General features: G+C 41.5%; 6 protein-coding genes and 1 non-coding gene across 15 annotated transcripts; 4 read left to right on the top strand and 3 right to left on the bottom strand.

Moving 5' to 3' along the window:
* The first annotated feature begins 65,076 nt into the window (after window positions 1-65,076).
* On the top strand, window positions 65,077-212,147 carry NLK (nemo like kinase). 4 transcript variants are annotated; one of them, XM_060134561.1, is made up of 13 exons: window positions 65,077-66,533; window positions 151,206-151,335; window positions 159,820-159,875; window positions 186,414-186,520; window positions 188,007-188,092; window positions 192,644-192,853; window positions 195,967-196,068; window positions 201,573-201,659; window positions 207,031-207,229; window positions 208,150-208,243; window positions 210,285-210,411; window positions 211,591-211,765; window positions 211,946-212,147. In XM_060134561.1, the coding sequence occupies exons 1-11, from the start codon at window positions 66,076-66,078 to the stop codon at window positions 210,337-210,339; spliced, it is 1,584 nt and encodes a 527-aa protein (XP_059990544.1). In that variant the 5' UTR covers window positions 65,077-66,075; the 3' UTR covers window positions 210,340-210,411; window positions 211,591-211,765; window positions 211,946-212,147. The 4 variants fall into 4 exon arrangements, with proteins under 4 accessions (XP_059990544.1, XP_059990545.1, XP_059990543.1 ...); XM_060134562.1 differs by lacking the exon at window positions 211,591-211,765; XM_060134560.1 differs by having other exon boundaries at window positions 211,591-212,147.
* Window positions 134,842-134,914, bottom strand: TRNAR-CCU (transfer RNA arginine (anticodon CCU)). Its single transcript has one exon. It is a non-coding gene; the product is annotated as a tRNA-Arg (tRNA).
* A 36,717-nt stretch (window positions 212,148-248,864) lies between the features above and the next one.
* Window positions 248,865-257,238, top strand: TMEM97 (transmembrane protein 97). Its single transcript, XM_060134413.1, has 3 exons — window positions 248,865-249,077; window positions 254,338-254,482; window positions 255,407-257,238. The coding sequence occupies exons 1-3, from the start codon at window positions 248,949-248,951 to the stop codon at window positions 255,664-255,666; spliced, it is 534 nt and encodes a 177-aa protein (XP_059990396.1). The 5' UTR covers window positions 248,865-248,948; the 3' UTR covers window positions 255,667-257,238.
* On the bottom strand, window positions 256,872-268,210 carry IFT20 (intraflagellar transport 20). The gene is given in 8 exon segments (XM_060134414.1): window positions 256,872-257,286; window positions 257,749-257,852; window positions 258,450-258,535; window positions 259,701-259,829; window positions 259,989-260,016; window positions 260,019-260,229; window positions 263,008-264,237; window positions 268,068-268,210. Coding segments are annotated over 6 exon segments (480 nt in total). The 5' UTR covers window positions 260,070-260,229; window positions 263,008-264,237; window positions 268,068-268,210; the 3' UTR covers window positions 256,872-257,204.
* Window positions 263,376-273,144, top strand: TNFAIP1 (TNF alpha induced protein 1). Its single transcript, XM_060134412.1, has 7 exons — window positions 263,376-263,492; window positions 266,509-266,826; window positions 267,449-267,618; window positions 268,050-268,139; window positions 268,222-268,274; window positions 269,088-269,283; window positions 270,429-273,144. Exons 2-7 carry the CDS (start codon window positions 266,622-266,624, stop codon window positions 270,663-270,665), a joined length of 951 nt encoding a protein of 316 aa, XP_059990395.1. The 5' UTR covers window positions 263,376-263,492; window positions 266,509-266,621; the 3' UTR covers window positions 270,666-273,144.
* Window positions 271,932-282,017, bottom strand: POLDIP2 (DNA polymerase delta interacting protein 2). 3 transcript variants are annotated; one of them, XM_060134409.1, is made up of 12 exons: window positions 281,780-282,017; window positions 280,368-280,449; window positions 279,092-279,189; window positions 278,318-278,414; window positions 278,074-278,149; window positions 277,724-277,831; window positions 277,135-277,271; window positions 276,293-276,319; window positions 275,958-276,083; window positions 274,901-274,980; window positions 274,264-274,374; window positions 271,932-272,289 (listed from the first exon to the last, which is right to left on the bottom strand). In XM_060134409.1, the coding sequence occupies exons 1-12, from the start codon at window positions 281,938-281,940 to the stop codon at window positions 272,280-272,282; spliced, it is 1,113 nt and encodes a 370-aa protein (XP_059990392.1). In that variant the 5' UTR covers window positions 281,941-282,017; the 3' UTR covers window positions 271,932-272,279. The 3 variants fall into 3 exon arrangements, with proteins under 3 accessions (XP_059990392.1, XP_059990394.1, XP_059990393.1); XM_060134411.1 differs by lacking the exon at window positions 275,958-276,083; XM_060134410.1 differs by lacking the exon at window positions 271,932-272,289 and having other exon boundaries at window positions 273,321-274,374.
* Window positions 282,018-282,124: 107 nt separating this feature from the next.
* TMEM199 (transmembrane protein 199) lies at window positions 282,125-287,166 on the top strand. 4 transcript variants are annotated; one of them, XM_060134299.1, is made up of 7 exons: window positions 282,125-282,351; window positions 284,105-284,178; window positions 284,503-284,592; window positions 285,106-285,148; window positions 285,361-285,473; window positions 285,775-285,847; window positions 286,225-287,166. In XM_060134299.1, the coding sequence occupies exons 1-7, from the start codon at window positions 282,141-282,143 to the stop codon at window positions 286,275-286,277; spliced, it is 657 nt and encodes a 218-aa protein (XP_059990282.1). In that variant the 5' UTR covers window positions 282,125-282,140; the 3' UTR covers window positions 286,278-287,166. The 4 variants fall into 4 exon arrangements, with proteins under 4 accessions (XP_059990282.1, XP_059990281.1, XP_059990284.1 ...); XM_060134298.1 differs by having other exon boundaries at window positions 285,772-285,847; XM_060134301.1 differs by having other exon boundaries at window positions 285,775-287,166.
* The last annotated feature ends 1,192 nt before the right edge of the window (window positions 287,167-288,358 follow it).

Raw genomic sequence — 288,358 nt, 5'->3', positions numbered from 1 at the left:
CATGTGAGTGAGGAAGCCTTTGAAATGACTCCAGCTCCAGCTATGGTCTGACTGCAGTGGCCCAAGGGATCCTGAGCGAGAACCACCTAGCCAAGTCTAGTTAATCTGCACAACCATGAGAGGTAATAATAAATGATTGTTGTATTAAGCCACTGCTTTGGGGGATGATTCATTTTTGTAGCAATAGGTAACTGAAACAGGCATGGTTAGCAGAACAAGTAAAGACAAAAGTGGGCCTCCGGCAGCTCTGCCACCTCCCTAGCTCAAAAGACACCCCATATTTATAAAAAAAATCACATGTAAATGAGTGCTGGCAGCCTCTGGTCTTCCCTCCCTCAGCAGACATTTGGAAAGGAGGAGAAGGGGTGGGGGGAGAAAGAAAAACAACGTTTATTGAGTGCTTGCCGTATACCAGGTAGGTGTCTCCTTACCCATCATACAACTGAGGAAACTGATGTCCAGAGAAGTTAAGTGACTTGACTAAAGCCACACTGCTAGTAAGTGTGCTGTTTGTGAAATGAGGCTTATATAAGTAGCCTATGGCCTGAGACACACGTGGAGGAAAGAGGTACTCAATAAATATTAGTGGAATAAGTGAATGAATGAATGAATGAATGAATACACTCCACTTGCCTTCTCTTTGCAGCCTTTTTCTTCCTAGTGGCTCCGAGGGCAAGTTGAACATCTCATGGGACAACACCCCTGGTTGGTTTTTCCAGGGAGGGCAAGAGAAGGGAGGGAGTGGCTTTGGACTGAGCCCAGGACCTGGTTGTGGCTGGTCTCCGGGGAACAGGCTGGCCGTCCTGCCAGTTGGGAGTCACCATCCCATCCTCCTTCTTTGGTCAGGGCCTCCGGGCTACCTCCTCTGATCTCAGCCCTCTTGAAGGTACCCGGGATCTCAGCTGTCCCTTCAGGCCTGCCTCAGCCCCATCCTCCCTGTGTGCAGTCTCTGGTGTCAGGTCCTGGGGCAGAATCCATGCCATGGTGGTTGCGAGCACAGAAAAGCAGCCAGGCGGGGCCAGCAGGCTTCTCTTTGTACTCTCGTCCTCTCCAAGCACAACTGCAATCAGAAATAACTTCCTCCTTTGCCCTAGGCATTTGAGGAGGGCTGCAGGCCCCGCAGCTGCACTGTCCTTCTCTCGCTCTTCTTTTTTTCACCACAGAGGACCATATTTTTCCAGGAAAGAGGGAGAAGAAAGCAAGTGTGGGGAGGTACTTCCACAGACTGAGCACCTACCATGCCCCAGGCACTGTATAATGTGCATTCATCATTGTATTTAATCCTCATAATAATGCTATGAGTAGTAAATCAACTGTACTTCCATTTAAAAAAATAATACTATGACGTGCATATTATTATCCTTATTTTACAGATGAGGGTCAGAGAGGTTAAATAATCCCAAAGTCACACAGTTACTGCAATTTAGAGCTGGATTTCAAGCCCTGCCAAGCCTGTATCACGTAAAGCCTGTGCTCTTTTCTTCCTTCCTGGGAATCAGAATCCTCTTGCCACTGAAGCACCTGGGAGCGGGTGCAGGACCAGGAGATAACCTCATCTCAACCACCCAAGTATCATGTATGAAGCTGGGGTGATAAACACTGGCAAAGACCACAAGCAACTTACGTAGTAACATGTCTCTGAGTTGCTTCTGTGGTTATGATTCTGTCTATAAGACGGTTGAACTTCCGATATCCAGTTCTGTCCTGATCTCATTCGTGAGCCAGCTGCCTGGCTGTGAGTTAGTATGTGGAAAGGCTCATGACATGGTATGTTGGCTAGTGATGCTATCTCTGGTTTGATTTCAGCACGGCCTGACCCACATCCTGCAACCCAGAAAGAACCCCTTCCAGGGCCTGTAGCATGCCACTCTGGAGACCATACTAAACAGCCCTGCCAGTTCCCTCACCTCACCTATTGCGTCTCGGAGAACCAGGCAGGGACTGGCCGGGAAGCCTTTCTACATCAAGAAAAATGCTCTTTGAAACGGGCTGGGTGTGGCCTTAATCACTCACAAGCCAGCTGCTCCCCTGTTTCCCCTCATGTGGCACAAGAAGCTTCACCACATTCAGGCTTCACCTGAACCCTCAGATCATTTCCTCCTATTGACTGTGCCTGGCCTGGAGATGACACTACACACAGAGAGGAGGAAAAGCAGCTGCTCATTATCTCCCCCCAGCCCCCTGCCATTAGGATGTGAGTCACCTCCGGAGATGGGACTGGACAGCCAGAGGGTGAATGGGTGACCTCACCACTCAGGTCACTAGGTTTCAGGCATCCCAATGTGCCAGTGACCTTTTCTTTCTCTCTCATGGTTGATGCCAGGCCTCCAGTGGCAGGGACTCTGCCCTCAGCCCCCAGTCCCCAGCCCAGCTGCACAACCACCCTGGCATGTCAAGGGATTCTAGACTCCAAATGGCACAGGTCAGAGTGGACTGCATGTGTTGGTGAGTTTCTCCCATCCGTACACTGACCGGTGATAGCAAAGCCAAGCTGAAGCCAGGTCAGCCCAAGTTGCAGAAGCAGAAAGCTAATTCTATTTATATTACACCTCTCTCCTTCCTTCAGCTCACTCATCCTGAATGCACCAAGGTAACGCCATCCATCCATCCATCCACCCATCCACTCTGTCCCTGTCCACCTGCCTTCTGCCTACAGCAGTGCACAATCACTTCCTGGTCCCTTCTGTCAGCTGACATATTTGTTACCGTATCAGAACTTTTTAAAAGTTGAGCTCCTCATTTTCTTTTTTTTTTTTTTGGCCGCACCGCACAGCTTGCAGGATCTTAGTTCCCCAAATAGGGATTGAACCCGCACCCTAGGCAGTGAAAGTGCAGAGTCCTAAGCACTGGACCGCCAGGGAATTCCTGAGCTCCTGATTTGTAGCTGGTCATATGCTAAGTGATTGACAGGTACCGTTTCATTTATTCATCACGAATACCCTGGGAGGTAGGTACTAATATTAACCCCATTTTATAAATATGAGAACAGGCTCAGAGTGGTTAGGAAACTTGCCTGGATTCCACATCCAATGAAGACTTGAGCCAGGATCTGAATGAGGTCTATCCAACCCTAGAGCCCAGTTTGTTACTGCTCCGCCACATTGTTCCCTTTGACTCAGCCTGGCGATATTGACCTTAACCTCCTTGCAGACTCGTCTCCACACTGCTTCTGCCCTCTCTACTGTTCAAGGCAGAGGTTATCGTCACGGGCATCCACCACGAACACAGGCAAGCACCTCTTAGCTACTCCCACTTCACTACCTTAAGTCACTTTCGCGATTCAGAACAAAGCACCTGAAGATCTTTAGTCTTGTTTTAATATCAAGAGGTCTGGATGCCTAGGGGACCCTCTCTGACATATTCATTGACTGATATTGCAAGAAATACCAAAGTTAAAGGCCTAGAGTAGCCCCACCAATAGCTGGATTCAAAATCCACCATCCTGGTACCAGGATCTGAGCACCCAGCCTGGTCACATAAACTCAGTATGTGAGGAAAGCATAGACAGTGTTTCCCAAAGTATGATCTAGGGAACCCTTCGCCCAAGAGACACTACAAGAGAGTTTCCACCGTCAAATCGGTCCGGGAAACGTTTTATACTCTAATCCCTGCCTAAAGGTTTACTACACTCTTCAGCATATTATAAGTTTGAGCAGTTTTTCAGTAAAGAGATCTGTTTCCCATTATTTAACTCAGTGTTTCTTCAATTTACATAATCCCAGAACACTTTCATCCTTTTTAGGTTCCATGGAATCAATGTCCAGTGGAACGGACTTTGGGAACTGCTGTTCTGGTACCTCCACCCTCGCCTGAATCAGATCAGGTTCAGCTGCAGATCACCAGCCTGTCAGCTATAACCGTCCACCCCACGGGCAGTGCCAGCAAGGCCAGCAGCACATGGTCTGGGCCCGTGGAGCAGAGCTCACACTCCCGCTGCTGGCAGGACCCTCTGGCCGCCTCTCTGACCCCTGGACTCTGGAGCCCGCTGCCAGCCCAGCGCAGAGCTGACTTCCCTTGACTCGATCCCTCGCCCCCAGGCACTTCTGCGTCCCCGCTCCTGGTGCCAGTGCTGTCAGAACAGCCCTGGCCACCTGCACGCCTGCTCCCTGCCGGAGAGGAATGCTGGAGAGAGAGCCCAGGTGACAAGCCCGGCTGCGAGGGACACGCCTCCTAAGGCAGTACTCGAGCAGAGCCCCGTGCTGGGCAATTGGCCTCTGGCGGAGCTCAGGCATCCAACAGCTTGCAAAGCGAAGACACAAGCAGCTCCCAAGCACAAAACGCCTTCACAAACGCTCGGCGCGCAAAAGGACCCACCTGTCTCTCCACCACCCCACCCACCAGGTGACACCCGCGCCAGCGGCAGTAGCCGCCGCCTCCGCGCCAACAGCCAAAGTTATGGGAATGCTGTCAGCCTCTGCCCGTCAGCTCCTAAGAGCAGGGCCGGCATAACTGGTATATTCCATCCAGCTCAAAGCCCAGGACAAGAGATCAAGAAATAGTAACAACTACCATTGAGTCCCAGGGCAGAGTGGGGTGGCGGGTGGTGTGTATGAAATCAATACAGTCATCTACTTCCTCCTGAAATTTACTTCTTCAAGCCAGGCATCCTCTTTTTAAAGGGCCTGGATTAATAATGTCCCTGTCTACGGACCCTGCATGCATCCACGCATCTAAAACAGGGGCCAGCCCAAGGCTTGGTCGAATGGGTCCTCTCATGTGTATGCTTGGCTGACGGGGACACGTATGTATGTATGAAGCGAATCGAGAACACAGGAAGAAGCCAAAATGGAAGGAAGGGTTCTGTTAGACAGCACTGTCTTAAAAAGGTACGTATTTCCCATGATTGATAATTAACCTTGGCATCAATAACTATTTGCCTTTCCCACCTCGATCCCACCCCTACCTAGGTCCCCCCTGCCATGAAATTTACAGCCCCTCTCTTGGAAGGCTACCCTCTACAGTAAGCATAGGACCAAAACAATAACTAGAGGCCCATGCAATTAACGATTTCCCCAGGCTGAAGTTCCAGCCTCTTATTGCCTTGATAATTTACTCTGTAAGGCGGCAGGCATCCTGGCTCAGAGTCACTTTCCACATCTATTTAAAAGTCCCTGAATTCTGCTGAGTCTGATTTTACTCTGTGTACAAGACCAAAAGCAATAAGGTCTTCAACACCTCATTGTTTGGTGCTAAAAATCCCCCGTGATGCTTATCTAAAAGCCTATAGTTATAATATAACTTGGTTTTCCTGCAAAGCTTCCACCCCCTGTTATACTAGGAGACAGAATTAGTGGTTGTATTGTTTTAGCAAGTCTTTGGAGCAGTGGACCAAAAATTATATTGCTGGGTGTCATCCCTTCTCCAGCCAAATCTTCCTATTTCTACGGAGATCTTGGAGCCCTCAGACCCAGTGTCGTGGTTCTCATGGAAAAGTTGTGGAGGTTTCGAGCTTTCAGGGGAAGTACAAGAAATGGGAATGCCAACACAAAAAGGAACCAAAATTATATCACAGTCTGTCCAATTCTGAACCTGTGATCTCGTCGTCAGCTCTGACCTCTCCTCGCCCCCAACTGCATTTCCTCCTTTTTCCTATTCAGTGAATGGTTCCGCTGTCCACCACTGGCTCAAATCACAAACGTGGGGGTCATCTCGGTCTTGTCCATTTCCCTCACCACCACCCTCATGCCATGTGCAACCAGCCCCCTATGTCCTGCCAGGGCCATTCTTTCTACTCCAGCCGCACGAGTTCCACCTTTGTTCAGGCCAGCATCTTTCCTCTGGTTTAACAAGAGGCTCCTAAGTGGTGTCCCTGCCTTACTGCCTTCTGTCTATTCTATCTACAGCCAGAATGAGCTTGCGGAAAAACAAAATAGGATCATGTCACTGCTCTGCTTAAAATCCCTCAGAAACGACCTGTGTTCACCAGGATAGAATTCTAACCCCAACCTTAGTACCCAGTGCCCTTCATGTTGGTGCCCCAGGCCACCTCTGCAGCTTCTTTTCTTGCCACTCCCTCTTTTACCAAATATTAAACTACCTGTGGCGCCCAGAGCACAACATGCCTTCTCATATCTCCAGCCTTTGTGCATATTATTTCCACATTCGGGAACAATTTTCCATCTTCCCCCTGGCTAAGTCTTATTCATTCTCCAAGACTCAGTGTATACATACTTCCCTCTGGAAACTTTCTGGAAAGGCAAAAAGCCCATCTTGCCTCCCTACTCTCGCCAAGTGTTCTTTTTATCTTAGTCTTATCCTTCTGATATGCTGCAGGATGCAGATCCCTGAGCAACACCTGACCCACAGCACCTGAGGGACTACCTACCCAGTATCCTTTCTCCCCTTCCTCTTTCCCATCAGAGCCCAAATTTGTTTTGATATCTACTCTGCTCCAAGTAGCTCCACCCCTCAGGGAGACCTAACCACACCCCCTGACCGGGGGTGGACCTGATTGATCCAAGGGTAATTCCATTTCCCTTCACAATGATTATCTCAAGGATGTCATGTAACCCAGTTCTGGCCAATGAGATGCACTGCTTCCTGAGAGAAACCCTAGAGAGATGGGAGGAGATGGCCTCACTTCTCCTTCCACATCAGAGATTCTTAAACTTTAAAAAAACTTTTTGGGTGCCAGGATCCCTCTAGCAATCAGATGAATTCTATGGACTCCTTTTTAGAATAATATTTTTAAATATGTAAAATAAATCACATGCTGCAAACTATTACATTTAGAACGGATAAACAACAAGGTTCTACTGTATAGCACAGGGAACTATATTCAATATCCTGTGATAAACCATGATGGAAAACAATATAAAAAAAGAATGTATATATGTGTATAACTGAGTCACTTTGCTGGACAGCAGAAATTAACACAACATTGTAAATCAGCTATACTTCAATAAAAAATAAATAAAATAAAAATCACATGCACACAATTATAATGTAACAGTTATTCAAAGATTTATGATATAATTATATGTGATACTTTATTAATACATTCAATATCAAGATCTAGTGTGGGTCTAACAACTGCTATAATTTCAAAGTGCATAAACATAAGCATAAACAACATTTTGCAATTTATTCACAATTATAACGTTGTGTGAAAATACATGTGACTTCTATTGATGGCAGAGCCACAGTACACTACTGTTGCTGTAGTTTATTGCCTACACTCATAATTGAAGGAAACACCAAATTTCAGGTAGAAACTAATGATGTAATTCTTTTTCCCACTCAGGTTCATGGCTCCCTGAGTTTGTCCATAGAACCCAGTTCATAAGCCCTGCTCTGGACTTTATACTCTGGCTGTGATAGCTGGAACCACTGCAGCCATCTTGCTAACAACCTAAAGGTGGACTGATGTGGAGATTGGCATAGCAGAGAGATAAAAAGAACCTCCGTCCTTGATGCTGATGTTGAGCCTCTAAACCAACCAATTCCAAAGCCCATGAACTTCAGCTACGAAAAATAATAAATTGCTTTTTGTTCAAGCCCATTTGACCCAGGATTTCTGTCACTTCAGCTAATTTACAGGAAAGGAAGAACGTTTAACATTGTATCAGAGTCAGTGTCACAGGATAGCACAAATGGGGCATCTACATTGAGCCCCCAATCAAAGCAGAAAGCCCCTCTCCTGACTAAGAGCAATTTAAACTGTTCCCGCTGTGTTCACAGTGCAGGAGAATCATGTAAGCCCTGAGCTCTGGGGTAGAGAAGCTAGAGGAGCACCTGTCCCGCAGCACCATTTTACAAAGCATATTGGATGGAGGTGAAGCCTTGCACATGGACCGATTGATGAGAACTCTTTCCCTAACCTCTGAGCTTTGAGCACGCCTGGAAGAAGTAACAAAGGTTCTGAATTAAAAAGCTGACACTCCATCACCTATAGCATGGGGCAGGAGCGATGTGGGACACACCAAAGAGCCATACTCCTCAAACTATAGTCCTCAGAAAAGAACATCAAGTTGAGGATGCATCAGAAACACCTTGAACTTGCATGTGAAACTTCGGAAACAAATAGCAGGCCCTATCCCCAGACGTTCTGATTCAGTAGGTTGGCAAGGGCCCCGAAAATTTGCATGTCCAAAATGTTTGGGGTTATGCCAAGGCTGCTGATCCAGAGACTACGCCTGGAGGATCTACCGCCACCCAGAATGACCCTTCAGCCATGTGGCTAATAATATCACACAGGAGAGCACAACTGGCCTTGAAAGTTCGTCCGGTATTAGTATGCTGAGCAACTGATCTAGTTCTCTTTACCAAATGTGGTTTCAGCCAGGAGTGTGATTTGCCACTATCCTTGGCAGTGGAGTGCCAGAGACAGCTTGTACTGGCTCACAAGAGCCAATTGTTAAGGTTTCAGGAATTTTGCAAGCTGGTTATTAAATACAGCCATTATTCAAAATTAAATTATGGGGGACTTCCCTGGCAGTCCAATGATTAAGATTCTGCGCTTCCACTGCACTGAGCATGGGTTCAGTCCCTGGTCGGGGAACTAAGATCCCGCATGCTGTGCAGCACAGCCAGAAAAAAAATTAGGGGACTTCCCTGGTGGTCCAAGTGGTTAACAATCTGCCTCCCAATGCAGGGGACGGATGCGGGTTGGATCCCTTGTCAGGGAACTGAGATCCCTCAGGCTGCCGGGCAGCTAAGCCCATGCGCCACAACTACTGAGCCCATGGGCTGCAACGAAAGATTCCACGTGCCGCAACGATGACCCAACACAGCCAAAAATTAAAAATAAATAAATAAATAAAATTATACATACTGATAGTGAAATAAATTACATTAAAAACAAAGGCAATATATACTCAAAACTCATCACTTTCTAATTATTTTACTACATTTTATTATCATCTATGCTCTTGAGTTTATTCACGTCTATTGTGTCTGTTTGGTGGAAATACTATATGTAATGTTTTGCTAGAACCCAACTTCACATTCAGTGACTTAACGTTGGTAGATTGAAATCAGCCATGGTGGGAGGATTTATACCATGGAAATTGTTGATTGTATACACTTAAGGAAATGACGGAGAAAATGTTAATAATGGAGATTCAATTTAAACCCGTGTTGTATCTATAATTGTTACATTGTGATGAGTGCAAAAAATTGAGGAAATACTCTTTCAGCTTTCAAAAACTGCTACCTGATTCAGCAAGGAAGTCTCTACGTCACTGATGAACAGATGAAATTCTGATATACATCTTTGTTGTTTCTCTTTTGTCTTACTCCTTAACATAAATGAAGATATCAACCAACATTCATATTGGAATTATACTCACTTGTCTAGTGACACGAGTGTCTTCTTTGCTGAATCGGATAATAATCAAGCATTTATTCACAGTCTGATTTTGTCAAATCATGGTTGAATTGCAACCATAGTTTGACTATGGATACAAGAGTTCAACAAAGGTCAATAAAAGTATTGTGAGATTCAATTGACTATATGGAATTTACAATGAAGCACTGTGTATTTTATTATTTGTAAATTGTGTGCTACATACCCTTTCTAGCTATAAAATTTATAAAATTTTAGAATAAACATACATAAATTATACTACATTATACGAAATTTATAATAAGCACGCTTTTTTCTGGAGAGTCAGTTTTTAAACATGTACCAGCACCATCTTTGAATCATCTTTGTATCCTGAATGAGGCAGGCCCTAGCTGATTATTAGGATTGTGAGTCCATCACCCAGAGCGTCAAAACTGGGTGAGCAACTCCCTTGCAGAATTCTGTCTTACCAGGCTTATTTCTTTTGAATGTGCTACCTGCAACAATAGTATCTTTCACACTTGTTGAAGTTGTCCTTGAGTGGGGACACTGGCTCCTTCATCCTCCTATGTGTAGCTTGGTGCACTTCCCTAGGCGGGGAGATGCACTGAAAGTAACAAAACTTGCAGAACAAGGGCCTGGCTCTCTTTACCATGATAAGCAGGCAACTCCCTGGAAAGTCTCTCCATAAGAATAGGAATGGGGAAGGGACCTCCCTTCCTCATCAAAAGTCCAGAGCAGTGGGGAGTATGTCACAGACAGAAGGCATTCTGGGCAGTGGTGACTGTGTGGGCAACACGAGGCCCTGAGCTGGGGCCTTCCCAGAGGGTCTTCCCAGAGGGCTGGAGATGGTGTAAGGCTGGCCTTATTCACAAACACCCTTGGGGACTACCAGATATGCCAGAGAGGAGAGGCCCAGTCCTGCAGTTACTTGGGTGGGGTTACCCAGAAGTAACGTTCGGGCTTAATGATTTATGAGATCTCATTGGTACCTCATTTGCCAACCTTCATTGTGCAGATGAAAAAGCCCGTCTCAGGAGGGAGGTGACTCAACCAAAGAGGTCACATGGTGAGTCGGAGTCCAGTGCTATAGATATATCTCTGACTGTTTCATCCAGCCTCTGCTCTAGGCAAGATTTCTCCTTTAAACAAGCAGGGAAAGCATCAGCTCCTTGCATAGAAACACACAGAGCCAGCTGGCATGTCTGTGAATCAGCATTTGTGCTTCTCCCAGACCACTTACAGATTCTGGGGAGGAGAGCATAGAGGGAAAGTGCTCTGGAAGCACTTGCCCACAGTTTTACACAGTGGCCAAGCTTTCTCCCCACGGCACATCATTCACCTGTTTCATCTGTCTCTGTCTAGCACCCAACTACAGTGCAATTTCTTGTAGCAGGGGACATGATACACATGGGCTTCGGGGCCAGAAACAGGTTCAAATATTGATGTTGCCACTGTGACACTGGGCAAGTCCAATAAGTGGAAAAAGAAAAGGGACAAAAATTTATTGAATGCCTTGGTAAGTTAGGATCTTTTTCGTTGTAAGTGACTGAAACCCAACTCAAACAGGATTAAACAAAAAAGGGAATTTATCAGCTCAGCAGACAAACTACCCTGGAACAGATCATGTTGGCTTCAGGTGTGGCTTGACCCAAGGGAATGATATCTTCAGGACACTTTTACACTCTCTCCATCTCTAGACTCCACATCCTCTTATTGGCTCCATTATCAAATGGGCTCTCTACTCAGAGAAAGAAGATGTATGACTGTCCAAACGCCAGTCATACATATGGTCGGGCTCAGGCCTAGCAGTAAGGAAGACAAGTTTCTTCTCAATAATGCCCACGCAAATCCTAGGATGACTTTGATTGGTCCAACCTGAGTCACATGTTATAGCCCTGAACCAATTACTGTGGTTAGGTAAATTCAGAGCACTGATTGGCCATGTCTGAGTCACATGCTTCTTCCCTGGCGTGGGAGATGAAGCCTGGCAGAGCACAAGAACTAGAATGCATTAGGGAGTAGAGTTTCCCAAAAAGAAATAGAAGGACAGTTAATAAAAGAAAGGAAAATGGATTCTAGGTAGCCAAAAAGATATCAAATGCCTGCTGTACCTATATCTCCCTGGCCCTTCATTCATTATTTCCATTAAACTCTCACAACAATGTAATTTAATCTTTCAGAACTACAGTTTCCTCTTTCAAAATGAGAATAATGATACTTAATAAGAAGAATAGCTACCACTTACTTAGTACTTACTGTACCAGGCACTGGGCTAAGTGCTTTATGTATTCCAACTTATTTAATTATTTATGTCATAAGATTGCTGTTGAACATAAATTAAAATGGATGACATAAAAATCCCAGGCATACATAGTGCCTGGTACATAACAGGTGATAAATGTTTAAATGTACTTTATTTGTAGCTGCCACTCATCTACTACAGTATTAAGCATCTAACAGGTGCCTGTTTTAAAAGTTTAATTAATGAATGAAAGTGGAATTATTTCTGCTTTTAATTATTTACACTCTACCTAGTTGTAGAAAGGATTTGATGTAACATACAGGATATACATTCAGCCATGTAGTGCAATTTAAATAGAAAAACAAAACCAAGATAAAGGAAATCTGTAAATTAGAATAGAATAACAAGACAGGTGGAAAAATAAAATGCATTCATGGAGACCATGGAATTACTTTGGGAATTTGGCTCTGAGCTTCCTGGCAAACAAAGAGAAAAAGGAAACCCCATTAATTACAATTCTACAACTCACAAGTGCAGGGGAAGAAAAGTATCATTCCTCAGGGAAGAGAATTTAATGCATTGGTTTTGGAGGTAAAGGAATTATTGTTGGGGGTGGGGCAGGTAACAGGGACAGATACCTACAGATCCTGCATGGGGAAAGAACTGTAGCATCTCCAGTGCAGAAAGTAATTGACAAGGCAGCACTTCATCTTTTGCGGGCCAAATACCTGAGGTACTTTTGATAACAGGATGAGGGGCCAGCTTGGGGCTCTGATAAGAACTCAATCTCTTGAGACACAAAGCCTCCCACAGACTTGGGAGGGACTTCCCTCTGACAGAGTGCACATTCAGAGGGGAAGTAGGAGCCTCATCTCTAGGAAGAGGCTGACCCTGGGGGCCTTAGCTCCCTCCTCAAGAAGAGACCTAGGAGATGATCTCCATGAGGGCTGGGAAGGAGAAACCCGGGGGTTCTCACCTAGCACCTCCCTTAGGGCAGGACACCTCCTCTTAGCTCCAAATCTCCAGCCTACAGCCCCGAAAGAGTTAATTGCAGTGACCCAAATCTGCAGTCCCATTTTCGGCATGCTGAAAATTACTTTTTAATCCTGGCTTTCAAGGCTTGCCCAGGGAGCCATCTGCTATGCCCTCCCCCACCTCGGGCACATGGGATTACTCCCACCTGCCCCGCCTAACTTGCTTTTGTGAGGCCTAATTCTTCTCCTGCCCATCCAGAGAATAATAATTTGGAGGATGACAGCTTCATCTGTGGGGTGGGAAGAGAGCCTAGATTTTAAAACAACAAAAATCAAGGTCTTCCAGCTCAGATTAAATAGAAGACAATCTGAAAGGTCAGAATCCATAAACAATTTGTAGGTATAGGATAATCAGGCCTCTTGGCCTCTGATGCAATGCCATCTGTTGCAGGCCCCCGGGGCTGGGCAATGGGAAGTTTTGGGGTTTTTTCTGGGCTCTAATACTTGAGTGCCAGAGGGTTACAAAAGCAGATTTGTACCCATGACTCTGGGTTTGCTCCACCCAAGGAAACAGTAGAAGTCCCCGAACTCCCACTGGAATAAGACCCACAGGTTATATCCTAACCTTTCAGTCCTCCAGCACCTGGATGGACAAGTTCATATAGATCAGGGATCCCCAATCCCTGGGCCTGAGACCGGTAGCAGTCCTTTGCCTGTTAGGAACCAGGCCGCACAGCAGGAGGTGAGTGGCAGGAGAGCAAGGAAAGATTCATCTACCGCTCCCCGTCACTCGCATTAGCGCCTGAACCATCCCCTACCCTTCCCCCGTCCGTGGAAAAACTGTCTTCCATGAAACCAGTCCCTGGTGCCAAAAGGTTGGGGAACGTTGGTGTAGACCACCTACTGCGTGCCTGGGGCTACACCCTTGAGGACTTCACTAACCGGTGGAGGAGAGAGATGAGTCAATAAAGAGAACCCAATATGAAGTGTGATGTGTGCTATGAAGAGGGGGTCTCAGAGCACTGAGTGAGCACCAACCCAAAACGCTTGTGGGGGGCTAAACTGAGCCTTAAAGAACAGTAGTTCACCAGATGGACAAGGTGAGACAGGACATTCCAGGGAAAGGAAATCACACAGACAGAGGTCTGAGAGAGGATGATGCTTCTGAGGAGAGGACAGAGAAATTGTTCTCACTCACATGGCTGGTGGAAGTATCTGTGGCTTGCGTACCACCTCTATGAAGGACAAACCAGCAATAATTTTGAAGTTACAAATACATATATCCTTTCACCCAGAAATTCTACTTCCGAGAATTTATCTTGCAGACACACTCCCACACATGCAAAGTGATGTACTTACAAGATTATTCAATGCAGCATTGTTTATAATGGCAGAAGGTTTGGATTGACCTAAATACCCACCAACAGGAGACTGGTTAAACGAATTCTAGTACAGCCCTACAAAGAATACCCTACAATGGAAACAAAGAATGAAGCCATTCTTTATGTTCTGGTGTGAAATGATCTCCCAGAATATTGTTAGGTGATAAAAAGCAAGGGATCAACCAAATACGATATGTAGACCTTGCTTGAATTTAGATTTCAACAAAGTATCATCTGTTAAATAGAGAGAGGAGAGAGAGAGAGAGGGAGGGAGAGAGAGAAAGAGACCATCAGGGAAACCTGAATGCGGATTGCATAGTTTATGATATACTTTTTTTCATGGGACAGATATTGTAGGTTTTTTTAAGTCATTTTCTTTTAGCGACATATGCTGAAGTATTTACAGATGAAAGTATATGTCAGAGATTTGCTTTAAAATAATCAGGGGGAGGAGGGTAGGGCTGAGGGTATAGATAAAACAAGACTGGCATATGAGATAATTGTCGAAGTGAGCTGATAGCTATATGGGAGTTACACACTATTTCTTCTACTTTCATATATGTGTGAAATTTTTCTATAACAAAAAGTTTTTAGAAAGCAAGAAACAGAATAGCGTATTCAAAATGCTGCCATTTAAAGTAAAAAGATCAGAACTTTATGCCTGCCCCCAATATAGATAGATAGATAGATAGATGCATGTTCTCCTGGGACCTATTAGGCTATCGGGAATATAGCTGATTTTTAAAAAATAATTATAATATAGTGTGGGAAATGTGAGGGCAAAAGGAAATGAATAAACTTAAGTGAGGAGAGGGGGTAGTTGAGGAAGATTTCTCAAGAGATGACATCTGTGCTGCATCCTGAAAGACGCCCAGGAGCTTGCCAGATGCGAAGCATGAGTGAGGAGTCACGCATTTTGTGTTGAGGGAAAAGCAAGAGCAGAGGCAGGGAAATGGAAAGAATATAGTGTTTAACTAAAAATACTACTTTGTATTAATATGAGCAAAATCAATACTGTACTGTGGTCTTATATATTTAGAACTTTAACAATAGCTCTTCAGTTAAAAAAAAAAGATTTATGCACTCACAAAAAGAAAAGAGCAGAAACAAAAGTCTTGCTTCTTTGTTGGTATATATATAACAAGTCTCTGGAAGAAAACACATGGTAAAATTGGTTGCCTCCAGGAAGGTGGACTCACTAGCGGGAATAAAGGGCAGGAAAGAGACCTTTCATTTTCTTCTTCTTTGTATCTTTTGAACTTTGAGGTAAGTGATTGCATTATCTGTTTTTTAAAGTTAAATTAAAAATATATATATATGTGTGTGTGTGTGTGTGTGTGTGTGTGTGTGTGTGAGTGTGTGTGTGTTTGGAATCAGGGAGCAAGCCTGTCTAACTTGGGTAAGTTATTTAGCCTCTACCTCTATAAATCTGTTTTCCTATAATCAGAATGGGGACAATAACATTAGAATCTGCCTCATGGCAGTGCTGTGGGATTAAGTAAAATAATGTATTAAATGAAATAATGTAATAAATTAGGTTCCGGATAGAGGGAACCCTTATGAACACCAGCTGACATTGATGGCAAGGCTAGGACTCAACCCATGACTATTTGATGCCGTGGTCCTTGTTCTTTCCACTACAGAAGTTAATCACCAAGTCAAGTTGAAGAGAGGCTGCCCATAGAGAAGACTGGGCTCCAGGTTGAAGATAGGGATGGGGTCAGTGGGATCTCTCTGAAGCTTGGACACTATGGCCTCACGGGGCTTTATTACCCATGGTCAGCTCTGCCAGGAAACATACGCAAGTGCTCATCATCTGCTCTCAGCTATTTTCACTGCCCTTGTCTCCCCCATGAAGACAAACAATGAAAGATCAAATGGATGAAAGATGCAGTCTTACCTGTATGACCAGGACCAAGTCTTGCCCTGTGAGGGAAGAGGTTGTTCTCATAGCTGCTCACAGACATCTGGGCCCAACAGCAAAGAACCCTGGGCAGAAAGTCAGGAGCTTTGAGACCCAGCGTTGGGAGTCAAAGGGACACTGTTGACACAGCATATAAACTAATACTCCTTCACCTCACTGGGCCTCTGTCTCCTCATCTGTAAAATGGAATAAAAACACCTGCCCTAGCTACCTATTAGGGTTGATGTGAATAGTTTCTGAAAAGGGACACAAGAAATTAGATCTTCAAAGCTTCCATTGTCTTTTAGTTTCAGCTTTATTGTTAAAAGTCCATTGTTATTTCTGTTCTCTTTCCTTTATACACAACTTGTATTTCTTCTTCTGGAAAGTTACGGGACCTTTTTTTCACCTGCAATTCTGAAATTTCATGGTGAAGTGCCTTGTTTTGGGGTCTTTTTATATCTTCAGGTCTAGATTTCAACAGTTCAATTTCTACAAAGATCAAACTTCCGGGTTCCATCCAAGATGGAGGAAGGCCAGTCTCATGGTTGTGCTGGATGGGAGAGAGAAATATCTGTTCTTTAAACAAACTTTCAACCAATCTTATTGTGTTTCCTTACCAACCTCTTTGCAGTTCCTGATGCCTCTAACTCCTAAACCATCCCAACATCATCTGGTATTAATTCACCTTTTTTTGTGTTAGCATTCCCCTTGCAAGCACTCGGTGTTAACTTTCTCATTTCTTATGAATCATCATTTCCCATCTTTAAAAAAAAAAAAAAACGTGTTGACACTTCTTCTCCACTGTAAAAAAAAAAAAAACTTAGATCTTCTAATTCAGACTCTAGACAATTAGGATCTTCCTCAAGCCACTTTACCCAGGCGTATTCTGTGGCTCCTGAGATATTTCCTACATAAGTTAAAAAGATGATCAAAGGGAAGTTGAAAGGGCTGACCCTGTATTAGCAAGTCAGAGTTGTCACCCTGAAGCTCCCTAAACTGTCCTCCTCTCCTGTGTCAAAGAGATGACGACAGACACACAGGTGGGTGAGAAGGATACTGTGCCCCATAAATACACGTGGGCAGTATCCATCCACTTCAAATGTTTGTCCTTGGTGAGAGCTGCAGCTGTCTTGATGTGGCTAAAGGAAGTCGGGGAAAGTCAGAAAAATGCAAATGAGATTCTTATTTTAGGCAAATCAATGTCAGCAATGCTCATATCTGATCAAGCTTATCTTTAGGATGATCATTAGGGTAATGGATTAATGCAAAAGTTTATTTTTGCCCTGTCTGCTCTCACCCCTTTAAAAGCCTTCAGATCACATCCTGACTCTGCCAGGCACCCCCAGACCCCTCACAAATCAGTTTGGGGACAGTATCCTCAGCACTAGTGCTGGACGGGACCCTGACAATCACAGGGTCCAGCTCACCACAAGGTCACCAGCATCACACTGCACCCACCCCTTATCACATGACATGAGCCACCTGCAGCCATTCTCTGACTACAGAGGTTTCCCTTAGGAAACCCCAGAGAGGGAGGAGGAAGACATGTGGGACTTTCTTTATGAGCAGGTCTTTGAGGGACACGGCAGTGAGGAGGTTAAGAGCAGGAGCTTTGAAGTCAGGCAGTTCTGGTTGAATCCTAGCTCTCACTTACTTGCTGTGTGACCTGACTTCCATAAGCCTCGGTTTCCTCATCTGTAAAATGGGGATAAAATGACATCTACTTCACAGGGTTGTCGTGGGATCCAAATGAGAATCGTGTGTGTGAAGCATCTTATGAAGTGTCTGACGTGGGGTAAAAATGAGAGCTACTGAGAGCACTTACTATACTTAGCACTGTCCTGAGTCCTTTGTGTGTGTTAATTAATACCAGCAACAACCCTAAAATACAGATGTTATTAGCTCCTTCTTTAAAAAAAAAAAAAAGAGGAGGAAACTGAAGACCATGAGAGGTCAAGTGACAGGGCAAAGTGGCAGAACCAGGATATGAACCCACGGCTGTAGAACCCAGCTCTACTCTTAACCTCTCGTCCATTGCCAGCTCACTGTTTGAACTGGCAAAGATGGAGAAGGGGTCTCCCAGCCTGGAGAAGAGCTGGACTTGTAGTGAACCCTTCTAGAATTCTGTATAATAAGGAAAAGAGGGCACTGGTCTAGAAGGAAGAAGCAGGTAAAGGAGAAGGCACAGCGGTTTCCAATGCAGTATGGAGAGAGAGAGGCAGCCATGACTCATCCACAGGCAGCCACCTTCTGCTGTGGAGGGGCCATCACCCAGCCGGAGCCCTGGCACCCCTGCCCTGAGCCTGAAGCCTTGGCCAAGGCTCTCTCTCCCCTGGGGATGGAGCTGGAGAAACATCCCAGGTCTCTGCAGAGGTGAAAGTCACAGCACACTCCCAAAGCCTTTCTCATTTCAAGCATTAGCTCGCTTTGAGCCAGAGCCACAGTGGACTGGAAGGTAGGAGTCAGCCCGGGGGAAATGGTGTTTGGAAATAGTCTCTCTCTGAGTCCAAAAATGTCAGGCTATGAAAAAGCCCAGATTCTTAGAAACACCATCATGATTAAGACTGAAGGCTCAGAATTCAGGGCTATTTCAGTTCCAGCTCTAACACTAACTAGGTCCTTGACCTTGGGAGATCGTCTTAACCTGGGATCTCAGTTTTCTCATCTGTAAAATGGGACAACTAATACTTACCTTATACGGTTTTGAGAATTAAATAAGAGAATATGTACAGAGCCTAGATAGAGCACAGAGCAAGTAGTTAATAAGTAGTAACTAGTTATTATTATACATGGTGGTTTTAAATTTCTAAAAGACAAAAATGCATACATGTAGTTGATTGTGTGTGTGCAGTCAGAGATGTATAGATACACACATATAAACATGCATTGATACATGTTTCCCTAGACAGGTCGCTGAAAAACCAGCACGTGCTTGAGTCAACATGAGGCGTCTTCCCCCTTCTCCTGGGTCGGGTGAGGTGTGCAAGACAGCGGTTGTTATCCCCATTTTAGAGCTCGGGAATCTAAGGGACTTAGCGGGCTCTAAGTAGCTCGCTAATCCAATGCCTTTCCTATCCTTTTCTTAACCTTCCTGGCAATTCGTGCCCGCCCTCCTCCTCTCACACAAATTCTCTGTCAGGCTAAAGGATTATGGATTTCCCCCTCAAACACAACCGATTATAGGAAGGAAACGCCTGAGAAGAGGTGAGAGGGAAAAGAAAGAAGAGGAGAGGGACTTCCCTGGCGGTCCAGTGGTTAAGATTCGGCACTTCCACGGCAGGGGGCATGGGTTCGATACTCCACGCTTCCCTGCCTTGTCTCCCAAGGGTTGCAGGGATGCCCCAGATGTCCCTGCCCCCCCAGCAGGGCCCCTGTGCTCCTGGGACCCCGAAGAACCTATGTCCCACCCTGATGCTCACTCCATGCGTGCCTGCCTGCCTGCCTCGGGGCTGCGGGGGTTCAGTGGTCCAGGTGAAATTCCAGGAGGGAAGCAGCCCTCTAGACAGCTCATCTTGGCTGGCTCCTGAAGTACCTCCCTCTTTGGTACCGCAGGGGCTTTGGCACGCAGTGTCATCTATTCATCAAGGCACCACTGATAGGTTTAGATTCTCTAGCTGAGGGAGTGTGCAGAAGCTGCACTCTGACAGTGAAAGCAAAACTGAAGATGCTGGAGAGGAAGGGTCAGTGTGAGGATTCTAGGAAATTGGGCATGCAAAGGGTCCAGCACAGTGCCTGGCACACAGTAGGACCCTGCAAGGGAGGACCGTCCTCCCTGACCCCAAGGAGCTCTCAGAGGTCCCACCACCACATACCAAAGCTGCATTTCAATTTGTCTCCTACACTCAGGCTTCACTCCATTACACACGGACATTTGGCTTCATTGATATGAAGGGGCTAATTGCTACATGAGACGTAATTACAAGACAGGAAATGGATTTCTAGACACTGTCAGTGGGAGGGGAAGCTGCAGCAGCTGCTGGGAGTGCTCTGTGCGCCTACAGGGCTCAAAGCCGCCCAGAGCAAAGCCGGAGTCTTGCCCTGGGAGTACTTGCTTTACCCAGAGATGTGCTCCTAGAGAGGTCGGCGGTGCTGCCGATTTCTGGAAATCAAATCCACTTTTCCCTCTGAATTTGTTCCATAATTGGTGATATGCTCCCACAGGGTCCCTCGACATAATAAAAATCATACTGAAGAATGTAGTTAGCCTTAAAGGAAACATATAAAGAGGAAAATGACAGGAAATGATCACTCTTAAAACTAGCAAAAAGGAGAGATGCTGTGTGGAAACTCTAGGGTACTAGTTGGGGTTAGATGAACCGTGAGAAAGAGCTATATGTCCAGTAGGTTGCCTGATATATATGCCCTTTTAGAGTTCCTTATGGCTTAGTTTTTTTTTTTTTTCAATCTAAAAGAATATATCTTGGGCTTCCCTGGTGGCGCAGTGGTTAAGAATCCGCCTGCCAATGCGGGAGATGCGGGTTCGATCCCTGGTCCAGGAAGATCCCACATGCCGTGGAGCAACTAAGCCTGTGCGCCACAACTACTGAGCCTCTGCTCTAGAGCCCGCGAGCCACAACTACTGAGCCTGTGTGCCACAGCTACTGAAGCCCACGCGCCTAGAGCCCAGTGCTCTGCAACAAGACAAGCCACCGCAATAAGTCCGCGCACCACAACAAAGAGTAGCCCCCGCTTGGCGCAACTAGAGAAAGCCCGTGCGCAGCAACAAAGACCCAACACAGCCAAAAATAAAAATAAATAAATAAATAAATTTATTTTTAAAAAGAATATATCTTAATTCAAACACATGCCCATATACACACACAGAGAGATAGAAACAGATAATAAGTGTAAGTGGAAAGGTCCATCCTTGGTGTTAATCAAAGTTAAACAAATTAATTGTAGCTAGTATTTATGGAGCACACTCTATGCCAAATACTGAGCTTGGCATATATTACTTGTTCATCTTCACAATAGCCCGTGAATAGCATGCAATCAGTCCTAATATACAGCTAAGAAACAAAGACTTAGAAAGGTCAACCTAGGTGCCCAAGTTCACACTGATAAGTGCCAAAGCTAGGATTTGCGCTCAGCCTATCTGAATCTAGAGCCCAGATTCCCCAAAACAATGAGAAAATCCCGCAAATTAGCAATGATATAGACTCAAGAATCTCAGGAATCTCAAGAATCTCTCTGGGATCTAGGATTCAATTCCTGATCCCCTAGCTTTAGGAAATAATCTTAAATATGGAATAGGTTTAATGCACAAAGATCTTCTTTGCAGAATTACTTAGTTACAATAAGGAAAAACTTGGAAACTGAATGGTCAACCACGGGGGAAAGGTTGCATAAATTCTGGTACATTCATAAAATGGAGTATTATTCAACCACTAAAACTGATATTTATAGAGTTTATAACAACACGGGGAAATGTTTATGTTATGTGGAGTAAAAAGTAGCAAGATTCAAAAAATAAATATGCATTACAATCTCTCCAAGAAAGAAATATGCAAAGAAAGATAACTGGAAGGAAACACACCAAAACGCTAGTTGGGTTTTTTTAAAGCATAATTATGACTGTAAGAAACAACTTTCTGTCTTTTGTGACAGTCCTGCCTTCTCAACAGCCTTTCCCAGGCTCTGCCCACAATTGTAAGGCCCTTATGGTGAGGTCTTGCTTATCTTTCCTCACAGATGTCTGTTTAAAAGAACCACCATCGTCATAAATTATTATTCCTCTAACTGTAAGTTTTCACACAGTGGGCTTCCCTTAAGCAGTAGGTGTCTGTGCCACAGTTGCCTCCTTTGTCCTGGCTGATGACATCAGGTGCAGAGTAAGAGAACTTTTTAAGACCAGAGAGGGGGATGCCCAAGGGGGCAGAACTGCAGGTATGCGAGTCTCCTTCACAGCCAAATAGTCGTTGGTTCATTCATTCACGCAGTCAACAAACTTTCGCTGGATGCCTATTGTGTGTCAGGCACCACACTAGGTTCTGGGAACGTGGGAATAAAAAATATCCAAAGTTTACTTCATGTTGGCTTGAGAAGCAACCCTGCTGATCACATAAGAAAATGGGAGGAAGCTAAGGCCAAAACAAAGAGCTATCTGGCCATTATGCTGCCTGATAAATATGCCCTTTTAGAGTCCCTTACGGCTTAGTAACTGAGACTGTTAGCAAGTCATTGGCTGGAGAAAGAACTAGAAACCAAGTCATCCAGCACTTTGCATTTACTCCTGTCTTAGTAGAAGGAGAAAGAGAGTTGTGGAATATGAATTCTCCTTGCTGGTCTGGGGTGGCAGCCTCTTTGTAATAATTATCATCTCAGTTGGTAGTTTCTTGTGACTGCTAGCGTGGATGACTTGTCTTCCATGGGCCAGGCTTGTGCCTGTGTACTCACAGGCTGGGACAACTTATGCCCTGACATGTTTCCTAAGACAGATACCTATGGCCCACCCAAGGTGGTTGATAGGCTTGGTCTCTCTAGAAGCTCCATGCTGCTCCTGTACTTCCAATCCGATAGGATACCACTCTCCGTCTATGCAAGGGCTTTCATGCTAGAGTAAAGATCAGACAGACCAATTCTGCTCCCTGCTCCACCATGTACTAGCTGTGTGACCTTAGGCAAGTTGCCTTTTCTGGCATTCAGCATACTCAAGATTAGATTTAAGGAAAGTTCAGCCTGCCTGTGGGTTCCAGGGCTTTTGCCCAAGCCTAGTGACCCAGACCTCCAGAGAGGGGCTCAGAACCTGTACTTGCAATGAGCATCCCAAGTGGTTCTTATTAATACTTACCTCATGGTAAGTATTCAATAAATGGTAGCTTTAAAGAGTTGTAATTTACATGATCAGTATCTACAGTCAATTTAACAATGACGTCACCATTGCCTTCAAGAGCAATGAATAAGTATAACATTTTACATCTGGATAATTAAAGGGCTATTCTGAGATTTTTCCTAAAGCAGCAGTCTTCCCCAAAGGTGAATTGAGGTCTCTAAATCTAGATACCTAAAATGATGATCTGTAAATTGTAAACGAGCACTTTTTCAGTTTCTACCTACTAATGTTTCAAAAACTTTAGAGCCTGATCATATATGAGCAACTTTATCATGTCAGGTACTCTGTAGGGCCTAGTATATAATATTTCATCTTCAGAATTATGTTAAATTCACATATGCAACTTCAACTCATGTATAATTTTCTAAATGTAGCAGACTCAGGACCATAACCCTTGCAAGCCTTGGGAAGTGGTAATATATGTTCTTATTACTCAATTTATTCATCTTTTAAAATATTTATACCCAACTGTGATCAACCATGTCTATTTTATAATTATGAATTTTCTGTAATCTTTTTTACAAATACTTCGATATCATTTCTGAAGCATCACTTCTCTTCTAGTACTAGCTGGTCTTCCGACTCTTTAGACCGATACTCTCTCCTTAGTGTTAAACCGCTGATATCGATGAGGTGTGAATTCATCCTCCTGGGTTTTGCTGCTGTATGAATTTTCTGGAGAACCGTGAGTCATGACTTCTAGATGAGAAACTTTGCCCGTTTCTGTTCACTGATGTCTTAGAACAAGCTGTCTGTAACAGTTTTTCTATGTCAAATGAGGGTTGAGTGCTCTCTGAAGTGCTATCCCATGTTCAGTAGACTACTGGGCTTTCCCATATGAATTGTCTTATGTTTTGATCCCTTTTTGAGGTGGTATCTCTTGGTATCTCCATTGGCCTCTTACTCATGCACTTATTTTTCAGGGAGAGACTCATCAAATTGCCTTCCACAACCTTGCTTTGGAAGACCCTGCTTGTCCCTACCACCTGCCCAGGCTCCAGCAGAAACAATCTAGGCAGGACCCTCAAACTGGGCCCCTTGCAAAGGAATAATAGCAATGTCAACTATTCACCAAATAAGTATGCATCATAGTCTCTCCAAGAAAGAAATATCACTATTCATCAACTATTCAACTATTCTGCTAAAAGCTTTACATACATTATGCTATTTAATCTTCAAGAAAATCCCTCAAAGTGGATATTTTTATCATCTTTATTTATTTTTTTCAATCATCTCTATTTTAAGTGCTTGGTTCAGAAAGGTTAGACAATTTGTTCAATATCACACAGCTAGTAAGCAGGAGAGCCTGGTCCTTTGGCCTCTAATGACAATGTTTCCAATCTCTGTACTGCTGCCTCAGTTCCCTCTCACTTTTCATCCTGTTCCTTGTGACCTACTGGGAGCCCCAACCTTGCCAAGGGGAAATCCACCATCTTTAACACTTTCAACCCAAGCCTAAGGCTTTGCCTAGCCCAGCTGGACTTGCACCCCAGAGAAGCTTTATTCTCCAGCCTCCGTGTTCCTCCATAGCCATTCTCTGAGAGATGAGATCATTGTGAAATTACTTTCTGCTGCTTCAGGCACTCTCCTACAACTCCAGTGCCCTCAACACACTCCAGTCTCCCAGTTCTAATTATCACCACGCTGAGTGAGCCCTTGGAGAAGCCCCAAGGCAGAAGATAATTAAATTAAAAGCCCAGGTAGCAAAGGTGCTGTATTATCTCTCTGTATAAAAGAATTACACCCAAAATTTAGCAGTTTAAGACAAACACATTTATTATATCATAATTTTTATGGGTCAGGAATCTGAAGACGGCTTAGCTGGGGGCCTCTGGTTCAAGTTCTCTCATGAGATGGCAGTCAAGCTGTTGGCCAAGGATGTGGTCTTATCTGAAGGCTTGACTAGAACAGAAGGATCCAATTCCAAGATCACTCGTGTGGTTGTGGAACTAAAGACCTTAGTTCCTTGCCTTGACACATGGGTCTCTCCATAGGGCTGCTAACACATGGCATCGTGCATCCCCCCAGCGCAAGTGATTCAAGAGAAAGAGCAAGAGAGAGCACACGTTAGGCGCAAGACACAGTCTTTTTATAACCTAATCTCAGAAGTGCCACCCCAGACATCCCTGGTGGTCCAGTGGGTAAGACTCCACGCTCCCAATGCAGGGGGCCCAGGTTCGACCCCTGGTTGGGGAACTAGATCCCACATGCATGCCGCAACTAAGAGTCTGCATGCTGCAACGAAGATTCCGAGCGCTGCAACTAAGACCCAGCACAGCCAAAATAAATAAACAAACAAATAAATAAAATATTTTTTAAAAAATAAATGGGCATTCTGCATAAAAAAAAAAAAAGAAGAGGGAGTGCCATCCCATCACTTCTGCTGAATTCTGTTTGCTAAAAGTGAGTCACTCAAAGGGAGGGAGTTACACAAGGGCATGAATACCAGGAGATGGCGAGCACTGGGAGCCATGTACTGGAAAGAATCAGTTACCGCCACCAGCCCCCATAAAACCATACACACTAACTTTGTCAAGCTTAATTTCTTCTCTGGACAATAGCTTTTACTATATCTCCTGCTTGATTTTTGGAGTCCCCTACCAACAGGATAGTATAATAGTTGACACCCATCATTTTCTTAGCCCCTTCTAAATGCTGGGTCAGATACTTCACAAAACTGGAAAGATGCAGAAACTGAGGCTTAGAGAGGTAAAGTAACTTGCCTAAGATCACATAGCAAATAACAAGCAGGGGCATGATTTAAAGCCAAAATCATTTGACTCCAGAAGGTTGTCTTGTTCTCTTTATCATGTTGGTCCATGCACACCCCTTGTTTTTGTCTTTGCTGTGTCCCACTTTGCAGTGACTGTGACTCCTGTGATTTGGGAGCGGTGGAGGATGCTTTAGATGGAAGGAAGATATGTTTCATTTGAGCCATTCCTAACCAGATGTAGTCAGGCTTACTTGTCTCCCAGGCTCCTGAACTATGCTTCTACAAGCTAGATGTACTTGAGATCCCCGGGCCAGTGCTGAACGAATTGACTGATTGCTCCCTGTATCTCAGACACCTTGCAAAAAGCTTTACCTACATTGAGTCATTTAATTTCTACATATATTTCTGCTGATGTGCACATGTCATCTTAAGGTGGCTCAGCTGGGAATAATCACTGTAACAAGGGCAATGTGGCTCCAGGAATGACCCTGGTATAAGCTAGAGGGTCTCATTCTGCTCCCTCAGGGAACACACACACGCTTGACCACAAGGCAAGGGAGGATAAACGGGTCAGGGAAAATCCATATCGGACCTCATCCAAGTAGGCTCAGCCACCAGTGAGCTGAAAGCACAATCCCATGACTGGTAAGGAGCTGGCAGAAGTGTGAACAGGCATGGACCAAGCTGAGGAAGTTGAATCCCTAGAGCATCCCGTGGGACAACCACATGACTGAACGCAAAATGTTCAGCTCATGCTCACCTGTGGGTTAGCTAGCACAGGCACCAAGTCTTCCCCATCTGTAGGTTAGATCACAGCAGAAGGAATCCAAGTGGGTTCAGGCTTCCTGGCTTCAGATAACCTGTCTCTTCACAGCAAAAGTCAGGCCAGAAGGACCTAATATCACTTTTCACCATCCCAGAAGAAGAGCAAAAGAGCTGCTAAGAATTAAGTAGGGTGTTAGGACCCCAATCACATAAGCTGGATTTAGGGCGGTGCTTAATTTCCCACTCCCACTTAGAGTCCTCTGCAGGTGCCCCAGGCAGAAGCCCAGTCATCAGAACAGTGCCAGCGTAGTGGGATTGGGGGTGGAAAAAGAAAGAATGGAAAAGAAAAAGGAGGGAAGGAAAAGGAACTGAGAAGGGAAGGAAAGGGAACTGTCTTGCTGAAAATTCAGGTTTACCCCCGAGCACACCATATCCAAGTCTAAAGAATCAAGACTAATTCCAGAACCCACTGGCCAGTGGGCTGAGATTACAGATGGAGGAAACCCTTGACAATAGGATTGGTTTGAAACACTGGAGGAACTGGGACTCCATATAGAAAGCATCAGTGAGTCTAAATCGGAGTGAGGGTGGAGGGGAGTAGTCAGGATCTGGTGACTCCAATGCAGGAAAAGCCCTTGTCCCTGTCCATGTATCTCAAGATATCAAGATAAGAGATCGTAAGCTCAGTAACCAAGTCCCATAGAGAAAAAAGAATAGGGATCTTGGTTTCCAGTCGTGGCTTTGCCGCTACCTGTTTTACAACTCCTGGCAGATCACTTGGCTTCCCTGATCCTTGGTTTACCTGTGATGAGCAAGCCCTTAGACTGCAGGGTTCTTGTCTGATATACTCACTTCTGTTTATATCAAAGACCTAGCAGAGCACTTGGCACACAATAAGAGCTTAATAAAAATTTGCTGAATTAATTAGTTACACTCCTTGGAAAGGCTGTGAGAATCAAGCATGAGAGTTGCATTATAAGTCATAGAGACCTTAATTAAGATAATGCTTAGTTAAGATAATGCTACAGAATCTTAACCACATGGAGGTCTGATCATCAAACAGAAATGGACTAAAGCGTGCCAATGGGCAGGAAACTACCGTCCTCCCTTCTCTCTGTGTCTGAAACAAGGATCTCACCTTCCTTCCTCAAGATGGGAATGGCCCTAAACTACCTGTTGTTTACATGGTGGCTTTCTTATTTCTTTTGTTTCATACTAGGTCTACTACAACTTAACTTTTCTTCACTTCAATTGCTTTGTGGACCCATGATAGAACCCAAGTCGTCCTGTCTGATATACAGAGTGTAGGTAACTTGGGGGTCTTCAAAGCATAGTGGAGGGCTTAAGGGTGGTGAAAACCTCTGGAATTGAGGGCGAGATTAGTGGTGCTGTCCGTTGTGAGGAATCTAAAAGAACATAAGGGCCAGAAAGGCCACCATTGGATGTCTTTTCTCTTATTCTTCATCATAGGATAGGGATTTCTAGGGGACAGATAGGGATTTCTAAGGAAAGAGGTAGAAAAGATAATAGGAGCAAAATCTTATCTATAGTACCTTTGTAAAATCTCTATCAATGAACTCGAGATATAACATCATTCACTCTTGTGGGGCCTCTTGACTTCATGAGGATAATAAATTTCCCAAGTCTCTGCAAACTGAATTAATTTCTCTGTATGACCTAAAAGTCCATGTCCAAAGGGGAAAAAAATCCTTTTACAAGTAACACAGATAAGGAAGAGAACATTGATGGAAGCTGTGAAGAAGTGTGTTTGAATGCTTGATCCATAGACCACCTGCAGCAGATCACCTCAGGTACTCATGAAAATTAAGATGCTAAGTCGTCACCCCAGACTTACTAAATTAGACTCTCTGGGGAGAGGAAGGAGGAAGTGTAGGAAAGCTTTCCAGTGCCTCCTTAGTTGGAAGGTGGGAAAAGAGTCGGGAAAGACCAGTGCATAATGAAGTTCCAGCCAGGTAGAGTGTTATCCAAAGTAGACTAACTGGAGATGCAAGTCACTCTTGGGACCACTAAAGGTCAAGTAAAGATGCTGAAGGTCATCTTTAAATTCCAGTGAAAGAACAGGGCTGAAAGCAAGAGACAAAACTAATGGGTCAGGAACTTGGAAGAGGCTTTCATCAGTCAAGAGCAGGGGCAGGTAGACGGCCTGGATGAACACTCATAACAGAAAGGGGCTTCTTACTCGCTCTGTTGATGTGGTCCATGGGTGGGTCTGCATAGTCTAAAGGTTTTTCTTCAATTGCTACAAACCCAAGAGGAATGCTGCTCTGGGCCACCTTTCCCCTGCTGTCACCTTCCACGATGCTAACTCAGATTTGCTGAGATTGACAGAGCTGGCAGAGGAGTCAGCCCAGCTGTCTGGTATGTGTAGTTAAAAATAATCTTTAGAGTTTTCTAAGCTGCCTTCTGAATATCTGTGGCTCTAATTGATGGGTGATCATGTTGTTATATGAATTTAAAAACTACTGCCTCAAGAATGCATTATTGCTCTGTCTGCTGTCTGCAAAGTTCCCCATATTGTCCTTGTCACCTGCTGGTCCCAGCCCATCCAATCTGTCACCTCCAGGGGCCACAACCCACCTGTGCTTTGAGCCACTAGATACCAAATCTTCACCTGCTTACCAAAAGATACCCTGAAAAGCAGCTTGAAACTAGAGAATAATGAGGGGGCTTCTTCACAGCTTCTTATTTTTGTTATTTCTTTTCTTTTCTTTTTTTTTTTTTTTGGCGGTACGCGGGCCTCTCACTGTTGTGGCCTCTCCCGTTGCAGAGCACAGGCTCCGGACGTGCAGGCTCAGCGGCCATGGCTCACGAGCCCAGCCGCTCCGCGGCATGTGGGATCCTCCCGGACCAGGGCACGAACCCGTGTCCCCTGCATCGGCAGGCGGACTCTCAACCACTGCGCCACCAGGGAAGCCCTTGTTATTTCTTTTTCTCGGGGATTTCTCTGCTTCAGCCACCTCAGGGGGCAGGTACAACAAAATGACAGAAATGAAAACACTGAGCCACATTAAAATACTCTACGAGCAACTGCCGAATCCTAAGCCTTTGGAGGATAAGCTGACAGAAAGCACAGGTGTCCCTCTGCTCGCGGCAGGGAGTGTGGGCTCAGATTGATGGTTTTGGTCTTAAGCCCAGGAGTTTAATGATAAAGATGATGATAATTATTATAATAATAACTAACTTTTATTGAGTGCTTTCTATGTGCCACACACAGTCCCATGCATCATGTGCGTATATCTATGTCTATAACATCTCATTTAATTCTTATTAAAGTCCTATGAGGTGGGTAATATTATTACCCCCATCTTACAGAGGAAGAAATTGAGGGACAGAGGGTTTCAATAACTTGAACAGAAACCCAGCACAAACTAGCTTAATCCATGGAGAGGTGTTGGCTCATATAACTCAGAAGGATGGGGTGGGGAGGCGTTAGAGATAGTTTCAAGCACATCTGGAATCAGGGGCTCAAGTGATGTCTCTGAAGGACTTTGTCAATCTCTCTGTCTCTCAGCTCTGCTTCCCTGTCTGTATTAACCTCATTCTTTGTTGCTACAGTTGGGCTTCCAGATGACCGCAAGCAACTCCAGTTTTACCTTATCCAGCACCTGTGAGGCTATGCTTATCAATAGGCAAGGTACTGACAAACTTAGGAGGACTTGTCCCTTTAATCCTTGCTCTCACGGCAGCCAGACCCACAAATCCAAGCATGTCACTCTCTTCCTTAAAACTCATCCTGCCCTTCCATTTTCACCTGCAGGATAAAGTCAAATCTCTTTAGCAAGTTTCCCCATGATCCGGCCGTGGTGGGTCTCTTACTTCACTTCCCATGACCCTCCCGCAGATGCTCTGTGTTCCCCGCAGGCCATAGCACTGACACCTCCTGGATCTTCTTTCACACCTGCATTCCTTTGTTCCTATTGTTTCCTTCTGCAGCACCCTATCCCTACTTCTGATTCCTCCTGGAAAATGCTTATTCATCCTTAAAGATTCAAATCAAGTCTTTCTTCCTCCATAAAGCCTTTCCTGGAGCCTGAGGTGTAAGTGACCCCTACCTTCATAGCTCCCTCACTACCCCTTGTTTCTACCGTTTTATAGCTGGACTTGTCTAATTGCATTGAAATTGGTCTCCTGTTTCCTCTACCAGAGTAAAGCCCTTTGAAGGTAGGATTCATGTCCTACGCATTTCTGGAACCCTAGTACCTAGTATGCAGTCAGCACACACCACGGTTACGCTCAATGAATGTTTGTTGAATTAATGGATGGATAACACAGATGATTTAACACAGTATGATTGTCAGGGTAACTTCTCTTGTGATATAAGGTTAAATGCTGATCTAAGAGTACAGCCCCTCCCAAAAGAGAAGGAAGGAAGGTTAACACAGTGGTTAAAAGCATGGGTTTTGGAATAAAAATCTGGATTTGAATTCTGTCTCTGCTGCTTACTGTGTCACAATACTTAACTACAGTGAGCCTCAATTTCCAAATTTGGAAATTGAGTAATAATGTCAGCCACATGGGTCATTGTGTAGATTAAGTAAGATAATGTACACTTGAAGGAAAACAGAGAAAACTGTATTATCTTAGCTGGCACTAGAAATTCTATTAAGGAGAGAACTGTGTTTGCTGGCAAACTCCCCTGATAAGGAGCTTAGGGTAGAAGACGGGACCATGAGAGTTAGTGCTAAGACATCAGCACAGAAAAGGGAAAGTACTTTTTTCAAAACTAAACTTTTTATTTTGGAATAATTTTAGATTTAGAGAAAAACTGTAAAGATAGTCCAGAGAATCCCTATATACCCTTCATCCAGTGTCCCCCAACGTTAACATCTTACACGAGACATTTGTCAAAACTGAGAAATTAACACGGTACAGTACTAGTCACTAAACTGTAGACTTTACTCAGATTTCACCAGTTTTCCACTAATGTCCTTTTTCTGTTTCAGGATCCAGTCCAGGATACAATATTTCATTTAGAAATTACTTTTCATAAATAGAGAGAGGAAAATTATGGCAGTTTCAAAGCAAGCCAGGATGGGTTGGGGAAGAGGAAGAGAGAGGGGAATGGGGTGAGAGGTGGAGAAGGAAAGAGGAAAAGGGGAGGCAGAAGAGAAGAGAGAGGGCGGCTCCAACTGCGCTGTGTGGACCTCTCCCTTTGAGTCCCTCTCCGTCCTACACTATAACTGTGTGAAGGCTGATGTAAGAAGTTGTAGCTGTGGAAATGGAAGAAGTGCCCTGAATTTCAGGTCTGGAATGATCTAGTGCAAAAGAGAGGACAGAGGAGCCTGAAGGCATATTTGACCTTGGGAGCACACATCTCCAGACACAGCAATCTGCAGGAGGAGATTTCCATAGGCTGCAGAGGAGGCTGCGTGGGGAGAAACCAATTTTATCTGTATCTTGAGGGGCAAGATACACAGTGATTGACAGGCCTGGTTGGCATCTGCCTGATGTATAGTAGTGCTCAAAATGCTCATTATTAGTAGTATTAGTATAATGCTCAGATCCCTTCTTAAGGAGCTGCTTAGCTATCAACCCAACCCCCCAAAGCAGACTCTATTATGTAGGGACTCCCCTCCTGATTCAGGCTCCTCCCCTTAACATCACCTACTAGAGACTTCACGCAGACCACAATGGATTCACTACCAAGAGAGCCCACTCCATGGGTTGAACCATGTCCAGGTTACTGACAATGACTATCTAGGTAACTTGTGGGTCCCCAGGGCCCAGCAACAGCGGGGAAGATGAGCAAGTGATGTAGCCAGCGTAACAATAACCATGATAAAGACCACAAAACCTGTGGTTCTGAACTCCCACAGTAAAATCTGGAGTTCCCCTGCCTTCTCCCTAAAAACCTTCCTCTTCCTCCCTTTCTCCATCCCCACTCTTGCTCCAGGCCCAGCCCCAGGGGAGTCCTGAAGAGCTCACTGGCTCTCTTCACTGGAGAGATGTGAGGACTTATGCCTAGGGCTCTGTCAGAGAGGCCAACGTCAGAGACTGAGTTCCAAGAGCAGGAACTGAGGCAACCAGCTCTAAATCAAGCATTCTTTTTCTTTCACTGAATTGATCAGTATCTTGAGCACCATGTAAGAATAATAATAATCTTTTGCATTTCTAAAGTGCTTTTACATCCATTATTCCAAGAGGTATGTAGGGTATGCCCATTTTACAGATGAAGAAGCTGTGTCTCACGAGGGTAAGGGATTGCCCGAAGGTCGCCCAACTAACTGTGAAGGATTCAGGACCAGAAGCTGGTCTCCCCATCTTGGACCCTGGTGCCCCTGTTAGCTGCCATCACTGATGGTTCCCCAGCAAGAGTGATTCCCAGTCTCTCAGTGGAGGGCAGGAGAGCTCAGAATCAGAAGATAGGGACTTTCCCAAATGTCAACGTTTTAGCTTTAACAAATTTATGTGAAAACACATTTCTTCAAAATAATTTATTCCTAAACAGTTAAAGTAAAAGAGTGGTTGGGGGAGACAGTTGTCAAAGAATGAATTGAACAGACGGGATAACAGACAGGTTAAGGGGAATAATTAGAGGCTTTTTTTCTTGTTATTCAACAGCTTCTTTTTCAGGCCTGTCAATCACTGTTTATCACACTTGAACCAAAACAATGATTTTTTTTTTTTCCTCTTTGAGGCCAGGAGGACCTGCTGGGGAGACAGTCACTGACACTGAAGCAGGACCAGCATGACATACAGGCTGGAGCTGGGAAGCTTAAAAGTGTTCATGGCAGCATGGAAACCAGGAGGCCTATGCCAATGGGAAGGGCCCATGCCAATCGTTAATAATACACCAGGCAGAAGGGGGAAGCAGACATTTTCCAAGCTCTTACTATGGGCTGGCATTCTTTATTTAAACTTCTCAACAACACTGCCAGATAGACACTCTTATTCCCATTTCACAGATGAAGATGCTGAGGCTCAGAGCACACACACACAAAATCAAATGCACGAGACTAAATGCAAGAAAATGCAATGCCAATGGAACTGCATGTCCATTTTTGCAACTAAGATGAGCGTCAGAATCCCAATAGTAGGTTGTGGTTCAAGCAACTTCCTGTGCTACTGGGACACTGGGGACTAAGGGAGAGCAATCAACCTGGCTGCAGATAAGCGATGAGGCAGAGGAAGAGCAACTATTTAACTCAGGGGCCAGGGGCTGGGGAGGGGGCTCATTCTTGGCAAAAGAGGTACCTAACCTGGGTAGCAGCACAGCCACATCCAAACCCTGCCAAATGAAGCCCTGGGCCTTTGGGTGGAGCTCAGCCAATGACCCACCTTGGAAGCAGTGAGGCTGATAGAGGAAGAGAATAGAGAATGTTAAGGGAGCACAGAGGGGAGTATGTGACCCAGGACGAGCAGAGAAGACTCCCTAGAGGAAGGGATATAACTGAGTTGAGTGGTAAGCCATGTAAGTGGAAGTGGAGGAGAGGAAAAGAGAAGAGAATTCCCAGCAGAGAAGACAATAAGCAAAGACACACGTGCCAGAAACATCATGAGGTGGGGGGAAAACTATAGTTGGGTGTAAGTCGAGTGATAAACTTGAAGAAAGAAGTGACCACTAATAAGGCAGTAGCTGTTCATAGTTAACTTCTATTGAATGCTTACCACGTGCCAGATACTTCTAAGAGCTTTACATATTCATTCATTCATTCCACAAATATTTATTGAACACTACAGCGCTGGCTATATGACGTGCAGGGCTCCGTACAGTGTGAAAACTGTGGGAGGTCCTTGTTCAAAAGGAAGAAGAAGGGCTTTCCTGGTGGCGCAGTGGTTGAGAGTCCGCCTGCCGATGCAGGGGACACGGACTCGTGCCCCGGTCCGGGAAGATCCCACATGCTGCGGAGCGGCTGGGCCCGTGGGCCGTGGCCGCTGAGCCTGCGCGTCCGGATCCTGTGTTCCGCAACGCGAGAGGCCACAGCAGTGAGAGGCCCGCGTACCGCAAAAAAAAAAAAAAAGGAAAAAGAAGCTTTTTACTTTCTTCTGTGATCTCTCTCTCCACCAGTCATGGTATTTTTTTATTTGCTATTTAACGTTGCATTCCTGAAGCACAGAGATACTGGCAGGGCAAATACAGATCACTGCAGGTGCCCAGTGCCCCACCCTATAATAATATAATATTATATTATATTATTATATAATAATAAGGGGCGGAGCGGGCGCGCAGCCGCGTTAGCACGAGACCTTATCGCGAGGTTAGAGATCCTGCTCCGCCCAGTCAGCCTCGCAGTGGTCCTCACGGCGGAGAGGGCAGTGGGAGGGAGGTCGGGACTTCTTCCCTGGGCCCGCTAGGCCCTCCCGCCCCAGAGCTCCAGAGCCCTCTCCACGGCCGACCACTGGCTGGGCCCAGGTCTTGAAGCAGCAGCGAAGTTCTCCTCCCTCCCGACCTCCGTGACCTAATGGCGGCGACCGTCTCCACGGCTCGCAGTTCATGGAGGCCTCAGCAACTGGAGTATATGGACACTGCCATTAAGGTAACAGCTTCAACCAGCTTCAGTCTCTCCACGCAATTTTCAAAAATTGGTCCAGCTTAGGGCTTCCCTGGTGGCGCAGTGGTTGAGAGTCCGCCTGCCGATGCAGGGGACACGGGTTCGTGCCCCGGTCCGGGAAGATCCCACATGCCGCGGAGCAGCTGGGCCCGTGAGCCATGGCCGCTGAGCCTGCGCGTCCGGAGCCTGTGCTCCGCAACGGGAGAGGCCACAACAGTGAGAGGCCCACGTACCGCAAAAAAGAAAAAAAAAAAAAAATTGGTCCAGCTTAGATCAGTTGTGTACCCGTAGGAGGTGGCCAGAGGTCAGGGTTAAGTTGCAAGGACATTGCACATCATTACTTCAGGTCCACCTGTGTGGTTGGTGCTATTCTCAAAGAACGGCAATTGTGAGCTGGGAATTCACCTGATGGGTATTTACTACAACATCGGCCCCCAACCTTTTTGCAACAGGGACCGGTTTTGTGGAACACAGTTTTTCCACTGCCGTGGGTGGTGTGCGGGTGGGACGCGGAGGGTGGGGGGTAGTTCAGGCAGTAATGCGAGCGATGGGGAGCGATGGGGGGCGGCAGATGAAGCTTCACTCACTTGCCCTCCGCTCACCTCCTACCATGCAGCCCCGGTTCCTAACGGGTCGTGGACCAGTACCGGTCCGCGGCCCGGGGGATGGGGACCCCTGTGCTACAACATGTATTCTTACTGATCTTATACAAATGATTCTCTCCAGTTTAAATAAAAAGCCTGAGGGCAGGCTGGGTCCTGGGGACCTGGCTCCCTCAGTGAAGATGGCTGGGCAGGGTCTGGGGACCTGGCCCTGAGGGTGTCGCCAGCTGAGATCTGCCTCTTCACCTGGGCGTGGACACTGGCGGGAGGACCCAGACTGGGTGCTGGACGAACGCTCCCGGGCAGGGTAACAGGCCTGCGCAGGGACTCCCTCCTCTTATCCAGGCCCTGGATCTCCGGAGGGTGAAAGTTGAGCCTTGGGACCTTGCCCTTTCTTGTCAGAACAGAGAATAACATTTGTTTTGGTGGAGGTTTACAGGAACATGGTGACCTGACTGCGACCTGGTGACCTGACTGCGACCTGACCTCAGGAACAAAGGATCTGACACCAAGACGTTTGCAACAACTAACCACGCCCCTCCCTCACCTTTCCTATAAAAGGGCTTCGCTGAAAGCTTTTGGGGAGTTTGGGGGTTTTCAGATTTTTTTCTTTTTTTTTTTTTTGGCTGCACTGTGGCTTGTGGGCTCTTAGTTCCCTGACCAGGGATTGAACCGGTACCCTTGGCAATGAAAGCGCAGAGTCTTAACTACTGGACCGCCGGGGAATTCCTGAGTTCGGGGTTTTTAAGGCATGAGCCACCTGTTTCCTTGCATGGCCCTGCAGTAAACCTTTCTCTGCTCCAGACTCCCACATTCTGGTATTGTTTGGCCTCACTGTGCGTTGGGCACATGGACTTGCATTCGATAACACTGAGACTTGGACCATGGGCATACATATGCCAATCTCTGACCTTCCCTATGTCCATGCCCAAAGCTCCTCTGGGGCGCAGGGTGGCAGTGGTTGCTGGGTGGGAGTGGAGGAGCAGGTAGGCAAGAATCCATCCCCAAGATGTGGGAGCAGCAGAGGCAGGATCACAAGTAAACTGGGGTTCCAGACCCCCAGAGCATGCTCCATTGTCCCATCGGACTTCACTTATAAAACACAAATTCAAAGATAAAGTTGTGAAGAATTTCAAGATGGTGACCACAGAGCATTAAACTCGAGTTACACAGGGCTTCGCTTCTGAGAGTAAGCCCTGTGCAACTGCACTGGTTTTCGCCTATGAAGCCATCCCTGGAGTACTACAATATGTTAGTTCTATTCTTGATTTTAGGATATAGCAGTGGACAGAACAAAACAGATAAAAGTTCCACTGTCTTTTTTTTTTTGGCTGTGTTGGGTCTTCGTTGCTGCGCACGGGCTTTCTCTAGTTGCGGCGAGTGGGGGCTACTCTTCATTGTGGTGCGCAGGCTTCTCATTGCGGTGGCTTCTCTTGTGGAGCACGGGCTCTAGGCGCGCGGGCTTCAGTAGTTGTGGCACGTGAGCTCAGTAGTTGTGGCTCTCAGGCTGCAGAGCACAGGCTCAGTAGTTGTGGCTCACGGGCTTAGTTGCTCTGCAGCATGTGGGATCTTCCCGGACCGGGGCTCGAACCTGTGTCCCCTGCATTGGCAGGCGAATTCTTAACCACTGCGCCACCAGGGAAGTCCCTGTCCCACTGTCTTGCAGCTTACATTCAAGTGGGGGGTAGCCAACCAACAAAATAAATGATGCAAATAGATTGTACGTTCAGTGGTGTGAAGTACAATGGAGGATAATGGTGCAGGAAGAGAGCAAATGGTGCTGGGGAAGTGTAGTTTTGAAAAGGGAAGTCAGGAATAGGCTCATTAAGAAGGTGACTTTTGAGCAAAGATTTGAAGGAAGTAAGAGAATAAGGCAAGAACATAGGAAGGAGAAGATCATTCCAAGCAGACGAAACAGCAAATACAGAGACCTTGAAGCAAGAGTGCTCTCGGCTTGTTCTAACCAGTGTGATTAGAATGGGGCAATGAGGGGAAGCTGGTAGGAGATGAGGTCAGAGAAGAAGCAAGGTGTGCAGATCACATAGGGCCTTGTAAACCGTTCTAAGGACTTTGGCTTTCACTTTGAGTATGATGGGAACCTTTGGAGCGTTTTGAAGAGAGAAATGATATGATCTAACATATTTTAAAAGGATCACTCTGGCTGCTGTGTGAAGAAGGGATGACTGAGTTGACTGAGTTGAGCCTCAAGTTTTGAGTGGTAGCAATACAAGTGAAAGTGGAGGATAAGGACTAGAAAAACAGCATGAACCAGAAACGATTGCAGTAACCCGGGTGAAAGATGATGCTATCTTGGACCAGAGTGGTAGCAATGAAAAATTATCTGATCCTGGATATATTTTGAAAGGAGAATCAACATATTTCCTCACAAATTAGATAAGCAATATGAGAGAAAACTAGGACTCAAAAACTACTCCAAGAATTTTGACCAGAGCAACTGAAAGAATGTTGCCATTAATTGAGATGGGGAAGAACATGGATAAAGCTGGTTTTAAGAAAAAAGTGAGAGTTCAGTTTCAGATAGATTAAGTTGAAGATGCCTATTAGACTTCTAAGTAGAGATATTAAGTAGACAGTTGTATATAAGTCTGGAGTTTGGGTGTATGGACTGGAGATATAAATACAGGAGTAATTAGCATATAAATGATACCTTAAAATAATGAAACTGACTGAGAACTCCAAGGGAGTTGAGTGTTGTAGAGAGATGAGGTTTAAAGACAGCTCTGAAGTACAAAAACATAAAAGTTTAGGAGGAGTAACCAACAAAGGAGACTGAGAAGGGATGGCCAATGAGATCAGATGAAAACTAGGAGAGTGTGGCATCCTCAAAGCCAAATGAAGAAAGTGTTTCAGGAAGAAGATGTTGATCCTCAATATTAAATGCTGCTGATGGATCAATATGAGGAATGAGAACTGACCTTTGAATTTATCAACATAGAATTCATTGGTGACTTCAACAAGAATAGATTCAACAGCATGGTTGGGGGTGAAATCGTGATTAGAGAAGGTTTGGAAGAAAATGGGAAAGAACCAGCTCATTATTTTGAAAATTAATAAATAAAAGGGGAAAATCTAATATTTATCCTTTTTCCTCAGGGTAACCAAATAGTTGATGAGGAGAAGTTTCTTTCTGTAGAAGCGTTCAGCTAGCAAATAAGGAAGGAATGATAGAGTATCATCATTTTGCAGCCCCTGATGAATGAATGGATGTCGACAATGCTCACCATTGGCATTATGAAAAGACATGCTCCTGAATAAAAAGGAACCTGAATCTGATTAAGCCTATAGATCTGACATCAATTTACAAAAACCACAGAGAGAGAGGAACCCATTTAGCAACACCACAGGGAAGCAACCAGGAAAATCCAGGCTGTGGGAAACTCTACAGGATAAATGGCTGATTTCATCAATGAAAAATTGCAAAAATGAAAAAACAAAAGATGAAGGGGGAAACTTATAGATTAAAAGAGAGTTAAAAGTATATCCAAAAAATTACAGTGAATGACCCTTATTTAGATCTTGATTCAAACAATGGGGGGGGTACATCACATTTGAAATAATTGAAAATATTAAAACTGGTTGGATATCTGATTATATTAAAAGTGACCTAACTTTTTTGGATTTGATATAGTATTGAAGTTTTTGGTAAGGAGTTCTTATCTTTTAGAAGCACATGTTGAAATATCTACAGATAAAATGATATGTCTGGGATTTGCTGCAAAATAACCCAGGAGAAAGGGTGGGAAAGAAAATAACTCTTGGCCAAAAATGGATAATTATTGAAAATTAGGTGATAGGCACATGGGAATATGTTAAACAATTTTCCCTTCTGTGTATGTTTAAAATTTTCTATTACAAAAAGTTTTTTTTTAATAAATTTATTTTATTTTTGGCTGCATTGGGTCTTTGTTGTTGCGCGTGGGCTTTCTCTAGTTGCAGCGAGCGGGGGCTACTCTTTGTTGCAGTGCACAGGCTTCTCATTGCAGTGGCTTCTCATTGCAGAGCATGGGCTCTAGGCACGCGGGCTTCAGTAGTTGTGGCACACGTGCTCAGTAGTTGTGGCTCACGGGCTCTAGAGCGCAGGCTCAGTAGTTGTGGCTCATGGGCTTCGTTGCTCCGCGGCATGTGGGATCTTCCCAGACCAGGGCTCGAACCCGTGTCCTCTGCATTGGCAGGCGGATTCTTAACCACTGTGCCACCAGGGAAGGCCTACAAAAAGTTTTTTAAAAAACAGAAAGATAAAGAAAAGAAAGAAATTGGTGACTGTGAGTACAGATAATTCTTTCAGGGAGTTTTGCCGTGAAGGGGACCAGAGAAATAAGGCAATGGCCAGTACTATTTTATTTAATCCTCAGTAACAACTTTTTGAAGTAGGTGACATTATTATCATCCCTACTTTACAGCTACAGAAACTAAGGTATAAGAAAGTTAAGTAACTTGTGCAGGGATACACAGTAAGTGTCAGACCTGGAATGCAAAGCCAAGTAGTCTGGATCCAGAGCTCTCTTAACCACTTTGCTCTCTACATTAAATGTAGGGGAATAACATAGTCAGCTTCACTTTACATTGGATTACTTTGACAGATTAGTGGCGGACAAAATTGCAGGCAAGAAAACAAGTTCAGAAGCTACTACAGTAGCCTAGACAGGAGATTATGATGACCTGAACTAGGGCAGTGGAGTAGAAATGAGAGAAATGGAAGAGTAGCAAAGATATATGGAGGCAACAACAACCAGTAGGTTTTGGTGAGGTGAGGAGAACAAGTGTGGTGTGGGCATAAGTACAGATCACAGATTTGCAGCTTTGTTCAGTGAAATAGCTGAGACAGAGAAGACAAACGGAAAAGTAGGGTGAGGTGAAGAATTAGTACACTTGGGGCATACTAAATGCCCCAGTGCTCTCTATAGGGGGAAGGATATCACAACTGAGATCATCTCCATTTGTTGGCAGAGTTATTCTTACCAATAAACCTCTTGCTTGTAACTACAAGTGATGGGTTTCTGGTTGAGGAGGAAAATGAGCATTATTTTCACCAAATATTCCTGTCAGTCAGAAGAGGCAATGGAGTTAACATGGTGCCTTCAGATCCTGGCCTGAATGCCTGCCTCCTGAGTTTGATTTCCCAGGGTCACCCTCCTTTCCATCCAATAGGCATGGTTCCACTCAGGTCTTAACTTCATCCCTAGGTAAATTTCATGTGGTAAAAGAACACAGGCTTGAAAGTTAGACAAATTTCATATACAGGGGCTGAATTTCAAGGAGAGGGAGGGAATTCCCTGGCGGTTCAGCGGTTAAGACTCCATGCTTCCACTACTGGGGCCCCGGGCTTGATCCCTGGTCAAAGAATTAAGATCCCATGTGGTGTGGCTGGGGAGAGGGGTGGGGGAGAAAGGACACACCACTTCTAGCTATGTGACTTTGGATAAATATACGTAGCCTTTCTGAGTCTTGTTTTACCCAGTTGAAAATGAGAGGAATGGTACGTGTTTCTTGAAATTAAAATGAGTAATTGGAAGTAAAGAACCTAGCAGAGGCAGTTAGGTGCTCAATACATGTCAGTTCCATTACCATTCCCCTCTGTGAGATTCTTGGGATGTGATATCCCCATGCCCTTGGTGGTATTTATGGGTCATTTTCTACATCTGGGAAGAGCAATGGCATCAGGCTTTGATGGCCTTACCTGGTGCAGGCGCATCCCATCCTGATTTAGGAGGACCTCCACCCCCATTTGGAGTGCATAAATTCACTAGGTAAGGCTCTCCTAGGATTGCAAGATTGACTCATACACTGCTTCTGCCTGTAGCTTCACAATGGATTCCCTGTTGGGGGTGTCAGCACCAAGCGTGTGGACAGCTCCTTCCCAGGACTTCCTTACTCTAATTCCAGAACCTGGCCTCTGCCCATGGTTCTGATCAGCATTTCCCTGCCTTTCTTGCTCTTCTGGCCACAGCTTTAAGCACTTGAGTTAGAGTCCATAGATTTGGCATTTAGTGCAGAAAGAACCTGATTCCAAAACAAACCAGATTAGACAACATCTTTAAAAACTTACTCAGATAAATAAACTTTCTAAACCTGTATCACTGCCCTCAACTTTTTAGGAAATGTCGCATAGTTATCTATGGAGGCTGATTCTGATATAAGTTTATGCTTTGAAAACAATGTAACTTTTTAAAGTTTTTTTAATGATCCCCTACTGGGTTGAAATTAATGCCTTTTATAGTTTCATTCTGTCTGGCTTTGTTTTCCATGTCTTAGGAAAATGCTTGTGTAGCTGTCTTAGCTTTTCACAAATTATCAAGGGATTAAGGGTGCATTTGGGGAGTGGGTTGATATTCTAGACTTCTATTGAGAGCATATAGCTTAAATAATTTTTCTTTCTCTTTTCCCCTAGAGAGAGGCATGGACTATAGAAGGAAGAGAAGAGTAACTGTTGCTATAGGGGATAGTTTGTTTTGTTTTAAGAGAACTGAACTGAACCATACATACATTAACAATGAGAGTAGACTCTTAAATGTTGAATATAAAGTCAAAATGTTAAAAGCTGACTGTTATCCCCTGGCCTGCTTAAGTTGGGGTCTTTCATATCTTTACCTGAGTCCTGGGCTGACATCAGCACTCTCGTATTAGGATGCCTGCAGAGAGAGTCCAGATTAAGACCTCCTGAGAGTACTCAGCTGATCCCACTTCTGGAAAGTGTGCCATGTTTACTGTATAACTACCATGTACCCAAGACTTAGTCAGATATTTTACACGTTATCAAGTCCTCACAGCAACCCTGGGAGGTAGGTACTAGTATTCCCTTCACAGATGCGAATGGAAGCTAAAACTTGAGGAGGTGTCATACCTTACCCAAGACCACTTAAGGGATAGCAAGTCTTAACAACCATCTGTCTGTGGCTTCAGGTACTCCAATAAGGCAAGTGGCTCTGATGGTATAATAGGGGCTGATTGTGGGCCACAGGGTCATTGGTTCCAGGATGAAGGTTCAGGGGCATTCTCCACATCTGTGAGCCAGTGCCTCAAAGTTTGTCTTAGAAGCACAAGCTGGGGACTTCCCTAGTGGTCCAGTGGTTAAGAATCCACCTTCCAATGCAGGGGACAAGGGTTCAATCCCTGGTTGGGGAACTAAGATCCCATGTGCCACAGGGCAACTAAGCCCACGCACCACAACTAGAGAGCTCTCACGCCACAACTACTGAGCCCACGCACGCTGGAGCCTGTGTGCCACAACTAGAGAGAAGCCTGTGTGCTGCAACAAAAGATCCTGCATGCCACAACTAAGACCCAATGCAGCCAAAAATAAATAAATAAATATTAAAAAAAAAGAAGCACAAGCTGGTGCTAAGATGGCTGCATCAGAATCATCCAGTGGGCATGTTAAGGATGCAAATACATAGACCCCATTCCCAAAGATTCAGTAATTCAGTAGGTGTGGAACAGAGCCCAGGAATCTAAAGATTTGGAGGGGATTCTCATGCACAGACAGATTTGGGAACCACTGCTCTTTTTTTTTTTTTTTGGCTGTGTTGGGTCTTCATTGCTACTCGAGGGCTTTCTCTAGTTGCGGCGAGTGGGGCTACTCTTTGTTGCGGTGTGCAGGCTTCTCATTGTGATGACTTTGTTGCACAGCACGGGCTCTAGGCACGTGGGCTTCACTAGTTGTGGCACGTGGGCTCAGTAGTTGTCGTGCATGGGCTTAGTTGCTCCATGGCACGTGGGATCTTCCCGGACCAGAGATCGAACCCTTGTCCCCTGCATTGGCAGGCGGATTCTTAATCACTGCGTCACCAGGGAAGTACTGGAACCACTGCTCTTGGCAACCTTTATAAGCCTCAGGCTTCCCTCTCTTCTGCCTTTAGTTATAAATAATCCTCAGGAATTCAGAGACAAGGCACAATTCTGAAGGAGGAACTACAGTCCCCATGGAAATGATCACACAGGACTTAGAGACTGGTTAGGACTAGTGGTTCTCAATCAGAAAGCATGTGTCAGGCCTCCCTGGTGGCACAATGGCTAAGAATCTGCCTGCCAATGCGGGGGACATGGGTTCGAGCCCTGGTCCGGGAAGATCCCACATGCCGTGGAGCAACTAAGCCCATGCGCCACAACTGCTGAGCCTGTGCTCTAGAGCCCACGAGCCACAACTACTGAGCCCGTATGCCACAACTACTGAAGCCTGTGTGCCTAGAGCCCGTGCTCCGCAACAAGAGGAGCCACCACAACGAGAAGCCCGTGTACCACAACAAAGCTAGCCCCCGCTCACTGCAACTAGAGAAAGGCCCGCACACAGCAACAAAGACCCAACACAGCCAAAACTAAAAAAATAAATAAAAATGAATTAATAATTTTAAAAAAAAGGAAACGTGTCAATACCAGGAACACTTTCTCAACTCCAGCACACTCACTTCAGTTGCGAACTACTGCATATTTAATGAGCCTAGAAATAAACTTGTTGGAGGTAAGAGAACTGTTTCCACAGGGATTAATGCTAACCTCCTCAGTACTACTACAGAGCAGCCACTACATTCTCCACCATCTGGTATGTCTTCCAGGAGGATTTCTAATTTATCTCCAGGGAACTTCCCATGTGTTTCCCCCATTACAGTTTGAGGGGATTTGCACGCACTTGGAGGTTCTTTTGGGGTTTTTCTAGATAGGGGACTGGTGCTTCCTCCACTTGCTTTTAAGTGTTCGGGGACATGCTGGCTGCTGGGTGCACAATGAAGGAGGTCTAAGCTCAAATGGGTAAAATAGCACATCCACGTCCTGTGTGAGCAGTGAGGACTAAGGTGAACTGTCTAAAGGAAGATGCTCCTTCTTAGTTCCCGTTAATCCTTGTCATGCAGAAATGCAACGTTACCAGAGCTTCTGATTTTTTTTTTTTAAAAAGCCAGAGATCAGGTATCGGTTCAAATTAAAACTTCAAAATATCATGTGGACCAAATAAAAGATTTCTGTAGGCCCCATCTGGCCAGTTTACAAACCAAACTCAGCAGAAAATAACACCTTTATGATTTTTTGTTGACTTGAGAGCAGACTGCCACACCTGCCCACATCTGTCAAAGGAATCAGTTCCATTTTGAAAGCTGCAATTCTAAAGCACTTAGTCACCCCATGCTGTGTTGATTTGGCCACCTGTCAAGGTGAAGATCTTAGTGTGACCGTTAGTTTTAGGGAGAGAAATTGAGGGAGATGGGCTGGGACAGCGCCAGTCCTTACTGCCACCAAACCTGTTCTGGTAGACTGTGCTAAAGCATCTTACTGACACACTCATAGACAAAATTCCACTGCCAAAAACCACTCATATATTACTGTTGTGCAGTCCAAAACATCATATGGGCAACTCAGTGCTGTTAGAATCCTTGCAGTTATACTGGTTCCTTTTCCTCCTGCATATATTCCAAATTTCCCAGACTTCCCTGGTGGCGCAGTGGTTAAGAATCCGCCTGCCAATACGGGGGACGTGGGTTCAAGCCCTGGTCCGGGAAGATCCCACGTGCCACGGAGCAACTAAGCCCGTGCACCACAACTACTGAGCCTACGCGCCACAACTGCTGAAGCCCATGTGCCTAGAGCCCATGCTCTGCAACAAGAGAAGTCACCGCAATGAGAAGCCCACACACCCCAACGAAGAGTAGCCCCCACTCACCGCAACTAGAGAAGGTGCGTGAGCAGCAATGAAGACTCAATGCAGCCATAAATAAAAATTTTTTTAATAAAAAGGAATATACTGCCTATTTAAAAAACAAACAAATTTCCCAAGGAAAAGAACCATCTCCACTGACAAGCACCACCCTCTGCAAGTGAAACAACTTGAAGCTGGCATTGCACTCTGCTTATCTCACCAACCCAGATTCCAAGTGAGTTGGGGTATTTGACGATTTGTAAAGAAGATTCAACCTGCATCTTTACTCTCTACCACCACAAAAGTGATTGTGGGGCTTCCCTGGTGGCGCAGTGGTTGAGAGTCCGCCTGCCGATGCAGGGGACACGGGTTCGTGCCCCAGTCTGGGAAGATCCCACATGCCGCGGAGCAGCTGGGCCCGTGAGCCATGGCCGCTGAGCCTGCGCGTCCAGAATCTGTGCTCCGCAACAGGGGAGGCCACAACAGTGAGAGGCCCGCATACCGCAAAAAAAAAGTGATTGTGAATTCATTCTCTTTCCTTCACTTTCTGAAACCATTTAGTCTTTCCTCTTGCAAAGAAGTAGTTGCGGTGGGTGAGGGGAGAATCAGTCATCGGGGGACAAATACTCTTTTTTGCCTTTCAGCTCACACTTACACCAGTCCTCATCTTTTCCACTTTCTGGTGGGTGAGAACTCTGCTGGGTAAATGCCTTTCCTGAGAAAGAAAGCCTCAACTAGGTGGGTGGTTCTGAAACAAAAATAGTGGCAAAGACCTGGCTGATGGAGAAGTATCCAAGGAAGTTTCGTGGGATCACCTTGTCTCTTCAAAAGCAGCTGGGCTCCAGATTCACAGATTAAAGGCATAGTTCCTTTGATACAAGGGTCAGTGTGTCTCAAGTTACCAGCCACAGTCAGTGGTTCCCTTGAAGTATATAAAGTTCTCACAAGTGTGGGGGAGGAGGGAAAGATTTTCAGAATTCCCTGTGGTGTTTATCCAAAATACTCATACTTGTCCTCACCACCCACTCCAACCCTCTGGTCTATCACAGTTGGCTGTGGGGTAAGGAGTCAACTATGCACAGTTCAGGAAAGCTCCCTAGGTGATTTTGATTCACTGCCCTTTCCCCTCCCACAGTACCCTCACCTCTAGTCCTACTTGAGAACTGTTGAACTGAGAATTACCCAGCCCCTTGGGTTACTTTGGGAATATTGTGGCTACATGGAGTCTATAAATGAGGTGCCTAGTAACACACACACACACACACACACACACACACACACACACACACACACACACACACACACACACACACACACCTTGGACCTTAAATAAGACAATGGATGGGATTAGACATATGCAGTCACCTGAAGGACAAGGGTGGCTCCTCTGTGTAATTGAAGATATTAATAGCCCTGAAGAATGTGTCAAACTGAATGGGTGGGTAGATCTGGCTTCTTTCATTTAGCATGTTTTCAAAGTTTATTCACATTGTAACATGTATCAGTACTTCATCCCTTTTTATGGCTGAATAACGTTACCTTGCATATACATACCACAATTTGTTTATCCATTTACCCACTGATGGACATTTGGGTTTTTTCCACCTTTTGGCCATTATGAATAGTGCTGCTATGAGCATGCATGTTATGTGTATTTATTTTGAGTACTAGTTTATTGCCTGATTTTATTTTTATTTTTATTTATTTAGTTAGTTTTTTTGCGGTACGCGGGCCTCTCACTGTTGTGGCCTCTCCCGTTGCGGAGCACAGGCTCCGGACGCACAGGCTCAGCGGCCATGGCTCACAGGCCTAGCTGCTCCGCGGCATGTGGGATCTTCCCGGGCCGGGGCACGAACCCGCGTCCCCTACATCGGCAGGCGGACTCTCAACCACTGCGCCACCAGGGAAGCCCGAGGGCTTTTTAACTTAAGATACTTAGAGTACTCAAAAATTTTCTGAGTACTTGTTTTTAATTCATTTGGGTATATACCTAGGAGTGGAATTGCTGGATCATATGGTAATTCTATGTTTAAATTTTTGAGGAACTACCAAACTATTTTCCACAGTAGCTGAACCATTTTACATTCCTACCAGCAACATGAGAGTGTTCCAGTTTCTCTGCATAATCTGTCTTTTTTATTATAGTCATCCTAGTAGGTGTGAAGTGGTACCTCATTGTGGTTTTGATTTGCATTTCCCTAATGATGTTGAGCATCTTTTCATGTACTTTTTGTCCATTTGTGTATCTTAGAGAAATGTCTGTTCAGGTATTTTGCCCATTTTTGAATTGGATTGTCTTTCTATTGTTGAGTTGTAAAAGTTCTTTATATATTATGGATACTAGATGCTTATCAGATATATAATTTGCATATATTTTTACCTGTTCTGTAGGTTGTCTTTTCATTGTCTTAAAAATGTCCTTTGATGCACAGAAGTTTTTAATTTTGATGAAGTCTTAATCTATTTTTTCTTTGGTCGCTAATGCTTGTGGTATTATATCTAAGAATCTGTTGCCAAGTCCAAGATCATAAATATTTACCCTTGTTTTCTTTTAAGAGTTTTGTGACTTTAGCACCTATATTTAGGTCATTTATCCATTCTGAGTTAATTTTTATTTATGGTGTGAGGTAGTAATCCAACCTCATTTTTCTGTGTGTTGTTATCTAATTTTCCCAGCACCATTTGTTGAAGAGACTATACTTCCCTTATTCAGTGGACTTGGCACCCTTGTCAAAAAATCAACTGGCCATAAATATATGGGTTTATTTCTGGTTTCTCAATTCTCTTTGATTGGTCTATATGTTTATCCTTATGCCAACACCACATTGTTTTGATTACTGTAACTTTGTAGTAAGTTTTGAAATTGAAATTGGGAGGTTTTAATTTTCCTACTTTTTTTCATCTTTTTCAATATTATTTTAGCTATTCAGAGACCTTTTCAATTCCATGTGAATTTGAGGATTGGCTTTCCATTTCTACCAAAAAAAAAAGAAAGTCATTAGAGTTATAATAGGGATTGCATTGAATGTGTAGATGACTTTGGATAGTATTGCCATCTTAACAATATTGTCTCTGATCCATGAACATGGAATGTCATTTATTTAGGTCTTCTTTAACTTTTTTCATCAGTATTCTGTAGCTTTAACTGTACAAGTCTTTCATCTCCTTGGCTACAATTATTCTCTGGTATTATATTCTGGAGGAAGATGCTAAAATGACCATTTTAAGTCATAAATAAGATGACTGTTCTTACTGGTGTGTGGAGAATAGACCTTACAGAAGAAAGGGTGGAAGCAGGGAAATGTGTTGGATATTCCTGGTGAGAGATGATGGTGGCATGGCCAGTGAGGTGGTCTTGGGAATGGGAAGGAGAAGTTGGATTCAGGATACATTTTGAAGGTAAAGCCAAAAGATGGGATTTGCTGGGATATTAGAAATAACAAAGTTAAGGATCACTTCAAGGTTTGTTTTTTGTGGTTTTTTTGCGGTACGTGGGCCTCTCACTGCTGTGGCCTCTCCTGTTGTGGAGCACAGGCTCCAGACGCACAGGCTCAGCGGCCATGGCTCACGGGCCCAGCCGCTCCGCGGCATGTGGGATCTTCCCGGACCGGGGCACGAACCCGTGTCCCCTGCATCGGCAGGTGGACTCTCAACCACTGCGCCACCAGGGAAGCCCACTTCAAGGTTTTTGATCTAAATAACTGGTGAAGGGTGGTGCCATTTACAGAGGTGGAGAACACTAAAAAAGGTACAAAGGAAAAACAAAGAATTCTGTTTGGATAAGTTGAGTTTGAGTTGTCTATTAGACATGGGTAGTATTTATCACAATTTGTAATTACATATTTATTTTTTGTGTCTTTATTAACTGCTGTATCAGTTAACAGTAAACAGTAGACAGTAAACTCCGTGAAAGCAAGAACCAAATCTTTCTTATTCAGTGTTATATCCCTAACACCTAACATGTAACTTAGTAGATTATCATTAAGTGTATCTTAATAAATAAATCAAAATGCAAAGTCAGGTCCACCTCATCTTTTCTGTATACTTGGTTTATAACACTACTTTCAGATGCACATTTTTATATTTTATTATTTCTGCATTTCTAGCACTTTCTATTTCTGTAAGAAGTGGGGTTCTTGTATTCATAATTTAATAAATCATGAAATGCCTCTCACCCCATCTCCTTACTCTCTCTTTACCTTTCCATTCATGCAATCTCTGGCACAATGACATACCTTAACAAATGTCAAGAAAAGAAGACCTGGAACTTCCCTGGTGGTCCAGTGGTTAAGACTCTGCACTTCCACCGCAGCGGGGGCAGGTTCGATCCCTGGTCGGGGAATTAAGATTCCCCGTGCCACGTGGCACGACCAAAAAAAAGAAGAGACCTGATACTTCTCAATAACAGTAGTAATTATTGGTGCAAACCATGTGCCAGGTACTGTGTAAAATGGTTTTATATCACCTCGTGTAATGCTCACAACAAATGTATCAGCATAAAGCCTGAAGCATTTTTTTTTTTTTTAGTATTAGAGTCACATGCTTTGGAATGTGAGCTTATCTTTATAGCCAAAAAGAACAGTTGAGATGGGTACATTAATTTATTTAAGTGAATATATATCAGTGTCACTTTTTTTAAAGGTACTGACTTGTGCTAGCATAATAAAGCCCTGGAGAATCTTGCAATTGGGCAAATGAGTATCTTAAGTTAAAAAATCCATCAGGCAATAAACATTTACTGAGCCCTACTATAAAGGTATTGGTAGGGGGAAACATTAGTTGAAGGATATGAGCTTAGCTGGGGAGAGCTAGATCTAGAACAGCGTTGGGTTATCAGCAAGCCCTGGGAATCTGTCCATTGGTAGCCTCTCACCCCCTCTATTAATCTCAAGGGGGTCACAGGAGGTCCTCTACATCTGAGTATGATTTGTAAAGGCTTCTAAATAGCACCCTCCTAAAAAATTCCAGTAGCCAACCCACAGCAATGTGTCTTAGAGTGGAGGCTCCAAAAGTGAATGCTGTTCTGAAGTGAGATACCTTGCTAAGGAAGGCAGGAAGCTATGTCAAAAGGACACAGACCATCTCCTTCCACCCTGAGTGTGAGCAGTGCTTGGTGACTTGCTCTCAAAGAATATGGTATGAAAGAAAAGGGGTGGGAAGTAACTTTACCATGGAGAAATCTAGCAAACATTACCTCAGCCAGATGTCCAAGGTCAGCATCAACAGTGATATGTCATCTTGATAGCATGTGCCCCTGATATGATGTGATGAGAATGACACTTCACCTCTATGGTCTTCCTACCAAAAATCTATAGCCCCAGTCTAGCCCTGAGAAAAATATCGGACAGACACAAATTGAGGGACATTCTGCAAAATACTTACTATTACTCTTCAAAACCTTCAAGATGATCAAGAACAAGAAAAGTCTGAGAAACTGTCACAGACCAGAGAGGCTAAGGAGACATGACACCTAGATATTAGTGGTAATTCTTCTGTGGTTCAAGTGTTTACACTTCTTTAGTGAGAGGTACTTCCTTAGTGTGATGGTAAAAGTAAAAGCTATAGGGTTAGCTGGCCCTGCGTTTGAATACGAGCTCTCCTCACTTATTAACTGTGAGAACTTGATCAACTTAAACTCTTTGAGCCTCAGTTTACTCCTCTACAAGCAGAAATAAAATCAATAGTATCAACTTCATAGAATTGCCATCATGCTGAAATTAGTTAATGTTTGTGACATGCTTGGTATCAGGTCTGGCATATAGTGAACAATAATATGAGTTATTATTGAATTCATCTTTATTTATTTTAGTACATGTTATGATATAGAGATTTAAGCTTTCTTTTTACCCCCGGTCTTTAACCACTTTGTTCCAGCACTTTCTGAATGATCCATCATTTCCTAATTGATAAGAAAATGCCAACTCCAAATGCCACGAAATAATACTTATACATACTTTTATTTGTTAGGGGCTTTCTATTCTGTTTCATTGGTTTGCCTGTTTATTCTTGCACAATAAGCACACTGTTTTACTTTGTAGCTTTGTGTAGGTTTGTAATATGTTTTATAATGACAAGTAGTATAAGTACTTCAATGGTATTATTCTTTATATTTTTATGGTTGTTTTTATTCAAAATTTACTGAGCAACTTCCATATGGAGAACTTTCATAAGTTTAGTGAACGTGGTACTGGAACCAGAGGACATGGTCCCTGCACCGAGGTGTAGGGGTGTGTGTGTGTGTGTGTGTGCACGTGTGTGTGTAGAAAGAGAGAGAGAGACAAAGAGACTGATTCTTCCATTAGCCATTAAAAACGTTTCAGGAGTCTTATTCTCATGCCAGGCACAGTGTTTGGTTCTGGAAATATAGACTGAATAAGGCATGGACTCAGCTCTCAAGGAGCCTTTGGTGTAGGGCCAGAGACAAGTAAAACCGTGATTCTAATACTGAATCATTTTAGAGGGTGCTGTGGGAGCACAGAGGTGTGTCATCTCAAGGAAGCGACAGCTGATATGAGTTTTGAAGGATAAAACTGAGAGAGTAAAGCAGAGGGGAAGTGAGGGGGGATGCAGTGGGAGGGTCCTGCAGGATAGGGAACAGAATGTGGGAATAGGGAATAGAATAACTTCAGGATATTTAAAGGGCAACTTCACTGCCTAAGTTCTAGCTAATGTTCTTTCTTCTCCCGAAGCTTTTCATCACACCTCATTCCACAAAGACCTTATCAGTCCAGATCACCAAGAAAGAATCGGATAATATTTTGTGACATCTATTCATTTTTATTTAATTTTTACTCCTGTGCCTTGAAGGCAGATTCTAAGTATATTTACTTGCCAGGCATTCCTCTAGATACTAGGATACAGCAGTGAACAAAACAAAACCCCTGCCCTCATGGAGTTTATAGTTTTAATAGAAGGAGACATAATAAACAAGTAAATATGTAGTTTGTTAGATGGCGATAAGGAACGCGTTGGAGGGAAGTAGGTTAGGGGAGAGGGATAAGTATGTCTATTGTAGTACTCACTACATTGTGTCATAATCATTTGTGCCTCCCTCTTGCCCATTAGGTTGTGTGTTTCAGAGGGCATAGATTTGGTTTTGTTAATCCCTGTAGTTTATTGGTCCAGTGTCTGGAATAAAGCACATGTTTAATAAAAACAGAGGAGCAGAATAGGTTATGGGGAGAGACTGCCTTATCCAAATCCAATCTTCATCACTTATTAAAAGCATGACCTTGGGTAAGGTACTTAGTTCTCTATGCTTGAGTTTCCTCATCTTGAAAATGGAGATATTGATAGTACCTTCCTCATAAGTTTGTTGGGAGGATTAAATGAGAATATACTGAAGAACTTAAAAGAGTCCCCCTACATAGGTAGCACTTAACTTAATGATAACTGTTACTATTAAAGAACTGACTATGATCTGAATATACTCTAACAGCATGGACTTTAGGGCAATTAAAATAATTTATTGTTTGAAAAATCTGCTCACGCTAGGTTAGGTCTTCAGATAAAACATCTTCTGAATTTACACCAGCATATCTTTGTAGCCCAAATGTGTTCTGAGAAGTTTATCCAGAATATGGAGGCATGGGCAGCAGACGCAGACCCTGGCTGTTTTTTTGTGAACCTCAGACCCCAGTTTGCATCCAGCATTTCACCAGAGCTCAGCTTTTCTGCCTAGTTACTACGTTTGGGAGCATGGCGTTAAAAATACGATTATCCAGATTTATTTGGTGGTAACACGTTCTGACAGTATTTAGCCTACAGGCCATGTACATTTCCATCATCTCTTCTCAGTAAAGCGTTTGCCTGGAGCTATGTCATATGTCTAGAAATACTGCCTTCTCAATTGTCAACAGAGTAAAAGAGAGTCATTTCTTAAATTTGTCTGGGACGTTGTAGTTTGCAAAGCACTCTCCTATCCATTATCATTCAATCCACAAGCAAACACTCCAGAGAGACGGGCAGGGTGATCATTTCCACTTAGCGGCTGTGGAAACGGAGGCTTCTAAGGATAAGTCACAGCCAAGTTGGCCGGGCTTCTTCTCACTCATGATCTGTCTCTGTACCCTACAGCAGGCTTCCCACAAATCCTGGGTTCCCCGAAATACTCAACAAGTTGACGTGGGCCCTTTCTCTTGGTACTTGTTCACCTATATTTTTTCAGCTTGTCCAATATATCCCCCTGTTTAGAGCCACAAAATTGAACAGTTACACTTTTTTCAGGTCAGGTGAGGCTGGCCTCAATCCACTAGAGCATCACAGGCTCTCTGCATCCAGGCCCTTGCAGTTTTGTCACTGCGGTGGACACCCCTGGTTAGAGGATAAAGGCTGGAATTCTGAAGTGACTCCAAGTAGGTCCATAGTTGCCCTAAGTAATAATGGTGATATACAATCTGTTACCATGACACAAATCTAGGCATACTGAGGTACTCCTGGAAAAAATACTCTGCTATCTCTCAGGCAGGCCAGTAACTTATTATTTATTTATTTTTGGCTGCATTGGGTCTTCGTTGCTGTGTGTGGGCTTACTCTAGTTGCAGCGCTACTCTTCGTTGCGGTGTGCAGGCTTCTCATTGCGGTGGCTTCTCTTGTTGCAGAGCACTGGGCTCCAGGTGTGCGGGCTTCGGTAGTTGTGGCACATGGGCTCAGTAGTTGTAACTCGCGGGCTCTAGAGCACAGGCTCAGTAGTTGTGGCGCACGGGCTTAGTTGCTCCACGGCATGTGGGATCTTCCCGGACCAGGGCTCGAACCCGTGTCCCCTGCATTGGCAGGCGGATTCTTAACCACTGCACCACCAGGGAAGTCCCAGTAACTTATGTTTTTAATTGGTGGTGTGCAGTAGATTAAGATAATTTTGCTAACTTCTTTTAACAAATAAGGATAATAAATATCATCATAAAACAACAATATGGGGACATTCACACCAAAAAGGTAGGAGAGAGAGAATCTTAGAATAAGGAATGGTACATTTAGCTCTATGAAGAACTCACAAATCATCCTTATATTTCTTGTTCTACAGAGGTCTCTGTGAAACACTTCAATCAGGCATTTGCTCTGAGACTGGCATTTGGAAACACTTCCCTGGGAGTTATAACACTTTTTGCCCTAGTATCCTTGACTCCTGCTGTGTTCAGAGCAGGGGAATTTCAGGCCTAAGAAGACGTGTGTATGGACTAACAATAAAGTTTCTCTGTACATCTGAATTGGAGCCAAGACTTGTGAATCATCCTCTCTGGATATACTATTAAAAGAAGTGGACATGATATAATTAGGTATCATTTGCAACAGTGTATTGGTTGGGACAACATGTTAATTGCAGAAAGTCTTAGCTTGGGAATAATTATGGAATCTGCAGTCAGCAGAGGGAAGCACCTGATTTGATGTCACGTTATGGTAAACCATGGAATTGTCATCCACCAATGAGATCTTGACCTTCCTATGTGACCAATACCCATTTTAGAAAACCCTATTGTGAGATTTAGGCAGACATCATAAATGTCATTATAAAGTCAAAAGCATGTTACTAAAAGAAGGCAAGGGGGGCTTCCCTGGTGGCGCAGTGGTTGGGAGTCCGCCTGCCGATGCAGGGGATGCGGGTTCGTGCCCCGGTCCGGGAAGATCCCACATGCCGCGGAGCGGCTGGGCCCGTGAGCCATGGCCGCTGAGCCTGCGCGTCCGGAGCCTGTGCTCCGCAACCGGAGAGACCACAACAGTGAGAGGCCCGCGTACCGCAAAAAGAAGGCAAGGGATAGAGAGAGGGTAATAATGTTTTTTGAGTGTCTACTTTGTGCCAGATACATGCAAAAAAACCAAATATCATTCACAATAAAATTGAAAAATTAGTCATCTTTATTTTACAAGTGAGGAAATTGAGGTGGAAGATAGAGAATTTGAATAAGTTTGTACAGCTGTAAAGTGGCAGAGTTCAAGTCTGTCTGACTCCAAAACCATGCTCTTTACATAATACTACCAGAGGAAACAGAACCAAGACCTAGAGTTCCAACATCTTTTATCATGGTGAAATGTAAACAATGAAACTAAAAATACTTGCAGGTTAAAACTAGTGGGGAACTTCCTGAACTTGACAATGAACATCTATAAAAAACCTACTGATAACATCATACTTAATGCTGAAAGACTGAATGTTAGAAGGTTGTTTCCTAAGACTGGGAACAAGGCAGGGAAGTTTGTTCTCACCACTTCTATTAAACAGTTCATTGAAGGTCCTAACTAGTGCAATAAGTCAAGAAAGATAAATAAAAGGCCTAAATATTGGAAAGGAAGAGATAAACTTTTTATTTATAGATTAATAAGATTAGAGAATCCTCAAGGATCTAGAAGAAAAAGCTACTACAACTAATAAATGAATTTAGCAAGGCCACAGAATACAATGTCACTATAAAAAAATGTATTTCTATATAACAGCAATGAACCAGTGGAAAATGAAATTTAAAAACCAATGCCATTTACAATAACATTAAAAATCTTGAAATACTTCCAGATAAATTTAAAATAATACGTTCAAGATCTGGTGTTGTTCAAGAATAATACTATGTTGTTCAACAATAATATGTTCAAGAACCTGGACTTCCCTGGTGGCGCAGTGTTTGGGAATCCGCCTGCCAGTGCAGGGGACGAGGGTTCGAGCCCTCGACCGGGAGGATCCCACATGCCGCGGAGCAACTAGGTCCGTGTGCCACAACTACTGAGCCTGCGCTCTGGAGCCCACAAGCCACAACTGCTAAGCCTGCGTGCTGCAACTATTGAAGCCCACGCACCTAGAGCCCGTGCTCCACAACAAGAGAAGCCACCTCGATGAGAAGCCCACGCACTGCAGTGAAGAGTAGCCCCTGCTCCTTGCAACTAGAGAAAGCCCGCGCACAGCAACAAAAACCCAATGCAGTCAAAAATAAATAAATTTATAAAAAAGACCTGTACACCAAATAGTACAAAACATTGCTTGGGAAAATTAAAGAAAACCTAAATAAACAAAGAGATATACTGCGTTCATGGGTTGGAAGACTCAATGTTGTTAAGATGTCAGTTCTCCTCAAACTGATCTATGAACTCAATGAAGTAACAATCCAAATCCCTGAAGGCTTTTTTTTTTTTTTGGTTAGAATTTGACAAGCTGATTTCAAAATTTATATGGAAGTGCAAATGACCTAGAATAACCAAAACAGTTTTGGAAAAAAAAGAACTGAGGTGGAGGATTTAAATTACTTGATTTCAAGATGTAATTTAAAGCTATATTTATTAAGACAATATGGTATTGGCATAAGGACAGACACAGTTCAGTGAAACAGCATAGAATTTACAGAAGTAGACCTACACATATCTGGTAAAATTATCTTTCAACAAAGGTACTAAGGTAATTCAATGGAGCAAAGATAGTCTTTTCAACAAATGATGCTGGGACGACTGGATATCCAAATGGGGGGAATCCCCCCAAAACCCTTTGACCCTTACCTCACCACCATATACAAAAATAAACTCTGAATCATAGACTTAAATGTAAAAGATAAAAATATAAGAAAAAAATCCTGTGGCCTTATGGTAGGCAAAAATTTTATAGACAGGGCACCAAAGCACAAGCCATAAAAGAAAAAAATGGATGAATTTCACTTTATCAAAATTTAAAACTACTGTTCTTCAAAAACACTGTTAAGAAAAGTTGAAAAAGCAAGCCATAGACTGGGGGAAAATATTCACAATACATATATATAACAAAAGACTTATATACAGAATATATAAAGGATAGCTACCCTCAATGTTTCAAAAGGGTACTTCACCAAAAAAGTTATACAAATGACCAATGAGAACATGAAAATATGGTTACCGTCATTAGTAAGAAGGGAAATACAAATTAAAACCACAAAGTAATACCACCATGCATCCACTAAAATGGCCATAATTAAAAAGATTATGGTCCCAGGTGTTGGTGAGGATGAGCAACTGGAACTCATAATTTATTGGTGAAAAAGTAAAATGTTACTTATAACTTTGAAAATAGTTTGGCTGTGTCTTATCAAAGTAAACATACACTTACATTACTATCCAGCATTCCTATTTCGAGGTCTTTACTCAAGGGAAATGAAAACATATGTCCACACAAAAATCTATATACATACATTTATAGCAGCTTTATTTATAATTGCCCAAAGCTGGGAATAACCCCAAAGTTCATCAGCTGATGGATGGATAAGCAAACTGTGTGATCCACCTATGCAATGGAATACTACTCAATGATAATAATAATAAAAAGATCTACTCATACGTGCAAAAACATGGGTGAATCTCAAAAACATTTTAAGTGAAAGAAAACTTACATGAGAGTAATTACTGTATAATTGCATTTACATGATATTCTAGAACAGGCAAAACTAATCTATAGGGATGGGAAGCAAAAAAAGTGGTTCCTTGGGTCAAGGGTGGGAAGGATTGGCTGAAAAGGGACAAGGATAGAAATGCTCTGTATTTTGATTGGGGTAGTGATTACATGGTGTCACTATGTATGTTTGTCAAAATTTATTAAAGTTAAAATATTTATTGGATATACACTACAGATCCATAATATTGACATAAAAAGTAAAAATAAAAATGTGAATTGATTTTTTGAATTGAAAAATTTTAAGTCCTAATTGTGTCCTTGTGCTAGCTACTGTATAAAAAGGATTGCCCAGATGCTGTCTCAGGTTGTAAACAAGTGCTCTTTATTTGGAAACGATGGCCTGCCTAGGCAGATAAATAGAGGTGAAGTATCTGTCCAAGTAGAAGCCATTGCTCTGAAGTTTGATTTTTATTACCAGAGGACGACTTATAATCTGAAATATACCAGCAGCAACAGATTTTGAAGGCAGAAGACAGGGGTAACATCATAGGGATGCCTGTGGAGAAAAATGACAAGGCCATGGGAATTCCATCCAGTGGGGTAGGAAAGTCATTAGATGCCCTCATCTCTTTAAGCGTGGAAGAATTCCTGAAAAGGCAAGATTGAGAGACTAAGGAAGAGAAGACATTCACACTCTGGCAGCCTGGAGTTCAGAGCAGATCACAGTAGGCATTCCCTTACCTGGGAGAATAAAATTAGAGAGAAACATTGAGTGATGGATGGACCCACTTGTAGGCATCTACCCTAAAGAAATATTTGCATGCATGTGTAAGGAGCATGGATGGGAACACTTGTGAAAGCCTTGTTTGTAAAAGCTAAAAAATGTAAGCAACTTAAATGGAAAATGTTATAATAAAGTAAGGCATACCTGCTCTGTAGCAGACCCTGTCAGTGCTGTACCCATAGAACCTGGGATTTACGATGTCTCTGTATGCCTGCTGACTTTTTACTGCTAGCACCTGCATCTCCTTGTCTGAGGACTTTCTCTGGCCACCAGAGTGCTCTCTGCCCAGGAGCATGGCAAACCAAAAGTACTGGGGAATGAATCCCTCTCTGACGCAGCCCTCAACCAATGGTAGATGGGAGGTGATGCCCCAGCTCTCTTCAGGTAGCGGGTTCCACACTCAGGTCATACACTGACTCCCAGAGTTCCCCGAGGACTTGAGCTCTGGTTACCTACAGTGATGACTTGCTTGATAAAACACCTTTTATTGGCTTCCTTCCCTTCGTTGTCTCACTTCCCCATCCCTCTACTGGTATTTTCTAGTATCACCTCTCACATGAAGTACTTGTGCTTGAATCCTTGTTTCAGGGTCTCCTTTCGAATTCAACATTTTGAAAGAACAAAGCAGAACAATAAATACATTAGATAATTATGAAAAGATCCCCAAAACATATTGTTAAGTGAAAAAGCATGTTATAAAGACTAGATGTGTAGGATAATACCACGTATTTTTTTTAACATCTTTACTGGAGTATAATTGCTTTACAATGGTGTGTTAGTTTCTGTAGCACGTTTTTTGTTTTTTGGTGGTTTTTTTTGCGGTACGCGGGCCTCTCCCTGTTGTGGCCTCTCCCGTTGCGGAGCACAGGCTCCGGACGCACAGGCTCAGCGGCCATGGCTCACGGGCCCAGCCGCTCCGTGGCATGTGAGATCTTCCCGGACCGGGGCACGAACCTGTGTCCCCTGCATCGGCAGGCGGACTCTCAACCACTGCGCCACCAGGGAGGTCCTGTAGCACATATTTTTAAAACACACACAAAAAAAACATATATTTCTATTTCTCTGTGTGTGTGTGTGTATGTGTGTGTGTGTGTGTGTGTGTGTGTAAATGACCATAAAATAGTCTGGTTGGGATGCACACTTATCTGAGAATAATGGTTACCTCCGAGGAGAGTAGGACTGGATGAGAGGGTCAAAGGAGAATTTGGTTAAATAGAAAACGGAAAATTTTTAAACAACAATCTATTTGTGAATTATTTGTGTTTAAAAAAATAAGATAAAAATACTTTATAATGTGATGGACGAGCTCGTTTTACTTCAACTTAAGAACCAACACTGGGCACTGGGGATGCAGAGAAAAACAGGAACACAGTCTCTGCCCTTAGGGAGCTCCCAGAGCATCAGACAAGTAAACATCTGTGATGCTGTGTTATAAGCACCATGAGAGAAATAAGCAGAAGGGGCTATGGGAACCCAGAGATGGGGGCCCAGTTAGCCATCTCTAGAAGAAAACTCCATTCCTCCCTCACCTCCCCTGTGGAGAGTTAGGTACACTTCAACCAAAATGACTAGGGTTCAATCAGCACAGCTGAAAGTGTAACAATTAAGAATTAAGCAAATCAAGTGCTTGCCACCCAGTCAGAATACAGATGGTTTTAATAGAAGACTCATGATATCCCTGGAGGGGTGTTCCAGAGGGGGAATTTATCAGTGTTTCCGGCATCACCAGGAATCTCCAGTCAGACAATTACATTGGTAAAATGACCTTGGCTCTTCAGATGTCCCACCAGCCTCCCCTCCACTCCTCCACCCTGTGCCCTGAGACCATGCCCACTGAGCAACCTTCTGCCAATGATTTAGTTTCCTGTGGAGGCTTGCCTAGTGGGAGAAAATGCACTGACATGAGGAGGCAAATGTTAAATCTAGTTGTCAGTTATATTTTTCACTGAAAGACAGTGAAGTGGCCTGTTTCTTGCTTCTGGGCCTTTATTATGAGGCCCTTAGCCCAGTGGTTCCAAGCTTGCTGCAAACACATTAGAATCTACTGTGAAGATTTAAAAAATACTGATGCCCAGGCCAGACCCCATACCAGATAAATGGGGTGGATGGATGCCAGGCAGTGGTCAGCTGCCACGTGCCTTAGGAGACTGTTGTGTATATCTCTTCCCAGTTCCACCTTTAGTGAAGTCATACTGGTAACTTGAAATCAACCATGGTAGAAGTTTTCATACCATGGAAATGGGTTACAAATCAGAGCTTTTTTTTTTTCTTTCTTTCTAAAGAGCTGAGTGTTAAACATTTACCATCATATCACTGAAGCCAGGCTTTCAGTAATTTTTAAAGATCCCCAGGTGATTCCAATTTGCAGCAAGGCATTGGAACCAGTCTTATTCTTTGCCTACACAGTGCTCAGTGTGGTCTTAGAGAACTTGGTTTCATCTGCTAATCTAGGAATGGCGATTTAAGACCGCAGCTCTCTTTGTAACCTGGGATCACTGTGTTTGAGGGCTTTTAGGGAGGGCAAACTTTATTCTGTCCTGGAGGCTGAGCTCTGCAACTTGATGTACTGGGAGTGGATAGGTGGAAGTTTTGTACGAGGCTCCTTATTGCCCTTTTAGTGAAAAGTATCTTATCACATTTGGAGTCCAAGCTGAAAATGGATCCATAGGACATTTCCTGTATGATATTATGAAAGATGCCTTATTTTATTGTATGTCCAATGCATGTGAGTTATACTTTCAGTTATTGAGTTAAGAAGTCACAATGACAAAGGGCACCTATAAATGTTAGACATATCAATTTTATCACATAGTTTAAAACTTTTTAATAAAACTAAGATAAAATGTTCATCACTGATTCACCTGGGAAGGGGGAAAGTGTTGAACGTTGCCTGGCTCTCCTGGCCAAGGACATGAGTCAGGGCTAAAGTTTGGTCTTGGGGTTTGGAGTTGGGACGAATATCTCACCCAGGGGCTGAAAGATGGAGAGGGGTAAGATGAGACCAAAGTCCTCAGATTCATGCAAAGGGAGCTCTCGTGGGGCTTAAGCTATGTTGTTGAGTTGAGCTCTGGGGATGATAGAAGGCTTCAGAAGGCCTGGACAACTCATGAACCTGGATTTGTCTGGCCTTACCCAGTCCCAGCTTCTTACCATGACCCGTTTCTCTGAAGAGCACTGGGAATGGAGACACCAGGGAAAAAACTGATCAATAACCAATACCTAGAAATGGGAAGGAAGCTACCTGTATTGAGTGGCTGATCTGTGTCAGGCACTGTGCTAGGTCTTTCATATGTTAATACATAACCTTATTTAATCCTCTCAATATCCCTTCTCAGTAGATATTTTCTACTTCAAAGTAGATGAAGAAACTAAAGCTCAAAAGTGTTAAGTGCTCAAAGCCGCATAGTCTCCGCAGACAACTCATGGGGGGGAGCCAGTTCTTGGAAGAAAGGGAAGATCACCTCCCACTTCCTGCACATTCTATTCCTGCTTATGCATTCTGATGTCCTGCGTGCTTTTTTTAGGCTTTAAGTGCTATCCTGCTGAGTCACTTCCAACTTCTTGTTCATCATGCTCAGCTCTCGAAAATGGAGCAGAATGGAAAGGGCCAGATATTGTACTGTCTGGTGATGTGTTTAAGGGGAATTGAGTGTCTGTCAGGCCGGCTCCATGTGGATGGAATGCTGGGGACGTGAACTGAGCAGTGCCCGAAGTGTATTTCTCATCTGACACGTAGGACACTTTGCCTTGGAGTGTAATACTAATAATAACCACTCCACTTACTGCCCCCATGAGGAGCCGGGCAGGCCCTGGGCTTGTGCTTTCCATTATTGTCTATTTAAATCATCGCAACTGTTGGAGAAGTAAGGGATCCTCTCTATTTTATGGACAAGGAAATTCAGACTAAGATAGGTTAAGGAACTTGCCCAAGATCATACAGCTAGTAAGGGGCAGAGCAGGGATTCAAACCCATGATCTATATCTGTGCTGTCTAATATGATAGCCACTAGACACATGAGGCTATTGAGCACTTGAAATGTGACTAGTACGATGGAGGAAACTGAATTTTTAATTTAGTTGAGATATGCTGTTAATGCAAAATACACACCAGATTTCGAAGACTTAGTATCAAAATATATATACATATATACACAATCTTTTTTTACATTGATTATATGTTTAAAATAACAAATTTTGGATATGTTGATTTAGATAAAATATATTAAATTACAAATAGAATTAGTTTCTTTTAACTTTTTAATATGACTACTAGAACATTTAAAATTTTTTATGTTACTCTCTATATTTCTATTGGACAGAGCTGATCTAAATCATGGACATTAAATAGTCACTAGACTAGTGATTTCCCAATATTTTTTATAAATTTTTGGAGCATAAATCCCCAATTTACATATTTTATTTATTTATACATAATATACATGTACACAACTCTGTATATTATGTACATTATAAAACACTGACAAAATGGACACTTTAAAAAGATGAAATAAAAAATAAGCAGAAACAGAAGTTGTACTAATTTCTTTGTGGAGCCCAGTGGCTCACTTTGTGCACCTCTTGGTGTGTGCACACATCATTTTGGAAACTCTCGCACCAGACTTAGAGCTCCTTCCTGAAAGGCAGACTGTTAATTTGTGTCTCCCTTCCCCTATTGTTGCACCTAGCACAATGCCTAGATAGAGTCGGTGCTCAGTAAATATCTGTGGCAGGAATAAATAGCTCTTCATATGCAATAATTTTCTGGTGAATTGGATGTATTTCTTTATTTCACATGCATTGAGCACTTTCTAGGTGCCAGGTGCTATACTAGATACAGAAAAGTAAAGTTGACTCAGCCCCTTTAGGCCAGTGCTTCTCAAACTTTAGTGCATGTAAGAATCACCTGGAGGGCTTATTAAACAGATTCCTGCCCCCCACCCCCAAGATTCTGATTGAAAGAGAATGAACATATATTGCCAGGAACTTTAAAATGTATCACCTTAATTTAATCCCCAACTCTACTTGATGAGGCATATATTATTACCTTCATTTTCAGTCGAGGCAACTGAAACTCAGAAAAGTTAAATTGCCTAAGTCATAAAGCTAGTGAATAGCAGAGCTTGGACTGGTACCCACTTCTGTTCTCAGAAACGCATGCAAATCTTTATTACCTTCACCTTTTAGACTCTGCCCAAGGAACCGGGCATATCACAGAGTGAGACAGACAAGCTTTCTGTCCTGGTCAAACTCAGTGAACAATTAAAAAATAAAGAGTTCTCAGTGCTATGAGGGAGGTAGTACCTTGTTATATATCTATATAACAGAAGCACTTACTCTACCACAGGGTTAGGGAAAGCTTTCCAGAAAAAAAAGTGAAGACCTGAACTATAAGTTAGAGGAGTGGAGTGGGGAGTGTTTGGAGCTGAAGATATGCTTGAAGGCTTGGAGGCAACAAACCATTTGAGGAACTGAAAGAAATTCAGAATGTCTGGAGTATAGAGGGTTGAGGTGAGAGATAAGACTGCTGAGGAAGGCGGGAACCAGATCTAGCTGGGCTATTTAGACTTATTGACTTTTTTCAAGGGTAGGGGTGTGGTCAGACTTGTATTTTTAAAAGATTGCAATGCTCTCAGTGGAGGGTGGATTAGAGGAGAGCAAGCCTGCAGGCAGGGAGATGCGTTAATTAAAGATGCTAGTGGCATGCATTTGAGTAATACTGTGGTGACTGGGGAGAAGGGTGTGTGTGTTTAGAAGTGTTCAAAAGCGTTTAAGACTTGATGATTGACTAGAAGGGGAGGAGTGGGCAGGCAAAAGAGGAATCAATGATGATTTCCAGGATTGAGTGCACAATTTTAGTAAGGGTAAGGTACTGTAAGCTTATTATTTCATATTTTTAAAGAAAAATAAATTAAGATAAGTGAGTTTATGTGAAAGTGAAAGATGTTATTTTAGTAAGATTTCAATGACTAAAACTTATTAGAAAATATGGGAGAAAATTACAGTCTTTGTGGTTAAGTTTATTATTTTTGTTGTCTTAATTAGTATCAATAGCCCTATCGTTCAATGAGCATGTAGTTGTGAAAACGAAATAACGCGTCTTTCTGCCACTATGAGGATTAGCCATGGAGGACCAGCTATAGGCTATGAACTGTCAGTCTACTGAGTTTCTTCAGTGACTGTCTTGTTGAATAACCTTGATTGAGTTTCTGAAGCTCGACATCCCCTTTTGCTCCTATTTCTCCACACCTGATGTTTTTAAAAGGGGTAGTAGATGATTCCAATCAATGGATGATTTGGACTCCGCCTTCTTCATCTAGGTCCCGCCCCCGTCTTTAGACCACACCCCTTACACTTGGCCCCGCCCCTTGATCATCGCTGATATGACAGCGAATTCGCCACAATCCTGACCTATAGGAGACCTGAAGGGTGGGACCGAGATCAGTCTTTTTTTCCATTTGTCAAATCAAGTGTCTATCTGGTCCCAGTCTCATCCCACTTCCTCTTCAAGCCAATGATTGGTTGCTCTGTTCTTGGTGCCCGGCTCACGATTGGTTCTTTCGTTCCACCCCTCTCTTCCAGCTTTTGCAGGCGGGATTAGCACGCAGCTTCCTGCTCCTGCCAAAAAAATAAAAGAAGAAAAAGAAAAGAGGAGAGAGGCGAAAGAAAATGTCACGGAGATCTTTGGTGTTTAATTCGCTTTTGGTCTTGTCGGTCAGGCCCAACTCTGCCTTTTGATTGGTCTTTCGATCTGCCCATCCCGGCTCGGGGGCGGGATTTCCCCAGGAGACCCACACTCTGTCGCCACTGGCCGAACAGTGCGCCTGTCTGAAGCTCCCGGCCCGGGATTGGAGGCGGACGCGGACAGGTGGGCGTGGATTGGCTAGGGTAGCCGGTCAGTGTGAGGCGGGGGCGGGGCCTCGGCGGCTGGTTGCGCGTGTCCGCCGCTGGCTCCGCTCTATCCGGCTTTGCTAGGGGAGGTGAGTCCGGCCGCGGCGGCACCGGCGGCTGAGGAGGCGGCGGCTCGAGGAGAAAGCGGCCGCGGCGGCTGAGGAGAAAGCGGCCGCGGGGACGGAAGCCGGGTGGGGGGGAGGGGGGGAGACGGAGCAGCCTTGAGCCCTGCGGGGGCCGTCGCGCGGGGGGACCCACCCGCTCTCCCCCCCAACCCTCCTCAGCAGAAGCAGCCGGCGGCGGGGGCAGGAGTCAGCCCGCTTCCGACTGCACCCCGCCCGTCTCCCGGGGCTCCCATTCTTTGGCCCCGGGACCTTAATCTCCTCCCGGGGCGGTTCCCTGTGTCTGGGCGTCCGAGTGCTGCCCACCTCTCTTTCATTGCTCCCCGCACCTCCTTACCTTCACTTTGCCCCGGTTCTCTTTCTCCTCTCTGTCCTGCCCTGTCGCCTCCTCTGCTCACTCTGTCCCTCCTGCCTCCTTCCCTGGCTCTTTTCTGTTCGGGAAAGTTTAGTACCCCCCCCCGCCCCCCTAATCAGGTCAACCTGACGAGGAGTAGGGGGAGATGTAGGAAGGCCTGAGAGTTCGAGGGGGGAGCTAGTTTCCCTGAACATTTCCCCCCATCTTTTCACTTTGGGGTGGTTGGAATTTTTTTCAGTTGCATTTTTGAGGAGGTGGTAGGTGTTTAGAAAAGGATGTGGGAATGGAAGGGGTAGATGAGTCAAGCCTCTTACAAGATTCCCAGGGTGGTGTGTTACCTGATCCTTTTCGCGTGTGGAGTTCAGGGGGTCGGGAGGTTTGGCCTTTATTCCCACATTCAAAGTTGGAACCTCCCCCGAATTAAGGATGGAGTTTTAGTACCCACTTGTGGCAGGAAACCTGGGGGGAAGGGGTCCCTTTTTCCTTTTCCTTTTTCTTTTTCTTTTCTCTTTTCTTTTATTTTTTGGGGCAACCCACACCCTTCCACACACACTCACCCCCAAATTAAACACCAAGATCCTCTAACTTGTCTGGATTGACTGATGAAGACATAAAGCCACTTCCGCTCCATGATTTTGGAGGTGGAGTGAGTGGGTTTTTTCTTCATTTTTAAATGGCCAAATGACAGCTTGACCCAGTTTGCTTTCCAATCAAAGGGCATTTTTTTTTGAATGTCTCTTTGTGGCGCAAGAGCCAACGCAAAAATGATGGCGGCTTACAATGGCGGTACATCTGCGGCAGCAGCAGGGCACCACCACCACCATCACCACCACCTTCCACACCTCCCTCCTCCTCACCTTCACCACCACCACCACCCTCAGCACCATCTTCATCCCGGGTCGGCTGCTGCTGTCCACCCCGTACAGCAGCATACCTCCTCTGCAGCTGCGGCAGCCGCAGCAGCGGCCGCAGCTGCAGCCATGTTAAACCCTGGGCAGCAGCAGCCGTATTTCCCATCACCGGCACCGGGTCAGGCTCCTGGACCAGCTGCAGCAGCCCCAGCTCAGGTACAGGCTGCCGCAGCTGCCACAGTTAAGGCGCACCATCATCAGCACTCGCATCATCCACAACAGCAGCTGGATATTGAGCCGGATAGACCTATTGGATATGGAGCCTTTGGTGTCGTCTGGTGAGTATCCAAAGAAAAACACAGCCTCTCCTGGTTTCTTCTCATGGTTGTCGTTGGGCAGGTCCTTTCTCATGGTTTTCTCCATGTCAACCCAAGTGGAACAAGCTTCTCAGCTCAACTGTAGGAAGGCACCCTTCCTTACCTGGTAAAGAGGCCTGATGGCATCGGTTATCTAGGCTTGTGCTTTGGAGTCATGGACAGCGTTGGTGGAGCACCCTCTGTTGAGTAACTCACATAAGTTTGTTGTCTACCAAAGCTATTGTGTAGAACCTAAGCAAGCCACTGAATGGAGATTCAGTAAATAGATGAATGCATGGAATGCTTATTTCTACACAGACCTTGGCCATCTCTCATGTTCGATTTAGTTTGAATCAGTTGCCCAATTGCAGCAAATGTCACAACTGACCCAAACTGGATTCTTTATAATAGTCTTGTCATTGGGGTATACGTTGCATAACTACTTTGCTCTTTCTGTCTTTTCATTCCTTAATTTGTGATCTTGATCCCCAGAAGGAAGATAAGGTTCATAGTTGAACCAGTTAAGTCATTGCATGAGTGGTTTATTTTAAACCATAAAGCTACAGTTGGGAAGTATGTAGCTTTAGTCTTTTGATAAGAATGCATTAAATATAGCATCACACATGAGTACCACAATTGAGGTCAGTAGACTGTAACTGTGCAGTGGCCCACATTCAGTGTAATGTTTTAGTGTCATTTAGTGGCTTGTAAGTTGCTGTTATCCCTTGGTTGGCTGCTGTAGTAGGAAGTATACTTTTTAAACATGAAACTTCTCTACTTTTGCTAGTGCTAGTATACTTTTTAAAGTCCGAGCGCTTCTTAAATGCAACATTTTGTCTATTTGTCCTTCTTAGGAAGATTGATAGTTTATAATAAAATGTATTTCTCATTGTAGGGTCCTATTTCTTTCAAAACTAGAGTGAACTGAGCTTTTCCCCCCAAGGATTAAGTATTCTGGTGTGGATAGATGAATTGATGTTTTCAGTGCTTCAAAAATAGATTCCTTCAACTATACCTCAATTTAAAAAAAGAAAAGATTCTTGTTAATGTATAGAAAAGCCCTCATCACCACAGGAGAACGAACTCTTTGGAACTAGCCTAGTAAATGCCTCCTTTCGTCATTGCTTTTCAGGCTATAATTGACATGTTTCATTTTTGCATTATATCTGGCCATCTTTATTTACATTTCAGATTTTATAAACTAGGCTACTAAGTGATCCGATCCATCTTTTTTTAAACTGGTGAAGTCCAGTGTTTTCCCAGCAAGTTCTCCAAGGTGTGTGGGATTCCTGGTGGGAAAGAATGCAGCCGGTAATGGTGCCTTTTCAGTCTCTGCTCAGGGACCTGCCTGTTCTTGCCTTCCTCTCGTCCCTTCCATATCCTGTCCTCAGGGACTGCACTGTGAACTGCTGTTCCTTGTCCAGCCCTTGAGGATTTCAAAGTGGGGGGGCAGGGGGCAGGAAAAAGATTGTTCCTTGCTTTAAATTTTGTCATTGATTTACTGAGAATTTGTTTGGATTTTCTTAGACCTGGATGCTTTCTTTCATTTTAGTGCTTTGCATGCAGTGCTAAGAACTAGAGATGCTGAAAGGGAAATGGGTTGCAGCATTCTTGACTATGTTCTAAAGATGTTATTCACCTACATTTCTATCAAATGGTGATGTGATTTGTAGAAGTTTTAACTTCAAGTTGGTGCTAAGGGAATTTTTTTTTAAGGGGAGGGAGGTGAGGAACTGTAGTGCTGAAACATATCCCACAGCAAACATTCTGGTAGTGGGTGTTCTGAATTACCAATACATGAAAAGCTGAATGTGTTTGATTTGAATCCATTCTAGGTTCTTTCATTGATCGACCCCTTCTACCACCCATGGAGTTCTTTCCATGTACTTGAAGTACCTCCATATCTGTGCCATCTTCCACTGTACACCAGTTGTTGAGCGTTTGCCCTGTCTGACTGACTACATTTGTAAGCCCTATGAGGGTAGTGCCTGTGTCTGCTAGAGTACTTCTTTTTTTCCCCAGCACCTACCACAGTGTTGTGGCATCTTTGCTGCTTGGTTACTTGATCTCCTGGTCAGGTCCTCCTTTGTTCTTTAATCAAGTTTTTCTACTTAGCTGCATTGAATGTTTTTATCAGCTGTTACAGGTGAAATACAATTTGGTATGAAAAAAAAGAGGAAAGAGTTCCAGGTGTGTGTTTTAGTATGCAAATTCTTTTCTATTTTTATATTTACATATTTATGAATTGCTGTCTGAATTGCTTATTATATTTGGAATTTGACTGCTATATGACGTGAGTAAGATTATTAAAACTAGAGATCTGGACACCAAACCACAGTGAATTGCACTGGTATTCTCAGACCTAAGCAAAAGATATTAGTGAGCTTTTTTACTTTTTAACTAACTGAATGAAAATTTTTCATTTTAATTTAGAAGGCACCTAATGAGTCTGAAACAACTATTTTCTAAAGTGATTAAAATGGAACATAAAAATATTCTCCTAATGATACATCATTTAATTCAAAGCACCATATAACTACTTGGGCATTATAAGATTCACTTAGACTCAAATATGTTTAATACATTTTGCAAGTATTTTTCTTCTGACATAGCATATGAAAAGAAACTATATCTGCTCTCGTTTCTTTTTTTGTACGTGTACCCAGTGGTACTAACTGATGGCTAAATATGTTGCATGTAATTTTGAGAGATATTATTGTTTCTCCATGTAGACAAGGAGAGATATTTGTAGAAGTGATGCAGCATTTTACCATTCAGATTTATCACTGAACAATTTAGTCTACCAGGCTTGATTTATCTTTCTGCTGAATTTAACTATTGGAATAACCTATCAGTGTTGGACAGTTGTGTAAAAATAGTGAATTACATATTACCTTGCTGGTAAAGGTGGTGCTTTGACAGTTCAATTAAGGTTTCATTAACAACTGTCTGCTGTGTTTTATCTCAAAGTAAGGTTTCCAGTTTACCTAGTAATATCATGGGGTAGCCTGAGACACGTTCATTGCCAATGACAGAATATTGTTCATGGGTTATCAAAGCATTGTATATAATTTGACCTTCTTCATCAGATAACAAGGCTTTCAAATGCCCATATGGACATTTTCATAATGCAAAACCAAAACGCAAAACAACTCACAAACAGGACCCTCAGTTGTTTGGTGAGAATAATGTAAATACCTTCTTGTCTGTAGTTCACATTTGCCAGAGGAAAGTAAGTTATACTGTTCTTAAAGATGTATTATAACATAAAGGCTTCAGGGGCTTGTGAAGTGTATGCTTTTGAGAATTGGAGGAAGTTGACCCCATGAGAAAGGTTTGAGGACTGCTAAACCCAGGCAGTTTTGACATTGTCAGCCAAAAATATCAGATTGAATTAATGGTACATATTGCCACCTTAATAAAAGTGAGTGGAAAAAGCTTCTCCTTTATAAAATCAGTGTTTTTTACTTATCTGATTAATTGAAAGATCAAAGATCCTGGGATTCATTCAGTCTGTTGTCTTTGTACTCCAAGTAAAGTTGGAGAACTTTGAATTTTATTATTCTAATTCCTTCAGCAGGTTACCTTTATTTAAGTAGTTTGAAACTTAAGCATCACTGTACTGATACTTAGTTACTTACTAGCTGTGTGATCTTGATATATTGTTTAACCTCTCTGCTCCTCATCTATACAGTGAGGATAATACTAGCACCCGTCTCGTACAATTGGTATGAGGATTAAATGAGGTAATCCTTGTAAACCAGTGAGTACACTGTCTAGCACACAGTAAGCACTCAATAAATGTTAGCTGGGTTTTATTGTGGTTACTTTTGGTAGGAGAATCAAACTTGTGTAAATGTGCATGGAAGTGGCTTCACATAAGATCAGATTTATCAGGTAAAATCAACATGCAGACTATTTTTTGGAGGCATGACTTTAAATACCATAGAGTGTCCCCTTAGTTGTGCTACATGCCAGGGAAGTAAGGAGGGTTGAATTTAGAGTTAGGGTAAAATATTCTGTCCAATTCTCTCAATTAATTAAAAACAAATGCATAGAAAAAACATAATATACATGTTTGTATGGACTTGGTAGGTGTTTAGCCAGATCGTCTGTACTGTTTTAGAAAGTATGGATTTCCATGCCTGGAAGGACATTAATTTTTTTTTTCTCAGAATGTAACAAATGAAGGACATCCTTATTGTCAAAGTTCAGCTTTAGTAGAAATTCATTTTACTTGTGTTTGGATGAAAAGGTGTGAATTGTTAAAGAAGATCACAGTGAGGCAGGGGAAATGTATGATTTAATCAGAAATTATTCAGTGTAAATCCTTATGCATGGCAGAGATTGTCTAGCTTGCTCATCTTGTGAAAATTAGAGGCATCTTGTATTTTCTGATGTTTTCTCTCCTTTACTCCTCAAATAGCAAACTATAATTTGGAAAAATGGGGAATGCTTTTGGGATAATTTTGGGAAAATGCTGGAGTTAGTTGCCTCAGAAAGAGTGGTATACTAAAGTGTATTGTTATTAACTGTGTTTTACAGGTTGAGAATCTGTAGTATTGAGAAGTTTCTCTATCAGCCAAGATTAACAGCCACAGCTGGATTCTTTGGGGGGGTCTGCTTTGTGAAAAGAGCTTTGAAGAAGCAGAGCCTGCACCATAAAAAGGAAACGGTTGCTCTTCTAGACATAACAAAGCATCCGTGTGAAACTAGAAATGTGGAAATCTATATTGTTAGTTTTAACTACAAACGAACTTACTTTTAGAAACTGCAGGTTCATTGTCATAAAGCAGAGGAGGCAAAGAGAGAAAATAAAAGTAACACAGTCTAATGATATTGAACTGGTTTCTTGGCGAGAGAAACTCCATAGCCTGTAACACTGGAAGTCATTTTGTACTTGGGCTCTTGGACAAGATTATGCAGATTTTATTCAAAAACCAAAAATGAAACAAAACCAACACAAAACAAAACACAACAAAAGAAACTCATTGTATTCTTAGGGAGAAATGTCATGTTCTGCTATTGAATATCAGCTTAAAAGAAAAAAGGTGATTTTTTTTCCTTAAAAAACACGTTTCAGAAAGAGTTGCCTTTTCAGACAAGCTAAAACAACAATATCCCTCAAAATTACGTGCATCTTTTTTAGCTGTCAGTTAGTAACCACTGGTGCATGTCCTGAGAAAGAAATAGGGGTAGATGTAGTTCCCTTTCATGTGCTATGCTAGAAGAATATTTGCAAAGTACATTAACTGAATGTTTATTTGAGTCTCAAGTTCTGGGATTTAATCCTCAAAATTTAGGCAACTGTAGCATTGTTGTTCCTTGATATAAAAAGCCATCTTCTAATGGAGTACTGGAATATTTCATTATCTTCACAACTTAGAGCATTAGAGTTTCACTGACTTCTATATGTAGAATTGAGTGTCTATTCTTGGTGGTTCTTATTAGATTTGTTGATGTCCTAGCAGTTTAAGAATCAACTGTTTGTTTACTGTAAGTTTCCTTAATATGCTGATTTGATTTCTTTGATGGGAATTGTCAAAGCCAAAGAAACTTTTACATTTGTCATCCAACCAAACAGAAAGAAGTCATTGGATAGAAGCTCTTCCCATTATAAGATTATATTTGAGTTTTACTTATGATTCCCTGTGCTTCCATAATACGTGAATTATTTGTTGATTGGGTCATCTAATGCAGGTCAACAATGATTTCCTAACTAAAATAGCTTGTCAGTTTGATCCTTTTGTTGCTTGGGGGTAACAAAGAGTGCCTGAGGCAACAGCTGTAATACTGTGAATAAGCACGTGACAAGTCCTCATAGACCTAGTCAGTAGTTGTAAGGTACCTAGCCAAGAGACATTAGAAAAAATTCTGGCACTTTGGCATTATGAAAAGATGACTTCTAAGGAAACTATACTGAGTTCAACTTTAATAGTTAATTGTAATGGTGTGAGTAGAGGGACTCTGTACAGGGAATTCTGCCTTTGATCATGATTGGTGCTCTTTACCTAAACCCAGTTTCACATCTGTGTTTTGAATTAGTTTGGCTAATTGAATCATATGGAAGGTTTTGACACTGTTGGAAGTCACGAGTCAAAGTATTTTTATTGTCAGCCTGCTACAGACCAGCACTGTTGTAGGCACTAATGAGGATATTTCGTTCTATTACTAATTTAGCAAACCTGTTTCAAGTTTCTGCTACTATCTGTACGGTGCTTGGGATATAAAGATGTTTAAGTCACAGTATTGCCCTGAAGGAGCTTACAGTTAAATAAACAGTATGAAAAGTGATACATCCCTGCTCTCAGGGAGTCTTGATGGAGAATTGAAACTAAATTTGAAACCGTCAAAAACATAAGGACAAATTATTTTCACTTGTTCTTATAATACTCATTTACTGTGTGTTGACTGTTTGCCAGGCACTGTGCTGGATGATAAGGATTTAAAGGAGATTATGATCTAGTGGGGGAGAGAGATTTGTAAATGGATAGTTGTAATTCACTGCCATAAATGCAGCAATAGAGATACTCCCCGGGAATACAGAGGGGGAGTTTCTGTGGAAGGTATGGATGCTTCCTAGAAGAGATAATACCTCAACTACTGAGTCTTAAGAATGAGAGAGTCGGGCTTCCCTGGTGGCGCAGTGGTTGAGAGTCTGCCTGCCGATGCAGGGGACACGGGTTCGTGCCCTGGTCCGGGAAGATCCCACATGCCGCGGAGCGGCTGGACCCGTGAGCCTGCGCGTCCGGAGCCTGTGCTCAGCAACGGGAGAGGCCACAATAGTGAGAGGCCCGCGTACTGCAAAAAAAAAAAAAAAAAAAAAAAAAAGAATGAGAGAGTCCGCAACGGGGAAGGGCATTATGAGTGGATGGGCCCTTGTGAGGGGGACTCACGGGGCTGGAGTTGCTGAAGGTGATAGGAGATAAGGGTGGAGACGAAAGCTTGAGCTAGATCCTGAAGAGGTTGGAGTGTCCTGCTGAAGAGATGAGACGCCATTGGTACGTGGGAGAGGGGCAAAAAAAACTTACTCTTTTTATGAGTAAAGCACATATATACATACAGTACATAAACAGATATACAACATATCTATGGTGTTAAAATTTCATGGGAGGGCAGTTAAGGGGGAAAATGTCTGAAAACGCTCCTGGGGGCGGGCAATAATGAAAAAGGTTGAAATATTAGGAATGGCAACCATTGGAAGTTTTTAAGTAAGAGAGTGACTTGTTCAGATTGATTTTTTTTTAACACATGTAAATGGAAGAGTAGAGGTAGCTGAGGTCTGGGCCTTAGGGAATGTTCTCAGTTGTAGGTGGAAGAAATTATTGGCGGTGGAACTAAGGGTAGTCAGATAGGAAAATGTGTTCATAGTGCATAGAGTGACAACCTACGCACAGCAGAAGATGGTTAGGAAGATGGGAGTGATCTTTGGTGCAGATAAAGTCAAAATGAGGGTGGAAAAGGCCATTGAATTTAGCAAGCAGATCATTGATGGCACATGAGAGAATGATTGTATGATTTTCCCCCCTCTGATATATATATATATATATATATATATGTTTCTTTCTAAAGAGTGTCTTCAGTATTAGCAGCACTTTTATTGTTAATAAAATTCTCCCAAATCCCAAGTTGTTATTTATAGTTTAATAAACCAGGGAACTTGATGTTTATTATATTCAAGGCACCATTTCCTTGGGAGGATTCTTTTTCTTAAATGACAGGGTAATAAAGTACTAACTAAACTTGTTAGGAGACAAGGTTATGGTCCCTGCCTTGGTACCAACAACTCTATGACCTTGATAAAGTTATTTGACTTTTCTGAGTCTTGGTTTCCTCATTTATAAAATCCTGTGCTTCCTAAGTTTATATTATAAAATTGCATTAATATTTGTAAAGCATTCTGGCATTACTTTGGGCAAATAGATTCTGCTAGTGACCACAAGACAGCTTTCTTCAGGCCTCCAGATGTTGAATAGCTTGTCAAATTGTTTAAAGGTAGGATGAGGTAAATGTAACCCTTTTCCAGTGTGATGACTTACATAGAGTTTTCAAATTTGGGATCAGATTTTAAGTGTGCAGTTTGTCCAAAAGACTCACTTTCTCCTGTTACTGACTTATTGGTAATGATTATACATGTTGTGGTGCAGTTGTGAAGGGCCTGCCTGTTTGCAAATGAGCAATCAATTTTTTCCTCAATATAAATTTGGTATTATTTTCCTGATAGTACTTTCCCTTTTTAATGTTTTAGACTTATTTGCTTGCCTTCCTAAATATTTGGAGTGATTTTTAAATATTTAAATAATGTCTAATGTTAAGTATTTTGTCTTTTTTTGTGAGTAACCAGGTAAGCTGATTTGCCTACCAGTGCTTACATTAACTAGCAAGTTGATTTAAAATGTTTTGTTTTTACGAATCTTTGAAATTTTGAATTTACATAGGGAATTTACTAGTTTGCAGATGGATCTCCCAGAAAAAGAGCTGTGTCACAGCTTTAAGGCTATAGCAGTTTAGGGCATACATGCCCAGAGATAGAGGGAGCTCGACTTCCTAAAGCTCTTCCACAGCAGGAAGGGAGCACTTTCATAGATGTCCTCAATAGTCCTCAGTAAGCCAGTAGCGCTGTCCCTAGATACACAGTTTACCCTTGAACAACATGGGTTTGAACTGTGCAGGTCTACTTAATATGCAGATTTTTAAAAATAAGTATATTGGAAACTTTCTTAGAGATTTGTGAGAATTTCAAAAAACTCACAAACCACATAGCCTAGAAATATCCAAAATATTAAGTAAAAGGTGTCATGAATGCATAAAATATATGTAGATACTAGTCTATCCTTACATAGGCAAGGTGAATGATGTTTAATATAAAATTAATAGTGTGTTAGTTTTCTTACTCTTTTATAACTTTGCTTTCAAAGAATTACATTAACATACAGTATGCTCCCTGCCCCCACTATTTATTCAGAGTTGGAGAAACTATGTCAGCCTATCATCACAGGTAACTGGCTTTTTAAAAAATGTAACAATGTTTCCAATACTCATATTGGAAACATGAGTTTCCAAATATTCCAATATTTCCAAAATATTGATTAAACTAGCCTACCATAAAGCTAACATATTGCTGCTGCTTTGTTACCAATGCATGACTAGTTATACCTGTAAATAAATATTAATTTCTTTTTCATGTTATCTTTTCATTTTGGACGTCTAGCATTAGTGATATGTATAATATCTACAGTGTTTTGTATCATATAAGACAGTATTGATAGGTACTGACAGATGATTCATCTTGTAAATAGCACTGCAGAAGTATTTTCTCCTCTGTGATTTTCTTAATAACATTTTCTTTTCTCTAGCTTACTTTGTTGTAAGAATACAGTATATAATATATGTAACATACAAAATATGTGTTAATCGACTGTTTATGTTATCAGTAAGGCTTCCTTTCAGTCAACCATAGGCTACTAGAAGTTGAGTTTGGGGGGAGTCAAAAGTTATGCATGGATTTTTGACTTCACTGGGCAGGGGAGGTCAGCACACCTAACCTTCGAGTTGTTCAAGGGTCAACTGTATAATGCAAGCCACATAATGTGATTTAAAATTTTCTACACTAAAAAAGTAAAAAGAAACAGGTGAAATTAATTTTAGTAATTATTTTACTTAACTCAATATATCCAAAATATTATCATTTCAAATGTTATTACTATAAAAGTCATTAATTAGATATTCTACATTCCTTTTTTCATACAAAATGTACAAGATCCAGTGTGTCTCTTAGCGCTTACAACACTTCTCAATTTGGACTAACCAAATTTCAAGTGTTCAGTATCCATGGGGCTACTGACTGTCTTATTGACCAGCCCAGTTCTAGAGTCTCTTTGGCCTTTATTGGGTTGTTCACTCATTTCTGAACCAGTCACTGTCAGTGGGGTTAAGGTTACTTTTGGATCAGTCAGGTCCACCCCTGGACCTGGAGATGGAGTCAGTTATAAGTGGGAGGGCTGAATTCCAGCAATGAATGCTGGGAAGGGAGTCATTAAATGACCAAGAACGCATTCATCTAACTTATGTCAGACTCAGAAGAACTTGACAGGGTGTGTTTATAGAGCAAAGTGGAATAATGTTCTTTGTAGAGAAGTTGTCCTGCCTGCCCTGAATTATTTGGAGTATTTTCCTTTTCTGAAGCCCTGTTTGCCTAAAGTAGCAAAAGGTAAAATTGGTACTTGATCCTTGCCATTTTTGCTTTCCTTCCCAGTTGGATCAGATATCCTCCACTGATTTCTTTTCTTTCCTCTCTCAGTGTTGTGGTTTTGTTATCTAGATAAAGTTCTCAGTCTTGTTTTCAGTTTAAGTAATATAGAGCTCAGTAGTGTGAGGCAGCAGACTTCTTACAGGGGAATGGACAACACAGAAACTTTTTGTTTATCCGTTCCTTGACCTAAAATTCTTGCTCTGAGCTACAGAGAAAAGGTGAAGAGAGACATTTGAACAAATGGATAAAATTAGTCATTTGACCCAGATTGAGCCATTTTTTTTTTCTGTCTGCGTGGATAAAAACCGTCCTCCAATTTACATAAGCAGGTGATTTTTCTTACATGCTAATTTTTTTAATGTACCATGGCAGAGAGCTACAGATTTGCAGATTGTGTAAGTAAATTGAAATAAACCAGGTGACTTTATTTCTCTTTATTATCTTACCAGTACAGAAGCACCCAAAGGGTGCAATTATCAGGCGATTGTCTCATTGCACATCTAAGTTAACAGGCAGCCTGATGCAAAGGTTTTTTTTCTCACTTCTTCTCTTTTTAATTTTTTAAGATAGGAAACTATTGCTTTCTATATTTACTTTGACAGGGCTAGATATGGGGAAGTTTGAGCTTTAGTAAAGGTAACCCAGAAACCATAAAAATTGACAGGTAATGGTACTGTGCAGAAAAAGAGACACATGTATACTTGGTTTGGGTTTGAATTGCCTAAGAATTAGGTGAGAACCTTCAACTATGTTGAATTGGTTGGCTTCCTTTGTATTGCTTTTCCAGGTTCTGCATGTTATAGTATTTGAGGTTATTGTGAAGATAGCTGGTTGTGTACTAAGGCCAGTGTTCAAAATAAATATTGATGCATTCTTTTAAAAAACAAACTAGTTAATTACAACATGGTTTAAAATGTCATTTCAATAAAATAGAAATTTTAGAAAGGTACAACAATTGGTTTTAGGGGCTCTTTTCACAGAAGATTCATGAGGACAAATTAGCGTCAATCAATAAAGCATCTTTTATTAAAACATTCCAATTTTAACTTAGTAATTAATGCTACATATTTAATTCCTCAGATGTTATCATATTGTTTACCTCGTGATATGTGTGGAGATTAAGTTATACTTCCTGTACCTTTGAAATAATGACTTAGAAATGAATCATAATTTTAAGCTTGCAAGTTAAAATGTTGGCCAGTCTTTTTTATCCCAGTACTTAAATATTATTTCTTTTCAGGTTGAAGAAAAGTAGTTTAGACGAACTTTGAGAGCAAAGGAAGTTAAAGAATGACCTGAAAAGGACATTTAAGTACAAAGGGACAGGATGGTTTAATAGTTAAGAGCCTGTACTCTGATGACAGACTGACTGCCTGTATTTAAATCTTGACTCTACCGCTTATTAGTTGCAGGCAATTTATTTAACCTCTGGTTTTCGTATGTAAAATGGGGATAGTAAATAATGGTATATCTATCTCATAGGGTTGATGTGAGGATTCAATGAATCAATATATATGTAAGGTCTTAGAACTGTGCTTGGCAATGCGTGTATGTTAGCTATCATTGTTATTACCAGTTTCAGTACATGTGAAAAAATGCAGTACCTCCTTAAGTTTACTAACCTAGGGCATATAACTAACAGCTTTTGAATGATTGTTGACAGGTATCAAGTAAATGACTATACCAGAGATTTTTTTTCTGATTAACACCCAACTGTTTTTGAAAAATTCATTCAGATTCTAGAATGCCTTCCAAAGGTAAAATTTCCCTTAGCACATAAGAGAAGGGTTTTTCCTTGCTCTTCAACTCCCTCCTTCCACTCTGTTATCAAAGTAATAATATGTTTGTTGTAGGAAACTTGGAAAATACCAAAAAGCTATTTTTAACCTACAACTCAGAGATAGCCACTAATAGTATTTTGGTGTAATTTTTTTTTCAATTTTTTAAATCTGGAATGTGTGCGTTTGTAATGTTAGCGTTGGGATCATGATTATTACATTGTATATTTACAATTTTGTATCCTATTTGTTTCACTAACATCACAAATGTAGGTTTTTGGCCTTTTTTTTTTTTTTTTGAGGGCTCATTTTTTCATTCTCACAAGCCTAGAGCTCTATCTGAAAGGAATTATAGAGTTGGAAGATACTTTAGAATGCATCTAGTGTAACTGCCTCATTTTATAAGTGGGAAAATTGAGACGCAGAGAAAAGAAGCTAAGAGAATTGTTCAAGGTCATGCAGCTGGTAAGAGGCTGAGCCAGGACCTTTGCTACTTTACCAGTGATACCTGTCCAACTTAATGCCTGTTGAAAATGGAGGAGGTGTTCTTCTAAAAGCAAAACAAAACAAATATAAAACAAAACTCTATAAATGAAACCAGGAACAATGCTTCTGAAAAAAAAAATAGAGTATTTAGAATACTCTGTTGTTTGGTTTTTGTGTGCTGGTGACTCTAAGTTCTGGTAAAAGTTTAATGTCATGAACTACAAGGCTTTTGGTGGAAAACAGCTCACTCTTTTCACGTATGTAATCATGTTCTGTAAAATTTGAAAAATTTTAAACCTCAGAAAACTTGAAAGAATTGTACAATAATAATACCCATAAACCATTCTTCTAGATTAACATTTTGTGACTTTTGCTTTATCTACTTTGAGGCTATTTTTACAGATCTTGCTGAGATTGGGTTTCAATTAAATTTAGACTTACAGTGTTAAGAAATTTATGGTCACTGCGTCAACTCACTGTTCCATGTAATAAGTTTTGTACGGTCTCCAACTAGAAAACGAACTGGAAATTTTCAAGCTTGTGACTTTTGGAATGCTATTTATTCCCTTAATACTTAAAACAAAATTCAGTGTGAATCAAATGTGCAACTGAAACATACCAGTCAAAACTAGGCTTCAGGCAGAATAGAAATATTCCATTCTGTAAAGTTTTTCTTTTTTGGAGTATTTATCTCAGATTGGGAGTTAAGGGACATTTTCAAAATAAGAACCTAAGATCTGGTTTCACAATTTTATGACAGAGGACATGACGGAGGATATTACATTGTTGAAGCTAAATTTTAAGTTACTATATTTTTAAGGAAATTACCCTAATTAAGTCACATGAGCCGATGATATTGTGGTTTGTGTCACCCAATTCACTGCTCTGTATTTTTCAGTACCAAATAATTCCTTTGTTAAACTCATTTTCGGCAAATGAGACATTGTTTCCCAAAGGGTAATGATTATTTCCATATGTAGCACAAATTCCTAAGAAATAAATTTTAAAGTTTAAAATATTAGTGATTAGAAATGGTTGAAATCGTCACTGTGTATATCAAGCCACAACTGTGTATGTGAAAAGGGCAGCTGCTGTGTTTGCTCCTTGGGCTACGATATAAGACATTTTGTTAATGAGAAACCCCAAATGGACAGCAAGTCTTTAAAAGTAAAGTCTTTTGGTTTATGTGCAGAAGTGGGTTGTTTTATTGAGTCCACCCAGCTATTACATTACGTAGTTTCATAACATAAACACCAAGAATGAGGTAGCTGGAGTTCAAATCTAAATGGCCTGTGACAGGTAAGAAAGATACATGCAGCAGATGCTGGTTTACTTGATGGCAGTTGATAGTGGTATCTGCAAATAAGTCACTGACTTCTTAAAGTACCTCAGTAGGAAAGACATTAAAATAGGGACATTGTGATGTTTAACTGGTGTAGGTGCTGAAGATCTAGTTACCAATACACATCAGCTTGTCTCTGTAGGTGGGCAGACTTTCTTCTTTTAATACCTCGATTTTTTTTTCCTCTTAAGGTAAATGCTTGTTCTTAGAAGACAAATGAAAATCCATCTGTTTCTGTCTCTTTCCCTGTCAGTACTAATCAAAGCAAATGCTTGTAGTCACTTAAGACACATTCTCTACCTACTGATCCACTAAAAATGTTGAGAGCTTCAAAAGCTGGGACCATGTTTCATTTGCATCTCCAGAGCCTAACATGGTCTTTGGTGGGTACTTACTAAGTGTTTGTAGTTAAGCTGAAAGTTCCTAATGCTGTTTGTATGTCACGGTGACTGTCGGAGAAGAGTACTACCACTGGCTCTTGCCATTACATAGATCCCTACTTCCTCGTGCAATGAGGAATTTTTATGAGAAAACAGAGTGGTACTTAGACTACCCCAAGGTGGTGATTTTGTTTTTTTGTGTTTGGATTTTTTTTCTTAAGAGTAAAGAGCCCTAATCTAAAAATAATATACAATAACCAACTATTCACCAAAATAGTCCTTTATTTTTATAATCTACATTGAAATAAGAATGCTGTTGAATTATTTAGGAAAAATACATTCTCAATGCAGTGCTGTGATCTCATGTTAGAAAAATAGAAACTGTGTCTAAAGTGTCATCTAATATATCAAAACATACCAAAGCAGTCTGTGATGCTAGCACAGAAAAAAAAAAATACTAAGCTCCTTATGCTGTTCTATAAATTTATGAGTAAATGCAGATTAGTGTGTACTAGAGATCCTCTTTAAAATTAGTGAGGAAAAATGCCCTATTTCTGTGGTGTGCTGGTATACGTTTAACAACAGGTTCTCAGAAAAATAAAAAAGCTCTAGTTTGTAGGGCTTGCCAATTTCTGTAAATACTAATACTCCTGTAATGGCCAGTTTCAAGCTAGCAACCTAAAGTCACTAAACGCTGAATTGGAAAAAGAAACACAGTAGCACACCCATTGTAAACTGTTTTCACCATACAGGTAAAGTAGATGTTAACCGTAAAAGCATAAATCATAATAAAATAATTAGGAATGATGATTTCTGAGTATTTATTACCTTTATTTTAAATATAATTTATTTCATTGTAAGTTTATATAATTTAATTTTTGACAGTTTGACCATAAATGTTGGTCAGTTGACCATAAATGTAATAGTTTATTTCTCAAATTCTATTTTTCACTGTCAGCTTTGCAAAATTCCAGAAAATGTGACAGTCTCTCAGGAGCCAGTATGAGCTAGCTCCAGCACATCACTGGTTTATTTTGTATCTTTGTTGGGGTGTTTAGCTAGTGGTGGGGAAGAATGAAGTTAGATCCCTATTCATAAAGTCCAAGTGGATTAAAGATTTAAATGTAAAAAACAAAGCCAAAAAGTAAGAAGAAAATATGGATAACTGGTTTTATCATCTTAGAAGGAGAAGAGTATATTACCTTGACTTCAAAGCAAGACAAGAACATCAGATTTATCTGTGTAGAAATTTAAGATGTGTGTTTGGTAAAATATACCATAAAAAAAGTCTAAAAGAAAAAACAAAAAAACTAGGGGAAATCCCCCCGGATTGAAAACAACCTAAATGTCTATGAATAGTGAAGTGGTTATCTTTGAAAGATGCTCACAATTTATTAAGTGAAAATCAATGTCAAAGATTGTCCCCTTAGGGCTTCCCTGGTGGCGCAGTGGTTGAGAGTCCGCCTGCCGATGCAGGCGACGCGGGTTCGTGCCCCGGTCCGGGAAGATCCCACGTGCCGCGGAGCGGCTAGGCCCGTGAGCCATGGCCGCTGAGCCTGCGCGTCGGAAGCCTGTGCTCTGCAACGGGAGAGGCCACAACAGTGAGAGGCCCGCGTACCGCAAAAAAAAAAAGAAAAAAAGATTGTCCCCTTAAAATATAAAAAAATTTACTCATATGTTCCAGGAAAGTCTGAAAGGATATCTACCAACAATGGTTATTACAGTGAGGTGAGAGTATAGTGGATTTTCACTTTGGATTTTATAATAATAACTTTTACTTTAAAGAAACGCTAAGAATTTCTTTATTATAAACATAAGGAGGTACATGATAGTCTCCCTGTTTTTAGAGGAGGAAGCTACAGCTCAGAAAGCTCTAAATGACTTGCCTCAGGCTTCCTAGCTAACAAATGGTAGAAAAGAGCTTTCACCCAGGCCTGTGCTCTTTTACAAACCAATAAATGTAATATTGATATATATAAAAGATATGTGATTGAAGTTATGAAGAATAATAAAAAAGTATCCATGAACCCACAACCTAGCGTAAGAAATAGAAGATAAAATCAACACTGTTGAAGCTGCCCTTAAAATACATCCGACTCCATCTCTCTGCCTTACTTCCCCTGCCAAGAGAAAACCACTATCCTGAATTTTGTGTTTATTATTGCCTGCTTTTTAAAAAATGGCTTTTTTGAGATATAATTCACATCATGCAATTTGCTCACTTAAACTGTACAATTTAATGTTTTTTTTATATATTCACAGAGTAAATTTTCATTTTAACTTTAGAACATTTTCATCACCACCAAAAGAAACCTCATATCTGTTAGCAAATTGCTCCCCATTCCCCCTTGCCCTGGCAACTGTTAACCTTTCTGTCTCTCTAGATTTGCCTATTCTGGACATTTGAGGTTGTTAAGTTCTTTGTGTATTCTAGATACCAGTCCATTATCAGATATATGATTTGCAAATATATTCTCCCATTCTTTTCACTTTCTTGCTGGTGTCCTTTGAAGCATAAAAGTTTTTAATTGTGATGAAGTCCAATTTATGTTTGTTTTTTGTTGCTTGCTCTTTTGGTGTCATATTTAAGATTTTGCCTAATCCAGGATCATGAAGATTTATACTTATACTTTCTTCTAAGAGTTTTTTAGTTTTAACTCTTATAGTTAGGTCCATTTTGAGTAATTTCTGTATGGTGTGAGGTAGGGGGTCCAACTTCGTTCTTTAGCATGTGGGTATCTGCTTGCCCCATTGCCATTTGTTGAAAAGAGTATTCTTATTTCCTAGTTGAATGACCTTGAATGTTGAGTGCTTCAACAAGCACTCTTGTTGAAAATCAGTTGACCATAAATGTAATAGTTTATTTCTCAAATTCTATTCCATTGATTTATAAATCTCTCCTTATGTCAGTGTCACATTGTTGATTATTATCACATTGTAATAAGTTGTTTTTTTTAAGATTGTCTTGGCTACTCTGGGTCCCTTGCATTTTCATATGAATTTTAGGATCATCTTGCCAATTTCTGCAAAAAAGCCAGATGGGACTTTGATACGGATTGCATTGAATCTGTAAATCAGTTTGGGGAATTTTGTCATCTAAACAATGTTAAGCCTTCTAATCCATGAACATGGGATGTTTTCCCATTTATTTATTTATTCATTTATTTATTTTATAAATTTATTTATTTATTTTTGGCTGTGTTGGGTCTTTGTTGCTGTGCACAGGCTTTCTCTAGCAGTGGAGAGCAGGAGTTACTCATTGTTGCGGTGTGCGAGCTTCTCATTGCGGTGGCTTCTCTTGTGGAGCACAGGCTCCAGGGCATGCAGGCTTCAGTAGTGGTGGCTTGCGGGCTCTAGAGTGCAGGCTCAGTAGTTGTGGCACACAGGCTTAGTTGCTCTGCAGCATGTGAGATCTTCCTGGACCAGGGCTTGAACCTGTATCCCCTGCATTGGCAGGCAGATTCTTAACCACTGTGCCACCAGGGAAGTCCTCCGTTTATTTAGATCTTCTTTAATTTCTTCAATTTTGTTTTCAGAGTATGTTTTATACTTCTTGTTAAGTTTATCCCTAATTTTTTATTGTTTTTAATGACATTATAATTGTAATTGCTTTCTTAATTTCATTTTTAGATTGCTCGTTGTTTGTGTGTACAACTGATTTTTATATATCAATCTTGCCCTGCAACCTGGCTGAACATGTTTTATTAGTTCTAATAGTTTATAAATATATTCCTCATGATTTTCTATATACAATATCCTGCCATCTGCAAAGAGAGAGTTTTACTTTTTCTTTCCCATCTTGCTGCCTTTATTTTCTTGCCTAATTTCTAGGGCAAGAGCAGATTTCCTTGTTTGTTCCTGATCTTAAGGAGAAGTTATTTCAGTCTTTCTCTGCTAAATGTGTTAGCTGTGGGTTTTTCCAGATGCTCCATATAGGATTGAGAAAGTTCTCTTTTATTCCTAGTTCATGTTTTTAATCATGAAAGGGCATTGAACGTTAATTGATTTTTAAATGTTGATCCAACCTTGAATTCCTGAGATAAATTCCTGAGATATACACTTAATCATGGTGTATAATCTGCTTTATTTTATCTTTTTGTATGTTTTATATTTATTTATTTATTTTTGGCTGCGTTGGGTCTTCGTTGCTGTACACAGGCTTTCTCTAGTTGCGGCACACAGGCTTCCCATTGCAGCGGCTTCTCTTTGTTGTGGAGCACGGGCTCTAGGCACGCGGGCTTCAGTAGTTGTGGCTCTGAGGCTGTAGAGCACAGGCTCAGTAATTGTGGCACAGGGGCTTAGTTGCTCCGTGGCATGTGCCATCTTCCTGGACCAGGGTTCGAACCTGTGTCCACTGGCAGGCAGATTCTTAACCACTGTGCCACCAGGGAAGTCCCTGTTTGTTTTAAATAGACTTTATTGTTTAGGTTTTAGTTTTAGGTTCACAGCAAAGTTAAACAGAACCTACAGAGTTCCTATAAACTCACTGATCCTGCTCATGAACAGCCTCCTCCACTATGAACATCCTGAACCAGAGTGACAAATTTTTTACAATCAATGAACCTACACTGACACATCGTTATCACCCAAAGTATGTAGTTTACACTAGGGTTTACTCTTGGTGTACATTCAATGGGTTTTGACAAATGTATCATGACAAGTATTCAGCATTGTAGTATCATACAGAATAGTTTCACTGTCCTAAAAATCCTCTGTGCTCTGTGTATTCATTTATCCCTCCCCCTTAACCACGGACAACCATTGATCTTTTTAGTGCCTCCAGAGTTTTCCCTTTTCATGTCATGTAGTTGGAATCATACGGTATGAAGCCTTTTCAGATTGACTTCTGTCACTTAGTAATACGCATTTAAGGTTCCTCCATGTCTGTTTATGGCTTGATAGCTCATTTCCTTTGAGTGCTGAATAATATTCCATTTTCTGGATGTGCCACAGTTTATTTATCCATTCACCTACTGAAGGACATTTTGGATACTTCCAAGTTTTGGTAAGTATGAATAGAGCTGCTAAGAACATTCATATGCAGGTTTTTGTGTAGACATAAATTCTCAGAGCTTTGGGTAAATACCAAGGAGCATGATTGCTAGATTGTATGGTAAGAGTATGTTTAGTTTTGTAAGAAATTGCCAGTCTTCCTTCCAAAGTGGCTGAACCATTTTGCATTATCACCAGCAATGTGTGAGAGTTCCTCTTGTTCTGCATCCTCACAAGCAGTTGTTGTTGTTCTGGATTTTGGCCATTCTAAGCAGTATGTAGTGGTATCTCCTATTTGCATTTCCCTGATAACATATGATGTGGTGCATCTCTTCATATGCTTATATGCCATCTGTATATCTTCTTTGGGGAGGTGTTTGTTAAGGGCTTTGGCCCATTTTTTAATCAGATTGTTTTCTTATTGTTGAGTTTTAATCTTTGTATATTTTGGATACCTTCTTTATTAGATATGTCTTTTGCAAATATTTCCCCTAATATTTAGCTTGTCTTCTCAGTCTCTTGATGCTTTATTTTTATTTTATTTTACTATTTTTTTAAAATAAATATTTATTTTTGGCTGCATTGGGTGTTCGTGGCTGTGTGCAGGCTTCTCATTGTGGTGGCTTCTCTTGTTGGGGAGCGTGGGCTCTGGCACGTGGGCTTCAGTAGTTGTGGCTCACGGGCTCTAGAACGCAGGCTCCGTAGTTGTGGTGCACGGGCTTAGTTGTTCCGCGGCATGTGGGATCTTCCTGGACCAGGGCTCAAACCCGTGTCCCCTGCATTGGCAGGCGGATTCTTAACCACTGCGCCACCAAGGAAGCCTGACGCTTTATTTTAAAAAGAGTTTTATTGAGGTATAATTTACATGCTATGAAATTCTCCCGTTTAGAGCACAATATATAGTTCATTGAGTTTTAGTAAATTATACAATTGTGCAACCATCACCATAGTCCAGTTTTAGAACAGTTCTATCACCCCATAAAATTCCCTAAACAACCTGTTGTTTGGTTTTGCTTATTTTGGGGCTTTATACATATGGTAAAGTTTAAATGGACTTTAAAGTGCTTTGGGGAATTCCCTGGTGGTCCAGTGGTTAGGACTTCGCACTTCCACTGCTGGGGGCCCGGGTTCAATCCCTGGTCTGGGAACGAAGATCCTGCATGCTGTGTAGCACGGCCAACAAATAAATAAATAAATTGCAGGAAATAAATAAGTAAGTAAATAAAGTACTTTGCACTCTATAAAGAAAGGTAAAAATAGAGAATACAGTAACTTAATAAATTTGGTTCCTGTTTCTAATTTTAAAATATGATAAAGAATTGAGATGAATTTGTTTTGTTTGTCAACATTTTAATGAGTCTCTGAGGGAACACATGATAAGAGTTTATACAGAATCTTTATACTTTAGAGGATAGTTGACCCATTTATTCAGGCTACTCAAACCAAAGGAAACATTCAATTAGGTTTAATATAAAAATGGTTCTTTGTAGTATGCCTTTAAATGTCTTCTCCATCTAACTTTTTATGGTGTCCACGATAGCTTCAAAGATATTTGCATAAATTTCACCATTTTGTTTACCTTACCAAATAAAAATAATTCTTTTATTAGAATGAACTAATTGTTTTTCTCTTAACTTAAACTGTAATTATTCTGTTGTTTTTTGAACCTGAGTTCTGGGGAATTTTGTTGTAGGGAATAACCCCTGAATCTTAATACTGAGCACCTGCTGTTATTTAAAAGCTGCATCCTCAGATAACTAATTCTTAGTAAACATGGTCTATAAGAGATGGTGGTAGGAATAGTTAGTTTTACATAGGCTTTTAAAGGAGCCCGTAATCTTATAGTTAGAAGAAAATTGAAAAAAGACATTTTAAAAGTCATGATTTTGAATGATCCCAGAGATAATTTTTCTGATGCCTTAGTTATGACGCAACAGTGCTAGTGACGAAAGTAGCAGCAGCTAATTTGTATGCTATGTCACTTGAGTTCCTAACTTGAATGAGAATAATAAAAGTTATTACCTGGTTTGTGGGGTCTTTGTATTTCATGTAAGTATCTAATGAGGAACCATTCTTCCTCAAAACTAGAAATGCAGCTTCTTTTCTTAGAAGCTTTATTTTTTAGTTGTGGATGTGAAAGAGACATAAAGATCACTTATCCAGTACACTCAATTAATGCTCTAGTAATTGATGATTCCTTCCTTCAGTGTTGCTATATAGGGGATATCTTGGATTGCTCAATTTATTATAAAATTAATTTTTAAGAAAATAATGCCATGTAAGTTAGTGGGGAAGATTTGAGAGGTGATGCCTATTGAAAGTGCATAAGTAAGAATAGAGTATTGAACCCCCAGAGAGAGAGAGAAAATTATTGATGGGGTAAGTTGCTGGCATTTATTTCTTAGAATGCCTGCAGTTGTGACTCCATAGTCTTCATTTAGTGGCTTAATTCTGAGTTTTATTGCCCTCTTGCCCTTCTGGTCAAAAGTTCTGTATCTAATACTAACTTTATGCCCATTTCCTTTCATTTAGTTCTCTTTCACTGAATGTAAATACCATTATTAAGCTTCCTGTTGTCACTTAGGTCTCGGGGGTGGGGCAGGGGTGACTGAGGATTGTCGAAGTGAATATGTTTAAAAAAATCCTTATTTATTAAAAAATCAAAACCTGGAATTGTATAATGTTTTAGGCAAACATTTTAAATTTTACTAAAATCTACTCTGGTGTCTTTGGATAATGATGAAAAGTTTAATATTAAAGTCGTGTGTTTAATAACTAACATAATAAACTATGGGATAAATACTTTTAGCAAAAATTATTAAATTATGACAGATTGATGACTGTTTTATCTTTAAGACAACAATCAAGTCACCCCTTATCTTTTTTTCTGTTTGTTACATTAGCAGTTTTGTAACACAACTGGAACACTTTACCCCCAAATAAACTTCATGGGTAATATTAATGTCTGATGCTAGCATACTTCAGTTATAAAGCTTAATATAGATAGTCTCCAAGAGGAAAAATAATTTAAAATTGAAGATTTATGTATGTACACAATTTTTACCTCAGGTGACTCATTTTCTCATTTTGTTTCTCAGGGTTTAGGTTTTAAAAACAAATCATTTTATCGTATCTTTCTTATTGAACTTTATTCTTTTTTTTTTTTTTTTTTTTTTTTTTTGCGGTACGTGGGCCTCTCACTGTTGTGGCCTCTCCCGTTACGGAGCACAGGCTCCGGACGTGCAGGCTCAGCGGCCATGGCTCACGGGCCTAGCCACTCTGCGGCATGTGGGATCTTCCCGGACCAGGGCATGAACCCGTGTCCCCTGCATCGGCAGGCGGACTCTCAACCACTGCGCCACCAGGGAAGCCCTTGAACTTTATTCTTTAAAAATAGTCCCTAAAATGCTTTCCTGAAAGAGGAGATAATTTTACAGTCCGAAAGTCCTTTTATGTTTTGTCTGTATTTGTCTATATAAAGAAAATTCCTAATTCTTTTCTGCAAAGATGTGTATAGAGTCAAACTTTTGGAAGATTTATCCCCTCACCCTCATAAAAGTTCACTTAGTAGTATGGAACATCTTATTCCCTACTCTTTCTTCTGGAGCTTTTTTTTTTTTTTTTTTTTCTTCTTCTTCTGGAGCTTTTAATGACAAATAGAGGGTTAGCAGAAAGGAATCATGACAAAATGAGAAACCCTGAGAAGTGCATTTGGAAGCTAATATATAATTAAACTGAATAAAATGACAAAAGAGTGTTTACCTGTTGAAAAACTGCATACCATGAGAAAAGTTAAGACAAAATAATGTTTTATGGAAAGCTCTACCAAAGTAATAGGTCTATTCTTTAGCCTTTTAAATAGTTTAAAAAGCTGTGATTTCAATTAAGTAGTTGAGTGAGTATCCAGATTTAAGATGTCAAAAATAATTTTCTGATTCTAAATATAGGACTCTGCAACATTTTTATTGATAACTTGGACAATAATCTATAAGGCTTATCAGATTTTCAAATCAGTAGGAGCTAGGGGGCTTCCCCGGTGGCGCAGTGTTTAAGAATCCACCTGCCAATGCAGGGGACATAGGTTCAAACCCTGTTTCAGGAAGATCCCACATGCCTCGGTGCAACTAAGCCCGTGTGTCACGACTACTGAGCCTGCGCTCTAGAGCCTGCGAGCCATAACTGCGGAAGCCCATACTCCTAGAGCCTGTGCTCCGCAACAAGAGAAGCCGCCGCAATGAGAAGCCAGTGCACTGCAAGGAAGAGTAGCCCCCGCTCACCGCAACTAGGGAAAGCCCACACACAGCAATGAAGACCCAAAGCAGCCATAAATAAATATATACATACATACATACATATATACATACATAGATTAATTTAAAGGAAAAAAAAAGAGCCCAGAAAGATGGCCGGAATAGTAGATGACAGGTATTCAGAGACAGTGCTATGAGTAGAAATCGACAAGCAGAAATTTAGTAGGACTAAGTGTAAAGGTGTGATTTTAGAGTCATCTTTAAGTTAGCGGATGTATTTATTGAAGACCTGTGTACTAGGCTTTGAGCCCTGAGGGCATAGTGGGAACAAAATTAATATGACCTAGGGCTTCCCTGGTGGTGCAGTGGTTGAGAGTCCGCCTGCCAATGCAGGGGACATGGGTTTGTGCCCTGGTCCGGGAAGATCCCACATGCCGCGGAACGGCTAGGCCCGTGAGCCATGGCCGCTGAGCCTGCGCATCCAGAGCCTGTGCTCCGCAACGGGAGAGGCCACAACAGTGAGAAGCCCGTGTAACGCAAAAAAAAAAAAAAAAAAATTAATATGACCTTAAGAATGGAAGGCAGACATTAAACAAATCTCCTGAGATAATCTACCTAAATTAACTTTCTGCTACTTATTGGCCATGTGATTTCAGGCAAGTTGCTTTAGCTCTTTGTGTCTCCGTTTCCTCTTCTATAAAGCAGAGATTATGATGGTACCTATCTCAGCCTCTTGTAAGAATTGAATGAGATAATATATGTAAAATGCTTAGTAGAGTGCCTTGCCCATAGTAAACACACAATAAATATGAGCTGTGTTTATTGTTATCTGTTAGCCCTTAGCATCTTTGTTTTATGGAGGAAAACAGAGTGGTTATGATACCTAGTCTAATTTGTGAGGCTAAGGAAGCTTCCCTGACACAATCCCTACTTTGAAGAAGCTTGTACTTGAATCTTTGTAAACAGATTACAGTTGAACTATACAGATAGGTCCAGGATACTTACAGCAGGAAGATATAGGTGGGATAACCAGGGCCTCACTTTGTACGATTCCAAGGGGACAGTTCTTATAGCGTTATATTGTGAATGGTAGCCTGTGTAGTTATGCAGTGCATTTTTTGTAGTACGCCTAACTAGGAAAGTGACATCTGAGTTAAATTTTGATGGTGAAAGGTCAAGGGATGATGGGGAAGGATAGCACAGAGAGTATTTCATGTACAAAGTTACGGGGACGTGAAAGACCATGGTACGTTTGGAGACCTGGAATTAGTTCATTATAACTAGAGTGAAAGATGAGATGGATGAGAGAATGATAACTAGGAGATGAGATTAAGAAGGACCTTGTTTGTATTGTAATACCTTCAGATTTTATTTGAATCTAGGAAGCTACTGAATGAACTAAACTGATGATTAAAATGATCAGATTTCTTTTTATAAGGTGCATAGGCAGTGCTGAGGAGAATGGTTTGCAGTAAGAACAGAAACCAGAAGGCAACTGTAGTACTAGGTCAGTGCTACTCCTAGTGTGGACTACAAACTTTATTACAAGCCAGCAGTGATGAAAATACCTTTCTCCTTACTTACTTGAGGCTCATTTCTAGACATTCAGAAACTTTTATGGCAGTTTGACATAGTTCATGGTTTATAACCTTTGCTGGACTTTCAGTGTTCTACAGCCTTATACTTGTCTCAAGTCAGTTTTTTTCTCCACTTCCCACAGCAGCTATTTCAGATCTCTTTCACTCTCCTTAAGTTCCTACTCCACTTCTTCCTCACTTTCCACAGATGACTTCATCTTCTGTTTCACAGAGAACATAAAGCCAAGATGGAGGAACTAGATAACTTCCTGCTACACCCACAGACAAATGTGTGTCAACATTATTCAGCTTTCCTTCATTTCCCTGTCTCTGGATCCTGTTCTCTTCCAGTTTTTCCAGGGGTTTTGTTCCATGTATTATCTTCTCTCAGATTTTAGTTGTTGTCTCTCTATAGTACCTCTTCCCATAGCCTATGAACTTGCCCAAGGCTCACCCCTAAATTGTTTTTATCATCCTCTAGATTACCAGTCTAACCTTTCTTTCCCTTCACAGCAAGCTCCGTGAAAGATTGGTCTTCAGTTGTTGTCTCTACTTCTTCACTTCTCATTTACTCCCAATCCACTGTACGCATCTTTCTTACACTTACCATACAGCTCAAACTGCTCTGACGAACGAATGACCAGTGACCTATTATTAACTAGCAGCTAGGTACCAAATCCAGTGAGCACATTTCAGTCCTCATGATTTATGTTGCATATCAATAGTTTGCTCCTTTTTTCTGTTGAATAGTATTGCATTGTATTTATACATCACAATTTTTTATCCATTCACATTAATAGACATTTGGGTTCCCAGTTTTTGCCTATTACAAATGAAACCACAGTGAACAGTCATATGCAGATCTTTTTTTTTTTTAGAAGATGTTGGGGGTAGGAGTTTATTAATTTATTTATTTTTGCTATGTTGTGTCTTCGTTTCTGTGCGAGGGCTTTCTCTAGTTGTGGCAAGCGGGGGCCACTCTTCATCGCGGTGCGTGGGCCTCTCACTATCACGGCCTCTCTTGTTGCGGAGCACAGGCTCCAGACGCGCAGGCTCAGTAGTTGTGGCTCACGGGCCTAGTTGCTCCACAGCATGTGGGATCCTCCCAGACCAGGGCTCGAACCTGTGTCCCCTGCATTAGCAGGCAGATTCTCAACCACTGCGCCACCAGGGAAGCCCATATGCAGATCTTTGTGTGGATGTACGCTTTCATTTCTCTTCAGTAAATACCTAGGAGAAAATACTGGGTCAAATGATAAGTATATGTTTAACTTTGTAAGAAACGCCAAAGTATTTTCCAAAGTGATTGCAATTTTACGTTCCCACAAGCAATATATGAGAGTTCAGTTGCTCCATGTGCTCGTGAGCATTTGGTATTATCCATCACCGCCCCTCCGCACTCCCAGTTTTAGCCATTTGAGTAGGTATGTAGTGCTGTCTCATTGTGGTTTTGCATTTCCCCTAATAGCTAATGATACAGAGCATTTATCTTTTCATGTGCTTATTTGCTTTCTCTTTATCCTTTTTGGTTAAGTATTTGTTCTAGCCTTTGCCCTTTTTTTTTTTTTTTGATTTTTTTTTTTTTGGCGGTACACGGGCCTCTCGCTGCTGTGGACTCTCCCGTTGCGGAGCACAGGCTCTGGACGCGCAGGCTCAGCGGCCATGGCTCACGGGCCCAGCCACTCCGCGGCACGTGGGACCCTCCCTGACTGGGGCACGAACCCGTGTCCCCTGCATCGGCAGGCGGACCCTCAGCCACTGCGCCACCAGGGAAGCCCGCCTTTGCCCATTTTTAAATTGCTTTGTTTGTTTTCTTAATAATGGGTTTTGAGCAATCTTTATATCTTCTGGATAGACATCTTCTTCAAATAGGCAATTTACAAATATTTTCTCCCGTTTTGTAATTCTTTTAAAAAAAAATTCTCTCAACAGTGTCTTTTGTGCTGCAAACATTCTAATTTTGATGAAATCCAGTTGATCATTTTTTTCTTTTATGGATCATGCTTTTGGTGCTATATTTAGAAACTCTTTGCCTGTGAGGTCATGAAGATTTCTCCTGTTTTCTTCTAAAAGTTGTATAGTTTTATGGTTTATGTTGAGATCCATGTTTGAGTTAATTTTATATAAGGTGTAATGTTTAGGCTGAGCTTCCTTTTTTTAGTGTATGGATGTCTAGTTTTGCCAGAATCATTTGTTGAAAAGCCTGTCTTTTCTCCATTGATTTGATTTTGCACCTTTCCCAAAAATCAGTTGGCCGTATTTGTGTATCCCTTATTTTTTCTGTAACCTGTAGATTATTTAGAAGTGTGTTTTTACTTTTCAAAACTGATACCTGACAAGTTACTACCTTGTAACATTTTGTTCTGATTTGAATGGGTGGTCTACATAATACTATTTTCTTTGAATTTGTCAAGATTTACCTTATGGCCTAGTATATGATCACTTTTTATAAATATTCTATTGTGTTTGAAACTTATGTTTGTTATGCAGTTATTTAGTGTGGTGTTTTGTGTACGTTCACTAGATGAAGTTTGCTAGTTGTGTTATTTAAATATATATACTTTATATAATTATTTATGTAAACAAATATATTTTATATGCATAACCTTTCAATTGATAAACGTATTGTTAAAATCTCTTTGGCAAATTTGTATTATTTCTCCTCTTAGTTCTCTCAATATTTGCTTTTATATATTTTGAAGCTCATATTACATGCAGGTTTAGAATTTGTATGTTTCTGTTATGTTGAGCCTTCTGAATATGTACTCATTTTTATTTCTAAAAACTCTTTTTCCATGGTTTATCTTTTGGTAATGCAGCTGCTACATTTTCTTAAAAATTTTTTTAAATTGTGATTTGCATGTAACAGAATATACAGATCTTAAGTATGCAGTTTGATGAGTTTTGACAATAGTAAGCACCACCCCAATCAACATACAGAACATTTCATCACCAAGAAGTTCACCCTAGTGAATTCCACCATGTACTGTCATTGTCCTGCCCTAGGCAGCCACTTTTTTTGTTTCTATCCTCTTTGATTAATTTTACTTGTTCTTAGATCTTATGTAGATGGAATTATACAATATGTATTCTTTTGTGCCAGTCTTGTTTTATCTACATGTTTTTGCAGTTCATTTATGTTTCTTGCTTGACCCCAAAGTCATAAAAATATTCTTTTTTTTTTTGGGAATTTTATTGTTTTAGTTTTTATGTTTAGGTCGCTTTTCTATCTCAATTTAAATTAGCTAATTATTTATGTATGTATATATGTATGTATGTATGTATCTCAGTTCCCTGACCAGGGATCAAACCTGTGCCCTTGGCAGTGAAAGCACAGAGTCCTAACCACTGGACTGCCAGGGAATTCCCTATCTCAATTTAATTTTTGTATATGGAGTAAGATAAAGGTTTGAAAGTTTTTGTTGTTGTTGTTATTGGGTTTTAATACTGATGACCTGTTCTTACAACACCTGTTGTTGAAAATGCTTTCCTTTTCTTGTTGAATTGCCTTGCTCTGCTGTGGAAAAATCAATTGATTGTGTAAGTATAGTCTAATCTGGACTTTAATTCTGTTTCATTGGTTTTTTTCTCTATTCTTATGTTAATGGTGTACTGTCTTGATTATTGTAGCTTTAGAGCAGGATTTCTCAACCTCAACACTATTGACATGTTGGACCTCATACTTATTTGTTGTGGGAGGCTATCCCATGTATTATAGGATATTTAGCAGCACCCCTTGCCTCTATCCACTTTATGCTAGTAGCATCCTCCCAGTTTTGACAACCAAAAATGTCTCCAGATATTGTTAAATGTCTCCCAGGGGACAAATCACCCATAATTGAAAACCACTCCTTTAAAGTAACTCTTGAAAGCAGATAATGAAAGCCCTTCAAATTTCATGGTCTCATTCTGGATTATTTTGGCTATTCTAAAACGTTACTTTTCCATATCAATATAGAATTAGCTTCTCAATTTCTATTTTTAAAATATGTTGAGATTTTGATTAGGGTGATGTAAAATATATAAATTAAATATAAAAGAATTGACATCTTAACAAAATTGAGTCTTCTTTCTAATCCATGAACATGGTATATCTCTCCACTTATCTTTGTCTTTAGTTACTTTTGTCAGTAGTTTGGAGTTTTCATTATAGAGATCTTATACACATTTTGTTAAATTTACCCCTAACTAATGTTTTTCATTGCTATTGGAAATGATATTTGAATTTTTAATTTCACTGCCTAATGTCATTGACTACTTGTAGACCCTCGTGCCCCACGACAACTTTACACTCAAGGCACCATGGGACTTGAGTGGCATCTCTTTCAGTAGTCGTATTGCTCTATCCTACTGTAAAGACCCCATGAGAAAGAATTGGCAGAAAAGGTACAAACCTTGGGTCTAGAGATCCTCAAGTTTCTAGTCAATCAAACCAGCCTATTTTCAGCCAGTAAAAGTTTGCTAAAATGTTTCTGTTGTTCTCTCCTTACCCATCTTAGTGGCCAGTTTTCTCCTTCCACTGTGTCTTGGAATGAAAGGGGCTTTGGATGTTTTCTCATTCCTTTCTGGAATTTAGTTCATTTCCATTTCTTTGAATTCTCAACTTTCATGTATATAATCAACCAACCAAAAAACTCTGAAATTGTTGCTTTTACCCAACCTCTTTTGTTTGTTAGAAGAAGTATCTCGTTAACTTTTATACCCTAACTGGAAATGGTTAACTCGCTACCAGTTCTCTTTGTTTAGTGTTTTGGTATATCTTTTAGCTTTTCTTTTATTATCTGTTTACTTTCAACACTTCTGTGTCCTATATTTTGTACGTTGCTGGTAAACAATACATACTTAAATTTTTTATCTTTAAGTTTCATACCCTATTTCTGTTCTTTCAGTTGCCCTAGAAATTTTAACATGCATATTTAAAGTCCATAGGTAATATATATTGTCTATTTTCAAATCTGCCTGGTCAATTTTAGTAGTCTCCTATTCCTGTATAATACTTTTCCCCCTATTTTATTGCTTCAAGCATATTAAAATCCTTATTTCATATTATGCATCTGATAATTGTATTATTTGTAGTCTTTGTTGGTCTAATTCTATAGTTTACTGTTAGTTGGCTCTGACTCATAGGTGCTTGTTCCTTCCTGTGATTTTTTTAAACTGCAAGCTCATGGTCTTTGGAACTTGTAATTTTTTGAGGTTAGAAATCAGATTTTTTTTTTTCCAGAGATAATTTGAGTGTCTAGAGGTACCACCTATTTTTAAGCAAATTTTTCACCTTAGTTTTTCAGGCCACACAACTAGTTGAATTCTAGCCCCACAGTGGTGCAGACTGTGGTTAAGAATTATAGTGGAGATATATTTTGGTTTAACTGTCCTACCATGAGCCAAAGCCAGTAAAGATTTTTATTCCCATCATCTCCCTCTGCAGAATGAGTTTTTTCCTGTTTCACCTACTAAGGATACAGCCTTTTGGGGAGTCTTGGCATATTTATAGATGTGTTGTTAATCCAGTCTGTCTCCATGGTAGGACCCGAGGTATCCTCCTCGGGTTGAGTTCTCAAAACCTTTAAAACAAATCTTACCTCTCAGCAAGTAGCCCATTAAAACCTAGACTTTTGTCCCCCAAGGATTGGCCAGTAACTCCAGGGAAAACTTTGGCTATAGTGTTCCTCACTCTTGTGAATTTATGCTTTCTTCTTGTTTCTGCCCTCAGGGATTCCTTTGCTTCTCCCTCAAGGTTAGCCATAGTTTTGTTTTTGTTTTTTTTGCGGTATGCAGGCCTCTCACTGTTGTGGCCTCTCCCGTTGCGGAGCACAGGCTCCGGACTCGCAGGCTCAGCGGCCATGGCTCACAGGCCCAGCCGCTCCGCGGCATGTGGGATCTTCCCGGACCAGGGCTCGAACCCATATCCCCTGCATTGGCAGGCAGATTCTTAGCCACTGCGCCACCAGGTGAAGCCCCTGGGATACTTTTTTTTTAATTTTAAAGGATGTTTCCTAGATGACCTTGTTACTTTGGGGGGTGATAGTGGATGGTATTGTTTCCTGAATTTAGGTCTCTCTTTCTGTGGTGAATTACATAGTCATTTTGTAGCTATTATATACTTGTCCTACAATAAGAAAAAACAGTGGTGTCTATTTGAGAAGCTAATTTTGTGAACACGTATCCCTTCTGCCTAGCATTCTTTCTCATAGTTGAAGATGTACAGATGAGGAAAAGAATTAAGTAGTGGTATGAAAAAGAGATGGGAAGAATACCTGGTAGAGAGCAGAGAGTACAGAAAGGTTGGCAAGAAGACCAATTAGAGCAGAGGTTGAGATGACTTAACAGTAGTGAAAGGCCCAGGTCAGAGAAGAAGGCAAGAGGAGGTGCCAGTACCAGAGGCTGGGGGATGGATAGCAAGCTGGCTCGTGTTGCTCTAAGGAGCATGTCTCACATGTAAACGTTTTTCTGATATCCACTTTTCATTTTAACATCTCCACAATTAGGACGTTTCTTACAATCAGTTGTATCCCACAGCTTAATAAACAGTGTGGGTGTTTTTCCTTTTTGGTGGTACATAAAATAATGGCACATTTACCATTGGTGGCATCTTACAGTTAATGAAATATGGTGTAACTTTACCTTCCTCATAAGAGGGAGTATTGGCTGTATTAGCCTGTGAGTTTATATCATGTGATCTGGCAGACGAATCATTCAGAAATAGACCCAGCATTAAACTGATTCAGACAACTGAGTCTTGATGTTATTCAAGTAGAAGCCTCTCCTCTCTAAGGTGATTTATGTGAAATTAGCAACAACTTTTTTAAAAGGTCTGCCACTGAACAGGCTGTGTTTGCAATTGCCAGAAATTCTGAATCAGATGTAAGTAATCACTAGAAATGAAAGTAACCTTTCCTCATTTGTGTTAGTTATGGGGCTGTTTCCATGCAGCACCTACATATACAGGCAAGAACAACTTGTATGGCAGCTTCTTAGCAATGCTTAAACAACATCTCTACAGTTTGTGCCTCAGATTCATCTCTGTTTTATCTTCTTGACTCTGGAATTTTGACGTAACTGTCATGCTCACAGACTTATCTTGTTTGACAAATTTGGGCATTTGAGTGAAACTGCCTCAACTTAAAAACCATTCTTAGGTTTTCCTCTTTTGCTTTTACTGCTCTAAGGCTCATAGCCAAATGTACAGCCTCCTTGGTTAAGAAATGTAGACTATTTTAGCTTGCGTTTTGCCTACAGACTACCTTCTAGGCCTCCCATCCTCACTTCGTAACTTTCCTACTTTTTTCCCCTTCCCTAGACTCTTATTTCTTCTTCTTTTTTAATCTTTCTTTCTTTCTTAGATATCTCCCATTTGTTTTGGAATGGGGTGGATATAAATATAGACTAAAACAATCAACAAAATATATCTTTTAAAAACTTCTTCTAATGTAGCGATACAGCAAATTAAAACAAGTGAAGTGGAAAGTCCATTTTTGTTTATTTCATGTGTCATAAATGAAGTGAGTTGTTGTTGTTTTTAATAAATTTATTTATTTATTTTTGGCTGCGTTGGGTCTTCGTTGCTGCATGTGGCCTTTCTCTCGTTGCGGAGAACGGGGGCCACTCCTCGTTGCGGTGCACAGGCCTCTCACTGCAGTGGCCTCTCTTGTTGCAGAGCACGGGCTCTAGGTGCGCGGGCTCAGTAGATGTGGCTCGCAGGCTCCAGAGCACAGGCTCAGTAGTTGCGGCACACAAGCTTAGTTGCTCCAGGGCATGTGGGATCTTCCCGGACCAGGGCTCGAACCCTTGTCCCCTGCGTTGGCAGGCGGACTCTTAACCCCTGTGCCACCAGGGAAGCCCCAGAGTGAGTTGTTTTGAGGAAAGGAGAATTTTGTTTTGCTGACATTTGTGGTTGTTACAGTGTTTGGGGGCGAAAAAGGATTGTGAGCCTTTTCAGGTTATTTCTAATTTAGAGACTGGATTTTTAAAGGAAATGATAATGATAAATTAAAATTTGAATACTTTTAAAGTTAGTGTGATTAGCTTAAATAATAAGAGAGCTATATTCTTTTCTAACAGAAAAGGTGCTTTTCTCCGGGTATTTTGCCTGAGAATGGAGAAGGTATTTCATTTTTGTGCATCTATGTGTATGTATTTTAAGTTGAAAGCTAATTATGTGAACAAAGTACAGAGAACCTGTGGTTTATAAAACAATGGAAGGAGAGAACTAGGGATTGAGAGGGTTAGCAATTATTGGTACATGCATTTTATTCAAATATCTGTCCTCTGTCTTACCAGATAAGAACCCAAAGTGATGATTGGACTCACCTCATCATTGGCATATTTTACTCTCTCCCTATTTCTTCTGCCTCTGAACTAACAATGTAGCATGAAAGACTGAGATTTATAGTCAGAGATATACATAAAATTATACTAATCTAATACTGTGTGTCATGTCAGCTCTTTTTCTATTTATTGTTTTCTCTTCTTGGTGCTTTCTTTTGTTAGTACCTATGCCCCCTTTCCTTCCTTTTCCTATTCTTGTCTTTCTTTGCATTGTACTTTTCTTTCTTATACTAGATACAAACCTCCTTTCCCTTCCTTCCCCTGTTTGCCAGCCCTTGGGGACAAAAGTCATTCTGGAGAATTGTCTTGGGATACTTAAATTATAACTGCTTCTAAGCCTATTAGGCATCTGGCACTGTAAATTAATCTAAAACATTAATCTAGAGATTAAAATCAGGCATCTTGATCAATTTGACGCGGAGAATACTGTTACATTAAACCTTGCATTAGTATGGAGGGAAGTAATAAGATAATGTTTGGAAACTTCAGCTTCTTCTTGTCAGTGATGTGTTATTATTCATTCATACCAGAGATGATAAACGAATTCTAGATTTTCATGTTTTATAACATTAACCTTACATTATGTTACTGGCATAGTTCTCTTTCTGTAAGCTTTGAAACAAGATTAATTCTTTTTAACAAATAGAGTCACAGAAAATTCCAGTCTTTCTCAAGCATCTTATAATTTGGATTTATGGAATAGTATTCTTACAAGGATGTGCTACCTTAAAGTATACGTTTGTTATTTAAGCACTGAAAAGAATAAGCAAATAAAGTTGCATTGCATGAAGCTTATTAACGCTTCTATTCAGTCAGCTAAAATTATGAAAGGACTGCTTCAATCCAAGAAGTATTGTACATTTTTTTTCGTCCTAGAAAGCATATGTAATTATTTTTGGTAAAGGTAGCTGAATGGGAGTTTAGATCATTGCATATCCAATAGGAAAAGTTAAAATTTACTTACTAGAAGATTTCCTGAAATAACATGCCCTTTTTTTCAAGCATTGAAAAGCATCTCCTTTGATTATATTATAAAATAAATCATGTTACCATTTTAAAAATTAATAGGCTTTATTTTTTAGACCATTTTAGGTTCACAGCAAAATTAAGTAGGAAGTACAGAGTTCCCAGCTATCCCTTTCAACTTCTCTACCCTCCTCATCCCCCATCCAAACCTCCTCCCCCCATCAAGATCCCACGCAAGTGTGGTACATTTGTTACAATTGATAAACCAATTTTGACACTTTATTATCACTGAAAATCCATAGTTTACATTAGGGTTCACTCTTTGTGTTATACATTCTATGGTTTTTGGCCAATGTATAATGATATATCCAACCTTAAAGTATCATACAGAATAGTTTCATTGCCCTGAAAATCTTCTGTGCCCCACATATTCATCCTTCCCTCTCCCCCAACCTGTGGCAATAACTGATCTTTGTACTCTCTCCATAGTTTTGCCTTTTCCAGAATGTTATATAGTTGGAATCATGTAATGTGTAGCCTTTTCATATTGGCTTCTTTCACCTAGTGATATGCATGTAAGTTTCCTTATATTTTTGTGGCTTGATAGCTCATTTCTTTTGAGTGCTGAATAATATTCCATTGTCTAGATATACCACAGTTTATCCATTCACCTATTTAAGGACATTAAATAGGTTGCCTCTAAGTTTTGGTAATTATGAATAAAGCTGCTCTAAACATTCATATGCAAGATTTTGTGTAGACATAAGTTTTCAGCTCCTTTGGGTAAATACCAAGGAGTACAATTGCTGGATTGTATGATCACGTTACCATTTGAAAAAAGAAATTATATAGAAGAAACCAAAATCCTGCAAAATCTTCCTCTTGGTAGCAAAATTAAACCTGGTTCAGGAAATTGTTGAAGACTTTTTAGGGGTCATTCCAGCTGCAGCATTAGTAAATGTTATCACTGTTGTTATCTCCTTATAGCAGCATTACTGCAGTGTTCTCCTAGTTGGGCTCCTTATGCCAGTTTCACCCACTTTCCATGTTATTTTGTACTCATTTGCAGGCTTACTGGAAAATTTAATGAGATGATATGTGTAATGTGCCTAAGTACAGTGCCAGACTCAGTAGTTATTAAGTATTTGGTTTGTAGTACCCTCTCTATCTCATTCTTTCAGTTGTTTGTTTAAAAAGTTTATTCAAAGCCCTAGCATGGCATTAAAGGACCCTTAAAAACCAACCTCAGCCTCTCACCCTAGATTTATTGTACTGTTACAGATTCTTTTCTTGTTATCTCTTGTTTTGGTTTACTTTTAAAAATACATAAAATTTACCATCTTGGCCATTTTTAAATAGTACAGTAATATTAACTATATGCACATTGTTATGTAACAGATTTCTTGAACTCTTCATCTTTCAAAACTGAACCTCTATACCCATTAAACAACAATCCCTCCCTCACCCAGCACCTGGTAACCGTATTCTACTTTCTGTTTCTATGACTCTGACTACTTTAGATGCCTTATATAAATGGAATTATGCAGTATTTGTCTTTGTGACTGGCTTATTTCACTTAGCGTAGTATCCTCAATATTCATTCATATTGTGGCATATGACAGTGTTTCCTTCTTTTTTTAAGGCTGAATAATATTCCATTTTATGTACAGTTGACTCTTGAACAACATGGGTTTGAACTGCACGGGTCCACTTATACACAGATTTTTTTTTAAACAAATATAGTACTACACAACCTGCAGTTGGTTGAATCCTTGGATGCAGAGGGCTGACTGCAAAGTTATATGCATGAATGTAGCATCAACACCCCTAACCTCTGCACTGTCAAGGGTCAACTTGACAACCATATTTGCTTCATCTATTCTTCTCTTGATGGATGGATGCGTGTACCTCTTGGCTATTGTGAACAGTACTTCAATGAACATGGATGTGCAAATAACCCTTTGAGATCCTGTTTTCCGTTCTTTTGGATATATACCAAGACGTGGGATTGCTGGATCATATGGTGATTCTCTTTTTAATTTTTTGAGGTACCTCTGTACTGTTTTCCATAGCAGCTGCATCATTTTATATAGTCACCAACAATGCACAAGGGTTCCAGTTTCTCCACATCCTCACCAGCATTTGTTTTTTTGATAGTGGTCACCCTGATGGTGTGAGGTGATATCTCAGTATGGTTTAACATTTCCCTGAATGATTAGTGATACAGAGCATCTTTTCATATGCTTTTGACCATTTGTATATCACCATTTGTATATCTTTGGAGAAATGTCTCTTCAAGTCCTTTGCATATTTTTTTATCGAGTTTTTTTTGTCTTGTTTCTGAGTTGTAGGAGTTCTTTATCAGATATATGGTTTGCAAATTTTCTCCCATTTTGTAGGTTGGCTTTTCACTCTGTTGATTGTTTCCTTTGCTGTGCAGTTTTGTTTGTTTTTGTTTTTGTTTTGCGGTACGCGGGCCTCTCACTGCTGTGGCCTCTCCCGCTGCGGAGCACAGGCTCCGGACGCGCAGGCTCAGCGGCCATGGCTCACGGGCCCAGCCGCTCCGTGGCATGTGGGATCTTCCCAGACTGGGGCACGAACCCGTGTCCCCTGCATCGGCAGGCGGACTCTCAACCACTGAGCCACCAGGGAAGCCCTGCTGTGCAGTTTTAAGTTTGATGCAGTCCCATTTGTCTATTTTTATTTTGTCACCTGTGCTTTTGGTGTCATATCCAAGAAATCGTTGCCAAATCCAGTATCATGAAGGTTTTTCCCAATGTTTTCTTTTAGGAGTTTTATAGTTTCCAGTCTTAACATTTAGGTTTTTAATCCGTTTTGAGTTAATTTTTGCATATGATGTAAGAGTCCAGCTTCATTCTTTTACATGTGGATATCTAGTTTACCCAGTATTATGAGCTGCAGGTCTGTGGCTTCTGAATGTCTGTGAATCCCTGAAATTGTGTGAAATATTTTGTGCATGCATGTGTGTGTGTGACTTTTTAAGATTACCCATTAACTTTCATCCGATTCTAAAAGTGATCCCTAATACTCACCCCCCGCCGACCCCACAAGGCTAGGATTGTGACAGTCTAAAAGAGATCATTAGGGACTTCCTTGGTGGCGTAGTGGTTAAGAATCCGCCTGCCAATGCAGGGGACACAGGTTCGAGCCCTGGTCCGGGAAGATCTCACATGCCTTGGAGCAACTAAGCCCATGTGCCACAACTACTGAGCCTGTACTCTAGAGCCCATGAGCCACAACTACTGAGCCCATGTGCCATAACTACCGAAGCCTGCATGACACAACTACTGAAGCCCACGCTCCTAGAGCCTGTGCTCCGCAACAAGAGAAGCCACCACAATGAGAAGCCTGCACACCGCAACGGAAGAGTACGCCCCCGCTCACTGCAACTAGAGAAAGCCCGCAGGCAGCAACGAAGACCCAATGCAGCCAATAAATTTAAAAAAAAAGTTTAAAAAATAAAAAAAATAAAAGAGATCATTAAATTATTGGAACATAGCACACTTACGAATGCAGCATAACTTCATGCTGCTAATGAAGTAGAGAACCACTGTGAGAAGCACAATGGGGACAGTACCAAGTGTAGCATCCCGCGAGCACTTTAGTTCTTCTGTTAGTGTGTAGCATTTCCTGAACCAAATTGGTAGATCAGCATAGTATACATCTTGCTATATATTTTGAAAGTTTGTTGAAAACAGAAAGCCACACATCCAAATGCTAGAACTAGTTGCTTTTTTAAAATCTTATTTTATTTATTTTTATTTTATTTATGTTTTTAACGGTATGCATTTTATTCAAGGGACTTGATTCCTTAATGTAATCAGTTTTGCTTTTAGAGCTGGATTTTTAAAGAATAAGTGGTAATAATTATTATACATTCTTTGGGGGGGGTAATTATAACGCAACATTAAATGAATTTTAAAAATTAGAATGTCTACCCTCCCCCATTGCTCTCCCCCCAAAAGTAATAAATATAAACCACAGAGAACTGGCCGTAGTGTTTTCCATTGTGGGGCAAGATTGAATAAAGCTTACCTTTGAGCTTTATCCTGAAGCCTCTCTTGTTAACCCTTCACATAGACTGATGATGTGTATGCTGCAGAAGAAAAGGCAGTCAGCTTTTGTGTTGATTTGAAGGTTTCTTTTTAGTCGGGTTTTCATTTGATATTGACATCTCCAGGCAAATTCTAAGTCCCTAAGCAAATCACCATTGGGAGCATGTGTTAGGGATGCTTTTATGCCCCTTGTCACTGAAAGCTTGTCAACCACACAAGAGGAAGTGTCCTCCTTCCCCCGAAATTCTTGCTGTTTTTAAAGTAACGCTTTAAACAGAAATAGTGCATCTGCAACATATTATGATTGGCTTTTTCTAAGAGGCCCAGACAAAGAAAATAGTTTTCTATGGAATCTTGTATTTTTTAAACACTATTAGCTGTTCAAAAGAAAAATAAAGGGTGCTAGCATAGCAGATAAAGTTCACTTGGATTACCTGGATTGTAAGAGGATATTTTGGCAAAATGCATCTTTCCAAGTCCCAGATGCCTAATTACAAGTTTCTGCTAATATGTTCATCCAACTTTTATCATTTCCTTTTGTCCGAAACCAGGATGCCTCCTGTCCTTGTGAATAGGAAGCTGGGGAAAAGGGTAAGTGGGGTTAGGGAAGCACAATCCTCTGTGTTTCCTGCAGCTCTTCTTATTTTGGGATCAGTTTGGATTGTGAGATGAAATTGAAGAGCAGAATTTAATGTTGACCTCTAAAGTTGATGGTCCAAAAGGGTTTATTTGTCTTCCCTGAAGCCTGTCGATTTTTGAATTGAGTGCTTTTTGGCTGTAAAAGCTTTAAAATGCAAACATTGAGGAAATAGCATGTTTGTAGTGACTAAGTAACATAACATATGCAGGTGCACATCTCAGGGTTTTCTTATTTATCCTAAACGTTACACCTAAATAGTCATTTAGAAGGAAATTTTTAACCATTAAGATGGGTTATACTGTGTAGTTAAATGCAATGGTTTCTATTGTGGCCCCTCCTAAAAGGATTTTGATTGATCATAAAAACTGTATGCAGAGAACTATTTGAAATAATAGTCACGTGGTTTAGAAATAAGCAGAGGAAAAGAACTTCCTTATGATGTATATTAAATCTGCTTTTTCCCATTTCTGTACTATCCCTTGCACTGTCTGATATGTAGAAAATTGTCTTGTGGTAAGTCTTCCATTTGTTTTCAGAGTTATGTGTACCAATGAAGAGGCTTGATTTCTAGAATCAAGTCTGAAAGCTGATTGAGTGATAGAGCTGGGAACAGAAAGAACTCAACCACCTAACTGCTAATCCAGAAAGGGGCAGTGATGGGGTAAAAGTCTTCCAGGCTTCAGAATTGTCTAGGCTGTGACTTGTCAACAGGACTAAATGTTATGTATCATTGCTTTTTGTATCTTTTGCAGTATTGTGAGTGCTACACAAATAAATTTCAGTGCCCAGTTTGGCAGTAGAATAGGATATATTTAGAGAAGGGAGATAAAACTAGAAACAGAGATTTGAATGTTAGGATAAGAAATTTGGATTTTATTCACTTTTGTTTGTTGAAAGTTTTTGTTTGCCTTAGATGAATATATTAGATGGTTAGGCTGGATGATATCTAAGATTTTTTTTTAGTACTATGAATTTATAACCCATGATGAGGCCATGTCACCTCTGTGGTGTCAGCTCTAAGAGATTTAGTCATCAGTTCTCAGGTTTATAGCTTAATACAGAGGATGAAGTCATCAAGGAGGAAAGGTTAGAATACTCTGAGAATGACCGCATCAAGGGAGTGATTCCCTCTCTGTATTTCTCCCTTTTTTCTTCTTATAATTTAATTTTAAGGAATCTAGGTGGTTTTTTCTTAGAGTTTACTGAGATTTACTGGTTGCATCCATGTCGTTTAGCATGTTATTCTGTTCTGTTTTCTGTTCATTAGTAGTTGGATCTAGAGGCTTAATCATGTCCATGTTTTTTTGTTTTTTGGTGTTTTTTCATGGGTGGGCATGACTACTAGATAGTGATGTGTACTTGACAGGAGACACATAATACTGGGTTGTCTCTCTTTTTTTGATATTAGTAGACATTGATGACTAAAACCTAGGTCCATCGATTTGTTAAGGTTTGCAAAGTAGTGATATTCTAATTCTACCATTTCCTCTTCATTTATTAGCTGAAATATTTCTGTAAAGTGAAGCTTCCTCTTCTCTTTGATTACCTTTTGGTAGGTATAGATTGTATAGGTAGGATTTGTAAAAGTAGGATAAATGCATGATTTGTCCCCTTTATCTGTTTTCAAAATGATATATTGGTTCACTACCATCGTCCAAAAGTGACCAATTATTAACTTATGGATTTAAACATATTTGATATTTTAATTTTGTTGCAGTTATCTTTATTGATGTACAAATTATACTGTCTTGGCACTGGTCTTCTGAGTCCTTTTGACATAATCCTGGTAGTTTAGATATGGCAAAATGTTCCAGGCTCATCCTGTACATTTCCTACCCCAGACCTAGAATCAGCCATTTGTCCAGTGTCCTCTGGGCATAAGAGATACTCATTCTTTTTGGGTTGGTCATTGTTTCCGAGGCTTTTTCAGTAGACAGATCTTTTTAAGATAAAATAACATCAGGAGTTTATACTGATACTTCAAATCGAAATTAATTATTTAAACTCTGATCTTACACTTGTATCTCCTTTCTCACATATTGAGAATCCTGGTCTTCAATGGCATGATAGAAGTAAAACATCACATAAGTATGCATTTGTTTCATTCTGTAGTACATACACAGCACTCAGCATACCAACACCAATGTCATTAATGAAAATGAGTGAAGATTTTTTTTCAGCTTTATTGAGGTATAATTGACAAATAAATTTTTAATTTATTTAAAGTGTACAGTGTGATGATTTGACATGTGAAAGTATTACCACAACTGAGTTAATCAACACATCTATCACCTCTTATATTTATTTATTTATTTTTTGGGGGTGAAAACACTAAAGTTCTTTTTTAGCAAATTTCGGTTTTACAATATAGTATTATCAACTGTAGTCGGCATGTTATATATTAGATCATCAGAATTATTTATCTTATAACAGAAAGTTTGTACCTTTTTAGAAAACAGGTTAAGATTACTTAAGCAGCTTTATATTAAAGTATAATTTAATACTGTATGTATAATTTATAATTTAATACATACAACAAACTGTACATACTTAAATTGCACAATATGTTTGATGTATGTATACACTCATGAAACTGTCACCTCAGTCAAGATTCTGAACATATTCATCACCACAGAAAGATTCCTTTGTCTCTCTGTAATCGTTCCCTTCCATGCCTCCCTACTTCACCCACCCCACCTCCAGGCTTTTGGTCACTATAAATTAGTTTGCATTTAGAAAATAAAATCTATTTGCATAAAATTGAGAATTTTATATAAATGGAATCATATAGAGTGTGCTCTTTTTCATCTGACTTGTTTCACTCAGCATTTTTATTTTGAGATTCATCCATGTTGTTGCACAGATCAATAGGTAATAACTTTTTATTGCTTAGTAGTAATCTGTTGTAGAGATATACCATAGTTTTGGGTTATTTCTAGTTTGGGGCTACTACAAATAAAGCTGCTATGGATATTCATGTCTAAGTCTTCGCATGGACTTACGTTTTCATTTCACCTAGGCATGGAATGGCTAGATGATAAGGTAAGTGTATGTACAACTTTTTTTTTTAATAGTTCAAGAACAATTGAAATTATTTTTTATATATAAATATTTTTTATTTTTGGCTGCATTGGGTCTTCATTGCTGCGCGTGGGCTTTCTCTAGTTGCAGCAAGCGGGGCTACTCTTCGTTGCAGTGCGTGGGCTTCTCATTGTGGTGGCTTCTCGTTGTGGAGCACAGGCTCTAGGCACGTGGGCTCAGTAGTTGTGGCTCACGGGTTCTAGAGCGCAGGCTCGGTAGTTGTGGCGCACGGGCTTAGTTGCTCCACAGCATGTGGGATCTTCCTGTACCAGGGCATGAACCCATGTCCCCTGCATTGGCAGGTGGATTCTGAACCACTGTGCCACCAGGGAAGCCCTTGTACGACTTCTTAAGCAGTTTTTCAGAGTGGTTTACCATTTTACGTCTCCAGCAGTGTGAGTTCCAGTTTCTCTACATCCTTGCTGATACTTAATAGGGTCAGTCTTTTGAATTTTAGGTATTTTAATAGGTATGTAGTGGTATCTTACTGTAGTTTTAATTTGCATTTTGCTAATGTCTAGTGATTTGCCATTTGTATATCTTTTTTGAAGTGTCTGTTCAACTCTTTTCCTATTTTTAAAAAAATTGTTTACTTTTATTGATTTTTTTTTGAGTTTTGAGAGTTTTTTTATTCTCAATAAAAATCCTTTATCAGCTATATGATTTTCAGATAAGTTCTCCAGGTTGGTGACTTGTCTTTTATTCTCTTAACAGTGTCTTTTGAAGAGCAGAAGTTCTTAATTTTGATGACTTCCAATTTATCAGTTTTTAAATATGGAGCATGAATACTTTTTATGACTCCATTTTATTTTTCTGTTTGTCTTTTCACCTATAACTCTTTGCTTTGTTATTTTAGCAGTTACTTTAGGGTTTATACTATACATCTTTAACTCATCACAGAGTACCTTCAGCTGGTGTTATAATACTACTTTATACATAGCGTAAGAACCTTACAGGAACCTTACAGTAGTCTACTTCCATTTCTCCTTCTAGCCTTTGTGCTATTGGTGTCATATATTTTACTTTTACCTATGTTATCGTTGTTTTTAAAAACTTTTTTTTTGTTTTTACTTATACATGTTTTAAACCCCCACACCACGTTATTTTGCTTTAAACATTGATTATTTTTTAAGGAGATTTAAATAATACTAAAAGGTCTGTTATTATTGCCATGCTCTTCATTCCTTTGTGTAGATCCAGGTTTTTGTCTGGTATCATTTTCCTTCTGCTTAAAGGCTTCCTTTGCCATTACTTACAGTGCAAGTCTCCTGGTGATGAATTCTTTCAGCTTTTGCATGACTGAAAAAGTTTTATTTCATCTTTGGTTTTGAAAGTTATTTTTGTTGGATTTGAAATTCTAGGGTGACTTTTTTTCATTTAAGTACTTTTAAGATGGTGCTCCAGTGTCTTCCACATGTTGTTGTTTTCATTGAGAAATAGGCTATAATCTTTACCTTTGTTCTCCTGTATGTAAAATGTCTTTATTTTCTGAGTGCTTTTAAGATTTTCTCTTTATCAGTGGTTTTAAGCAATACCACCCCCCCCAGTTTTATTGAGATATAATTGACATATAGGACTGTATAAGTTTAAGGCGTGCAGTATAATAAAGGAAAGAAAAATTTTTTTCCCTGTGATGAGAACTTTTAGGATCTACTCTTTTAGCAACGTTCAAACATACCATAACATACATCAGTGTTAACTGTAGTCATCATGTATATTACATCCCCAGTATTTATTTATTTATTTATTTGAAAGTTTGTACCTTTTGACCATACCTTCATCCAATTCCCCCGTGCTCCACCAGTTTTAAACAATTTGATTATTATGTGCCTTGGTATAATTTTCTCGTGCTTGGAGTTCAGTGAATTTCTTGGATCTGTGGGCTTATAGTTTATTCATACAGTAGAATACTATGCTACACATAAAATGAGTGAACTCAATGTAGACAGATCAACATGGATAAATTTTAAAGTATGAATATCAAGGATTCACACCAGAGTCAGGATGTTGGTTAACTCTGGGTAGGGAGAGAGTGAGGGACGGAGAGTCTTTTGATGCATCTATATAGCATTTCATATTTTAACAAAAGGTATCTGAAGCAGATGTAGCAAACATTTTATCTGGGCAATGAGTACGTGAGTGTCTAATTTCTCTGTTTACATTTGTGTCTGAAATATAACTGATTTGAACAGAGGTCAATATAGTTCTTATAGCTTCCATGGCTTCCATTTTATTAAATATAAAATAAGTGCTCCCACATAAATCTCATCCACATATTTAGCTACATTTGATAATCTACCAAATAAAATTATTCTCATAGATTCAAGACCTGTTTCCAGTTAGTCTCCTTTAAAAAGTAATGATCAGAATTTTCATAGCGCTCTGTAAAATGAGTGTGTCTGTTTTGTGGGACCATTTTCCTGTTAGGAGACCCTTGTTGATTACCCTTTGAGGTATCCCAAAAGACACATTGCAAGTTTTATGGCATTTAATCCAAGTTAAAATAGATCATTACTGGGTAATGTTCCCTTCTTAGCCTTTTATTTTATTTTTTTGTTAATAATACACTTGTTATATATCTTCCAAAATAAAAAGCCTTTGTCATGCTGGCATCACATTTTTTTCTCTTGACAACTAGCCTGTCTTCTATGTCCTGAATGTCATTTTAATCATCTTTTGAAATGTTGCCAGGTAGGTGCCCCTTGTTGAACAAGAAAGACCTAGAAATCATTATAACTAACAATATACTTTTTTCTTTTTTTTTTTCAATTTTGTTGTTTTTCTTTTTCTTTTTTTTTTTTTTTTTTGGTACGCGGACCTCTCACTGCTGTGGCCTCACCCGTTGCGGAGCACAGGCTCCAGACGCGCAGGCTCAGCGGCCATGGCTCACGGGCCCAAGCCGCTCCGCGGCATGTGGGATCTTCCCGGACCGCGGCATGAACCCGTGTCCCCTGCATCGGCAGGCGGACTCTCAACCACTGCGCCACCAAGGAAGCCCACATGTTTTTCTTAAATGTGCTGTTAAAGAGCAAAACCTCTTCGGATTGGTGACATATAGCACATGCACAGCGGCTTTTTCTTCCCATTTTTGAAGTAAAATGCTTCTCTGTCAGGACCAACTTTTCTTTAGTCCTATGCTTCTGGTCTTAATGCCTCAAGATTGGTATGTTGTTTGTAGCTTTAAAAAAGGCGGGGAGGTGAGGAAAGGGAGAATGAGGGAAAGGGAAGGCTTGTCAGCATTTTTGTCTTGGAAAAAGAATTTAGATAATTGAAATGTAGCATTTAATATGTTACCAGTTTCAGAAAACTTATAGATACACGTTTCTTTACAACAAATAAAAACCAATCTAGAACATTTTCTCAGTATGTGGTAATTTTTCCATTTTGGTGATATTTATTTTTCTCTTTGGAGGAAACCATAGTTTGCAAAGGAATTTTCTTTTCTTTCTTTCTATTTTATGGTTTTTTTGGGTTTTTTTTTAGCTTTTTGACCGCTTGTGGGATCTTAGTTCCCCATCCAGGGATTGAACTCCCGCCCCCTGCAGTGGATTCGCAGACCGCCAGGGAAGTCCCTGCCAAGGAATTTTCTTTTTCCCATTAACTACATAAATATTTTGGAACAGTATTTTAGGATTTATCTTTCTGTTACTAAGGCTTTTCTATCCTCAAGCTCAGTGAACAATACATATTTTATAAAACTCCTTGTTTTCTAACCAAGTTTACATTAGTAAAGCCTCCCCTTTCAACAAACACCGACTGTGTAACAAGTGGTAGGGAGATAAAGGTGAAACAAACTGTCCTGTCCTTGTGCAGAAACAGCTAAGAAACTAAATGGTTTAATTTTTGTTATACTTTTCCTAATCTACATTTTTGAGAAATGCTGTCTCCCAACTAATGAATGATAACTGGCTGGGAAGGGGTTTGGGAGGAGGTGGGAACATACATTAATGAAACAAAGGACTTTGGTTTCTTTGAAATATTCTTGTGACCAGATGCTGGAAAAGTATACAATTTTTTAAATATAGTTCTGGCTCTGAAATACATACATACTTAATGAAACCAAAATTGAGCACTCCTAAAGTAGGCTGATCTATATATAATAGCATTTCCAAAAGTAGAGCTTTTGTGGGCGGTCCCCATTAATTCTCCCTCCCTGTCCTCACTGCATATTCCCTTAACTTACTCTATAAGCATATCAAGAGGAGCGATTTATAATGAAAAGAATTCTGTGAAATGTAATTGTGGTCAAAGGGGTCCTTAGAAGGTATAGAGGGACAGCTTTGTAATTGCTGCTTCATAGACCTTCAGGGTTCAGAGAAAGCTGCCTGGTATAGAAAAAAGAACACTTTAATCCAATCCCAGTACTGCTATTTATTCTCTGTGACCCAAGGCAAATTTGTTAACTTCTCTGGGCATCAATTTTCCTTTTTGAAAAATGAAGGTAACAATCTTTCCCATGAAAATTGCACATCAAAGGCTCTCACTATTCATTTATTTCATTTGTTCAGCTAATTTATTGATGTTGCACTAGACTCCTTAATGGTTCCTGCTAGTGTTAATAATTGATGAACATTGTGTCAGGCCTTATTCAGCTGTCAGACTGCCAAAGTCAGGATATGGTTTGCATTAGAACACATTAGAATTTCAACTCAACATCTCCAAAAAGAGAATGACAAGAAAGATTACAAAAAATGACTATTGCTCAGTGACAAGGGTAGCAAAAAGGAGCTGTAATGTTTTTACTAGAAGATGATAGATTTGCAAGTTTTGCCAGTAGCAGTTATATCCTCACCAGATGATACTTCATAACCTCTGAACAAGTAAAATGATTTGTTTTTATTTATGTGAAGTGAAATTAAGTTCTCTGAAAAGGCTATAATTTTCCACAAGTCCCTAGGATTTGCTATATAGGGAATGGTTACATTCTTCAGATTTCTGAACAAATACACCACCAAAACAAATCCAAAAGTAGTTTCGAGCCCAAGTAGTTTGAAAGTTGATGTCAAATTGTTCCTGTCCTGAATCTAAAAGCGAGAACACATTTCAATAAGGCTGCTTTTCTCTTTTGCACCTTTGAAATGACTATCGTGGGTATATTTATAAATAGTGCACTATTAACCCAGCTATAGCCACTTGTCCTTTGCTGGCTGAGTCCAAGGCTTGCATACCAGAAAGGGAAGTAGTCTGGGGAGAGATATAGGGAGTTGACAAAGGAGCTACTGATTTGCATCCATGATAATATATAATGTAAAGGTCAGTCATGAAGAGATTAAATATCTGAAAAAAGATTATTTTAGACATCGACATCTCCTAGGGGTTTGCTGGAAGGGCAAATTACAATGTTTATGATCTGTGAGGGGAAGGGAAGGAGAGACAAAAGCTAATATTTTTATACAGGTAAAAATGAACATCTAGTAAAAGTTGGTGTAAGAGTTGAGTCTTTTGGATTACAAAAGTTCAACTCAAACTAGCAAAAAAGATTTGTTGGCTCATATAACCAGACTTCAAGATGGATAGAAGTAGAACTAGCCTTAGGTGTAAATGAAATGTAAGACTTGAATATTATCAGGATTCTTGTCTCCTTTCTCTTTCTCTGCAAATTGCGATTATTTTCTTGAATTGGTTTCTCCACATGGCAGAGGCAGCTCTCAGTACACATCCTTACAGCTCTTCCTTAATGAAAGAGGAAAAGGGTTAGCTCCACTTTTTCAGTTTCCTAAGAAGTCTTTTTGGATGGTGGAGAATGTGATCTGCTTAGCAGTCTAAGATGAGAAAGAACATTGGGAAGGCACAAGTAATAGCCATCAGCCACCTCAAGTGGAAATTGTTGCTATGTGTACTAGGAGAAGATTGTATTCATGGGAGAAAAGACTGAGTTCTATATGGTACTGTAAAATGTCACACCGTACTACTGTTGCTGCCTCCTGGTCCTCGTCCTCCTGTTTTATCTCCCTCTCTCCCCAGCAATGCAGTACCCCTCAAACTAGGAGGGTAGTCAACTTAGACAGTCACCTGGACCCTAGGGGAAGAGTTTGCTGACCATTCTATTAGACATGGCAGTGCGTCTGATTCATTCCATTTCTAACACAGATTAGTAGCTTCTACATGTGATGGAATTATTTTACTTTTTCTTTTCTTCTTCCCCAGACTATAACTGACATGGTTGTGAAAGAAATTTAGAGTTCTTTGGAAAAGATGCATCTGTCTATCCAAGGCTCAATTCTAGAGTCAAGGATCCTATTGCTATTGTGTAATTTCTTAATCTTCAAGGGCTTTATTATAAAGCAAGGTGTCAGTAAAATTCACTTCTTTATCAGGATGTAAAGTATCATATGATGCCAAATCTGCACTTAAATATAGTGGAAGTGATTATTATTCCCTTAGGTTTTCCCTCCCCTCTGCTTCCCCTGGATTGCATCAATCCTTAAAGTTACATTTAAAAATTACATCAATAGTACAGCCAGATGGCATTCTGACACTCACTGTAAGTTTTCTAGGATTTTCTAAAATAGCTGGCTCAAATAGAAGTCATCTTCCCTCAAGTATGTTCCTGTCCTTTTCTCTTCGTTGTGTGTTTCAACTGTTGCTCTTTTCTTAAAATCATAACACCTGAATGGAGAATTTACTTTTCCAAAATTTCCCATGTTTCTCCATCGAAGTCTCTCTCACAGATTAAATGTAATTGTACATTCATCATGATGCCTTACTTATTAAATAGTGATATTCAAGCAGTTGTCAGCACAAGCATTCTTTTATAGGTCAAGAATATACTTCTTTTGAAAAAGTTGGAAAAGAATGGTAGCTACTTAACTGGTTTCAGAAGAATCTAGTTTAAACAGCATTCTGTGACATGAACATGCTAGCCACTGTACTACAGAAACAAGGCTTAAGTAGCATCTTGGACTTCTTACTGACTCACTGAAAATAGGAATTGTTGTTGAAGAGGATCACAAAATGCATATGTTCTTGATTCTACTATGTAAAATTATAATTTCACACATGACAAAAAAAGTACAATATAGTTTACTTTTACCCTAGTTTACTTAATTAAGCCTAAAAAAATGTGCTGACCAAAACCTAACAGAACTGTTATTATTGTGACTCACTTGGTATAGACTTGAGTTTTTGAAAACGAAGTGTTCTTAAATTTTTAAAAGTCCTTCTCTAGTATAGCCTCAGATCTCTGGACCTAAGGAAATATAATCAGAGGAGTACTGAAGGAGGAGTACAGAAGGAGTACTGACAGAAAATGTCTGTCAACCATTGCACTTGGACTGAGAGGTTACCTTAACTTTAATGTTGGAATCCTGACACCTGGCAAACAAAAGACATGCTTTCAGTGGGCCACTGATATGTCAGTTAAAAGCTCCTGTAGATCTTGAAGACACTTCTCTAGTTACACACTCCCACCTCTATTTCCAAACTGCAGAGAGAAAAGGAAAAATAATATTGAAACATCTTCGTCTTCCTCAATAAAGAAATGAGGCCCTAATAAAAATTTACTTTTACAAATCATTAATGTCAGGGAAACAGTTTAAGAAATCCCTTACTATTGGCAGTTAAAGAATCATTTCCTTCTGTTAGAAAATAAGAGGTGCATTCTTCTCCCAGCAGTTGCTTTGTAGGATATATGAATGCAACACTATGGGGTCTAAACAGTGATGTGATGGAGCCTTTCCCTTGTTTCATGCTTTGTTTTGTCTGGCTGTGTCTTAATATGTTGCAGCATCACATCCCATCACCACCATCTCCAGTCACACTTAATGATAGTTTTATACTTCTTCCACCTGATGGAACTTTGCTTGAGCCAAATGCTTGTATTTCAGTTTGGTTTTTTTTGTTTATTTTCTTTTTTTTAATTTAATTTTTATTTTATATTGGGGTATAGTTGATTTACAATGTTTTGTTAGTTTCAGGTATACAGCAAAGTGATTCAGTTATACATGCATCCATTCTTTTTCAGATTCTTTTCCCATATAGGTTATTACAGAATACTGAGTAGAGTTCCCTGTGCTATACAGTAGGTCCTTGTTGATTATCTATTTTATATATAATAGTGTGTATATGCTAATCCCAAACTCCTAATTTATCCCTCCACCCCCCACCTTTCCCCTTTGGTAACCATAGTTTGTTTTCAAAATCTGTGACTCTGTGTCTGTTTTGTAAGTAAGTTCATTTGTATCATCTTTTTTAGATTCCACATTGTATTTCACTTTGGTTTGGGATGTAATTTAACTTAAAAATGAGGCACCAAGGTAAAAGGGCCATATTACAAGTTATTTTTATCGTGTAACTTCTGAAGGCAACTGCACAAAATAATGTTCATAATGCAAAGATAGTTCAGATAGTTGATTGATTATGGAAAAATTTAAATTTAACTAATGTATAATATTTATAATTGACCATTTCTCCCAAATGTGATTATTTCCTTTATTAAGAAGGTTTAATAAATGAGTTTCATTTCTTGTGTATTTGTAAATTTAACTTGTTTTCTTTGATTTGGCATTAAATGAATGAAATTCAAATCTTTATAGTCAAATTTACAAACATATTACATAGGTTATTTACTCTCTTCTTTGAATTAAGATATGCTAAGTTGCAGGGCAAATTTGTTAGGCATAATACTATTTGTTAGGTGGAAATCCAAGTTGTATTTCATTTTTATAAATTAATTATCCTTACTTTGAATATCTGAACCTCATTGGATTGGGAAACTATTTTAAAGTAGGCACAATAAATTATTAGCCTCAAATAACTGTTAGTGTATTGTTCTTTTCTGTTTGAATTACCTGTAGTTGTGGGACTATTAGACATCTTATTTCCTGATGCTGACGTGGTTATATTGATAGATGCTATACATTTTCACTATCTTCAGGTAAGCTAACTGACTTTAAATTTTAGCAACTAGGAGACCATTGAGGATATATCACTTTTTAGTTGTGATTCCTGCCTTTGTTAGTCTCCTTGACAGGTTGATAGTGAACGTTCCCTGGGTTTAAATTCACCAGGATTTAATAAGGATCTTATTCTTTTCTTTCTTTCTTTTTTCTTCTTTAAGTGAATGTTTACAAGATATCCCAGACTAGTCGACCAGGGTTTATTTCTTAACACTTTGCATTTGCCAGTAATTTTTAAAAGCATTGACTGATTTTTAGTATATTAAATCTTCCTTAGAACTAGAAATGGCCAATCCTGCACCTTACCATTTTTCTTTTATAGATAAGGAACTGAGACCCAAGTTATACAAACCTAAAAAGTGTATACTAGAACCTTCTGTTACTCCTTTGTCTATTACAGGGCAAACTGTAAGTAAATCATTAAAATAACTAATTAAATTTGTGGGTCAAAGCCCTTTTGAAGTGAAATAGTTGCTCATATCAGATCTTTTGTGATAATACTGAGTAAAGTCCAAAGGTTCTTTTTTTCCTTCTTTCCATTAATCGTCGTAAGAATTAGACAGAAAATATGACTTCATATGCCCAATCTGGGGTAAAAGAGGACAGTAATGATTAATTAGTTTTCTTGTAATATTAGAAATCTGACTGTTGTGATACTTATAGTCACTTCTTTATACCATAACTCCCACAGGTAGAGGATAAACATTTTTGTGAAAGGTACCAATGTAAAATGCAGTAAAGAAGTATATTTTCATACATCAGGAAGGACACGTATGTTATTGGGCACATCATTTTAATTGAATGAATGTTTTATTATTTAACTGATCACCTGTTGTTGGACATACAGGGCTTTATCCCAGTTATTTGTCATCATTATAAAAAGCTTTCCAGTACTATTCTTGTATATAGTCTTATTTAACTTTTATGATTATTTCTGTAGTAAAAGTTCCTAGAAAAAGAATTGCTGGGTCAAAAGGTCCACTCATTTTTAAAGAATTTATGTGTACAGTGCCAAATTACTTTCAAGAAATGTTGTACTAATTAATGCCTTTCATCATTAGTATAGTATTTAACCAAGGCAAATGGAGAAAAAACAATAGCTCTTGGTTTCAATGTCATTTCTTTCTTTCTTTCTTTCTTTTTGACTTAAACAACAAATTATTTTTTTAACATGTATATACTGCAGTTTTATTTCAATCACACAAACAAAGTTGGCATGTAGGAAATTTAAATGAAACAGTACTGTAAAAATAGCAGAGAACCAAAAAATCTAAAAAAGGAAATACACCTAAAGCGTGAGAATTCAACATTCATTAGTGTTTCATCTTCAGATTTGATTGATGCTTGCAAATTTTGAAACAAACTTTGAGATCATGGTGACTATCATGAAGAGATTTTAGCACCAACACTAAGATTTGTACATTCAGTTGGTTAGCAATTGACTTGTTAGCCATTTACATAGTGTATAGTACAGATTTGTCACAGGTCAGATCACAGTGGTGAAGGAAAGAAGTACCTTCCTGAAATTAGAGAGGATCCCCTAAACTGCACTCAGCTTAAGACATGCAGTGTACAAGAGCATGAAAACCATCATAATAATGTGGCTCCAAGGAAGATAGTTTTGTTAAGGAAAATAACCTAAACTTCTATTTCCCATTTTAATTACTGAAATCTCTAACAATGACAAAACTGTCACATAGGACAGTAAATGTATACAGTAATTCAATCAGACTTCTTGGAAAGAACACATTTAGCAATCTGGGATAATGCAGAATGACAGGAAATATAATGTGATTTAACAGTGGTTCTTTTTGTCATTTTACACAGACATCATGTTAATACTAGACCAAGGCACAAAACGTTTAGTACATAAACCAGTTTCTTTTTGAAGATCTAGCATTGGACTTCCCTGGTGGCACAGTGGTTAAGAATCTGCCTGCCAGTGCAGGGGACACGGGTTTAAGCCCTGGTTCAGGAAGATCCCACATGCCGCGGAGCAACTAAGCCCGTGTGCCACAACTACGGAGCCTGTGCTCTAGAGCCCACGAGCCACAACTGCTGAAGCCTGCACGCCTAGAGCCCATGCTCCGCAACGAGAAGCCACCGCAATGAGAAGCCTGCGCACCGCAGCGAAGAGTAGTCCCTGCTCGCTGCAACTAGAGAAAGCCTGCTCACAGCAACAAAGACCCAACGCAGCCAAAAAATAATTAATTAATTTTAAAAAGATCTAGCATTTTTATCGCAGTCTTTTATCTTACTTTGGGCCACTTGTACCCAGTACTCTATCCTACTTTAGACTGTTTAACTTAATCAAAAAATCAAAAGTGATTTCTGACCAGATTTTGGGGGGACATAAACATTTATATCATCAGTGTTTGTACTAGTGAAGTGGAGCACCATTTCTTTTGTTTTCTGACTGTGTGTTCTTATATATACAGTAAAATACACTCATTTTAATGGTACACTTTGATGAACTTTGATAGTTATATGCATTTGTGCAACCACCATCACAATCAGGACATTAGAATGGGTCTCTAACCCTAAAAAGTTTCTTCCCATTCGTTTGCAGTTGGTCCCCTCTCCCACCCGCAACCCCAGGCAACTATTGATCTACTTCCTGTCCCTATAGTTTTGTCTTTTCTAGAGTTTCAAACAAGTGGAATCATATAGTACATGGTCTTTTGTGTTTGACTTCTTTTACCTAGCATAATGTTTTGAGATTCATCATGTTGTTTATTAATATTTCAATTGTTTGTAATATCAAGTTGTATTACATATACTATGGATGTACTAAAATTTACCATTCATCACTTGATGGACATTTGGAGTGCACTGAATTTTTGGCTGTTATGAATTTCTGTGTACAAGTCTTTACATGGATATATATTTTCATTGTTCTTGGGCAAATACCTAGAGGTAGAATTGCTAGGTCACATGCTAAGTATATGCTTAAGTTTATAAGATACTGCCATAACGCTTTCCAGTGTGTCTGTATATTTTATATTCCCACCAGCAATGTATGAGAGTTCAAGCTGCTCCAAATCCTCACCACCACTCTTTATTGTCAGTCTTATTTTTTCTCCCTTATGAGCTTATATTTTATTGGAATAGAGAGACATGTCCATAATCACAGTGTAGTGTGGTTAGTGCTAAAAATGTCAGTCTTGTTACGCTTTAGTCATTCTAGAGTGAGCGTGTAGTAGAATCTCACTGTGGCTTTAGTTTGCATTTCTTTGACTACTGATGTTGAATTTTGGTTTTCTTGTGCATATTCTCCATCTGCGTATCTTCTTTTTTTTTGGCTGCGTTGGGTCTTCGTTGCTGTGAGCGGGCTTTCTCTAGTTGCGGCGAGCGGGAGCTACTCTTCATTGCAGCGTGCAGACTTCTCATTGCGATGGCTTCTCTTTGTTACGGAGCACAGGCTCTAGGTGCGTGGGCTCCAGAGCGCAGGCTCAGTAGTTGTGACTCACGGGCTTAGTTACTCTGTGGCATGTGGAATCTTCCCAGACTAGGGATTGAACCTGTGTCCCCTGCATTGGCAGGCAGACCACTGCGCCACTGGGTAAGTCCCCTGCATATCTTCTTTTATAAAGTGTGCACGTCTTTTGCCCATTTTTAATTGGATTGTTAGTCTTTTTACTATGGAAAGAGATATAAATATTCTGGATACAGGCCTTTTGTCAGATGTTTTAAAAAAATTTTCTCCCATTTAGTAGCTTGCCTTTTCATTTTCTCAGCAGTTTCTTTAGAAGAGCAAAAGGGTTTTTTTTGTGGTTTTTTGTTTGTTTTTCTTTTCCATTATGGTTTATTACAGGTTATTAATATAGTTCCCTGTGCTATACAATAGGATCTTGTTGTTTATCCATTCTATATATAATAGTTTGCATCTGCTAGCCCCAACCTGCCAATCCAGCCCTCCCCTCTCTCCCTTGGCAACCACAAGTCTGTTCTCTATGTCTGTGGGTCTGTTTCTATTTCGTAGATAAGTTCATTTGTGTCATATTTTAGATTCCACATATAAGTGATGTCATATGGTATTTGTCTTTCTCCTTCTGACTTACTTCGGAACAGTAATCTCTAGGTCCATCCATGTAGCGGCAAATGGCATTATTTCATTCTTTCTTGTGGCTAATATTCCTGTGTGTGTGTGTGTGTGTGTGTGTGTGTGTGTGTGTGTATGTATCACATCTTCTTTATCCATTCATGTGTCAATGGACATTTAGGTTGCTTCCATGTCTTGGCTATTGTGAATAGTGTGGCAGTGAACGTAGGGGGTGCATGTATCTTTTTGAATTATAGTTTTTTCTGGATATATGCCCAGGAGTAGAATTGCTGGATGATATGGCAACTCTATTTTTAATTCTCTGAAGAATCTCCATACTGTTCTCCATAGTGGCTGCACCAATTTATATTCCCATCAGCAGCATAGGAGGGTTTCCTTTTCTCCACATCCTCTCCAGCATTTGTTATTTCCTTTTCTCCACATCCTCTCCAGCATTTGTTATTTGTAGAACAATAAAGTTCATTTCATCTTTTTTTTAAAAATTTATTTATTTATATTTGGCTCAGTTGGGTCTTCGTTGCTGCGCGCAGGCTTTCTCTGGTTGCCGCAAGTAGGGGGCTACTCATCGTTGCAGTGCGCAGGCTTCTCATTGCAGTGGCTTCTCTCATTGCGGAGCATGAGCTCTAGGCATGGGGGCTTCAGTAGTTGCAGCACGCGGTAGTTGTGGCGCACGGGCTTAGTTGCTCCGCGGCATGTGGGATCTTCCCAAACCAGGGCTCAAACCCGTGTCCCCTGCATTGGCAAGCGGATTCTTAACCACTGCACCACCAGGGAAGTCCATTTCATCTTTTTTTTTTTCCTCTTATAGTTTGTGCTTCTTTATGTCCTATTTTAGAAATCTTTGTCTAACTCAAAGTCGCAAAAATTTTCTATTATTTTTTCTGAAAGTTCATAGTTTTAACTCTTATATTTAGGTCTATGATTAACTTGGAATGAATTTTGTATATAGCGTGAGTTACCGGTCATGTTCATTGTTCCCCATATGGTTATCCCATTGTTCCAGCACCACTGATTGAAAAACTCTTTCCTTCCATTGAAACTACCTTGGCCTCTCTTTGTTGAAAATCAGTTGACATGTAAGCATGGGTCTGTTTTGGAGTCTGCTCTGTATTATGTCTGTGTGTCTATCATTATGCCAATACCACACCATCTTGATTTCTGTAGCTTTAAAATAAGTCCCGAAATCAAGTATTGTAAATCCTTAAAATCAGTTGTTGATTTCTTCAAAAAAATTGCAGAATTTTGATTGAATTGCATTGAATATAAAGATCAATTTTTGAAGTTTGCTGTTTGAGCAATATTAAGTCCTTGAAGCTGATGAACATGGGTCCATGGACATAGTATATTTTTATTTAAGTTGTCTATAATTTCCCATTGCAGTGTTTTATAGTTCTCAGTGTATAGATCTTGCACATCTTTCATTAAATTTATTCTTAAGTATATTATTTTTTCATTCTATTTTATTGTAAATGGGGTTGTTTTTTAAATTTTTATCTTCTAATTGTTTATTGATAGTATATAGAAATACACTTGGATTTTGTTTTTTGGTTGTTTTTTTTTTTTTTTTTTTTTTTTTTTTTTTTTTTGCGGTACGCGGGCCTCTCCCTGTTGTGGCCTCTCCCGTTGCGGAGCACAGGCTCCGGACGCACAGCCTCAGCGGCCATGGCTCACGGGCCCAGCCACTCCGCGGCATGTGGGATCCTCCCGGACCGGGGCACGAACCCGCGTCCCCTGCATCGGCAGGCGGACTCCCAACCACTGCGCCACCAGGGAAGCCCGGATTTTGTTTATTAACCTCATATCCTGGAACTGTGCTACATTAACTTATTAGTTCTAGTAGCTTTGTTGTAGATTCCTTAGTGTTTGATATGTGCGTGAACATGTCATCTATCAATGGGGGCAATTTTACTTCTTAAATTCTCACCCATATACCTTTTATTTATTTTCCCCCTTATTGCATTGGCTAGGTACTCCAGAACACTGTTTAAATGGAAGTGGGGAGAGTGGACATCCTTGCCTTGTTTGTGATCTTAGAAAACATTGAGCCTTTCATCATTCTTTTTTTTTTTAAGATTTTTTGATGTGGACCATTTTTAAAGTCTTTATTGAATTTGTTACAAAATTGCTTCTGTTTTATGTTTTGGTTTTTTGGCCACAAGGCATGTGGGATCTTAGCTCCCGGCCAGGGATTGAACCTGCACCCCCTGCATTGGAAGGCGAAGTCTTAACTGCTGGACCTCCAGGGAAGTCTCGAGCTTTTTATCATTGAGTATGATTTTAGCTGTTAGTTTTAATCTGGTTGAGAAAGTTATCTACCTTTAATTATGAAAGAATATTAAATTTTGTCAAGTGCTTTTTCGGTGTTTATTCAGACAGTTGCGTTCCTTTTCTCCTTTATTCTAATATGTTGAATTGCTTTGATTTGCAGAAGTTAAACTAACCTTGAGTTCCCAGATTAAACCCCACTTGATTGTAATGAATTTTCCTTTGTATATACCATTGGATTCAATTTGTTAGCATTTCGTTAAGGATTTTTGCACTTATGTTTTATGTTCTTGAGGTGGTCTATAATTCTCTTCTGATGTCTGTGTCTGCCTTTTATATTAGGATAATACTGATCTTATAAAATGAATTGAATATTGTTCCTGCCTTCTTTATTTTCTGAAAGAGTTTGTGTAAAATTGGTTTTGTTTCCTTAAACATTTGATAGAATATACCAGGGAAGCCATCTGTGTCTTGAATTTTTCTTAAAGGAAGTTTTAAAAGTATGAATGCAACTTCTTTAGTTGATATAGGGTTATTAAGGTTATCTGTTTCTTCTTGGGTTAATTTTGGTCATTTGTATCTTACAAGAAATTTGTTCATTTCATCTAGGTTGTTAAATTTATTAGCATAAAAAATTTAATAATAGTCCCTTATACTTTTTTTTTTTTTTTTTTTTTTTGCGGTACGTGGGCCTCTCACTGTTGTGACCTCTCCCGTTGCGGAGCACAGGCTCTGGACGCGCAGGCTCAGCGGCCACGGCTCACGGGCCTAGCCGCTCCGCGGCATGTGGGATCTTCCCGGACCGGGGCACGAACCCTCATCCCCTGCATCGGCAGGCGGACTCTCAATCACTGCGCCACCAGGGAAGCCCCCCTTATACTTTTAATAGCTGCAGGCTCTGTAGTGATATACCCATATTCATTTCTGATACTGATAAGTTGTCGCCTCTCATACTTTTTCTTTTTTCTTCTTGATCAGTATTGCCAGAGGCTTAGCAATTTTATCAGTCTTTTTAAAGAACTAGCTTTTGGTTTCATTAATTTTTGTCTATTATTTTTCTTTAATTGATTTCTGCCCTTTATTGTTTCCTTCCTGGTTATTTTGGGTTTCATTTGCTATTCCTTTTCTGGCTTCTTAAAATGAAAATTCACGTTATTGATGTCAGATATCTTTTCCTAACACAATCATCCAAAGTGGTAAGTTTCCTTGTAAACACTGTTTCAATTGCATCCCAAATTTTGCTCTGTGGTATTTTCATTTTCCTTCCATTCAAAATATTTTCAAATTTCTTTTGTGATTTCTTGTTTGACTCACTGATTATTTAGAAGTGTGTTGTTAATTTCCAAATATTTCTGTTTTTCTCTTGATCTTATTGTTAAAGATTTCTAATTTAATTCCATTATGGCCAAAGAACATTCTTTATGTAATCTTAATCTTTTTTAATTTATTGAAATGTTTTACAGCTCAGGATATGGTCTATCATGGTAAACATATAGCATATGCTTATGAAAAGAATTTCTATTCTGCTGTTGTTGAGTATGATGTTCTATAAATACAAAGTAAGGAAAGGTCACCTATGTCTTTTCTGATATTGCCTAGCTGTTTTGCCAATTACTATGAGAGGTGTTAAAATCACAATTATAGTTGTGGAATGATCTGCTTCTCTTTTTAGTTCTGTGAATTTTAGTTTCATTTATTTTGAAGCTCTGTTATTGGCCACATGCACACTTATGATTGCTTTGTCTTCCTGAAAAATTGTCCTTTATGTATATAGCATGTCTCTCTTTGTATTTTGAACAAATTTTGTGTTGAAATCTGTTTTATCTAATATTAATATTCCAGCCTTCTTATGATTACTGTTTACAAGGTGTATTATTTTCCATTCATTTGCTTTTACCCTATCTGTCTTTATGGTTTAACTGTGTCTCTTTGAATATTTATTTATTTATTTATTTGGCTGCGCCGGGTCTTTGTTGTGACATGCGGGATCTTAGTTGCAGCATGTGGGATCTAGTTCCCTGACTAGGGATCGAACCCGGGCCCTCTGCATTGCGAGTGTGGAGTCTTAACTACTGGACCACCAGGGAAGTCCCTGTGTCTCTTATAGACAGCACAGAGTGGGTAATTGTTTTATTATCCATTCTGACAGTCTCTGCCTTTTAATTGTAATTTTTAGTCCATTAATGTTTAACATAATTAGTGATATGGTCAGGTTTGGGTTACCATATTATTTTTTGTTTTCTGTTGTCTCCTGTTTTTTGTTTTTATGTTCCTTTTTGCCTATCCCCCTCACTTTTGGATTATTTGAAGTATATTTTTAGAATTTGACTTTAATTTCCTTTTGGTATTTTGGTATACTTCTTCGCATTATGTTTTTAGTAGTTGCCCTAGGGATGGTGGTATACATCCTTAGCTTTTCACAGCTCACCTACAATTAATAACATATTACTTCTCATTAAATATTGAAATCTTGCAGTGTTATAGCTCTCAAACCATCTCATCCTTTATATTATAGTTGTTATATGTAGTGCATTATGAGCCATAAAATAGTGATATAGGTTTTTCTTTGAACTGTTTAATGGTTTATAAAGAATTAAGAGGAAAAGGCAATCAGGAAGAAAGTTTTTGCATTAACCAGATATTTATCATTTTCAGTGTTCTTTATTGTTTTCTGAGGATCCAAGTTTTTATCTGGTATCAATTCCCTTAAGTCTAAGGAAATTTCTTTGGCATTTTTTGTATTGTAGGTCTGCTGCCAATTAATTTTCTTAATTTTTAAAAAAGTCTGTGAACATTTCTATTTTACCTTTATTCTTAGAAGGATATTTTCACTGAATATATGGAAGTATGAGTTATTTTTTCTTTCAAAGGCATTTCAAAGATGTTATTCCACTTTCTGTTGGCCTTCCATGGTTCCTGATGAGAAGTAGGTTGTAGATCAGTGTATTTTTTTACCTTGTATATAATATGTTGTTTTTCTCTTGCTGCCTTTAAGATTTGCTCTTAATGTTTGTATATCAATAGTTTGACTATGACGCTTTCATCAAATTTGGGAAAATTACAATCATTATTTCCTAAAATATTTTTTCTGTCCCATTTTCTTTCTCCACTCATTGTGGCATTCCAGTTACAAATATGCTGGCCTGTTTAATCTAATCATATAGGTCCCTGAGACTATTCTTTTATTTTTAAAAAATGTTGTGTGCGTGTGTTCTTCATCTTGGATCATTTCTATTGACCTATCATCATGTTCACTAATTTTTTCCTCTGCTGTTTCCATTTGGCTGTTAAGTTCATTCACTGAATTTTTTTTTTCCAGAAACTGAACTTTTCAGCTCTAGAATTTGCTTTTGTCTTTATTTTTCTACTGAGATTTCTTATTTTCTGATGAGATTTTCATTTATTAAAAGCATGTTTTGATTTATTTTATTGAGGATCATAACAGCCATTTAAAAATCTTTGTTTTTTGTTTAAACCTCTGGTTGATCTCAGAGTCAAACTTGCCAAATTTTATTTTCTCTTGAGCATGTGTTCCATTATCTTGCTTCTTCATATATCAGATAGTTTTGGATTGTATCCTGGACATCATGAATGTTGTGTTGTATAGTGTCTAGATTCTGTTACTCTCCTCCAATCAGTGTTTCTTTTTTTAAAAAATGGACCATATATATTTTTCTGTGAAGTCCCTATTTATGCCCTTTGCCCATTTTTTTCTATTGAGCTGTTTCTTATCAATTTGTAAAAACTTTTATACGTGAAAGATAAGTATTATTTATCATATTTTAAAATGTTTTCCTGGTTTTCTTTTTTTCTCATAGTGCTTATAATTCTTAAATAGTCAAATTTGACAGATTTTTATTTTATGACTAATGCTTTTTGTTATACTTAGAAAGGTCTTGCCCATTTTAAGGACATATAACTATGGGACTCCCCTGGTGGTGCAGTGGTTAAGAATCTGCCTGCCAATGCAGGGGACACGGGTTCAATCCCTGGTCCAGGAATATCCCACATGCCGCGAAGCAGCTAAGCCTGTGCTCCAGAACTACTGAGCCTGCACTCTAGAGCCCACAAGCCACAACTACTGAAGCCCACGTGCCTAGAGCCCATGATCTGCAACAAGAGAAGCCACCACAATGAGAGGAAGCCCGCGCACCGCAACAAAGAGTAGCTCCTGCTCGCCGCAACTAGAGAAAGAAAGCTCACGTGCAGCAACGAAGACCCAACACAGCCAATGATAAATTAATTTGAAAAAAAGAATGTATAACTATTCATCTTTTTCTCTAGTGATTTTATGGCTTTATATTCAGTCTATCTATATATTTTGTTTGTTTTGGCATAAAGATTATGGTAAAGATATAACTTCCCCCCCCAAAGTAATTAGTTGTCCCAGCACCGTTTGTTGCATAGTATATCCCTTTTCTGTTGATTTGATACATTTATCATTCTGTAAAATATTATATCTAATTGGGTCTGTTTCAGAATTTTCTGTTTTTTAAAATTGGCATGTATTTATGTTCTAATACCATACTGTAATATTATAACTTTTATAGCTTGTTACATTTCATATCTGAACAGCAGAGCATCTTATTTTATCATTTTTGTAGCTATTTATCACTGTTTATTCTTTTAGATAAATCTTAGAACCTCTTCCAGTTATCTGTTGCTGCATAACAAACTACTCCAAACTTAGTGACTTAAAACTCAGTAATTTTATTTGTCCACAATCTGTGGGCCAGGTGTTCAGGCAGGGTTGGCTGGGAATTCTGCTCCACATGACGTTGACTAGGGTCACTTGGTGGTATTCACCTGTGAGTTTGTCTAGTCTGAAGGGTTAATGGGTTTGTGTCTAAGAATTTATGGCCATCTTTAATCTGCCACAGAATCATTTTATCAGATTTTCTCCAAAATCTTTTTGGAGTATTAATTGTAATTTTGTTAAATGTATAAACGAATCGATAATTTACATCCTAGTACTATTTTCCCACTTAACTATGGCTGTGTAACACCACCTGAAAACTTAGAGCTAAAAAATGACATGCTCCTGAATCTGCATTCTGATGAGGAGGGCTCAGTGGGGATGGCTAGTTTCTGCTGCATTTGGTGTCAGCATGGGCAGTTCCAAGGCTGAAGGCTGCAATCATCAGAAGGCTTCCTTACCTAAATGGTGCCTAGACTAGGAAGATCCAAACAGCTGGGGATGGAAGAAGTAGGGCTCCTGAAGCATCTTTTTCACTTGTGGTCATTTCAGCATGATGGCTGCAGGATAGCCGGACTTCTTACATGGTAGCTCAGCTCAAAAGGCCAAGAGAGGGCTTCCCTGGTGGCGCAGTGGTTGAGAGTCCGCCTGCCAATGCAGGGGACACGGGTTCGTGCCCCGGTCCGGGAAGATCCCACATGCCGCGGAGCGGCTGGGCCCGTGAGCCATGGCCACTGAGCCTGCGCATCCAGAGCCTCTGCTCCGGAACGGGAGATCTCGGCCGCAGCAGTGAGAGCCCCGCGTACCGAGAAAAAAAAAAAAAAAAAAGGCCAAGAGAGAGGTCTTGTTTGATTGGTTTATGTTTGGGAGAATTTCAGCATTTGAATAACACAAGTCACAAGCCTTCCCCCAGATTCAAGGAAAGGGAAGAAAATAGGCCCATCTCTCTGTGAGCAAAATGGCAATGTTTTGAAGAGTTTTGAAGAGCATGTGAGACTAGTACTGTTATTGTGGCCATTTTTGGAAAAGAATCTGCTGCACTCTTCTCTTTCAGGCACGTGGTTTATTCTGTTTATTCAAGTTATCTTTTGTGTTTTTCCGTAAGATTTTACATTTTTATATATCTATATCCATTTATTACCTATCTATCCTCATCCCTTATTAGAATTATTCCTGTATATCTTCAATCATTGAGGATCTTTTTTTGATGTTATAATTTTTTCATTTTTGATATGATTTTGATATTGAAAAAGGCTTTGTCTTTGCAAATCAGATTAGTAGAACATCTCCAATGTTATATAAATTTATTCTACCTTCCTTATATGCTGTAGTAACTCTTTAGAGGACTTTTAGGTTACATGTTTAAGAATAGCCATTTGAAAAGGGAATAGCACTTCTGGTTTTTTGGTCCAGTGTAAAAGAGTTTAGAAGTTGCCATTCTGTTCTAAACAACAGTGGTGAAGTGGAAGGAAGTTTTATTTTGTATCAGTCTTGCAACTTTATATATAGTGTTAAAAATGTTGTGAGAGTGACAAGGATGAGTCCTGTAGATTGTTCTCTGGAAGTTTAGACATTGAGATTATGCATTGCATGCCTTTTTACTTAAAAAATTAAAATATTTTTTGCACTCACTTTTTAAAATTATGGTTTATTCTTTTTTCTGAACTTTGAAACTTTTGTAATGTGAAAATTTTTGTTTGAAAGTTATTTGTATTCAGCCATATATTAAAAATAGTTCAAGAGAGCTGCTTCAGATAGTCACTACATATATAAAGTCCTAGAGATTTAATTAAGGGAATTTTTAATGTATATTTATAAATCATGTAATAACGGATTTGGAAATATGCTTACATTTTAAATTTTGTCTGGTTATCACAGTGGTGGCAAATTAATGTCATTGATGAACTTCTGAAACCAAGTTCTGAATAAATACTTTTGAAAACAGGCAAAACTCTACTCTCTTCCTAAACTTAGCAGGTTTGTAGGTTATACTTCTGTTCCAAGGGAGATAGTTTTAAGATTGGTAAGCTCTTTGAAGAATTTATTCTGACCACTTTACCTACTAATTTTTGACTCATACCTTTATCATTTTGTATACTCTCATTCTATTTGTATTATTGGTTGTAGTTGCTACTTAATAAGTGAAACACTTCAGAATTCCTTTTCAACTTGAGATTCCCCATTTACCCTTTGTCTAGTGATGAATGTTTCCTGCCTGATGTTCACTTTATTGGTCACCAAAACTACTATATTCTCTAAGAGCAGGCAGGGATTTTAAGATACCATCTTGGACTAGATGTAAAGCTGCCTTTCTAGCCTCTTTCTTAGGTAGACCTTGGCAGTTCTTATTTCTCTGGTTTGTTTCTCCTGGGGATTTGTGTGACCTGATAACAAATTGCTATATATAAACAATCATTTTTACTTTATCAAAGTGGGGCCAGTCACTGGAAGACAGGAGATAGATTTTAGTTATCTTTATTAGATGTTGTAAGTGGTAGTTTTCAGATAGACTTTTTTTGGCAAACAAACTTGACATTTCTCATCCTCATGACTTTGATGGTTAGTTTCATCTTTCCTGAAGTGAAACTGACAATAAGCAGAGCAAGGCTCTCAAGGAGTGATTCAGGATTCATGTGGAAGTAATTTGCAGTTATTTGATAGGAGGTGGTAGTAATAGTCTTGAAATCTTTTTGTATGGAACCCTATAGGTTAAGGAAAGCCTTTCTTTTTCCTGGGATGGTATTTTGGATATAAGTAGCAAAAGAAACTCTAAGAACAAACTCAGGTTGTCCTAGTTCTAAATCCATTTTGTGGTTTTCTTGTGGTCGCTTTCTCTGACCTTCCACTACTAAAACTGTTGCGCCATTAAATCCCAGTTTAATTCTGCTAGGCTTCTGTTCGTCAGGTGTTTTTTTTTCAGGTGTTCTCCTCAGTAAAATGCCAGGCAGCAGACCATTTTCCTGTATTCAGCTGCATTCTGCATGACTAACTATCTTGATTGCTGCACTGACTCTTCACCTTGGTTCAAGGTTTTCTGTCTTAGCTGAAGAGAAAGGAGACAGGCACCTACTTTCACCCAGTGCTGTCTTTCAAATTCATATCCCAGAGGAGGACTGAAAATCTTCCTACCACGTAATAATATACACCTGATAGTCTAACTGTGGTATAACAGGTGGCTAATGAGCTGTAGCTGAAGCAAATGAATTCCTCTTTACCTGAGATTTTATAGTTTGTAATTATATATATATATATAAAATATATATATATATGTGTGTGTGTGGGCTGGTAATATAAAATTTTTAAATCATTGTTTGGTCCATAGGCTGGTATGCTTCAGATCTAAACCTAGGATGGTATTTTCTTCTTCCCTCTAGCTGTCTTTTCAAGTGGGAGAAAATATGGATTACTCTTCAAAGGGATACAGGTATCATTTGCTGGTGAAAAATGGATTTGGGAAAAAGTAAGGAGTCAGTCATCAGTTACACCCCTGCCAGGTGTTTGGGCAGCCAAATCCTCCCCCTGTCATTTCTTGAGTGAGCCATGAAGAAGACCTGGTGATTTACCCATCGACTGGCCATAGAAGAAAGCCCTTGTTATCTGTTAACAGCAGCATTCCATTCCACCCCCATTTCCCCACGTGGGTCTGTGGTAGACATTGTTAGCTAATTATGATCACACTGCTCATTAGAGTCAGTTTGCTCCCTGCATTATGCCAGCAGGCTTTTCTGCCCAGAGCCAAGGGTGAATTTAGCCCTATGCTAGAATACCAAGATATGAAAAAAATTGTTTGCAATGTTTGATGTTCCTATTGGGGGTGGTTTATTTCATTTCCATATTATGGTTGAAGAACCTAGCATAAAATACGTTGAGTTATGATTTGTGTGCCTCATTATATCTATGTTGTTGAAAACATACCTCAAACAATTTGTTTCTTACATTTTCTTAGTTTTGGGAACTCCCTGGCAGTCCAGTGGTTAGGACTCCATGCTTTCACTGCTGAGGGCACAGGTTCGACCCCTTGTCAGGTAACTAAGATCCCATAAGCCCCGCGGCCAAAAAGAAAATTATTTTAGTTTTTAGAATATTTTTGCATATTCAGAACTTATTATCCTCAACTAAATTGTTTATTATACAGTGTGCTTTATTTATATGAACAAAATAGTGCTTTCCTGCACATTTAAAATCATTTTCAATTCATATATAATCAAAATACATGAAGTATCTCAAAATTTCTTTTGTAAAATTGGGGTATGTCTTACACACCATTCTTATATGCCAGCAGATGTGTTCCAGGTTACATAACAGGAAACCATGGGAAACAAAAACTGATAAATGCAAGAGCTATATATCATAACAGTTGAGTAGGAGACAACATCTCACTGGTAAAATTTTTTTTTATATTTATTTAATTTATTTATTTGGCTGGCTGCACCAGATCTCTTAGTTGTGGCATGCGGGATCTTTAGTTGCAGCATGCAGGATCTTTTAGTTGTGGCATGCAGTATCTTTTTTAGTTGTGCAATGCAGGATCTTTAGTTGTGGCATGCGAACTGTTAGTTATGACATGTGGCATCTAATTCCCTGACCAGGGATCGAACCCCAGCCCCCTGCACTGGGTGTGCGTAGTCTTAGCCACTGGACCACCAGTGAGGTCCCTCACTATTAAAATTTAAATTCAAATGAATCAAAAACTAATTGCTCTCAGTAACATAATAAGGTAAATTTTTGAGAGAATAAAATGGAAATAGTAGGCATGTGTGCTTTAGTGCACAGATTTGAATACACACAATTTTTTAGTAACTTTCAGCATAAATTTTACATGCAGCATCTTCATATTATGGTACAAAAACTAAGAAATGAGTAGCAAAACATAGCTGGTTTTCAACCAGACGAAAAAGAGAAATACATACTACAAAAGGCTATGTACTACTTGAAAGACATAAAAACCCCCGTCACCAATTTTTCAGCTCGTAAGACTGGCAAAGCTAAACTTAAGAGTTTTGTTCAACTCTACCTGCCTGTTTCAACAAGAAAAAAAAAATTTATATATAATGGACTAGCTAATCTCAAAAGGATCTATGAAAAGAACAGAGTGATAAGGTAGACAAAATTAACATAACTACTGAAGTGGATAGCATTTATAAAAATATAGAAACTAGACTTTAAAAGTCTAGAACACTACACAACTAGATACTTTGAATAAATCAATTGTAATAGGAAACACAAGACAATTTGCTAGGATCACTGGTGAATATTTTTCAACATATAATACCTACATCATAAATAGCTACAGAACACTGAAGGCTATTTTGTGAGGCAGACAGATATGGTGCCTGATAAGGACAGAACATAAAAATAAAGGCCAATCTTCCAAAAGGAACATGAAAAGATGCTGAACATCGCTAATTATTAGAGAAATGCAAATCAAAACTACAGTGAGGTACTACCTCACAATGGCCATCATTTAAAAAAATCTACAAATAACAGATGCTGGAGAGGGAATGGAGAAAGGGGAACCCTCCTACATTGTTGGTGGGAATGTGAATTGGTGCAGCCACTGTGGAAAACTGTATGGAGGTTCCTCAAAAAACTGAAAATAGAGTTGCCAGATGATCCAGCAATCATCATTATCTTGTGTATCCCTTAACTAATTATCATAGTCATAGTTATTGATATTTTTTACTACTTTTGTCTTTTAACCTTCATACTAGCTTTATAAGGGATTAATCCACTATCTTTACTATATATTTACCTTTCCAGTGAGATTTATTCTTTTGTACGTGTTCTTTTTTTTTCTTTGGCTGCACCATGCAGCATGCAGGATCTTAGTTCCCCGACCAGGGATCAAACTCATGCCCCCTACAGTGGAAGCATGGAGTCTTAACCACTGGACTGCCAGGGAAGTCCCCTTATATGTGTTCTTGTTACTAATCAGTGCTGTTTCTTTTCAGCTAAAAGAAGTCCCTTTAACGTTTCTTATAAGACCAGTTTAGTGGTGATGAACTCCTTTGCTTTTCTGGCAATCTTTTTTCGGAATCTCTCCTTCACTTCTGATTAATAACGTTGCTGTGTAGAATATTCTTTTTTTAAAAAATATATATATAGTTACTTATTTATTTGGCTGCAGCAGGTCTTAGCTGCAGCATGTGGGATCTTGGTTGCCACGTGCAGGATCTTTGTTGCCATGTGTGGGATCTTTAGTTGTGGCATGCAGGATCTAGTTCCCTGACCAGGGATCAAACCCGGGCCCCCTGCATTAGGAGTGCAGAGCCTTAACTACTAGACCACCAGGGAAGTCCCGGAAAGATGATCTTTGTTGGAAGTTTTTTTTCTTCCAGCTCTTTGAATATATCATGCACAACCTTCTGGCCTACAAGTTTCTGCTGAAAGATCTGCTCATAGCCTTAGGGGGGGGTTACCTTGTATGTAACAAGTATTTTTCTCTTGCTGCCTTTGATATTCTCTCCTTGTCTTTAAATTAGCATTTTTAATTATAATGTACCTTGGTATGGGTTTCTTTGGATGTTTCTTATTTGCAGCTCTTCGGGCTTCCTTGGATCTGAATGTCTTTTTCCTTCCCCAAATGGGGAAGATTTCAGCCATTATTTCCTTAAATAATATTTTTGCCCCTTTCTCTCTGTTTTCTCCTTCTGGAAGCCCTATGATGCAAATGTTAGGCCATTTGATGTTGTCCCATAAAAGTTCCTTAGGCCATCTTCACTTTTTCTCATTCTTTTTTCTTTTTGCTGTTCTAACTGGGTGAGTTCCACTGCCTTCTAGAAATTGACTGATTCTTTATTCTGCTTCATCTAGTCTGTTGTTGAACCCCTCTAGTGTATTTTTCAGTGCTGTTATTGTATTCCTCAGCTCTGTGATTTCTAAATATTTGGTACATTCTTAATATTTTCCATTTCTTGTTGAAATTCTCACTGTGTCTATCCATTCTTCTCCCCAGTTCAGTGAGCATCTTTAGGACCATCACTTTGAACTCTTTATCAGGTAAATTACTTATCTCTGTTGTTTCATTAAGGTTTTTTTTCCGTGAGGTTTTATCTTGTTCTTTCATTTAGGACATATTCCTCTGTGTCTTCATTTTGCTTTATTCTCTGTTGGTTTCTATACAGTAGATGAAGCAACCACATCTCCCAGTCTTGAAGGACTGGCCTATGTAGGAGATGAACCTTATCATTCAACCCTACTTCAGCTCTTGGTTGTCTCTCAAACCTTTGTGATTGTCCAAGCAGCTTATTATTATTATTTGTGTGTGCGTGCGTGTGTGTGTGTGTGTGTGTGTGTGTGTGTGTGGTACGCCGGCCTCTCACTGTTGTGGCCTCTCCCATTGCGGAGCACAGGCTCCGGACGCGCAGGCTCAGTGGCCATGGCTCACAGGCCCAGCCGCTCCGCGGCATGTGGGATCCTCCTGGACCGGGGCACGAACCTGCGTCCCCTGCATCGGCAGGCAGACTCTCAACCACTGCGCCACCAGGGAAGCACCCTGTATTTTTAATAGTTCCTAGTAGTTGAGGATGTGCTAAGACCTGTCAGTGTCCCAAAAGGGAGGGTCTCAGCACCCAGATTCAGGACAACTAGAAGCCAGATCCTTAGGCATCAGCTTTTAAATGTATGCAAATATATACAGTCTTTTGGGAGCACACGTATAAGCCCTGCTGGCCACCAGAGCCAGGAGGGGTAGAGGTGTCCCCAGCAGCAGTAACAAAAATCAAGGCACCAGATGGGATATGAGCTTCTTTCTGGGTGACACAAATCATTACAGTCCCACGGGACCAGGACACAAAATCCTCTGGCCTCCAGAGCCAGGCAGTCAAGAGGCATCTCCTAAGTGGCAGTCACAAAAATCAGGGCACTAGACATGACACTTGAGCTTACTCTGTATATGTGAACAATAAAACTTTAATGGCAAGCATAAAAGAAGTTAGAATAAATGAGGACTGATACCCTGGCTAATGGGAAGGCCAAGTATACTAAGATCCCATGTTTACCTTATGTATTTAATATTTAACCAGGTAAGATACATATCTTAAAACCTTGCTACCAGTAAAATCAGCATCACCTGAAAGCTTCTTATAAATGCAGAACCTCAATTCACCACTGCAGACTTAGTGAATCAATCTTCACCTTAAGACTTTAAGAATTCTGGGTGATTCTTACGTACCTAAAGTTACAAAAGCACTGTGTTTAAAGCAGTAGTTCTTGAACGTGAGTAAAGTCAGAGTCAGCTGGGAGCTTTTAAAAATACAAATTCTTAGGAAGTAATGAAATAGGGTTGTTTTGTTTTTGTGTTTCTTTTCGTAAAGCCTACCAGTTGATTCTGATGTGCTAAATTTGATGGTAGCTGCTTCAAAGAATTTGATTATATGGCAATAATGTATATATGAAGAAGTTATAAGACATATTAATTGATAATTATCAAATAGTATTGGTTGAAAAATAAACAAGTAAACCATAAAACAAAGTAGCAGTTCCAAAGATTGATTCATGGATTCATTCATTCAGTTCCAAAAATTAATTCCTCATTGCATACATTATAGGAATTTCCAAGTGAATTAGAGATTAACAAAACGCTGATATTAAAAGAAAAAAGGAGAGAGAGAAGTTATGATTTTTCTGTATTCTTTGAAATGTGAAATCTCTGTGGGTAAATAGAAAAACTATATAAATATCAAGGGGGGAATTATATAGCATAAAATCAGAATAGGGTCTAGAATATTGTAAACAGTCAGTATTCTGAGGTGATGTTTTTGTTTTAACAGCTTTAGTGAGGCATAGCTTACATACCATAATATTCACCCATCATGAGTATGTAATAATTCTGTAATTTTTAGTAAATTTCCACTGTTATGCAATCATCACCCTGACCCAATTTTAGAACATTTTCATTACCTGCAAAACTTAACCATTTGTGGTCAATCACCCATTCCAATTCCCAACCCTGAGCAACTACTGATACGCTTTCTGTCTCTCTAAATGTCTCTTCCAAAAATTTCTTATAAATAGTATCATATATTATATGGTCTTTTGTGTTTGGCTTCTCTCACTTAGCATAATGTTTTTGAGGTTTAGCCATGTAAGTGGTAGCTTGTAAGGAAGTAGTAGTTTGTTCCTTTTTATTCTCTTGTATAGATGTACCATAGTTTGTTTATCCATCCACTAGTTGATAGATTTGACTCGTTTTTCAGCTATAGTACCGCTATGAATATTCACATAGAAATCTTTGTGTAAACATATATTTTCATTTCCCTTGTGTAAATATATGAGTAGATTTGCTGAATCATATGATAAGTTTATTTTAACTTTTTCAGAAACAACCGAACTGTTTTCCAAAGTGGATGTACCATTTTACATTCCCACCAGTAATATGTGAGGGTTCCAGTTTTGATTGGAATTGCACTGAATCTGTAGGTCACTATGAGGAGATTGCCATCTTAACATTGAGTTTTCCAATTCATGAATATGAAGTGTTCTCTCTGTTTAAGTCTTCTGTAATTTATTTCAGCAATATTTCATAGTTTGCTGTATATCTTAAACTTCGTTTGTTAAACTTGTTCCCTAAGTATTTGATTTGATTTGATTCTGTTGTGAATGGAATTGTTTTCTTAATTTCATTTTCAGATTGTTCATTGCTGGCATGTAGAAAAAATGGGTTTTTGTATAATAATCTTGTATCCTGCAACCTTGATAAACCTGTTTATTAGTTTAAGTACTGTTTTTGTGTATTCCTTAGGGTTTTCTACATAGAGGATCATGTCATCTGCAAATAAAATCAGTTTTAGTTCTTCCTTTCCAATTTGGATGTTTTTAAAAAAAAATTTTTTGTGGGGGGCGCTTTTTCCACTGATGAGACCCTCCAATAAAATTTAAATAGACATGGCTGGAGCAGACATCTTTGCCTTGTTCCTTGACCTTAAGGGGAAGCATTCAGTCTTTCATTATGAAGTAAGATATTAGCTCTGTTTTTCTTATGCCCTTTATCAGGTTGAAGAAGTTTTCTGTTTCTAGTTGGTTGAATGTTTTTATCATAAATGGGGGTTGGATTTTATGTTGCTAGATTGGATTTCCTACTCATGGATGTTTTCATTAATATTTTTGAAGGATATTAAGGTATAGTTTTTATCTCTTGTGATAAAGGAATTCAGTCCTTTTGTCATTGTCTGACTTTGGCCTCATAGAATGAGTTGGGAAATGGTCCCTTCTCAGTTTCTGGAAGAATTTATGAAAGACTGGTACTGTTTCTTCATTAAATGTTTGATATAATTGACCAATGATGCCATCTGGACATGGGCTATTCATTGAGGGAATATTTTTAATTAATAATTTGTGTAGGGTTAGTAGTGATGTCCCCTTTTACATTCCTGATTTTGTCCATTTGTATCTTTGTTTTTTCTTGATCAGTTTAGCTAAAGGTTTATCTTTGACCTTGTCAAAGAACGAACTTTTTATTTCATTGATTTTCTTGATGTGCTTTTTTCTTTATTGTTTCCATTGTGATTTTGTTATTTCCTCTTGCTTGCTTTGGGTTTAATACGCTCTTTTTCTAGTTTTCTGTAGATAAAAGCTTATATCTCACTGATTTGAGGGCTTTATTTTCTATATAACTGATTAAAGGTATACATTTTCCCTCTAAGCAGTGCTTTAACTGTATCCAATAAATTTTGATATATTGTGTTTTAATTTTTATTCAATTCAGGTATTTTCTAATTTCTTTGTGATTTCTTCTTTGTTTCATATTCTAATATTGGGATTTCTAAAATTTCTTTCTAACATCTGTAATTTAATTCTACTGTGGTCTGAAAAACATATTTTGGTTTCAATCCTTCTTAGTTTATTGAGAGTTGTTTTTTGACTTAGCATTTGGGCTTTCCTAAAGAACATTCTGTGTGTGCTTGGAGAAAAATGCGTATTCTGTTCTTGTTGGGTAGAGCATTCTGTAAATATCACTTAGGTAAAGTTAGTCGATGGTATTTTTTTAACTCTTTTCTGTTCTTGCTTAATTTCTGTTTAGTTGTTTTATCTTTGAGAGTGGGGTATTAAAACTTCCAAATATAATTATTGAATTGTCTGTTTCTTCTCTTCTGTCAAGTTTTGCTTTGTGAATTTTGAGAGTCTATTTTTAACTATGTAGACCATTTATAATTATCATATATGTGTTTACCCTTTTATCTTTATGAAATGTTCCTCCTTGTCTCTAGTAATATTTGTCTTAAAATCTGTTCTGTTTTCTATTAACATAGCTTCTGCAGCTCTCTTGTGGTCACCATTTTTATGGTATGTCTTTTTACCTCTTTTAACTTCCAACCCATTTTTATTGTTAAATCTAAAGTGTGTCTTTTGTAGACAGCATATGGTTGAATCTTGCTTTTTAAAAATTGTCAATCTTGGGACTTCACGGGTGGCACAGTGGTTAAGAATCTGCCTGCCAATGCAGGGGACACAGGTTCGATCCCTGGTCTGGGAAGATCCCACATGCTGTGGAGCAACTAAGCCCATGTGCCACAACTACTGAGCCTGCGCTCTAGAGCCCGCGAGCCACAGCTGCTGAGCCTGCATGCCACAACTACTGAGACCCATGTGCCTAGAGCCCGTGCTCTGCAACAAGAGAAGCCACCAGAATAAGAAGCCCGTGCACTGCAACAAAGAGTAGCCCATGCTCGCTGCAGCTAGAGAAAGCCCACGCGCAGCAACGAAGACCCAACGCAGTCAAAAATAAATAAATAAATTTATTTTTTAAAAAAAAGCTTAAAAAATTGTCAATCTCTGCTTTTTATTGAAGTATTTAATCCATTCACATTTAGTGTAATTATTGATTGATTGAATTTACATTTGCAATTTTGCTACAGTATTTGTTTTCTATATATCTCGTTTCTTTAGTTGCTGTGGCCTTCCTTTTTATCTTTTGTGTTAAATCCATATTTCAAAATTGTATTTCTTGTTTTGTGTCAACTATTTTTCATTTGACCATTTTAATTCATCTCTTGATTTTTTTTTTAATCCTCCTTTGGTTTTTTAGTTATTTTATTATTTGCTGTTCTAGGGATTGCAGTGTACATCTTAATTTCTGAACAATCTATATCAGATTAATAGTATTTTAATTCTGGTAGAATGCAACAACTTTGCTCCAATACAGCTCAGCTCCCTCCCCTTATTGTGCTGTTATTGTCATATATATTACATCTATATATGTTAAAACCAACAATGTATTGTGCTATTTATCCACGTATTTGCCATTTCTTGTTTCTCATTTCTTCCTGTGGATTTGAGTTACCTTCTGGGGTCATTTCCTTTCAGACCAAAGGGATTCTTTTTTTTCCTGTAAGGCAAACCTGCTGGCAACAAATTCTCTTAGTCATTACTTATCTTGGATTGTTTTCACTTTGCCTCTATTTTTGAAGGACAGGGTCTTTTTTAACTGAATATAGGATTTTTGCCTGCCCCACTACCACCACTGCAATTATGGGGTTCCGCTTCCCTCTAGTCTTCGTTATATCTGATGAAAAGTCAGTCATTAATTGTCTTGGTTTACTTCATATTTCAATTATTATTTTTGTCTTTAACTTGATCTGTGGTTGACTGTGAAGTGTCTAGGTGCAGAATTCTTGTGTCTATCCTACTTGGGAGTTTTTGAGTTTTGTATATTGTTCTTCATCAGATTTTGAAAGTTTTAAACCATTATTTCTTCAAATATCTTTTTTTCTGCTCCTTTATCTCTCTCCTTTTTTCATGGTACTCCCATTAGATGTATGTTGGTACATTCAGTGTTGTTGCATAGGTCTCTGAGGCTCTGTTCATTTTTCTTCAGATTTTTCCTCTCTGTTCTTGAGATTGTATAATTTCTATGGCTCTTTTATGTTCACTGATTTTTTTTTTTCTTCTGCTATCCAAAATCTGCTTTGGGCCAATCTAGTGAATTTTTCATTTTTAATACTGTATTTTTCAACTTTAGAGTTTGTTTCCTTCTTTGTAGTTTCTATTTCTGTATTGAGATTTTCTATTGTTTTATCATTCTCGCCATATTTTTCTTTAATTCTTTGAACATATTTATAATAGCTGCTTTTGACGTTTTTCTGAATACAGCATCTGGGCCCACTAAGAAACAGTTTCTGTTGACTGCTTTTCCCCCTGAGTATGGGTCACGTTTTCCTTTTTTTTTTTTTTTAATGTCTTGTAATTTTTGTTGTTGTTGTTGTTAAAACTGGACATATTTGGTAATATATTGTAACAACCCTGGGTCTGATTCCTCCCCAGTCCTCCTCCCATGTCTGAAGGTTGTCATTATTGCTGTTGTTATGTATGTTTGCTTATATTTAAGTAACTTGACTTAATATGCGGGATCTTTCTCCCCTGTGGATTGCAGCCATTCAAGTTTTTGCTCATTTGTTTTTGTTTTCATCTTTACCTTGGCCTTCTTGGAGTCCCATAGCTTAGTGCTCAGCCAGTGATTAGTTAAAGGTTGTGCTCAAACATCTTGAGCCAGTAAGGCTTCTACCCTTTGCTGAGCCTTCTGTGAGTGTATTAGGGAGCTCATCTAGCTTTCAGGCATGCCTCAGCTTTTACTTTCTGCTAAGCTTCTCATTTCTTCCCTTCATATGTAGGAAGCCTCCTAGTCAGCCCTTGATAGGTGGAGAGCTTAGGACCTCTCCAGTCAACTCTGAGCATATACGCAGCCCCCAGTTAGCCAGGAATGCATAGAGCGTTTACCAGGCCCCCCTGTGGCTCTCATTTCCAGAATCTCCTTATTAAATTTCTGGATTTCTGTTAGTCTGCACCTCTTCCCAACTGGGACAACAGCCTCAGGCTAGCAGAGCTGTAGGCTTTATCTCTTCTTTTCTAGTTGGGTTTAAATGGTTTTACTCTCAATGCCACTGAGTATGGGTTTTTTGCCTTCCATTTCAAATCACTTCAGCAGACTCAGGCAGTGAAGCCGCTGGTTACCGTGGCCAGCACTTACCAGGTACTGCATGGACTGTGCTTGGGGTGGGGGGTGAATAAGGAGCAACCCAAAGCAGTAACACCACTGACTTCCACTGTTCTTACCCAGAGTTCTACCTTTTTCATAAATAAACACTTTTAAACTTGTCATTTGACTTTAGTTGTTTTCTGGAGTACTGTAATGGTTGTTTCTGACACATTTGTCCAGTTTTATAGTAGTTTTGTTGGGAGAGGATTTGCTGATTTATTCAGTTTGCCACAGCTGGAAGTCTTGCCTCCTGTTTTGTATTTGCAATATTTTGGGATTTGGTTATTTTTAAAAGGCTAACTAATTAAAAACCTGAAGGACATCTATATATTGTAGCTGCTTCAGCATTTTGCTTCACAATAGAAGTTAGGAGATTGTGATTAGATTAGGGGTGGGACTGTAGTTCTGCTATAATTCTGCTGACAGCACTGTCCTGTGGAATGCTCCTTAATAGCATATTCTTGTGTAATGATGAAGAAAACGTTTGTTTTTTTTTAAGCAAGCGAATTCTTTTGGAATTCTATCAAAACATAAGGAAGATATTATGTATACTCCTCTCTACAGAATGAACCAGTGGCACAAGGAAAGGTATGGTAGAATCCATTGGACTGGTGTAGATGTGTATCTATATGCAAAAAAAAAAGAAAAAAGGAAAGAATCACCCTCTTTAAAAATTACTTCTTATATAGATCTCAATCTAAAATGCTTTTTTATGCTCAAATTTAACTGGGAAGTTAGCCTTTACCTTTCTAGTTATATAATAACACACAGAGAGAAACAATACGAAATAAAACATACAGCTCTGTGATTTATCACAAAGTACACACCTCTAGCCATCATCCATATGAGAAATAAGACATTGGTAGCACCCAGAAGTCTTCTCTTCTCTGCCCCATCATTAAGTACCCCCCCAAGATAACCATTGTCCTTACTTTTATGATAACCACTTCCTTTCTTAATAGTTTCTGTCTACTAAGTGTGCATCCCTAAACATTAGAGTTTAACTTTGCTTATATTTTTTATATAGAAATCTTATTATTCATTTGTGACTGTTTTCTTTGGCTCAAAATTATGTTTGTGAGATTTATCTATGTTGTTGCATGTAGCAGTAGTTCATTTTAATGCTATAGAGTATTCCATTATGTGAAAATACAACAATTTGTTTATCCATTTTGCTGTTCATGGATATTTGAATTGTTTCCAGTTTTAAGGGTATTAAAGATATGGCTGCCATGGACACACACACTTGTTTGTGTCTTAGTGTATAGGTACACAAATTCCTTTTGGGTATATACCTGAGAGTCAAATTGCTGGGTTCCAGTGTATATTTATTTTCATTTTAGTATATAAAACCAACCTGTTTCCCAAAGTGATTGTACAATTTACACTTCTACTAGCAGTGTATTAGAATTGACATTGCACCACATCTTCACCAAACATTTGGTATTGTCAGACTTTTAAACATTAGTCATTTTGGTGGTTATATCGTACTTTCTCATTTGGTTTTAATTTTCATTTCCCAAATGACTAATGAGGTTAAGCTCCTTTTCATATGTTTATTGGCCATTTGAATTAATCCTTTCTTGTGAAATGCCTATTCAGGCCCTTTTAAAAAATTGATTTGTAGGAATTACGTATGTATCTGGATAAGAGCCCTCTGTTCCTTTTTGCTCCTCCAGCCTTGCAGTCTCCTCTAAAGCCCTCTATTAGCAGAGTCTAACCTGAAGCTAGCTGGAAAAACCAAAACATGGTTTGCAGAGTCTTAGCCCCAGTATTATAGAGCAGTGTTTAGACGGATGGGCTTGAAATGGGAAACGCTAGCTTAAGGCACAACCTTCCTGTCTGCAGAGCCACCTTTATGATAAGCCAAGTGTCTAAATATGGGAGAATCTGTTTCTGAGCCATATTTCTATTTCATTGGTCTATTATATTAGCTAAATTACTGTGGCTTTATAATAAGTTTTCTTATCTGGTAGAGCAACTTTTCCCACCTTATTCTTCTTCAAGAGTGTCTTAGCTGTCCTTGGCATATTTGCATTTCCATAAAAACTTTAAGACTAATTTGTGTAGTTTCACAAAAAGAAAACCATTTCATGTTTTGAATTTCACTGAGTCTATAAGTCAATTTGGGGAGAATTGAAATTTTTGCAATATTGAGTAGTTTTCTAATTCATGAATATGGTATGTTTCTCCATTTATTTATGTCTTTAATTTCTCTCAGTGATGTTTTTTAGTCCTTTTGTGTAAAAGTCTTGCTTAGCTTTTCTTAGTTTTAATCCCAATATTGGATATTTTTAACATTATTATGAAAAACATTTAAATTTTTTTCATTTCATTTTTTATTTTGTAATTTTGCAAATATACATTTTCTTTAGTTTTGAATAATTAGACCCCATTAACCTACTACTCAAATTCAATAATTTCAATATTTGCTTTGTTTCAACAATATTTATTACTGTAGTATTTTAAAATAAATCTTAGATCTCATATCATTTCACCTATGTATACTTAGTATATACATCTCTAGAAAATATGGAAATTTAATTTATAATCATAATTTTAAACCATATTCAAATTTTCCCTTTTATTTCAAAAATGGCAGTTTACTGTTGGTGTATTCAGACAGTTTACTTTTAACTTATAGCATATTGAGACTTACATTTTATGTTAATTATTAAAATATTAGCTTAACCACTAAACTATCAAATGATAAAGCATTCTCTATGGCAATTAAAAACAAAACTTTTGGGACTTCCCTGGTGGTCCAGTGGTAAAGAATCCGCCTTACAATGCAGGGGACGCAGATTAGATCCCTGGTTGGGGAACTAGGATCCCACATGCCGCGGGGCAATTAGGCCTGTGTGCCACAAACACTGAGCTCGCGCACCTCAACTAGAGAGCCTGCATGCCCCAAACTACAGAGCCCACGCGCTCTGGAACCCGCACACCACAACTATAGAGCCCACATGCCCTGGAGCCTGTGTGCCACAACTAGAGAAGAGAAAAAAACACACACGCCACAACTAGAGAGAAGCCCACCTGCCTCAACGATAGATCCCACGTGGCTCAACAAACATCCCGCATGCCACAACTGAGACCTGACGCAGCCAAAAATAAAATATAAATAAATAATCTTAAAAAATAATAATTTAAAAACTTTTTCTGATGATGTGAAGTTTCTGTTTCTAAATTCATTACAATTTTTGACATTGGTAAAGCCATAATCTTATAAACCTACTATGTGAGTAAAACTGTCCTTTTCTTTCATTTGATGTCTTCCACATTTATGAAACTAATGTACAACAAAAACTGCCATCTTTAAATTTTTTTTTAAATCTTCATATTCCTCAGTGTTCCTGTTACTGAATACATATCTTTCAGGAATTCATCAATGGGATTGAAAGCAAGCATATTATTGTGTGACATAGTTTTAGTTTTGGTTACCCTTTGTAACCTCCTGTTGCCCAAAGTTGTTAAAATGCAAGAAGGAGTTGCAGTTGTGAATTATTTTCCTTTGTGGTTTTGTACAGAAACCTTTCCTTCACTGCAGCTGGTTTTCCTCCCCATACAATGTTCACAGGTCTATTTCTAGAAGACTGTGGGTAGTGTGCCATGAAAACTTCCTAGACTTGGCAGACTAGGCTATGTCATGTTCACCCTCTAACATGAGAAAATCCCCCTTGAAAAGGCAGTGTGGCAACTTTTGTGCAGGCCGGTCAGACTCTCACAGAGATTTTTTTTTTTTTTTTGCGGTACGCGGGCCTCTCACTGTTGTGGCCTCTCACGTTGCGGAGCACAGGCTCCGGACGTGCAGGCTCAGCGGCCATGGCTCACGGGCCCAGCCGCTCCGCGGCATGTGGGATCTTCCCGGACCGGGGTACGAACCTGTGTCCCCTGCATCGGCAGGCGGACTCTCAACCACTGCGCCACCAGGGAAGCCCTCTCATAGAGATATTTGACAGTGACTGAGGAGGAAGAGTCTCTCTGTCTTCCCAGCATCTACAGTAAGGATGGAACTAATTAATTCATGCTCTAAAGAACCATAAAATATTCCCAAGACAACAGTAATTAGCATTAAATAATTTTTCACCTATATTTTAACTTATTCAGTGGTTATTGGTTTGGGGAGTTGAGGCAGTCTTAAAAGTTAGCTCTTACAATAACAAGTATTTGAAAATAAATGTGACAGCTTGATATTGGATGGCTTGCCTGTTCCTTATTCTTCCTCCTTCCCTTCCTGGGTCTCTCACTACAGATCAGCATGGCTCAGTGCTGTGTCTCATCTGCTGGGATCATTGCTGTTTATACTTACTTAGACACAGAGTTAAAGGATAAGTTCCTATTAACTCTCCCAGTTAAATGTAGATGTTTTGCTTCTCCTGATCAGTAGTGTTAGGATAGGAGAGAAAGAAAGAACTATTTCACTGCTTTGGTTTGGCTACTGTGTAAGACCTTTTTTTCCTCGTAATAATCAGATTAACAAATTTGGGGATCATTTATAAGTATCTTAAAGGAAAAGGATTGCTTTCTTATGTATAGAGCTAACTCAGCAAATACCAAATTTGGATAAACATTTAAAAAGAAAAACCAAACATCAGAAAACCCCAGCTGATGGAACAAATTATCTAAATATGAAAGATGAGAATCCTTTTCTATGTGTATTTGGGTGGGGGCAGGGAAACCTAGAAGGTTTGTGCTTCTAAATAGTTTGCAACTCTGTATATTATGTCAGAGTGCACACAAGCTAGATAGAGCTTTTTGAAGTTCTGGTTATAAAAACCAGAGAGTCATACAAATAAATTCCATATTTAACCTGTAGTGTCCATGAACATATAATATATACTAAGGACAAATAAACATTTTCTAGACTTATTTTTGTCTCATAGTTTGCTATTGTTTTCTCAAGGAAACTTAATTTATACAAGTAAAAATAACTTTTAAGGAAGTGAATCTTGAAATGAATGTGAAGGCAATAATTAAATATTTAGAGCCTAGCTAGGAAGTTCTATTACTGAGATGTGTACTGTATTGGTACAGTTGACATAGTAATTGTAGTATGTATAGTAAAAAATAGAGAATTGCTGATTACAAGTTAATGAGACTAGAATTAGAAGAACCTGATTTTAATCCAAGTTGAAGCATTCTCTCTCTTTTTTTTTTTTTTTTTTTTTGCTTTGGATAGTTAAAAACCTGTATTAGCACCATGAAATTTAAAACTGCTAAAATACATGGGGGAAAGATTCTTCACATAAAATGAGTGAGGAGCATTTAATTTCTTGGGGACTCTTGCTGATTAGTTATACTAATTAAAAGATATTATAATGTAACATTCTAGTGCCTGGGAAAGTATCCCCAATGATAAGTTTTACTCTTGTTTTCGTTTCACCTCTTCTGCTTGTCAGTAATATAAGCAGATTTGTGGCAGTGGTCACAGTTTCCTGGGATTAAGAAAACTCTACAACAAAACGACCACAACCATATCTAAAAAGCTTCCTGTTTTGGTATTGTACTCTTTTGACTGACTCTGTATCTCTCTGAAGAATGGCTCGTGGATTCTTTTGGCTGTTTAAAAAGCAGTTGAACTTAAATTCTAAGTGCAGAGAAGGATTGATGTACCCGGAGCAGATGTAAGAAAAGATTCTCACAACCCTTAAAACTTTATTTTTTTGTTTTTGTTTTTCTCTTTCTAAAACATTATTTTTAATGTAATGTTTACAGAATCAAATGTTAATTTAAAACTGAGGAAGTAAGTGCCTATTAATATAACTTGAATGATTATGAAGGTAATCAGATGAAATAACAGACGCACTGTTTTCATTTAGAGCGAACAGTATTTTAGAGAAAGTAACTGGTCATAAGTGAATTGTAGGTCGAAGGATGGCTCCATTTTCTGAAATGAGGAAAGTTGCCCTAAATGTTGTTCATTATCTCTACAGCTGGAGCTTCATTAACAAGTGCAGTTGAAATAACCAGGGTATTGCAGCAGCAGAGAAACTAAGCACAGCAAGCCTTTCAGTAACAAAGAAAATAAAAGAATTCCTGTGTAACAGGCTTCCACACTTATCTGTGTTCTGTGATACTGTTTGTGCTGAACTAAAGCATCTGCTACTTCAAGTTAAGAGAGAACAAACTCAACATGGCGTGAAATTACCGCACTGCCATTCACATTCATGAGATTATATTGTTGCCAGCCACAGGCATGACTGGCTTTTGCATGAATAATAAAATAAAATGCTTTGTGAATTTTACCTTAAAACATTACAAGGCACAGATTTGAGCCAGGAGTGGATTTATCTTAAAGCAGCTTTCCTCACCACAGTAGGGTCAAGACCAGTAAGAAGTCAAAAGTTGCGAAATATTGCTGCATGAGGTCTTTGGAAAGGGTATTGTGTTAAATCAATTTACTCATTTTTAAAAATTAGTATTGTGCAGGCTAGCTGTTAGACATATTAAAAATTATTAAAGTACCATTTGGCAACATCATAGTAATAATCATTGATTCAGGCAAAAAAACACCCATGGGTGCTAAAGGTAGTGGGTCAGAGTTTGATGAGGAATAGCCTATTTACATAGTTACAAAGGGAAAAAATAGTAACTTTGCAGTGGAGAAACCTGACAGACACCTCATCCAAGTGATCAAAGTTATCACCAGTAATGGGAAAAATCGACTTCATGAGCCTCCTAACGTGGTGCGCTAAGAAGACATCTGTGTTATTCCTGTGAAAAATACAGAACCTGAATCTAATCTCAAGAAAATGCCAGATAGACCCAAACTGAGGAATACAAACTAACTGGCCTGTACTCTTCCAAAATGGCCATGTCATAAAAGATAAAGAAATGCTAATTAACTGTTCTAGATTAAAGAAGACTCTAGAGGCAATGACTACTGTGCAGTGTATGATCCAGAATTTCCCTTCCTTGCTGTTTCATTGACTTTTATCTTCCAGTATCTAGCTACAGAAGTGGTGTATTTAAACAGAAAAAAAATTTTAATAGTCAATATAATATTATATTTGGTTTCCTTCCTATTTTACTTTCCTAGATTATGTGGATTCTAAGCAATGTTGTGGATTTTGGTTGGTGTTTTTTAAACAACAGTCAAAAATGTTAGGTCTCTTAGCCTAGTTGAATTACATTTCAAGCTATTGAAGACTTGAAAATGATAATACTTAATTGTTTTAGCAACTTTTCAATCAGTGGGAGAAAGTGAAGTCCTCATGCTGTTTTAAAAATACTAGAATGCATTGTTTAAGAGTTTTACAAGAACTTAGGAAGTAGCAATCACTAAGATAAATTTATAAAGAAGTGATGATATTCATAAAGAAGTTTGGTATGATTTTTAGGTAAAAAATAGGAATGCTTTATTTTCAGGAAGGCAATTTGATGAGTGTCTTGTTTCCTTGCAGACAAGATGAAGAAATAAACTGATTGTAGTTAAATAAATAAATAATTGACTAACCATACACAGATTAATGATTGGATGCCGGCCTCATAGATGGCTTCTAGTGTTGTATCTGTTGCAGAGCTCTGTCCTCAGTCCTGTTCTAAACTTTAATTAACAACTTGGATAAAGGCATTGATGACATACCGACCAGATTTCAAAATGATACAAATCTGGGAGGAATAGCCAAAGCATTGAATGGCTGAAACAGAAAATGAAAGATAATGGTAGCCGAGCATGATAGGAATCTAGCAAAATAAATCTGACAGGAATAAATTCTACAAAGACAACCAGTCATCAATGATGGGTCGAAGGAAAAAAGCTTTAGGTTAATTCATGGAAACTCGATTAGCCAGATGGCCAATTGGCCATGTTTAGCAAAACTCTTTGATTTAATATGTATCGATTGGGTCCAATCAGAAAAATGGAAACACATTAGTATTTCAAACACAGGGAAATATAATACAAGGAGTTGGCAACATAGGTGTTAGAAGGCTAAAAGAGAGAAAAGGTGGACACTGAGCTATTAAAGAGAGTAACCACAAGGGGCAGCCATCATACCAAGAACTGAGAAACAAAAGGGAAGAAGTTACCATAACCTAGAAGCTACAGCCCCTAAGCTGCCACTCAGACTCATGAGGGGACACTGTTGTGTCCTGAAACCCATACTACTAAAAGATGTTTCATTTATATAAGAAACCAAAATACTCAAACTGTATTCTCTACATTCAACTAAAAGTGACCACATCTGAATGAACACTTCTTCCATCTTGAATTTGGTTCTGAAAATAAAGCATAAAACTAATTTGACTTCAGTCGTGTTAATGTTCAATACTTTTTCTCCCGTCTTTAAAATGGCTTTACCACTAGTAGCCCTCCTACCTCTGATGTATTGCTAAGTGACCTCTCAGGAAGATTAAGTGTTTATAGAAATTTAGACAGGGATTTTAAAAAAAGAAAAAAGCATGGCAATTGAGTTGGGTGGGCTAAACATTCTCTTTGATTATACTTTTTTAAATCTTTCTCACTGATACCTGAAGCATTATTAAGTGGATTTAATATTGAGTGTTTTAACATAAAGGTATTTGTCATGCTCTGAAACATTGAAGAACAAAGTTTGGGATTGATTTCTCTGTCTTTTTTTCCTCTCCCCCTAAATATTGTGTCTTTAGGTCAGTAACAGATCCAAGAGATGGAAAGAGAGTAGCACTCAAAAAGATGCCCAACGTCTTCCAGAATCTGGTCTCTTGCAAAAGGGTCTTCCGGGAATTGAAGATGTTGTGTTTTTTTAAACATGATAATGTAAGTGAAATCAGTGTTTGGGATAAACTATTTCCTAAGTATGTTTGATTATATTAGTAAAGAGCAAAAGAGAGTTAAAAAGGGTACATGTACCATATTAAGGGATTTGGAAACCTGAGACAAATTAGACCTTTTTTGTGAATGAGCAAGTTTAAGTGAATTCTAGGATTTATTGATTGACAGATAAATATTAATTGATTTAAAGCAAATGTTAATATTTAGCTTGGGAACAATACTAATGTACAACATAAAAATAGAGTATAATACGTAGTCTGAGTGATTTAAATAGAAGTAATTGGCCCTGATTTTAAATGCTTTGTTTATATCTTTTAATATTTTAAACCAGAGATTAAAGATGTGAGAAAAAAGTTTCTCCTCTTAAAAACAATACAGCTTTTAAAGATAACATAGTTTATCTTATTTATGGCTGTGTTTAGAGATGTCAGGATTCGTGGGGAAACAGAATCACAGTGGTTTGAGAGAGCTTCTTCTCAACTAATCCTGAATTAAAAGTTTGGTATGTGTAAAATTTACCTGGGGGATGTTAGCATTGGACTCTTAGTTTTCAGTTTCATATGAAAAGAAAAACTGCCTCACATTCTGCATTTGGTACTCAACCAGTGCTATTTTAATTGCTGAAATAAAAATCAGGAAACCAGTAATTTCTTGTGAGTCTGACTGCTTGTTTGCACAGGAACCTGAAGAACTTTGGCCAAAGTGTAGGTCACACTTTAAGAGATAAATTTGTAAAGGTTTGAACTATTTGGTAAAACTAGGAATATCAAACTTACAATACGTTCACTTGAAGCTCCTTGGTTTGACACATTTCACTTTATTGATTACCCCTCTTGAAATCCATTTTCCTTAAACTTTTTTAGAAAGTAACTGCTTGTCTTTCATTCAGTTGGGACTGCCTAGCAATGTGTTTGTTTGTTTCAATAACTTTGAAAACATCATTCCAGTTGCTATTTTATGACTGTTTCCTGAAATTTTGGAAGTGATTTTAGAATGATGTCTAGTGCTTGCTTTGTTATTTCTTGAATTTGCCTGAGTGAGTGCCACCCCAGCATCAAAGAGTACAAACCTTATGTACATTGTCAGAGACTCAAGTAAAGGGGTCCACAATAAAGAAATACTTTGAAGGTGGTATCAGAAATTCACTTTCTAAGGGTTTCAATGGTTTATTCAAACCTATCTTGGCTTCTTTTATAAAGGAGGGATGGTGTAATAGGCTGCTATCTGTATATGTTGCTGTCTTTGCTCATGACTCATTCCTATAGAGTAACTAATTAAGTTACAAAGATAGTGTCAGAGTGAGTAGTGTAAGAAAAGAAACAAACTGCAGTCTTGAAAATCACACATATTAAAACACAGCAACTACTGTTCGAGCTCCTGAGCTGTATCGTAAGAGAGTGCTTGTGATTTCTATGGGAATGTTCAAAAATGAGGCAAATAGTTGGAGATGGGACATCATGGCACCACTATTTTATACATAATGAATTTATGCTGTGCACTGAGATCTACAAAAGCATCTCAGGGCCAGCATACCTGGTATGTGTGGAATGCCAATCTAAGAGGCAACTGGTATTTGATGTAGTTAAGACAACAGATGTTTATTAATTGTGTCCTGTGTGCAGAGTGCAGTGCTAGGTCATGTGGAGAATACAAAAAAAAGTTCAAAACATGGTCCTTTTTTGAAGGAAGTGGACCGGGTGTTTAAGCATTTGTTACCAAGTGTCAGAAAATGTGTAGATGCTTTACATATATTAATTTAATACTTAAAAGTCTTGCCAGATAGTGCTTATTATCCCTACTTTACAGAGGAGGAAACCAAAGCTTAGAGTTAAGTAATTTGCCCAAGGTCAGGGTGGCACAGATTGAAGTCTAAATCTGTCTTGCTTCAGGGCCCATATTCATTAATTCAGTAAACATTTACTGTGCACATCCTATATCCCTAAACTACATCAGCTTCTAGGGGTTTCTACCCTCAAGGAGTTTAGTAATGTGATACTGTGGTAACAGTGCTGTGGGAGGACTGCCTGCATGGTTAAACATTAATACAGGACACTGTGTGTGCTGCGCATAGTGAAAAGCTGGGCAACCAAACCTAAAAATATATTCGAATCACCAAGTGAGCCTTCAAAATGCAGATTCATGGGTTTCATCCCAGACCTACTACATTGTAATCTCTGGGGTTGAGACCCCGATAGCTGTATTTTTTTAAAGCTTCTCAGGTGAAAGATGACAGACAAGTATTGTACTATTAAGAAAAAGAGAGTAATTGTCATGGACTTAAAATCTCAAAGATGCTTTAAACAGGGAGAAACCTTAAGATGAGCCTTTTGAGATTAACATTTGATTGAATAGAAGGAAAAGAAAGGAATGTCATGATGAAAATGGCATTTAGAAAGATTAACCTGGCTGTTGTAGGAAGGGTGGATTTTAATTTGGATGGCTTTTATGTGACAGAGAATAGCTGCAAAACCCTGGAAGCCTTTAGATTTTCTTTTGAACAGAACCTTCAAAGTCATTGTATCATATTCATTGATTTCAGGTGATCTGACTGATTGAGATACACATACACACACACACACACACACACACACGCACATGCACATTTTTTTCCTTAAAGGTTGTTCATCTTAAAGGGATAGGTTCGCCTTGATGTAGCAACTTAGAGAAACAGAAATGGGTTTAACTTTCTAAAGATTGGTGTTGTTTAGGCCTCTCAGTAGTGTCTAGTCAGAATCTGAGCTATTATAAAATCTGACAAAATATTCTCTACTTTGCCCATCTGTGCACTTGTGCATGTATGTACACACACACACACACATGCACATACACACACACACACTCACAGTTGTCATTTTATCGGCATGGAAAATGGATGACTGAGGGTTTTTTCATTCTTTGACAATCTGATGAATGCCATGAACCCTCTTTTGGAAAAATACATATACACATAATTTTTATGTCATTTTAGACTTTTACTAGTCCTTTAATGCCCATCCAGTGCCTCCTTAGGACCTATTGATTCCTGCTAAGAGCCCCTGTAATAGAGTTCTTGTGTTTTTCTTGTCCTTAGGCAATAGCACTAAGCACACGGTAGGTAGTCAGTCTATTGAACAGTAAGTGAGTGAGTGAAAGTGACAGGGAAATAAAATATGAAATCTCGGAGTCTGGAATGGTAACCTCAGTGATCTCTCTTGGAGTTAACTTTTTCCCAACCTTTTAGTTCTGGAGTAGAGGAGGCAAAAGAGGAGGTAGTGAAGGCAAAGCGGGATCATTTGTTTTCCTCTGTATAGTCTAACTGAACTCAAATAAGGCCTCTCTAGGTTCATAAGTAGGATAAAGAATCATACCAATAGGACCCTTCTCTGAACGCAGACAAGCTGTTTGGCTGCAGACATTATTAATGCTAATGGTTCTGCTAAGGAGTGTGAAAAGGCAAAGGATACTTAGAATAAGTTACTTATCAGTGGATTTGGTTTTGTGTGCTCTGTGCCTAAAATTTGTGGTACTGAGCAGATTCTTGATGCATTTAAAATAATACAGGCTCTTGCGTTCATGAATTGGAATACTCACTGTGGTTAATACCCATGTGCTTCCCAAGTTGAACTATGTATTCAATGTAATTCCAAAGAGAATCCCAGCAGGGTTTTATGCGTATGTGTGTGTGGAAATCGACAAACATTCTAAAGTTTATGGAAGTGGAAAAGACCTAAAATACTCAAGACAATCTTGAAGAAGTTGAACGAAGTTGGAGATTCACACTTGAAGCTATAATAATCAAGGCAGCACAAGGACAGAAAAATAGATTAATGGAACAGAATAGAGTAGAACAGAATAGAGTCTATAAACTGACATACACATACATGTCCACCTGATTTACAAGACAGGTGCCACTGCAATCCAGAGGGAAATGGCTATCCATTTCAATAAACAGGAATCAGGGACTTTCTTGGCAGTCCAGTGGTTAAGAATTCGCCTTCCAATGCAGGGGGTGCGGGTTCGATCCCTGGTTGGGGAGCTAAGATCCCGCATGCCTCGTGCCCAAAAAACCAAAACATGAAACAGAAGCAATATTGTAACAAATTCAGTAAAGACTTTTAAAAATAAATAAACAAACAGGAATCAATTAGATATCCATATGAAAAAAATCTACTTCTTGACATATACATAAATTAATTCAAAATGGATCATAGACTTAAATATGAAAAGTAAAGTTACAAAGCTTCTGGAATAAAACATAGGAAAATGTCTTCATGACTGAAATAAACAAAGATTTCTTAACTAGAGAAGTAAAGCATTGACTTTTTTTTAAAAAAAGTGTTAAACAGGACACCATTAACATTAAAAATTAATGCTCATCAGAAGTTTAAGAGAATGAAAAGACAGACCTCAGGCATTATCCAACAAAAAACTTGTTTCCAGAATATATTATGTGATAGAACAAGTTTTAAAATAAATATTTAGCATTTGAGGAAGACCATTAGAAATAAATATTTTACTTGACATTTTTCAGACTGTAAATTCTGTATCTAAACATCATATATCTTATAAAGAGCTTCTACAGATCAAGAATTTTTACCCATCAGTAAAAGACTTAATCAAGAATTTCACATAAAAGGATAACCAAGTGGCTAACAAGCATATGACAAATTGCTCAAAGTTGTTAGTCATCAGAGAAATGTAAATTAAGACTAGTGAGATACTACTATATACTCACCAGAATGGCTTAAATAAAAGACTGACAATACCCAGTGTTGACAAGGATGCGAATCAGCTGAAACTCATCATTGCTGGTGAGAATGTAAATTCGTAAAACCACTTAGGAAACCTGGCAGTTTCTGCTAAAGCTAAATATACACCTGCCCAGTGACCCAGCAGTTGTACTCTTTGGTATACTCAAGACAAATGACTGCATACATCTACCAAAGGACATGTACAAAAATGTTCATAGAAACTTTATTCATGATACCATTTGGAAACAACCGAAAAGTTTGCCAGCAGTACTCTGGATAAATACATTGTGTTAGTTCATATAATGGTATACTGCACATCAATAAAAAGGATGAGGATCCACACATGGGTGTATCTCACAGGCGTAACAGTAAATGAAAGAAGCCATATACAAAGGTCTTCACTCATTATGATTCAATTTGTATAAAGTTCAAGGACAGGCAAAAGGAGTCTGTGATGATGGAAATGAGAATAATCGTAACCTCTGAGCAGAGATGGGTTTTGACTGGAAAGGAGCAAGGGGGGCCTTGAAATCCTTAATTTCTTGATCTAGATTTTAACCATGGAGTAAATATTTATCTTGTTATACACTTTGTATGTAAAAATTAATCAGATTATACACTTAGGATTTGTATACTTTATTATATCTTACAACTCTATAAAAAATAGTAATAGTAACAGTCGCTACCTTAAAGAACTTGAAATGTATTCCGGGTGGGGGTGGTGGTGAGAGAATGGGGAGGTGGGAGCTCCTTTGCTTAAATATGGGAATGCACTCTACAAACAGTTAAATTTTTAGTCTTTACATTTAGGATTGCAGTTATTCACAGCAATTGTTTTTTGTTTGTTTGTTTGTTTGTTTGTTTTGCGGTACGCGGGCCTCTCACTGTTGTGGCCTCTCCCGTTGTGGAGCACAGGCTCTAGACGCGCAGGCTCAGCGGCCATGGCTCACGGGCCCAGCCGCTCCGTGGCATGTGGGATCTTCCCGGACCGGGGCACGAACCCGTGTCCCCTGCATCGGCAGGCGGACTCTCAACCACTGTGCCACCAGGGAAGCCCGCTTTAGTTCATTTTTTAATTAAACATGTCTGCTTGCTTTTTTTTGTATTTGAGATCTTCTGACGAGTCTGTGGTATTTTGGGATACTTTGACTCTTTACAAGTCAAAGTCTTTACAAGGGTCCTCCTATTTATATCATAAGGCTAATCTCACGTACTTTATTCCCACAGATAGTAGAGGGGTTATAGAAGGACTTGGGCTTTTTAAATAGTGAGTCAGGCATGAAGTCTGGAGTTTGAAACTCGGCTACTATTCCTTCTCACTTCCTCATTTACACCACTTCTGAGATTCATGTATCATCTCTAATGGTCTAAGCACTGTTTTTGCCACATAGGAACACTGTGGAATGCCATCATCCGATAAACATTTTGAGGTGGTAGAAAGAACAGGAGTATAAGACAACAGCCATTTCAAAATTTCCAGGCAGAGTTTAAAATATTGTACCTTCAAAGCTAAGAATCATAGCTAAATGCTTTGGTGCAAATGTCTAGCCCTGTTTTATATGGCTTTTCTACAGAAAGCCTCATCAAATTTGGAGTAAGAAAGCCTCATTCTTCTGTCAAGGTTTAAAATGTATGGTTGTCACTTTCCTTTAGATAACCTCTAATTATAGCAGATAGATTTGAAGTGTAAAATAGCTTTGTCTAATGGACGCTGTCACTCATTGCATTCTGTTTTCCCCCAAGACAGGATGTATGTTGTTCAGATACAGAGCTTAGAGTCCAAAAGATGTCAAGTAAAACATTAATTTTTAACTGCCTTCCACAAGCATCAAATATTCATGTTAAAATTTTTTCTATCACATAATGAGAAATGAATTTATGTGAATTTGTGACACTAGCTAATTATAGGTTTTTAAAAATATAGAAATGAAATAATTTATCTTTCATATGATAAAAATTATTCTTTGAAGGAACTGGAAAATCTGTTATTTTCCATTTATACGAAGAGTCTAAGTATAAACATTTTAATTCAGAAAGGAAATATAGATATTCTTTATAAAACATCTAAACTATTTTAAAACCTTTATATTTAACTGGTTTTAAAGTGAATGAAAGCTTTTTCAATACAGGAGGTTTTAGTTTAATTAAAAATTTTAAAGTGAAAAACTCTTGGCTGAAAAAAGAATAACCTTTAAAATGAACAAAGTTCCTTCCATACATAAATTGCAAGGGGAAAAGAGAAAGAAATCTGTAGGTAAAACTTGAAAGACATAAATCAACCATAATATATGAAGCTTCTTCAGCTCCCGATTTAGATTAACAAACTTTTTTTAAAAAAATAAGAAAATTAGAAATTTGAGCACTGGATATTTGATGGTATTGAAAAACAGTAAATTTTCAGATTTGATAATTGTACTTTTTTAAAGTTTTTATCTTTTAGAGATATTTACTGATGTATAGGTGAAATAAGTCTTGTATTTTCTTCAAAATTATATAGGGAGTGTGGAGGGCATAGATGAAGCAAGAATGGTCATGTGTAGATAACTACTAAGGCCAGGTCTTGATTACGTGTGTATTCTTTATACTATTCTGCCCACTTTTATAAGTTTGAAATTCTCCATAATAAAAAAATTTTTTTCTTAAAAAACTAAGCTAAAGATCAGAAAATTTGTACTTGTACTACACAGTTTATTTCCTGTTAAATAATTTCTTCTGTATCCTTTGAGCCTGGTAGTTTTCATTAGCAAGATAGATTCAGATTCTTAGGTGTGACATCATAGATGGGGCTTAAAAGAGTAGATAAACAGCTGGTAGGGAAAGAAGGCCTATTTGTTGTGTTTCGATGGCAGAAGTTACATTGGTAGTGTGCTGCTTTTATAAAGGACTTGAATTTCAGATGCCTTAAAGTCTTTTTTTCCTACCCTAGTGACTTCTTTTTTTGTACTTGGAATAAGATCCAAAACACTTACCATAATTTAAAGAGACTTTGTGTGATATAACCCTGCCTTTCTCTTCTGTTTTATCCTAGTCTATTTTCTTCCCACCCACTGTGTTCCATAAGCACTGGCATTTCTGTTTCTGGAATCTGCCTGGTTCTTTCTTGCCTCAGTGCCTTTACATTGCCTGACCAACACCTATTCGCCCTTCAACTCTTAGAGTAGTTTTGCTTCAGGGAAGCTCTTTCTCCCACTCCTCTTTACTTTTTCCCTTCATAATAATAAATGTCACAATTAGATTTTTGTGTAACTATTTGTTTAATGCCTTCCTCTCCCGTGGTCTCCAGAACAGGGATGATTATCAGTTTTATTCATCAGCTTTCCCCGAGAGCCTCCCACAGTACCTGCCAGATAGAATGCACTTAGTAAACACTTTTTGAACAGAGGAGTAAAGGAATGAATGGTAGATATGGCTCCTCATGCTCTTAAAGCAACACTGATCATTAAAAATCGGGCATTTCTTTCCAGCACTCTGCTGTGCAGGGGTTCTGGTAGCATGTAGTATAACCCAATTGCCTCTCTGATATTGGCATAAGTAAAATCGTCTTTGAAAGTGATTTTATAAAACCTATCTTAATGTTTTGGACCATGTTTCTTGATTGATAAATTTAGTTAATCTCAGTGTTCAGTTGTAACCAAGCCTAAAATCATTAATGAGTTAATAGTGTTTTTTTGTATTTATGTCATATTTTGTTTCTTTTTTGTTTCTCTAAATTTGGCTTTTTTTTTTTTCCTTTTCCCAGGTACTCTCTGCCCTTGACATACTCCAACCTCCACACATTGACTATTTTGAAGAAATGTATCCTAACCAGGGAACGTGAAAGAAGGGAGCAATTTTTTATTAATTTCTTCTTCTAGCACCTTCTGGGGTTCATGCCTTGAAGTGTATTAAATCTCATCCTTGCAGAAGTGGTTGAGTACCTGGAACCAGGTAATTTTGAAATCCCAAGTATCTGACAGAGCACAGCATTATCAATATACCCTGAGTGGTGATACCACAAAACAAGACTTCTGAACAGATATTTCATTTAATCCCCACAGCCTTGTGAGATAGGTATTGCTATTCCCATTTTGCTGGTGAAACCATTGAGGCAGCTGTGTTGTAGTAGAACTCAATAAAGTGCTTTTATCACTATACAACAACTGCCAATCAGTCAAGAAGGTAATACTGCCCTTTTATCCACCACTTGGGGTAAGGTGAAAATTAAAGAGAGCTCTTGAATACTATAATTCTTGATGGTATTTTATCCCACCAGTCCTTTGTGGAACTAATCCCTTTGTGCAGTAAAGGGTTAACTCAGTGGACTTGGGGTGCTCCACCCCCGTACATTCCAAAGAAGAGACTGGCCCTTGACCAGCTCCTGACTGATAGAGTGTCTTTGTATACCTCTTGGCATACAAAAATGAGATCTTGGGCCAGGCCAGATGGTTCTGACACACCCTTTCTTTAAAAGTATAAAATTAATCTAAGGATAGAAGGATTGAGAAAGTTCTTTTCTCCTCAGCTATAGGTCAGTGGTAGCAACTGAGGTGAGAGCATTAAGGATTCCATTTCTTAGACTTCCTGAAGATTACCTGGCTCCTCACTGAAGAAAAGAAGGAAGCTGGTAGGATGGGGGCAGTACTTGTTTCATTAAGCAGAAGCAACTTTCTACACCTGGCCAGGAGCCACCTTCTTTATCCTTTTTGTTGGTGAGAAGGGCATCCACATACTAGAAGGCATTCCTCTGAGTGTGTAATACTGTCTCTGCCTCTTTGGAAATTAAGAAATTTTCTTTATTCAATAAGAATTTTACTGGATTTACAGGTATGTCAGGGGTCCCCAGGATCACCCTCAGGGTTGATGATTCAGTGAAAGGACTCAAGGCCCCAGGAAAGCTGTTCTACTCACAGTTACAGTTTATTACAGCAAAAGGATATAGATTAAAATCAGCAAAGGAAAAAGGTACCTAAGGCAGAATCCAAGAGAAACCAGACACAAAGTTCCAGTTGTCCTTTCCCAGTGGAATTGCACAGATAGAGTTTAATTCTCCCAGCAACAGTGTATGACAACACAGGTAAATGTTATTGACCAGGGCGGCTCACCTGAGCCTTGGTGTCCAGGGTTTTTATTGGAGGTCAGTGAGCCTTAGGGACTGACCTTAGCAACTCAGCCTTCAGCCCTGCTCCCCTCTCCTCACCCAGAGGTTGAACTAATACAGCTGGCCCAGGGCCCCAGGTGAACAAAAACAGGTGTTCACCATAAATCACATTGTTAACGTAAGCCATCTGGTATGGCCAAAGCATCAGGTATACTAAGACATTCGTATGAGGCAGGATATTGCAAGAGTTCAGAGGTTATTTCCCGGGAGCCAGTTGGGGGCCAGTCCTAAAGACTTTTGGAATGTGTAGGTTTGGGGCAACCCAGATCTGCTGAGTTAACCCTTTACTGCACTTAGGCCATCTGTGGGGAAAGAATGTTTTCATATAAGATAATTGGTGAATATGAGTATTTTAAATAAATGTCAGATATTTTTAGATTTTCTTCACTGAACTTAGCTAATTCATTATATCCATGTCTGTCTTATAGTTCAAGCATGAATTGTCTACATCAGGCATTAATTTTTTGTACTTGGGTTTGTCATTCCTTTAAAAACCCTATGTGTGCTTTTATAAGCTAGGAGTTCTCAATCGCTTATTATTATAGGCCATAATTTGAGTCTGGGAGATCCTGGATTCATTATTATTTCAAATACTTGCAGAGCAGAGGAAATTTTAGCATAGTTATGGTTTAAAACCATGAGTGGTTGGTAGCTGATTTCAGCCCATTTCGTTAGCTAGCAGAATGTTTCTATGAAATTCTTTCTGTAAAATTGTTCATGAATGTTTAAATTAGAAGCCTTTGTCATAAAATATTCACAGAACCCCTGGTACACCATTTACTTAAATGTTTTACTTTTTTATTTAATTATTTACCTTCAGGTTAAAAGATTGACACCTGTGCTTTCACAGTAGTTAGCTGGCTACAGATGGAAAAACCTTCAAACCTAAACGTCAATATTCTTTTTGTCTGTTGTCTAATTTTTAGCTATATGTAGAATGATACACAGAAAAAAGGTGTTTTCCAGTGGTGGTGCCATTTGGAAAGCACCAAATCCTGTTAACATAAAAAAGAATTAAACCTGTAGCTGCTACAGGATGATAAAGACTTTTTAGGAAGGCATGGTTTAGCTTGGGAAACAGAACACTAAAATTTTGTGTTTTAGAATAGCTATTAAATGGAAATGTAAGAAATGCCTTAGTTATTACATATATGCTCTGCCTGATTCTTCTAATATTCTAAGTAGAAAGTTTTCTATGTCCTGTGCTTTTTAATACAAATAAGTTTGTTGTAGTCAAAGCAAAAAAATGTTTTCCCCTCAGTTTCCCTCTGAAAAATAAGAAAACTTACTACCTACGATTAATAGGCTCTCAAGTTACTGTTTGATTTCACCTTAGTATGTTATCCTTCTGTGCCAGCAGCTCCTGCTATAGTATCTCAAAATCATGGCGTACACATTACACATGGTTTTAGACAGTGCTTTTTTCAAGTTGGAGGATTTTAGAATGGATAATATTTTGAATTTTAAATATATGATCTTGGAATTGTGCTTTGAAGAAACTATTTTTGAGGTCTGTTTGAGGCTCTTGTTTTAGGTAAGTTCTGTGTACTGTGTAATGGATGTTCTAATATTTAGTCGATAAAGGAGTCAGTTTATAGAGTCAAAAATATATATCATATTATTTAAGTTGTAAAGGGAAAGAAATAGTCTTTAGTAATCTTCCATTGAACATACAGAACCATGTCATTACACTTAGAATTTTCTAAGACTAGAAAATTAGGATGTTATATTGCATATGTAAGTTTTCACAAATAGTATTTTAAACCAGGTCTTTTTAAAACTAATTGAATAGTTAATATCATTTTTGAAAATCTGAGGTCTATGAACATTTTGATGTAATCAGGTGTCACAATCACAAGTGTCAACATGGGTATCACACAGTTAATCATATGTTTTTCCCTAAAACTGTAATAAAAATGATTATATCAGTGCCCACCAAAGATTTAGCTTGGGTTTTGAAAGACCATGCATCTTTAGATATCTCCTTAAGCTACTTTTTAAAAGACAATGATTATAACTGTTTACAAATCTTCCTACAGGGTTCAACAGATGAGTCAGGTATGGAAAGAGCAATAAATTCTACTATGACCTCTGTATCTTTTAGCTTCTGTGTTTTCATAGTTTTAAAATCCAGTATATACACCTAGAAAATATATTCTTTAATAATTTAGAAAGATTATATTTTTTCTGAATTGAGCTTTCAGCTTGTTAAAGGATTACATTATTCATTTTGCACTTTGAGTTCCTATTTGGAAATGTGTATGAAAGCAGTTTGGCATTTAATTACTTTGAGCCTACTGAAATTTCATCCAAGAGAAACAAGTTTCTAATTGTTTGATTGGAAAACATTACTTATCATGCTTCCATCAGGATTCTGGACTCTGTAACATAAACAGGCCCCTTCCCAGAAAGTACTAGATGCCGACTGGATTAGAATTTAAAATTTGGCTTGCTTTGGGAAAAGCTTCTTTTTAACTTGAAACATAATCTTAGCATTTTATAGAGAAGAATATGGATGGTACAGGTCTTCTGTGCTAGAAACAATCACAACCTAAAACCAATGGAAACAAGAAGTCTAACGGGATGACTATTTGTCCCAGTTTGCTAGGACTCCTGGATTTTACCTGATGTCCTGGTATAAATACTAAATAAGTTTCTCCTTCACTTTCAGAAATGTCCCTGTTTGAATAATAGGTTTGGCTTGTGCAGGCAGTGTTTAAACAGGAATTTCTTGTCGTAAAGGCAGCGAGGGAACCTACACATCCAGTTCAGCCAGTTAAAGTCCTTGGTAGGCAATAATGTAATGCTATCACTTAAACTACTCCCAGATGCAGTAGTTTAATTGATAGCGTTAGTATACTATATTTTATATACACAATATGTAATTCCCTAGTGCTATGAAACAGCTCTGTGACCCTCAGGGAATCTTAGGAGCCAGTGAAAAGCTAAGAACAAACAAAATAAAATGTGTATATGCATATATAAGTACACTCTTTCTGCAACAACAGTACCAGCAAGGACCAGAAATCTACATTTTAGGAGTTTTGAAGATTCCCATATTGTTAGAATTTCCTCTTCATTTATTCGATAAGCATAGGCATCAACTATGTTCCTAGAACCAGGAATTTTTTTTCTGTTTTGCTCACTGTTGTATTCCCAGCACTTAGAACAGTGCCTAACATATAGTAGGTGCTAAATAAATAAGATAGTCTCTGCCTTTCAAGTTTGTAATCTAGTGGGGGATACAATCATTTAAATAATAATTATAAGTTGGAAAGTATAGTGATAGAAAAAGTTCTGCATATCCTGAGAGCGTTGAGGATCTGATTTTTCACTCTTTCCCATTTTAGTTTCCAAGCTGATTACTTGAAAAGCATTTGATGATTTAAAACAAAAACTTTGGGCTTCCCTGGTGGCGCAGTGGTTGAGAGTCCGTCTGCCGATGCAGGGGACGCGGGTTCGTGCCCCGGTCCGGGAGGATCCCACATGCCGCGGAGCGGCTGGGCCCGTGGGCCATGGCCGCTGGGCCTGCGCATCCAGAGCCTGTGCTCCGCAGGGGGAGAGGCCACAGCAGTGAGAGGCCCGCATACCGAAAAAAAATAAATAAATAAAAACAAAAACTTTCACTTACCCACTGTCACCAATTCTGGCTCCTTAGCCCTGAAGCCTAGGACAGAGACACAGAAAGACAAAACCAAGGAAAAATTAGCAGAACAATCCAAGAACAGCAAAATTCCTGACTTTAACCACCTTAGTATCTACTGACTCTTTGGCTCTTTAATTTTTTTAAATTTAGTGTGTCAGGCATTGTTCTAAATACCTTTATCTCCATTTTAAAGATGAAGAAACTGTAGCTCAGAGAGGTAGATAACTTGATCAAGGTCACTTAAAAATGATAGAGTTGGGATTTGAACCCATGTTGTCTGGTCCAATGGGCCAAGAGCGCTCTTAACCCACTGATGCCTCTTAATGTTTTCCCTCAAGAACAGTGTTTCCCTCAAGTCTGTGGGGTGAGATAAGATGTAAAGAAAAAACTATTATACGTGGTAGAATGTGCCAAAAGAATACAGACAGGTGATGTGGGACTTTAAAAGAAAACACAAGACTTCGTGGGGGAAGAGACATTTCAGTTGAGTGTGGAAGGATGAGAAGGATTTGGATGGGCAACATTGAGGAGGGTGGATATTCCAAATGGAGGGAGTAAGTATCAGCATCTTTTAGGGAATGGCTAGAGTTTAGAATGCACGAATAATGAGAAATTAAGCTAGTTAGGGCCAGGTCATAGAGAGCCTTGAATGTTGAACTAAGGAAATTCATCTTTATTCAGTAGGCATTTTAGGGCCCAATGAAAGATTTTTGTGGTAAGGAATGACGGAATTGGAAGCGTACTTTATAAACTTAACAAAGAATTTCTGTTTGGGTGATGAGAAGGTTCTAGAATTGGATAGTGGTGATAGTTGCATAACATTGTGATTGTGCTTAATGCCACTGAATGGTGCGCGTAAAATTGGTTAAAATGGTAATTTTTATTATGTATATTTTACCAAAAAAATTTTTTTAATTAAAAATACCTTAACAAGGACCTGACTTTTGGGGCTAAGAGGTAGTGACTGCTGTGCACAATATAGTGAAAGGACAGAAGGATTTTTGGCAATTGATTGGGACTTCTTTAGCCATGTACTCAACAGCCTAGGTTGTCGAGTTGATGACTGGTTGGGTATTTACAGAGGCAAGACAAGGAAATGAAGAAATCTGAGGGGCTGCTTAGAACATTACAGAATGGCTGGCCACATCGGTAGAGAAGCAACTGAAATCAGAAGAGGACTTGGCGTACTCTGAGTGAGAAAGGGGAGAGGCAAGATCCAAAGTCAGATGTTGGGATGACAGCAAAGAGCAGGCTCAGCAGGAGTAGTTGTGTGGTTTGAATATGGAGATTATTCTAAGAAAGGAAGAACAAGTTGTAGTACCTTCAAGATCTCAAGCCACACTTTGAAATGGATGAAGTAGAATAATAATGAAAGTCTTTAGAGTTCAGATGGTTGAGAAACTGAGGGCTAGAGAGAATCTCTACCCTGGCTGCACATCACATTCACCTAGGGAACTTTAAAAAAAAAAGAAAAGAAAAGAAATGAACAGACCCTGCATCCCAGAGATAGATATATATATACACACACACACACACACCACACACACACACACACGTACATATATATATATATTCTTTTTCATAATCTTTTCCATTATGGTTCATTACAGGATATTGAATATAGTTCCCTGTGCTGTACAGTAGGACCTTGTTGTTTATCCATTCTATATAGAATAGTTTACATTTGCTAGTCCCAAACTCCCAATACAGCCCTCCCTCACCCCACTTGCCCTTGGCAACCACAAGTCTGTTCTCTATCTGTGGGTCTGTTTCTTTTTTGTAGGTAAGTTCATTTGTGTCATATTTTAGGTTCCACATATAAGTGATATCATATCATATTTGTCTTTCTCTTTTGGACTTACTTCTAGTACAGTAATCTCTAGGTCTATCCATGTAGCTGCAGGTGGCATTCTTTCATTCTTTTTTATGGCTGAGTAATAGTCCATTGTGTGTGTGTGTGTGTGTGTGTGTGTGTGTGTGTGTGTGTGTGTGTGTGTACCACATCTCCTTTATCCATTCATCTGTCGATGGCCATTTAGATTGTTTCCAAGTCTCGGCTATTGTGAATAGTGCTGCTGTGAACATGGGGGAGGGGTGCGTGTATCTTTTTGAATTATAGTTTTGTCAGGATATGTGTCCAGGAGTGGGAGAGTGGGATTGCTGGACCATATGGCAACTGTATTTTTAGTTTTTTAAGGAACCTCCATACTGTTCTCCACAGTAGGTGCCCCAGCTTACATTCCCACCAACAGAATAGGAGGGTTCCCTTTTCTCCACACCCTCTCCAGCATTTGCTATTTGTAGACTTTTTTTTTTTTTTGCGGTACGCGGGCCTCTCACTGCTGTGGCCTCTCCCGTTGCGGAGCACAGGCTCCGGACGCGCAGGCTCAGCGGCCATGGCTCACGGGCCCAGCCGCTCCGCGGCATGTGGGATCTTCCTGGACTGGGGCACGAACCCATGTCCCCTGTATCGGCAGGAGGACTCTCAACCACTGTGCCACCAGGGAAGCCCTGCAGACGGACTCTTAACCACTGCGCCACCAGGGAAGCCCCCTGTAGACTTTTTAATTATGGTCATTCTGACCAGTGTGAGCTGGTGCCTCATGGTAGTTTTGATTTGCATTTCTCTAATAATTAGCAATGTTGAGCACCAGAGATTCTGATTTAATTGGTTTGAGTTGGATCCTAGGCATCAGTCAGTTTTTTTTTTAAACTTCCCTCCAGTGAACTTAATGTGGCCTCGGGGTTGGCATCCACTAGACTAAAGCACTGGAATGATTCTCGGTATGAATGTTGAAGTTACCAGTGACCACCTAGGAGAATTTGTATACGCAAATGTAAACTAGCTTTTTGTGTCATGTAGCTAAAATCAGGATTGTTGTATAGGCTGCTAGAAAAGACAAGGATGAGAGAATGTGGAATTAGCTTCTGTTGTATATTTTTTAAGAGGTTTTTGAGCATAGCAGTGGGACCAACCATAGCCTGGAAAGGGTAGGAGAGAAGAAGCAGCTTACTCCTTCTCTACTTATCAGCTTTTTTTTTTTTTTTAATTTATTTTTGGCTGTGTTGGGTCTTCGTTGCTGCTTGCGGGCTTTCTCTAGTTGCAGCGAGTGGGGGGCTACTGTTCGTTTCCTTGTGAGGTCTTCTTATTGCAGTGGCTTGTCTTTGTTGCAGAGCACAGGCTCTAGGAGTGCGGGCTTCAGTAGCTGTAGCATGCGGGCTCAGTAGTTGTGGCTAGCGGATTCTAGAGCGCAGGCTCAGTAGTTGTGGTACACAGGCTTAGTTGCTCCACGGCATGTGGGATCTTCCTGGACTAGGACTTGAACCCGTGTCCCCTGCATTAGCAGGCAGATTCTTAACCACTGCAGCCACCAGGGAAATCCTGTTCCTTGGCTCTTAATGTCTGCGTTTTTGTATACACGTGCATTTATTTGCTTTGGAGGGCTGTGATGATGGAAGATTAGTAATCCCAGGCTCTACCACCTACATTTGACAGACACAGAAGCTTGCCTTTGCCTTCTCTAGGGTACTTTGGGAAGAAAAGAGCTGAGGTTTGAAATAACGTAATATTTTCTAGGATGCTTTTTCTGTTTCATTGCATTTGTGGTTATAGCCTTAGTGACAAGGACTCAGCCAGCAGAATTTTCTGGGCCATGACAGGGGATGTAGAATAACAACTTTCCAGGGTTTTTTTCTTTTTTTCCAGTGGCAGAATAGACTTCTTTTTCTTTTTTTAGTCAATTTTAAATCGCAAATTAAAGGTAGTTTTTATTTTTTGATTTTTGATATTCTATACAACAAATTAGTTATCTTAAAAAGAAGAGGAATTTGCCTTAGCCTGGGAAAGAGATTGTTATAGTCAAACATTTTAACACCGTGACCTTTTATTCCATTGATTTCTGTAGAGAAGCACCGGCATGCTTCAGGAAAGGTCAGTGATTCTAATTGAAGCACACACCAATTTTTTTCTGGTTGCAAAGACGCCCATGGTTTTTGTTGCAAAGAAGATGATGAGATTTAGGGCTGACCATTTGTTACCAGAGAAAGCAATTTTCTCTGTGATGCATTGCTGTTTTTCTTTCACATGGAAAGCATTGTTTGAAATCAACAATACCCATAAACCGGATTTTCATTATCCATGCTATTTAATGCCCTCGTTTTTATTTCATAGGCAGTTATATATCTGAGATCGAGGTTGAAATTTCCCTCCTCTGTGGACCTGATTTTGGAAGAAAAAAATGTGAGGAAAAGGATACTGTTAAGTCTCCCATATTTATGGTTGTGAGATTTTTCCTTCCAACAGGAATGGCAGGATTTCAGAATTAGTGCTTAATGTGAGTTTAAGAATATTCTGTCATTCTTGGACTTTTCATATAAGAGAATCTGTGGCTTCAGGAATCAGACTTGAGTATCTACATACTATAGTTTATTAAACCAAAAATTCGCCATGTCCTTTTGGAAAAATCACCTGATTTTCATAGTTGTTTTAACTCATATTGCATAAAGATGAAGACTTTAAAACAAATAGTTGTAAAACTGTTGACCAACACGGATGGCTCCTACTTGATAAATATTTAATATTGCAAGATTTCTTCTTTATAATTTGGCTTAGTGTTGGTCTCTGTCCAGAATGAAATGGAAGGAAGAATTGTCCAGTTTTTAATATCTGAAGTCAGGGATTAAAATTGTGTTTTCAAAGCTTTCTGTCTATTCATTCTGTAGGAAATAATTTGATACAGCAGGTTCTCCATTTTCTTCTCCCAACCCAGCTAAACCAGTTAAATACGCTTATTTTGCTATCTGAAGGCTTTTAACACATCATTAATAGTTTCTCACACAACCTGAGTTGCTGATTGCACATAGAACATTAAATGTGTTCTCAGACTTCAGTTCAATTAAGCAGACAGGTCAGCCGCTATAGTTCGGAACTCTAGATGGCCAGAGTTTTTGAAGCTGATAGGTAGTTTTTTTACATAAGACCACATCACAGATTTTCACATATATGCACAACTTGAGCTGTCCAGAATGGTTAGCTCTCTATTATTAAAGTACTTATATAGCAGTGCTTTCTTATGAAATATTTGCATAGCCCTTATCAATAGCAATCATTTATTCATAATAGTTTATAAATTCTCCTGGTTTTTACTGACTGTAGAAGCTGGGTAATGAATCAGCTTTATCCTCTTTTGTCTGAGAGGTGGAAACAATATAAGTTATAGACTGATTGGCAGGCCTGAACATGGTAATATGGAAAATTGCCTTCATTACATATTCTTAGAGGATTGTTATATTAGGAAATTGACCACCAAGTATCTCCCTTTCTTCTCCTTACAAAGGCTTGGTGTCCTCCAATACATGTTCTTGATGTTGGAGCCTAAATAACAGCACTCTAAAATCAGTGCCGTCTGCACTCCTTCTGCTTGCCATACTCTCATCATCCGTTAGTTCTGCTGCCTGACAAAAGCAGTCTTGAGTTTGGTGACTTACTATCACATCATGAAATGGGAACAAGCTCCTTATCCTCTGTTTATTTCAAAATCTTTATCATCAGTTCAGGGCCAACCTAGTCAGCATTCTGCTAGCTTGAGGTAATAGAAAATCTATCGTAGTGGCAAAGAGCATGGAGTCTGGAACCAGACCACCTAGATTTGAATCACAGCTTTGCCTCTTACTACCTGTGTTTTCTGTGTTTTTTTTGGTTTTTGGTTTTTGGCTGCGTTGGGTCTTTGTTGCTGCACACAGGCTTTCTGTAGTTGTGGCGAGTGGGGGCTACTCTTTGTTGTGGTGCGCAGGCTTCTCATTGTGGTGGCTTCTCTTGTTGCGGAGCACAGGCTCTAGGCTTGCAGGCTTCAGCAGTTGTGGCATGCGGGCTCAGTATTTGTGGCTCACAGGCTCAGTAGCTGTGGAGCACGGGCTTAGTTGCTCCGCGGCATGTGGGACCTTCCAGGACCAGGGCTCGAACCCGTGTCCCCTGCATTGGCAGGCGGACTCTCAACCACTGCACCACCAGGGAAGTCCAACCTGTGTTTTCGTGGGCAAGTTACTTAACCTCTCTGTGCCTCAATTTCCTGGTTAATAAAATGAAAATTATAATAGTACCTACCTCATAAAGTTATTTTGAGGAATAAATTGGGATAGTTAAATAGACTTAGAACAGTACCTGGCACTTAATAAGTGCTATAAAAGTAGTAAGGGAAGGCCTTACAGAGGAAGTAGAACTTAGTGAAGCTGGAAGACAATAGGAACTCCTATGAACTTTGTGATGCAAACAAAGTGTGCCAAGCCAGCTACCAACAGATGGCATTAGCAAGTACTCATCACAAACAAATGGACTTTCATAATGGTCTGTCAGTAACAAACCTAGCCTAGTTATAGAAAGATTTTTTGTCTTAATAATAAGATGTGAACTGTTAATGAGGAATGGGTTGTCAACCTCAGTACCTCATATTCCCTTACGTGGCCTCCTCTTACCAGAAAATATATTCTATATACAACCCACTAGCAGCTCCAAGCCTTCCATCCAGACTGCATCCACATTATATCTTTCTTACTACTTTTTCTTTTTCCATTACCTTAACCAAACCTTTCTTATTAATTAGAAAGATAAGACCTAATCTCCTCCTTCAACCTGCAGTCCCAGAACCACTCCCCTTGTTATGCCCTAAAGTAGTGGTCACATCTCCTAGTAGCGGTCCCTTCCTGACTGCACAAAGATTACCTTGGCCTTAGTGTACTAGCAAATCCTGAGGTTGTTTTAAAAGAACTGTTTAAAGTTCCAGCTCACAGTTGGAATTTTTTTCCCTCTGCTTTGAAGAGAGTCACTATAGTCAGAGCAACTTATTCACACCAGCTCTTTGAAACACGTGTGTTTCAGGTGAAGCCAAAAAAGTCTAAAGCTAGAATCTAGTCTTTTCACCTCTATTACAAAATAAATATACCTCTAAAACTTCCCAGCTGGTGGGAATGAAATGCTATCAGACTTCCCAACTAATAGAGGGTAATAATGAATAACAACAAAGCCATACCTAAATAACCCCATTATCATTCTCTTGAACTGGTTAACCTTCTGATTATTAGCCTCTTGACACACTTAATTCAGGTATGAGAGTTTAGGGGTGCTCGTAGGACTATTTATTTGATCTTTTTGTCCTATCCCACTGTTCTGACTTTATTTCTATTTTTTAAGGTTGGTAGACACCAGGGAGGCATGTGTTACATGCCCAGAGGTTTCAGAAGCCACTAAATATATCAGGCCTGCCTTAATTGGAGGATATGGGGAAGCAGTGGGGCTTTTAGCCACTTCATAGACCAGCTGAGTCTCCAGCTACCAACTCAATTTATTTGAGAGCAGTACTTCAAGGAACTTAATAGACCTACAGTGCACTAGCACAAATCTGTATTTTAGCCGGAGTACAATTTATTTATGTACTACTTATTATATTGGTTTTCTCTCTTATATATATGAATGTCATTATTAAAATTAAGAGCACTGAATTGTTGGTGATAGGTTTAATAATTATGTGTTTTATTGACAGTTTTCCTCGTACTGCTACATCACTTAGGGGTGGCAAGAGAACCCAGATGGTAGATAATAGGATTAGGTTGAAGTGGCATTTTTCCAAAGGAAATATGATATGCATGAGCCAAGCAGAGTTTTGTTTCATGTGTGTGTTGTTTTGGATATGTGGAATACTAATCAGTTAGGGGAAACCAGTATGATAGCTAATGTGTACCACCCTGAGCTCAGACTGAGAAACTGTTCAGGTTACTAGAAGCCCTTTACCAAAACCAGGAGTCCCCTGTGTGGAGGTCTCACAGAGATTAACACTTTTAATTGCTCCCTTGAGTTTCCAATCTGTCCAAAACCAACCCTAGTTCTTTCTCAAAAGTAATATGCAGTATGCCCTGTAGAAAACTTTTCTTGGTCTAAGAAAAGGGGTTTTGTCCTCTTATGAAGGACTGTGACTATCACAAATGGACATACTGTTTTTTGGTGCCAAGAAAACTAGTACATGAGACCCCATTAATAAGAAGTGAATATAATTTTCCTTTTCAGCAGTGATACCCTTTTGAGATTCTGATCTTTCTTTTTAAGATCAGTACCTTAAAAGAGCCTTTTAAATTGGTTGCCTGTTTTGCGTGTGTGTGTTGTTTTTACTTATTTCCTTTGGCTTTTTCTTAGGGTGGGGGGGAGGGATGTTAGGAGGAGATAAGAACATAGTCACATGTGTTCTTCCCATAACAGTGGTGATGATGGTAGCAGCAGCTTCCACGTAATCACTCTTCCCTATGTGCCAGGCATTTATGTGTGATTCACATACAACATCTAAACCTGGCAGTAACCCTGTGTAGTAGGTTGTGCCTCTTTCTTTGTTTTTATTTTCATTGTGCCTCTTTTATAAAAGTAAAAACAAACTCAGAGAAGTTATTTAACTTGCCTAATGTTACCAAGCTAGTAAGTGACCAAGTCGAGATTCTAACCTGGTCTTTGATTCCAAAGCCTACACCACACTGCCTAAACCCGTTTAACTCATTTTAAAAATATGCTCTCTTCTTAAGTAGAATTATTTTGTTCACATTTTTGAGGTTTCATCTTTTGAAAGACAGAGCACAGGTCAAGAACAAAAGCTGGGATTTAGCAGCAACTCCTCTGTGTACCAGCTATGACCTCTGGCTAGTTCCTTCACCTCTCTAAACCTCTTCACTTATTTGTGTAATGGGAATCTTAATAGGACTTACTTAGAGTAATTAGGGGTAGATGAGGCAAATTAAGTTTAAGCTGGAAGTCTGACACATAGAAAACTCTCAATAAATACCAGCTATTTTTTTTTTTGATCAAGCTGCTGTGGCTGTGTACATTAAAATCTTTTTGCTTCCTTCTTGTTTTCTCTACCTGATTTTTACACATCAATCTCAGGCTTCTTCTAATCTCTTGAACGTTGCCTTGCATTCATCCATCTTTTTTCTCTGTTTTGTCATTGAGTTAGCATGCTCTCTACACCCACTTGGTACCTAGTCAGTATTTATTGATGCAAATGATGGTGGTTAAACAAAGCTGCTGTTGGCACCAGTCCTGCAGCCTCTGTGACTGCCTGCCTGAGTAATCATGACTCCTAAAAACAGAAAAGGACTCAATCATCTTACTCATAATTGAAGGTCAGAATTTGATGTCAGCATTTGTTTCTGTGGTGATTATGTAGCTTTTTCTGCAGAATTACTTGACAGTTGGAGTAGCCAGGCTTTCTGGCATGAGGCTGATTATGATGCATTCTTAAATTACTTCCTAAAATAGATGCAGCATCATAAAGGTGGGTTAAACAAATATTGATTGTAGTACAGATTTGTTTTAATTGCAGCAAGAGGTCAGGGGAGGCTTACCATTGAGGGTAGTTGACTGCTAGGCTCTATCCATCTACATTAGTTCCCTAGTCATCTTGCCCATAATCCTTTCTTGCATCAAAGAAAATTGTACAAAACTGTTTTTAATCCCAAACACTCCTCCCTTTTCTCTGCCTTTCTGGTATCTCTAATACATTCCTACCTCATTTCTTTGATTGATCCTCAGAAGATTTCTTATTTTTGCTTTTTCCTGCTTCAACCTCTGTTCTCCATGAACACATTTTACTCCTCAGCAACCTTTGTGGGAGTCTAGCAGGGTGTCATGCATATTATATTTGGGCTCTATGCACTAACAACTCAGCTCTTGACACTGATGTGCATTATTCTAAAGAACATATCAGTAAGGTTGAATTTATAACTCATTAATGGTTATAAATGACATGCTTCCATAATTTAAAAATCCAGATTTTTTTTAATAAAAGAAGGAAAGAATGGGAAAAATATTTAATAAAAAATAAAAACTTTGTGCAAGAAAAAGAAGATTGTAATCAAAAGCAAAATTAACACCCCGGGCTTCCCTGGTGGCACAGTGGTTGAGAATCCGCCTGCCAGTGCAGGGGACGCAGGTTTGTGCCCCGGTCCGGGAAGATCCCACATGCCACTGAGCGGCTGGACCCATGAGCCATGGCCGCTGAGCCTGCGCGTCTGGAGCCTGTGCTCTGCAGCGGGAGAGGCCACAGCAGTGAGAGGCCCGCGTACCGAAAAAAAAAAAAAAAGGTCCCATCTGTGGCAGATTTCATTTAGTAGAGACTTGTTTATTTCTTACCATATCTAATGTAATATAATATATAAACTTATATTTTCAATTTAGATCTCCAACCAAAGCCTGTCCTATATTTCCAGCAATCTCTAGTTCAGAGATTTTTCTAGTTGTTTTTTTTTTCTTTTTTTCCCATTTTCTTCTCAAGGACTACTAGCCCAACCCTCTACCCCACCACACACAAAAAGTTAGCTGGGACTTCTTTATATGTACACAGACGTGCGCGCACGTGAATTTTTAAAATTCTCCTTATCCGTTAAGAAAAAAATAGGGAATATGAAGCTATGCAAGTAAGCATACGTGATTCATAGGTACAGGAAATGTTTATTGAATTGTCAATTTTAGCTTTGTAATTTGACTAAGAAGGGTGGAAGGGGACTTCCCTGGCAGTCCAGTGGTTAAGACTCCACCCTTCCAATGCAGGGGGCATGGGTTTGACCCCTGGTCAGGGAATTAAGATCCCACATGCCACACGGAGTGGCCAAAAATAAATTTTTTTAAAAAAAGAAAGAAAAAAGGGTGAAAGGAATAAGACTTGAAGGAAGGAACTCAGGAGGTAGAAAGAGACAGAGGCAAAGAAAGTATAAGGTAGAAAAACTTGCCTCTATGATTTTTTTTTTTAACCCTTGTATTATTTTTCAGTTGCTGGTCAAAGGAGTATCATTATTTAGCCTGTCCACCTGACATTCCTTCACCCCCAGCCTAGATCTGTTGCATGGGAGTAGTTCCAGGCTGTTATGAGGATTAAATGAGGTGACCTATGTTAAAAGTGGCACATAGTAGGCTCAAAAATATTTTTCACCAAACTGAGATCATACTTCAGCAAACGGTGGGATTGCTTCTTATTTGAGGTTGTGGCCTACTAGTAACAGAACTAAGACTACAGATCCTAGAAGAAATTAAAAAGAGTACTTGTGTGGATTTGGGCAGTTACTTCAGACATCTTCGGATTTAGTTCCTTCCAAAAGGAAAGACTAAAACTCAAAAAGAGAACAAGTAGTCTCTAGATTAACCTACCACTTGTGCTGTGAGAACTCATAGAGATAATTCATATAAAGTGCTTAGAAAGTGCCTGGCACATAGAGAAAGGTCAATAAGTGTTAGTTGCTTTTATTTTTGTTATTTCTCATGTGTTTTTAAAAAGGTCTTAAGGTGAACCATTTTAGGAAACCTAAGGAAAGTATGTATGTGTTTTTATAGATATAGGCAAATTGCCAATTAGAATGTGCATCTAATTAGAAGTTCAGTAGGAGCTGAAGAAATCTTGATGGTTTCTCACATGTTTAACTAAAGGTTTAAATCTCTGTAGTTATTGGAATTTAGCAATTCTAATAATTTAGAGATTTATCTTTTTAGAAGAATATTTCTTGGTTGTGCTACTTTGTTTCTCTTACTCCTGTTGGCTGTGTGATGGCAAATCTGGCGTATTCAATCCCAAAGCAGTACCTAAGGGGCTTTATGAGATTAACAGCCATAACACTGTTGTGATCTTTGAGTGAATCTGTTGTAATTGCTTGTTTAATTGTCCATCTCCCTTGGTGGGCTATGAACTCAGTGACAGCAGTGACATTCTTATAGACCATCAGATTTCCAGTGTCTAGAATGGTGTCTAGCACATGCTACTGTTGAGAATATTTGTTGAAGAACGAAGAGAGTGACTTCGCATTTGAAGACACATGGCAAGGGAGGGATTCTGAAAGCCACATCATGTATTGCAGTACTGATTTTCTGATTTTTGCTTGGAACCTGGTTTTTGCAACATGCAAATAATGTCAGTCTTATGGATTTCATTTTCTCTCTTGATAGTAAACAGAGTGAGGCAGAATTTCATAGAAAGGGTCAGTCTTAGAAATCATGACAATCTGGGTTTGAATCTGAGCTCTGTGTCAGCAGCTTAACCTGTCCCAGCCTCAGTGTGCTCATATCTTAATAGAAATAGTTACAAATTAGGTATTGTTAGTGAGGATTAAATGAGATGACATATAAAGTGGCACATAAGTAGCTTCAACAGAAAGTTAGCTTCCTTTCTCCTTTTCTTCTCCTCATAGCGCATAATTAAAAGTAATTCAGCTATTCTTTATTTCAAAGTAATCTGCATGTTGTGGTGACATTTGGTTAAGAAATGGGAATAGTAGGCAAGCTGCTATGGGAAGCAGCTTGGTGGGGTAGAGAGAGCACTAGACTAGGAGTCGGGACTGAATGTGACCTTGGGTAAATCATATGACCTCTCTAGCTGAAGTTTGTGTTTCTCTTAAGTGATATTCCCCATTGACTAATAATTGAGAAAGCAGCAAAGGGACTATTTTCTACCCTGTTATATATAAAGAAGCTTCTGAAATGTCAGTATTACCAAAACAAAAAACCATACACAATTAACTCTTTAAAACAACCAGAAACGTTTGTGTCTCTTGGGCACCTGAGGCATCGAGAGCTGCCATACCCCCCCCACCGCCCCCACCCTTGCATTTGTAATTGTTAATTTGCATCTTTCGTTTTTCTGAAGCAAATCAGTACATTTTGAAATCCATATTTCATGGAGCTACTTAACTAATTGCTGCAATCAGCAGCAATTTATTTTATAGCAGCGCTGTTCAGATCACTCTGAGGTTAGCATACCATGCACAGTGTGTTTTTTACAAGCATATTTTTAATGATGAGTTTTAATAAGGGAAAATGGTTAATCTGCTGATATTCTCCTGAAAGTCCTAACTTTGGTCCTGTGTTTTACCTTTACCCAATGCTAACTTAAAAGGCCACAGCAAAGTCATTGACCCAGTGGGTGCACCGGCTGTCGGAGAGGCTGTCCCATTTAGAAGGACGGGAGAGGGAAAGAGCACCCTGTTTTTCTTCTTGTTTGGAGACCCTCATTAAATTACTCAGAAACAATAATCAGATAGCTGCTGTTCAAGTTAATGGCACCTCTGAGTCCCTGTCAAGAGAGCTTTATTTAATGCGCAACAGACCTGGAGTGATGCAGGTGCCTTTTCAGGCCCTCATTTAATTTAAGCTGCTTTAGTTGGCATGGCAACTAGTTGAGACATCTGGGAGACATTATGCTAGGGATTGAGACTTCAGAGGATTTCTGCTAGAGCAAAGCAGAAACCTTATCATAAAGTGGTGTGTGTTGCTTCTAAATTTCTGCAGCTATATTGTTAAATCTCCAAATTCAGGAATTGTATTTTCCAGAGAAATAAAATTTTTTAAGGTTGGCCTGGTCGTTGGCTTGTTTTCTGTGAAGAAAAAAATGCTTTATTCGTGAGGTGAAAAATATTCATTTCAACCCTGAAGAATTTACTTTGCTAAACTAAAGTTTGACAGAACTTACTCTCTGCAGAGTGGCTGTTTTAATCACTTTGTAAAAATCATACATTTAAAATTTATCAGATTTTTTTTTTTTTTTTTTTTTTTTTGCGTTACTCAGGCCTCTCACTGCTGTGACCTCTCCCGTTGTGGAGCACAGGCTCCAGACGCACAGGCTCAGCAGCCATGGCTCACGGGCCCAGCCGCTCCGCGGCATGTGGGATCCTCCCAGACCGGGGCACGAACCCACGTCCCCTGCATCGGCAGGCGGACTCTCAACCACTGCGCCACCAGGGAAGCCCTATCAGACTTTTATGTTTAAAAGATATTAGAGGAGGGGAAAGCATCTCTGCACAAAGGTAAACAAAATGGTCAAGGTAGACAGGGCTGTATGTGGTTTTGCCCTGGACTTTCTGGTTAAATTAAGAGTTTATTTAAAAAAAAAAAAAAAAGAGTTTATTAACCTACCTTCATTTTTTTTTAACCCAGCATGTCATCTTCTCAAGAAGCAGAGATATGAAAGTAACACTCTTCTAAACTCTTCTTAAATATTATAACAGGAGATTGAATGAAAGGTTTTTTAAATTCACAGATCCTGAGGACAGTAACATAGTAATCTAGTTATTTGCATTTAGCAGAGGGAATACCTGCTGGTTTATATTTTGTAAGAAACTGTGCACATATGTATGGGCTCTTAGTATAGAAGAATTGACTTACCACTTGAAATCATTCATTTTGAATGCCTTGTTTTTCAGGGTTTTTTTGATATCTGGTAATACTTTGCTCTGTGTTAGGTTGAGCAATGTGAAATTACTATTTTTGGTGGTCAAAGTGGTCCAACATTGTCAGTTCAAATCCAACAGGTCTAGGATGTGAACAACACCCTGATCTGGAAATATATGTTTCGTAATGCTAAGTGAAACGTAAGAGTTTTTTCTGAAATTAGTAATTATTTATAAAATATCTGATTAGAACAGTACCCATTCCAGCCAGACAGTGTTTTGATTTTCCCTTTTCTTTGAAAATATAGTCACTGTTAGAAGAAAGCATATGACATTATTTCATACTTATTCTCTGTTTTTGGCTTTTGTATCAATTCGTTCCTTTTATAAGTCAAAGCAAGATTTTTCAAGTGCCAGCCCTGAGAATTCAACCTGATAACTTGAAAATTAAGATGTTTTCTCTCTGCTGTTTGCATGCATACCAACTGTCACCAGTAACAGTAAAGATTCTGGAATCGCAACTTGGCTGCCTGTTTTATACAGATATGTGAGGCAGAATAGAGTATAACCTGCTCTTCACTTCCATGCAAGAACTTTTCAATCCTGGCAGGAATTAAAAATTGTCAATAAACTCAGAAGACATGGCTGACATCCCATACAGATGAGTACTCTCTTTAGGAGTTTTTTTCCCCTGAGTAAAACTGCAAGTTGATATTAAGTTGATAGTACTTAATACAGGGATAGCAGTTGTGAAGTTTTTCTGGTTTTGTTCTGTTGTTCTGTCTTGGTTTTTTTCCTGTGTAATGTTCCTTTGTTTTCGTCCCTTGAGATTTCTGGAACCAACTCAGGAATATTAGGACTTCTGATTAAGGCTTAATGGTGCAAATAGAAGTTTTTTCCTGTCTCTATCCTATGATTAAGATTTCCTAGTGGGAACATTTTTTAGTATATACAAGAGGGTTAATATCCTTAATATGTAAGGCACTTTTACAAATAAATTATCACCCCAGTAGAAAATTGAGTAAAGAAAAGAAACAAGTCTCTCTCTCACTCTTTCTGTCTTTTTCCCTCTCTTATACTCACACATATATATGGCCAATAAACATGTAAACAGTTTTCAATCTGAAAACACAGTTGATAGAACACAAATCTTTACTGCCAGTTCTTCCTGAAGCCCCCCTAAAATGTCAGTAAAGGGTTAGGAACTCAAACTAGAAGAGGCAGAAACCTCTGCTGGCAGTAATGAGAACCCAGAAACAAGTTAGTTCTTGCTCAGAACATCAGAGCAGCTCAGGGTTTGGAGGCATCAAGTATCTCAGAAAGTAGGGGTGCAGGTAGGCCTAAACACAGAATTGGTTGCAAGCCTGTGTAAGAAGTAAGATGTTCAAATGTTCAGATCGTCTCCTATTCCGCAGGAGACCATATAATGCTTTATTTCCTGGAGACAGCATGAATGGAGCTGTGGTGTCTTTGGCCCCATCCCCCACTGATACAGAACACTGGCAACCTGGCCTGTGCCCTCCAAGACAGAAGTTTGGAGGGCTCTTCTCTAGAGAAATGGATTAACCCAAGAGAGAGGATCTATACGTAATTGAGGATCCTTTGTGAAACAAAATTAAAGCTCTATGCCGCCGCCCCACACACAAAGCTACATTACAGTCAAAACGGTAATAACCTGGGCTTCCATGGTGGCGCAGTGGTTGAGAGTCCGCTTGCTGATGCAGGGGACACGGGTTCGTGCCCCGGTCCGGGAGGATCCCACATGGCGCGGAGCGGCTGGGCCTGTAGACCATGGCCACTGAGCCTGCGTGTCTGAAGCCTGTGCTCCGCAACGGGAGAGGCCACAACAGTGAGAGGCCCGCGTACCGCAAAAAAAAAAAAAAAACAACAGTAATATCCTAAAGGCCAATTGGTAGGAGATTGCTTAAGTCATGCCATATTACATAAATTGGAATACTATTTAAGCACTTTTTGGGGTGGGGGGCGCTGCGTTGGGTCTTCATTGCTGCGTACAGGCTTTCTCTAGTTGCAGCGAGCGGGGACTACTCTTCGTTGCGGTGCGCGGGCTTCTCATTGCGGTGGCTTCTCTTGTTGCGGAGCGTGGGCTCTAGGCACGCGGGCTTCAGTAGTTGTGGCTCGCGGGCTCTAGAGCACAGGCTCAGTAGTTGTGGCACACGGGCTTAGTTGCTCCATGGCATCTGGGATCTTCCCGGACCGGGGCTCGAACCTGTGTCCCCTGCATTGACAGGCAGATTCTTAACCACTGCGCCACCAGGGAAGTCCCCATTTAAGCACTTTAAATGATAGAAAAGAATTGTATACCATGGAAAGATATTCACAAGATATTTTAAATTAAAAAATATATATGTATGTGTGTGTGTATGTGTATATATATATATATACACATATGTATATAATATGATCTACTTTGTCACGATAATTCCACTACAAGGAATATATCACTAGGAAATAATCAGATTCACATAAAGCTGTATATGTAGGATATTTATCTCATGGTTATTTAAAATAGTTTAAAAAATTAGAAATAACTTGGATTTTCAACAATGACAGATTGGTTAAATGAATTATAAATATATCCATACATTAGAACCCTCTACAGTAATAAAAATTCTGCAAGAAAACAGGCAGCAAAGCCATGTGTATGCTATAATCCCAGTTTTAAAAATACATATAGGTATGCATACACAACATTTACATGAAGATATTATAGGTTAATTCAAAGTGGTAGGATTCTATGTAGTTTTTATACTCTTTGGCTTCTTTGTATTTCCCTAGTTCTGTGATGAATTTTTGTTTTTTAACTATTTTGGAAAATTTTTTAAAATACACAAAAGGAGAGACAATATACAATATATACACAATATACCAGCTTCAGCAATTACTAATCATTTTGCCAGTCTCATTTCCTTTTTATTGAGAGGAGGGGGAAAGGAGAGCTGTATTATTTTAAAGTAGATCCAACTATCACATTATTTTACCTAAAAATACTTAAATATGCAATTCTACCTGGTAAGGGCCTTAAAAACATAACCATCATAACCTAATAAAATTAGCTAATTCCTTACTATCCCCTGATTGCCTCAAAGATCTCATTGTTTTAATCAGGTTTGTTTGAATCAGGATCTAAACAAAGTACATATATTGCATTTGGTTATTATATTTCTTGAGACTTTTTATCCCAAACATTCCTCCCTTCCCTTCTCCTCACAACCCCCCTTTCTTTCTTTCTTTCTTTCTTTCTCTTTCTCTCTTTCTCTTTCTTTCTTCCTTCCTTCCTTCCCGCCTTCCTTTCTCTCTCTCTTTCTTTCTCCCTCCCTCCCTTTCTTTCTTTCTTTCTTTCTCATTGATTTTTGGGGGATATTTTTCCTGGAGAATGATCCACGTTGTGTGTTTAGCTGATTGCTTCCTCATGATGTCTTTTTATTTCCCATATTTCTAGTAAACTGATAATTAGAACTAGAAGATTGATTATATTGTTTTTTAAGACATGAATATTTTTAGGCAGTGGTGTGTATATCACAGGGACATAATATCTTGTCCCACAATAAGTGCTGCTAAGATTGAGTGGTGGATTGAGTTGATGTGGGTCTCATTCCTTTCAAGTGGTTTTAGCAACCATTGATAATTGGCACCTTAGATCCACGGTGTCATAGAGGTTGCAAAACAGTGATTTTTTTTCCCCTAATCTTTCATTACTTCTGTATTTATTAGCTGAAATTCTTCTATAAAGAACACTGAACATTTAGTATATTTTATTAGAGTTTTTTTGTTTTTTTGTTTTTTTTTTGCGGGACACGGTCCTCTCACTGTTGTGGCCTCTCCCGTTGGGGAGCACAGGCTCCGGACGTGCAGGCTCAGCGGCCATGGCTCACGGGCCTAGCCACTCCGCGGCATGTGGGATCTTCCCAGACCGGGGCATGAACACGTGTCCCCTGCATCGGCAGGCGGACTCTCAACCACTGCGCCACCAGGGAAGCCCTATTAGAGTTTTTTAAGATATAACTCAAAAGAAGGTAAAATCCTAAATTGTGTAGGGCCACTGAAACAATTTAAACATAGTCAATTTCACTATTATGTAACCTTAGGCAGGTTACATGCCTTCTGTTAGCCTCAATTTTCTCATCTGTAATTGGGGATACCACTGCCTATCTTGTAGGATTGCCATGGAAATTAGATGAGATGATATATTTAAAATACTTAATGGAGTGGCTAATACCTAGTAGGTGCTCAATATATATTCATTCAACAGATATTTACAGGGGACTTACTATATGTAGGCATTGTTTCTTCTGAGACTTTTGGATAGACTTGTGAACAATACAGAGAAAAAACCCTTGCCCTCATGGAGAAGGATTGGAGAGACAAACAATAGATGTAATAAGTAAATTATGTAGGATAAGTACTACAGGAAAAAAGAAAAAGTAGGGTTGTGCGAGGGGGTAGCAATTGGACGAGGAATGCAGGACACATTATTAGAGTAGTCAAAGTTGGCCTCAATCGAAAGATAAAATTGAAGCAAAGATACAAAGGAGGTGAAAGAGTTAGCCAAGTAGATGTCTGGGGAAGCACAGTCCAGGCAGAGAAAAAGGAAAGGGCTAAGGTTAGTGTGTGTTTAGCATTTTCAGAGAACAGCAAAGAGGAAAGTGACAGGAGGTTAGAGAAGAAAGAAAGCCAGATCATTTATGGCCCTGCAAGGACATTTTAAGGACTTTGACTTTTCCTCTATACGAAATGGGAAGGTTTTGCAGGAAAGTGACATAATCTGGCTTTCATTCTAAAGCATGATTATGTGAAGTGCATCTAAAAAATAAGATGAATTGATGAATGGAAAGGGCCATGGTAAATGTGCACTGAAGCAAATATGACAAAACGTTAAGTGTAAATCTAGGTGGTAGGCATATATATGGTGATCACTGTTTGATTATTTCAAGTTTTTTGTGTGTTTGGAAATTGTTATAAGAAAAAAAATTTTTAACTATTAAGAAGATAACTAAATCTAACCTTGATAATAATATTGTAATTTAACTGATGTATATCATCTTATAGAAAGATTCTAACATGTCACTGAAAACTCCTATAAGGAAATTCTACGTGCCAAATCTCATTTCCTCACTAATTTCTTTGGAAAGAGCCTGGTTAATAAAACCTAACATAAAAATTAAACCTAAGAGGATAAAAAGCTTAAAATTGCATTTTCTATATGATAAAGTGACTCAATATACAGACAAAATATAACAGTGAAAAATGTATTCTGGCTTAGAATTGTTTTAGAAATCTAGGGGTCTTGGGCCAGGCTGGTAATAGTGGACATGATAAGAAGTGGTCTAATTCTGTGGCTAAGTTTTGAAAGAACCAATGGGATTGGAGGCAGAGTGAGAGAGGGATCAAGGTTGACTCCAAGGTCTGTGGTTTGTGGTGTGACCAACCTGCTGGAAAAATAGGTTTGCTGTGGGAAAGCCTACACCTAGAAAGTGTGTGGTGGGGGAAAGATAGAGAATACATCTTGGACATGATAGTTCGAGCTGTCAATTAGACATCCCATGGAGATGATGAGTAGACAGTTTGGTAGACAAGCCTGGACTTAAGGAAAGAAGATTAACTAGAGATACAAAGTTGGGAGTCATCAGCATGGATGTTATTTAAAGTCATGGGACTGGATCCCATTACCCTAGAGAGTGAGTATCGAAAGAGAAGAGGACCAGGGACTTGCCTGGCGGTCCAGTAGTTAGAACTCTGTGCTTTCACTGCCAAGGGCCCAGGTTCAGTCCCTGGTTGGGGAACTAAGATCCCAAAAGCCATGCTGCATGACCAAAAAAGAGAGAGAGAGAGAAGAGGACCGAGCCCTGGGGCATTTCAACATTAAGTGCTTGGGAAAGAGCACCAACAAAGGAGGACTGAGAAGAAAGAACCAGAGAGGGAGAAGGAAAGTCAACAGTTGGGTGTCCTGCTAGCCAGTTGAAGAAAATGTCTCGAGGAGGGCGTTTCCAACTATGGTGTGTCGAGTGTTGTCAGTTATTCTCCCTTACTCCCAAGTTGTCCCTTTTCCTACCTGTTTTTGCTAAAACATTAAATTAGAAGTGTTTTTAAATCCTTCTCCCCAAATAATAACCACTTATTACAAGAGACTTTTTAAAGCTCATAAGGGTAAGATACAAAGCCTAACATCACTTTTTGAAAATTTAAGTTTTGAAGGCAGATTCCTTCTCGTCTTTATTTTTATAAGCCCAGCATTTACCCTTAAAACAAGCATGTAAATGCTGAAACAAGAGCCCCAGGACCTCTTAGTTCATTTATAGCTAATGGTAAGCACCCTAAGACTACAGCCTCCATAATACCTTTCTGGAAGAAGAATTTTAGGATCTGAGGAACTATGTAAGAAAACAAAATAACTGACATTTTGTCTGGCCTTTCCCTGCTTTGAGGTGCACAGGGCTGGGGAAGCCTTACTGTTTGACTCAGAATGTGAAACTGACTTTTACAAGGTGTCAGAAGAATTTGAATCCTGGTAGGAGCCTCCTAGAGTCAAAGGCCCTTTCCCCTTGACTTAAGGAAGCTTATATTATTTAAATCATAAAGCTTGCCCAGACTTTTAAGGAGTTCTTAACTGCAGGCAGAGTAAGACATGCATCTTTCCTTTTCTAGATAAAGCAAAAGGTGGTGCCTTCACAAGAGTCCTGAATTCCCATCTCCATTGCTCCCTGCGCCCCAGCCTTTGATCATCTGCCTTGTGTTGATTGAGCAAAACCCTGAGGGTATAACAGAGTGCAAAGCATGGGAAGCTTAAAATTTAGTAAGGGAAGTATAAATGTATAAAAAGTTAAATAATAAAATAATTCAGTTGTGAAGATTGTAGAGAGATTTGGATTTGAACTAACCATTTGTGTATTTTTAGGAGTACCATGATTTATAGAGTAACTTAAGCCACAGTTGATAGGTAGGTTGTCATCTTTTCCATTGGTGCCATGGTGGCCTAGGGTGAGACCAACAACCCTCTCTTGGGGTTCAAAGGACACTCCAGTAACATGTCTGAATAGACCCTCAGACTGGTCTTCACACTCTTCCTGGCCCAGCTGTCACTGAGAATATTTACCCTTGTTTTTCTCTTTTATAATGCTAATTATAGTGAAGTCACTTGGTTGTTTACTTCTGCTAACTTTTTATAATTCTTTATTTTTGGCAGTGTTTTATCTTGTGGGGGCTGGAATTGTCACCTCTTTCATGCTGTCTAGAAGCTTTCTTTCCCTAAGCTTTTTCCAGCCTTAAGAACAGAAGTTATTTAGACCTGGTACCTACTTTGCAGGGATTGGGGGCTGAATTCTCGGAACTCTCCTTAACTTGAAACCTCAAGATATGTTGTCACAGAATTGATGCAGAGTGACCTACATAAAATTATCGTCTCTCCTCAACCACTCAGCTCAGATCATGTCAAAGTTTTTCTTTATCAGATTTTGCGAGGTAAGTTTTTCTTTATGAAGAAAAAGGTAGTGTCACTGTATAAATGAAATGTTTTGCTTTTCATTTGAACTAATCTGACCTTCCAAGGCTTACTTCTTCCCTAACAACTTCTTTCTTTTGAACAAGGTATATTTAATAATTTCTATACTTGATGTTAAATAAGAGGCTTTTAAGGGTAGCCAAGTGGTTCTTATTTTCAGTGATGGAAGAGAAGGGCCTGTCTAATTCATTAGGTAGTCGAGGGGGTTAATATAGGGAGGTAAATAAGCAAGATGGTTTGTCAAACAAGAATGCTTTGTCACAAAGTTTCCACTAAACAGCCTTTAGTAGGAGTGTGTGGCTGGCATCAGATGACTAAATTGAAAAGGAACTGTGTTCCCTATGGATAACATACATTCTTCAAGCCAGCAGTAGGTGGGCCTGGCCTGAGTGTTGGCAGGCATGCCTGAGTTCAACTCTAGAAAAGCAAAATGACTCTTTAAGCATGGAGGAGACTGATAGAAACAGCCAGCTAACTAATTCTCTAGGCTGGCTCATTAAAGAGCACTGACTTGACAGAAAAGCGATTTGGGCTGACATTGTTGGAGCTTCCTCTGGCCATCAGGTGTGTCCTTCAGAATTTTGCCGTTAGAAATGGAGAGTTGTTTAAAGCTGAAACAGTTTTCTTACCTAGTAAAGTACTTTTTTTCTCCCACGGGATTCAAAGAATTAAGACATTCTTTTTAAAATTGACAAGCATCTGCCAAAAGAATTAAAGCACATACAGTGTTAAAGCTAAAAAGTTCACCTTCTATAGATTTGTTGATATTTGGGGATGGGGGTGGGGTGGGGGTAGAGGGGAGATATTGGCTCTTGGACCTTTTTTTCACACTTGGGAAAAAAAAGGGATTTGCTATATTTTATTCAGAAGACTCAGCCTTGAAGCTGTGATCTTTAGCAGTGCTAAAGCCCACAGTCTTTCAAGATGTCAAAAATATTTTTAAAGTAATTAATTACCCTCTTGATTCTTAGTGGTGGAGAATACTACCAACAAACCTGGGCAAGTTTCTGAATTTTGTCTCATCAGTGAAGATCTGTCCTGGGAAAGGCTCCCTGCTGGTTGATGGGAACTATTTTGTGGGAGCAGCTCACAATCACAGGTTGAGAGTATCAGTAGCAGAGAGCTCCAGTAGCCACACTTGTGAACAATTCAAGGTTATTGGTCTGGTCAGCCTTAACTCCAGTGCTTGGAACGCTTGTCTATATACTTAAACCTCAATAATCTTTCCAATTATAGACATATCTCTAGACTGTGCAAACCTTTGATGACATTTTATAAATTACAGTTTTTTGAGGTAGGGCTAACTCAAGCTTTTAATAGTGTTCATTATGCAGTTATTTAGAGAACAATTTAAAATCCTGTACTCTTGTTTCTATGGTTTTCCCCAAATCATTGGTTGAGTAAAAGGAATTAAATATCTGCAGTTAAATCTGTTTGTTGTTTCAGGTTTGAAATATCTCCATTCAGCTGGCATTTTACATCGAGACATTAAGCCAGGGAATCTCCTTGTGAACAGCAACTGTGTTCTAAAGGTAGCTTTTCAGTTTATTTAAACATGTAAGAAAAAATTGGAACGTCAAGGCACGTTTAAGACATGTTTTTGTGAAAGAAATGGTTAAATTTATTTTCATCACTTTACCAAAAATTAAAGAACCCAGTGTTCTCTAGCAATATCACTAGTCATGGACATAGTAACTAATTTGTAGTCTTGGCTCATGGTTTCTTGGTGATATTTTGCACATGTTTTGGAAACATTGGAATTGGAATTTCAGTGTGACTAGAAATAAGAATAGAGAAGGTGATTTCTTTTCAGATTTTTCTATTATAAAGGAAGTGTATATCAGAAGAAAGATTGGAAGACCAGTAAGCTTCTACTTACGTAAGAATCAAGTGTGGCTTTTAAGAAGACTGTCTATATGTTTTTGCACAGCTAACATTTTTATATGCTTTTTGACTGAGGCAGCGAAGTAGGGAAATAGAAACATTTAGAAGTGAAAATACTAAGCCAGGAAAGGGTCCAATGTATTTCCACGGTATACAGTAACCAATTCTCAGTTATCCCTCTGAAGGGGTATTGATTACAGGATTTATTATGGTTAGCAGCCCGCAAATCTCAAGATGTCAATTTCAGTTTTTTATTCTTACCCCAGTACCATCCCCACCCCATTGTCTTTTGTTAGAGTGGCTCACAAATAGCAAAATCCACATGTGTACATACACCCTACCCCTAATAGAGATGTGTATTAGCAGAACTCCTAGTGAGGGGCCCACCATAGTTTTCCCTATCATAGAAATTAGAGATAAGGGCCTTCCTAGAGCTGAGTCATCTCTATGTAAGCAAATTAAAGCTCCTCTTATTTTATGAGTGGCTAAAGTATTATATGGTGCTTCAGTCTACAGTAAATATTCTTAACATTTCAACTGATATATTTGAAAAAGAAAAGAACTGTTTATAGATGTTGTCTTATTTTAAACATTTTTTAAACATATTTTAAAGACTGTCATTAGTACTTAGTTTGTTGGCAAGCTAAACCTTAAAACCAAGTATATAAATGAATTTCAGGGGTTTTTTGTTGTTTTTTTTTGCGGTACTTGGGCCTCTCACTGTTGTGGCCTCTCCCATTGCGGAGCAAAGGCTCCGGACGCGCAGGCTCAGCGGCCATGGCTCACGGGCCCAGCCGCTCCGCGGCTTGTGGGATCTTCCCGGACCGGGGCACGAACCCACGTCCCCCGCATCGGCAGGCGGACTTTCAACCACTGCGCCACCAGGGAAGCCCAAATTTCAGTTTTATCTTAAATGCTTTCTTTAAACTGTGGGCCAGTTTTCTTCAAAAGCTGATGTTATGCTGCTTTTGAATAAAAAATTTCCCTTCACTCTTTCCTTGAAGAACTCTGTTCCTGTTTTAACTCTAGAAAGATTTAAAACCTATTTTTCATATATTCCCTGAAAACAACTAATATTGTAGTTCATTCTTTTGTTTCCACAGAAAATTAATTGTCCCAAAAACCACTAAAGTAAATATTCCTTCTATAGGTCATTGAGTTCATTCCCCTGCCACCATCACTTTTTAAAAAGAGCCGTAGGGACTTCCCTAGTGGTCCAGTGGTTAAGACTCCACGCCCCCAGTTCAGGGGGCCCGGGTTCAATCCCTAGTCAGGGAACTAGATCCCACATGTGGCAACTAAGACCCAGCGCAGCCAAATAAATAAATATTTTTAAATAAAAATAAAAAGAGCTGTAACCTATCCCCATAACCTATTTTTATTCTTAAAAAAAAATTAAGAATGTTATAGTCAGGGACTTCCCTGGTGGCGCAGTGGTTAAGAATCCGCCTGCCAATGCAGGGGACACGGGTTCAAGCCCTGGTCCAGGAAGATCCCACATGCCGTGGAGCAACTAAGCCCGTGCACCACAACTATTAAGCCTGTGCTCTAGAGCCCGCTAGCCACAACTACTGAGCCCGCGTGCTGCAACTACTGAAGCCTGTGCGCCTAGAGCCCGTGCTCCACAACAAGAGAAGCCACCGCAATGAGAAGCCTGCGCACTGCAATGAAGAGTAGCCCCCGCTCTCCACAACTAGAGAAAGCCCATGCACAGCAATGAAGACCCAACACAGCCAAAAATAAATAAATAAATATTTTAAAAATAAATAAACCCTGGTTTTTAAAAAAAAAACCTTAAAGTCAGGAATTCTTTGTCCTATTCATACCAAGTCACTTTATGACAATTTAAGCCAGTTTCTTCTTATTTCAGTTTCTGGTTGGAGAACTTCACAAAGCATTTGTATAGAATCTGTCATGCTTGACGCCATTAACTGCTTGCAGTCCATTTTCCAAATCGTTATGGTATTCTAACCTCTGGCTACATGAATGAGTAACTAAAAGAAAATGTCATTTATGAATAAACAACATACAGATGAGAACAAATTGAAATTTTGCTCTGTTCCTTTAACTTGTCTTAGCAGCCTACTTTTAAAAGCCAGAGTAGAGTGCCAGTCTACTGATGCTAATACTCTCTTCTCAAACGTAAAAATGCATAGAAAATAATTATGATAAAACATTTTTTAAAAATTAACGCCCTTTCAGATTGTGAATATATTTTGTTTACTATTAGGCACAAAACAGATAATTTTGCTGGAAATCGAATATCTTTTTGGTTATCTGACCATATAAGCTTCTTACTTTGAATTTAGCCTGTCTTCCAGATAAATTGCCAAAAATGATTCCAGATCTGTTTTATAAGAGAAAACATTTTCTGCTGGGTAGGTGGTTGGTTGTTTTTTTTTTCTTTTTAGTATAAATACAAGAAAATTAAAGTAGATTTAAGTCCTTTCCTCTGGTTTTATTTTGTTTTAAAAGATATCCTAAAATTTTTTGGCCAAGTAATAGAGCGTTTAAACATTATGTGTTATTTGAACACTGGCCTTTGGGAGGATTTGAAAAACAACATATGCCTTTCTTCCTTTTTGGTATAGTTTTTCCTGTGTGATCTAGAAATTTACTTTCATTTTTAAGTTTTAAAGATGTTGGCTTTATACTTCTTCATCCCCACATACAAACATGAATTCATTTGATGTGACCAGGCATAGTACATTCAAGATAAAAAGAGAGGATTGCCAAAAATTAGGGGTAAAATTTGTTTTCTTTAAAGCAGTGGTTTTCAAGTTTTTTTAAGCCTCCAGACCCTTTTTTCAAATGAAATATTATGCTGGGACCTCAACTTAGAAGACAGATAAAAAGTGTTATTTTTTTGGGCTTCCCTGGTGGCGCAGTGGTTGGGAGTCCGCCTGCTGATGCGGGGGACGTGGGTTCGTGCCCCGGTCCGGGAGGATCCCACAGGCCACGTGGCGGCTGGGCCCGTGAGCCATGGCCGCTGGGCCTGCGCGTCCGGAGCCTGTGCTCTGCAGCTGGGGAGGCCACGGTAGTGAGAGGCCCACGTACCGCAAAAAAAAAAAAAAGTGTTCTTTTTGTCCCTTATAATATTGACTCAGAGTTAATCAGTGAGAACACTGGAGCTTAAATGGTCATTACTCTTTTATCTCATCCTCAGTGCTCCCAGTTTTTGTTTTGGTTGCCCAGTATCAAGAAAATCTTAATTCCTGAAAATAAGCAGAAGTTGCTGGTGGTGGCACTGCTGCTATTTACTAACAGCTCACCTTGCAACCTCCAAATACTTTTCACTTAAACAGAAGGAGCAAGAAAAGATTTATTCCTAGGTCTGCATGTAAATTAATCAGTCTTTCTCATTTACCATTATGTCTCCAAGTTCTATCATACTGTCTAAAATATAACAGGCACTCAATTAATTAAATGTTAATGGTGCGAAGAAATGAAGGAACCTGTTAGCATTGTTATTCTACAGTGTGCTACATTTTGACATATTCACACATTTGAGTGTGTATTTTAAATAGATACATGTGAAATTTAGGTAAAATGTTTACGGAACTCCTGAAGTACCTCCTCAGAACTGGATTTAGCAGGACTCCGTTTGAAACCCATAGCTTTAAAGAAATTTTACTATATATATTCCATTGAGATAGTGAACATATGGGAATTTCCTCCAGTCTAGTGGTTAGGACTTGGCGCTTTCACTGCTGGGGCCCCAGGTTCCATCTCTGGTCGGGGGAGCCAAGATCCTGCAAGCCATGTGGTGCGGCCAAAAACAAACAAACAAAAGATAGTGAACATAGTTAGCTCAGGAGGTCTTCAAGATTTTCCTTGTAATATCTTCCTCCATAAGCCAGCCTTGAAAATAAATTAGCTTGATTTGTTCATCAAACCTAGAAGTATGCATTCAGCTGCTTTTTGTTTGTTTAGTTAGTTCCAGTTGAAAACAGATGAAAAGTGAAAAGCATATCTTTACAATACATCATTTTATATAGAAATATGGAAGTTTGAGACTTTTCTTCCCTTTCATCCAAATGAGATCAAATTATGTTGACACAAATATATTCTGCCTATATCATTGAAAACTTTTCAAAGTTCAGAGGTCTATCAAGATTTTAGTTTTTTGTTATTTTGTTTTACTTTTAAACTTGTAAATATATTTGCTTGACAATATTTTGATAATCTTTTCTATTTAGATTTGTGATTTTGGATTGGCCAGAGTGGAAGAATTAGATGAATCCCGTCACATGACTCAGGAAGTTGTTACTCAGTATTATCGGGCTCCGGAAATCCTGATGGGCAGCCGTCATTACAGCAATGCTATTGACATCTGGTCTGTCGGATGTATCTTTGCAGAACTGCTAGGACGAAGAATACTGTTTCAGGCACAGAGTCCCATTCAGCAGGTATGATTTCACTTTAGGCTTTAGGAGCTTTTCAATTCTGTTACAGATTTAAAGGAAAAACCATCTTGCACACATGTCTTGGGCTTATTCATTGTACTGTCTAAATTGCTTTTAGCAAATTCAAGTTCACTTAAAATTCAGAAAGTTATGAAGTTGAAGATTACAGAGATATTGATTTTGCAACTTATGAGCCTATTAGAGGGAATGTTGACTTTATTACATGCACTGATGCATGGCAGCAGACTCCGATGTAACAGTTTGCGCAGGTGTAACCTTCAGTGGTTAGAGGGCCTCTGTTCTTTCTAACTGAATGGATCTGACATGAAAATGTATTGGGTGACTTAATGTACTTACACTTTGTGCTTAGAATATAAATTTTAAGTGTTGACTTCTTTAAAGATGAACATTTAGAAACCTTTCTAACTTTTATTGAGCTAAAATATTTAAATGTGGCAGAGAACATCAGGAGCTGATTAAACTGTAGCTTCAGGAAACCATTCCTGATATTATACTTTAACTGTCCGTCTTTATAGCTAATTCATTACTACCCATATTTTCTTTGGGGTAATTCCTAAGTATTTTTTATTCATAAATTTTAACAGTATTGTTTGCGTGAGAATAACGTAACAATGATGAGTCAGGCCATAGAATCAAATTGGTGGGTTCAAATCCTAACTCTGCCATTTGCTATCTGTCAAATCTTGGGCAAGTTAAACTGTTCCTGAGGATTGTTGTGCAGATTAAATGAAGTAGTAAAGCTGAAAGTAAGGCCTGGGGTCTAGTAAGCACTTAGTAAACGTTAGCAGTTGTGATGGTCGTGGTGGTGGTGTGCCAGGGTGTGAGGGATACAGCCATATAAGACAAAGCTTTGTGACACTTTCACATGAGATAGAAAATAAGTAGACCAGTAAATATAATCCCAAGTAATGATAAATTCTATGAAGAAAAAAATTAAACCAGGTTAGAGATAGAGAATGATGATGGAGCAGAGCAGTGCTAAAGGACTCTTTGAAGGGATAACATTTGAGGAGTGACCCAAGTGAAATGAGGGAGCAAGATACCGGGAAGAAGTATTCCAGGAAAAGGGACAACCAGAAGGTGCCTGGACGGAGGTGAGGCCAGCAGCATACCTGGGACAAAAGGGACAACCAGCATAACAAAGCCCTTTGAGGCAGGAACAAGTGTGGCGTGTTGGAGGCATGGCTTGATTAAGGAAGAGTATGTAAGAGATGAGGTCAGAGAGAAAGAGCCTGACCATGGAGACCTGGGTTTTATTCTATCCAAAGTGTGATGGAAAGCTCTCTGTTTTGAGCAAGGGAGTGTTAAGATTTTGATTGATCACATTTTAAAAGATCACCCTAACTATTGTGTATCTTTGTAAATAATTCATGCACCTGACCAAAAATGAAATCATTTCCTTTATGCTCTATCTACCAAGAATTGTTAACTGATACATTAGAAACTATATATGCTCTGATCAACATTTAAATCTATTTCTCTGCTATACATTCAGTCTTTTTGTTTAAGTTTACATCTTTTAAAATTGATCCTGGTGATAAAAAATTATCATATATAATCTAATGTTGGATACTATTGATAATATTCACTTTACTATTCAATTTCTTTAGAAGGTAGAGCTTAACAGACTTACCTGTAAGATGATATGTCATATCTGGACATAAGCTGCCATACAGAAAAGCTTAAGTAAAAATTAAGATGCTCAAATACTATATATTGAACAAGGATCTTGGGTTGCTGCTGAAAAGAATGTACAAAGGAAAGTGTGAAGCAACTGAAACGGGATTCAAATATCTCATTTTCTAGAGAGATAGCATAGGTCTTGAGTTTACCAGTCTCATGTAGCCACTGAAGTCTCCTTCACATCTATCAGTCATCAGTGTATTTTGGAGTGAGAAATCAAGATCTAAAATGAAAAAACAGTCTAACTTCTAAATGGAAGTAGATATTTTCTGTAGCATTTTCTCCTTTATCTTCGAGAAATAAATACCCTATGTACTGTAGTACCAGCAGACTTCATAAAAATGTTTCTCATCCGTAGGTCTGACACATTTTAGACAACTTTCTCAATATTTCCATTTGTTTTCATGAGCCAGTCATTTCCTTCGGCCTTTAGTGTAGTTGTTAGAGGTCCAAAAGTATCGCCAACACACTTTTCCCAAAGAGCTTTTATATAGAGATCTTTTATTCTGTGCAAAACAAGCTACTTGAGAATCTCTATTATCCTGGAGGGCAGTGATACTGATGGCTACCCCATAGCTTAGTTAAGTGCAGAAAATAGTGCTTTGTATTTGGCAACCCCAGAACCAGGAAAATAAGTATCCATTGGATAAGAATTTTCCATCCTGGAGGAATTAGAATGAAATGTTATTGCTAATTGGGTTATGAAATTAGAACAATCATAGCACTAAAGAAAATTGTTAAGGTAGTTTTCTACCTACAAAGACTTGTTTGTGAGAAGACCATTTTTATTGGTCTCCTTTATTGTGCACAGCTAATTAGGTGTGGCCTTATGCGGTGTCATAGTTTTCTAAATCACACGGTTTTTCGCCAGTATAAGAGATTTCTAGCATAACCAGAATGTAAAGGGTCTGCACTGGCCCAAACTTAGCTTTTATTTCAGGTGTGAATGTTCTGAGTATTTACTAAATCACAGCTGCCTGGTTTGGATTAGCTCCTCGATGAGCCTGAATCCGTTTGAAGCATCAGAATCCATTGATTAACTGTTTGAACAGAATAGTCATTAGCCGTCACTGAGAGTGCAGTTTGTTTCTACAAGGATCATAGAGGCTGCGGTATCAAGACATGGGGCAGGCAGATGCAGACCCTAAATTACTATAGCCTTAGAATGCCATGCTTGCCAAAACTATTTTCTCTATTTGTATCTTACAGATTCCTAATAAACATTTATGTTTGTTTGTTTGTTTTTAAAAAGGCCAGAAAGTGAAAGTAGAGGCTCCTACCAGTTAATCTGGAAGTTGCCTTAATATTTTTTCCCCCAAATTTGGTCCTCATCTCTAACGCTGTGATTTAAGAGTAATGAAATGTTGTTTCCATGAGCTTACTGTCCATCTGTACTTCATGTTCCCTCATAGTTGGATTTGATCACAGATCTCTTGGGCACACCATCACTGGAAGCAATGAGGACAGCTTGTGAAGGTGCTAAGGCACACATACTCAGGGGTCCTCATAAACAGGTAAGAGGAGAGAAGGGCTCTGTATTTGGTAACCATCTGTTTGGGCAGAGTTTTCTTCCAACAGAATAATGAAATGAGAATTTTTAAACAAAAGCATTACTTGTAGGTTTTATTAATTTTTTTATGTCATGGCCATAAGTAAGAAAATGTTAAAATATTTGTCAAACCCAATAGAATATAGTAATTCCCAATGCTATAGGAAAAAGTAAATATTTTTGTAGCACCTTTGCTAATAAATGACCCCTGGCTTTTGTCTCCTGGTTTTTGATGTGTCCGGGAAAAGTTACTGGGGGTGGAGCTTTGACCTCAGTACCATAACCTAGTGCATGTATACTCAAGATATACTTTCCACATACTGAGCCGAAATACCTGGTATCTCTTATTCCAGCCAGGAATGTGAAGCTGTTTCTATTGCAGTCTTGCCACTAACACAGAATCAGATGTGAATGTTGTTAGAAAAGAAGTATGAAGAGAGATTGCCAGATTTGCACTGATCAATATTACTTGCAACCAGCCAAGTCACTGCTGAGAAAGACAAGATGGTTATTATCTCCACCCTGTCGATTTAGCAGCATTTTTTAGAAGCACTTTCCTAATCTCCTTTGGACAAAACAGCTTAATGATGTGAAGAGTGAGTAAGGGGAATACTTTTCCTAGGAACAACAAACCGAAACAGAAGAGAGAAGGCTTGAACAGGAAGACTCGGCAACTAATTTTCCTGGGCTTTGCCTTGCTTTCTTTTAAACTGGGCATTTAGATGATCTGATTGATCATTAGAAGATCTGGTTGATCTAATTGATAGACCAAATGACAGACTGAGTTTGACAGTCCTCTCAGTTACCTGCCAGACATTTGGTCAAGGCCTTACCTTTCCCTTGTGGTTCCCTCTCTGTGATTCTAGTGACTCCAGAGCTTCCATTTTGACAGGCAAAAAGGGCAATGGGTAAAGTGTGTTATCTTCTAAAGCCAGCCTGAACTAGTAAGTGTAGATTTACTACTAGAGATGTAGGTGCTGGTATTTTAAATAGCCCCCTGCTGGTTACATCCTTCTGTTGCATTTAGTTTAGAAGTATAGAATCATTTGGGCCCTAACTCCCTTAGAAGAGCACAGTAAGTCTTAACCTAGAGGAAGGTTCTATATAAATAGAAAGAACTAACAAGATCTGTTATGTTCAGTTTACTGGCCAGTATCAGGAATATTAAACTATCAATACCTGGCACATATACCTTCAAAGCAATTTTTTAAAATTTTGTTGTATATATGCAAGTAATATGTGAGTACATGTAAAATAAAAATTTTACAGAGAGTTAGTCATCCATAGCTACCCCCACGCCATCCTAGTCTCTTCTGGATTAATTTTAGAGTATCTTTCCAGACATATTTTTCTATGCATTTATTTACATAATTTGTACAAACAGAAATATGTACTATTATTTGTTGGGACTTTTTAAAAAATATACATATACAGGAGAACCTTATTGGCTATCTTCTTAAAGTCACAGATTACTGCCTCAAATTAATATACTTGTGTTGGTTTATTAGTACACATATTTGCACGTGGCATCAGTCAGGACTCTTTCCACTGAGACAGTTAAAACTGACTTAAGCAAAAAAGGGAACTTACTGGCTCATATAACTGAAAAGTCTTGAGCTACCACTGACTTCAGGCTCTGCTGGATTCAGGTAGTCAAGTGATATTTCATGCCAGGAATCTGACTCTTCTGTTCTGTTTTCCTATGTGGTGGCTTCATTTTCAGACAGGCTTTCCCCCATGTGTTTGCAAAAATGGAACCAGTAGTCTAGCCCTGCGTTCTATTAGCATATCAATCCTCAGGAAAGAGCTTTCCCAAATAGATCCATAAAAATATTTGGAAGGTCTCTGATTCCATTAGGAATGTATTTGGTTATGAGTAATAGAAAACCTTGCTTACAGTGGTTTAAAGAAATAGAAGTTTATTTTTTTCCTCATATCATGAAGTCTCAGAGGTAGGCAGTCTGGTGATGGCATAGCAGCTCAATTATGTCATAGAGGATTTAATTTTTTTCTTTCTCTCTGCTTTTGCCATCTTTAGAATATTGACTTCATAGTCTCTTGCCTATTGCCTCATGGTCACAAAATGACTGTAGCTTGTCCAGAAATCATCCATATTCAAAGGGAAAAAATGGAGGAAAGAGGGAGCGCTAGCACTATCTGTTCCTTTTATCAGGAAAGCAAAAGTTTTCCCAGAAGCCTGCCTAGCAAACCTTTGCTTATATGTCATTGTCCAGAACTATGTGATATGTGGCCTCCGAGATGGCAAGAGAAGCTAAAAAAAAAATGGGTCTTTTCTATCCCAGTTAATAAAGGTAGATAAGGATAAAAGGATTGGAGGTGTGTGTTAGCTTATCCATTCCATTGTATGTTCCTGACCTGTATTAACTGTGTGCCCATCCTGGAACCAGTCGTGGTGCTCAGGGGAATATACCATATGATTGGCCAGGCCTGGGTCAAGTGCCCATCCTTGGAGTTCAGAGATTGAAATCAAGCCCAGCCAAACCACTTGATCTGAGAGTGAAAAAGGGAGTGGTTCCCTTAAAGTCAGGAAACGGGGGGCAGACAAGAACACTATATGGCATTTTTAACTTACTGTCTCTTTTCCACAACTCAAAATCTTAGCTGCCATGGCCCAGGGATCTATTAAGGGCAGATACTTGTTGAGGCACCGCCGTTTTGGTAGGATTGAAAAGTCTCTTATCAGCCCTTAGTCCCTTTGTTCATCTCTTATAAGGTTTAGATCTTCATCATTCTTCAGATTGTTCTCAGCTAATTGTGTCAGAAATAGGTAAAGTATTTTCACTGAGGTGAAAATGGTCCTGTCCCCTGACAGGGACCTTATCTTACAGTTAAGAGACTCAGAGTATGGTAGAGAGTTCATTCAATTCAAACTTCTTATGTTTCAATTGGGGGTTTCTTTTATATAATCCCAAGAATGCTTACTAGAGTGCACTGTGCATGGTGCAACTCAACGCTGCTGACTGAGGAGCTCAGCTTCTCTGCTGCCGGGTGAAGACTGTCAGCAATATCTAACAGGCCCTGTGCAGCCTGGCCGGTGCTGCCGGGGTGACCACACCCTGCAGTTGGCTCACGATGACTGTGGCATATACCATCTAGGGCCTCTTGCCTGGGCATAATGGCTGGTAAATTAGAGGGGAAGAAAATGGAATTAGAAATGCAGCATTTCTAGTATTGCATCTTTCCTGTGGAGCCAATGCTAAATTATTAACAGGTGTCATTCTAGAGAGGTACTGGCATGACTGAACTGTTTTTCTCTGTCCCTCTTTTTAACTTGCATATATAATATAAACACAGGAAAGGAGAAAGCATATCAGATGACTGTTTAGGCTGAAATGAAACTTAGGCTTATTTTTAGTGTATTTGTTGGGGTATACTTCTGTAAAGAAAGATAATATTGGGGGGGTGGATTTTTAAAATTTCAGGTAGCCTTAAACACCCACTCTTAATTTTCACAAGCTCCCCATCCCATACCCAGTTGTCCTTGAGTCATAAATTTTGCCTTCTAATTTGTCTTATATCCTCTATTCAGTGGCCTCTGGAACTGTTTGTTTATGTGTCTTCCTTGCCCACAGAGAGGTGTTATTCATCTTTGTTGTCCCAGCACCTAGCTCAGGGTCTGGCACTTGGTGGATGTTAGATGATCAGCAGTGGTGGTGGTAGGTAAGCAGGTCTGTACTTGTGCAGTCTAATGGATGAGAAAGCCAAGGTTCAAGGGACTTATCTGAGTCTAGTGATGGCAGAGTTAGAATTTGAAGCCGCGTCTTCTAGTACTCATTCCAGTGTTCCCTTCCCTATAACATGCCTGCACCACAAAAATGGGATGAGGGGTAGATTCACTTTGAGAGTGGAAAGAAAAGAATTGCTTATGGAGAGACATTTTGGTCAGTAAAAACTGACTGGAATTTGGCTGCCATCCTGCACAAGCCAGTGAAAAAAAGCACAGCTATTCACAGTCAAACCAAGAATCGGAATCTTTTAAGAATATCAAATTACTTCATTTTACACAATAAAAAAGTTCTTATGGAAAATATATGTAAATTGTAAGTTAAAACCTCTCCCCACGCTCTCCACAATCCCCCCCTCCTTTATCTTGACTAATACAAATAATTTCAGAGCTGTCATAGATTTACATATTTTTAGCAGGAAAACATGTAAATGCATCAAGGAGTAGTAAATTGGCCTACAAATATGTATATATGGGTTTTAGGGGGTTTTGTTTTTGGTCGCACCCCACAGCACGCAGGATCTTAATTCCCCAACCAGGGATCGAACCTGTGCCCCCTGCAGTGGAAGTGCGGAATCCTAACCACTGGACTGCCAGGAAATTCCCATCTACAAATATTTAAATGCCAACTATATATGGGTTCTGTGCACATAATGCTTTTTACCTATAGTAATCCTATCAAGTGTCATGCAATTTTAGAACTAAAGTAAACTTTAGTGATCATTTAGTCCAACCTCCTCATTTTATACTTAAGGATACTGAGATTCAGGATGTTGATTTATCTAATTAGTTAGTAAACTAGAACCCCCATCTCATCTCCTGTTACTCTTGATCCTGAAGAAAACATCTGTGTGGTGAATAATTACCTCCTGATGATTCTGAGGTGTCTTGTTGTTCTTGTAGAATTTTCCTCTACGGCTTAACTGAGGGAAGGAGGCAGATATGTAAAATACTTGATGTTAGTGGTTATCATAGTAGGATTCTAGGCCCGTGATTGAGATATAAGGAGACCTTTTAGTGTTACTTGCGTGAGAGACAGTGCGGTGATGCCATTCACCTGCTCCATCCCCTGACCCTCCAAGCAGCGAAATAAACGCTTTATAAGCTCTGTGGCTTCTCAGGTCATTAGTCATCTCCTTGCCTCAGTGCAAGAGGGTTAGATATAGGCATGTGGATATGCATGCCACTTAAAAAAGACAGTTATTGAGTGAGTAATCAGTGCTAAAGTGGTGTCATCCTTTCTTAGAAGATTCTGTAAATTCCCGAGTGTCCTAAGCCTCCTTTAGTGTTTTAGCAAGGTAATGTTGCCGTAAGACATAGTTCACATGCCTACCTTGCGCAGTTTACTTGCATGTAGCCAAGGTTTTAAATCTTCTTTTCTCCCATCCTTGGGCGTGTTTGGTCTTCCCTTCTTGCCAAAGCGTGTATGATATAAGGCTAACAGGAGCTCCATATTTTCAGGATTAGCTTTCATTTTTCATAGGCTCTTCTGTGCTCTGACCTACAATGGGTAATCATTGCAATATAAAATATGCCACTGAAAGTCAGTGACAGTTGTTGCTTTTGAAGACTGGTTAATGAGGGGAATACTCATTTCCTTTGAGTTGAGACTCATGTGCACTCACCTTTTGAGCTGGGTACTTACCTTGTCATAAATTGGCTGTATTCCATATCTACTTACACAAACACTCACTTGCATATTTGAATTCTTTATTTTTTCACAGCCATCTCTTCCTGTACTTTATACCCTGTCTAGCCAGGCTACACATGAAGCTGTTCATCTCCTTTGCAGGATGTTGGTCTTTGATCCAGTAAGTAGTGTTTGTTTTTATATTTTTTTAATGAATTAAAAATATGTGTTCTAAGAAAAACATCCTGGCTTTGAATAGATGGGCAATGTAAATAATGACTTTTTTTTTAATGAATAATGACTTTTTAAAAGATAAACTTCAGCCCCCAGTTCCATGTGTATCATGCTCACCCATCACACAGAAGTTTGAGTATTAACACATAGGAGTCTAGGTGAAGAGAGATAAGGAACGGTACCATCCTTATTTATCTCAGTATTTGTAAAAGGAGTTTGACACCAATTTGAATTAGGAAAAAAAATTTTTTAACATTATTTGAAAAAATCTGCCCATTGTATTGCGTAAGGAAATATTTACTCTGGGTTGTAGAAATGGTGGCTTTTCCAAATGCCATTTCTAGACTTGACTCTTCTGGGGCAAAGTTCAGCTCTTCGTTTATTCATTTGTCCAAAGAATATTCATTATTCGCATCTGTGCCAATAACTGTTGTCAAAGAAGACTAAAAAACGGAAGCATTTAGGAAAGAAAATTTTACTTGCCGAGAGTACATGGAAGTCACCAAATACAAACTACAACAGGTATTTAAAGGGGAAAAATACCCACAAAATTACCAGTTAAGTTTACATTGGTTTGTTCATGATGAGAAAACAGCAACTTTCTCACATGATTATTAAATCCACAGAAGTCAGAACTATCTTCAGATGTCAGCGTAACAAAGATTAGGGATAAAAATGTTTTGTTAGGAAGTCCAGGTTTGTGGGAAACAGGGTTCTGTTATTTGGGGGACCAGAACCAATCAGAGTGATCAAGTTATTTTTATTACATCTCAGGGTGCAAAGTGGATTTTTTGTTTGCTTGGTGTTTTTGTTTTCCTTTTGTTTGTTTACTTTGGCATGTGAGGTACTTAGTGATACGGGAAGCAAGACAAAGTGGCAGTTCTTGTTCCCACAGTCTCTCCTTGTGGTCAAGTTCCTGCCATTAAAGACAGTTTCAGCCACATAATTTGCTGGATGAGCTAGTGGTTTAGTGTCATTAGTTTGATATTTTATTTCACAAGTTTATCTGCGTAGCTAACAGGAGATGTTGATTAAAACATAGAGACCTTTTGTATGGTTAACAAAACCAGAGGCACATGAACTTCAGGTTTCAGAGGTAATTTCTGTCTGCCCATTGAGGATTTTCTAAAGTCCCTGAGGTTAAATTTACTTTTCTGTGTCAGAAATATGTTATTTTCTTTATTAGTTCCACTTAGATTAAGAACGAGGAACTGTGTAATTCACCTGTACCAGGTTTTTCCCACAGTACTTACAGCTGTTGGGTATCCTCTTTCTCTGAGATCCCATGTTTATTTATGATCCTGACCTGCCAGGAGCTCATGGCTGGAACTCTAAGGCTGGAATTTCCTGAACTGTACAGCGGATACCACGCATATTTCCTGGGAGGCCTTTTAGACATCAGTTCTACATGTGAAATGTAGTCCTTATTCCTTAACAGTGGGATTGTCACACCTAATTAAATGAAACCTTTGGTGTGGTCATAGTTACAAATTAGATTTATCTATAAGAAGGAGATACGATTTATCTATAAGAAGGAGATATGATTTATCTGGAATTTTTTTCTGACATATGCTTACTGAATTTAGTTTATGATTGATATTAAGGATTCTTTTTCTAGTTCTGAGGGTTCATTTAGAAATAGATACCTTTTTTTTTGGTGGTACGCGGGCCTCTCACTGTTGTGGGCTCTCCCGTTGCGGAGCACAGGCTCCGGATGCGCAGGCTCAGCGGCCATGGCTCACGGGCCCAGCCGCTCTGCGGCATGTGGGATCTTCCCGGACCGGGGCACAAACCCGTGTCCCCTGCATCGGCAGGCGGACTCCCAACTACTGCGCCACCAGGGAAGCCCTAGATACCATTTTTAAAGAATGTTTCATTCTGGTTTTAACCTGTTAAATTTGAGGGTTAGTGATACATTAAGAAGAAAGAAATGAGGGTTTTATTACCTCAAAATAGTGATGACATTAAACAAATCTCCAGAGACCGTAATTTATGTAAAGGCAGTAAACAGTTACAAGCAATATTTTTAAAGCACAACAATAATTATTAGGAATTTAAACAATTATTTACTTTTTTCTCGATAAACAAAAAAACACTGTTATCTTGCATACTACATCTTCCTATCATCACCCATTCTTTTACGTTCTTTAAAACAATACATATAAGGGGCTTCCCTGGTGGCGCAGTGGTTGAGAGTCCGCCTGCCGATGCAGGGGACGCAGGTTCGTGCCCCCGTCCGGGAGGATCCCACATGCCGCGGAGCGGCTGGGCCCGTGAGCCATGGCCGCTGAGCCTGCGTGTCCGGAGCCTGTGCCCCGCAGCGGGAGAGGCCACAGCAGTGAGAGGCCCGCGTACCGCAAAAAAAAAAACAAAAAAAAAAAACAATACATATGTACTTTAACCCAAAGGTATTTGCACATCTTTTTTAACTGTTTATTGATGGCTACTCAATACTGTATTAATGAAGAGCCTAGGTATATTAAAATTATGTTGTCCATATATCCAAAGACCATTTATTAACTCAAATTAATGTTAGTAAGGTCTTAATGTTAATTAAGAATTAGGAGATTGAAATTTTAGTTGACTCATTAAGTCTATGATTCGTAGCATACAAAAAACTAATTTCTTTTTAGAAACACATTACCTATTATGATTCATCTCATTTAGTTTAACACATAATTTGTAATTCCATAATCTTAGAGTAATATTAGTTTATCTGACCAGCAAAACCAGTAGGAAAAAAAATCAAATTCAAAATGATTAGGCTTTTTATGAGAAAACAAACCTAAAACTTATATAAATGAGAATATTGTATTAGCGTTATTTGTACAGGTGTTTTTAAATTTTTATAACTATTAACTCAGACTGATTTGTCCAAAGAGTCATCTTGTATACAATTATCTTATACAATTATATACCGGATATTAAAACTTCTAAGTTAAGAGAAATATTTTGCCTACTTTGTAATCTAGTAATCAAGTAATAGTATTATTTTAACTCCCAATTAAAGCTTTTTTTAATCTTTGAGTTATAACTTGAGCAAAAATTTCTAAAGAGCCAAAATATTTTATTCATAAGGAAGAAGAATGTTTTTACATCTTTCCATTGCTTTTTATATGTCTTTAATGTGTTGATACTGTTTCTAAAAGCCAGTTGCAATAGGAGTTTGCTCCATTTGATTTTAAGAGATCTCATAATATGATGTATTAACTCGCCTCAGAAGTATATGAAGTACATCCATTTATATTTGTAAAATGGAAAATTTTATCACTTATTCAGAACTAGAAGAGCCAATTTTGATAAAGTAACAAAATCTAGGATATAAACAAGTGAAGTGTCCATATCTATTACAAATGTTGATTACTTAAACAAGATGTAATTAAGACATAGAGGACATAATTATGCACCATCAATTCCTTCAAAAGAACATCACTATTAAATCTGAGAAATTTTGTGATTTTTTTTCCCCTCAATTTAACAGGACAGTTTTTCTTTTCAGTGTTCATACCCCTTAAAAAACGAGTCTCCTTTCTTTAGCCGTGTTTCAGAAGTCCCAAAGAGACCTTAATTTGTTTAGAGAAATGAAAGTTGATCATTGCATGCTAGGGATTTGATTTACTTTTTGTTCAAAGGCTTCTCTTAGGTAAGACACTTTAGAGGACCCCATATTGGTGCACAAGGAACATTCAAACACAGAGCGTGCCATCCATAGTTAGGAAAACACCAAAATCTCTTCAGCTTTGCATCTGAAATTTCAGGAAATACCAGCGTTCCCAGACGAACAAAAAAGACTAACAGTGAAGCCAGATTCCATCTGCTGGTGGCAGCTGACAGGGGCCCAATTTCTGACATCTGCCACCTGACAGAAGTGACTTAATGGTCATATGATAAAATTAAAACCCAGATTCAATCACTGCTGCCACCAGTTTGGACACGATCAGCCATGCTCAGTCAGAAACAGAAATAGACTTGGCCAATAACCAGATTTAGTGGGCAAAAGCCAAAGAGCTCAGTCCCACACGTGAGACTGGCCAGAGATGCTGAGGACTGAGAGGGACCCAGACCCAGGCAGGGTGTTAGACCTTGATCCCAGTGGAACCTCTGGGAGTAGTTGGACTCATTTAGGAAGAAAAGGAAAAGTTTAGTTGCTAAGTGTGCTAGTGAGTCAGACTTCAGAAGGGCTGCATCACCAAATACAAAACATGACAAGTAGCAAAAGGAACAAAACCAGGATTGTGAAGCTTACATTCATCTCTTCATGGTGGATAAACAGCAGCTTTCTCTTGTTATTATCATATCCCAAAAGGTCATGACATGCCTTTTAACATTAGCATAGCAAAAAATCAGAGATAAAGTGTTTTTAGGGAATCCAGGTTTATGGGAAATATTTAACATTTTATTACTTGGGGGACCAGAACCAGTTGCAGTGATCCAGTTATTTTTGGTTTGAGTGCAGATGGTTTTCTTTTTTTTAGTTGTGTTATGTGAAGTGCTGGATCATATTATAAGCAGGGCAAAGTGTCAGTTTGTGTTCTACTCTCTACTATTGAGTCATCCTTAAATCAAAATCCACCTTCTCTCAGTAGTACTTACATACCCACTGAGCTAAAAGGAGGGACAGCTTTTTTCTTTTTTTCATGGAGAAATGAGTTTAAAAGTTTATGGTTTATGTAACCTGAAACTAGTATATTAAGTGTTCTGATCTGAAGAGCCAGAAAACCCCAGGCTGCTGACACTCACCCTGGGCTGGATATCAGAACATGGCATACAGGCCATTCATGAGCTGATGCCTACTCCAGCAGCTTTCAGAGCAGCTTTTGCCCAAGTTGATTTGGTATCCAAGAGGATAAAAGTTTCAAGGAGCTTTGTAAAATTGCCACCATGATCACATCTCTTCTAAATGCTGAGACATATTTAGAAAATATAACTGTTATTTTAAATGTAAATATATCCCTTCCAAAGCATTACATATTTGAATGTCATGATATTTGTCATTTTGGGCCCTGCATATATCTGTTTCAAGGTAAGAACTTTCAGGATCTTAGCAGGGTCATTTCTAAGTGCTTTCTGGTAGCGTATGGTGGTTTATCACAGTAGTTTGTTGTCTTACATCATATACTCCCTCTACTGCTATGTTACCCACCTCCAAATTCAATTACTGTCTTACCCTCACCGTCCGCAACTATCCCTTTACACAGGATGTTCCATAAGTTAAGTATAAGCCGTGTAAAACAGTCACTGTGGCTCGTGAAAGATCCTGTGTGGACAGTCATGTTTATCTGCAGTGTTGATGTGCTGGTCTCTAAATTTGATTTCAGTCCAAAAGAATATCCGCTAAGGATGCCTTAGCCCACCCCTACCTAGATGAAGGGCGACTGCGATATCACACGTGTATGTGTAAATGTTGCTTTTCCACCTCTACTGGAAGAGTTTATACCAGTGACTTTGAGCCCATCACCAATCCCAAGTTTGATGACACTTTTGAGAAGAACCTCAGTTCTGTCCGACAGGTTAAAGGTGAGTTTGCTTTTTTGGTCCTCCGCCAGGTGGGGTGACTGGTAACATTTTCTGTTATGTGGCTGTGTGGAAAGCTGAGCTCTGGATGGAGATCAAAGCTTCTTTATATGTTTGTTTTACAAACTTGCATACAGCTGTTTGTCCGGAGCACATATGCCAAGAAAGCTGTGTGTGTTATAAAAACACTGATTTTATATCCAGGGGAAGGTCCGGCAGAGGAATGAACATTTTGTTCTTGTTTTCAAAGCTGACTTACTTAGTGTGACTCAGTATATTTAATATGTATTCACTCAGTGTGATTTCATGGAATGATACATATTGGACTTTTTTATATAACATGCAAAGTTTTTAAAAGGATAAACATCCACTGAGGGAATCACTCCTTGGATGATGACAAGAAGGGGATTTCTGATAGTCTGCTCATAAAATTTCCTGACACGATCTCCTACTGGGGGGGCGGGTAAAGACATCCAGAATTCTGAGTGGTTCTAAGTGTTGCTCCAGGACATTTTAGAAGAGAGTCGTCCCCAAAGTGACCAGCCTGAAACTATGTACCTAAATACGAACTGAGGTTTTTTAAGTGATTTTCAAAAAGGCAATAATTACCAGCAATTTAGAAGAGTTCATTTATAATGCCAACCCAGTGGAGTCACTCTCAAATTTATAGACCATTTTACACCTTCCACTCATGGGGTTTCCAACCCCCGTAATGGCACTTCGGGGGGTTTTGCCTACGTTTAGCAGCACCTGTCATTTTGGTTTCAGAAAAGTTCCACTGGATTCTGCCTGATAGATGACATGTGTGTTTAACTAAACCACTAGGAAATGCCGTTCAGATGCTGACTAGAGTTAACCTGAGAATCCACTGCTCCCAGGCCTGCAAATTGGCGTGGGTTGTATGATATTTGTTTTCTCCACAGAAATTATTCATCAGTTCATTTTGGAACAGCAGAAAGGAAACAGAGTGCCTCTCTGCATCAACCCTCAGTCTGCTGCTTTTAAGAGCTTTATTAGGTAACTATATGGATGTAATTCTGACTTTCTTGTTAGAATTAAAAGGATGCCATTGTGAGTTTCTCATTCAGCATATTTCTGGTTTTATTTAGATTAGATAACATAGATAAAAGGTCCAACAGAAAGTTTCTGTTGTGAGTTCTGGCTTAGTCAAAAGCATGTTAAAAATGTAAGCATTTGTTCTTACACTAGCTCCAGTTCACTGTGGCTGCCTTGGCAGTTCCCCAGATGCCCATTACTCTGCCTGGTCAAGTACGTGGGGATCTTCCTCTGCCAGCAGCGTGGCAGCCACTGTCCTGGAGTTGCACATGGTCCTCTCAGTTCCCACTGCCATCCCCACCACCTTAATAATAACCGCAAGCAAGAAAATTCTGTTTTATAGGTGGACTGCTGGTGTATCCTGTTTAAAGAGAAACCAACAGTCTTACTGGTTATAGAGCTATAAACCTCCTTCAGAACCTAGAAAGCGTCATTCTCTTGATCTCTCTTTGTCCTTACCTTCTCCATCTCTTTTTCCCTAACTCCTTGTATCAATCAAGGTCCAGTCAGGAGAAAGAAACCACACCCAGTAATATGAACAGGGAAAATTTAATAACAAGCATTAACTAGGAAAAGATGGTTAACTACTAAAAGGCATGCAAGAGGATTCTGAAGAGTCCGAAGTAGCAAATGCGGAAAGCAAGTACTCCCTCTGGACTGAGGGAGAGTGAACAAGGGAGAAGTTGAGAACTTAGAGGAAGCCCCTCTCCCCAAGCTAATAAGATTTGGACCTCTTTGGAGAGGAGCCACAGGAACACAGCATGATGGTGAAGAAACTTTACAAAAGGGGTGAGCAGAGCTGATCCATCAAAGAGCCTGCTAGGTGGAGAGAAACTTGCCAGAAAGTTTGGGTAGACTAAAGCTGGGCCTTCCAAGGGAAAAAAAAAAAAGAGGCCTTGCAATGCCCTTTCAGCGCCCTCTGTTGACAAAGATTATCACTGGGCCTGTGGCGAAGGAAAAAGGTGAACAGGGTCTGGCTCAGGTACCGCAGAGCAGCACGAAGGGAGGCTTTGATCTGAAAGGCCACACGCTTCCTGCCTTCCTGCCTTTCCTTTTTCCCTCTCCTCCTTGCTTGTCTTTCCCTTCCCTTCACTTTCCTTTTAATTGGCCTTGATATAGTGTTGAAGCTGATTGAATTTATTGAACCAAGGTCAAGAATTTTTGTTTATAATTTTTAAAATCAGGTGACTTTCATTCCTTCCATGTATTTTTCCGTAGAAAGAAGGAATTAAGTTGCCTTTTTACTTCCCTGTGGTTTAAAAGTACTTTGTTTTAATATTTTTCCCTAAGAGTCAATTAGGTGTTTTAATACCTTTCAGGTGCAAGTTATTCATTATCCTGGGCCCCCAGGAAGCAAAGTGACACACATCCCCCTCAAGTCTATAATCTTGGCAACATTAGACAGACATGTGAAATAACTGATAAAACAGATCTGTGGATAACAAGTGCTAAACGATTATCAATTAAAACTTGATAAAAAATGCTTATGAGGCTCATTCAAAATAGGTCCCCACTTAAAATCACCTTATTTTGAGAAGCTACTTTTAAATGGATAATTCTGTATCCTTTAAGTTTATCTTCCCGACTGATTTATAGGCATTATTATTTATAATAGCTACCATTTATATTATGAAGTAGGCACTGTGAAAAACATACATTATCTCATTTATTCATCACAATATCCTATGAGGTGGATAGCATCCCTTTCCAGGAGAGGAAAGATGAAGGAATTTGCTCGGTGTCATACAACTAGTAAATGATGTGTTGCTTTCAAGCCCACTCATTAGCTACGGTACCATATCACCTCACTATAGATACAGATCCTTACATGAACAATTTGGAACAAATGCACCTTTAGAGAAGTGAAAAGAAACAAATAAAAATCCAGGAATGGACTTTACAATTTTTTTTTAAAGGAAGGGGGGAAAACAGGCAGCAGTGAATTGCCCTGTTGCCTTTTGTGGTGCTACAACCGGTTCACCGTGTCTCTCTTCTCTTCCAGTTCCACTGTTGCTCAGCCGTCTGAGATGCCCCCATCTCCTCTGGTGTGGGAGTGACGGTGGAAGATAATGTACTACTGAAGATGTAATGTAGCTTTCCACTGGAGTCTGGGATTTGCAATTCTGGAGGTTAATCATGCTTGTACTGTAATTTTACTAATGAAGTTTTAAATTAACAACCACTACTTGTATGATATGAATAATATTTAGAAATGTTACTAGACTTTTAATCTTGTAAAGTGGTTGTGCTTTTAGAAGAAAAATATTTTACCCAGAGTTGCACATGTTTTATGAATTTAGTGCAGCTGTTATGGCTCACCTCAGAACAAAAGAGAATTGAACCAAATTTGGGAGTTTGGGGTTTTGTGTTTTTTGTTTTGTTTTGTTTTTCTTTTTTAAAATGAAGTGAGATTGTTCACACACACACACACACACACACACACACACACACACACACACACACACACACACACACACACACACACACACACACACACACAGGACAGTCATACATTTTGATATTTGAGCCATTCCTGAAAATTTGGGGTTCTCTAAAACGAAAGAATCTGGAAACCTTGCCTGCGACCAATCATGGAGCCACGTGAGCTGATCGTGGCTGCACCTCGGGAGGGGGGAGGGGGGAGGGGCATGCCACCTAATGATCAAGCCCTATAATTAGCTTCTCATTAGAGCCGTGACGGTGATGTGTGCTGTCTAAAATCCAATGTTGTTGGTAGAGAGAATGAATTTGTGACTAGGAGAGACTAAACTTTTGTTTTCCTTACCCAGTATAAATATATATATATATATTTAATCTATTTTTATTAGAAGTTTTTCTGCTCTTTCTTACATAAAAGAACCCCCAAGCATGCATCTTTCATGTGTGTAAATAATTCATTTCTGGGCTAATTTCAAAAGAATCCCAACATTGCTGTATAGAGAGAGAACTAGCTTGCACATTTTAGGTCTGTGAAATTTTGTGAGACTTTTCCTGCACTGGACAGTAAAAAAAAAATAAATAAAAGACAAAAACAAATTAAAAAAAAATTTAAGCCACAAAAAAAAAAGGCACATAGGGAATTATGTCAAATGTGTTTGTGTCCTTAGGCAAAGCTGTGGGAGTCTTGAAATGTCACAGTAGTAAATAACTTATTACTTTTTGACAAATTCTTTTTTCTGTTGGAACACTGAATTCTTCTGTGCATATGTATATATGAATACAAATTGAAGGCCTCTACCTCCTGGAGTTATACAACTTGGCTTGTTTACCTCCACATGCTGATGATGACTATTTTTTTTTTTTTTAAGTTCAATGTGGAGACTTGAAACTTGAATGTCCCTTCCAACTTTTATATTAAAAATAAAAAGACAAGAAAATTGAAGATCGTTTTTCACCTGTACAAGGAATACTAATGGATCGTCTTAAAATTGGTCTAGGAAAAACCTTGGTGTGTGTTATGGACAATTAACTGTTAAAGTTATTGTAAGTTATCTGTATTTAGCAGAGTATTTTCATCTTGAGTGATCTGAGCTGAATTTGAAGACTATTAATAAGTTATGTTTGGAAGTTTTAACTTCAATGAAGTAATTATTTGCTGTGAAAGAAACAAACATTGAATTACAAAACAAAGATGGTGCAATATCTTTGTTTTTTTTTTATGAGGCTCCTGAGAATCAACCCAACTGAAGCATTTCAATTCACTTGAATGAGAAACGTGTTTAGTATCAAAAGAGCCCAAGAAGACACTGGTGTGAAAGGTACAATCTCAGAGGTTGGTCAATTACCGTGGCACACTTACTGGTCACTTTGTACAATGTAGATTTGAAGTACAGTGGTGAAAACATTAAATGTGACATTTGAAAAAGAGGTGTCACCTGTTTTATTTCAACTCCTTTCCTTTATTTTCTCTTCAGTACAGCTTGTATCCTGAATTTGCAAAGTTTTGAGACATTACCTATTTATATTTCCATTTCAATCTTTGAGGTAATTAGTTGTGGGGTTTTTTTTAATCTTCTCAGACTTTAGATTGCCAAAAACATATTGGAAACTTAGTTAACTGATGTCAAAGATATTGTGGTTTAAATATATGCAATTTGATTTAGTCTTTCCAGACTTAAGAGTCTAATCCAGTGGTTTTCAAACTTTTTTTAAGCAAAGAATCCTATTTTCATGTGAGCTGCTCTGGATGCAGCAGACTGCTAAGGGGGCTTGACCCCTCCCTCCTCTTCCTTTCTGCCTCCTGCCCCTGGCATCCCAAAGGTACCTCCAGCTGAAGAAGCCCCAGCTGGGTGGTGTGACTAAGACCTGATACCAAACTGCCTAACTTCAGAATACTTTCCCTGAGACTAGATAAAACAGCATCACTCTTGGGGTTGTAGGTGGTGTGTGTACTTCTCCCTATCTTTTCCTGATTTAGCAAAATGAATGGATTTTTTTTTTCCTGACATGGGAGGAGTTGACTGTTATAACTCATATAAATCAATACGAATACAAGTATTAGTTTATTTTATCCAACAAACTTTTGAAAACCTACTAAGTGCAATAATCACTTATATGAAAGCCTTGTTAATATCAATAATGCTTAAGTAAGAAAACGTTTTCATCACGAGAGCATTAAGAAATAACTGCACGTATAACACTTTGAAACTAAACTTCTTCACAGATAAGTATTAGAGAAAACTTGCTGACCTGTTCCCACTAGAACCTGCTCACCTAACCAGGGGATTATTTCTTAATTTAAAATTATTGATAATCGCAAAAATGTGGAGTTTTCTACAGCCAGTAATCAGTATGAACAGGTAAGTCAGGGCTGTAAGCAGCTACAATTTGTTTGCCATTTAAGTGTAAGAATCCAGAAGATGGAGATAATCTCTTGAGGTGGCTCATAAGATTTGGAGTTGTTATTTCATTTTTTCTCTATGGTTAAGTCATTTTAAATATTACTCTTATATTAAAATTAAAATACATTAAAGAAGACAATGCATCACTTGCATGGATTTTTAAATTAAGACAGCTTTGGGGGGTGCTGTTTTCTACTGTGTTCTAGTAATGTCTAGGCAGCGTGGTAGTAAATAGACACGTTTAGAGTCTTCCCTGCAGTGACTCTCCACCCCTCCTTCCTTAAGTGGTCTTTCTTTGGCTTCTGAAACACACCTGTTTTTCTCTTTTAGGGGCTACAACTCTCCCTTACAGGCTCCTTCCTCTGCTTAAACCTCCCATGTTTGTGTTCTCTGGGCTAGGGATCAATCCTGGGTTTTCATCCAGCTCTAAAGCCAAGGGTTCTTGACTTGGCTACTTGGTAGAATCACCTGGAGAACTTGCAGAAATTTCAAGGCCACACCCCAGAATCTCTGGAGGCAAGGTCAGGCATCAGTTTTGTGCTGTGGTTTTGTTTGTTTGTTAAGTCCTCCAACTGATTGCAATGTGCAGCCAAGATCCACTGCTGGACACTCTCCTTGTGACCTCATCTACCCTCATGGCCTCGTTGACTGTAAGAGAATGACCCCAAATCTCTTACCTATATACCCAGATTTTTCTACTAGGTGTCTGTTAGAAATTTCTACTTGGGTATCTTACAGGCACCTCAGCCATGTCAAAAATGAAATTAATAATGGTTTTCCCCCGACAATTTTATTATTATTAAATCATTCTCACTTCCCCACTAGCTCTTTTTTCCCCTTCCTAGACAAGCAAAATAGTTGAGGTTTAACTATTTCATGAGGAATTGTGGAAGGGAAAGGACTGGGGACAAGGGGAGTAGAGTTGTACACTGAGCCGGGCTCCTCGTATTAGGTTAGGACCAGTGCCAGGGTGGTGCTCCTGGCAGCACAGCACCAGGCTTTTCTTTTTTGGCAGGTGAGATGGAAGAGAATGACTCCAGTTATAGTGCTCTATCTGCTGCGTACGCCTCACCCCTCAACTCTGGGCTTCATCATCCACCCACTTACATAAGCCCAAAATCAGGGTCCTCCTCACTCCCATCTCAGCTCCAGAATTCATGCACTTTTTACATTCCATTCTTTAATGTACTTTTATCTCAATGTTTTAAATGACACAGCATGAAGGAAAAAACAAAGTAAAAATTTTCCAGTGAATAAGTTAAATGCTATTCAATCTTGTTTTCCATTTTGGAAATCAGGGCTGAATGGAAGAGACTGATATTACTCACTGATTTAACATCCAGTTTTTCCTCTCTCAGGTTTAAAATATTTTAAGAATCAAACACAAGTGATAACATTTTCCCCTGTTCTTGTGACTTTACCAATGAGTGAACAATGCCCAGATACTTGGAAAGAAGTAAATTACAACGTTTTCAGGTTGCTGTTGGTAGAATTTTTAACAAGCGGACCTTCTTGCTAAGAGGTCAGTGTTTATGCAAGGAAGCCGACTTCAGAGGTCTCTGAAACAGCAGTCGGTCTCCTGTCTCAGGGAAATACTCAAAAGATCTCTGAGTAGTAAAGAAAGCTGGGTTTATTTTTACTTATGTTTTGATAATAATACTAATTTTCACAGCTCATCATCCTTACAGCCAACTATTTTTATCCATTTCTTAATTACAGCAGTTACACCATGTTTTTTTTTAATGGACAGCTTTAGAGTTTTTGAGAACACCTATCCTTGAGAAGAAAAATCTTGTAAACACAATACTGTGAGTTCCTTTTAAAAACTATATTGTGAAAAAATAAAAAATAAAAACTATATTGTGGGGCTTCCCTGGTGGCGCAGTGGTTAAGAATCTGCCTGCCAATGCAGGAGACATGGGTTCGAGCCCTGGTCTGGGAAGATCCCACGTGCCACAGAGCAACTAAGCCCATGCACCACAATTACTGAGCCTGCGCTCTAGAGCCCGCGAGCCACAACTACTGAGCCCATGTGCCACAACTACTGAAGCCCGGGCGCCTAGAGCCCGTGCTCCGCAACAAGAGAAGCCCCCGCAGTGAGAAGCCCGCGCACCGCACGAAGAGTAGCCCCTGCTCACCGCAACTGGAGAAAGCCCCTGTGCAGCAACAAAGACCCAACACAGCCAAAATAAAAATAGACAACAACAACAAAAACTAAATTGTGTATGTATTAGTAATACATTCACATGGTACAACCTACAAAAGGATAGTGAAAAGGAAGTCGTTCTCCCTAGAGGTGCAAACCACTGTTTCCAGTTTCTGGGGATCATTCCAGAGATACTCTGCACAATCAAGCTTATATAATTTTATAGGAATGACAGCACACTAGGAACCCTCCTGTGTCTTGCCCTCTTCTCTCCACTTGACCAATGTGGAAGGTTGTTCCACGTGAACACAGAGCTAAAGCTTTTAATTTCAGCCACTTCCTTATTACGAAGGCAAACGATGAACGACTTGAATCTATTACCTCTTATCTATGTTTTTATACTTCGGCGTGACATTTTTTTCCACGAAGAAAAGTAATTCAAGGTGGAGCCAACTAACCAGTCTTCCCCCAGGTAAGCCATTGCTCATATCGGTAATAATACATATTTTCTAAATCATTTTTCAGTTCACTACAATTTTTTTTAAAGACAAGTTATTCAAACCACATTGTTAAAAAACTAACCATTTTTTCCATCCCACTAGACACACTGAAAAAATTCAAGAGGCATTTAGCTATACAAGCTTCCTAACTTTTCCCAGATTCAGATGTGGCCCTGTCTAGTCATTTGTGTACCCTTTTTCATTCTATACTGTTTACCAAAACTCATCATTCAATTATTTTACCAACAAGGGCCTTAAAAGTTAACGTCTTCATATACATCATCGTACAGATTGCAAGTAAAGACCAATAGAATGACCAAATCATTAATGTCCATGCTTTTTCATCTATCAAGAAACAGGTTAAGCTGAGTTTTGCAACCAGTTGTGTACATGTATCTTTTTGAGTACAGCAAAAATATTTGAACTCTTACTTCCAGCAATAGGGATGATTAGATATTCTAAAAACCTCTATATGGAAAACAGTATGAAGTTTCCTTTAAAAACTAAAAATAGTTACCATATGATCCAGCAATCCCACTCCTGGGCATATATCCAGAAAAGACGAAAGATCTAATTCAAAAAAATACATGCACCCCAATGTTCACAGCGGCACTATTTACAATAGCCAAGACATGGAAGCCACCTAAGTGTCCATCAACAGATGAATGGATAAAGAAGATGTGGTATATGTATACAACAGAATATTACTCAGCCATAAAAAAGAATGAAACTCCATTTGCAGCAACATGGATAGACCTGCAGATTATCATACAGTGAAGTAAGTCAGAGAAAGACAAATTCATGATATCACTTACATGTGGAATCTAAAAAAAGTACAAATGAACTTATTTACAAAACAACAGGTTCACAAACAGAAAACAAACTCACGGTAAGGGAAATGGTGGGGGAAGGATAAATTGGGAGTATGGGATTAACAGGTGCACACTACCATATATAAAACAGATAAGTGTTTACTGTGTAGCACAGGGAACTATATTCAATATCTTCTAATAAATTAATGGAAGGAAAAATTTAAAGAATATATATATACATATATACACACATACATATATGTGTGTGTGTGAGTGTATGTTTGTCTGTTACTGCCTCAGCTCCTGGTGGGAAAAAAAGTCCTCCACAAGAATTTTAAAACCACAAGTGTGCCCTAACATGTCATTAGACTTCAGACTTATGCTACCATCAAGGCTTAAGAAACTCAAACCAAGGTATTAACTTAAAGTGGCCCTCAGTTGGTAGTGCCCTGGGGTGTCTGGCAAAAGCAAACACAGATGCTCTTTTGAGGGGAATGCATCCTTAACTGGGGCCCCAGAGGATTCTGGTAGATAAAGCCCACCCAAATATGAACTCACAGTCCAAATTACAAAGCACAGGGAGATAAGCCACTATACTAAGAGACAATTACAAAGTAATTACCAAGTACTTCAGATATTGGAAGTATTGGATACAGAATACGAAATGATTATGCGTAAGAATATTTAGAAAAATGAAGGTATCCAAAAGCCAAGCAAGGACTAAAAGTCTTTGAAATATGACCAGGCATGTTTGAAAAGTAATCAACTCACACAAATAAAATTTTAAAAAGTCACTGAAAGTAAAAATAAGCAGAACATTGAACACAGCCAAAGAAAACCTAAAACTTGTAAAAACTTACCCAATATACACTGCCTCATATACAGCAGAAATAACACAAATGCACAGAAAATAATAAAATATTGAGACTTGGGGGATAGAGTGAAAAAAATTGAATCTATATAAAATTGGAGTTCCAAAGATAAAAGGATACGAGAGGGGCAATATTAAATAATAGCTGAGCTTTTCTTGGATTTGATCATAGTTAGGAATAGGAATCGTTGAATTTAGGAAGCACAACAAATCATAAGCAAGATAGACAACTTAGTGAAACTGCAGAATGACAAAGAGGAGGTCCTAAATGTAACAGAAAAAAATTGCCTAAAAAGAGTAACAGTGAAACTTGCCTTCTCAACAGCAAAAACTGAAGCTAGAAGATAACCAAATAATATAGCCAAAGTTCTGACAGAAAATTCACCTAGAATTATAAACTAACATTTAGTGTAAAAACATAAAGATCTTTTGAGAAAACCAATTGTTTACTATCAACAGATCCTCACCAAAGGCAATCCTAAAGGCTATACTTCAAGAAGACAGGATAATTACAAGCAGATTTCCAATACAAGAATGAACAAAGAAACTGGTGAACATGTGGGGGAAACTAAGCAAACAAAGACTGCATAAAGCAAAAATAATGTCTAGTTGGGAGGGGGATAAAATTAATTACACAAGCATTCTTTAAACTAGGATACACATACCCCTGGGGATAAGTGAAGACTCTCCAGGAGGTGCTAGGCACATGTGTTTTTTTTAACATCTTAATTGGAGTATAATTGCTTTACAATGTTGTGTTAGTTTCTGCTGTATAACAAAGTGAATCAGCTATATGCATACGTATATCCCCTTTTCCCCTCCCTCTTGCGTCTCCCTCCCACCCTCCTTATCCTACCCCTCTAGGTGGTCCAAAAGCACCGATCTGATCTCCCTGTGCTATGCAGCTGCTTCCCACTAGCTATCTATTTTACGTTTGGTAGTGTATATATGTCAATGTTACTCTCTCACTTCGTCCCAGCTTACCTTTCCCGCTCCCCGTGTCCTCAAGTCCATTCTCTACATCTGCGTCTTTATTCCTGTCCTGCCCCTAGGTTCATCAGAACGTGTTTTTTTTTTTAGATTCCATATATATGTGCTGGCATCCAGTATTTGTTTTTCTCTTTCTGACTTACGTCACTCTGTATGACAGACTCTAGGTCCATCCACCTCACTACAAATAACTCAATTTCGTTTCTTTTTATGGCTGAGTAATATTCCATTGTATATATGTGCCACATCTTCTTTATCCATTCATCTGTCAATGGACGCTTAGGTGGCTTCCATGTCCTGGCTTGGAAAAGAAAAAAAGGAATCCAAATCGGAAAAGAAGTAAAGCTGTCACTGTTTGCAGATGACATGATACTATACATAGAGAATTCTAAAGGTGCTACCAGAAAACTACTAGAGCTAATCAATGAATTTGGTAAAGTAGCAGGATACAAAATTAACGCACAAAAATCTCTTGCATTCCTATACACTAATGATGAAAAATCTTAAAGAGAAATTAAGGAAACACTCCCATTTACCACTGCAACAAAAAGAATCAAATACCTAGGAATAAACCTACCTAGGAAGACAAGAGACCTGTATGCAGAAAACTGTAAGAAACTGATGAAAGAAATTAAAGATGATACCAACAGATGGAGAGATATACCATGTTCTTGGATTGGAAGACTCAATATTGTGAAAATGAGTATACGACCCAAAGCAATCTACAGATTCAATGCAATCCCTATCAAATTACCAATGGCATTTTTTACAGAACTAGAACAAAAAATCTTAAAATTTGTATGGAAACACAAAAGACCCCGAATAGCCAAAGCAGTCTTGAGGGGGAAAAAAGGAGCTGGAGGATTCAGACTCCCTGACCTCAGACTATACTACAAAGCTACAGTAATCAAGACAATATGGTACTGGCACAAAAACATAAATATAGATCAATGGAAGAGGATAGAAATCCCAGAGATAAACCCACACACCTATGGTCAACTAATCTATGACAAAGGAGACAAGAATATACAATGGAGAAAAGACAGTCTCTTCAATAAGTGTTGCTGGGAAAACTGGACAGCTACATGTAAAAGAATGAAATTAGAACACTCCCTAACACCATACACAAAAATAAACTCAAAATGGATTAGAGACCTAAATGTAAGACTGGACACTATAAAACTCTTAGAGGAAAACATAGGAAGAACACTCTTTGACATAAATCACAGCAAGATATTTTTTGATCCACCTCCTAGAGTAATGGAAATAAAAATAAACAAGTGGGACCTAATGAAACTTCAAAGCTTTTGCACAGCAAAGGAAACCATAAACAAGATGAAAAGACAACCCTCAAAATGGGAGAAAATATTTGCAAACGAATCAACGGACAAAGGATTAATCTCCAAAATAAATAAACAGCTCATGCAGCTCAATATTAAAAAAAACAAACAACCCAATCCAAAAATGGGCAGAAGACTTAAACAGACATTTCTCCAAAGAGGACATACAGATGGCGAAGAAGCATATGAAAAGCTGCTCAACATCACTAATTATTAGAGAAATGCAAATCAAAACCACAATGAGGTATCACCTCACACCAGTTAGAATGGGCATCATCAGAAAATCTACAAACAACAAATGCTGGAGAGGGTGTGGAGAAAAGGGAACCCTCTTGCACTGTTGATGGGAATGTAAATTGATACAGCCACTATGCAGAAGAGTATGGAGGTTCCTTAAAAAACTAAAAATAGAATTACCATATGATCCAGCAATCCCACTACTGGGCATATACCCAGAGAAAACCATTATTCAAAAAGACACCTGCACCCCAGTGTTCATTGCAGCATTATTTACAATAGCCAGGTCATGGAAGCAACCTAAATGCCCATCGACAGACGAATGGATAAAGAAGCTGTGGTACATATATACAATGGAATATTACTCAGCCAGAAAAAGGAAATTGGGTCATTTGTAGAGACGTGGATGGATCTAGAGACTGTCATACAAAATGAGGTCAGAAAAAGAAAAACAAATATCGCATATTAACGCATGTACGTGGAACCTAGAAAAATGGTACAGATGAACCAGTTTGCAGGGCAGAAATTGAAACACAGATGTAGAGAACAAACGAATGGACACCAAGGGAGAAAAGTGGGTGGGGTGGGGGGGAATGGGATGAATTGGGAGATTGGGATTGACATGTATACACTGATGAGTATAAAATGGATGTCTAATAAGAACCTGCTGTATAAAAAATAAAATTCAAAAAAAAAAGAAAAAAAAGCCTTGGCTATGGGGGCGGAGTTTAGGTGGGGGTGGAAGTTAGGCAGGGGCGGGGTTTAGGGTGGGGCAGGACCTAGGTGGGTGGGGCGGTGACATTTGAGTATGGGGCGGGGCCTCTGCTTAGGACCTGTGCAGAAGGGGAGAGGCAGCACGTGGAAAGGAGGGCCTCTGGAGTGTGGGGTTCTGGAGTTTGGAGGTAGGGCCCTGAGTGAAGGTTTGTGGGTGGAGTTTAGGCCCAGCATGTTGGAGGGAGTCTCCGAGTGTAGAGGTGGGGCCCTGGGTGGGGGTGTAGGGGCGGGGCTTGGGCTGTGCGTGGCAGGAGGGAGGCTCCGAGGGCAGAGGATTAGGCCCGGGAGCCCAACAGGCTCCCCGGTGCCTAAGTGGACAGGGAAAGCGCTGGCCATGTTCCCTTCCGTTCCTTCTACCCCTCCCCCACCGTCTCCCCCAGGGTCTCCCCCGTCGCCGCTGGACCCCTAACCATGGGTGGGTCCCGCTGGGTGTAGGAACTCCTCCCCTCCCCCAGCCACCCCTCAGGGGTGCCAGTCCCGGAGTTCCGGCCTTTACTTTTGCTCCCTCTTCCCTCCCTCCCTCCCTCTCCCTCAGGACCCGCATGGCTGGAGGGGGCCTTGGTGGGCAAAGGGTCAGGCCCGGGATCTCAGCAGGTTCCTGGGGGCCCAAGTGGGCAGGGGAAACCTGGCCACACTACCTTTTGATCCTCTGCCCTCCCAGTGGTTCCCCGATTTCCCCCTTGGGCATGGGCACCAGTCCCGTCCTGCCTCCACTTCTCCTCCCCCTTCACTCCCACCATGCCCCACGTCCTACCCAGTCACTGGTACCCCACCAGTGCCTGGTGGGTGCCCTAGTTGCACAGAGACGCGAATTCCGTGTCCTCCTAGTACGCCATCTTGACTCCGCTCCCAGCACATATGTTTTTTAAGAGAGTCAACTTCAACTTGTTTTCCGCCATCACCATTCTCCTTCAGGGTGTCCTTTTCCACCTACCCCTTCATGATCACCATTCTCCCACGTTACAAAAGATAGACATACTTCTCATACATCTTAAATATTACTGCGGCACGATGTCCCTGTGTGTAAAAACTTCCTGGGTTGCCAAGTAAACAGTTTTGTGTGTTTTGGTTTTTTTTTAATAAGGACTTCACCTCTTTCATCTCATTACTGTCAAATAATACATCAATCTTGAAAGAGAACACCTTGAAAGTAAAGCAAAGAGAGCATTAGGAAGAAATACTGAAACTGGTAGTACTTTATTTCATTCAGGCAACAAATTCATGGCACAGTTCTGTCTTGAAATTCAGAAGTGAGAGGTTTTTTATGGAAACGTATAAAATGAAGCCAGACTTCTAACAGAAGGTAAATCTGTTTTGACCACTTGGTTTGCCAATGAGGACTTTACGATCAGTTTATATGATAGTCATTTTTCCACAATTAGAATTAGCTGGAATCTGTAGCTACGAAGTGCTGATAAAAATATATTTAAAGCAAAAGATATTTTTAAAAAATCATACAAGATATTGTATGATAAAATATCCTGACAAGAATGTGAGAAATTGGAACTCTTGTGCATTGCTGATAGGAATGTTAAATGGCGCAGCTGCTATGAAAAAGTGTGGCAGTTCCTCAAAAAAATTAGAATTTCCCTTTGATCCAGCAATTCCATTTCTGGATATATACACATATATATATGAGATATATATATATATATATATACACATCATATATATATATCGTATATATATTGTGTATATATATATGTATGTATATATACACAAGAACTGTATGTACAATTCTTTGAAAAGAATTCAAAGCAGGGATTCCAACAGATATTTGTGCACCACTGTTCAAAGCAGCATTATTCACGATAGCCAAAAGGTGGAAACAACCCAGATGTCCATCAATGGATGAATGGATAAACAAAATATGGTATATACATACAATGGAATATTATTCCAGCTTAAAAAAGAAAGAAATGGGGCTTCCCTGGAGGCACAGTGATTAAGAATCCACCTGCCAATGCAGGGGACAGGGGTTCAAGCCCTGGTCCGGGAAGATCCCACATGCCGCGGAGCAACTAAGCCCGTGTGCCACAACTACTGAGCTTGTGCTCTAGAGCCCACAAGCCACAACTACTGAAGCCTGCATGCCACAACTACTGAAGCCCGCGCACCTAGAGCCCGTGCTCTACAAGAGAAGCCACTGCAATGGGAAGCCCACAGACTGCAACAAAGAGTAGCCCCCACTCGCCACAACTAGAGAAAGCCCGCGTGCAGCAACAAAGACCCAACGCAGCCAAAAAATAAAAAAAGAAAGAAAGAAATGAGAGATTTTGGCAAGATGGCGAAATAGAAAGATGTAGAGCACACCTCCCACAAATACATAAAAAATACATCTACGTATGGAACAATTCTCACAGAATACCTACTGAATGCTGGCAGAAGATCTCATACAACCAAAGTTGCAAGAAAGGTCAGGTATCCAGGAAATGTGAAAGAAAAAAAAGGACTCCGGATGGGACATCCACCCCTGGGAGGGTGCTGTGAAAGAGGAAAGGATCCCTCAGCCTGGGAACCCCCTTTACCAGCTGGGAGATCAGCTGGGACAGATAGGGAGCTTCAGAGGCTCAGAGGGAAGTACAGCAGCCAGACTGTGGCACACAGAACAGAGAGAGACCAGCACAGGCAGTCCCGGCCACCTTGCTGCACTCCCCAGCCAAGCGGATTACTGGTGCTCCTATGGCTGGGGTGGGTCTGGTGTTAGCAGCTGCAGGTCTTTATAGGCACGCGGAGGCAGGGCCAGGGTCAAGGCTCATTCTGTAGCTCCACGGCAGGTCCAGGTGCACAACTATGGCAGTCCCTGTGCCTGACTTTGACAGATCTCGGATCTGTGCTGGTGGCCTTGTGAGCACAGTGCCTGAGGGACACCCAGGCCAAATGCCAGCATTCTCATGGTTGAAACGGGGCCAACGGCAGTGGCAACGACAGTGTGCTTTGTGAGTGGGCACGGTGGGTGATAGGCGACACCACAGAGTGCACTTCCTGGTGGACAGCTCCTGCAGAGGAATACGCAGTGGCTCCTCTCCCAGGGGAAGTGCTCCAGTCCCACCTACCTCACACTGCAGCTCAGAAACAGATCTGGGGGCCTCTACTCAAACAACTGGGGAACAGACTCTGCCCTCGACAGGGCTTTACAATCACAGAGCAAAGAGGAGGCGCTGCTCAGCATCCAGTGCAGGCTCTGGTCACCACAATACTAATCACACCCCCTATCAAGGGGATATCGGCCAGCACACAATGAGAAAAGACGTGGCAGGCATCCATACTAAAAGCAGCCCTTGCACCAAAAATATTAGGCTCATGGAGGCTACACAGGGGTGCTCCCACATGAAAACACCCCTTCAGGACAACAGTAGACACTGTTTCTCCCAACTTCATAGTCAGAGAAATTATAAGTAAAATGAAGAAGCACAGGAACCACTCCCAATTAAAAGAACAAGAGAATTCCACTGAAAGAACAATGAAACAGACCTCCCCAGTCTGCCAGAGCCCTCAAAAAGGAGATAATAAAAACACTGAAGGAATTAAGAAAAGCTATCCACAGAAATGCTGATCACTGTAAAAAGGAACTAGAAACTATAAAGAGTAGCCGATTTAAATTAGAAAAATCATTTGCCAAGACAAAAGCTGAGCTGAAGGCAATAAATAGCAAACTAAATAATGCAGAAGGGTGAATAAGTGATCTGGAAGATAGAATCATGGAAATCACCCAACAAGAACAACAGACAGGGAACTAGCCTGGTGGTGCAGTGGATGGGACGCCATGCACCCAATGTGGGGGGGCCTGGGTTCAATGGGCAACTGGATCCCACGTGTATGCCGCAACTGGGACTTCGCATGCCACAACTAAGGAGTCCACCTGCCGCAACTAAGGAGCCTGCCCACTGCAACTAAGACTCAGCACAACCTAAATAAATAAATACTTTTTTTAAAAAAACAGCAGACAGAAAGACACATTAAAAAAAAATGAAAGCAGGGCTTTCCTGGTGGCACAGTGGTTAAGAATCCACCTGCCAATGCAGGGGACGTGGGTTCGTGCCCTGGTCCAGGAGGATCCCATGTGCCGCGGAGTGGCTGGGCCCGTGGGCCATGGCCACTGGGCCTGCGCGTCCGGAGGCTGTGCTCTACAGCGGGGGGAGGGGCGCGGCAGTGAGAGGCCCGCATACCACACACAAAAAAAAAAAGAGCAGCCCCTCCTCACCGCAACTAGAGAAGACCTGTGCACAGTAATGAAGACCCAACACAGCCAAAAATAAATAAATTAATTAGAAAAAAAATTGTGAAAACGATAACCACAATGAGTGGCAAAAGGATAAACATGAAGATGTAAAAGAGGACAGCAAAATCATAAAATGTGGGGGAGGGGAGGAGGAAAATGTAGGGTTTTTTTTAAGAATGTGTTTGAGCCTTCATGACTACCAATCTAAAGCAAGTAGATACAGTACTGGCTTAACATACTTGCAAAACAGGGTAACCACAAATCAAAAACATACACTAGATTCACAAAAACGAAAATGAAGAGAACACAAGCATAATACAAAAGAAAACCATCAAACCACAAAAGGAAAAGAAAAAAAAAAGAATACAAAATCAAGGCTTAAACACAAGAAGGTTTAAAATGGCAATAAACACATATCTATCAATAATTACCTTAAATGTCAATGAACTAAATGCTCCAATCAAAAGACACAGTGGCAGATTGGATAATAAAACAAGAACCTACAATATGCTGCCTACAAGAGACCCACTTTAGAGCAAAGGACACACATAGATTGAAAGTGAGGAGATGAAAAAAGATATTTCATACAAATGGAAATGATGAGAAAGTGGGGGTTGCAATACTCATATCAGACAAAAGGCCATAAAGAAAGATAAAGAGGACACTACATAATGATAAAAGGATCAATACAAGAAGAGGATATTACACTCATTAACATACATGCACCCAATATAGGAGCATCTAAACACATAAAACAAATACTAACAGGGCTTCCCTGGTGGCGCAGTGGTTGAGAGTCCGCCTGCCAAGGCAGGGGACACGGGTTCGTGCCCCAGTCCGGGAAGATCCCACATGCAGCGGAGCAGCTGGGCCCGTGAGCCATGGCCACTGAGCCTGCACATCCAGAGCCTGTGCTCCGCAACGGGAGAGGCCACCACAGTGAGAGGCCCGCTTACCACAAAAAAAAAACTACTAACAGACATAAAGGGAGAAATTGACAGGACTACAATAATAGGAGGAGACTTTAACACCCCATTGACATCAGTGGACAATACTTCCAGATGGAAAATCAATAAGGCAACAGAGATCCTAAATGACACAATAGAACAATAAGACTTAGTTGATATTTTCGGTACATTACATCCAAAAAAAACCAGAATACACATTCTTTTCAGGTGTGAATGGAACATTCTCAAGGAAAGACCACATACTAGGGTACAAAACAAGCCTCAACCAATTGAAGAGGACAGAAATTATTTCAAGCTCTTTTCTAACCACAACAGCATGAAACTAGAAATCAACCACAGAAAGAGAAACGAGAAAAAAATGGAGACTAAACAACATGCTACTAAAAAACCAACTGGTCAACTATGAAATCAAAGTGGAAATTTAAAAATACCTTGAGACAAATGACAATGAAAACAACCATACAGAATCTGTGGGATGCAGTAAAAGCAGTCTTAAGAGGGAAGTTCATAGCGATACAGGCCTTCCTCAAAAACAAAAACAAGAAAAATCTCAAATAAACAACCTAACCTACCAAGTAAAAGAACTAGAAAAAGAACAAACAAAACCTAAATTCAGCAGAAGGAAGGAAATAATAAAGATCGAGAGGAAACAAATAAAATAGAGATTTTAAAAAATCAATAAAACCAAGAGCTGGTTTTTTGAAAGGGTAAACAAAAATTGACAAACTTTTGGCCAGGCTCACCAAGAAGAAAAGAGAGAGGACCCAAATAAACAAAATTAAAAAAACAAAAGAAGAGGAAAAAAACAACTGATAATGCAGAAATACAAAACAAAAAAAACCCATAAGAGAATACTATGAACAATTATATGCCAATAAATTGGACAACATAGAAGAAATGGACAAGTTTCTAGAATCATACAGCCGATCAAAACTTAATCAAGAAGAAACAGATAATTTGAACAGACCAATCACTAGAAGTGAAATAGAATCTGTAATTTAAAAAAAAAAAAATCTCCTGGGCTTCCCTGGTGGCGCAGTGGTTAAGAATCCACCTGTCAATGCAGGGGACACAGGTTCAAGCCCTGGTCCAGGAAGATCCCACAAGCCACAGAGGAACTAAGCCCATGCGCCACAACTGTTGAGCCTGCGTGAGCCACAACTACTGAGCCCATGTGCCACAACTACTGAAGCCCGTGCACCTAGAACCCGTGCTCCACAACAAGAGAAGCCACTGCAATGAGAAGCCCGCACACTGCAACAAAGAGTAGCCCCCTAAAAAACAAAACAAACAAAAAATAGAAAAATTTTTAAAAAAGGGCTTCCCTGGTGGCGCAGTGGTTGAGAGTCCGCCTGCCGATGCGGGGGACACGGGTTCATGCCCCGGTCCGGGAAGATCCCACATGCCGCGGAGCAGCTGGGCCCATGAGCCATGGCCGCTAAGCCTGCGCTTCTGGAGCCTGTTGCTCCGCAGCGGGAGAGGCCACAACAGTGAGAGGCCTGCGTACGGGAAAAAAAAAAAAAAAAAAGAGTAGCCCCCACTTGCCACAACTAGAGAAAGCCTGTGTGCAGCAACGAAGACCCAATGCAGCCAAAAATAAATAAATAAATAAATGTATTAAAAAAAAAAAAACCTCCCTGCTTCCCTGGTGGCGCAGTGGTTGAGAGTCCGCCTGCTGATGCAGGGGACACGGGTTCGTGCCCCGGTCCAGTAGGATCCCACATGCCGCGGAGCAGCTGGGCCCATGAGCCATGGCCACTGGGCCTGCGTGTCCGGAGCCTGTGCTCCGCAACGGGAGGGGCCACAACAGTGAGAGACCTGCATACCGCAAAAAAAAAAAAACCTCCCTGCAAACGAAAGTCCAGGACCAGATGGCTTCACTGGGGAATTCTACCAAACATACAAAGAATAACTTATACCAATCCTTCTCAAACTCTTCCAAAAGACTGAAGAGGAGGGAATACTCTCAAGTCATTCTATGAAGCCACCATCACCCTGATACCAAAACCAGACAGACACTACCAAAAAAGGAAATTACAGGCTAGTATCTCTGATGAATACAGATGCAAAAATTCTTAAGAAAATATTAGCAAACCAAATCCAACACATAGAAAGGGTCATACACTACGACCAAGATAGATTCATCCCAGGGTCACAAGGATGGCTCAACACACACAAATCAATGTTATAGACCACATCAACAAAAGAAAAGACAAAAACCACAAGATCGGGAATTCCCTGGCAGGCCAGTGGTTGGGACTTGGCACTTTTACCAGCCAGGGGCCTGGGTTCGATCCCTGGTTTGGGAACTAGGATCCTGCAAACCGCACAGTGCAGCCAAAAGAAAACAAACAAACAAACAAACCACACATGCACACAAGATCATCTCAACAGATGCAGGAAAAGCATCTGATAAAATTCAACATCCATTCATTTTAAAAACTCTCCCAAAGTCGGTATAGAGGGAACATATCTCAACATAATAAAAGCTATTTATGACAAACCCACAACCAACATAATACTCAACGGTGAAAAGCTGAAAGCCTTCCTGATAAAATCTGGAACGAGACAGGGATGCCCACTCTAACCACTTCTATTCAACATAGAACTGGAAGTCCTAGCCACAGCAATCAGACAAGAAATAAAAAGTATCCAAATTGGAAGGGAAGAGGTAATTATATGCAGATGACATGATACTATATATAGAAAACCCTAAAGACTCCACACAAAAACTACTAGAACTGATAAACAAATTCAGCAATGTAGCAGGATACAAGATTAACATACAGAAATTGGTTGCATTTCTTTACACTAACAATGAAATATCAGAAAAGGAAAGGAAACAAACAATCCCTTTTAAAATCACATCAGGGACTTCCCGGGTGGTCCAGCAGTTAAGACTCCGTGCTCTCAATGCAGGGGGCCCAGGTTCAATCCCTGGCCAGGGAACTAGATCCCACATGCTGTAACTAAAGACCTGGCACAGCCAAATAAATAAATAAATATTTTTTTTTTAAATCACATCAAAAAAATACATAAGAATAAACCTGACCAAGGAGGTGAAAAACTTATATACTGAAAACCATAAAACACTGATAAAGGAAATTGAAGATGATTTAAAGAAATGGAAAAATATCCCATACTCTTGGATTGGAAGAATTAATATTGTTAAAACGGTCATACTACCCAAAGCAATCTACAGATTTAATGCAATCCCTACCAAACTACCCATGACATTTTTCACAGATCTAGAACAAATAATCCTAAAATTTATATGGAACCATAAAAGACCCAGAATTGCCAAAGCAATCCTGAGGAAAAAGAACAAAGCAGGAGGCATAACCCTCCCATACTTCAGACAATACTACAAAGCTACAGTAATCACAACAGTGTGGTATTGGCACAAAAACAGACATATGGATCAATGGAACAGAATAGAGATCCCAGAAATAAACCCATACACCTACAGTCAATTAATCTTCGACAAAGGAAGCAAGAATACACAATGAGGAAAAGACACTCTCTTCAGCAAGTAGTGTTGGGAAAGTTGGACAGCCCCATGTAAATCAATGAAGTTTGAACACACCCTCACACCATACACAAAAATAAACTCAAAATGGCTTAAAGACTTAAATATAAGACACGACACCATAAAACTTCTAGAAGAGAACATAGGCAAAACATTCTCTTACATAAATCATACCAATGTTTTCTTAGGTCAGTCTACCAAGGAAATAGAAATAAAAGCAAAAATAAACAAATGGGACCTAATCAAACTTGTAAGTTTTTGCACAGCAAAGGAAATCATAAACAAAATGAAAAGACAACCTACAGACTGGGAGAAAATAGTTGCAAATGATGCAACCAATAATGGTTTAATTTCCAAAATATACAAACAGCTCATACAACTCAATACCAAAAATAAACCCCACCCAATCAGAAAATGGGCAAAAGACCTAAATAGACATTTCTCCAGAGAAGACATACAGACGGCCAATAGGCACAAGAAAAGATGCTCAATATTGCTAATTATTAGAGAAATGCAAATCAAAACTACAGTGAGGCACCACCTCACACTGGTCAGAATGGTCATCATTAAAAAGTCTACAAATAACAAATGCTGGAGAGGGTGTGGAGAAAAGGGAACCCTCCTACACTGTGGTGGGAATGTAAGTTGGTGCAGCCACTATGGAAAACAGTATGGAGGTTCCTCAAAAAACTAAACATAGAGTTGCCATATGATCCAGTAATCCCACTCCTGGGCATATATCCCAACAAAACTATAATTCAAAAAGATACATGCACCCTTATGTTCACAGCAGCACTCTTTACAATAGCCAAGACATGGAAACAACTTAAGTGACCATCGACAGATGAATGAATAAAGAAGATGTGATACACACACACACGCACACACACACACATACATACACACACACACACACACACACACAATGGAATATTACTCAGCCATAAAAAAGAATGAAATAGGGCTTTCCTGGTGGTGCAGTGGTTGAGAATCTGCCTGCCAATGCAGGGGACACGGGTTCGGGCCCTGATCTGGGAGGATCCCACATGCCGCGGAGCAACTAGGCCCGTGAGCCACAATCACTGTGCCTGCGTGTCTGGAGCCTGTGCTCCGCAACAAGAGAGGCCGCGATAGTGAGAGGCCCGCACACCGCGATGAAGAGTGGCTCCCACTTGCCACAACTAGAGAAAGCCCTCGCACAGAAACAAAGACCCAACACAGCCATAAATAAATAAATAAATATTTTTTAAAAAAAAGAATAAAATAATGCCATTTGCAGCTACATGAATGGACCTAGAGATTATCATAAGTGAAGGCAGAGTAAGACAAATACCATATGATATCACTTATATGTGGAATCTAAAATATGACACAAATGAACTTATCTACAAAACAGAAACAGACTCACAGATATAGAGAACAGAGGGGTGCAGGGGAGGGTTGGACTTGGAGTTTGGAACTAGCAGATGCAAACTCTTATATATGGAATGGATAAACAACAGGTCCTCTTGTATAGCACAGGGAACTATATTCAGTATTCTGTAATAAGCCATAAAGGAAAAGAATATGAAAAATAATATATATATATATAAAGCTGCATCACTTCCTTGTACACCAGAAACTAACACAACATTTAAATCAACTATACTTCAATTTAAAAAAAGGTGGGGGGGGGGACTTCCCTGGTGGTCCCGTGGTAAAGAATCCACCTTCCAATGCAGGGGACGCGGGTTCGATCCCTGGTCAGGGAGCTAAGATCCCACATGCCACAGGTCAACTAAGCCCATGCTCCACAACTACTGAGCTCGCACGCCTCAACAAGAGAGTCCACGTGCCGCAAACTACAGAGCCCATGCGCTCTGGAGCCTGTGTGCCACAACTAGAGAGAGAAAACCCACACACCACAACTAGAGAGAAGCCCACAAGCCGCAATGAAAGATCCTGCCTCAACGAAGATCCCACATGCTGCAACTAAGACCCGACACAGCCAAAAAAAAATAAAGACAAACAAAATAAAATGTTTGTTTAAAAAAAAAAGTAAAATGAATTCAATGGCAGAGGAAAAAGTTTAAAACTGTCACTGTCTGTAGATGACATGACACTCTATAGAGAAAATCCTGAGGATGGCACCCCAAAACAAATGGAACTCATCAGAAAATTCAGTTAAGTTGCAAGATACAAAATTAATCTAAAGAAATCAGTTGCATTTCTATACACTCACAACTATCAGAATGATAAATTAAGAAAACAACTCCATCGACAGTGACATTAACAAAAATAAAATACCTAGGGATACATCTAACCCAGGAGGTAAAAGACCTGTACTCGGAGAACTGGAACTCTGTTGAAAGAAATTGAAGAGGACACAAACAAATGGAGAGACATACCATGCTCACAGATTGGAAGAATTCGTATTGTTAAAATGATTCCACACCCCAAAGCAATCTAGAGATTCAATGCCATTCCTATCAAAATGCCAATGGGATTATTTGGAGAACTAGAAAAAAGAATTCTAAAATGTGTGTGGAAGAACCTGAATAGTCAATACAATCTTAAGAAAGAAGCACAAACGTGGACATATCATGTTCCCTGATTTCGAACTATACTACAAACCTGGAAACATCAAGACAGTATGGTACTGGCACAAAAGAAATACACATAGACCCATGGAACAGAACTGAGAGCCCAGAAACAAACCCATTATGTATGGTGAACTCATCTATGAAAAAGGAGGTGAGATATACAATGGGGAAAAGATAACCTCTTCAATAAATCTTGTTGGAAAAACTGGACTACAACATGCACAGGAATCAATTTGGAACACTTTCTCATACATCTACAAAAATAACCTCAAAATGAATCAAATACTTCAACGTAAGACCTGAAGTTATAAAACTCCTAGAAGAAAACATAGGCAGTATGTTCTTTGACATCAGTCTGAGCAATATTTTTTGGATCTGTCTCCTCAAGCAAGGGAAACAAAAGCAAAATAAACGAATGGGATTCCACCTAAAAGAAAAGCTTTTCAACAGCAAAGAAATCATCCACAAAATGAAAAGGCAGCCTACTGAACGTGAGAAAATATTTGCAAACAATACATCGGAAAAGGGGTTTATATCCAAAACGGACGAAGAATTCATGCAATGCAACCTCTAAAAGACTAAAACCCAAGTAAAAAATTGGCAGAAGATCGAACATTTTCCCAAAGAATATATACAGATGGCCAACACATACATGACTACATAGTCAACATCACTTATCATCAGGGAAATGCATACCAAAACAACAATGAAATTACCACCTCACACCTGAAAAAATGGTTATCATCCAAAAGGCAACCAATAAGAAGTTGGTGAGGGGGCTTCCCTGGTGGCGCAGTGGTTGAGAATCTGCCTGCCAATGCAGGGGACACGGGTTCGAGCCCTGGTCTGGGAAGATCCCACATGCTGCGGAACAACTAGGCCCGTGAGCCACAATTACTGAGCCTGCGTGTCTGGAGCCTGTGCTCTGCAACAAGAGAGGCCGCGATAGTGTGAGGCCCGCGCACCGCGATGAAGAGTGGCCCCCACTTGCCGCAACTAGAGAAAGCCCTCACACAGAAACGAAGACCCAACACAGCCATAAATTAATTAATTAATTTAAAAAAAAAGTTGGCGAGGATGTGGAGAAAAGGGAACCCTCAGACACTTTTGTTGGGAATGTGCGTTAGTACAGCCACTATGGAAAACATTATGGCGGCTCCTCAAGAAATTAAAAATAGAACTATCATATGATGCAGGAATTACACTTGGGGGTATCTTTCTGAAGGAAACAAAAACACAAATTCAAAAAGATATACACACCCCTATGTTCATGGCAGCTGTGCTGACAATAGCCAAGATATGGAAGCCACCAAAGTATCCATCAGTTGGCAAATGGATAAGAAAGATTTCATGTACATATTTACACACACCCAGTGGAATATGACTCAGCCAATAAAAGAGAATGAAATCTTATGACAACATGAATGGACCTAGAGGGTATTATGCTGAGATATGTCACACAGAGAGAGATAACTTATGATGTCACTTCTATGTAGAATACAAAACAAAAGAACAAGCACAACAAAACAGAAATGGACTCACAGATCCCAAGACCATGCTGGTGGTTGCCAGAGGGGAGGTGGCTGGGGGCATGAGCGCAGTATGTGAGAAAGATTAAGGGGTACAAACTTCCAGTTATAAAACAAATGTCATGGGGATGTAACATACAGCATAGGGAATAGAGTCCATGATACTGTAACAACATTGTATGGTGACGTGTAACTGGACTTATCTTGGTGATCATTTTGTGATGTATAAAACTATCAAATCACTATGTGTTATACCAGAAAACTAATATAATATTGCCCATCAATTATACGTCAATTTAAAAAAAAAGAAGACATATTAAAAAAGATTGTAGTGAGATAAAAAGCAGATGTCAGATGAAACTCTGAAATGATGCGGGTTGAAAGGACAATGTCCGCTGAAGTTCCACTCTCAAGTGGCCCAGACAAATTGAGGACTGGGTTTCCCTGGTGGCTCAGTGGTTGAGAGTCCGCCTGCCGATGCAGGGGACGCGGGTTCGTGCCCCGGTCCGGGAGGATCCCACATGCCGCAGAGCGGCTGGGCCCGTGAGCCATGGCCGCTGAGCCTGCGCGTCCGGAGCCTGTGCTCCGCAACGGGAGAGGCCACAACAGTGAGAGGACCGCGTACCGCAAAAAAAAAAAAAAAAAAAAAATTGAGGACTGAAGACGAGCAGCCTTGTGATACTACTCGAATGTTTGTTTCTTTGTTTAAATAGACTTTATTTTTTTAAAGAAGTTTTGAGTTCACGGCAGAATTGGGCAGAGTACAGAGAGGTCCCACATATGCCCTGCTCTGCTGTTGCTGCTCCCCCTGTCCCCATCCCCACAGGTGCTCAGAGCCCCCCGCTCCCTGACTATCTGACGACATTGTGTGTGTCAGTCACTATCAATGAATCTACATGGACACCTTCACCGGGGTCCAGAGTTTATATTAGGATTCACTCCTGGTGTGGTACATTCTATGGGTTTTGACAAATGTATTTCACCATGAATGAATGTATCGCACTGAATAGCTTCACCGCCTTAAAAAGCCTCTGTGCTCGACCTATTTATCAGCCCTCACCCCTCAACCCCGCCACAAGCCCCTAGCGCTGCAATGGTCTTCTCACCCTTTCCATGGTTTGCCTTTTCCCAAATATCATATGTAGTTGGTACCCTAAGGTATGCCAGCTTTCCAGATTGGCTTCTTTCAGTGAGTAATATGCATTTCAGGTGCCCCATCTGTCTCTCCATGGCTCCATATCTCTCTCTTGTCTTTTCAGTGCTGAAGAACATTCTGTTGCATGGATGTAGCCCAGTCTATGTGTCCGTTCACCTCCTAAAGGACATCTTGGTTGCTTCCAAGTTCTGGCAGTTCTGAATAAAGCTGCCCTAAACATCCTGGTGCAGGTTTCTGAGTAGATGTAAGCAATCGACTCATTTGGGTCCACTGATACCAAAAATTCTGAGGGCTGGATCATAGGGTAAGAATGTGTTTCATGGGCTTCCCTGGTGGCGCAGTGGTTACGAATCCGCCTGCCAACGCAGGGGACATGGGTTCGAGCCCTGGTCCGGGAAGATCCCACATGCTGCAGAGCAACTAAGCCCGTGTGCCACAACTACTGAGCCTGCACGCTACAGCCTGTGAGCCACAGCTGCTGAGCCCGTGTGCCACAACTACTGAGGCCCACACGCCTACAGCCCGTGCTCTGCAACAAGAGAAGCCACCACAGTGAGAGGCCCACGCACCGCAGCGAAGAGTAGCCCCCGCTCGCCGCAACTAGAGAAAAGCCCGCGCGCAGCAGCGAAGACCCAACACAGCCAAAAATAAATAATAAATTTAAAAAATAAAATAAAAAAAAAAGAATGTTTCATTCTCACAGTTTCTGAAGATGGTAGCTGAGAGCATGTCAGCATACTGAAGAATCAAGCCAAGGAAGGAGGTAGAATTCAAAGATGCTGACAAGAAAAATGTCACCGAGACAAAACCATACCTCCACCCTCTTAGAGTTGACAGCTGGTCCTGAGAATTAAATGGAGACAGATTCACAGGAGAGAAGCATACACATTTATTTCCCATAGGATTTACAAGACACAGGGTGCCCCACTACAGAAATGAAGAAAGACCCAGAGAAGTGGCAAAACCTAAATGCTTTTCTGTTGTGTTGAACAAAGAGAGGTGATTGTGGAAAAGGAAGTACACTGTGTGGGGAAGTGAAGGAGTATGAGAATTACGTTTAACAAACTCCATTTGTACAGAATTCTCTCATTCTCCACTTTCTTCCCTTGACGGCAACAATGTCGCTCTCCTTCCAGCAGAGGGAGGACGTCTTCCATGGCGGCAGGGGTGGGGGTTGGGGGGGAGGATATGTTCTCTCCTGCTTCGGGGAAGAAAGAGCAGAAAGGTCCCCGCGCCCTTCTTTGCACCTATTGGGTTGGCCCAAAAGTTCGTTCGGGTTTTTCTGTAACATCCATATTTTGGGAAATTTGATCTTATTTTTTTTGCTGTTGTTGGGTTTTTTTTTTAAGTGTCCATAGCTCAAAACAATATTCTGGTTTCCTTTACATCTAAGTTCTTTATCTGGGATTTGGCTTCTGACAGGAGGAGGGACACATCTTCCTGACCTGATGGGGCCGGGCAGGCAGGGAAGGATAAGATGGGTGCGGGCCCATGCCTGTTCTTTTCTCATGTGTTGGGAAGACGATTCTGCTGTTGCCAGATAGGACCTAATTTCTCCATGAACGATCTGGCAAGATATCAGATGAAAAGAGGAAGAGCAAAGGTCAAGAGATCACGGAGAAGACTGCTGATAGATGCTGGGGTCTTCTGAGCAATGATTTCCTCAAAGGCACAGGCACATCCCTGGTCTCTTCTTCTCAGTGGAGTTCTCACCCCTATTCAGCAGGTCTCTTGGGGGTTGATGGGATGGGGGTGTCCACAGCAGGAGCGGGAGTCCATGACTGGATGGTGGTGTCCACAGCAGGACTGGAGGGTCCATGGTGGGCTGGAGGCCATGCGGCAGGCATGAGTGCCTGTCCACACATCATGGTCGTAGGCCCGCACATAGTGCACCTATTGATGTGGTAGAAAGTGCAGTGGTCCAGGGGCCAGTCTAGCCTATTGAGGGTGCCCAGCCCCAAGCAGGTGTATGACCACTGAGCGGTAAGCACAGAGCATATACAGGGTGCCCTGGCCGTGCTCCCACACTCCCAGGGAGGATAGCTCGGCATGGTCCCTGGAAAGACTGGGAGGTCAGCCAGCAGCATTTCCCCCCATCAAGTGCATGAAACAAAAGATGCCTCCGTGCAGAAAGACAGAACATCGCTAACCTGACTGCTGCCCTGAGGAAGGTCAGTGGGCATGGATGGCCCTTGGTCAGCGTCTGGGAATTGGGCTGCGGTATGGGTTGAATGGGCCCCCTCCAAAAGTTATGTCCACGTCCTGGCCCCCCAGAACCTGGGAATGGGACCTTGTTTGGAAATAGGGTCTAAAGACGCTATTTACGGATCTGGAGATGAGTTTATCCCGGATGAGGGTGGCCCTGAATCCAGTGACAGGTGTCCTTAGAAGAGACAGAAGAGGACAGACACAGGACAAGCCTCGTGAAGATGGAGACAGAGACTGGACGGATGTGGCCACAAGCCCAGGGACGCCTGGAACCTCCAAAAGCTGGAAAAGCCAGGAAGCCTCCTCCCCTGGGGCCTCGGGAGGGAGCTCAGCCCTGAGACACCCTGATCTCAGACTTCTGGTCTCCAGAACAGAGAGGATCGGTTTTTGCTGTTCTGAGGCTCCATTTGTGGTCATTTGTCATGGCCGCCCCAGGAAGCTACCACAGCTGGGGAACGGCTCCCTGCTTTTATCTAAACCTCCCTCCCGTTAGGGGCGGCCCCTGCACCTACGCTGTTTGCACAAACCATGTGTTTCATGCTGAACACTGGCTCCCCTTCTGGGCACTGGCATTTTGGAGGCTGAGGGCAGACGATGCCAGGTGACCAGCCCCAGCTGGGGACCAAGTCCCTAATGAGCTTCCCTGGGGGAAAATGTCATGGTTTTACCCTTCCTCACTGGGGGAAGAGATACTCTCAAGACCCTCGAGTGAAGGAGGGGGCATGAGGAAGCCAGCACAGGGATCCCCCCATGCACCCCTACTATGTGCTGTGACCCATCTTAGCCTTGAGCATACGAGCCTCCCAGCAAGTCCCCGAATGTGAAGGTGGCCCCGCAGACCTCACTCCTTCCCTCCATGTCTAGTAGGTAGAAGAACCACTTCCTGCCATTCTGGGGGCGGTTCTAGGGTTTTGCGGGCTGAGCCCCTGTCTATGCCCCGCTTCCCCAACAACAGCCACCAGAACAAGCTGTTTGCCCTGTTGTCTGAATGCCCCTCCGCCAATATTCTCAGGAAAGAATTCAGGGGCGTTCACAGCAGTATCTGCAGGCAGCTCTGCGCCTGCACCCACGTTCGCATCTTCTCTGTAAACACACTGAGAGCCTTCCCTGACCTCGTGTGTACCCCCTGCTGACCGCCACCGCCTGCCAGCCACAGGCCCCGACCTCAGGTGCCACACCGACTGCCTCCCCATCTGTAAGGGGACAGGAGCCTCTGCCAGTGGGGCGAGCGGAGGGCACACCTACAGCCACAGCACTGGCACCGTGGATGGCGCGGCCCCTCGTGGGCCTGGACCATTTGCTCTCCCCCCTGCCCCCCGCCTGACACACAGTCACGACATGGTGACACTGGCTGCGCGGCGTCCAGGCAGGAGGGGGTCCAGAGGCAGCACCTGGAACCACATCAGATGTGCCTTTCCATGTGCCGTGGACACACAGGGTGTTAGGACTTTGTGTCTAGAAAATAATCCGAGCCCACTAGAAGCTGATCTGTGTATGTGGACTTGAAATCCACAGGCAGGGGTTCTCTCTGGACACTGGCTTGGAAGCTTCTGCACGGGTGCTGGCCACACCAGTGCCTCCTGCCGGAGCCCTCCAGACCTCCTCCCTGGCGGGCACGGCAGGACCCACACCCCACGGGCTCCCTGACAACAGCCGGAGGCGCCAACACTGGCAAGGCCTGGTGGTCACTCCACCAGCACCGCTCAGCCCCTCCTCCCCAGTGACCAGGACAAGGAAGGCCGGGGAGTCCAAAGCCCAGCACGGGTGGAGCTCGACCCACCGCCTCCACGGGACCCCCAGCCCTGCTTACTCAGGCCCACCAGCTGCACCTCCTGGTGTCCGAGTCCCCCTGCACTGACCCACATTCCTGGTGTGGACATCCACGTACACAAGCTGCCCCATGTCCTCTTCCCACACAGGATACCCCTCCATCCCTGCTTCTCCCTGACGACAGCCTGCACCTCACATGTCCTGGGAAGGAAGGAGGCCAGCCTGTCCCACCTGCCTCCGAGGGGCCCAGACGCAGGGCTCAGGGGCTGCTGGGCCTTGGAGTCCAGACACTTCCAGAGGTGGGATGAACCTGCCACTGCCCGCTGAAGCTTCCCCGTCCACGATTCAGGAGACAGGAGGACCCACCAAACCGAGCCCGTCCCCAGGCTCTTCTGCAAATCTGCTTAGATCCTCTCTCCTGATCCTGAAGACACACCTGTGGGAAACGGGACCTGTGATTCCCCTAAAGACGATGTTCTGTGCAATTTCCACAAGACCCCTTTCTACTCTGTTCTGAGCAACTTACTAGTCAATCCATGCTGCCATCACCTCTTGAACAGACTGAGAAGCTGAGGCTCCGAGAAGCCAAGTTACCCACCCAGAAGCACAGACATGGGGCCACAGAGTGGGCTCTGCACCCGCCGCCCGCCCAGGGGGACTGCCTGTTCCCGGCAGGCTCCACGTCCCCCCCTGAGGGGAAGAGCTCACGGAGCCTCCTCTTAGGGGATCAGCTTTGCAAAACCTCTCCTTCAGCAGGATTCATGTTACAAAACTTTCTTTTAACAGGATTTGTCTTCCAATCCTGTTTTGGGAGTCACCTGGGAGGCTTGTCTCCCTGAGCGGGGTCAGTCTCATGCCACCAGGGCAGCTTTCTTGGGTCACACTCACCACTGCTCGTCCACTCCCAACGCAGACCCAGAAAGGCCCCCTGGGCCCCGAGCCCCATGGCTCTGCGTGGGCGCCCACTCCCCTCCTGCCTGTTCCGTCCCTCTGGTGTCCCCGACAGGGTCACCAGGAATTCCCACCTGCCTGGGGCAGGCTGTACCCTCCGTCCCAGGCGGGGGGGTGCCTCCGTGGTGTCAGGTGGAAGAAACAAGAGGTACCCATGGGGCCTCCCTCACGCAGCACAGCAGCCAGCACCCACCTACTGACCTCGTTGCTCTAGACGGGCCCGGGCAGAGGTTCAGACACCAGCAGCCTCTCCTGGTTCTCATCTCATCCCAGCAGTGTCCATGGTGTCCACGGGGGAGTCGCTAAGCAACTCCGTGCCGGCTGCAAAGAGAGGACGCTAGCTCACACGCCCCTCCCAGGGCACAGGAGGCTCTCTCCGGCAGGCACCTCCCAGGATATGGAGCTCACCTGGGCAAGTACCCAGCAGCCCGCGGGGCTCACGTGGGCAGGCACATTCAAGAGCATGGGATTCACCTGGGCAGCCCCCTCCCAGGGCACAGGGCCCACCTGTGCAGGCACCTCCCAGGATATGGAGCTCACCTGGGCAGGCACCCAGCAGCCCACAGGGCCCACCTGGGCAGGCACCCCCGCAGGGCTGGGCACACAGGATCTGCGCCCATAGCCCTCGAAGCAAAGCACCCCAGCCCCACCTGTCCGTCAGAGCTGACCCTGAGCAGCTCAGAGAAGGGCCTGAACTAACACACAGCAGCTCCTGGACATGTCTGCGACCCTGGGCTTCACTCTGTGCAGCCTCCTTCCACTGGCTCTTCCAGAGGCTTCCACTGCACCCAGGCACCAGGCCTCTGTCTCCGCCCACCAGCCCTCCTCTCCCTGACACCTAGATCCCTCTTGTGAGGAGAGGGTCTTCTTGCAGTTGCCTCCCACTCATGGGTCAGTTAAAAGGATTAGAAAACAAGCCGAAGTCACAGCCCCATGTCCATCCTGACCCTCAGGACCTCACACCTGTTCCTTGGACCTGGCTGGTGCAGCAAGGCCCATTTTCTGCAACTGTGAGCCCCTGATGGGCAAGGATTGGCCGATCTGGGCAGCCTGAGTCAGCCAGCCAGCCCTTCCCAGGTGTGCCTGGATCAAGGTCTGGAAACACCCTCCCAGGCAGCAAGAGCGCTTGCAGTTGCTCCTCAGGCCACGCTCCCTGCCCTGTCAGCGGCTGCGGGGCTGGGCTGGTGGTTGGGAGTGAGGGGCCATGCCGTGTGGATGGCCCAGTCTGAATGGGCCTCTGCCGGACCTTCTGCAGGAGTTGCCGGGCTGCCACCCGTTAAAGAGGATGTGTTACCTGTACCTGCTGTTGTAAGTTCTCCCCAGGCAGTGGGGTCCAGGAGCGGAGGGGTAGCTCAGGTAGGTAAATGGAAACTTCCAGAAGAGCACCCAGACCAGGACCACCCGACCATCCCATGTGGCCTGCAACTCGGCATGCGTGCTGTCACTGGCATGGCTCCAAGCACTTTCCTCCATCCTCATCCAGGATGACTTCATCTCAGATCCTTCACTCATTCCACAAAGACCCTTCTTTCAGAAGATGTCCCTGGGCTTCCCTGGTGGCGCAGTGGTTGAGAGTCCGCCTGCCGATGCAGGGGACACGGGTTCGTGCCCCAGTCAGGGAAGATCCCACGTGCCGCGGAGTGGCTGGGCCCGTGAGCCATGGCCGCTGAGCCTGCGCATCCGGAGCCTGTGCTCCGCAACGGGAGAGGCCACAACAGTGAGAGGCCCGTGTACTGCAAAGAAAAAGAAAAAGAAAAAAGAAAATGTCCCTTTGTACATTCTAGGGGACACATCTTTTGGGGCCACCATTCAACCCACTATGTTTGTATAAAATAACCCTCGAATTTTAGGTGATGGCTGAGGTCCCATATAGACTGGCACTGGCAGCAGCCATGTGACTGGGGGTCTGGGGAGAATGAGGACCCTGGAAATACGATGGGGTGGGTCAAGCCCTCTGTGGGAGGAGCAGCCAGGCTACTTCACAGCTTACCTTTTGTATTTTCACTTAGATTGTGGGGCAGGGTCAGCCTTGCCTCTGGGTTTTGCTTTCAAGAAGTCAGATTATCAGTCTTTCTGTGTGGCTTCTCAATTTATGACATATTTAGAAAGGTATTCCCTATTCTGATAATATAAAAATTATTATCCCTCAAGTTCTTCTACAACTGTTTTTTGGTTTCGCATCTTTGGTCCAGCTGCTGTGTGTGTGTGTGTGTGTGTATCAGGTGTGAGATAGGAGGCTTTTTTCCTAGATGACCACCTAATTTTCTCAATACCAGTCGATGAAATGTCCCTCTTTTCCCAGCTATCTGCAATATTAATCTTCTACTAATCACGTAGGTTTTGGGGTCTATTCTGGCATTTTAATTTTTTTTTTGTTAATCTGTCTGAGAATCCATGCGTCAGTGCCATTCACACCTGTGAGATCTTTGAATCAGGAGGCAACTAAGAAGTCATAGGCTAGTTGGCAGTGTTTTTCTTAGCGGCACACGAACCAGTGATGCACCTTATAATACACAGTGTCCTAGATTCAACAAAATGGTAATAATTGTGGCTTTAAAATATTGTTTACCTCCTGGTAGGCCTTATCACACCTCATTGCTCAGTGGAAGCACGGAGTCCTAACCACTGGACCGCAGGGAATTCCCTGAATGGGTTTTTAATTAGGATTTCATTAGATGATAGACTAATGAGAAGTGACATTTATATGACATTAAATCTTACCTTTAAGAACATTGTGTGTCTTCACAATGATCCAAGTACTTGTATGTGTGTATATCGCTCAAGAGAATGTTGACGTTTCTTTTGTGTTCATTCTGTAAATATCGGGTGTCTACATTGGAGATACATCCTAAACACAGCAGACCAAAGTCTCCTGCCCTCAGATTTCTGCACACCCTGAGATCATGAAGATATTCTACTGTGTCATCTTCCAGTTTATCTTGCCTTTCACATTTAGATCCACAATTCACTTGGAATTGATTTTTGTTTGATTTCATTCCATCTGGATTGTCAGCTGATGAAGCACCATTTACTGAAAATCTACTTCGCTGTTCACCAGTAGTAATCCTGTAATAAAGCAAGTGCTCATATATGAGTAGGTCTAGATATATTTCAAAGATAGAATCAGCTTTATTTTTCTTCAATTCACATCTGGAGTTTGTGAAAAAGGAAGGAGCCAAGAATGATGCCATTGTTTGGGCCTGAGAAACAGAGGAGGGGTCAACTATGGGGGAAGGAATCTGGAGGAACAGAGTGGAAGCAGAAAGTCATGGCTTTGGACATAGCTGAGGTGGAGGCATCTCTTAGACATCACAGTGAAAATGTAGGGTAGGCAGGTAGAGATAAAAGTATCAAATTATATCTCTGAGAACCATTACCTTTACAAAATTAAAATCTTAATGTTTTTTTGCTTTCAACTTTTGCTGAAATTAAAAATTGTTTCTTTTTAGTTCTTTGATAATTGGTCATTTTAACCATTTTAAGTGTATATTTCAGGGGCATTAATTACATTCACAATGTTCTGCAACCATCACTATTTCCAAAACTTTGTCATCACGCCAAACAAAACTCTGTACCCATTATGCAATCACTCCAGTTCCCTCCTCCTAGCCCCTTGCAACCACTAATCTTTCTGTCTCTAAGCATTCTCCTTTCCTAGATATTTGTCCTTTTGTATCCAACTTCTTTCATTGAGCATGTTTGGTTTTTTTGTTTGTTTTTTTTGTTTGTTTTTTGCGGTACGCTGGCCTCTCACTGTTGTGGCCTCTCCCGTTGTGGAGCACAGGCTCCAGACGCGCAGGCTCAGCAGCCATGGCTCACGGGCCCAGCCGCTCCGCGGCACGTGGGATCTTCCCAGCCCGGGGCACGAACCCGTGTCCCCTGTATCGGCAGGTGGACTCTCAACCACTGCGCCACCTGGGAAGCCCCACTGAGCATGTTTTTAAAGCTTATGCATGTTACAGCATGTATCGTAACTTCATTATTTTTTATGGCTGAATGATATTCCATTGTAAGTACAGTTGACCTTTGAACAATACAGGGGTGAGAAGCACTGACCCTCCATGCCAAAAATCTGTGTAAAGTTTACAGTCAGCCTTCTGCATCCTTGGTTTCACATCCATGAATTTAACAACCACAGACCAGGTAGTAGTATGTATTTATTGAAAAAAACCTAAGTATAAGTGGACCCATGCAGTTCAAACCCATGTTGTTCAAGGGTCAACTGTACATAACACATTTCGTTTATCCATTCATCTACTGATAAACACTTGACTTGTTTCTACCTTTTCGCTATTGTGAATAATGCTGCTATGACATTTATGTATCAGTACACGTATCTGTTTGAATCCCTGTTTGCCGTTCTTTTAGGTATAGACCTAGGAGTAGAATTGCCAGGTCATATGGTAATTTTAACGTTTTGAGGAACCACCAAACTTTTCCACAGTGGCTGCATCATGTTACATTCTCACCAGCAAGGTACAGGGTTCCAGTATCTCCACATTCTCCCCAAGACTTGTTAATTCTCTCTAATCTTGTTATTTTCTGTTGTTGCTGCTTTTTAAATTATAGTTATCTTAGATGTGGGGTGGTTTCTCATTGTGGTTTTGATTTGTATTTCTCTAATGACTAATGATGTTAAGTGACTTTTTATGAGCTTAGTATAACATGCAATAAAACTTAAGGGTATAGCTTTATGACTTCTGAAAAATATATACACCCATGTAACAACCACCGCAATCAAGATACAGAATATTTTCATCCCTTGTCCCATTCCCAACCATTTCCATCAGCACCAGGCAACCAATGGTCTGCTTGTCTCCAGAGATTAGATCTACATGCACTCCTATGTTCATAGCAGCACTATTTACAATAGTCAAGACATGGAAGCAACCTAAATGTCCATCAACAGATAAATGGATAAAGAAGATGTGTGTGTGTATGTATGTGTGTGTGTATATATATATAAAACAATAGAATATATTGTCTATATATATATGTTTATATATATATAAACAATAGAATACTACTCAGCTATAAAAAAGAATGAAATAATGCCATTTGCAGCAAAATGGATGGACCTAGAGGTTATTATACTAAGTGAAGTAAGCGAGACAGAGAAACACAAATATCATATGATATTGTTTATATGTGGAATCTAAAAAAAAAAAGATACAAATGAACTTATCTACAAAAAAGAAACAGACTCACAGACATAGAAAACAAACTTATGATTACTAGAGGGGAAAGGGGGAGGAAGGATAAATTAGGAGTTTGAGATTAGCAGATATAAACTAACATACATAAAAATAGACAAACAAGGTCTTACTATATAGCACAGGGAACTATATTCAGTATCTTGTAGTAAACCATGGTGAAAAAGAATATGAAAAATATATATATTACTTAAAAGGATATATAAAAAAGAATTCTAAAAAGAAAATATAAATAACTGAATTGCTTTGATGTACACCAGAAACAAAACATTACTTTACTTTAGTTAATCAACTATACTTTAGTTAAAAAAAAGAAACGCTGATACATGATCCATCGATGAACCTTGAAGACCTTATGCTAAGTGAAATACACCAGACACAAAAGGAAAACTATTGAATGATTCTACTTATATGAGGTACCTAAAAAAGAGATAGAAAATAGTATAGGGGTTACTGGGGAGAGGAGGGAGGGGGATGGGGAGTTATTGTTTAATGGATACAGAATTTCAGTTTGAGATGATGAAAAAGTTCTGGAGGTGGACAGTGGTGATAGTTGCAGAACAACGTGTATGTACTTAATGCCACTGAACCGTACACCTAAAATGGTGTAGACATGTACTCAGATCAGTGCTGCTCAGAGTGAAAAGAATGAACATGTCAGAGGCAATGCCTCGGAGGTTCAGAGACAGCAACGATCCCCCAGGCAGAGGCAGTCAGGGCAGCAGGCCTTTGGAACTTAAAACACCTAAGAATGGGGAGGCGGGCAGGGGTGGGGTGAGGGGAGTGAGTGCATTTTAAGGAGAGAGAAGAGTGAAACAAAAGCAGAGAGGAGAGGAAGGAGCCTTGCATAGTTGCTGCCCCAGAGGAAGGTGGCAGGTCTAGCGCAGGCCTTCTCCGAGCACTTTTCGGCTGGGGTTACGGGCTAGAATTGTTTCCACCACTGCGGGGTCCATTGTCGGGCTAGTGGTGTTCGTCTCATCACAATACAAATAATTTTCAAAAGGTGCTAAACATCACCTCTTCTCACTCAGAAGGACAAGGAAGCTGCTCAGAACATTTTTTTTTAAGTCATTCTTCACTCAACACTTGCTTTTGGTGAGAATCTGCTGATTAACCCTGTCCTCCTCCCCAGGGCCATTTATCTTCTACTACTTATCTGACCTTGTCAAGCTTTAGTTCCCCCACTAAAGGAATTTCAAACATAAGACAGCAGCTGGACAGAGATTTTGTTGGATGGAGAGCCTTCCTGAAGTGCTTGACCTTGAAAATCTTTATCTACAGATAACAAACTTGGCTGAGTGAGATGCTTTTGGAGGAAGTCACTTTAACAGCTGTACACTTAACGCCATTCCCTGGGCAAATCCCAGCCTGGGGGCCCCACGCTCCCTCCCCGTAGCAAGCAGTTACAGTCAGCATGGACTACAGCTTAAAAGGTGTCTGCCATGTCCTGAAAGCCGTTCTTGGGGGGGGGGCGCTCTTGCTAGGCCCCCTCCTGAGTACAGCTGTGCAGAAGCGCTCCAGCCTACCCCCTAGAGGCCCTGGGGATGCCAGAACTCTGTGTTCTCACAATGTTTATCCCTTGTTCACCATCCCAGAAGGAACCTCCACTGCCTCTCCTTGCTGTGCTCTCCCTCCACCCTGCTCTGATTCTCCTCCCCAGTAAACACCCCTCTCCTCTCCAGAGCCTAAACCCCTCTACTATGGGGCTCACAAAGCCCTCCACACCCTCAGCCCTTACCTCCTGCAGTAGATGATACCTAGCTCCCCTGCCCCTAAGGGCTCGGCTTCCCCACGGCCCTCCCCAGCACTGGCTGCTCATTTTCTCACAGTCCGCTAGCTCAGGGTCAGGAGGTGGGGTCACCAGCCTCCCTGCTCCCCAAGGCCACATCCATTTCCCCTCCACTCTCCGAGGTTTAAGCCAGACCTCAACCCATGCCCACCTCCCTCCTGGTCACTCCCCTTACTTACCGAAGACTTTGGCAGCCTTTCTCACAGCCTTCTCTCCACCAGACTGCCACCACCATCCAAGGTGGCCTCTGTGGCCCATCCATCCCACACCCTGGGCTCTCCGTCCCTTGACTTCATCTCCAAATACCTTCCCCTCCACTCCATTTCAGCCACAGCTTCCCATGGGCAGAACGTCTGAGATCCGGAACCCACACACCTGTACCCGCGTGTCATACTCTCCCAACCTTCCGGCCCATCCATCCAGTTACTCCCATCACATTAGCGCTCATTCCTCAGCAAGGCCTCAAATCCATTCATTTCTCTAATTTCTCCCAGTCTACCAGCCCCCTCTGGCCTTACGTCACTCACTCCCTACCCTGCTTGAACTGCGGGCTCCGTCTCTTCAGTTACTCTCTTGTTCAACTCCTCAACATCACCACTGTCTTTCTAACCCCAACCCTGGACAAGTCGAACAGCCTTTTTCTGTGCAGATCTCATGATGGAGAAAAGCACACAGCCTAGGAGAGTGGGGCCTCCAGATCAATGGCCACACATCTCAGCTGGGTCCTCTACGCTGACCACAGTTCTCTGTCCTAGTGCCACGGGGCCCACCCTGGGGAGCACAGCACTCCTCTGACCGAAACCTGATCCATTCTCTCCAGCTCCTCGGCGGCCTTGAGCCACATTTCCTGCTCTCGTCCTCCTACATGGACGACCTTTCCCCGGACCTAGAAACTTCAAGCAGCATCTAAACAAATGAAAGTACTCCGGTCTCTCTCATCTGAAAAGTACATAAATAAGTCTCTCTTGAGCACATCCCCCTCCACCCACTGCCCCATCTCTCTTCCCCTTCATAATCAGATGTCTAGCTCCCTGCCTCGATTTCCCCATCTCCTTACTCCTTGCCCTGCTGTCATCAGGCTCCTGCCTCCACCAGCCACAGCTGTTCGCACAAGGTCACAGGTGTTGCTCTGACACAGCTGACCCTCCCTCCTTGCCCGTGCCTCTGAGACATCACACTCCTGCTGTCTACCCGTATCTCAGCCCCCTGTCCCATGACCCCTAAGGTTGCAGGTCGCCTAAGATCTCTCACAGGCCTTCTGCTCTCAAAACTTCAACTCCCATCAAACGCTGATGCCTCACAAATCTACATCTTCAGACATGTTCGGCCAACTGCCTGCTAGACTCTTCCACTCAGATGCCACAGAGGCTCAGTGACAACATGGCCAGAACCAAATTACCTTCTCTTCAACTCACTTCTCCTCTACCTCACTCTTCTCAGTGAATGGCAGCCCCACCCATCCTGTCCCAGGGCAGACCTGCACCCAGCATATAACTAAAGATCAATATTTGCAGAATAAAAATGAACCACTGAGCCTCCCTCATTCTCCACAGCCAATCACCACGAATTATCAATTTTACCTCCTACTATATCCCCGTACTTCTTTCTTAATTGAGGCTGGCTGCCTCCTACACATCCTTCAGAAGGCTTCAGGGACCCTAACTCCGGAGGGACAGGGATCTTGCCCGCTGTTCCCACGGCCCGTGACTGCCGCCACGGCCCGGACCACCACGCACTGTCCGGCCGGCCCTGATGAGTGACACCCCACTGCACTGGGTGCTCCATCTCCATAAGCGCCCACGGCCGGGCACACAGGAGCCTCCCAGCAAGCACTGAACGGATGGAGCGAAGGAACGTAAGAGTAATGAGCGAAAGGGCCACGGATGACACGCGATAGCGGCGAGAAGGCCGGAAGGCCCCGCGACAGGCAGGACCTCCGGCTGTGCAAGCCCCGCGCCCGGAGCGGCCCCACGCGGCAGCCGAGCAGCCCCGCCCCCAAGTCACGCGGTGCTCCCCACGGCCAATGGAAATAGTCCGCTGGCCTCCTCGGCGGACGCTCCCGGCCCGCGCGCGGCTTCTCAGCCAATGGGAGCGGCCTTCGTCGCCCTCGAGGCGGGGCGGGGCGGGGCGGGGCGGGGCGGGGCGGGGCGCGGGCTCCTGGGATGGCGCGATTGCGGGCCTGTTCTCACGTTGCGTTCCCTCCAGCGTAGTCTGGGCTCCTGCTCTGCCAAGCGACGGATGATGGGGCCTCTGGGCGCCCGGCGCGGCCTGGAGTGGTTGCTGGGCCTCTACTTCCTCTCCCACATCCCCATCACCCTGCTCGTGGACCTGCAGGCGGTGCTTCCGCGCGATCTCTACCCCGTGGAGGTGAGGGCGCCGTCTGTCCTAGCCGCCGGTCGCCGAGGTTGGCGCCCCTCGGCGTAGCGATTGCCCCGGCGTCCCCGTGATCTCCCCTCCTCCTGCCTGGCGCCCCGCCTCGCCCACTCAGGGTTCCCTCCTGCTTTCCTTGGGTCCCGCCGGCGCTCCGGCCCCTCCTTACCCTTCAACTCGACTTCTTCCTCGGGGTTTTCTTTGTCTCTCCCAGCCGCTTCCCCAAGGCTCCTGGGGCCAAACACCTTGCTCCTTTTAAAGACAGTTCTTCCCTGCGTTTAAGACTCACACACCCCAGCTCTGGTCAGTTGTCAGTATTTGAGGGAAGTAGCCTGGATGAACCAGTGTCTAAATTATGGACACATGTTGGATTTGTTTTCAAGTTGTGTTTCTTGGGAGAGCTTTAAAAATACCGACTAATCCCAAAGAAATAACGCAAGTAGTATTAGACCCCTCTAAGGGACATTCGCAGAGCGTCCTGATTTCAAGATTAGGATCCAGCAACTTCAAAAGCTCATAAGTAAACGACACCTTTTCAAATCGGCCTTTTTTATTGGGTTTGAGCAAGAATGAGGATCTGAGTAGAAACGGAGGCGAAAGCCCCATTTCCTGGTTGTTGGAGAGCATTCTTTACCCCAAACTTTAACTTTTGCTTTAAATGCTTTTTATTTATTGAGTTTTATTTTCATGTCTGGACCCTATAACCTTCTATCACGGAATTCCAGTCCTCAGTTCTACACTTCTCCAATCTGTCTGCAGAACTATAGGCAAGCCTGACGTGTCTACCTAAAGATTTGATTTTACCTCTGTTTCTCCTTAAATGCTTTTTCTCTGCAGAGCAGGGGTTCTTAACCTGAGGTCCATGAACCCCTAAGAGGGCATGCAAAATTGTGTGTGCCTTGTTTTCCATAGCTTCCATCAACTTTTCCAGGGGTCTGACCCTCCCCAAAAGGTTAAGAGCCACTGCTCAACAATAAACCCCCACTCCGTAGTCTGGTTTGTTTCTAGCTCCAAGCATAAATGGGAAGACCTCTGACCTACCTTTTCCTGGGAAAAGTGTAGGTTGTGTGTGGCAAGAGCATTGTCTGGGGACTTGGTTCTTCCAAGAACTTCTTGAGTTCCTTGGGCAAGTCAGGGCTCTGTAGCTTCAACTGTCAAGTAGGAGAGAGATGAGTTAAATCACAAGCTCAAACATATATGTATTAGTTTCCTATTGCTTCTGTAACAAATTACAAAAATACAGTGATTTAAAACAACACGAATTTATTATCTTTCAGTTCTGGAGGTCAGAAGTTTGAAATGAGTCTTGTAGGCCTCGTTCCTTCTGAAGGTCGTAGTGGCGGATCTGTTCCTTGCCTCTTCCAGTTTCTGGTGGCTGTGGGTGTTCTTGGCTTGTGGCCACATCACATCAATCTCTGCTTCGGTCCATCACTTTGCTGCCTTTTCTTCTTTAGTCCAATCTCCCTCTGCCCAACTTTTATAAGGACACTTGTAATTACATTTAGGGCCCACCAGATAACCAGGATAGTCTTCCCATCTCCAAATCCTTAACTTAATCACATCTGCAAAGTCACTTTTGCCAAATAGGGTTACAGTCATAGGTTCCAGGGATTAAGATGTGGATGTCTTTGGGAGCCATTATTCAGCCTACGACACAGGCCCAGGTGGTACATGATCCTTCTAAACAGGTCGTCACAGCTCCGCATTAGCCATTAGTTGCCTTGAAGAAAGGAGAGCCATGTCTGTGCCTAGTCTGTGTGGCCAACAGAACTCAAGCAGGCTGCCTGTTCACAATCTCTGATGTTATGAGTCCCTTTAATACTAGGCAGTCATAGGACTTCCCTGGTGGTCCAGTGGGTAAGTCTCTGCACTCCCAATTTGGGGGGCCCGGTTCAATCCCTGGTCGAGGAACTAGATCCCACACGCCTGCCGCAACGAAAATCCCAAGTGCCGCAACTAAGACCCGGCACAGGCAAAATAAATAAATATATACATACATACATAGCAGTTATGTTACTCCAGGTAGCCAACCGTTCCAGACTTAACAGCTGTTGGTTTTCCTATCTTTTGTGAATGTGCCATTCCCACAAGTTCTTGCTCTCCACTCGCAAAATACAATTAAAATGTTTCCAAAATCATAAAGACCCCATTTAAACTTATATATTTGATTTGGTAGTTTTCTCAACTTTATTTTTTTAAGTTGACTTGTTGTAAAAGGTCAAGGACCAACATAGGCAGGATCTGACCAGAAACTCTGTAACTGTTTGTGTGTGTGTGTGTGTGTCTGTCTGTCTATGATACTGTTTAAAGACCTTAGTAACACAGGGGCCACCCAGCTTGGAAGGCCTGTGTCTCTATTCACCCTTGTTGCTTTGGGGTGGGCAATGATGGTTTTGTTGCTTCTGTATGGGGAAATAATAATAATAAAAGCCCTGAGTTATTTTCACATTCTCTTTGAAAAATGCCAAATTTTAACATCTGTTGTGTTTTTCCTCCCTAAATAGAAGGAATTTCTCCAGAACTAAAAAGCCTGTGGAGATCACATAATGGTTAGGCTAAAATTTGCAAATATCTTTCTTGGTTTGAAGCAGATCAACACTTGGAAAAACTCTTACTGTGAAACAATAAGAATTTAGTTTGGATTAGAACATGGAGAGGATGGGAAGCATTTTGTAGTATCATCTGCAGCTGGGTAGTATTGCTTCTGTTAAAATACGGGAAAACACGTGAGCATCTAGATGCTGAAAGTTTGTGCACTCATTCTAAGAGGAGTGCAAGACTGTTCAGTAGCAACTTCGGTCTAGAAATCCATGTGCGTAGGCCAGGTGAATATTTTAATGGATAACAGTGATAAGTTGAGTCAAATGTGAGTCAGTTATAAATGGAAACAGTTTTATTTTTTGGGGTCTTACCTAATAATTATTAATGACCAGTTGCACGCTGAGATTTTAATAGGATTAAATTGAACTTCTCCAAATATGTATTACATTCAGTTAAGTAATCTTAACATTTACTGTGTGCTAGCCATTGTTCTAATGACTGTAAGTATTAACTCTTTTTATCTTACCAACAACGAGGTAGGTACTATAACTGGGAAACAAGTTTAGTGAGATTAAGTGCTTTGCCCAGAGCCAGTACTCAGAACCAGGCACTCAGCCCCTGGGTACCATGCTCATCACTCTGCTTGGGGGTTAAGGACGTTGACCCTCCACAGTCGAAAATCCACGTACAGTTTATAGTCAGCCCTCCATACCCACGTTCCTATCTTCAAATTCAGCCAGCCACCGACTGACCGTGTAGTACTGTAGTATTTACTGTTGAAAAAAATCTGCATATATGCGGACCTGCACAGTTCAAACCCGTGTTGTTCAAGGGTCAACTGTGTTTTAAATTTTGCTGTTATCATCCTGCAGCCCTTAGAAATTACAGTGTTGTACAAATCTGCCTGGATTTATGAAATAGGTGGATCTGAATGTATACGAATTAAATAGAAAGTGAAGTTCAAATGAACCAGAATGCCTTTTTTTAAAAAATAAATTTGTTTTCGGCTGCATTGGGTCTTTGTTGCTGCGTGTGGGCTTTCTCTAGTTGCAGCGAGCGGGGGCTACTCTTCGTTGCGGTGCGCGGGCTTCTCATTGCAGTGGCTTCTCTTGTTGCAGAGCACAGGCTCTAGGCGTGTGGGCTTCAGTTGTGGCACGCAGGCTCAGTAGTTGTGGCTCTCAGGCTCTAGAGTGCAGGCTCAGTAGTTGTGGTGCACGGGCTTAGCTGCTCCGCGGCATGTGGGATCTTCCCGGACCAGAGATCAAACCCATGTCCCCTGCATTGGCAGGCAGATTCTTAACCACTGTGTCACCAGGGAAGCCCAAATGAACCAGAATGCCTTTTAAATTCTGCAATAAATCTTTCAAAATACATCCTTCTAATTTTTTTTTTAAAGTAAATCTAGAAAGCAAAGAAGGATCTTAAAAAATTTAGTCCAAGTTGCTTGTTTTACAGATGAGAAAATAGAGCCCAGGAAAGGTGCAGTGAATATTTATGAATATTTTCTACCACATTACCATCCTGAAAAGTGCTTAGAAGGAAGCTAAGGATATTGCTGTGAATTTAAATTTCAAGTCAAATACAAATTCAAGATCACTTGGTCAATAAATTGATTATCTAGCTAAGGCCTTTTTGTAATTAATATTATGCTAACAGAATGTTTGTTTCTGGATGTTTGCTTAAAGCTCACTTGCAGCACAGAGGCCTCTATTTCACAATAGTGAGCCTTTATCTTTAGATTAAAAATTAACAGGAAAAATATCTTTGGATTTTCCATTGTAAGCCAAATACTTTTCTTGGAAGCTGTCTTGATTTATCATATCAAGATGCCATCTCCAGGAGGTTAAATGTGAAATGTGACAGACCTTCAGTAGTCTATGTAGTGTGGAGAGCCCTAGGCTTTGGGCTCTTAAAAGAGCACAAAGTGGGCAGCCTCAAACCCTCCTGCTTCCTTCCCCTGCCTGCAGCCTCATCTACATGGATCTGCATCTTTTGATTTGACAGTGTCATCACGAAGGTGGGGCCCAAGCTAGAACTGAGACCACTCACTCTCCAGAGTGAGGCAGAGTCTGTTCCTCTGCAAATATACTACTGATCTCCTAAAAGAGAAAAAAAACTTTAGAATTAGGGGGGTAAAGAATGACAAGGAACTTGAGATTTGGGGATAAGTTAGATTGTCTAAAATAGCAACTTCGCAGAGGTTAGATTTACCTCCCTTACACTTCCCCCCCGCACCTCGCCCCCCCAAAAAAGACAAGGAAACTTATTTCTGTATTTGAGGCAATCTGGCCCTTGGAGCTTGCTGTGCAGTTGCTATTTTGAAAGGACAAACGTCAGGATGGTTTTCACATCATTTCTTTATAAAGAAGGCTATTGTTGGCAGATACTTCACGTTTGTGCATTCAGCTGAGAGCCTACTAAGTGCCACATACTGTTGCTCCTGACAGTATCCACACCTGGACATGTGTTATCACAGACATGCTGGGTAGCACACGGGCTGGAAGAGCTGAGGAAAGCTGCTGGGAGAAGGTAACATTTGAGTTAGAGCTAGTGAGTTTTTATTAAATGACCATCTAGGCTGCACCACAAAAGCCAGCTGGGTGTGCCATCTGCTGCCAAGGGAGCTGGGTAGTGAGAGGCTCTGCCAGCGGGTTGGACCTGCTGAAGCCTGTCCTGCCAGGTAGCTGTATTCATTGTGATCCTCATCTTTTCCCAGCTGAGAAACCTGCGGCAGTGGTATACTGAGGAGTTCAAAGACCCCTTGCTACAGAACCCCCCGGTGTGGTTTAAGTCCTTCCTGTTTTGCGAGCTTGTGTTTCAGCTGCCTTTCTTTCCTGTCGCAACATATGCCTTCTTCAAAGGTTAGTAAATGGGGAAATCCCATTTTTGCTCTGAAACCAGGTCCCAGAAATCTTTTGGGAAAGTTTTACCAAGGGAGAGGGGAGTGGTCCCTGGAGGCTGTATGAGGGTGATATAGGATTGGTGGGAACGGCCAGGATAGATCTTGTATAGGGACATTAATGTGGCTCAGGCTAGTGTCTGTGGTCAGCTGGGCTGCAGGACTGCCTCAGTCAACTGGAAATCTCTCACACACATGAAACCTGAGGCTACTTTCAAGTTTGAACTTGTTCCTTTTTATTGCCCCTCCCCCCCACCTCACCCCAACAGAATTTCTTTCTTGTTGGTGCATTTACTTTTCTGCTTTGGGTGGTATCATACTGGCTTTTAAGCAGTAGCATCAAGCTAATCTCTAAATGGCTTAACTTCTCATTTAAAAATTATTCTTACAGTGTCCCCATGACGAATGCCTTTAAAAAGAAGGTGGCCATACCAGTGTTCATGGTAACTAAGCTTGTACAGCTTCTCTCACACTGGAACCCCCAAGCCATCTCTTAGCAGAATCTCTTGATCCCTCTCACCTATATATAATTACTTAGCAAAGAGATGTTGCTGACAGGGCTGCCCCCGCCTCCTCCCCTTCCCCCAATTGCATTTTAGAACAACCTGGTTTAACTAGTAATGGCGATTTAACTGCCCTAGAGTTTTTCTGAATTAATTCTGACACCACCCAGTGTTCTTTGGCAGTCAGTGGCTAGGGCTCCGGCTGTCACATAAGTCTGCACCTTGGGCATTATTATATCACATCCAGTTTCCACTTGGTGGAAAAGGAGCTAGAATGATTCAACTGAAGGAAGCAGGCAGAGACAGGGTGGAGGATGCTGTGGACATACCTGGAGCCATGAGCAGATCTAACCCTTATCTCTTTCTCTCCTCGATGACCTCAGGAGGCTGCAGGTGGATCCGCACCCCTGCAATCATCTACTCGGTTCAAACGATGACAACTCTGATTCCAATCCTCTCCACATTTCTACTCGAGGATTTCTCCAAAGCCAGTTGTTTCAGAGGACAAGGACCTAAGACTTTCCACGAACGACTATTCCTTATGTCTGTCTACATGCCCTACTTTCTCATCCCTCTTATACTTCTGCTTTTCATGTTGCACAACCCCTACTACAAGTCTGAGGAGAAAAGAAAGAAAAAATGAGGAAAAATCACCCCGGGTCCAGGGGAGAGGTGACCACGGGGCAGTTTCCTGTTGGACCCAGTACCAGGAAAATGCTCAGAACCCATGTTTTCAGTAGTATTTGAAACACACCAGCAGCAACACACAAGGCCAAGGCACTGGCAGGAGGCACATCAAACCCTCGTCTTCCAAGGGCACTGGCATAAACAGACCGATCACCTGAGGATGAGCAGAGGGGTGAGGGCTAGGTTATAGGGAAGGGCTGCCAAAGGCCTCACTGTGTGCCCAAGTGCCATTGTAGGATTACTAAAGGCAGGACCAGACCAGACACCAGATAAACTTCCAAGCAACACGGCCTACTTGGCATGTTCATGAGTCATTTGATCCACAGTATACCTGTGACTAACCCTTTGACTCATGACTCTACAGCGTGTCACTGGGGTGTCTCAGGCCATTTTTAAGCTTGAAGCTGTGCCTCTGTGATGTCATTAAAAACTGTTTTCTTGTCCCCACACCTAGGAGGGGGTGAGCTATTCTGTAAGAGGGTTAAACTTAGTTTTCCTTAAACGTTCAACCTTGGCATGACCTTCAGTCAGAAATGGGTCAGATTGGAAGGTGTATTGTTCCTGTCCTAAACAGGTTGTCCCAGAAGAGATTTTTTAAAGTCGCCTTGTTTATGCTCTTTCCAAGCCTGTCTTCTATTACTTTTTACAGACCACCTAACATAAGTTCCTTTCACATCTGGTGTCTCAAACCTGCGCTGGAGGTGTCCCTCCTACTGGATAACTTCGTCCTACCGAATAGTTTAATAATTCCTTCCTGTCTCATTCCCAGTCAAAGGCAACGGGTGGCGGGGAGCTGTGCATGACAGGTCCAGTGTGTGCATATAGGGTCTCTTCACGTTAGTACTTGGTATTCTGCTAGCTTTCTCTAAATTCATACTCGAGGCCAACTCAAAAAAAAAAAACAAAGAAACTTGTGAACACACATGGAAAATGGTAGATGCTGGTTCTGGTTAGTTCCCCCTTTTTGCCTGTTTTGCTTACAAGCCCTAATGGTCTGATTGTTGGGAGTATCGTCTGACTCCTGTGTCTGGTCAAAATAAAGGTAGCTGCTGACCACTGCCTGGTTTGTTTTGTGGACCAGGGGCTAGAGAGCCCAGGGTTCTCTTACAAAGGGTTAAATGTACATTTCAAGGGCACCAGGAAAAGAGGTAGATCAAGCCATTTGAAAATAATAATTTATTGCTTTTCCTTCCAAAGCTTTGTGAATTTACAAAAAAAGTTTATAGGCCGCTCAGTTCAGACTGAGAATGCAAGAGGTGAGAACCTGGACCACAATGGCCACTGGGTGTTCGCCTGCAGATAGGCACTGACGTCTGAAACAAGCTCCCCCAGATTTGTTTTATTGCCTTCAGAGATGCTGCATTCCTCACACACCATCTCACACAACACATTTGGGTCATTGGTCAAGTCACTGGATTGGTACAGAGGTTTTTTTGTTTTGGGGGTTGTGGGGTTTTTTGTTTTGCCCTCCTGCTAGAAAATGAAATTTTCAGTTCATTTCTGAAAAATAAATTGGTCAATAAATTCATTTTGTTCTGCTTCTACTTTACACAGAGCTTCGTATTCAACCCGATACCTGAAAAACAAAATTGTTAGAAGCCCTCAAAATAGATGAAATAAACCATGGACTTAATTCTTCTAGAGAAGAATGTTAAGTGATTTAGATGATTCCAAGAAACGGTGTGAGTTCAAAATGAAGTTAGTGAGGGCAAGAAAGAGAGAAAAAATAAGAGGCAAAGCCCTACCTAGGGCCACCCATGAGAAGTCTCCAGCCCTGCGAGTCTTCCTTTCACAGAGCCAGCCAACTCTGGACACTCACTACCTGAGTGTTCGTGCTCTCAAACTACTAGAGGCTGTCTGATAGTGACATTTTTCTCCCATGAAATGTAATTTTATTTTTATTTTAATCAGGATGACAAGTTAAGACACTATTCCTGGGAGAACGATGATGAACAATAAGGACAAGAGGTGACCATTCGAAAAGGAAAAATAGAACTGCAGTTCAGTAAAGAACTTGCTTTATGTCAGAACTTCTTACCTTTCAAGCTGCATTTTCTTTTCAGCTATTAGTGCCTGGAGTTGCTGCTGTTGGGCTTCTCTCTGTTTTGCTATAGATTTGAGCAAGTTCCGAGCACCAATGGCCTAGAAAAACACGATACTGCCAAAGAAAGCCATGGCTTCATTAAAGTCCTCAAGTGGGGAAGAGAGGCTGCCTGGGGCCGGTGGAGGGTGGGGCGCAGCGTGGGGAAAGTTGAGCCTCAGAGCTTTAGGAGTCAGTCAGAAAGAGGCTTAATTAACCTCACGATCCCAAAGTGCCTGGTGAGAACGGAACTGCAGCTCTGACGCAGACCTAGGAGTGTCCCCAGAGCCTGGCACACGGCCCATTTGGTGTGCCATTTGTGTCCTTTGCCAAGTCATCTACACTCTGCACGCCTTCATTTTTTCATTTATAAAATGAGGGTAAACACCTATCTCAGTGATGACGTGAAGATTAAAGGAAACAATGACTGAAAGTACACTGGCATATAAGAGTTCAATAGTAGGTTTAACTGGACCAGGAATTATTTCAGGTGTACAACATAATCATTCAATATTTGCATGGGTATTCTTATTTAAAATCTTGTTCTAATTAAAGAATCCCCGCCCACCTTCCCCTACCCCCAAATAAGTCAAGAGGGCAGAAGGATGAGAGGCTAGTGAACCAGGCCAGGATTTAGACAAAACTCATGCTGATCTTACCTTCATCTTCTCATTTTCTGCTTCTTTTGCAAGTTGGTCAACAAGCTCAATTAAACCACCAACTATTTTCTGAAACTGGCCAATTTCTTTTGGGGAAAGAACAAAACAAAATGTTTTATTTTCTCAGCATCACCACTCTCCCTCAGCATTCCCTTGCAGCAAGAGGGCAGGGCTAACTGCGCCTTCTAATTTGTGTCAGAAAACGTTTGGTGTCTGACACCCTTGGTCTGAACCTAGAGAAGGGTGGCCAGGTGCCCAGAGCTGGACTGGGGCGTATTTGGATCCTGAGGCACAAAGGGCTGTGTTCATGAAAGAACCGCCTCAGGACGTGAACACTGCCTCTAGACAAGCCTCAGATAAGACACTAGATTTCAGTTAATGGTGGGGTAGGGGCTTTCCACCTATGACCTGAGCTAATAAAAAGCTCAAAGCATTTAAGGACTTAATCTCGCATTTGCTTTTTTCAATGTCCTTGGGTGTAGTGGAACCCCATGTTACTGAGGAGTAAACTAAGGCCCAGAGGGTAGGACGACATGCACACAGCAATCAGAAGACTGGTGAGAGAACCCACGCTACCTTTCACCAGTCAAGCTCTCTCCACAGCCTACAGATGTCCAAAAGCTCAGAAATCCCTGCTCTAGCTAGATCTGCTCTGTATTCACTGCTACTGGGTTTGCTTGGCTGCTGGGACAGGAGGCATCCCGGGTATCTCTAGCTAAAAAAAATGAGTCTTTTGAACTGCCTCTAGAAATTTTCACTCCAAATAATGGCAAGTCAGGGACTTGCCTGGCAGTCCAGTGGTTAGGACTCTGCACTTCCACTGCAGGGGGCACGGGTTTGATCCCTGGTCAGGGAACTATTTATTTACTTATGGCCATGCCCTGAGGCATGGCAGTCAATCAATCCATCAATAAAGGCAAGCCGGGCACTGAGAACACTATTTCTCCCAAGAAATCAGATCATAACTCCACTTCCCACCCCCAAGCCATAGTTCTGAAGTTTAAGGTTCCTGAGATGGCATATCTAAACAAATACCCTCCTCTCTCCATTGCAGTGTTTGTTTTGATTGGTGCTCTGGGACTACACAAGAAGGCAGGTAGACAAGGTGGGTGGCACACGGGAATTCATGAAGGCCAGGCTCAACCTTCTGGGAGCCAGCAGCTCCACTGTGGCAGGGCCAAAAGCTGCAGTCCGGGGGTGGGGGCGGGGCACAAAGCTGAGTGGCACCATGTCTCCCCAGATGACACTCACTGTCCACAAAGTCCTTGCACTCTTCCCTTAGCTCTATGGTCTGCTGGGTAACCTCTGGGTCCAACACCCGCAGCTTGTTCAGCTCATCAAAGTGCAGCCCTGCTTCACCCAGGATGTCCTTGGCCATGGCTGTAAAGAAACCAGCCCCAATCCCCGATCACTTCCCAGCCACTCAAGGAAATGCCTCCTTCCAGCCCAGCCCCACTCCCGGCCCCGGACACCAATGCCAAAAACCCAGATGTTCCAAAGGCTCCCCCTTCCCTCTGCCTCTGCCTCTCTGAGCCTCACCTGTTTCCTTTCCAGCTTCCCTAGAGAAGAGCAGTCCTGCTCTGAAGGGGTAACAGTGTCAGCCAGGAAGAGGTGTGTCATAGGAGCAAGGGTCAGGAAAGAATAAAGTCCAGTTGCTTGTCACAGGCATCGTTCATTCAACACACATTTCTTGAGGGCCTACTACATGCCAACACTGCTAGATGCTGGGGGTAAAGATGAGTACAACATGGTGCCCGCCCTGGAGGAGCACAGAGTTTAGCTGGAGGAAGACAGACATGTACACTGAAAAATAATACTGTGTTAAGTGCTTTTACAGAAATATCACTAAAGCGTGGAGGAGAATAGAACAGTTAACTTGGGGTGAGGAAGTGACATGTGAACTAAGTTGTGAGCCATAAGCATATTTATTTAACCACAGCTATGTACCCAAAAAGACATAAAAGAGCTTTTCAAATATAGTACAGGAACAACATAAAAGACAAGTAAAAGAAAATCTGAGTGAATTAAAAATTAAGGTTAAAAAAATAAGAACCCAGGTGTAGGAATATTACCCAAAATGTACGCCACAGGCACAGCTGCCTGAACTGGGACCCAAAGGGGTCAGTCTCTTTCTAGCAGAAAACACAAAAAGAAGTGAAATATCATCAAGAACATACCGATAAGGACCAAGGAAAGGCATTCCAAGCAGAGAAAACAGCCTGGACAAGAGCATGAAGCCACTGGAAGGGCCTATCCTGCCTAGAAGATGAAAAGACAGAGGATGGAGCCGGAAAGGTCGGATGGAGCCAGATCAGAAACACCCTGTGTGCTAAGCTAAGGAGTTTGGCTTTTTTTTTTTTTTCCGTAGGCAAGAGACAAGAGAACCAGCAGAGATAACTTCTCCCTTCCCAGGCCACCTTGCATTCCTGGTCCAAAGGATGCCTCAACTCTGGGAAGGAAACACTGAAAACTCACCCTCGTTCTGGCTTAAACACACACACAAAATAAAATAAAATAAAAATAAGAGAGCACATACCCTGTCTAAAAAGGGAGGCAATGCTACTGAGGTCTAGCCATTGGCTGCTATACCAATTCCCACACCCCAGGTGTTCCGAAGGCTACCACAACCTGGCCCTGCGCCAGCCCTTCCCTCCCACCTCCCCCAGCCTCACCTGTTTCCCTTCCAGCTTCCTTAGAGAAGTTCTGTTCTGAATGGGGTGATTCTGCAAGTGACTTCCCGGGGTAGGTGTGCCATAGGAAGAGCAATGGTTAAAAAGACTTAAGCTCCATTCTTGCAAGAACTGATTTTCAAGAGGACCAGAAATCCAGATTAATATATGAAATCTGATTTTTAAAGGAGAGTATCTAATTCAAAACTTTTAAGCAAGGAAAAAAAAAAACCATCCAACACTGTGTGGGCCAACTAATGTATGTTTGGCTGTGTATGACCGTGGTCCAGAGCCTTTGGCCTCACTGGACCCCATTCAAGTAAGTTGGCTAGCATCTTCATTTTGAAACATTTTAATCATCCAGACCTCCCTTATAATTGGGCTTTTAAAAAAGATCTGTCTTCTTATTTGTTCTATTTACACATATAGTCTAAGCATTTAACACCTACCAGCTGATTAATTAGAACAACTGCTTCAAGTAACCTGAGGGCACAAAGATCTGCTTCAACTTCCACTCTCTTCCCTGAGAGCTTGCATTTATTCACAAACATCTACTGAGTCCCTGCTCTGGGGATAGAGAAGTGAAGAAAATGCTTTAATGCTTTAGCTTCTGACCTCTGGACAGACAGTAAAAAGATAATCATGAATTGTGATAACAGTATGAAGAAAAGCACATGGTGCTACGTGAAGCCGAAGCAGGAGGACATAATTCATATGTAAACAAAATTACAAAAAACATTTGTAAACAAAAGTCTTCTGAAAAAGTGACACTCTGAGACCTAAAGGGTGTCCAGAAGTTTTTCAAGTTAAAGGGGGAGGAGGTATTTCAGGCAGAAGGAAAAGCATGTGTGAAGATGCTGAGGCTGTGAGAAATTTGATGTGTTCCAAGAGCCAAAAGGCTAGCGTGGTAGAAACACTGAGCAAGGGGAAGAGAGAAACGGGATGAGGGCTGGATGGCGGAGGGCTCTGAAAGCTGCAGCAATGAGCCTGGATTTTCTCATAAGGGTAATTAATGGGCAGCCAGCAGAGTGGCATAGTCAGATATGCCTTTTAGAGAGATCACTCTAACCCAGGATGGAGAATGGGTTGGAGGGAATAAGAGGATGGAGCTACAACTATCTTGTTCATCACTGTTACCCGAGCATTTGGCATGGTGCCTGCACAGAACTGGCACTCAGCAAATGTCTGTGGCATGAATGGCTGTGACAACAAACAGAGCAAGCTATTTCAGTAACCAAGGCTTGGAGCTGAAGAAAAGTGTTCCGATTTGAGATGTTTTGTAAGTCGAGTTGATAGGACTTAGTAAAGGATGATTGAATGCAGGGGTTTGAGGAGGAGTGAAGGAGAGTCAGGCAAGATTCCCGTGTATCTGGCCGGAGCCAGCTGCACGGTTGGAAGGCACATAGTTGAATGAGATGGGTCAGACCGAAGAGCAAGTGTAGGCAGAGGGTTCACAGCCGACTACGGCATTCTCTCCCAGCTACCACCACACGCGCACCTGAGGAGCACCGGGCACAAAAGCCGGACTAAGCTCCCTGAAGATCAGGGTGGTAACGCGCTCTCCACTCCCCGGGCCCCCGGGCTCTTCCGGACCCACGCTGGGCGCTACGAGCAGGCTCCATCCGTGGGAAGACCTGGGTGATGGAGCTGGCTGTCTTCACTACGTAAACTCCTTGAACTTATCTGAGCCTCAGTTTCCTCCTAAAATGGTTGCGAGCATCAGCGCGTAAAGCTCCAGGCCCTAGCCGGGGGGTAAAACCGCTCCCAGAGCCGGGCGGAATTCCCACGTTTCTTTCACCCTGGGAAGGCTTTTCCTCGGGCCGCGGGCCTGTCAGGCTCATCTCGCCCCGGGCCCGCCCACGTCCCCCGACCCGAAGTTCATGGCTTACCTGTTTACCCCGGCGGCGGCGGCTGCGACCCAGGCTGACGTCGGCAGGCAGCTTCTCTCTCCGGTCAGTGGCAGCCGGCGCCCTGCTCGCCAGCCTCAGCAGCGGCCACGGCTACAGGACCTGTTTACGCCTAACATCACTTCCCGACATCGTAAGCCCGTACACCCGCAGAGCCTGCTGGGAAACAGAGGCCTGAGAGGAGAGACAGCTGCCTACAAGACCCAGAGGCCTTTGCGCCGGAAAGGCTGCCGGAAGTAGCTGTGCGCTCACCGCGGGATTCTCTCAGGGGCTCCTCCCTCCGCCCTGATTGGGTGCTGGGCCTGCCCCGCCTTATAGTCTCAGGCTCCCGCTGGCTTGGGGCGGAGTCCGCGGGTAGAGGATGGGAGTTTAAGGCCCGGGATTGCTGGAGGGCAGGCGGACACAGTCTAGGGGCGGCACGGTGTCGACTTGCAACCCAGCTGAGAGGAGAGGCGCCACCTGGGAGGGTGAGAGCCGAGCCGGCCCATGCCCTAGGGGAAGGGATGGACGGGTCCTGGGCTGAGCAAAGAGAGTCCCTCCCAGTCCTGGGGAAAAGGCGTGGGACGGCGAAGGGAGGTGGAGGGCTGAAATCCTGCCCTGGGGGTGGGTGTCAGAACCGGTCTCGGTTTCTCGATAGTAGGGAAGGGTACGGGCTGGGGAAGACTCTACAAAGGCCACGGAGAGGTTGGGTCTCGATGAATTTCCCCAGACCCTTTGGATAAAGCATAAGATTTACACCTTGGGTTTCTGCTAGATCCGCCCTTTCTAACCAAGATCGGCTCCTCCCCTCGCCATCCCCAGTATGACGAATTTCTGGGACCTTCTTTCCTTAGGACCCCACCTTGTAACACCGCCGTGGTTGTTTGTCCTTTATTCGTCTTGGGTTGCCATTCGCTTCGCCGAGTGTGACACGGATACGCCCCTAGCATCCCCAAATATCCACACACAAAGTCCGGAAGGAAGAGCATTGAGGCTCTCAGTGGAAACTTCATTCTCACCGGAGTTACTTTCTGGGGCGTCACCTGCCACAGGATTCCTGGAACCCATTGGCCTGGGCGGAATCTGAGCCGGTGGAATCTGAGCTGACGTCATCCAGGGGCTCAAAGCAATTGCTTTGTTGGAAAAGAATAGATTAGCTTGGATTTGTCTTCCTCTGTTGGCAGCTGCCTAGCCTTTAGTGAGCTCCTTTTCTCTGATCCTGGGGAAACTGGGCTAGACACAAAATACATAGGGAATTTGTTAAAACCTGTTAAGGAGTGGATTTATTCCTTTGGGGTGGGCAGAGGAAGGTTAGGTGACCTCACACTATTCAAGTTTACTTACTGATTGAGCAATCTGCTGGTGGGGGCTCATCTCATACGTACATGACAAGCCACCAAAGGAATTCAGTATTTCATACAGCACCTGCCCTGGGCCTTCCTCGGACATTCCTCCCAGGGACCTACCTAAATCTTTTCGGGGACAATTTCAGTCTAACAAACTGACAAATACTTTTAAATGTGCATAGCATTGTGCTAAGCACTGTTTGGAGAGTGGAGCAGTAAACGTGGGAAAACCAGTGCACTTCTGGGTTACACTTAAAAGAGATAACGAGGTAAACTTCTGCAAGTTGTGATGATGAAATGAGGTCATTTCGCTTTTTTTTTTAATTTCATTACCAGCACTGCAGTCCAAGCCTTTATCATCTCTTACCTAGACTACTGCTTCCTCCAGTCTTCCCACTTGGTCTCTTGCACCCTTGCAGTCCATTCTCTACATAGTAGCCAGAGTGATCTCAGATCATATCACTCCCCTGCTCTAAACCCTAAAATCGATTCCCATTGCAATTAGTATAAAATCCAAACTCTTCAATATGATCCGGTCCCTGCCTTCCCTGAGTTTACATCCAGCCAACTTCCCCCTTCTTTCTATGCACCAGCCATCTTGGCCTTATTTCTGTTCCTAAAATTTTTGTCTGACTGAGGAACTTTGCACTTACTCTTCCATCTGTCTGGAATGCTCTTAGAGCTCAGCTGGAAAGTCACCTTCCCAAAGAGGCTTTCCCTGGCTCCCCATCTAAAATAGTACCTCTTCCTAGTCACTCTCTGTTTTATTATCTTTATTATTACATTTCTCACCTTCTGGAATTGCCTGCTTATTTATTCATTTTCTTGTTTGTTGTCTTCCCACTAGAATGTAAGCTCCACGAGGCTGACTTGTTTGTTCTCTTCTGTATCCCCAGTACCTGGCACAAAGCAGGGGCATGATAAATGCTAACGCTTATTGTTTTTTTTCTTGTTAACTGACATTATCATGCTTCTTTGAACTCCTTGAAGTCAAGGACAATATCTTTTCATCTCTTTATCCCTCCTGCTTAACTTGGTAGGTATGCAATATTGTTTTATTGCCAAATGAATTAAATGAGCTGATATATATTAAATGCCTAGAATAGTACCTGGAACATAATAAACATGCAAAGAATGTTTGCTTTTTGTTTTCGTTCAGTGAATGAATTTTAGTGATTCTTTAGAAAGCCAAAACACATATAGAATTAGATCATAAGGGGTGATCTGGCTTTGCCCTCCTCTGCTTTGCTTGCTTCTCCCTCCTGTGAACTCCCGTCAGTGTTTCAGTTTCCAGATCACCTAATTGTTTCTAAATTTATCATCTGGTCTTTTTTGGCCCTTTCTCCCCATTCTTGTTGGGCAGGAAGAGAGAAGGAGATAAGGCTGGACCTGTTCTCAGGAAAAAGAAGCAAAAATAGCCATCCTGTAGTTGTTCTATCCTGAAAAATGGTGACAATTTCAGGAACTTGGGATAGGGCTGATGCCAAAAAAGGTGAAGGTCAGGAAACCTTGGGGGGAGCTAGGGTAACCTCTGCCAGGAATACTGGCCGGCTTACTCCAGCCTGGCTCAATCCATGTTCTCCTGAAGCTGCTGTTACTTGCCTTCCTGAAACCAGACTCTGGGTGGTGCTCAAAGGAAGCACTGGTGCAGGCTGCTCCTGAGCCTAGAATCGTTAGAAAGGAAGTGTATCCTGTCCCTCAGACTCCTGGGAAACTCCTAGGCTGGCTGGATTCCCAGTAGGTTTGGCCGGAAATCTTGGATCCTGGGAACACTGAGAAGAAAACAACTGTAATCTGACTGGTGGATCCCCAGGATGAGGACTTCTGCTCTGCCCAGTCTGTTCCTGGAGCTGTCTTTGATTAGCTCCAAGAGTTTACTTGGCCTCCTTGCCACCCAGAGCTGGGCCAAGTCTCAGGGAGACTGGTGAGGTGACCAGCATCGGGTTCTGGGAGACTGTGCTCCCAGACCTGGTTCCTGGTACCATGAAGAACAGCAGGAATGTCTTTTTTGCCATTGCCTAGGGCTTTAGCCTCGCCAGGGAGACTTGGCCTCATAAGGAGAGAATGACTGGATGGTCAGTGTTTCTCTTCCTGTTGCCTCCTGGCTGAGGGCTCTCCTCTGCTGACTCCTGTCTTCTCTCCCATCTCCTGCTCACAGCGCTGAGAGTGTGAGGCTCTGGCCTCCACTGGCCACTCACTCGTGACCCTTCCACCACGGCGGGGCCTTCCAAGCCAACCTCCTGCCGTGTGGTGATCTACCTGCAGCGGGAGATGTCGGGGGATACCTGTCTGTGCCCAGCGTCAGGGGCCAAGCCCAAGCTAAGCGGCTTCAAGGGAGGAGGCTTGGGCAACAAATACGTCCAGCTCAATGTGGGTGGTTCCCTGTACTACACCACCGTGCGGGCGCTAACCCGGCATGACACCATGCTCAAGGCCATGTTCAGTGGGCGCATGGAGGTGCTGACCGACAAAGAAGGTGAGTTGCTGGGGCTTGTTGGGTGGGGTGGGGAAGGAAGGAGAAGTTCCTGAGGAAGTGATTTCAGGGCGTGGCTCAAGCCTGGCAGATCTGGAATCTAGATTCATTTTTCCTGTTCACCTAGTGCAGGACTCCTTCACCTGGAGTTCTTAGTAGAGCTTCAGAATTCTTTGAAGTTATACATAGAATGTTGTGTATTTACATATTTTCCAGGGAGAAGATCCATACTTTTAAAATATTCACATAGGACTAGATTCTCAAAAGAGCCATTGCCATAGTGCCTGGGCAGCGGGCCAAAGGCAAGCAGGGCCAGGTGTTTCTGTGTTGCCGGGAGGGGGGCCTGAGCACTCCTGAGCTTAGACAAACTCTGTGGGCCTCTGCAGAGCCTGGAGGGCCTGTGTCTCCCACGGTATGTGCCAGTTCTTGGCTTCAGGGAGGAGGGGTGAAAAGCAACCATGGACTTAACAGCTGGAGGTTCTGTTCCCACTCCCGTTACCCAGTGCTGTGGGCTCTGTGCCCCTTATCACCTGCCACCAGGCTCGTCAGGTGGCCTTTGCCTGCTACCTGCTCTGAGGTACCTGGAGGCAAACAGTAACCCTCTGGGGCCTGTCTGAATCCCTAGGCTGGATCCTCATAGACCGATGTGGAAAGCACTTTGGCACCATTTTGAATTACCTCCGAGATGACACCATCATCCTCCCTCAAAACCGGCAAGAAATCAAGGAACTGATGGCTGAAGCAAAATATTACCTCATTCAGGGGCTGGTGAACATGTGCCAGACTGCCCTGCAGGTACGGAGGCAGGGTCAGCCAGGTTGATGAGGTCGGGATGGGCCCCCTCCTTCAGGGAGGTAGGGTCCAGTTCCTGGAAGGCTACGTGTCAGTACGATTGATGAGTCCAAACCTAGTTAGACACACCAGCTGTTGCCCAGGCCAAGCAAGCTGGCAGCCGGTCGTTTTATAAGGTGACGGACTCAGGCGGTGTGAGTAGACCGTGCTTCTAGTCTATCTGCCTGGATATCTGGATTTTAGGCTTCTGGGAATGGGGGTCTGCTTGCCAGCTGGCAGTTCTATTGCCAGGGGCCTCCTGTCTCTACCTGATGCCTCCTCAACAAGTAGGGGGTGGCCATGGCAGAGGGGCTCTGACGGCTCCTGGGGAAAGCCTGGCTAAGCCTGGCAAACAGAAGATCTCGAAAAAAGATTCTTGGCTGTGTGTCACCCAGGACAAGAAGGACTCCTACCAGCCTGTGTGCAACGTCCCCGTCATCACATCCCTGAAGGAAGAGGAGAGGCTCATCGAATCCTCCACCAAGGTACTGGGACTTCCGAGGGATCACCGAGGGCCGCGGGCTGGGGGTGTCGGGCCGTTGGCCTTCATGCTCTCTTCCCTCACAGCCCGTGGTGAAGCTGCTATACAACAGAAGCAACAACAAGTATTCCTACACCAGGTAGGGGGGGCACCTGATGAGGGGTGGGGTGCACTGCCCAGGGAAGGGCCACAGAAGCAGCAGGGAGGGCTAAGCAGACAGAAATCAGGCAGCAGACCCAAGGGAGGCCACCTGCACGCCTGGCACAGTTGGCGTGAGTCTGGGTCTCGGGAAGAGAACATAGTAGGAGGGAAATCAGAGCCGAGGCATTTGGAACTCAATGCGGGGCCCTGGCTGGGATGTAGATGGGACTGAACATGTAACAGCCTCTTAACGTGTGTCATGTCAGGCAGCGGGCCAGGTGTCTTCCCTGCATTCTCTATGGGCTGGAGGAAGGCTGGGAAGCCAAGGGGCTGGGACTCCTCCTCAGGCAGCCCTCGTTCTTCATAGCTGGGCCAGTGTCCCCCTGTCCCCCAGTGGCCTCCCAACAGGCCATAGTTAAGTATATGCAGGAGGCTGCAGGCTCGAAGACCCAAACCCTCTCAGGGACTCCCCGTGGGCAGACATATTGCCAGCGTCACACCCCACAGCCAGGGAAGGGGGTCCTCCTGCTGAGATGGCAGCGAGCCTCCTTCCTTCCAGCCTGGTAAGAGGAGACCTCCCTCCCTCAGTCCTCTCTGCTTTAACTTAAAACCAACTCACCTCCTTTTCCTCACAGGCCCCCAAACCCGAAGGGGGCCCCATGACCCTTTCTCTCGCTGTCCCTCTGGCATCTTGACTCTTCCTCCTTTCATGAGCACGACAGCGGAGGGGAGGAGAGATCCTGGCCAGCACCCGCCCCTGTGCTGGGACCTCCCTCACTCCCAGGCCCCCGGGCCCTCACTGGTTTTTCAGCAACTCCGATGACCACCTGCTGAAAAACATCGAGCTGTTCGACAAGCTCTCCCTGCGCTTCAACGGCCGTGTGCTCTTCATCAAGGATGTCATCGGCGACGAGATCTGCTGCTGGTCCTTCTACGGGCAGGGTCGGAAGCTGGCAGAGGTGTGCTGCACGTCCATCGTGTACGCCACCGAGAAGAAGCAGACCAAGGTATGGGGCTTCTGCCGCGTGAGTGGGGCTGAACCCTTTGCCACCGGGGATACATTTTGCTGTCTTTCCCAAACTTGCCATGATGGTGCTGCTCAAGGACACAAGCCAATGCGTGGGGTTTAGGGAATGGTATAGAACTCTGCTTTGGTCAGCTGAGAGGCAGGGCTGTTGACCAGCAGGGAACAGCCTGATGCCATGGGAAGGACCGGGTCTTTGGAGTTGGCCCAAGTCGGATCTGAATTCTGGTCCCACCATTTATCAGTTTTCTGACTTTGGATAAACCATGTAAACCATCTGGACCTCAGTTTCCTCATTAGAAATCTGAGAATAAGAGTGTGAATTTAACAGAGCTGTTATGAAAATGAGACAGTTCTTAGGAGAAGCAGTGCAGGTTAGTAGAAATAGCTGTTCAGATCTCCTCTGGCCCCCGCTGGTTGGGTGTTTCTGGTCAATCAGCTTAGCCTCTGCAGTGCCAACGCAATGCCAGGCACATGTAAGGGATTTGATAGGAGATAGCTAACTCTCTTTGCCCCGGCTGCAAGCAGATGGTGCCTCCCTGGAGAATAGCTGTGCACCCGCACCCCGCCGCCAGTGTGTTTTGGAGACGGCAGAGCATTGCTGGGGTGGAAGGGCAGCTCATGTCGGGGAGAGCTGTGTGCACGTGAAGGCCTCAGAGCAGCCAAGCTTTTATTTTTCGTTTACTGTGCGTCAGGCTCTCTGCTAAGCATTTGGCATCTTTCATGTAATGTTCACAACAACTCACTGAGGTAGATGTTAACATGTGGAAACTGAGGCACAGCAAGGTTAAGTCCAAGGCCCCACAGCTAATAAGTGGGGGAGCTGTATTTGTACCCAGGCCTGACCACAGAGCCAAGGCCATAACCTCTACACACACTAGTCCATTGGTCTGGGATTGGGTGAGGCAGGGGGAGGGTGCTAGCGTTCCGCGTCTCTGTGTCCGTAGAGTCCGTCTCCTCACGCCTCCTTCAGAAGAAGACCCCCGCCCTCCCTCTTGAGATAGAAAGTCATGTCTCTTGAGAGAGTTCTGGAGGCCTTATGGAGTCAGCACAGGGCCAGGGGCCCTGACATGCTGCTCCCTCTTTGGGGTAAAGCCTCATTCGGTCCTCTCGTCCCCCTTGCCCCAGGTGGAATTCCCAGAGGCCCGAATCTATGAGGAGACACTCAACGTTCTACTCTACGAGACCCCCCGAGTCCCTGACAACTCCCTATTGGAGGCCACAAGCCGGAACCGCAGCCAGGCGTCCCCCAGTGAAGACGAGGAAACCTTTGAACTGCGGGACCGTGTCCGCCGCATCCACGTCAAGCGCTATAGCACTTATGATGACCGGCAGCTCGGCCACCAGTCTGCCCATCGCGACTGACAAGACCCTCCCGGAGTCAGGGCACGAGATACCCTGTCTCCTGTCTTGTGGAACCCCGCCCCATTGGCCACCCCACGCTGCTGCTGGCTTGGGTCTCTGCTCCAGCACCCAGAGGCATGACAGGCCCTGCCTGGGAGGTCAGAGGGCCTGAGCAGGGGAGGGACTGCGTTTCTTTTCCTAGCTCCCTGAGCACTTCAGGATGACTGAGTCCCAGCCCCTTTGCTCAGCATCTCCCTTTCTGCCACAGGGAGCCGCTGCTGCCCCTGGGCTGAATGGACTGACCTGCCCATGCCCCTGCCAAGAGCATTCCCCTTGGCCCTTCGCTGAGCACCCCTTTGCTCTGCTGAAGGGCTACTTTAGGCCTCAGGGGAGGCCCATGGGGAATGGGTTCACTCTGTGGGGAAGGTGGCTTCTGGTGCTGTGGAGGCCCAATTTCTTACCGAAGGTGGGGCTTCTTTTTTCCTAAGGTGTTTAAGCACAGGCTTAATGAGTTTGGTTTTTAAAAAATAATCTAGGAAATGACTAGTTTTAAGTCTAATAATGAGGAGACTGGGTATTTCTGCTCCAGGGTTCCAAGACCCTGGGTAAAACAGAACCCTCGGCCCTTTTGATGCCTTTGGGATCTGTTTCTGTAAAGCACTTTGTACTTTTATTCAGGAGATTTGTATTCTGCCCTGACCCACGTCATCCTTCTCTGATCCTAACCCCCTTTTCCCTGTAGAATCAATCTGAGGGAGGGGAAAGAAGCAATAAAAAAAAAAACTGACCATCTTTGGCTTTGCCAAACTGGCCAAGCAGCTGGCCCAGAGAGCACTGAGGGGGTAAGGATGTGTGAGTTAGGACCTATGGTCCTCATAACACCCCTGTAAGAAAGGATACTTTGCCCCTACATCTTAGGGTCACGTGCTGACTTCTAGAGTCTTCCATGATTGGTCTTTGATTCTCTTGCCCTTGGCTCCAAGGCATGCTGTCCTCACTCTAAACCCAAAGAGCCATCATGCGGGCCGGGAGCTGCTTGCAGCCAGGAGCATGAGCTGCAGCAGGAAGGCTGCGGAGCCCGCGGGCACCACACCTGCCTGCCATCAGCTGAGGACAGCAAGCGCAGAGCCCCACGTTCCTGGAGGCCCTGTGCAGAGGCGGCTGTGCTTGGCCATACATCTCCCTGCCCTGCATCCATACTATTGGTTTTGTGTCCTGGCTGCAGAATGGTGGTTCTGCCCAGTGGTGAGTCCCTGAACACAGGATAATGTGAGTAGCCTAAGAGCCTTGAAAGGTTTCTTCATTTTTATTGTTGGGTACTTGGCTGTGGAGATGCAAGCACTGGCTCTTGGGCAAGGGTGCAGGTTCCTCTTCAGGGCTTTGGTATTCATTCCCTTCTGCTTGGCTTGGCCCTTAGGAAGCTGCTTATCCGAATTCTTTTCCAAAAGAATGCCGCCAGTGAGGGAGCTGTTCAGCCAGCCTAACAAAGCAGCATAGCACTTGGCAGTACCCACTCCGTCAGGAAGGGACATAGCTTACCAAGTTCATGTCTCTTTACTCTTACTATAGCTAGGTGGCTCTTCACGGCTGACCCATGAGCCTATGGGCAAATGACAGGCCAGGGTTAGCAGACACTCACAAGGACCTGAAATGACATGGTGGGGCAGGGGAAAGGTGACTTTAATTAAGCGTTTTTCACTTGTCGCTGTCTTGAATGTATAAAGACTTCAGGTGAGGCACCTTGGTGATCAGCTACAAACGGTTCTTCCAGCCTTCACTGGAGTAACAAGATGAAGACAAATCCATTTCTTTGACCAGATTCTGGCTTTGGCTTTGTGGCTTTCCCACAGCGACTGGAATGCTTCTGCTTGAGGGCCCTGGTCTGTTTCCTCAGCTGCCTTCCTGAAGCCCTTTAATACTCAAAGTCCCAGCTCCCCACTGAGGCATTTTAATGCTTGTCTTTTGACCTCCCCAGCCCCTGTAGCCTCTCTTTACTGCTTTGACATTCAGATCCTCAGCTGTCTCAGTGGTGAGTAGTCTTTCTGGGACTCTGGGCACTTATGTTGTCCAATTGAAAATATCTCTTTGGTCTTTAAATATTGAATACTAACATTGAACTCACTGAAGTAATCTTAGCTTTTAAAATCAGACTGTGGTGTAAGGGTTTGGGGTATTTTCTTTGAGTTTCCCAGCCCCTCTTAGAAAGCAGCTCTTGGCTGTGTGAATTTTTCAACTCTGAGCAGCCCAGGGGAATGTAAACAAAAAGTGTGGATGAAGGTCAAACCTTCTTGTCAGTTTCTGAGACAACTGGAAGCCTGCTGTTAACTACATGGACCAGGATTAGGTTCTAATCACTCTGTTACCTGACCAAGTTCTGCTTAAAAGATGGCACAGGTCCTGACATGACAGAACTCCTTTATCATGTAACTACAATTCTTTGTTGCTCAACATAGGTGATGGAAAAAAACACTAATTTCTAATAAAATTGTGTTACACTTCAGTGGTACAGAGCTGTGCTTACAGTGAGTATAGCTTGGTCAGCTCGCTGCTGTGGACATCATAATTGTATTTCTGTTCACCACCTGACTTTATGTTCTCACTGGGTCCTATGCCCCATTGCACTCAGTTGCCCTGCAACCCAGGCTCCCCCTGGTGGAGGATTAAGGACACCACTAATAAGGGTTGGAACTGAAATTTAATATTAATTCAAGAAAACAACCTCTGTAACAATCACTACAGTAGTGGGGGAGCAGGAATCCTAAGAATCAGGGCAAAAATGCAGCACATTTTATCTCTGGCTCTTGGAGATCTGTGAGAAGCTCAGAAAGTAGACTGGCTTCATCACTGTCCATACCTAACGCTCCTTGGCTGAGTTTCTGCAGTTGTGATCTGGAGGCTTGACAGACCTGTGCTGGCAAGCCCATTGCTCCAGAAAACCTGACAGGCTTGCCTCACTTCTCCCCCAGGCCCACGGAGGCCAGAAATGCCAATAGTTGGCCAGCACAAAGAGCCGAGCCACTTTTTTGATCCTGACGCTGGCCTCCCGCTCTGCACTTGGCAGAGGGTAAAGGGAACAAGAGTCCAGTCCAGCCCCCACCTCACTGGCTGAGTGACCTGGGAGACATCGGCCAACCCCCAGACTCAGGAAAGAGACAGATACTCTAGCTGAAGGGGCAGCTTCCTGGAAGGGCAGTAAGGACAGCAACCAAGGGCCCCTGCCGGGTCAAAAAGGGAGCCTGAGACCCGGGGGGCAGAAATGGCAAGGGGGGCCAAGCGTGCACTGGTTTATTGACCAAACCTCACATTCTAAACAACTTGTGTGACAGGCTAGGAAACTCCTCCAGACCTATGGCAGCTGAACACAGAGTTCCTGATGGAAAGGTTTACTGGAACACAGCATAGGCAGGGCTTACGGGGAAGGCCACCCTTGGAGGAGTCCTACATGGGTCTTCTGGAGAAAACAGTTATACTCCACCCGCCAAAATAAGAACCCCACAATCAAAAGGTGCAAACAATTAAGAGACCCACTGTGGCCCATGACAGAGTTCTGCAGCAATTGTGGGATGTGAGCTGTTCTTTGGGGTCCGAGCCTGGGTGCTTAGGGCCTCAGCTGGCCTACCAGTGAAGGCCTGAAGGTGGTGTCTTCTCATCTTTATTGCTTTCAAGGGAGAAGGGAGGGATCCGGACATCGAAGTGGGAACCATCAGGCCTCTCGAAGCGGAATGTGCCCCTGTGAGAGAAACTGGTTTAGAGGGAGTGAGAGTTGAAGCCTGTAGAGCCCTATGTCCTCAGCGCCAGAACTGAGGCAGGATAAGACAGGCCTGGGCTCTCTTCTGCCTGGCTCATGCCAGGACAACATTGATCAGAGACCCAAGAGCCTATCCTGGCCCTACGTGGGAAGAAGAAATGAAGCTCTCCTGAATCTGGCCCTTAGATACACCCTGCATAAGCTACCCAACTATACTTTCAGGTTAAGGAGTGAAACACCAGGGGAAAAAACCCAACTACGTGGGCAACTCAGTGCAGCATCAAAGTCACCAGACCTCTTTGACCTAAGTCCTCGTTCTACAAAATCACAGGGAACTGGAAAACAGTCATAAATCAGACAAGACCCACACAGCAATGAACAGCAGATAAGCCTCCACCTCAGGACTTCACTTGGTCCAGAGTTAACTGCAAGCTACAAGCTCTCACTTTTTCTGACCCGCAGTGTCCGCGGACTTGAGCTGCCCCTGCCCCAGCATATGCTTACTCACCACATGTGCCCACTGGAAGCTTGCAGGGAGACGTGGCTGCTGTACTGGAATGCGGGCTGCTCCTTGGATAACACTGGTTCCTGTGAGGGTTCAGGCAAAATAGGTCAGGCCAGACAAACTCCCTGTACCCCGGGGCCACATGCTGACTGCCAGTCCGGGCTGGATGCCCCCTCATGCCTCCCACCATAACGGCCGACCAGCACCTTCCACAGCACAGCCATTGCCCTGGGCCTTTTATTCTGACCCTGGGAAAGATAATCTCAGGCTGAATGGCTGAGGTTACAGGCAAAGATGCTAAGCCCAGGATCTACTCTGTAAATACCCTGTCCAGCACCCATTCACCAAGCACCTAAGTGCCAGGAGCCACGCTGTGCTCAGCAAACTTCTGCTAACTTAAGTCTGCTGGTAATCATAAGGTAACAGGTGTGATCCTAAGAAACGGAGATTTGGGTTAACTTGCCCAAAGTTATGCAGTAAATAAACAACACAGTGGGCATTTGAAAACAGACTAACCCCACAGCCCTGTTCTTTCCACCCCACGCTGCTTCCCCAGCTCCCTGCTAACATGGATGAATGCCTGTTGAATGTGGTCCTCTCATGACTTTATTTCTCTGGAGACTGGATAGGGTAACACAGGAATTGCAAAATCAGATCTCTTCAAGGACCAGCAGAGGATGAACACGTGTAAAGAGGCAGAGGAAGGACGACCAGGAGCGGTGGCGGGTCCATGCTCCACCCAAGGGCATCCCAGTAGATTTTTTAATAGGCTGGCAACCACAAGCTTTGATGGCAGACTCACTTGGATTCAAACCCAGGCCCTGCCTCTACTAGCTACAGGACCATGGGCTAGTTAAACAACAGTCTCAGTCTCTTCATCTGTGAAATGCGTTATAAGAAAACCGATCTCACGGGTGAGGTTTCTCACCCCAAACAGCCCTAAGCTTTCACACACTAAGCCTCTGTCCCTAACCACAGAGGAGGAGGAAACCATGCACTAAGCTCCTAGGCCTGCTGGGCAGGACTAGAAACTGAGCATTATTGGCCCAAAGATGCTCACCCTGCCCACCACCCCTCGGCCCCGCACTGTCTCCAAGGTGCCGGATAGACTGAATATCCTCCAGTGTCGCTCCCGGAGCTGTACTACGTCATTGTCGAGGTTCTCCAAGCGGATGCAGTAACGCCACTGCGGGGGTAGGGGAGAGAGTTCACATCTGAGAAGGAATAGACCCTGGGCCAGCTCCCTTGGAATTCTAGGAGAGCACAGGGCAACAAAGACCAACACCGGCACTGTACCGTCTCACCTCCCGCCCCCAAAGGTAAACCTGCCCACCTCCCAACCTGTGCCCACAGGTACACCTCCTGAGCTCCCCTCCTCCCGAGGGAGACACTCACCCAGTAGACGTGGGAATTCTGGGCTTCCTGGGGGAAAAAACACAAAGAATTTCAGGCCCAGAGGGCAGGAACAAGTCTATTCCAATCAACATCTCTCAAGGGAGTGGATGTATTCCAGGTACTTGCAAAGACAGAACAAAGCCACAGGTATCTGTGGGTTGATGATGTCTCAACTATGGCCAACAAGCCCAGAGGGAGGCAGCCTCCCTTGGGTCCATCCCTGGCGCCCTTCCTCTTCATTCCTATCAAGATCACGAACAGAGCTGGATGCCAACAAAAACCAGCCCTGGGGCTCTTCCCTTTCTCACCACCCTCCCTGTCTTCCCCCACATTACTGCTGGTCCAGGCTGCTGTCCTCCTCCTCGGCCTTTCCATATCCCAACCTTATTTCAATACTTGGAATGCTGTATGTTGGCCTCCCGCCACTACCATGAGCTCCTGAAAGGCAGGGGACAGGGTTTCATTTATATTTGTATCCCCAGGACCTAGCTTACGGCCAAGCAAGAAATAGCTCAATAAATGCATAAAAAGTGGGAAGATAAGCCTACACTGATTTAAACAAGTATGTGTATATTCTTCATAGACATGGCTCCCTTTGAGCCGGAAGAGAAGGAAGAGTCAGCCAGGAGGCCTCCTTCCTGGGATCTGAGAGTTTCCTTGCTCTAGGTCTTGGTGTCAGCTGTTGCCAAGAGGCTGCTCAATCCCAATCAATACATGCAGCACTTGAAAGCAGAACCACAGGCACGTGGTTTAAATTTGGAACCCACACCAGCAGTCACTGGGGACACCACACAGAACCTGGGGGCCTAGCCCTGAGGGGAGGTCCCAGGCTGGGCACATACCCTCATGCCCATGTAGAAGGGGATGACGGTGACACGGATGTTCTCGGTTGTTTCCCGGTGGACATCGGAGAGCTCCAGCCAGGGGTGATTCTTCTCTTGCCAGGCCCGTAGCGTCTCCCGAGCCGCAAAAGGGGGTGCTGGGGCAAGAGATCGACTGGTTAGTCCAGGCCAGCGTCCAGGGCGTTACACCCTGCCCAACTGCTCCTCCTAGAAAACCCTTCCCAGTGGTGGCCCAGGTAAACAAGACACCCAAACGTGAGCAAGAGCACAGGCTGGAAGAACGCACAAAACTGCCTACCAAGGATAAGCCCTGAGGAGGTATGTGACGTCAGAGGAAGAGAAATGGACTGGGAGTTAGGAGCCCTGGTTTTCAGACCTCACTCTGCCACTACCTAGCAACCTTGAGTCCCTTCTCATCATCCCTGAGTCTGTTTCCATATCTGTAAGGAGGAGATAATAGCCATCTACCTGACAGGTCTAATGGGAGATTAAATAAGATTGTAGAAATAGAGCTTTGAAATTGCTGCTGGGATATTCTCTTTGAAGAAAGGGCCCTCCCACTCCACCTTCCCTCTATGACAGAAGTTACCTTTTGTCTGGTCATATAGAAGAAATCTTTCAAAGAGCTCGTGCTGGATGGGAACCTGATCAGTGGAGGTGTAGGGGAGGATGTCTTCATGGCTGACATAATCCAGGCCTGGCAGAGAGACAGAGACAAAGAGACAGTGAAACTCACATAAGAGGCAGGGAGGAATGGGGCTGAAAAGAAACACAATTCCTGGCCTTATGGCAGGGTGGGACGACCCTGGCACCACTGCTCTCAGCGTCTATACTCCCTCCCAGCAGATTAAAGGACAGCAGAAAGGCCTCAGAATCCTCTCCCTGAGACACACCAGACCCTCCTCATTGACAGGCACCACTCAGATGCTCCTTACTCACCTGGGATGGCATAGAGGGCCCGGCTGTCATCATGGTTAGCCAAGAAAGTCACAGCTTCTGTCTGAGATCTCTGAGACTAAGGCAAGAAGCGAGTCAGGGATCTTCTCGGTCACTATCCAGTCCTGAGGACTTAGGGCCCAGTGCTGATCTGGGCCTGTTTGACCCCTCTCCTTCTTAGTCCCCATCACGGTTCGGGGCTTTCCCATGGAAAGGAACCCCAGGCGCAACCATCTTGCTTACTTACTATATGTGGACAGTCTCGGGCATCAATCAGCACCTGATAGTAAGTGTGAGTTTTGCCTTTCACCTCCTTCGAGCCGTGGCCGGCAGGGTTCTCTGCTCTATGGGGCAGGAGAAGCCCAAGATCAACCCCAGAGAAACGGAAGCAGTGCCTGCCCCAGCTCCCTACCACCCCCTCACCTCAACAGACCAGTGCCCGAGCTGAAGGAGCTTAGCACCAGCTGGGTAGCTGTGCAGCACACCCTGGCCCAGCATTCCTCAGTCAGGGGCAAGCAACAGAGTGTGGTGTAGAGTCATTATTTGTCTCACTCTCTGGATGCCTCTTAGAAAAAAAGGGCCAAGCTGAGAAAATCAAACTGCTGCCTTAGTCCCTGGAGCCCAGCGCACCCCACTCTTCTCACATCCCAGGGGCTGTCTGTGATCATTTAATGGAGCTGGGCCTTTTCTTTTTTAATGTACTCTAGTGATGATAAGAGATTAAGGGAAAGATTCTAACTGAACATCAAGAAATCAAGAAGCCTAGTCCCCCAGATGCCCTCTGGGGTACTTATAATGCAAATTGAGAATGCCTTGGGAGAGCATCTTGGGGAGACCTAAAGGGACCTCCTAGCTTAAGACTTTTGTCTCCATGGGTATTAGTGCCAAGGGAGTGTTCTGGGACCGCTCCTAAGGCCCAGAAGGATGCTGCCTTCAGTGCTGGGACCCCAATTATGTATGTCTGCCATGAGTCAGGCCTCCTCCTGAGGATACTGTGAGGCACAATGATAGGGAAACTTACTTTTCTGGAGCTACAGAAGCCACATCCCGGTCATACAGTCTGGCCTGCCAGGGAAACAGGACAACACCTCGGTAGCCAAAAACACTGTGAAGGAAAAGCTGGGAGAAAAGAGAGGCCTCAGTCAGTGTGCAGTCCAGCAGGTCCATCCAGGTGGGGCCCCGACCACTAAGTGGCACAAGTGGTGGCAACTCCAGCACAAGGTCTTGCTACTCTTTCCCTTGAACTCTGTGATCCACCCAGACCAACTCTGGAACATGCTTACTGCCTCTTTACCTGGCTGACTTCTACTCATCCTTTTTATTTATTTTTGGCTGCATTGGGTCTTTGTGCTCGGGCTTTGGGAGCTACTCTTCATTGTGGTGCGTGGGCTTCTCATTGCGGTGGCTTCTCTTGTTGCGGAGCACAGGCTCTACAGCACAGGCTCAGGAGTGTGGCACACAGGCTCAGTAGTTGTGGCTCACGGGCTCTAGAGCGCAGGATCAGTAGTTGTGGCACATGGGCTTAGTTGCTCTGCGGCATGTGGGATCTTCCCGAACGAGGGCTCAAACCCGTGTCCCCTGCATTGGCAGGCAGATTCTTAACCACTGCACCACCAGGGAAGCCCCTACTCATCCTTTAGGCCATAGCTGAGGCCTCTAGGAAGCCTTCCCTCACCTCCTCTCCAGTTAGCACACTGTACAGCCGTTGACCATTTGCATATTGTAATTCCTTTCTAGACTGTCAACTCCATGAAGGCATTGCTTTCTGATTTAACACCAATGCATAAAGCTTAGTCCATTGTAGGCATACAGGAAAAAAAAGGTGAATAAACAAAAAGTCCTCCTTACCTACAAGGGGCCTAAATCTATCTCAGTGGATCTGGCACAAAGCTGACACAGAAAAAGAGCCTCACACCCAGAGCTTACTTCACTGCAATCAGTTCAACTATGACAAAGCATCAGAAAGCAGGTTTGCTTTTCTGAAAGCTCCCTCCACTGGCTTCCTACCAGCCACTATGTTAGACGACTCTTTAGCAACAGGACTCTCTCCTCAATACAGTCCAAACCATCTCTGTCCACACTAACTTGGAAACAGAACCCAATGACACATGAAATGTATTCAAATCCAGGAAAACAGAAAACCCATCTTAAAAAAAAAAAAAAAAAAAAAACTTGATTCTGGTCTGGCACCAAACACCAAGGCAGAAAACCGTAACTTTCAGGCCTGTGACCAACTCTGACCCTTTCAGAAGCAGAGTACACAGTGAAAATGAAAGATGACGCAGCCCAGCACTCACCTGCCCAGTCTCATATTTTCCGTTCTGTTTTGGCACCTCAAACACACCAACTGTCTCCAAAACTTTGCCCTCTGGTCGGTTTCTGATTAGGAAGGAAAAGAACAAGCAACTGAACAGCTAAGAAGTGAAGGGTACTAATCCATCAGTAAAAGCTACTAGGATACTGAGGGGCCAGGGCAATGACAGCAGAGAAGGGTAGCAGCAGTGGGGCCAGCTGAAGCAGGTAAGGGTCCTGCTAAGCCAGCACTCCACAGAGATTCTGCCTTTCCTCCTTTGAGGTCCAGCCACAGATGCCTCCATAAGATCTGACTGCTCCCAGATCACTTTCTTCTCTCTTGACTCTCAGCATTCCTCATATCATGCCCTCAAACCCTGCTTCATTGTATCCCTTGCCTCCATTCCTTCCCTGACCCACCCTCCTGAACTCCCACAGCATTTTAACTGCCCTTTCCACCTTGCATTTCAGTTATTTGTGTCCCTGTCTTATCTCCATTAGAGACTGCAAGTTCTTTGGGAGCAACGCCTGTGTCTGATTAGCCTGTGCTCCCTCAAAATCTAGTGTATAAACGGTGCTCAAAAAATACTTATTTTGTGTTATAATTCCATGTCCATCTCCCCCTCTAAACTGCAGTCCTCACCCCTGCACTACACCTAGTATTATTCTCTCAATCTAGTTTTTGTTCAGATTTAATCAGTTTTTACAGGAGCCTTAAATTGGAAATAGCTATCATCTCTCTCCAGGGTCCGTGTCTAATCTCACCCACTAAAAGGTCAGCTCTTACAGTGGTCTCTCCGGACAGGGCTGCTCTTTCTAGGGGTCCCTTCAGAGCACTGTTTTCTTACTATTTTGGAGATGTGAACTTTATGCTTCCTGCCACTTGATTCACCGGCCCCAATTTGATCTGCCTGGCCCATCCCTAGAGACACTGCTCACACCATCCCCATGGCCTCAAACCCCATTCCCCAAGTCACATAAAGAGAAAGTGTGTCCCCAAGGTCACATTGAAACCTGGGACCCACGCAGGGCGCAGATTCGGATCCTGTTTCCCACTTCTAGCATCTTTCTGTGGGAGGCCTTGGCCCAGTCACGGGCTGGGGGAAAGCCCTAGGACTTAATTAAAGGGCTGCCCACTAACAGCGGCGCTCGTATTCCCACATTCTGGGAAGTAAGATTCGCTCCGGGAGGGTTACTAGTTCCCCCTCAGAGCCAGCCCTTCACAACCCAGGGCTCTGGGCCGCGCTCCCTTGTCCGCTCCTGGCACGCGTCGCGGGCAGCGCAGTCGGCTCCCGGCCAGAACCCTCTCCCGGGTCGAACTCCAATCACCCCCAGCCGGCCGGGTTCCCTGGCCTCCCCTCTGGCCCGGGACACGCTCCCTGGGCTCCGGGCTCGGCCCCCGTGCTTCGTCCCTCACCGGGACGAGAGGTGCCTCCGCGTCGTCGTGGTCGCCACTGGTGGGAAGGTCCCAGCTCCACCCGCCGCACAGAGCGGCCTCGGCCCTCGGGCCCCGGTCAGCGACCGGGACCACCAGCGACTGCCCACGGTCAGGGCCCGTCGGGCCACACAGCCCGCCATGTCCCGCCCGAGTACCCGCTGGGCTGCTGACACAGGGTTCGACCCGCCGCCGGGCGGCGTTCCGCCCCCGCCCCACACTGCCCCGCGCCGCTTCCACGCCCCCTTGGCCCTCTGCCCCGCCCCGCGAGCTTCGCGCTCCTTCCGGCACAGGCGGCCGGAAGTCCCAGCCCGGGGTCACCTGACCTTAAAGTCGGGTAGTCATGGCGTCTTCCTTGTTAGTCGGAGAGCGACTTGTACGCGCTTTGAGCCCCGGCGGAGAGCTGGAGCCAGAGCAGCTGCCCGGGAAGCTGCGGGAAGAATTTGAGGCCGTGCTAGGGAAGAAGCACAAGGGCGGCGATCGTCCGGCTGGCCCCGCTCGCCTGGTTTCTTTCCGCCTGATCCGGGACCTGCATCAGTACCTGAGAGAAAGGGGTGAGCCCCAGTCTCCAGTCCAGAGTCGCCTCCTTTTTTCCAGAGTTTAGTCTCTCCTGAGGTCTTTTTTCCTACCTCTATCATTTTTATGAGGGATGTATCTGTTGCGGATCCAAACTCGCGGCTTGCGTTACTCCCAGCAAAGCCAATCTACTGAGGCACGGTTGTGGTGAAGGAAAGTACAGTGTTCAATGCAGGGTGCCAAGCAAGGGAGTGGGAGACAAGCTTCAGATCCATTTCAGCTTGGTCTTTGAGTTAAGGGGTTTTCGTTTAAGGGAGAAGAACAAAGAGACTGGGAATAATCACTGTCATGTGACATTTCCTAATTGTCGTTTTGCGAGTCAGGATGTCTCTGATTAAGGATTCTCAGGCCAGGTGGTCCATGGCTCCGGCGTCTGTTAGCTTACCTTGCCCTGGAGAAACAACCTGAGTTTGCAGGTTTATGATGATATCTGTAACAGCACTTTTAGTACATTAAAGATGTCATCAGCAATAGCAGTTTTAGTCATCTGACTCTGGTTCATTAGTATTGTTAGCAAAGGATTGAGGTTAGAGGGGACAAGAAAGGGAATAAAGTTTTGGATAGAGAGATTAATTGTAAACTCATTAAGGGAACTCAGTTTTAGGGGGACTGGGTTTCAAATCCATCACTCTCCTTCACCCATGGAATGATCATCTGGCCAGCCCAAGAGTCACCTCATAAACCCTGGGGAGCCCACTCCCTTCATAATTTCCATCGGAATTCTTCGTGGATGATAAAATTTACTTGTGCAGTTTCTGTTCTCTTGAGTCTCCTCTTAACTTCCAGGCCCACTTAGGCCCACCTGACCCTTGAGGAAGTCCAAGTTCTAACCCAATACCACTGCACAGGTTCAGTTTCTTTCTTTTAAGCCACACTAAAAAACAACTTAGCATAGTGAGCTTGCCCTGTTTGGGAATCTGGATTTCTTAGCAAAAGTGCCAAATCTGATGGTTTTTTTTTGTTCGTTTGTTTTGTTTTGGCTGCGCCGCTCAGCCTGTGGGATCTTAGCTCCCCAACCAGAGATTGAACCCGGGCCCTCAGCAGTGAAAGTGCGGAGTCCTAACCACTGGACCACCAGGGAATTCCCTAATGGGATTTTTTTGTTTTTGTTTTTAGATATAGGATGATGGAAAAGTGTGTTGAAAGATCTGAACGGGGAGTAGCATCTAAGTTCTAGACCTAACTCTGCTATTAACTCTTCTTGGAGAAGTCATTTCTCTTCCTTGGGCCTCAGTTCCCTGAACATGTAAAGGGGGGCAGTAGGACTAACTGACATGTGAGGTCTTTTGCCGGAATTAACAGCCTACCCAGAAGTGTGAAGGGTAATTCTTCAATTATTGGAACTAAAAAGGACCATAGAGATCATCTAGTACAGTTTCCTGTGAGTATTTGCCACCACTACGCCTTAAACCTATTTAGGGCAAGTTCTGTTGTGGCCACAGAAATTACCTAACTTAAAGGCAAATATAAATGGCTTACATGTTATTGGCTGTGACATTGGTAGGGTAATTGAGAGCCAACAATTAAAGTCAGTATGTAGCACTAGGAGATACTTACGTGGGATTGTCCTAGTTTCTTCCCAGTTGAAAATGATCCCGGAGATGAATTGGTATAGGCATGGCCATGTTTTATTTTGGTAGAAAGAACTGAAGAGCTAGACCCTTCTCTGATGTTAATCCTTCAACCTCAGCTCTATGCATCATTATGTTTGTGGAAATCTTTTCTTCCTAGGTTCCACACTATACCTTCATGAGCTCCTAGAAGGCAGTGAAATCTATCTCCCAGAGGTTGTGAAGCCTCCTCGGGTATGTAAGGGATATATTTGTGAGAGTGGGTGTTGGTTGAGTTGGGTTTACTCATGATACCTCCAAATTTATGAATCAACATTTGGGCTCAAAAATTTGTCTTTTAAATCCTTGAATGCTGGAGTTGGGGAACCAGATATTGTCCTCCTAGTCTGACAGCTTGGAGAACTGAAATTTAAAAAAAAAAAAAATAGTTTCCAAAGCACTGGAGGCAGAACTGGTACGTGGGTCTTCTTAGTACTTTGTCGCCTGAAACTAGTGATTGTGACATGCTTTCTAGCAAGCTGGGAGTATCATTCTTCTCATTTGATTTTTCTGCCTCAGAACCCAGAGCTAGTTGCCCGTCTGGAGAAGATTAAGATACATCTGGCCAATGAGGAATATAAGCGGATCACCCGCAATGTCACCTGTCAGGTAAGGGCCCGCTCTTCAATACACGGACTGTGTAGCCCCTGAAAGCAGGGCCCTGCTCTGGGAAGAGGTACAAATGAAAGAAGCAACATGGAAACTTGGCTTGTATACTATTAAGGGACCGTAGAAGCTCTGTGCTGCGTACAAGCCAAATACAATTCCCAACTCATTTACTGAGACCCTGGGCTCAGATGGTGACTGAGTCTTAAAGGTTATAGAGGGTGGGGATGAGCCTGGAGCCATTCTTCTGACGTGGCTCCGTCCTATTCTCTGTATGCTCCTGCCCCGGAGCAGGAGAGGGGTACATGGGTACTGGGAACCTATGTCTCTTCTCTGAAATGCTTGACCTGTGGTCCAGAGAAGAATCCAACTGGTCCCAGGCAAAATCCATGGAGAAGGCAGAACTAATGTGTTGGGTAATAAAGAGGGCTGAGCCCAGACTGCCAAATGAATACTTGCTGGGCTGCCTCTGAGCTGCTTCCATTCTGAAATCCTTTGCTTTTTTCTTTTTCCCAGGATTCAAGGCATGGTGGAACCCTCAGTGACCTGGGAAAGCAAGGTGAGGTACTAGGAAATCAGGTTGCTAAAGCCTGTCCCTGGGACTGGTCAGTCATGGCCCTGCTTCCCACTCCAGTGCTCTGGGTTTAAGCCTGAGCTATTGAGGCTTGCTGTTGGAGGGAAACCCAGCTGAGGGGGGAGGCAGCCATGAGATAAAAGGGCCTCTTGGAGGATGCTGACCTAACGGTTTCTTCCCTGGGCTCCTCCCCAAAGTGAGGTCAGTGAAGGCTCTGGTCATCACCATCTTTAACTTCATTGTCACGGTGGCAGCTGCCTTCGTCTGCACTTACCTTGGAAGCCAGTATATCTTCACAGAAATGACCTCGGTGAGTAGGTACTGGTCAGGGCAGGGTGCCCCAGGTGGGAGTGTTAGTGGGAAAGGGAGGACATATGTGAAAATGCCTTGAACAGGTTAGGTATTTATGTGATAAACAAGGGGGACATTAGATCCAGCCAACAGTCATAGAGGTAGGTAATAACCTCAAGAGAATCCAGATTCTCTTTTCTTTCCTTCCCCCCAACTTATGGGCTGGGTTGAGGTCCTCTCCATCCTTATTAGGTGCTAGAGGATGCAGAGCTGGAAGCTGGCCTGCATCCCCTAAGCCTGGTTCTCTCACTTCCCAGCAGGTACTGGCAGCATTGATCGTGGCCTCTGTGGTGGGTCTGGCTGAGCTCTACATCATGGTGCGGGTGATGGAAGGTGAGCTGGGAGAGCTGTAACCGTGCTTCATCATCAAAGTCTGGAGACTCCAGGCTCCCAGCTGCCAATCACTGATTCTCAGTCAACCCATCAGGCTCTTTGTACTCAGCTCCGGTTAGTCAGAGGGCCGAGCCAAGACCACCTGCTGTTCCTGCAGGGAGCCCCATCCTCTGTCAATTTACAGAGTGGGCAGTAGAGGAGACTCAGACAACGACTGGAAAGAACTGGTCTATCTGTACATTCTCCTGAACCCGGTGCCCATCTGCCTTCTACAGTCCATTCTGGGCATTGCTGGGGCTGGGTTTTTTTCTTCCATTGGAAGTAAAGAGAATCCAGGCCTTTCCAGAAGTAGACCATACTGCCTTGAACTTGCCCAGGTGCAGAAACCGGTGGTCATCCTTGCTCCACACATCTTGATGCAGACCTGTAATTTAGATCAGAAGACTCCAAGAAAGCAGAAGGGATTCCCTTTCTTCAGTTTGTGCTGGAAGAGGAACCAGTTAGAGGACATCAAATAAGAGAAAGCCGGGTGGTACAGGACGGTGGACTCAGAAGCAAGGCAGCTACGTTTTTGGAATCTTAGTTTCTGTTTTCGTCTTCTTCCTTCTGCTTGCCTTGCTCAGATTTTCTATATGCTTCTGCCCGTCTCCACCACTCACCAGCCCTCCTTAAACCTCCCACCTTCCTATCACCCTTTGCTCTGCTTCCAAAAATGAAAACAGTTCAGATGGCAAAACAGTATGTTTGCTTTTAATTGCAAAACCCCTTGTGCTTGTTTGTATTTGTGGGGAGAGTATGCCTACTGTGAATTGTCTCAACTAATAAAGGGAGATATTATTGGTAGACAGGGGACTATTTTCAGATTTAACTACATGTATAATTATATAAATATGAGTATACACTTTATAATATATATGATATGTGTACATATTGTTATACATAAGCCTAATGTAGGTTATTTTATGTGGCTTCTTAAACATGTTTGGATAGGTGCAAAACAATAGTATGTAAAAGTTCACAGTTGACTAATTGTTTTACATGATTGCTTTTTGTCTTCACAACAGTCCTGGAGGTTGGAAAAGGAAGTGGTTTTAGGCCCCTTTTCCAGAAGGCAAACCTGAGGCTGAGAGAGGTCAAATGATCTACTTCAGTCCTTTCTCTGTTAAATGGAGCCAAAGACTCCTAGGTTGTCCTGAAGTCTCTATGTAATGTTAAACTTCTAAGAATTTAGATTAGTGGTGTATTGATAGAATCTGTATAAGACATTTAGAAATTATAGCAGCATTATTATTTATCCAATAAATATTTATTGTATCCAGTGTATTCTTATTTCAAATCTCACAACAACACAAAAGCCCAAAGATTTCCATAGTTGTGAGAATTGGTCAGGGTCTGCTCCTAATGGTGGATTCTGTCTTTCCGTTTGTTCAGTGTATGAGCTCCCATGGTCTTCTTTTTCCCAGGACACTATTCTGTTCTTAGAAATTATACACTCATTGGCTCAGTAGATGTTTCCTCTACAATATTGCCAATTTCTTGAATTATAGCAAGTCAGCCTCTCAGGGCAATATTCTGCATGAGAGAGAGGGAGGGCTTAGGCCCTTCTGTTACGCCTCGGATAACTTTGTTGAGAAATCTTAGGATTTCTGTTGTTGATTGGAAGAAATGTCAACTGTGAGAAAAAATGCAGGTGGCGTTGTACAGTGTTTCTAGCAACCCAGACTGTTTAAGATTGAGTTAAAAAGCTACACTGAGTCACTCATTGCGCCTGATAAGCAAAGCCAAGCCAGATTTTTAGAATTCTTGTAGACATCATCCCTTCTCAAGTGACTGGGTCTTGCAAATGGAAAGAACTTTAACCTTCAGACCAATATCTATGCTATGTGCTTAAAAAATCTATTTGAATTATTTGCTTTGGTCTGTATTCCATTCTCCACCTTTGACAATGAATATCTCTGGGGTATTGGGGCCGAGAACAGTAAGAAAAATGAGGGAAAAAATACACAGATTTTATTCTGAAACATATAAATCAGAACAGAAAACCAGGGACTTCCCTGATGGCGCAGTGGTTAGGAATCTGCCTGCCCTGCCAATGCAGGGGACACGGGTTCAAGCCCTGGTCTGGGAAGATCCCGCATGCCACAGAGCAACTAAGCCTGTGTACCACAACTATTGAGCCTACGTGCTGCAACTACTGAAGCCCATGTGATTATAGCCCGTGCTGCACAACAAGAGAAGCCACCGCAATGAGAAGCCTGCGCACCACAATGAAGAGTAGCCCCTGCTCGCCGCAACTAGAGAAAGCCGGCACGTAGCAACAAAGACCCAACACAGCCAAAAATATAAATAAACAACAGAGAACCACAGAATTTTTAAATGCCACAAAAACTTAGATTAATTTTCCCAACCAAGCAATTCACAAAGACACTAATATTCAGGAGGATCACCTGGTCTGTCCAAGGCCACAGAGCTTATTAGAGCCAAGACTAGAACCCCTGGCTCTTGGCTGTC

Source organism: Lagenorhynchus albirostris, chromosome 20, assembly GCF_949774975.1.
Source record: "Lagenorhynchus albirostris chromosome 20, mLagAlb1.1, whole genome shotgun sequence".
In the NCBI taxonomy this organism is placed as follows: Eukaryota; Metazoa; Chordata; class Mammalia; order Artiodactyla; family Delphinidae; genus Lagenorhynchus; species Lagenorhynchus albirostris.
This window is presented reverse-complemented; position numbering and strand designations above follow the sequence as displayed.

Bases quoted from the DNA above. Each gene is read 5' to 3' on its own strand.
- TMEM97 (XM_060134413.1), top strand. From the start codon at position 248,949: ATGATGGGGCCTCTGGGCGCCCGGCGCGGCCTGGAGTGGTTGCTGGGC. The intron at 249,078-254,337 runs GTGAGGGCGCCG...ATCTTTTCCCAG, and splicing joins GCGATCTCTACCCCGTGGAG to CTGAGAAACCTGCGGCAGTG. The intron at 254,483-255,406 runs GTTAGTAAATGG...CGATGACCTCAG, and splicing joins AACATATGCCTTCTTCAAAG to GAGGCTGCAGGTGGATCCGC.
- NLK (XM_060134559.1), top strand. From the start codon at position 66,076: ATGTCTCTTTGTGGCGCAAGAGCCAACGCAAAAATGATGGCGGCTTAC. The intron at 66,534-151,205 runs GTGAGTATCCAA...TTGTGTCTTTAG, and splicing joins GGAGCCTTTGGTGTCGTCTG to GTCAGTAACAGATCCAAGAG. The intron at 207,230-208,149 runs GTGAGTTTGCTT...TTTTCTCCACAG, and splicing joins TTCTGTCCGACAGGTTAAAG to AAATTATTCATCAGTTCATT.
- TNFAIP1 (XM_060134412.1), top strand. From the start codon at position 266,622: ATGTCGGGGGATACCTGTCTGTGCCCAGCGTCAGGGGCCAAGCCCAAG. The intron at 267,619-268,049 runs GTACGGAGGCAG...TGTGTCACCCAG, and splicing joins TGTGCCAGACTGCCCTGCAG to GACAAGAAGGACTCCTACCA. The intron at 269,284-270,428 runs GTATGGGGCTTC...CCCTTGCCCCAG, and splicing joins CCGAGAAGAAGCAGACCAAG to GTGGAATTCCCAGAGGCCCG.
- TMEM199 (XM_060134298.1), top strand. From the start codon at position 282,141: ATGGCGTCTTCCTTGTTAGTCGGAGAGCGACTTGTACGCGCTTTGAGC. The intron at 282,352-284,104 runs GTGAGCCCCAGT...TTTTCTTCCTAG, and splicing joins TCAGTACCTGAGAGAAAGGG to GTTCCACACTATACCTTCAT. The intron at 284,593-285,105 runs GTAAGGGCCCGC...TCTTTTTCCCAG, and splicing joins CCCGCAATGTCACCTGTCAG to GATTCAAGGCATGGTGGAAC.
- POLDIP2 (XM_060134409.1), bottom strand. From the start codon at position 281,940: ATGGCGGGCTGTGTGGCCCGACGGGCCCTGACCGTGGGCAGTCGCTGG. The intron at 277,832-278,073 runs GTGAGTAAGGAG...TCTCTCTGCCAG, and splicing joins GGCCCTCTATGCCATCCCAG to GCCTGGATTATGTCAGCCAT. The intron at 274,375-274,900 runs GTGAGTAAGCAT...TTTCTCTCACAG, and splicing joins GCTTCCAGTGGGCACATGTG to GGGCACATTCCGCTTCGAGA.